General features: G+C 41.8%; 1 long non-coding RNA gene across 1 annotated transcript; it reads left to right on the forward strand.

The window, feature by feature from the left end:
• Positions 1-98,053: 98,053 nt before the first annotated feature.
• LOC142818849 (uncharacterized) lies at positions 98,054-222,358 on the forward strand. Its single transcript, XR_012896518.2, has 3 exons — positions 98,054-106,689; positions 176,023-176,114; positions 212,867-222,358. It is a non-coding gene; the product is annotated as an uncharacterized LOC142818849 (long non-coding RNA).
• The last annotated feature ends 46,427 nt before the right edge of the window (positions 222,359-268,785 follow it).

The raw sequence follows: 268,785 nt of genomic DNA on the forward strand, positions 1-268,785 counted from the left end.
GCCAGTTCATTTTCACCTTGTGGGCTTTCAAATCTGTATTGGAATCCAGATTCAAAATTTAACCCGGCAGATCCATCTCAGGGTTCTTATGGCATCGCAAACCACTCAAGTTCTATTCTTGTAGTTAATGGGATGCTATCAGAACACCTTCATGTCTATATAGCCCTATATCTTGCACTTGCTGAGGGAATATCCTCCATGTACAGTGTTAAAATTGCATGGTTTCCTTGCAGAAAGAAAGTACTTTGTCTATTTGTAAAACATTCTATTATCACACTTCATGATGAATGAGATGTTTTTATTTGTTTCTTTCCTGGCTGTCTTTATAGGATGATCTAAGGTTAATGGTGAAAGCGGTACCAAAATAAATGGCTTCATGTAGACAAATCTTTCATCGGAGCACTTTGTTTCAGCAAACTTGGAGGCAAAACAAATGAATATCTGTGGACTGTTTGCATTGATTCCTTAACTTCAACCTTTAGAGCTTTGAATAGTTTCTCAGATTCTTTTTTCATTCTACACCTCAAAGCTCAAAATATTCAACCAAAAGGTAAATCCAACTTTGAACAAATACTGAAGACTTTCCCCCTTCCCCAATCCTGAATAGCCCTGAATTTTATAGTGGGATTAAGGGGATACATCTTACCTATTCCGAACTACCGTTACTCCTCGTGAAACTAGGAAGCCTAGTCCGAACTACCTAGTCTGTGCCGCGTGTAGCCGCGCAGCACGGAGTCCGCACTAGCGGACATTTAAAAATGGCGGCGCCCGGCTTTATGCAAATGAAGCCCGGGAAATTCAAATCCCGGGCTTCATTTGCAACTCCGATTGCCTACATTACCACCCTAGTTCGAACTAGAGTGGTAGTGTAGACATACCCTATGAGACTAGGGAACCACTGGAGCCCATCTGCAGCAGCCAGCTGTATAGGGCAGTGTTTCTCAACCAATGGTACGAGTACCCTTAGGGGTACTTGAGAGAAGACTGGGGGAGGGGGGGTACGTCAACACAATGAAATTTGGAGAAAACTGAATTTTTGTTTTAAGTTTTACAGTTTTATAATTTTTGTACTTTTTACACCCCAAAATTTCATCACCTGCCCAGCTACGATTAAGTTGTTTAAACAAATGTGTTGCAATGGTGGAAAAAATTTTTATGTGTCTGAAAATTGTGGGTACTTATAGTTTTTTTTTAAAAAAAAGGGGTACTTCATAAAAAAAGTTTGAAAAACTCTGGTAGAGGGCACCATGAAATTTGGAGCAGTTTGGTGCCCCAAATGTCATGGTGCTCCACACATCTGCGTGTTTTCCTAATGTATAAGCCTGGCCCTACCTTTGGACTAAAATCCCTTTATAAATTAATAATGATCAGCAATCCTTGAGTTTTCATTTCATACTTTTCCATTCTAGGTGCTCTGTTTTGTACAGAAAGGAAAACTTTCTTTGAAAATGTTATCTTTGGTTTGTATTCCTTAATGTACCAAACAGTCTTTGCATTGGTTAAATCAGACATGTGGATATTGAAATAACTGCTGTCAAAATTATAATTCTTTTTCCTTCTGGGTTTGATCCTATTCCATGTCCAGTAAATGGAAAGGCTTGGAGTGGAACCAAAAGAAACTCCACATGATCTGTGCTTCAGGTTAAATCCCTGGAACTGGAAGATGTGTGCCAATCAGTGGGCTCTTACCATCTAACTGGCCAATGGGGGTGAGAGGCTCTAAGGGGTGGCAAAGGCTCTGAGTGTCTCCCTCGCTGATGGGTGTGTGTCCTTCTTTGCTCCAGCCCTACCAAGTTCCATCCACTGGTCCAGGAGTGTGGGTGGCATTTGGATCAGATCCTCTAAGATGGGATCTCTTAGAAGTCAATCAGGCACTTTATAAAGAATTCTGATTTCTTTGTAGGCATCCGTTGGAGTGTGATACTTTAGATTAAATGTCCTATTAAAGTTCTGTGGAAAGAAGGTATGTAATGGCTAGTAAAATTGCCTGTAAGTGCTGAAGGACCTTTCTCTTTCTCTGTTGTATATAAAAAGGCTATTTTGGAAACGGGCTCCATATAAGTTATATATTGGTAATTCCACTCATTCCCCTACATCCTTGTAGTAAAAAGCACATTGTGCATAGCATTGCTGCTTTTTTAATCTTAACTTCCTCTTCCTTCATCCTTGCCTTTTACAATAACCACTCTTCAAGAAGAGTCCAGCATCTGCTTAAAGGAAATATAGAGCTAGTCATTAGGCAAAGGCTGAGTTGAAGGTTCCTACTGGTCTCCAGGGGCGACAAGCTGTTTCCATTCTCTAATCCAGTGGTTCTTAATCTTACTGTAGCCTACACCCCTTTGATTCTCAAAATATGTTCTTGTACCCCAACTTAAAAATCGTTGAAGTAGGTCAGTTCTTTAAATCTAAGATATATAATAAAAATCTGGTATGTATTGAACCCCCAGAAAGGGCATCTTGCACCCCCGGGGGTGCATGCACCCCAGGTTAAGAACCATTGCTCTAATCTATAGGGGAGATGTGAAACCTACAACCCCCTTCAAATTCAGTTAGCAGTAGATATGTAACCTGAGCATGAAGGCCTTACTCAGTCAACTTTCCCATTGAAACCAACGCCTTCATAAGAAAGGCACCATTATAGTCTAACTTTGGATAGGATTTTTGTCTTCCAGATCTGCAGTTTATAAGGGATAACATTTGGGTTACAAATGCCTGATTAAATAAATTGGAGATAATGAGAAAGGGAAGAAATCCTCAGTTCTTTTGAAAACCATCAAGGTTTTCTTTTTTTTGCTTTTTTTCTTCTTTTCACATTCCCTATATGATAAACAGTATCACTGAGGTGTCAGGTTAGACTGCATCGATCATGTCCTTTTATATGACATCATGTATAATTTATATGTTGGGTGGTGGTGACCACTTATGGGTCAGGCAATAGATCAGAGGGGCAATTTTCTGCCGTTTCAATAAAAAAGTAAATATACAGACACACAGACTTGTTCTGAGCAGATGGCCAACCCACCCACCATCATGTTAAGTTAAACAAGCTCAATAAATGGAAGACAAGTTAATTGAACCTCATCAACTGGGATGGATATTTTCATAATACAAATGTATTATAAAACAAGCCCAATCGTGAGAGATGCTAATTAGCCCGCATAAAGAACAAATTCAAAATTAGAGGTGGTCCTATGAACTTACCCAGGACTATTACTTATCAGAGAATGCACAAACACCAGAGTTACAATACTGTCTGATATTGTGTCAGTTTTGCTGACATTTTGTTTGAGGGGAAAAAATAGTCTGACAATGTAGAAATGACTCACTTTGACATTTTTACAAAGTAACTTTGATATCATTTTGATATGTCTTCACTTTGAATTTTTAATTTTTGTGATGTATTCTTCAAATATGTTCAATGAAATATTTCAATTTTGTCAAAGTAAAACTGGAACTTTCTTTTTTAAATTTTGTATTTGGGGGAGTTTTGCTCACAATCAAAATGAGGACAAATGTTGAAATCTCACAATATTTGTGTAATAGAATTTCTATCCTCCACGCAGTTCTATTCATCCATTTTACATTTTGTTTGGATTCCCTTGAGATCCACTACTTTCTGAGGAGAATGTTTGGTAGCCAGAAAGCTGACATTCCATGATCACTCTTGCTCTGAGCTCAGCCCTTGAAGATAAATCCAAGTGTAACATACGATCTTTGACCTTTTTTTTTTTGTAGCCCCTCATCTGGGGCTCATCCATTCCTGTCAATACTAGATTTCAACCCCCTCTCAACAAAGCCCTGATTTTTCAAAGGACCAGAGTGCTTCTAGCTCAATATGAAGTCAATGGGAGCTGCAGTTGAGAGATCAAATCTCAGGTTAGAGGATATTAGGCCAAGATTAGAATAAGGCTAGAAATGGTTTCTGATCTTATGAAAACATTTGATATTCCAATATATTTTCCTGTCCTTAATCAGAACAAAAATATTTAATTTTAATGAACCAAAAACCTGAAAGAAAAGTTCACATCAGTTGAAACATTTTGCTTTGATCATTTCAGAATGTTTTTAGATTTCAATTCTATTTTTATTTTCTAAACTATAGTTAGTTTATTTCTTTAAAAGTTAAAAAAGCTGAAAACTGGATTTTTTTTATTTAGAAATTGTTGAAACAAAACATTTTGACAACTTTGATTTTTTCTGAATGTTTTCCAACTTTAAAAATTAGTCAAAAGCAGCTCTTTCCTATGAAAAGTTAATTTCAATGAAATAACATTTTCCAATGAAAAATGTTTCTGCAAAAAAAAAAAAAAAAAAAAAAATTCTCAGCCAGCTCTCGCCAAGTTTTTTAAAAATAGGAGCCTAAAAGAGAAAGCTAATCTCAAAACTGACTTTTGAGTGCAAAGCTCCCTTGAAAATCAAGCAAGTGCTCAAATATGGACAAGGGAGTATAATTTAAGGCTCATATTGAAAGCCTTTGTCTTCAGTTATTTATATGTTTTCTTGTAATGAATACCATGGCTATAGAAAACATTTCAGATGAATTTTCACTAACCAAATCTTTGAACACACAAGTATCTCTAAAAGAAACCAAACTGCTTTACTTTTTCTGGAGTTAATTGTGGTATATATGGCATGAATTCATCTCTAATCTGTACTCTCTATAAATTATACTTTTATTTTCTAGAATATATTTTTAATAGGACAGTTTTTGATCCTAAGACTTCCTGGAAATGCCAGCAGCCATTTCAGTTTTCCTCTCTTTGAGAGGCAGGTAACATCCCATCTATATTCTCATGTGGCCTTCACATTTCTGGGAATGTCACACTTTCCTTGAATCTAAGCTGACTATTGTCACTCTGTGTTCTGTATGTAGTAGACAGCAAATATCAGTGTTATAGAGATCACAGATGGTTGTCTCAGTTCTTTACAGGGAGGCAAAGAATTTTCATTTCCTTTGTGAGTCGCAGCTTTCTCAAGTGGATTGGACAAAACCAAAACGCAAGAAAAGAGAATATTATTATTGTGTTGGCACAATGGTGATGGATGGCACAAACATAGATCTTCCTTTAAAGAGGGTTGTTTAGTTAAATTATTTGGAGGTAGTGAAACAAAAGCACATTGGAGTGTGCAATGCATCAAATAGAAATGCATGTCCTTAACTTAAATAGAGAAAGTAAAGACTGCATTATTGCCCATTCATCCTAGATGGTACAATTGCTGAGGGGAAGTAGTTAATGTTAATATGATCATAAGGATAAAATCCAACATAATTCACACTCATAAGTTCAAGCAGCAAATAAAAAATTAGGTTAAATTTTAATACTCAAAGTCACATCTGATATATTTTCCATTCATGTTCTAATAGGGCCTTTTCTTGCTCCCAAAGAAGCCAGTAGGAGTTGACTTAATGGCCTTTTGTGGACAGACTTCCTTTTCTGTAAGTGATCCCTTGATTTCTATAATCTTTTGTCAGGATGTAGTAATAAAGTAAAAGTTGAAATGTTTTACGGAAAATATATGTACAATTGAATCTAAAACAAAGCTTGTCCTCCTATAAAACACCATGTGTGCTGCTTCCAAGTTCCAATCAGGAATCTAAATAAAAATGGAAGATTTGGATGTATTAGTAGTTAATGGAATTAAGCCTTTTTTTCTTCTCATTTCTCTCCTCCCATCTCTCTTTCATCTCCTTTAGCAGTGGCAGCAGTATTTAGAATGCATTTAAAAATACAGTGCTTTTTCCAATTTCAGGTCATTATTTTGTAAGTATCCGGTAGGACGCACTTTAGTGCACTTCCTAAACTAGAAAGATCTGTGTCAATATGTAAATATGGTTCCTAGGTTTTTTATAGTGTCAAGCAAATGTAGGTTTTCTACAGAAAAGCCACGTTTCTGTTCAGAGTTCACATTGCATGTGATATTCATGGGTGGGACTGGTCCTTAAATGATATGTCACGTAGGTCAGTGCTGCTATAGCAGAATGAGTCTATGCAATGGAATGATTCTGAGGGTCTATTTTTAAAGAGATGCCTCATCTCGGTTTCTACCTCTTTTCCCCTGAGAAAAGTCTGCTGCATAGACTTGAGAAGCCTTCCCCAGTCATTCCTGCTTTCTTCCTCCCAGTGCTATCTGCTGAAATAAAAGATAAAGAACCACATCTTCAACTAGTGTCAATCAACTTAAGTGGAGGTATGTTGGTGTACAACAGCTGAAGACCTGGCTAAGGATTTTACATGGAATAGGATCTGTCCAGAGCCTGAGTTCAGTAGGAATGAGGATGACATCCCTGAATTCCTGCCACTCCCCCACACCTCCTCTTCCCCCACCTCATGGAAATGACAGTTGACAGAAATTTGTAGCTGGGATTAGACACGAGCTACAAGTGAAGTTCTGAGACACAACAAGCAGGTCATGGCTGCCAAACATCTTATTATTTTATTTCAATTTTAATTAAATATACAGTAACCACCAGTAATGTCATGTAATTTGATGTGTATACAGTATGTAAATGTAAACACCAGAAAATAACGCCAACTACACTTATATCTAACTGAGGGCAATTATCCCCTGTAGAATACCATGAACTCTTGAGGCAGACAAACCATTACAATATGGTGACCAGACACATGGAAGTAATACCTGGGGAGAGAATCTGATCAACACATCTTCCCCTATGTTCACATGCATACACACTTGTATTATTATCCTGTTATTGAGGTCACCCTTAAATAACTGCAGCGTTCATGCAGTTTCAATTATGTTCCCCTCTCCCCCAAAAGATTCTAGATTTTAGAATCTCTAAGGCCATGTTTACACTACGTGGAAGATTGACACAGCTGCAATCAATCTTCCGGGGTTCAATTTAGCAGGTCTAGTGAAGACCTGCTAAATCAAACTCAGAGGGTGCCCCCATCGATGCCAGTACTCCTCTTCTTCACGAGGATTAAGGGAAGCTGATGGAAGTATTTGTTTCCGTCAACCTCCCTCTATGTGGATGGCATGGAAATGTGATTTTTAAGATGCATCAACTCCAGCTACATAATTAACATAGCCGGAGTTGCATATCTTAAGTTGACCTTCCACTTTAGTGTAGGCTAGGCCTAAGGGAATAAAAAAATTGCATGAGTGCTCAGGTTTTTGTCGTTCCCTCCTGCCCCCCCCCCCCCCCCCCCCGAGAGAATATTAGCATTGCAGACAAGTTTAGAAGATGTTAAGTCTTGACTTGTGAAGGAAGGCTCAAAGATACTGCAATCTGGTCCCAGTATAATCAGCCCCTTTGTTATATTTAAATACTATCATACTATCCTATATACAGCAAAGTGTTGGGATGTTTTATATTAACAATGCACCAGCACTAAAACCTCAGACAACTCTAAAAAGGCACTAATTATTATTATTAGTGTTTTACACTAACAATAAATGTCAAATGGAACCCTGCAAACAAATAACTACCTGTCACTAAGTGAATGAAAAGCAATCTTAGTAAAGTGAATTAAAACCCAAACAACAGACAGTTCAACAGGCAAGCACTGCTAGGGAGGCTTAGCTGTGTGGTTGATGCAGCTCCTGTTATAGGAAGAGCAGTATGTCCTTGGCTGTGACAGTCCCAATTGGCCTGTCTTTTCACTGACACATAGGCCACCTGGTTAGTGGGAGGTGTATAAGCTGATATCAGCTGAAGTGCATCAGCTCTAAGAGACACTTAGTCATGGTAAATGGAAATTGGATACCAGTAGGGATTTAGCTGTTTTATTTATTGTGTGGCTGCAGTGCTTTGGGGGTTTTATCAGTGAAAAATTAAAGTTGGACAGTAGAGCATGTATTTATTTTGGTGACATATTCCTCTTACATTTTTCAAAGGACTTTGAGTACGTCTCCCAAAGACTTATTTTTATAAACTGTACATTTTATTTTTCAATCTTCATTTATCTTTGATATCTGATTGACATTTTCAGGACACTCTAATCCTTTTTGCTGAAGGAAGCTCCGAGAGTGGCAGTGCTGGCAGTCAGCTTCAGAGAGCTCTTCACAATCTGCTCTTACAACGGGAGGGAGGTCTATGACTTAAGAACTAAAAGGAATAAAGATCTGGTGGGGACTAGGAGCAGGCTTCTTATGTGTTGGGGACTGCTTCTCACATGGACCTCTGCTTAATAAAATCAAGGTTCTTGGGGCTTCTTGACCATGTTCTGCAAACTGTACAAGGCTGAGTAACCTAACTGAATGGAGCAGATCTGCATGAGTGGGAAACATGGCACAAATGAGATTTGTTCATAGAACACTAGAACTGGAAGGGACCTTGAGAAGTCATCAAGTCCAGTCCCCTGCACTCACGGCAGGACCAAGCACCATCTAGATCATCCCTAACAGATGTTTGTCAGGTCTGCCCCTTTGTCCTTGCAATTCAGACATGAAGTTTAATATCTGGGGGTATGTCTACACTAGAAAGTTAGTTCGAACTAACAGACGTTAGTTCGAACTAACTTTCCTATGCGCTACACTAGCGCTCCGTTAGTTCGAACTTAATTCGAACTAACGGAGCGCTTAGTTCGAACTAGGTAAACCTCATTTTACGAGGACTAACGCCTAGTTCGAACTAGCTAGTTCGAACTAAGGGCTGTGTAGCCCTTTAGTTCGAACTAGTGGGAGGCTAAGGCTTCCCAGGTTTCCCTGGTGGCCACTCTGGCCAACACCAGGGAAACTCTATTGCCCCCCTCCCGGCCCCGGAGCCCTTAAAGGGCCACGGGCTGGCTACTCACTTTGTGCCAGTTGCAAGGCTGCCAGCACCCGTGCCTGCACAGCCTGCACCTGCCACAGGATGAGCCAGCCATCCGAGGGCTCCCAGCCCTCCACTGCTCCCCACGACCAGCCTGGCGGCTCCCGGGAGCCTGCCCGGGGGCGCAAAAGGCGGGCGCCCGCCTGGTCAAGTGCGGAGATCGTGGACCTCATCGAGGTTTGGGGGGAAGCCTCAAATGTCCACGATCTCCGCACTAGCCACCGGAACGCGGCCGTCTATGGACGCATGGCTGCCAGCCTGGCCGCCAGGGGCCACCAGCGCAGCCGGGAGCAGGTGCGCTGCAAGATTAAAGACTTGCGGCAGTCCTACTCCCGGGCCTGCCTGCCAGGGGCTGACCCGGAGGCCTGCCCCCACTTCCATGCCCTGGACCGCATCCTGGGGCCTCATGCCGTCCCTGCCCCCCGGGACGTGATTGACCCCGGGGCAGAGGGACCGCTCCTGGACACCGAGGAGGAGGAAGAGGGCTCTGAGAGCCAGGAGCCTGCTGCCAGCCTTCCCAGGACCCGGGACCCCCGAGGCACCCCACAGAGCCGCTCGCCTGCATCATCAGAGGCCGGGGAGGCGTCCACCTGTGAGTACCCTCGTGTTCCCCTTATGTGTACGGGGGGCTGGGGCGAGAGGGAGCCCCGGGACCGTGCGCCTGGGCCTTGCCCACTACGGAGCAGCAGCTGGGGATCCTGCAGGGGCCCTGGCCTTGCAGAGGGGAGCTGGGTTTCACACACCTGGGCCCCTGGGGTAATTGACCGCTGGTCTTCTTGCACCACAGCTGCAGCACCGGGGACTGCAGGGCGCACCACACCGCCTGCAGCAGCCGCCCGCGCCCGGGCAAGCAGGACAGCCAGGAACCAGGAGGACTACCAGAGGCGGCATCTCCGGTTCCTGGACCGACAGCTCCGTCTCCAGGACCACTGGGTCCAGGAGGACCTCAGGCTGCGCCAGAGGAGTCTGGAGGCCCTGGAGGAGCAGGGCCGTGCCCTGCGAGGCCACCTCCAGAGCCTGCTAGACCGCTTTCCATTTCCTCCTCCCCCTGCTCCCCCTCTTGCTCCCCCTCTTGCTCCCCCTGCTCCCCCTCTTGCTCCCCCTGCTCCCCCTCTTGATCCCCCTGCTCCCCCTGCTCCTCCTGCTCCTCCTGCTTCCGCTCCTGCTTCCGCTCCTGCTTCCTCCACACCCCCTGTCCTCTCTGCCCCCCCCTCCACAACCATTCCCCACCGACGCCCCCGGACCCGCAGTGTGGCGAGACGGGAGAGGCACCCAGACTCCCACCCCTGAGCTTTCCTTTCCCTTCCTCCCTTCCCTCCCCTCCCCTTCCAGCTCCCTCGTCCCAGGTTTCCCCCTCCCTTCTCCCACCTTCATTCCTCCCTCCCCCACCCCAGTTCTCTGAAATAAACAGACGTTTTTGTTTGAAAAACAGGTGTCTTTATTGTACAGTAGATAGGGAGGGGAAAGGGGAAGGGGGGGGGGGTAGGGTGGAAGAAGGCCCCGGTGGGGCATGCAGGGAGAGGTCAGTCCTCCTCCTCCTCCACCTGGAAGCTCTCCCGCAGGGCTTCCCGGATCCGGATGGCCCCCCGCTGGGCTTCCCGGACGGCGGCGGTGCGGGGCTGACCGTAGTGTCCAGCCATGCGGTCAGCCTCAGCCATCCAGGCTGGCAAGAAAGCCTCCCCCTTCCGCTCACACAAATTGTGGAGCACACAACATGCCGCCACCACGGGAGGGATGTTGTGCTCGGCCAGGTCCAGACGGGTGAGGAGGCATCGAAAGCGGGCTTTCAGTCGCCCGAAGGCCCCCTCCACCACGATGCGGGCCCTGCTCAGCCTGTTATTGAAGGCCTGGCGGGAGGGATTGAGGTGTCCCGTGTAGGGCTTCATGAGCCAGGGCTGCAGTGGGTAGGCGGCATCCCCCACCAGGCAGACGGGCATGTCCACGTCCCCGACCCTGATGTGGCGGTCGGGGAAGAAGGTCCCGTCCTGCAGCCGCTGGCACACGGAGGAGTTCCGGTACACCCGGGCGTCGTGTGCTTTGCCGGACCAGCCCACATTTATGTCCGTCAACTGTCCCCGGTGGTCACATACGGCCTGCAGGATGACGGAGAAGTACCCCTTGCGGTTCACGTACCGGGACGCCTGGTGTTCCGGGGCACGGATGGGGATGTGCGTCCCGTCGATGGCCCCCCCGCAGTTGGGGAAGCCGAGGGCGCCGAATCCCCGGATGACGGCATCCGGGTTGGCGAGGCGGACCACCCTGCGGAGCAGCACCCGGTTGATGGCCTTGACCACCTGCGGAGAGAGACACAGCAAAGCGTCAATCAGTGGGGCGCCCGGGTGGCTGGGAGCGTGCGTGCCCTGGCAGTGCCCCGCGCCCCACTCCCGGAAGCAACCCCCCTGGCGGCGTGTAGTACGGCCGGGACAGCCCGACCCCTCCAGTGCGGGGCGCTTTCGCCTCCTCCCGCCCCCCCCTTTGTCCCTGGGGCGGCCCATCCCCTCCTCGCAGCCCCCCTCCCCCCCGGCTCGGTGGCCGACGAGCGCCGTACCTGCATGAGCACTGCTCCGACAGTGGATCTCCCCACGCCGAACTGGTTCCCGACGGATCGGTAGCTGTCCGGCGTGGAGAGCTTCCAGAGGGCGATGGCCACCCGCTTCTGGAGGGGGATGGCGGGCCTCATGCGAGTGTCCCTTCTTTGCAGGGCAGGGGCGAGCCACTCGCAGAGCTCCAGGAAGGTGTCCCTCCTCATCCTAAAGTTCTGGGTCCACTGTCGGTCGTCCCAGTGCTCCAGGACGATGCGGTCCCACCAGTCGCTGCTGGTGTCCAGACGCCAGATGCGGCGGGGCACGCCGGTGCCGGGGCGCCGCCGCGGCTCCTCCACGGCCCCCAGGGCGGCCAGGCGGAGAGGCAGGGGGCTGACGTTCCCCAGGTGGTGCCAGGCAGCCTCGAGCCATTGCTGGCAGGCTTGCAGCAGCAAGTCCAGAACGTGCACCAGAAGGTGCAGGGCGAGCCGTGGCTCCATGTTGCCACCTGCGGCGGCCCCCCCGAAGGGAAGCACCGACACAGACGGGCACAGAGACCGACGCTTTGCTGTCCCTCGGCGAGGTTGGCAAGCAAGCAGGAAAAGCTGAGAACCGGCTGTCCAGGGGGGGTCCCTTTAAGCACGAGCCTCAGATAGCCTCAGACAGCAGCCACACAAAGCAACTGCTGACCTGATGCCCTGCCAGAACCGGTTTCAGCTGCCCTTAAATGCCCCCCTGCGTCCAATCAGTGTGGACGCGCTAGTTCGAACTAGCAAAACGCTAGTTCGAACTAGTTTTTAGTTCTAGATGCGCTAGTTCGAACTAGCTTAGTTCGAATTAACTAATTCGAACTAAGTTAGTTCGAACTAGCGCTGTAGTGTAGACGTACCCACAGCCAGTAACAGGGGTGCACATTTTTTTAAAGCCAAGGTTAATTAGTCAGATTTGTGATGTGGGTGGAAACACATGGAAAATTTGGCTGTCAGACAAAGAGAAGCATTCAAAGGTTTTTGAAGCATCTCTAAACCCCTTTCATTCAGAAATCAGACTGGATACCTCAAACAGATTCTTTCACAAAATTTCCCTTTTTTTGCTCCTGATTTGGGCTGATCAGTAAATGTAGGTGTACTGATATTATCAAACAAGACTTGGTTTGAGTTGTGGATGAAGATTTGGGATAGTTCTTATCATCTCTCCATCTTTGTCTTTTTCATCTTGGATTTTCTCACATAGGGTGGAGTGTGTAAAACGGAAATCATGGTGTCAATTGAATCGTGACTGTAGTGATCTGTATTCTGACTTATTCTTAATACTTTCCAAGTCATTCTTGATAGGTCTCTCTTCTCTGGATGTGCATAATGGGAAATATTTACAATTTATCTAAGGATGAGACTGTGTAGATGGCTTTCTTCAAATTTAGTAGTTTGCACTAAATTTGGGATCTCCCCCCAAAACCTTGTTCCTTATTAGCTCTTCAAATACCCTTTGAAATGTCCTCTTGTTGAATATCCAGATACATGCATGACACAGAGTGGCATACATTTTTAATTTGTAATTAGCATCTGGGTAGCCATTCTGTCATGTACAAAAATGATACTCTTAAGATACTGGTAACTGCTGCTAAGAAATATTGCCATGGCCCCATGTAATTCTCATGCCTCTTAAATATAAGGCTTACTAGACTGATATCTGATAAAGTATACAGGCAGTCCCCGGGTTATGTACAAGATAGGGACTATAGGTTTGTTCTTAAGTTGAATTTGTATGTAAGTCGGAACTGGCTCCAGATTCAGCCGCTGCTGAAACTGATCAGCGGCTGACTACAGGAAGCCCTAGGCAGAGTTGCTCTGTCCCCGGCTTCCTGGAATCAGCCGCTGATCAGTTTCAACAGCGGCTGAATCTGGACTCCTGGGACAGAACAGCTGGGGCGCTGCTGGGTAGGTCCCCGCAGGACCAACCCGGCAGCACCCCAGCTGCTCTACCCCAGGCGTCCCGCAACAAAAGCAAGGTCTGCTGGGGGGAGGGCGCACTAGCTGCGCCCCCTCCCCCCCAGCAGACCAGGGAGACCCGAGCAAAGCTGTGGAGGCGCAGAGGTTCCGCCGCCTCTGCGGCTTTGCTCCTGTCTCCCTGCTGTGCTGGGGGAGTCCCCCCCAGCACAGCACGGAAACCCGAGCAAAGCTGCACAGGCGGCGGGACCCCGCTGCCCGTGCGGCTTTGCTCCTTTGCCCCGGAGCAAAGCCGCAGAGGCGGGGGACCCCTCCACCTGTGCGGCTTTGCTCCGGGGCAAAGGAGCAAAGCCGCACGGGCAGCGGGGTCCCACCGCCTGTGCGGCTTTGCTCGGGTCTCCCTGCTGTGCTGGGGAGTCCCCCCTAGCACACCAGAGAGACCCGGAGCAGCTTTTCTCGCCCCGGAGGACGTGGTGGTGGGACCGCTGCGCTCTGGGCGGTCCCGCCGCCCGTGAGCTCCGGGGCGAGAAAAGCCCCGTTCGTAAGTGCGGATCCGACATAAGTCGGATCCGCGTAAGTAGGGGACTGCCTGTAGTTCTCTTAATATATTGCTAGTTCTCTGTTCTGATTTCAATAAAGGGACATAATGATGGGAAGATACAGGTCTCGTAGCGATAGGTCAATTTTTGAAGACTTCTGGGTTTCGTTTAAAAACTCAGCCCACTTTGACCTTAAAATTTGCCAAGGCTTAAATCGTTCTGGCAAACATGAGCTGCATTTTGCATCAATCTCCTTAGAAGCGATGAAGAGAGCTTGATGACTGTCGATACAAATTGTGACCATTTCTCTCGGTTTTTTCACTCTTTTGTTGTTGCCTAAGATTTGGTTTGGGAGTTGGGAGTTTGTTCAAATGCAAAATTCCAAGTGAAACGTAGCAAAAAGCACACTCATATGAACCAAAATCAGTTTGCGTACACCCACATCAACTGAAACTATAAAGAAAAGTTTGCCAAGTCCTCGGTGAAATGAAGCCACTGACTTTTGTAGAAGATAAGTGGGAGTTATTCAGTATGAATCTCTCCTTTTACTAGTAAAACCTTGAGTGGAATCTCAGGCCATATCCCTCTCCCAGTTTTAGCATACTGACTGGAGAGCAAGGATCTAGCAAAAGGATCTACCCAGAGAGAGAAAAATACAAATATTTGAGAACCTGTAAAAGGGAACTCCTGAGAAGTAAATCCTGGGTGAGGACTGATTGGTGAGGAGAACATGAGTGTGGCAGGCAAGATAATCCTCTTTGCATCAGACAAACTAGGGCTGGTGCATACATGAGGGGGTATAATCATCCACCTATGAAGGATGACTCTTAAACTGAGACTGGCTGAGCAGCACAATGCACAAGTGAAAACAGCCATGGTACCATGAGCCTTCAGACTAGGATAAGACTGAAGTTGTGAAGCTGACAAGGCTGTGGAATGTAAAAAGGTACCCAGAAGAAGGCTGTTGGGGAAGGATGCAGCCCTGCAACCAATGTTGCCTCTAATCTTTTTCATCCACATGTGGATTTTTTTCCATCCACGTGCAGAATAAATTTTATGTGCACCAAGGCATGTGTGAATGTGCACCACCAGAAGAAATCCAGAACTAGCTTCAGGTGCTCTGCTAATCAGCGGGGTCACATTAGAATCTCTCTTGAGCAGCTTCTCGAATGGGCAGTTTACAGGGAAAACTTCTTACAACACCTGCCTTTGCCCTGGTAGGAAATGGAAGAATCGTGGAACCTGCAGAAACAAACCTCATCCCTGCTACTGACTAAGGAACAAGCTATCCTATTTGCACCTTCAGGTGCACTCCATCTACTGGCCTTCATAGAAGCATAAGCCCATCTGTGCTCACCTATGCTCATATTTCATGGGGTTGACAATTGAAACCATGGTGCACACAAACTCTTATAAAGCAAAGATATTGAGGCAAATTCTGCCTTCATGTATGTGCAACCCCCATGGAAGTCAGGTGCATCCTAATCCCACTATCTCAGGTCATTTGTTTTCAAGATGATGAAGTGAGGGAAGAGACATGGAGAGAAGATGGCTCATACACAGGATTATTTTTCAATAAAGAATTTTTTCAAAGTTTCCCACCAGGCGTCAGCCGCTCTTTAAACCATACTGTCTATTTTGAGTTTTATTTGGATTAACAAATTCTACACCCTCGCATACAGAAGCAGAATAGAGGGAAAACACAAGCTGCCCGACAGAGCAATATCCAGTAAACATTATGCTGCTCAGAGAGATTTGCTGTTTAATCCCCCCAACAAATGGACTTGTTCAGCCAAAAGATGTCAGATAGCATCTTGCTAAAGGCAATGGTGCCAGTAGAGCTTGTTTCCAAGTTCATGCAGCTGATTTTTCCCTCCCTACATTGGTTTTACATTAGGACTATCAGCCTTTTGTTTTCTGAGTGTCAGAACTTCCATATATGAACTAGGCAGACAGGTTTAAAATGATGGATCTTCTACTGATTGCCATGAAATAAAACAAGGTAATATGCAGTAGCACCTGCTACATCCTCTGTTTTAAAATACAATTTTATTGTATACCTTTATTTTCAAATAATTGCTTTTATTATTGTTACTTTCTTATTTACTTGTGGTATATCATCAGTTCTTGGAGTCCCTAATGAGGGCATAGCTGTACTGCCTCACCGTTCAGACCAAGGGACTGGGAATAGCAATGCACACTGAAATGCTACTCTATAACTCCTCCCTGTGGAAACTGTGAGCACAAAATTAAAGATCCTTAAAGGTCTGGTTGAAGAGGACTATGTGAGTGTGACCTTGGGGTCTATAAGTTCATTCCTATTGTGCCTACAGAAGGAGTTATGGTGCAGCACCTTGGTGCATATCCCCACCCTCACAATTTAAATTAACCCCAGTTTAAACTGTGGGATAGTAAAGAGACACTCTAGAGATTGTGGCAACATTTTCAAAAGATCCTAGGTTACTTAAAAGCTTATTATGCATTTTCAGAAATAACTTGGATGCTTATGCACCTAAGCCCCATTAACATTCAAGAAGATGGATGGCTTACATACATAAGTCACAGCACAGCAAATTAGGGGGTGTCTCTGCTCTCAAGTAGCAGTACAGAGGTTTTTTTACCTGGGTATTTGGTAAGGGTGTGTCCACTGCTGGAATATTGTGTCCTATTCTTGTGCCCACAATCCAAGAAGGTTGTTGATAAATTGGAGAGGGTTCAGAAAAGAGCCACGGGAAAATTAAAGGATTAGAAAACATGCCTTATAGTGATAAGACTCTAGAACCTTAATATATTTAGTTCAACAGAGAAAAAGTTATGGGGTGAGTGGATTACAGTCTAGAAATAACTACATGGGGGAAACATTTAATAATGGGCCCTTTAATTAAACAGAAAAAGATCCAGTTACTGCAAACTGATGCTAAACAAAGTCAGTAGAAAAACGGCATAGTTTTTAATGGTGAGAATTATTAATAATTGGAAACAAATTACCAAAGGTCACAGTGGAGTCTCCATCACTTGCTATTTTTAAATCAAGTTTTTGTCCCTAAAAGATCTGTTCTAGGTATTATTTGGGAGAAGTTCCATGACCTGTTACACAGGAGGTCAGGCTAGATGATCATCATCGTCCCTTCCGGCCTTAGACTCTATGCTATGTAAAATAATGTCCCATGTGGATTCTGCGGGTGTGTCTAGACTACATCCCTCTTTCAACAGAGGGATGTAAAGTAGACACTTCAAAATTGCAAATGAAGCCAGGATTTTAATATCCCACACTTCGTTTGCATAATCACGTAATGGCGCACTTTAAAAAAAGTGCTATTTCAAAATTGAAACCGCAGTCTAGATGTGGTTCTTTCAAAAACAGGGTGCTTTTTTGAAAGATACTGTAAGTGGGACTAGTCTATTCAGGAGCCTCTGAATACAGAGGTACCTAAACGCCAGCATACTGCAGATGTATTGCAATGCTAAAAGAAACCAGGCAAAACAGTGAGACTTCAAACTAGTGCTGCTTTTCACCAACAGGTGAGTTGGAAGACTAGAAATCATAATACATGGTAGGCAACTGGGACTCACTGTGGGAAATGGGGCCAATGCTAAGGACTCTTCCTTCTGCAAATTGTGTACCCTGTAGAATGATTTCCATTGAATAACCTTGGTTTCTTCCACCAAGAAGAGGGAACTAAAATGGCTCCTGGACTGTAACCTGTGTGAGGGCAAATTATCTTCTTTACTGTTTTAGAATGATCTTGATTACACCTCAGTGTAAAGAAGACATTTTCCTTCCATTCATCACTTGTTCACTAAAATTCAGACAAATTTGTCTGGGGTATACCATGAGTAAAATTGTTCTCCTGGTGGCACATGATTGTTTTAACATTCTTTTTTTCTTCCTTGCTTCTCAACCATCTGCTTCCTTGAATGGCATCCAATATTGACTACTGATTCAGTACTTTTCTCTTCCTATTTATTTTCTCCATCGTTGGCCTCCTGGAAAAAAATGTCATACAAGAATTAACTCACTTATTAGCAACATTGCAAATCTCTTTTCCTTCCTGAAGGTTGGTTTTAATCTAGCATGAAAATAATGTAATAATTACTGGCATTTCCTTTAGAAAATAGTCATGACTCTTCCAAAGATCTATCTAACCTTCATGCTATCTGTTACATGTCTTGTATTTCAGGTATCTTGGTGGTCAGTGTCCTAAACTACTGCCTCCTTATCTTCCACTACATTTCCAGAGTATATTGTGGAAATGTCAACAACTTCCTAGATGCAACAATGCTAGCATAGGAGAAAGAGAAAAGGGGAGAGACCCTTCCAAAAGGAAAGGGGTATAAATGCCCCATTCCCTGGAATAGAAGGTAGCTCAGGGTATGTTTACACAGCAGCATTATTTTGGAATAACTGATGTTATTTAGAAATAACATAGTGTATGTCTATACTACAAGCCTTTATCTCAAAATAAAGTCGAGATGCAGGAGGACTTACTCCAACTCATTTAACCTTCAGTTCACAAAGATTAAGGGAAGTCAAAGGAAGAGTGTGTAGATAGCTTAATTCGACTTTTGGCACTATTTTGACGTCAGCTACTCAGTTGACGTAGCTGAAGTTGCATATCTTAATTTGACTTTTGTCTTGCAGTGTAGATGCACCCTCCGTGTCTTCGTCTAGTTCAACCACTTCCTGATTCTCTATTGGCTCCATACCAATCCAAATGTTGTAGAAGCCCTTAAATGAGCCCCCTCTGCAGTTATTCCTGCCATCCAGAAAGAGACCTACCACATGCAGTTGCACTAAGAACATTTGTTACTGGTTTTGGTTTGGGTTTTTTGTACACTGAAGGTGGTAATAAATGGTTAAACTAAATTGAAAGAGATAAATTTAAAACAGCTGTGAACAGATAAAACTCCAGTGGGAATGTCTGGGGGAAATTAAATAGTAACCACCGGTAGTGTTAAATTAAAATGTCAGACTTAAGTCAATCGTAAAGGAGGACGCTAGTTTTGTAACATACATGCTTTTGGCATTCATTGGGTGTACCAAATGAGTTGCAACTTGCACACTAAGGAGATGGATTGTGGGAGTGTGGCAAAAGAAGCTATTAATATAGTCTGCAATGTAAGATTAATCAGCTATCTTCTGTTCTGCCAGGACCCTCACCACAGTTTGAATCTGTTTTTCCATTTCGGTATATCTTCAGTACACATTTACATAGTGCAAAGAGGGCTAAAATGCCATTAGTCTGTTTTAGTAGTACTTTGCAAACCTACTCTGTATTGGTGTTTAATTACTATGCAAAGCACAGGCGAATCATGCCATCTAGCTTATCCCTCTGCTAGAGAAGATTGAAAAATTTTCATCAAAACTTTTTTTTATGAAAACTGGCCTTCAAAATAACTTTCTGTAAACAAAAAATAAAATAAAATTATTCTCACTTTTCAGTGGCAAAACAAAAATCATTTAAAAAAGACCATGGAAAGTTTATTGGGGAGGGACTTCTTTTTTCCCAGACAGAAAGGTCAAGGAAAATAATGCCTGTTTCGACAAGCTCAGCTTTCTTGTTCTTACAAGCAGCTCTTATCTCTAAAATGGGAAGAAATAACCCCTAAATTGAAATATCACTTATCTTGGGGATGCTTGTAATCTGAATTTTATGGCTGGAGGCCATCTCTAATGCCTGCACTAAAGACACATATATAACGGGGGGGTTTTTAATCTAGGAAGCATTCGGTGGTTTATACGCAGAGACAAGAATGTGTCTGAAATGATAGGGAAAAGGTGACATACAGCATTCTAAAACTTTGAGAAACCAGAGCTCCATTGTTGAATTCTAGAGACCCAGAAAATCTGCCTGCCTCTCTTAGGGCAATACTTAATTAGTCACCATTTTGTTTACAAGTGGGAAATAATACTATACTGTACTGAACTATACTACAGCTAATTTGAAACAATCCTCCAGAAACAGCACCAATAAAAGCTTGTGGAAAGCCCTGTTGCCATACCCTCTGGCTACTGACACAACATTATTGATATACAAATCAGAACTGACCGCTCTGGTAACAGAAACTCCTCTGGCAGAGTGCAGCTTAAACAAGAAAAAAGCTACCCTTATTACAAACAGAACCAGTTTCATCGAAAATCTGATATTATTGGTATAAACTGCTTACACCACCCATCACCTTCAGCTCTTGTTGTGTTAAGAATGCTAGAACCTCGTTAGCATTTTATTTCATTATAAAGGACTTAAAAATGAAAACAAAACAGGAAGGACCCTATTTCTACTTACGTGCCTTTGAATGTATAACATCGAAGAATTTGGGGTAATGTACCATTTATCATTTACATCTAGCAGGAACTCAAAACCATTGGGATTTTTTGCAGGGCTTGTTAATCCTAAAAACCTTCAACTCTGTTTCCCCAGAAGCCCAGGATAAAAGAGTAAGTGTTGCTCGCTTAACACGGAGATCACCCTGGGAGCAGTGCTGATTTCCACATTTATGAGATACTTTATAGGATATTCATCTAGTATAAGATTATCAGGTTTAGGTCTAACTATCTGAAGTTAACAAGTAACTTGGAGACTGGGCAAAAATACTCCCTGACACTCAGCAGAAGAGGCTTCATTCATAAAACCAAATGTAGGGGATTCATTAAAGAGCTACTCCCCTGGGTTAGCTAACTGAGGGTATGTCTAGACTACATGCCTCTGCCGACAGAGGCATGTAAATTACAGACACTGACTTAGTCAATGAAGCGGGGATTTAAATATCCCCCGCTTCATTAGAATACAAATGGCCTCCATATTGTGCCGGCTCAGCTGTTTGTCAGCACAAAGCGGCAGTCAAGACGGGGATCAGTCGACAAGGAAAGCCTTTGTCGATCAATCCCTTATGCCTCGTGAAACGAGGTTTACAGGATCGGTCGACAAAGGCTTTCTTGTCGACCAATTCCTGTCTTGACTGCCGCTTTGTGCCGACAAACAGCTGAGCCGGCACAACACAGCGGCCATTTTTATTCTAATGAAGCAGGGGATATTTAAATACCCGCTTCATTGACTATGTCGGTATGTCTAATTTACATGCCTCTGTCAGCAGAGGCATGTAGTCTAGACATACCCTGACAGTCCTGTGCACTCCTGCCATTTATAACCCTGTTAACACACCGCCCCCCCACAAAAAAAGTGCACCCACAGCTCACTTGCTGAGGATCATCTGCACAAGATATTGAAAAATATGAAGATATCTGCTATTGTGGGTGTTTATTATAACCATACAATTCTGAAAATGTAGGCTTCACCTTCTTTGTTGCCTCCAGAGTTAAAATGAGAAATTTGCTTTGTATCATTCTCTCATTCAAATTAGATGGACTTGGTAAAAAGAGAAAACAAACACCACAAAACAGCATAGGTTGCATGTGCATGAGCAAAGGGACTGTGATTTGTCTAAAAAGAATTGCCTTTAAAACAGATTGCATTTGCTCATTCAGGGTAAGAAGCAATGCAAGTTGAATTAACTCTGAGGGTTCAATTAGGTTGAAGAAAATATTTTCAATTCCAGCTAGTAACGTCACCTCAAAACCCTGTTCAGCCATGTCTTTATCAACTCATTGTGATTTTTCTCTGGACCTGGGTCCCAATTTTCAGACGTATTGAGTATCCTGTGGGAGCTGTTGTTGCTAGATGCTTCTGAAAATTAGGCCCATGGTTACAGAAAGACCTATATTATTTATCAAATGTATCTCTCTATAAAAGTAAGATACGATCTGACAGCAGCAATAGCCTAAATTAATTTGCCTAAATGACCACATTTTTCTCCCAGTTTCAACCCCAGTTATATCCATCAGGTAGCACTACTGTGTGGCCTGGTTTACACTACAGCGGAAGGCCATTTTAAGATACATTGACTCCAGCTATGTAATTAATGTAGCTGGAGTTGTGTCTCTTAAATTGCCACCCACACAACATGAGGTTGACAGGAGCAAATGCTCCCATCTGCTTCTCTTACTCCTTGGTCTAGACTGGCCAATTTTTCCGGAAAATCAGCCACTTTTCCGGAAAAACTTGCCAGCTGTCTACACTGGCCGCTTGAATTTCCGCAAAAGCACTGACTTCCTACTGTAAGAAATCAGTGCTTTTTGCGGAAATACTATGCTGCTCTTGTTCAGGCAAAAGTCCCTTTTGCGCAAAAGGGCCAGTGTAGACAGCTGAGATTTGTTTTCCGAAAAAAAGCCCCAATCGTGAAAATGGTGATCGGGGCTTTTTTGCGGAAAAGCGCGTCTAGATTGGCACGGACGCTTTTCAGCAAAAGCACTTAGCACTTTCAGCAATCTAGACACTCTGTTCCAAAAATGCTTTTTCTGGAAAATCATGTCAGTCTAGACGTAGCCCTTGTGAGGAGCAGGAGTACTGGCACTGATAGGGATGCCCTCAGTTCGATTTAGTGCAGGGGTAGGCAATAATTTTCCCAGGGAGGCCACTTAATAAATGTTGCCAAATTCATGGGCCAAATCCACTCCTGGAAGGGGTGGGGTTTGAGGAAGAAGGGTTGGAGCAGGGGACTAGCCTCCCCCCAGAGTTGCCTGGGGCCAGAGGCTTTGAATTAAAAATACAGCAAAGGGCTTGTGGCTCCTGGCCCCGCCATTATCATGTTGCCTAGCAGCCGCCTGGGGTTGCTGTGGCTATTTAAATGGCTCAGTTTCTGGCCCCTGCCAGAGGAGCCCTGCAACTGTGAGCTGAGAGCCATGGGAATTCAGTGGCACAGGCAGGAGGATATAAATAGAAAGTGACCAGATCAAAGTGTTAGGTGGGCAGGATCTGGCTCCCAGGCCATATCTTGCCCAGCCCTGGTTTACCGGATCTTCCTCGATCCACTAAATCGAAACCTGGGAGATGGACTGCAGCAGTGTCAGTCTTCTGTGTGGTGTAGACATGGCCTGAGTGATTTGGAGCCCTATACATTTAATAATCCCCATAAATTATCTCTCAACTGATCATTCATATCCCCTTGAATTTCTGGGGGGTTTTATAAAAAACAACTGCCACTTAACGTTGTTGGAGAGCCTAAGAAACAGGGCCAAAGGTAAGATGACAGTCTAGATATGGAAAGATCTTTGCATAAGGATGCTTTGGTCAGTAGATAGATGGGTAACTGCTTTAATAATTAAACCAGGTTTGGACAGAACTTACAGATCTGCACTTTAAAAGCAGAACTTTAAAAAAAATGCCTTAAATCTAAGTAAGGTTTCTTTGCTCAATATTTATTTATTTCTTTTACCTTGTGGTGAGGACTGTAAATTAGAGCTGTCCAAAAAATAGAAATTCTATCTTGTGAAACATTTCAGTTTTGACACTTGTTTTCATTTTACAGCAGCACAAAAGGGGGATCATTAGAATCTTTTGAGGGTCCAGAAGAGTAACTGATCTTTAAAGGCTCTCAACTGGCATTTATGGGGCCCAGTTTCATGTCCTTAACTGATTTAGTGGAGAGATTTGAACTTGGTCTCTCACACTCAGTTAAGTGCCCCACCCACAAGGGTATAGAATCAGTCTTTTTTTTTCTTTTTTCTTTTGCTGCAGTTTGAATTCAGGTAGAAAGAATCTTATTAAACAAACCAACAAAAGGAGTAGATCTTTTGAGAACTGAGAGAAAATGGGATAATTTTGGAAATGAAAGTTAGGTTTGACTCCCAATATCACACTATTTAAGTGTAGCATTTTGAATTCCACTGATGGGGGTCCTTAATATCAAAATGTACCTTGCTGAGTTGAAAAGCTATGAGGAATGTGGCTTGATAAATAAACAGTAGAATGAAACTTTGGGGGAAACTTGAGTGGTTATTAGCTAAGAGCCTTTGACCTAGAGTGCTGCATTAGGACTTAGGAGCTCCTGGTTCTGCCATAGCCTTTCTGCAGGACCTTAAACAAATCACTTCTCTGTGGCTCAGTATTCCCATTTGACAAAAGGGGAAATACTTCCTTACCTCACTGCTAGTGCTGTGAGGAGAAGTACTGCATATGTTTCTAGGAAGTACTTAGAAATCACTTCATTACATTCATGGGAGGCTGTGCATAAGTGTAATAGTTAAACTTTGACCTAGAGCAGTGGTCTTCAACCTTTTTACACCCAAGATCACTTTTTAAATGACAGACCAAGCCAAGATCTACCACCCTGCCCCTTCCTTGAAGCCCCGCCCTCTCTATTCTCCTCCTCTCCATCACTTGCTATCCCCAATCCTTATACTGCTGCTGCTGCTTCTTTTTTTTTTTTTTTTTTTTCTTCTGTAGGAAGAGGTTTTTCCAACATTTGGCCTGTCTACACTGGACCAAATGTCAGAAAAAAACCCTTCTTATTCCTTGTGGGAAGAGGAATATAGGGGTGACCAAAAGAGCCTGTTTGCTCTTCCACTAAAAAAGCGGAAGAACAAACGCAACCCTGGATGCAGAAGAGTTTTTCTGGGATATCTCCAGAATCCTGAAAACTCCAGCAGTCTAGCTGGACCCTTGCTGTGTTGAGACAGGATGTGTAGGCTCTGGGGTGGGAATGAGGGATTTGGGTGAGGGAAGGGGTGAGAGGTGCAAGCTCTGGGAGGAAATCTGGATGCAGGAGGAGGTGGAGAAGGGGACACTGGCTTGGGGAGGGGGCTCCAGGCTGGGCAGTGTTGGGATACTAAGCAAGCCACAGGCTTGCGGCTGTGAGGGTGCAGGAATTTGGGTTGGGATATGTGAGGGGCTGAGGGCAGGAGGTTCCAGTGTTTGATAGGCTCAGATCTAGGGTCTGGGGAAGGGGGAATGCAGGAGGGGTTGTGGCCAGATGGGGTCTTGGCCCCAACTGGGGGTTTGTTGGCCAGGCTTCATTTTTAAATAGAATACTATGTTAAACACAAAAAGTTTCTGCATTGTCTTTATTTATGAGAATGGCAGGGAACCTGCCTTGAGTCAGGGGTTACTGTCCCATAGAAAAGTCATTTGGGAGCAGGGGATACAGTACTGGGGAGGAGTGCTAGTGGGTTCTGGGGCACAGGGTGCCAGTGGGGGCAGGGGAGAGGGGGCAGGGTTCCAGGACAGGTTTCTGCAGCAGGGGTCAGGGTGCTGGGGGGGGGGGGGGGGGACCGGTTTCTGCAGAGGGGAGCAGGGGGACAGGTTTCTGTAGTAGGAGACAGGGTGCCAGAAGGAACTGGTTTCTGCAGGGGGGGCAGGGTGCCAGGGGACAAGCTTCTGCGGGGGGGGGCAGGTTTCTGCAGCGGGGTCGGGGGGCAAGGGAGAGGGAACAGGGGGCCAGGAGGGCAGGGGACAAGATTGGGGCAGAGGAGACGGAACAAGGTTGGGGGCTGGGAGTTCCCTACACCAGCCACGGAGGGAAGCCTCCGACCTGCGCTCCCTCCGGACTGACCGCAGGGCAGCCGGGCTGGAGCAAAGAAAATCAGCTGCCTGGACAGCTGGCCATGGTGCTCAGCCAGGGTGCCACCAAGCTCCACGTGGGCAGGCGCAGAAGGGAAGCTGCCCAATCAGCTGGAGCGCGGTTCAGCCTCCTGTGGGCTGAACGCCACAGCCAGCAGGCCTGGCAGCTTCTCCTCTGCGCCAGCCCATGTAGAGCGTGGTGCACCCTGGCTGAGCACCATGGCCAGCTGGCTGGGCAGCTGCTTCTCTTCCCTCCAGCCTGGCTGCCCTGCACTCAGCCCAGGGAGGCTGCGCCTAGCTCCAGCTGTGAAAGCCACAGTCAGCTGGCTGGGGTGTTTCAGCCCTCCCGACCTCCCAGCTCCCACCATTCCTCGCAGCTACTCACCTGTGTTGTTGCTCGGTGAGTAGCTGCTCCTCAAATGAGGAAATCTAATGTAAATGTACTGCACAGGCGTGCAGTTCAGAGAGGGCTCAAGAGATACTCTTAGGGTACGTCTAGACTACCACGTTTTGTCGACGGAAGTTTTGTCGACAGATACTGTCGACAAAACTTCCGTCGACAAAGAGCGTCCAGACACACTGAGTTCTGTCGACAAAGCAAGCTGCTTTGTCGACAGAACTCCGTAGTCTGGACGCAATGTTACAGGCAATAACACCTTCTGTCGACAGAGTTCTGTCAACAGAAGGTGTTATGCCTCGTAAAATGAGGTATACCAGCGTCGACAAAACTGCTGAGTTCTGTCGACGTTATGTCGACAGAACTCAGTGGTAGTGTAGGCGCTGGTATAGTTTTGTCGACAAAAGTCCACTTTTGTCGACAAAACTAGGTAGTCTAGACACACCCTTATAGCCCCTGAGATCTACTGGTAGCTCATGATCTACTGGTTGGTTACCACGGACCTAGAGTAAAAATACGCTATGGCTACATCTAAACTACACCTCTCTGTCGGCAGAGGGATGTAAATTAGACATATCGAAAGTGCAAATGAAGTGGGGATTCAAATATCCCACGCTTCATTTGCATAATTGCGGTCGCTGAAAAACGGGGCTTTTCAAAAAAACCTGGCAGTTTAGACGGGTCATTAATGACAGAAATGCCCCATTTCGAAAGATCCTGTACTCATTTTTTGAGGAGTACAGGATCTTTTGAAACGGGGCATTTGTCATTAATGCCCCGTCTAAACTGCCGGGTTTTTTCGAAAAGCCCTGTTTCGAAAAAAAGCAGCAGCCACCATTCTGCAAATGAAACACGGGATATTTAAATCCCCGCTTCATTTGCAATTTTGATACATCTAATTTACATCCCTCTGCTGACAGAGGGGTGCAGTTTAGACATGGCCTATCTGTGGAGCTTAGAAGGCAAGAGGGCCTAGTTATCATAATAGTGAAAGATAAATTTTGGGAGTCCTTTCCTTACTGTCCTGTTCCACTGAGGATTGTGCAGAACAAAATAATGGGCCTATTGGGTCAGACCAATGGTCTAGATAGCCCAATATGCTGTCTTCCTATAGTGGCTGGTGCCATATACTTCAGAGGCAGTGGACAGAACCTGTCAATTTATCATGTGATCCATCCCGTCATCCAGTATCAGCTTGTAGCAGAAGTTTCCAGCCACCCAAAGTATGGAGATACATCCCTGACCATCTTGGCTAGTAGCCATTGATGGACCATCCTCCATAAGCTCATCTAAATCTTTTTTTTAACCCAGTTATATTTTTGACCTCCACAACATGCCTGGCAATGATTTCCATAGGCTGACTTTTGCATTGCATGAAGTAGTTCCTTATGGTTATTTTAAACTGGTTGCCTGTCAATTCTATTAGGTGACACCTGGTTTGTGTGTTGTGTCAAAGGGGTAAATAGCACTTCCCTCTTCATTTTCTCCACACTATGATTGATACTGTAAATCTCCTTGGGTATGTCTACACTAAAGCACTAATTTGAACTAACTTCATTCGAATTAGTTAATTTGAACTAAGCTAATTCGAACTAGTGCATCTAGACCTAAAAACTAGTTCGAATTAGCAAAATGCATTTTGCTAATTCGAACTAGCATGTCCACATTGAGTGGACCCTGAACCGAGGTTAAGGCTGGCCGGAAGCAGTGCCAGCAGGGCATCAGATTAGGACTTAGAGCGTGGAGCTGCTGTCTCAGGGTAGCCAAGGGCTGTGCTTAAAGGGATCCGACCCCCACCCCGGACAAACAGTTCTCAGGGGTTCCCCACTCGCTTGTCTAACTCGATGAGGGACAGCAAAGCAGTCCTGGCTTGGAGTGCCCTGAATGCCCACACTCGGCACATCACAGCACTCGGCCATCAGCCCAGTTGCACTTGCCGCAGGCTGCCATCCGGAGGGGTCAATCGGGGGACTGCAGGAGAGCTTCCACCCCGAGGAGCCCGCAGAGCCACCCCAGTCCTCCCCATCGGGGGCTCGTACCTCGTTCCTCCCTCACCTCCTTCCACTTACTCCTCCCTAACCCCCTTCCTGATGTACAAAATAAAGGACATGTGTGTTCAAAAATAGAAACTCTCTTTATTTAACAAAACTCGGGGTGGGGGGGGATTAACCTCTGGGGAGACTGGGAAAAGGAGGTGGGAGAGGGGAACAGAGAGGGTTGGAGAGGGGAGAGGGGAGAGGGAAACCTGGGAGGAGGGAGCTGGAAGGGGGAAGCCAGGGGAAGAAGGAGGAGGGGAAGTATAAAACTATGGTACGCCCACATCTTCAGTACTGTGTACAGATGTGATCTCCTCACCCCAGAAAAGATGTTTTGGCCTTGGAAAGGGTTCCGAAAAGGGCAACTAAAATGATCAGGGGTTTGGAACAGGTCCCATATGAAGAGAGGCTAAAGAGACTGGGATTTTTCAGCTTAGAAAAGAGGAGACTGAGGGGGGATATGATAGAGGTCTATAAAAGCATGAGTGGTGTGGAGAGGGTGCATAAAGAAAAGTTCTTCATTAGTTCCCATAATAGAAGGACTAGAGGGCACCAAATGAAATGAATGGGTAGCAGGCTTCAAACTAATAACAGAAAGTTCTTCTTCACAAAGCAAATAGTCAACCTGTGGAACTCCTTGCTGCAGGAGGCTGTGAAGGCTAGAACTAGAACAGAGTTTAAAGAGAAGTGAGATCAAGTCATGGAGGTTGGGTCCATGGAGTGCTATTAGCCAGGGGGTAGAAATAGTGTCCCTGGCCTCTGTTTGTGGAAGGCTGGAAATGGATGACAAATGGCTTGGTCATTGTCTTCAGTCCATCCCCTCCAGGGTACCTAGTGTGGGCCGCTGTTGGCAGATGGGCTACTGGGCTAGATGGACCTTTGGTGTGACCCAGTACGGCCATACTTATGTTTTTATGTTCTAAGCTCAGGGCTCAGGGTCGTGGGTCACACTGGACCACCTTGATTTTCATGCAAACCTGCTCCTGGGTGGCCAGGCTGACTTTCAGCCATTTTCCTGTGCCTAGTGCGGAGGTCGTAGACGTTGGAGGCTTCCCCCCAAACCTGGATGAGGTCCACAATATCTGCACTAGACCAGGCGGGCGCCACCAGGGCAAGCTGGGGAGGGCTAGCCTCCCACTAGTTGAAATTAAGTGGCTACACAGCCCTTAATTCGAACTACTTAATTCGAACTAGGCATTAGTCCTCGTAGAATGAGGTTTACCTAGTTCGAATTAAGCGCTCCACTAGTTTGAATTAAGTTCAAACTAGTGGTTTGTATGTGTAGCGCCTATTAAAGTTAATTTGAACTAATGGCTGTTAGTTCAAATTAACTTTGTAGTGTAAACATACCCTTTTATAGTCCTCCTCCCTCCCCCAGCTGTCTCTTTTCCTAGCTAGTCCTAGTCATTTAAAGCTTTCCTCCAATGGGAGCTATTCTCTAATCAGCCTTATCCACAAAGAATTCTAATAGATTGGTGAGGCATGATTTCCCCTTACAAAAGCTTCCCCAACAGACTGTGTTCATCACTACCTGATCATTCTGTACTTCACTGTAGTTTCAACCAGTTTGCCTGTTTCTGGAGTTACCAGCCTGTAATGGCCAAGGTCACCCCTTATTTTAACCATCATATTAGCTACCTGCAAGTCATCTGGTACAGAAGCTGGTTTAAGCAATAAGTTACATACCACAGTCAGTAGTTCTGCAATTTCATATGTGTTCCTTCAGAATGCTTACGTGAATGCCATCTAGTCCTCATGACTTAATTGCAGTTTAATTTATCAGTCTGTTCCAAAACCACCTCTATTGATATCTCAGTCTTCCTACTGATCATGTGTAGCTGGAAACAAGGGAGGAACAGAGGAGGAACCTCAGTCAACATCAGTAGCTGCTAAGTTCCCTTTAAATCACTTAGTACTTAAAATTATTTCCCTGATGTGGCTGCTTTAGGAGCTGAAATTGCCATTGGAAGGAAAGGGAGTGTGGTCAGACTTAACAGGGGAGCTCCTTGTTAGTCTCCATAACGAAACACAACTAGCAGCTGCATTTGCTAGCTATTCGAGCATTTGGCTGAGCTTGTCTGGGGGCTGGTCTAGGTATTTTGATCACAGAGGATCTCCTTTACATCAGAGGTGATGAAAGGGCCGAAATAGCAAAGTAGAGCTCTTCGGCCAGGCCCAGCAGGAAGGCACAGGATAAAAATGGGTAGAACTTTGTTCTAGGCTTTCTTTGCCTTTACTGGCATTATCTATAGCCAGAGAGCTGACAGCTAATGCAACACATCAGAGAAGAATTTCTTGCACAAGAAGATTTTAAAGCATCACAGATCTAAATCTGTCTACCCAATGCTGGTCTGGAGGCAGAACAAATTGGCAGGCTCCTCCAGGAGAAAGGCTTAGCCCTGTGGCAACAGAGCAGAGGTCTACATAAGCCCTCCAGGGCTTCCAAGAGATGGAAAAATCACACTGAAAGATGAGTAGACTTGGATGTGCTGAGAAATGTAAAGGTGAATGTTAGACAGGAAAATGGATAGATTGGATTTGAAGATGCAAAATAAATTTTGGGAAACTCCTTGGGACTCTGTACTTCCCTAACCTAAATTGGATAATTTATTCGGTGGGCAGGTGAAAGCATTTGCCTTCACAATTGCACCTCAGTGAATAATCTGGAACATTATGAAAACAGTGAATTCATCTGTTCATGAATAGTATGGATATTTTTGCTTTTGTGCTATACCCATCCACAGCAATATTTTTTGTATTAAATACTCTGAATCCACTTCACCTGTCAGCACTATTCAAAACACAAAATGCTGCATGAATAGGAAGGATGTTCTGGGATCTCTCAGATGATTACTGTTGCTAGGAAAACCACTTCCTGATATCTTTGTGCTCAATGTCTGTGTCTCTCTTTGTGTACAGCCTTCAGTGACAGGCAAATTCATATCAAGGCACTGGGAAGAAATAGGAAAAGTTTAGAAATGTTTAAAGAACACTGTTTAAAGTTAAAAGGCGGATGTCATCTCAAATAACAGGGAAGACTTATGATTCTGTTCCTATGTGGGATTATTGATATCAAATAGGAGAGAATCACAGTGGTGTTTGTGCTGAAAATATGATTGTAGACTTGGATTGGATTGCATTGAAGTAAGAAGCTTCATCTAGAACCTTCAAAATGTGACTAATTTATTTTATTTCATAATAACAAAGTGGAGACTGCTGAATGGATACTTCTGTTGATTTCTTATTCCCACTTGTAAAACAAAACAAAATGGGGTGGAGGACTGAAAGCAAGTTTTGATGAAATATAAGCACGAGGTTAGCCAGATGGGGCCTCCACACAGATCTGTGCCTTTTTCTCACACGCTCACAAAAACCTCCCCACAATCCTAAAATGAATCTGCTGTTGTTCAATGTGGTGAATGTATTATGAGTTGCAGGTCACAACAAGAGGAAACTAATGTTCTGAATGTGATGGTGTGACTAGCGATCTTTAGGGACATTTAGAGGAATAAAACTCAAACAGTATTATAAGGATAGTAAAAATTTAGTAGTTTGAATCATACTTCTCACTTATAATATTGCCTTTCATCCAAGGATCAGAAAGCACTTTTAAAAGGTGGGTGATATGACCCCATGTAAAGATAGGAAAGCTGAGGCCCAGAGAGTTGAGGAGGATGTGTCTACACCATGAATTATAGTGTGATTATACTATGAGTATGTACCCATGTTTGCTTTAATCTAGCTAGCATGGGTAACAATGGTAGTGAAGACAAAGCAGAATTGACTGAAGGATGGATTGTCCAGTTTTATCTCCTGGACTTATTTTGAACTGGTCTGAATGGATCTCCCCCGACCCCAAATTAATTTGTATTTCTCCTGCTGTCCGTAAGGAGGACAATGTCTCCCACTGGAAGTTTTGTCCTATTTTTCCATTCGCCAGCTGCAACATCCTTTCCACAAATCTATTCTGAGCCAAACACAGACTTTCTCCTAATACACGAATTCTTTAAAATAGCAGAAAATGCATTCTGTTCCCAAGGTCTTTCAGTCAATGCTTTAAAATTCTACAAGAACAAGGAGATGTATCCTCCATAGTCATACATTCAAAAAAGTGTCTCTATTGTATTTTTTTTTAAATGAACTAGAGTAACAGTTCTAGTGGTAAAGGACTTTTAGGTAGTGTGTGATGTGACTGTGGATACGGCAACAAGGCTCTCTATTTTTTGATCTCCTTTCCTCTCTTTCCAACTACTTCCTCACCTCAACACTCTGTTTCCTTTCATATTATTTACACTTATTTGTATTACAGCAATATGTAGAGTCCCAACTAAGATTAGCACCCCAAAGGGGTTGGTGTTATACAAACATATAACAAACAAAAACCCCTGGCTCATACAGCTTCCTGTCTAAATATACAAGACAGACAATGGGTAGGAGAGAGACAACGTTATCTGAGTATTAAAGATGTGTCACTTAGACTCAATTAGATTAAGTGATGTGCCCAAGGTCACACAGGGAGATGATGACAAAGCCAGGAATTAAATCTATTATCTTCCAAGTCTCACTCTGGTGCTTTTAATCACAAGTCTATCTTTCCTCTCCCTTTCTGTGTCCCTTTCTTTCTTTTATTTATTTTCCCATCCTACCTTCAGCCTGTCCCTTCTAGTTGCCACTGAAGAACTGGAACTCAACCAAAACATACAGTTGATGGAAGATGATCTATTTGCTTCTAATGAACTATCTAATGGGCTAATAGAAGTAATCATTCAGTGTTCTAGAATTTTCTCACCCAGTGACTAAAGTCCTTCCCCTCTTTGCCTCTGGGCAGGAGCCAATTTTTTAAAATCATTATGTGGTGCACATACCCTCACCCACCTACCAACTAATCTCTCTCCTACTTTCCCTAGTCTATAATAATGACTCATTGTTACCTAATTACTTTCTTTGTCTGCAGCATCTTAGTGAACAAGGCATTGCAAAAGATTTTTTTAAATATAATAAAGAATGTTGCAAAAAAAGCAAAATAAATCTTTTAGGGCTATATTGACTCCCACTTATCTTCACTTTTGCCACATGTAATAAACAGTTCCATTTCTCTATATCACGGTGAATCCATTTTTATATTAACAGTTCAATGGGACATCAAACTTTAGTGTAGGTTATTAAAATAGGAGGGGAGATAATATGGTTCCTACCTGCTCTTTTCCCCTCAAACCTTTATTCATCTATTTGATTCTATTGTCCAACTTTGCACTGCATTTTAGTATTCAGAGTGAATGCAAAACACTATGCAAAATAAACATGAAATTGAATGAGTGCAGAGTAATGTAGTAAGGGCAGCTACTGGTTTATGGAATGCCTGTGCCCATATTACTCTGGGCCTGTTTAGCACACTGGCTCCCTTATCACAGGGGCCTGTTTATGTACCAGATTTCTGTACTTAGCATGTGTTATTTTTTGCCATCGCATTGGAGGAAAGAGAATGTTTGCTGTGACAAGCCTCAAACCAACCTTATATCTGGGGAAGTCCCTTTTGGCCTGTCTTTTAAAAGGAGGTACTTCAGCTTCAAGTGCTATTGCTGAGCATAGCTGTGGCAGCATCATCTTCAGAAAGAGATTGCCAATGCCTCTACTTACAGAGTGGGAACCAGAAGTTCTTTTTCACTTTCAGAATTTGCATTTAAAGATAGTTTCTTCTGACTCAAATGGCAAAATAGAAAACCCAGCTCTTAGCCACTGAATAACAAGCGATTGAGTTGCAGAAATTTAGCGGGGCTTTTTTGCTTTTTTTTGGTTAATAAAATGGCAGAGAAAATAATTTTTCTGGAATATCTCTGAATCATGGATAGATGCCACTTGTAAAGAAATATCTTGCCACCTGCAACTCTCTGTAATTTAAAGGTTTAATCATGTTGAGTAATTTCTGCTGGACTTGCTAGACACTCACATGGGCACTAAAAAGGATGGGTATTTAATGTTCTCTTTGTGTGCATTTCCCCTGTATATGGATATGGAACACTCTCAGATAGCTTTATCATGTTTGAAATCAGAAAAATGTATGGTAATACCAGCTGAACTAATATTTAAAGAGCAATTCCCTTCCAAGTTTTATTGTGTGTCTCTGTGCTTCTCAAGTTCTCCTAGACAGGCACAATGAGGTTTTGGGGGTAAAAAGCAGTAGGTTTCTCTGACAGCCCTCAGTTTACATTTGGTGCAACTGGAAAGAGTAAGGGTACATCTACACTACAGCATTAATTTGAGTTAACTTAATTCAAAATAGTTAATTTGAATTAAGCTAATTCGAATTAACGCATCTACACACAAAATAGCATTTTGCTATTGTGAAATAGCGCGTCCACACTGAGTGGACTGTGAACTGAAGTTTAGGCTGGCCAGAACCAGTGCCGGCAAGGCATCAGGTTAGGATTTAGTGTGTGGGGCTGCTGCCTGAGGCTAACTGAGCTCTATGCTTAAAGGGACCCTACGCCCACCCCAGACAGACTGTTCTCAGGGTTCCCCGCTTGCTTGTCTACCTTGCTAAGGGACAGCAGAACAGTCCTGTCTTGGAGTGCCCTGAGTGCTCGCACTCAGGACACCACAGCACTCGACCACATGGAGCCAGAGCTGCCCCTGGGCACACCGGTACGTCTCATGGGGTCATTGCCATCAGCCCAACTGCACTTGCTGCAGGCTGCCATCCAGGGGGGTGCATTGGGGGCTGTCAGCATCCAGGAGGCCCTGTGGGAGAGCATCCACCCCGAGGAGCCCGAGGAGCCACCCCGGTCCTCCCCACTGGGGGCTCGTGCCCCATTCCTCCCTCACATCCTTCCATTTACCCCTCCCTAGCCCCTCTTCCTGATGTCAAACAAAAGACATGTATGTTCAAAAACAGAAACTCGGTTTATTGAACAAAACTGGGGTGGGGGGGGATGAACCACTGGGGAGACTGGGAAAAGGAGGTGGGCGAGAAAAGAGAGGGTGGGAGAGGGGAACAGAAACCTGGGAGGAGGGAGCTGGAAGGGGGAAGCAAGGGAAAGAAGAGGGAGGGGAAGCTCAGGGCCCAGGGTTGGGGATCTCACCAGACCCACTTGACTTTCATGCAAACCTGCTCCTGGGTTCACATGTGGCCTTTGGTGGCCAGGCTGGCAGCTATCCTGCCATAGACGGCCACGTTCCTCCATGTAGTGTGGAGATTGTGGACGTTGGGGGCATCCCCCGCAAACCTGAATAATCCACCCTGGACCAGGAAGGCGCCTGCCTTCTCCAGCCATTGTCAGGCTCCTGGGAGCTGTCAGACTGCTCCTGGGGAGTGGTGGAGGGCTGGCTGCCAGTGGCTTGCTGGCTCATGTTTTGGGGTCACTGGGTCAGGGGACCTGGTGGCCACTGCTGGCTCTGGGCTGGCAGGCTTGGAGCTGGCACAGGCACTGTGGCCAGGGACTGCCACTTTAATGGCTCCGGGGCTGCGGGAGAGGAGAGTAAGTTTTCCTGGTTGTGCCCAGAGTGGCCACCAGGGCTCCCTGGGAAGGGCTGGAGGCCCCCTATTTTGAATTAAGTGTCTACACAGAACTTAATTCTAAATAGCTATTTCGAATTTGGCGTTACTCCTCGTAGAATGAGGTTTACCAAATTCGAATTAAGAGCTCCACTATTTTGAATTAATAATTATTATTAATAACAGCCGTTATTTCGAATTAATTTCAAAATAGCGGTTTGCATGTATAGACGCTATTAATATTTGCAGTGTAGACATACGAGAGAAAGGTGGATCTGTACCTATATGCTCCCTGACACTGGTTCAGTGAGGGAGAAGGATGAAACAATCCCTCTCTCCAGCGTCATTTAGAGCAGCCTGAAATTTTACTTGCTGCAGTGATTCCATACAGACCGATGTCCCAGCCAAGAATCAGACAGATTACTATGTGCTCTTTCCCTGACATGCCCCATACTCTGCCTCCTACATCAGCTCTTCACTATTCAAGGATTCTTCTGTATCCGTGGGAATCCTCAGCCACCCCTCTGGAGCAGCTTTCTGGGCATTTGCAGAGCTCAGACAGCACAAAGGAACCTGAACCAGGAGCAAGGCCTGAACCCACTTTAGGAGGTATGAGGAATAAGGTCCCTCTATCAGTCAGTACTATAAGATTAAATATGTGTTTCCATTAGATTCTGATAGTCCATGTATGTTTTCCTCTTCCTAATGTTTATCTCTCTAGATTCTTTCATTGCACACATCCTTGTGGTATCTGCTTATCATCCAGTTGCTGGTTTCTGACCAGTGCAGGCAGGACTGGGAGATCACAATACTTATCCAATGTGAACCTGATGTACAGCCGGAGGGGATTGTCTGTACATTAGCAGCATATCTGCCTGTGCTGTTTAAGTCTCTCCAAATGGTTTTATATAGATATGGCAAAGGAGGGATGCCATTAATATTCTCCTTGAAAATTATTTGAGGCTTGAAATGCAGGGTAACAAATATTACCACATGGATGTGTTGGATGTACACCTATTTGCCTTACCAATAACAATCATTCATTTCATTCTTTGCTATATTTCCCTCTGAAGGTGATAGTCAGACAAACAGTGGCCACTACAACATAAATTAAGAGGAATCTATGCTACTCACAAGTTTTTTTTATCTTGCCTTCACATGAGGTATGAACCTGTGAAGGGCTGAACAGTATCAAATACCTCAATATTTTGGCATTCTGGACTCTACAGTAGGAGCTGATGGTGCTCAGCATCCCAGACACCTATCAGGCTCAACCATCTCTAGAGTCTTTACCGAGCAACAATTACTTGACGGGTTACCGAGGATATCTGTAGGTGAACATCTCCTTTTCTTCTCCTTGCAGCTATTCAATGTCTTAATCCCAACTTGTGGGAGTGAAACTGTGGCAACCTTAAGTATATAATTTGCTTCCTATTACATTATTCTTCCAGTACAGGAGGTATCAGTGTTTGTCATTTAGGAGTGTCATATCATTACATTGCATATTGCTGTGTAATGATGTGAAATGATTAAATGACAAAATGCCAGTTTGCTGCCAAAAAATTAGTGGCATACTTTTATTTGCTGATGGGAAAGCTGTTATTAATGTCTGAATGGGCTTTGCCAGATGAAGTAATGTAAGCAGACTTAAAATGGGGGGTGGGTACAATCCTTCTGCACCCCCTCCCCTTTACTTCTGATGTTAGATGATGTATCCAGTGCAGCAGATACTGCCATACATCAGTAAGGTACCCTAACACATCAGCAAATTAGATATAAAAATATACCCTGATTGGCATTTATGATTGTACGAGGGAAAACGATCTGGCCATGCAGACGGGCAAAATAGTTTAAGACTTTTCTGTTTGTTACCGAGGTGCGGGGGTCATGGGGCCCTCTACCTTCATTCACTGTCAGAGGAGACTCTCAGTCAGCAGGTAGAAGAGAAGAGTTATTAGTCAACAGGGGCATAGCATAGAACAAACTTGTCAGCACAGTAACCAGAAGCAGCCGGTACAATCCAGCTTTGGAAGAAGGGGACCCAGAGCGAGGGCCCTACTTCTCCCCCTGCCCCTGAAGCCAGCAGAGACTAACTGCACACACATAGCAGCCAGATCCCATCCCTTCAGCCAGCCCTCCTCCAGCCTTTGTCATGCTTCCTAGGCAAAAGGAGTCCCTTGGCTGCATCCCCTCTCTGCTCATGTTATGAAGGTCAGCAGCCATTTTACACATGCAGGGAGCTGAGGAAATGTCCCTCAGTGGAAAGTCACACCCAAAATTCCCATCACCATCTAGGTATTGGTGCAGTGCCCTGGTATCGTGACACACACACATAAGTTTGTTATTAGGACAGTAGAATTCACATGCAACATAACATGGTGAATACAATCCCCATTTCGACACACTGTTCAATATTTTCTTTGCTAGTATTGCCTGCAAGAACAAACTTTGCTTTTAGTGGTCTTTTCACAGGGGGGAGAAAACATACCAAAGGGTCGAAGTGAATGGGATAGATCAAACAGGCAGACCAACCTCCAGCTAATACATTAGAATCTTAACTTTATTCCTAATACTAGTAAAGGCTTTCACCTGTACATTAGGAGCTGGAAGTTCTGGTCATGGAGATGACTTTGTCGTATTTTTAGATACCTGTCATTCTTGCTTTGGCCACAGAATTAGAGGCAACAATGGTCAAGAGATGAAATCCCTAAAATTTTCTTTACTTGCTTCCATTTTAACAATGAATCAGTTTCCAAATATAATCCACTACTTATTTAAGTCCCCTGTGTTTTTGTGTCGTATAAAAAGTATTTCAATAGTGCCTTTCACTTTGATGTCTTATTACCAAAATGTTTAAAATGCAATGAGCCTGATCCTTGAGTGGTGTAAATGAATACATTTCACTTTAGAGGAGCTAAATGGATGTATATCAGCTGAGGATCTGGTCAGGCATATTTGCATTATGTCTCTTGACCCTCACCTTCCCCACCATTTTTATATGGAATTCTTGACATCTTTGCAGGAGATTAAGGAGGCCTCTGAGGAAGAATTCTGAACAGCTAGTGGGCCACCATCCCTGGTGCACACTATCCGTTGTCTTCCATAATAAATAAGATGGCTGTTGAACATCTATTCTATCATCCTCACAAGTCTCCCTGGTATGCAGAAGAGCCATAAGAAATGCTTAATAAGAAAAGGGTACTTATGGTGGAACTCATCATCCCTAGTAGTGGCATAGCTGAAGAAAGCTTTTTTTCCTCCTCTGTCTAGATCAAAATCTGAGTGGTGTTCTTATAAATTATAAGCTGCTTGGTGTCTAGTGGCTGTATCTGGTCGGGAACCTGAGAAGCCGTTCTGAAGTCACAACTTGCACAGAATATGACTGCCAGCTTGTGTTGAATTGTGGCTACAGAGAACATGTTACTAAGGCTGGCTGAAAAATCTCTGGCTTTCCAGAAGAGAATGCAGATTTAAAATATCTCGCCGAGAGAGGTTTTTTGGTGACAGTCTGATGATTTCCTGCCAGCTCATCTGCCTAGTTCCTCAGCAGTCTGCCGGGTGGACTGATGAGGCATTGCAGCTCTGGTAACTCCCAGGCTTCCAGTCCATCTGGTGCTTCCAGGGCTTCCCAGCTCCCCTTCAGAGTGCAGGTTTTTTGGGCAGGGGTTAAATGTTTTTTGATTTTTTAAAACAATTTTTAAATTCTATTTTGGGAAGAATTTCAATTTTTTTTGTTTTCATTCCAAATCAGAACAAAACCAAATTCTGAAATTCCAAAATCCTCCATGACACACAACTGCCATTCTCTGCACTGCTTTTGGTATTACATCAGTGGTCTTCTACACACCTCCCAGTCAGGGCTGGATTAACTCTTCGGGGGGGGCCTATGACTAGTAGATTTTGTGGGGCCACCTGGGCTCTGGAGTGAGGCCAGAAATGAGGGGTTCAGGGAGCAGGGTGTAAATGGGCAGGAGGTAGAGTGTAGGAACAGTTATGGCACCCCACTACAGAAAGCATGTGGATGCATTAGAGAGGGTCCAGTGGAAAGCAACCAAAATGATTAGGGAGCTGGAGTACATGACCTATGAAGAGAGGTTGAGGGATTTGGGCTTATTTAGTCTGCGGAAGAGAAGAGCGAGGGGGGGATTTGATAGCAGCCTTCAACTTACTGAAGGGAGATTCGAAAGAGGATGGAGAAAGGCTGTTCACAGTAGTGACGGATGGCAGAACGAGGAGTAAGGGTCTCAAGTTGCAGTGTGGGAGGTCTAGGTCGGATATTAGGAAAAACTATTTCACTAGGAGGGTGGTGAAGCAGTGGAATGGGTTACCTAGAGAGCTGGTGGAATCTCCATCCCTAGAGGTTTTTAAGTCTCGGCATAACAAAGTCCTGGCTGGGATGATTTAGTTGGGTTTGGTCCTGCTTTGGACAGAGGGCTGGACTCGATGACCTCCTGAGGTTTCTTCCAGCCCTATGAATCTATAACAGGCTGGGGGTGAGGATGAGGAGTGTGGAAGAAAGGTATGGTGCAGGAATGGTGGGGTAGAGGATCTGGGGAAGGAATATAGTGCAGGAGTGGGGAATATCTTAAGGTGCAGGAGCAGGCTGGGGGTGAGGATTTAAACATTAGGGAGGGTAGTGTTTTGAAATACTGAATGGAGGTCCTTGGGTCGAGAATGCCCCTCTCTGGACCATTCAGACTTATTGCTAAAAAAAAAAAAAATTCTGAAGAAAAGTTTACACACAAAGGTTAAGTCTGATAAAATAGGACAAATTGTTTAAAGTTACAAAGACGCTTAAGTGCTTTGCTGGATTGGGAACTTAGCCAGCAGGTAATGTACGTGTTGATTACACATAACATTGTTTGTTGATTTTTAATAATATATTTTTAAGTGTTCAGAGAGCGGGTGATGCTTGCTTTTATAAATTAAAAATTAATAAACACCTAAGAGCATTTTGGCTGTTTCTTAATATCTAAGCTAAATTCTTGTTTGTTTTTAGTTGTTATTTTCCCTTTGTTATTGATTTTGTTCTGTTAATATGCTCTGCTGTGATAGAAACTGAGAGAAAAAAGAAAAAAAATACAGGAAATGGTGTGAATTAAGATTTTATTGTGTTTTGTTGTTGTTGTTGTTCACTCATTCACTTGTACAGAGTTTTCTTACTTCTTATATGTTGGAATAAGTACGGAAACCCTGTTTTTAATGTGATAGGATTCAGAAATGAACAACTATTCAACTAATAAAACTGTCAAAAGAATTCAGTGTTCACATGGCTAAAATGACATTTGAAAGGCGTTGTCATGTTAAACGCACGGTTTTATATATGGACTTTTCTGCCACTAATTTATTTGTCTAATAGATGAACTACTGCATATAGAAAATGGTCTTGATTTTTAATCATGCATTCTTTAGGCTGAAGCATAAGGAAATCAGAAAATCCATAAGGGTACCTTAGATGACTGGATCTACTGTATCATGCAGTATAGTTGGTTGCTCAAGATCTAGCTGTTAAGTCTCTCGTTTTTCCCTCACACTTAGTCCCAGATTCTGAGATCAGTTATAATGAAATCAATGATGTCACCCCAGAAATGCACTGGTATAACTGAAGCTCCTAACCCTGACTTAGGCCAGGTCTATACTTACCCGATATTGATGCTCTAGAGATTGATCTTCCAGGGTTCAATTTAATGGATCTAATAAGGACCCACTAAATTGACTGCTGATAGTGCCCCTGTCAACCTTGGTATTCCACGAGGTAATGAGGAGTAAGGAAAATAAACAGGAGAGTTTCTCCCATCAGCCTCCCACGATGGGGATGCTGCAGAAATTTGACTTGAGGTACATCAACTCCAGCCACACTAGTCTCAAAGCTGGAGTTGCGTATCTTAGGTCAACTTTCTCACACAGTGTAGATCTGGCCTCTGTCTTTATGAAGGAGAAGCTTCTATTACCTTCAGTGGTAGTTTTGTCAGAGTAAAAATTAAGTGAGAGCATGGTCTAGAATATTTCTTTTTGTTTGTCTTGTGACCTGGTTCTGGTAAGGGCTGAACATTTTCCATTCATCTGCAATCACATGGGCAGTGAAAGTGCTCAGCATCTTGAATGGTCAAACCGGGAAGAATGAAGTGGTGACTGAAAGGAGAAGGCAGAGATGACCCCTCTAAAGATAACGGGTCAGATCCATCCCATAATTCAAAGAGTGAGAATTCCATATCCCCTGTGAAAACTGCACATCAGATAACATAATGTGAATATACTGTGCCGAATCCTCAACCAACATAAATCTGTGGCACTACATATAAATGCACTATAGTTTGGAGTGTTGCATAAGGAACAAAAGTGGTCAGAGATACCCACAGATCAAAGAAATGATAAAGGGCTTAAAAACACAGCCAGCCTTGCTTTCTTCTTTAATACTGAAAAATCTGCATATAACTTAACTAGTAAGTTCAGCTTCAGAGTAAAACATAGAGGAGTAGCAGCCTGTTAGGTCTGGTATCTTAAAATCATTATGAACTTGATCCATGTTATGCCAAGATACCTACAGGTTTGAAAAAATAGCAAAAGAGATACTGTTAGCTCTGTAAAACCCTATCACTCTATAATGTTATCAGATGCTTACACTGATTTAAAAAAAATAAACTTTTCTCATTTAAAAAAAAAGCTTTGTTTCACAGTTACACTTTCTCCTATTTTTAAGTTCTCAAACATAGCAAAACATCCTTTTGTGTAGAAATAGCCTTGGAACTTGTCTCCAAGCAATATTTCTTAATTTCATTCCTATTTTATCACTGCAAACTTATATAAGAAAAACAAAAGACAATTTAAAATATTCCCTTTTCAAGAAGAAAGGATCTCTCAACAGCCTGATTGGTTGAATAACTATATTATCTCAGGTTAGGAAAGGGTGACCAAACTAATGCATTTTTGCATGCTTAATTTTGGCTGTAAAATGAGTGTAAAATTCATTTCATTTTTGAAATTAATTCCAAATGTGTTTTCTTCAACTACACTGTGGTTAAAAAATGTTGCCTCGGAAGGTTATTTGGGGACAGAACAGCTAAAAACTCAATGAATTGATTAAAGAGAAACCAAGTTTGTTTAGATAAACTGTATGTATGTTGAAAGTAAAGATGACCAAACTAAGTGGATTGACCAAAAATAGAAATCAGCTTACACTTTCAGTGGTAGGGAAGGTGAGGAGTTAGACTTTATAGGACTGTAGCAACCATCTCATAGGGAGGTTTTACCTGTTCAAGTAGAAGGTGAAAGTGGACTAAGAAAAAGCAAAGGATTAAAACCTCTGTCTAAAGAGAACTGTGATCTTTGCACCCTTTACTCTGCGTAAATTTTACAGTATTGGGCAACTTCTGCATCATGGAAATCAATGGGAGTTTTTCAATTGACTTCATTTTAAGCAAGACTGAGGCATGTGAGAGAGAAAAAAAAAAGGTTGCTCAAATGAGGCCAGTCATGTCAGACCACTCCTGCCAGTGGAAGAGATGTGGAAACTTAGAGCTATTTGGAAGAGTAGGAAATTGTTCTACCAGTATCTGTGCAGAGCTTGCCTTTCCCATGTGGAAGACAAGGGGAAAGGTACAGCTAACAATGGGACACCATCTCTTCCATTTCTTGGCTCCTAAGTAGAGTCCTCTGCAGTTCTGGGATTAGCATGTAGGATGAGTGGGGGAAGGCAGTGGGCAGATGGCAGTCTAAAGGGTGTTTTTATATCCCCTAATGCAACTCAGACCCTTAGATTCATGGTGAAGAAGTTAATGGGAATTGAAGCCTTCTTCATGGTTTGGAAATCATCCTTCCTCCCTTTACTTTTAAAGGTGCATTGTGTTTCCTTTGTAGCTGTGCTGCTCAGGGGCATAAATTACTCCATGTCCTGCACATATCCTAAAAAAGTTCTGGGTGCTTATAGCAGAAAGCACAATGTTCCTGATGAAATAATTGGCATGAACTTTGCAGCGGCATCTTCAGCCCTAGTCATCTTCCCTGTGTTTTTTCCACAGGAAGGACAATCTCCATGTCAGTAAATCATTGTGAGTTGAGTACTACACCAAAATGGACCATATGGAGTGTGATATGAAACTAAATGAGGCTATACAAAACCCCAATGAAGAGATCTTCAAGATATTTGAAAATCGCAAGATATCCTAAAATATACCATGGGCCAATTTTGCAAATTCAAGATACTTAGGAAAGTTTTAGATAGTGCTCGGAGCTTTGGGTACTATAGCTCAACTGATCTTCTAAAACCTTTCCGTTTCACTCATTGTTAATTGTTAGCAGACGAGTGAAAATCCTTGAGTTATATAGGCCACTAATGCATTAGGGACTTCTAAGATGTGGTGCCATCAGATCCATTAGCAGATTGTCATGGCAAGATGAAAAGAGCAAGAAACAGGTGTGTAAGGTTTTGACAGTTGTAACGGGTTACTTCATAGGGACACCACAGGAAAGCGGAAGCACTTCAGACAAAAGGAAACTCCCATTAAAAATCAATCTAGAAAGGCTTTTTTGGACTGACCACCAGGAGGGCCTTGTTATGGATGAGAGCAAAAGCTCAGTTCAACTTTATCTTTATTGTTACTGTCTCATTTTTAAAGATGATTAAATGACATGAAGAAATAGAAATGTTGTAAGGCAACCCACGCACTTATGACCTAATTGGTTCCTGGAGAACCATCGTAAGTCGGGCCGTCATAAGTCAAACCCTTATTTCCCATAGGCACAATGTTAAAAATGGTGGTTCCATTCCTAGAACTCCATTTCATACCCTAAAAATACCAAAATTGACCAAAACAGAAATGGAGGAAAACTAAACTAAATAGTTCAAATAATGCACAAAGATAACTAAAAAGTGAAGACTGATGTGGTGGAGATGCGTGGCGTTCAAGCAGCAGCTGCAGACTGGTGAGTCTGACTGACTTTGTATGTTTCCTGTTTTGGGATGATGTGTGGAGTCTGCGCTGTACACCGAAATAAATGCAAGCTCCGGACGTAAATTGGGGTTTTTTAGGAGCTATCTTGCATGAAAAAAATGGTTGTAAATGCGGGGGGTCGTAAGTCGGGCGGTTGAAAATCAGGGGTCGCCTGTAAATATAAAGCCTCATAGTTGAGGGAAACTAAATGAAATCTATCAGGGTCCAATAAGTAGAACTGTCCTGTCTGTCCCCTTCTCCACCCACACACACTCCTCTATTGAGGTTTGTGGGAATGAGTTTGCTATTGAAAGTATGCACATTGCTGAGGGTGCATGGGAGTTTTTTAAATATAACTGTTTGCCTTCAATAGCACCTTTTTATCCAACTATCTCAAAACACTGGACAATGATGAATGAAGTTAGAAACAGAAGCTGAGGCACAGTGAGAACAAGATATTCTGAACTGATTAGAATTTTGGGCACCTCAATTTTTAGATGCCCAGCTTGGAACCACCAGGGCCTGATGTTTTAGGGATATTGAGCCCTCTTCAGTCCTGTTGACTTCTGTGGGAGCCATTGCCATTTAATCCCTCTGAAAATCAGGCTGGCCTGACTCTTACGTGTTTTGCTTATCAGATAGGTTATGTTACCTCATTAGACAGGTATTGGAGTGATGCATGGGTCTAGATAAAGTAGATGGTTCACACCGTTGAATGCATGTTTATCTACTGTTTAATATATGGGAATTAAATTTCAAAAGCCTTGTCTGGCAGCGTCTCAATATGACAAAATTGGGAAAGCCATAGATTGGGATAACGCTCTGTGTGAAAAGGCTTGGTTCCTCCCCATCTCCAGCAGAGTGCACCCAAACATCGGCGCTGACTCCACAGGTGCTTTGGGTAAAATTAAATGCTCAGTTCTTCCTCTGTTCCCCTTCTTCCAGTGCCTCCACCTGTCATTGGCCCTGTTGATCTACTCCCCTCCCTCCCGCTCAGCACTTCCTGCTGCTGGGGGTGGAAATTGATGAAGCTTGGGGAAAGGGCTAGATTGGGAGGGGTGAAGAAGTAGGACAGGGGTAGGGGTTTGGGGAAAAGGGTGGAATGAGGAGTGGGGCCAAAGGCAGAGCAGGGGAGTTGAGGACGCCCTGGTTAGTGCAGAAGTTGGCGCCAATGTAGATGGGTCATGAGTCACTGCCAAATGTATCTTTTTTCCTTTACTTGTAACAAAAGAAACAGTTACTTCTCTTCTCCAGGCCTAGCTTCCTGAACTTTGAGGTCCATTCCTACTTCATGGGAGTGAATGAGTCACATCATCCATATTGAGTTAGCAGGATCCTAGAAGTGTTCTAACACATGGCAGCAGCTGGCTTTTATTCTGCACTGCCTTGCATGGCTGTGTAACGCACACATAGTGTCTCTCCCTACTCCCACCATTCTGGATTGTGCTGGTTCATGTGCCCTCTATGATGCCATTCAATTCTGGGGGTTTTGTGATTAATAGCTTTTGTATTGTGGAAAGCATGAAAAATGTATGCTTATGTCCTTCAGAGAACCAGACTTTATGGGGGAGGGAAGGAGAATTGCCTCTCTAAAGGCATTTTTCTTATGATTCCCAAACAGTTCTTGCCATTATTTTTTTTAAATATACATATCTGACTGTGGGCCTTAGAGTTAGCATCCCTAAAAGCAGTGCTCAGCTTAAAAAGTAATGCATTATATTTTGAACACTGTATGTTTGACAATACATTTCATGCCTCATTTCCTGCTAGTTGTGAGCTCTAGTAAACACTCAAACAGCAAATTCACATTTTTCATGTCACAAAGCCCTATAGTTTGTTCCTGCTAGGATGTCACTAGTTAAATAGATTCCTGTAAGGACATATTCTGTTCACACCATAATCTGTTGTGACACTAAACCTTAAGCCGTCTTCAAATTTTCATTGTTTTTTCCACTAAAAGATTATTTCTAAAATATTTTATATTTCACATTCATTTTCTTTGTAAGAATTAATTGCATGAGCAGTGAATCTCTGACTAGGACTAAGTCTTCTATCCTAACCCAAAATTAAGAATGTAATGTGGATTATTCATAGCCATCTATACAGTTAATTCAGTGTAATTTTTCTCTAGTCTAGGCAGAATTTACCCTTCCCTGAAATAACCTCACCTCCTTGTAAGATCTTGAAGGAGGTAAAGACAGCTCTGGGGAAGTTATTGCCATTGTAGCACCTGCTGATGCAGCTAAATTATAGATATCAAAGTATCTATTATAATATGATATTGAAGGTTTGAGCCTGCCCTGCCTTAGGCAGCATGCAATTTATAACACATGTCCAGAATGAGCCAAGTATGGAGTAATTCCAGCAAAACACTTGGCCCACTTAATGCACAATGGTGGGACCACACTACTGTAATAGTCAAAATTCATAGGTGTGGTGTCCTGACAGGTCTCCTGCTCTATCAGTTCTGATAACCATTCAGCTGTGTGCATGTGCTCCTCAGTATGTCATGCTGGACTGTGCAAATAGCAACCACAGCAGATTGAGACAGCCCTCAAAGACCACAAGATCAAATAAGGATCGAAGGCACCTGGTCAGGTTTATTGTCAAATGAAGTACAGGTGTAGTGGCTCCGTAGACTCTATGGAACCACTACGCATATGTACCCCCTGACAATGGACACCATTCAGTGGCATGGGAATCCATTGCTGCCCCATAGGTCAGACAAAGACAACTCTTTTGGGAACACTTTTATACAGAGGTACAAACAATTTATACATCACTTCTGATGTATCAGGTTGCCACCCTCTGATGTTACCTTGATCCACCCATTGTCTTGTACATGGGCAGGAGGCGGGGGTCTATCACTATCTATCATGCTGTCAGTTTAGACCCTGTCTGAAACTGTGATTTGTATGTTCCTGTTATCTATGGGGTGTGTGTCGGTATCGAGATGTTTCTTCAGAAAGTGTTCTGTTATGACCCCTCTGTAGCGTGTTTACAGCTTATGCCAAATACTTCTTATGCATGAGTGTTTCTGTAATATCGGCCCTGTTCTGGGCCTGCCTGTTGCTCACAAGTTAACTTTGCTTTACATCAGCAAAGTCTTGACCATGGATTTCTGGGCCTCAGGCTACATACCCAGCCTGTGATACATGGGCTTATGTTTTAGGCCCTCATGTTACTACAGCTACTATTAACATAAGTAGGTGGACAATTCTGGTCTGGTAACGTTGTTCAAGAAGAATGCAAGGTCATGAAGAATCAGGCTCCATATATTGGGGTCTATCTTTTCACTTATTAGCTCAGCATGGGGCTACCTGAAATCTACAGTTGCAAGAATCTCTCTTAAAGAACACTTAGGCTGTGTCTACATTCCTTTCAAGTAGGAATAAGAGATCCTCCGGAAAAGGGCTTATTTTCCAGAGAATCACGTCTAGACTGGCGATTTTCTCCGGCTTATCCCCAAGCCGGAAAAAAGCGGCAGCCATGTAAGTGCAAATACCACGGGGGATATTTAAATCCCCCGCAGATTTGCAATTGCGATGTGTCTCATTAGCATCCCTTTTCCAGAAAGGGATGCCAATGTAGACACAGCCTTACAGTATTTGAATATCTGGATTTATTTCTTCTTTGCTTTCTAGTTTAACAGAAACAAGAGTCCATTAAAGACAAACAACTTTATTATGGCATAAACTTTCATGAGTTAGAACTCACTTCATCAGATGTGTAAAGGGAAAGAAAAAGAAACAGATAGCAGAAGGTACACTATCTGTTTCTTTTCTTTTCCCTTCACGCAACTAATGAGGTGAGTTGCAAATCACAAAAGCTTATGTCATAATAAAATTATTAGTCTTTAAGGTGTCACTGGACTCCTTGTTGTTTTTGCTGAAACAGATTAAAACGGCTACCTCTGAAACTGATTTAACAGAATTTTATGTACATTCACCCAGGAGATGAGATCTTTGGAGACTATGCTTTAAAGAGGAACAAACTATACAAAGGCACAGAAAGATCACATGACTTTGCTAAGCTCATGTAGTAGATTTCACTCTACTCAATGAAGCGCTAAAGGTTGGGCTGCTGGGTGAAATCTGGTAATATCAAAGTCAACGAGAGTTTCAGGACTGACTTCAGTGATGTTGGGATTTCACCCCCTGGCTGTAGCTATCTGTCCCAAGGCTAGTTAAGGAGAGCCAAGGTCAAGTTCATAGCTTGGTCCCTACAACTTGAGATCAGAAGTGTTTCCTGCACCCATATATTGAGAGACCAGGAAGAAAAAGATTACAGTGAAATTCTTTTCTTGGTTGCACATCATTCTCACTAAGCGTATGTCTACACTGCAGTTAGACACCCATTACAGACTGGTGCCAGCTGACATGGGATCATGGACTCAGACTATGGGGCTGTTTAATTATTATATTGATCTTTGGGGATGGACAGCACCCTAAGCTCTGGAATCCTCCCTTTTTGGAGTGTCCTACATCCTTGTCTGCATCCTGAGCCAAACATCCATGCCACAGTTAAACAATTCTTTAGCCCAAGCCCTGTAAGCCTGAGTCAGCTGGCATGGGCTAGCTGCAGGTTTTTAATTGCAATGTAAACATACCCTCTGAGCCATTTGCGTGTATTGTGCCTGTGGGCAGATTTTTAGCTCTCTGTTTTGATCATTTCAGGGGATGCTTTTTATTTACAATGCAGCTGAAGAAAAGGCTTCTCTCATAATAGTGTGTAATTAGTTAATCTAAAATATAGAATTGGGTCCCTTTGTATAAATATTAAATAGCAGGATTGCTCCTCTCATTCAACATGTGAAATAGCTCTCTTCTACAAAGTTCCACGGAAGTCAAGAGGAATTTGCTATCACCATCTGAACAATGTTATATCCATTGCCTAATATACCTGCTATATCCTGACAGGACACAGGGTAATACCTCCAAAAGATCAATACCAATGCTTTAAAAAAGGAGACTGCTAGGAGAAACCCCACTGATGCTCAGCTCTGTGTAACTGCATTGCTATCAATGCAAAGGGAACAGACCAGGGTGGGGGCTGTGAAATAGGGAAGGAGTTTGGCAACCAATGTGTGGTTGGAAGATGGTGGTGTATATATGGTGGTGCAGAGAGAATTTTTAGGAGTGGATGAAAGACAGAGCAACAGGGACCATAATTAAGCAGGCTAGAGACATGGAGTGGGACACAGAAGGGAAGCAGTCACCATTCTAGTTTACAGGTATGGTGGGTGTCAGAAAAACCCTGCTTTATTTTTTCCCCAGGAGTGGGACAAGACTTTAGAAAATGTGCATGGCTGAGCTGTTTGATCAGGGGTAACAAACTCAGATGAGGATGAAAAAAGTATTTTATTCCCTAAATATTCACACATATCAAACTTTTCTCTCATTCTCAATATATTTTTAATATACATTTTCCTGAGAACTCACTTGTTATATCTCTTCCTCATTGTATCACACTTCTTGGATATATTGGGAAACATTTTTTTTAAAATATGCTGAATCCCCACAAATGTTTTGCCACCCAGAAAAGTGCCATCAGAAAAGTATTTAAACAGTCTCCATGCCAAATATTTCAAGGATGTTAAGTATCTAACAAATCAATTTGAAAGAGAGCCAAAAAATGTCTAGCAGAAAAGAACTGAGTATAGATATATGCAGGGCATGAAAATCTCTCCTTATAGCACACTGTTGGGTATTTTTATTAACTTAAATGCAAGCTGGGATAAAGTAACTAGCTAAGCAGAAAAGGACCTCTTGGAGTCAGATATTTGTGAATAAAATGTCTGCTGCAGAAAGGTAATACAAATGATATACAGTCGCTTTGTAGTCGTTGGCTCTTTAATTGAGCAGACTGATGTGTTGCTAGCATAATGGATCTTTGCAGCAGACGGAGAATGAGGTGCTGTTATTTTGTTCCTCAAAGCCACACATTTGAAGTGAAGGTGAATACAAACCATTTAAGAAATAATTGGTCTGACCCAGCAGCAGAGTAGCCATTTTGGCAGCAGTAACAGAGGTGTTACTCAGGTGACAGAAGACAATGAGACAGATATATATAACACAATAGTTACTCAGTCTCAAAAAATGTCAGGCTCATGAAAAAGACAGGGGGGAGAGAGGAGACTAAAAAAAGAAGCCCTATCCCTTTCAGGTCTAATTGTATTATCTGCAGATTCTTCTGCTTCGTTAGCCAAATTTCAACACCGTTTCATCTTTCCTCACTGTTCTTTAAAAACAAACAAATAAAAAACCAGTTTCATTTACCATCCAGAGGCCGCAACTTCCTGGCCTCTCTTCTTTCACTTTACTTCCTGCAATTCCATCCAAACCAATATGCCTAACTTCATCCCTGTTCTGAACAAATCATCCTCCATTTTATTAAAGTGTCTTTTTTTATAGCTGAAAAGACACCCCTCCCCCGCAATCATCTACTCTGTAATAGACTTCCTTCCAACAAAGGTTGGAGACTAGCCTTATGCTCCTGGGTATTATTTATTATTATTAACAAGAATTATTAAGATTGATAATACTAGTCAATATTAAAATGTTATCTATTTATTAATTATTTGTGTAACAGTAGCATCTAGGGTCTCTAAGCATAGAAAAGGAAACCATTGTGGTAATCTTGGCACTGTACAAACACCGAACATAAAGCTAGGTCTTCCTTTTTTGGAAGTAATGGAGCTAAGCTGTTTTACACCATCAGACAATCAGGCCATACTTTTATGTGAGATCTGAAACCCACTACTGTACTACTTATCATTAAAATTACATTATCCACAGTGCAGCACAAGAGAAGCAGACCTAATTCTATTATCAGATATGTCAGAAGCATCTACATTATCCTTGGCCAAAAGAACGTGTGCTGGTGACATGGGGGCCAAAAGGCTGAAAAATCAAGAGTTCTTCTTAGCTTACTTGGAGCTGAAAGAGGTGATTTGTGAGTAGAAAGACTTTAATTCTGGAGGCTATTAGAAGGAAGGTGTCTCTGCTAGCAAATGTCCTGTTCCTTTACAAAGACAAGGTCCAGTATTTAATTAAAGTAAATATTACACAGCAGGGGTTGCTAGCTCAGTAACAGAAATATAATCTGATGAAATAATGCGCATATTCTTGGGTTTTTCTCATCATGCCGTGTCATTTTAGAAACTTGACAGAAAAGTGACTGAAGAAATGGAGTTCAGCTATAGGCACGATGCTTTCATAGCAGGTGAAGTTAGAAACAGACCTTGCTCCTGTAACTCCTGCTGAACTCCCTGGTCCAAACCTGAGAGGTGTTGGGCTCTTAGACCCTACTGACTATGAAGGGAATCTGGGCATTCAATAATCCCAGTGCTGCAACTGCATCAAGATAACACATGTACAAGGGGTTGGCTGGGTCCTGTTTTCTTGTGCAAATGTCCACCCATCTAGCAGCAGTAACTATATTGGAATCCCATTCCTCAATGATTTCTTTTTGGGATTTATCCCTTTTAGAGGATGGCTTAACTGTCTGGCCCTTATTATTTTGGATTCTTTGAATGTTTCAGATTCACCTAAAGGAAACATATATATTTATGTAAAATCCTTTCACTCAAATTTTTAGGATACTGTAATAAAAGTATGTTCAAGGTCTATTAAATAAGTGCATTGAAGAAGTTCAGTTCCATCTTAAATGGGCTTGTCAAGTTAATCTATTTTCAGTGTCTGCATGCGTAAGGCATGCTATAGTCTTCTCTCGGTGATTTTAAAAATTAATTATTTAAGTTTCCTATTTCCACTTAATAATCTTTGCAAATTACTGCATTCCATTTATTCCTTTATGGTTTACGATGGTGGTTTAATTATTGCTATGGATACCTCCATGCATGACACACACACAAAAATTCATATCAAACTATTCGAAAGAACTGCTGAGCCAGGACAACTTCAGGTAAGAGAACTTCATAGGTCCCATTTATTAATAAATCCTGGCAAGATGCTTTTTGCAAAGATGCTAGCCTGTCAAAGACTTAATCAGGAAGAATAATTCCGATCTCTTTATTGTACTACGGGGGTAAGGGAGATTGTTTATGACGTTAGGGAGTGTGTGCTTGTTAATTTCAGAGATGCTTCCTTCCTATGCTTGGAAAGGAAACTGTATTCACTTAAAGCTTGTTCTTATGAGGTGCTCAGCGCTGGACTTAGAATCTATATCCTAATGATTTTTTTTCTTTGGCATTGCTCTTTCTCGCGCATTACATTGAGTTTCTCAGAGAAAGGGGCCCAAGTTGTAATACGCTTCAGACAGTGAAAGTTGAAGTCTGTGATCACCAGTGAAGGTTGTATTTATTTTTAATTTTCTTCAAACCTGTATGTTTCCTGCTTCTACATGAAAGGTGAAAGCATTTCTGTGGATATACCAAAGGTTTCTGGTATGTAAATCAAAGCATGACAAGATCATTCAGACAAAAGTAGTATGTAAATTTACCACAGTGCAGAGAGAGCACACACGGCCTGTTTTACAACTTAAACCCTTACAGGACCATTTGTAAACCTTTAACATATTTTAAATGTTCACTTTTTTATGGCCCCTCAGCATAGATGTTTCTTCTCAGCATCAGAGGGGTAGCCATGTTAGTATAAAAATCAAAAAAATTAAAAAACCAACAGATGGTCCTGCAGCACCTTAGACACTAACAAAAAATGTAGATGGTATCATGAACTTTACTGGGCACAACCCACTTCTCTGCATCATTCACTTCAGTGAACTGAAGAATACAGGGACTAATTACTTTTCTAGTGCACTAAGTGTCATGATCACTTCTTGGTCAGACACCAGAGGGCGTTTTGACATAGATCAGTTGGCCAGCGTCTTACAAGCCATAACCCAACCATTTCTAATGTGTTTTTTTTCTTTTGTAGAACGCAGTAACGAAGAGTACTAAAGACAAGTAATAAGATTATCCTGTACTGCAATACTATTTAGAATTGTAGGGTTTGAATGATGATTCAAGATGGACTTGACTGTTTGAAATACCGTACTCAGTGAAGTTAGAGCAACATTCTCTGAACTGTGATACCCAGCTAATTACCTCTGGTGCTGAAGCACAGTTCAGAAAACAGACAAGTTCATGCATCTAGATCATGCACTAACATTGCACCTTCAATAGAACAAATAATCACCATGACTGAGTATCCAAGTTAACAGGGAGATTTTCAAAAGTTCCTGTGAGAGATGGCTGCCCAATTCTCAATGAAAAACAATGTGATTTAAGTGCCCAGCTCCCCCAGGTGCTTTTGGAACTCCCATCCTAAATGCATAGCTAGTGCATAGTTGGTGACACTAACCACGTGCATGGGAATTTATCTTACTTACAAACTCAGTGACCAACAGGTAATTTTATATGAACCTTGAGTTTCTATTTTTTGGAAAAAAAAATGTTAGGGGTTGTCTACATGGTGCAACAAAGCCAACTATTGGAGTCGAAACAAAATACAGGACTATGTAGCACTTTAAAGACTAACAAGATGGTTTATTAGATGATGAGCTTTCGTGGGTCAGACCCGTGGCCAGACCACGAAAGTTCATCATCTAATAAACCATCTTGTTAGTCTTTAAAGTGCTACATAGTCCTGTATTTTGTTTCGGCTACCCTAGACTAACACGGATACATTTCTATAACTATTGGGCTGTGTCTACACTGCACCCCTTTTCCGGAAAAGGGATGCAGATTAGACACATCGGAATAGCAAAATCCGCAGGGGATTTAAATATCCCCTGCGGTATTTGCATTAACATGGCTGCCGCTTTTTTCCGGCTTGGGGATAAGCCAGAGAAAAGCGCCAGTCTAGACGTGATTCTCCGGAAAATAAGCCCTTTTCTGGAGGATCTTTTACTTTCAAGTAGGAATAAAAGATCCTCCGGAAAAGGGCTTATTTTCCGGAGAATCACGTCTAGACTGGCGCTTTTCTCCAGCTTATCCCCAAGCCGGAAAAAAGCGACAGCCATGTTAATGCAAATACCGCGGGGGATATTTAAATCTCCCGTGGATTTTGCTATTCTGATGTGTCTAATCTGCATCCCTTTTCCGGAAAAGGGGTGCAGTGTAGACACAGCCTTGGAGTCTACTTTGTAAAGCATTCCAATATGTTTGTTCTAACTACTACATGTAGACTCTGGTGCAGGGTGGGCAGTAAAAAAGCAGAGACCTGCCAGGGTTAATTTGTGGCAGGCCCCTGATGCAATGTTTACCTGTGCCTCCGTAGTTATCAGGTGATCGCAGCTCTTGTTGGCTGCAGCTCAATGTCCACGGCCAATGGGAGTGTGGCAGGAAGTGGTGTGGATTGGGACACCACTTCCTGCCACTCTCATTGGCCGTGAACAGCGATCCCCAGCCAATGAGAACTGCGATCACCTCATACCTGCGGAGGCGCGTGGGGGCCCATGAGGGACTAACTCTGACAGACTGGATCCAGCCTATGGGCTGGTATTTGCCCATCTCTGCCTTACATTAAAAGGATAATTAATCTTTTAGTTCCTGGGTTTTTTGCACTTGTGAAGAGGGTAACATTTACGAGCAATCATGACCTAGTTGTGTGAACAGTGGTGCAGCTTCAACAGTGGTAGCATCGTTGCACACTCAGTTACACAGGACTGAGGCATTTCAGGAAAACCTAGAAGGAAACAGAGACAAACTCTTCTAATATTCATCCAGCCTTAGGGTACATCTCCACTGTGATGATATTTTGGGATACAAAAGCTATTTTGGGATATCCTAAAATAGCTATCCCGTGTGTTAAAGGCAAGCCCATTATTTCGGGCTCACTATTCCAATGTTCCTGTAAACCTCATTCTATGAGAAGTAAAGAATGTTTCGGATTAGTGCTTTATTTTGAAATTTGGCGCTGCGTAGATAGCACCAAATGACAAAATAAGTTATTTCAAAATAGCATTGAAATAAGATACACAATTTTCATAGTTCAAATTACATACCTTATTTCAAGTTACGGTGCAGTGTAGATGCATCCTTGGTGACACGCATACGGTCTTGCTAATGATTTATTATATTGTCTTAAAGGTAGTTTACAAGGTAAGTGGCTGGGCTATTGTTAATGCTCTGTGGGAATAAACAGTCACTTCTGTTTAGAAGGTAGTTTGATGAGGAGCGGGTAAATGACTATGGGATATAGAGCCTTTATCTCTAAACCACTGGTGTGAATCTAGTCCAGGTCAGTCAGAAGTGACAAATTGCAGCATCTCTCATGGTAGAGAAAATGACAGGAGTCAGCTGTAGTGAATACTAAGGTAATGCTTTATTCAGGCTGACTGACGCAGGCAGACCCTGTACTTCTGCTGGGGCTCTCTAACTCCTACGCTAACACAGCCTGTCCTACTCCAAATCACCATATAGGGTCTCCCTAAAACATGGCCACCAGGGCTGGCCTTACCATGAGGCAAACTGAGGTGGCCGCCTCAAGTGCAAGATCATGGGGGGGCGTTACTAGGACCCAGAGTGTAGAAAATTGTGTCTGCTACTGGTGCATTTGTATTTCCTCTGCTCTAGATGCATAGAGATGGTGGAGTGCCATGAGAGGAGTAGAACAGGAAGAAGGCAGAATTGAGACCTTTCAAAGTTTTGGACCAAGTGAGGGGACATGGAGGTGTCATTTGAGCTCCCCGCCTCAGGTGCCAAAATGTTGTGGGGTGGCCCTGATGGCCACCATGCCATAGGCTGTTGCTTACACTGAAATAGTCATTGTCTGACTATTTAAATAAATAATATTTAAATAAATAATATGCTGAATCTTAGTCTAGTTGGCAAGCCCTTAGATCATAAGAACAGCCACCACAATGACATCACAGCTGGTAGCAGAGACCAAGTGGGCCATGGTGACGGAGCTCCTCTGTCTTTCCTGATGGTGGTTATTCCTGGTGAGCCATGAGGGATGGTGAAAAGATGTTCACACTACAGCGGCCTGAGCTGTAGCTCTTATGTATTTAGAATTTCCATCACTGGGGCAATCATTCTGGAGATGGTCTTGTTGTGAAGGCATTGGATTGGGACAACTCACTATATGACCTGAATTAAGTCACTTATTGCCTCATTTCTTCCATCTGAAGAGTGGTTTGCCTGAGATAATAAGGGTAGGGCTACGCTATGGGACAAGGTCTGCTTAAGATACGCAACTTCAGCTACGTTAATTGCATAGCTGAAGTCAAAGTACTTTAAATCAACACTTAGCACTGTCCACACTGCAGAAAGCCAAAGAAAGAACACTCTTTTTTCATCTTTCCTTACCCCCTTGTGGGAGCAGGACTACCAGCTCCCACACAGTTCAAATTAGCTGTCTTAACTAGACCCGCTCATTCAAACCATGGAAGATTGACAGCAGCAGCTTTGATCTTTGTCTGCAGTGTAGACATATCCTAAGGTGTTGGGGGCAGAGACAGTCTCTTAATACATTTACATAGAGTCTAGCACAGAGACACCTCTTACAATTACTGGCAAACTTTAAATTCTCTTCAATATTCTTTTGAAACCAAGTCAATGTTTCAAAAATTCAGTTTTCATGTGTAACAATATAGCATAATCCATCATTTAAAATTTGACTTTTGTGATGGTGTAAATTACACTAGCGATCACTGAAACCTTTGCAGAAAATACACCAATCGGGTTGGCCATTTAGTAAATATTGTATTGGTCTGTTTAATTACTGTTTCTGCACTATTAACAAAACCCACAGGAGAGCTGACAGCAATATGTAGGAACTAAGTGGTGCTCCGTGCTGTGTTCCATGTTATGAAAGGACTTGAGTATGCAAACTCCCCTTTAAGATAACAACAGTGACATTTAGTAAAGTCAGTGCCTTTGATGGCATCAGGATACAACACAGCTGCCTTTTAAAATAACTTCCTGTGAAAAAATGGGCTGATTTGAGTTGCTGGAGGTGAGTGCTGGGAGTTTACAGACAGCCTACTTAGCTCACACTGACTTTCACAGTTTGAAATTTTGTTTGTGAGTTTGTTTATTTTAGCCCTCCTGAGGTCTTGACCAATTGCTATGTGACAGAGCTTATTTTTTTATTTTAATTAAAAAAAAAATTCAGAGGAGGTGGCAACTGAAACAAATCAGTTTCTGCCTCTGAAGTGTGATCTGCATAGATCCTTATAAGAGCCTGCTCTGTTTTTTTTCTTCCCAAAAGATAAAGAATTCCAAGTATGTGCATTTAAAGCGTATCGCTCTGTAAAGATAATCAGAATATATACAGGATTTGGTGGAGTGAATTGAAGAGTCGATTGGATATTTAGCATTAGTGAGGAATAAACATAATGAATCCCTAACAGAGATGAGTAAATAACTGGTTTCAAGTCACTGGGCAGTCTTGAAAAAAAATGGGCTTGGCTCCAACCAAAGAAATTATCCCCAAAATTCAGTTAATTGAAAAAGTGTTTTGGGTCAATGAAACTACCTGAAACTAGCTTGGTGACTAGCGTACTCAGGTTGGATATGGAAAATGTAGGTTCCCATCCTTCTTACGGACTCCTGAAGAACTTTACAACTTTTGGATTCAGCATAACAGGCATAATTTGAAATTCAAATTTGTGTCCATAAAGACCCAATTTATATATGCCTTTCCAGTAACTGCATGTACAAAGTAGACATGGGAAATGTACACTGACATCAAACCACAACTGTCTAAAACAGTGGTGGACAACCTGTGGCCTGAGGGCCGCATACAGCCCATCAAGGTTCTGTGTGTGGCTCATGAGACATTTTGTTTACTCTTTCCCATGATGTCCATGGTTGCCAGATTCTGCTGGCTTCTGTCCTCATGTGGTTTTTTTTTTCTACTGATATTACTAAAGTGACATGCACGTAAAACTCTGTCATGTGAAGTCCTAATTGCACACAGCTTTGACTGCAAGAGTCGTGCACTCCCTCTGCATTCAATCAAAGCACTGCTATGCTACAACCAGCACACCCTGCAAATTCTAGCTACGCAAACACAGTTAACGAAGCTGTGAAAACTTGTTCATCTTGGCCTCTGAGGATAGGACAAGAAGCAATGGGCTTAAACTGCAGCAAGGGAGGTTTAGGTTGGACGTTAGGAAAAAGTTCCTAACTGTCAGGGTGGTGAAACACTGGAATAAATTGCCCATGGAGGTTGTGGAATCCCCATCCCTGGAGATATTTAAGAGCAGATTAGATGAATGTCTATCAGGGATGGTCTAGACAGTATTTGGTCCTGCCATGAGGGCAGGGGACTGGACTCGATGACCTCTCGAGGTCCCTTGCAGTCCTAGTATTCTATGATTCTAAGCTACCCTATCCCAGAAGACTCTCTTGGGGTATGTCTACACTACCACCCTAGTTAGAACTAGGGTGGTAATGTAGGCAACCGGAGTTGCAAATGAAGCCTGGAATTTGAATTTCCCGGGCTTCATTTGCATCTTGCCAGGTGCCGCCATTTTTAAATGTCCGCTAGTGCGGACTCCGTGCCGCGCGGCTACACGCGGCACGGACTAGGTAGTTCGGACTAGGCTTCCTATTCTGAACTACCGTTACTCCTCGTGGAACTATTCCTATTCTGAACTACCTAGTCCGTGCCGTGTGTAGCCGCGCGGCACGGAGTCTGCACTAGCGGACATTTAAAAATGGCGGCACCCGGCAAGATGCAAATGAAGCCCAGGAAATTCAAATCCTGGGCTTCATTTGCAACTCCGGTTGCCTACATTGCCACCCTAGTTCGAACTAGGGTGGTAGTGTAGACATACCCTTGGTTACAACAATCTCTCAGCCTACTGATATGAAGGAAGGTCACTCACATGGCCCACTCACTAGCCTAGATTACCCATTGTTGGTCTAAAATGATGATCAAGTCCTTAACACCAGATCACCTGATTTGTGATGTGGGTGTTTCACTGGCATCTACTCCTGGAGAACCATCTTGCAGCATGATACTTGCATCTGGTCTGCCTCAGTTTTGCTCCTTAAATATCTCTAGTAAGTCCATGCACGCTACTACTCTAAGCCATTGATGTGGTCTATTACTGAATGTAGTTCAAATAATCCACACTAAAAGTCACAAACACAGTCAGTCTGTCTTGCGCACTACAATGCAGATAGTCCTCAAAATCCATGACACAACACCCCCACTTACCCTCACTCCAGAGCTTAGCCCAGGCTCCTGTTCAGGCCCTTTGTGTCCCTCTGCCAGGTCAGTCACTTTAGCTCTTCCAGCCTGAGTGGAACCTTCCTCTTCCCAGAAGGAACCCAGCAGCCTCTCTCCTTAGAGCTCATCCTCACCATGGGAGCAATGCTTGCTCTCCCATGCCCTCTCACTGGTCCCCTGGTCCAGCTCCCATTGTAGAGATATCAGCGGGTGAGCCCCATTACTGTGCCCTGCCTTCAGTCCTCTCCAGCTCTTGGCTTCATCTGGCACCTTCCTCTGATGTTCTCTGACCTTCAGCCCTCTCCAGCTCTGGCTATCTGGAATGCAGAACTCAGCCAGTAAACTCTTCTCAGTGCTCTCCTGTCTTCAGCCTTCACCTAAGGACCACCTTAGAGTCTCCTGCAGGCTCTGGTAGCTCTCATCTGAAGTTTTCCTGCTGTTAGGCAGCTTTCTTCTGTCATCTTCCTGACACTCCCAGCAGGTCTTTCTTACCTCTAGCACCTCGGGGCCTTCTTTTTACCCCAGTTAGAAGACACAGGTTACTGCCCCTGCTCCCTCTAAAAAGACCAATACCACACTATGACAAATTACAAATTAGGCTCTTATTAAGCAGAAAGACATCAGGGTTTACATTTTCAGAAAAATGGACAAAGAATTTCAGACCTAATTCTGCATGGCTGTGTCTAGACTGGCAAGTTTTTCCGCAAAATCATCTGCTTTTGCGGAAAAACTTGCCAGCTGTCTTCACTGGCCGCTTGAATTTCTGGAAAAGCACTGACGATCTCATGTAAGATCGTCAGTGCTTTTCCGGAAATACTATGCTGCTCCCGTTCGGGCAAAAGTCTTTTTCCAAAAGACTTTTGCACAAAAGGGCCAGTGTAGACAGCACAGTACTGTTTTCCACAAAAAAGCCCCGATCACAAAAATGGCGATCGGAGCTTTTTTGCGGAAAACAGCATCTAGATTGGCCATGGACGCTTTTCCGCAAAAAGTACTTTTGCGGAAAAGCATCCTGCCAATCTAGACGTGCTTTTCCGAAAATGCTTTTAATGGAAAACTTTTCCGTTAAAAGCATTTTCGGAAAATCATGCCAGTGTAGACGTAGCCCATGTGTAATTATTGCACTTGTGAGACCAACCCTGGTAATTGTGCATGTAAGTAACTAGTTAGCTGAGTCATTGGTGTTCTCACTTCCCACAATTGTGCATGGCATCTCAGCAAATGCAAAGTATACAGAGATTCTTCTGAACATCTAGGGCAGAAATTCTTTTATGTAACACTGTACCAATGATGGGCCAGAACAGAATCACCTATGTGCATTATTAAAAGTGAGCAGTATTGTATATATTGGGGGATGTATTGCAAAGCTGAAGACAAAGCTCTAGAATCTAAAAACATTTTGTTCCATTTCCTAGAGAATAGTACAAATCACTTGTGAGAAATTGCAATATGTACTCCAAGGCCAAAATTCATTCAGATATAAACTTCAGAAAATGCTACTTCGGGAGGCAGCTTTACACTCTCTCATCTCCTTTTCAGGTGCTAACCTCTTGCAAATTCCATAAGTCATCACATTAGAGTGACAATTGAACAAGGGACCATCTCTATTAGATAAACTCTTGTCTTAACATCCTGCCTGAAATAATCTTCCGAGACATTGGTTCTGTTCCAACACAGCTGGGAGAAGATCTTGCTTAAGCTATCTTTAGTGGTCGCTTGAGACAGGTTTCACTTTATTCCAAGGTGAGGTTAGGCCACCAAGCTGATTCCAAGGTCTCTTGTCTGAACTACTTCCTGACTGCAATCCAGAGTATAAGATATAAAGTGATTTCTAAGATTTAGCATATGTACTTTTTCAGGCAATTCATAATGTGTAATACATTGCTACAGGATTCCACGGAGGCCAACAATTTAGCCAGATTCCAACAGGAATTGGACATTTATATGGATAACAAGACTATCTAGTTAACGCTAACAAAGAGTATTGGAAGGGACATGTACTTCATGTTCAGAGCTAAAAACAATTTATTGCACCAGGAATTAGGAAGACACCTACTTTATAACTTTATTGGTAACTGTAATAAAACCACTAAAAGATATATGCTCTTGTAATTCTATGTGTGATTTGCCTGTGGTTTCAAGTGTTCCAATGGACTCTAGATCCAGAACCAACAGAGATAAATAACTCTGTTGATCTTGGGTCTCTAGTTGCCATAGCTGTACCCCTGGAAGCATTATTTAATAAACTAAAAGGCTATAAAGGGGACAGAGTATTCCACATCTGCCTTTGGTGGGGTTTCCTGCTCCTTCCTCTGAAGCATCTGAAGCATCAGGACACTGGACAAGATTGACCATACTGGACCAGCTCTGTAGTCTTTCTTATGCACCAAAGTATTGTCATCTTCCTGACTACTTAAATTTGCATGAACTCTGCCCAAAGGCAAATCATTTTGGCAACTGAGCATTCAGAGATAAAGGACCAAGAGATGAGTACATCCAGAGAAGTAGTGTAAGTGGAGAGTCTCTTGGAAGAAGCAGTGTTTAATATCAGTCTGAACAAAAGTAGCGGCAGAAGGCAGGAGACAGAACATGCTGACAGATATCGGTCAAGAACCAGTATAGAAGATTAAGACTTGAATAGACTCAGGAGCAGCAGGCAGAAGGCCAGTCAATGAATAACAATTACCATGCCCCATACACTCTGTGTATTGTTGCTTGCCTAGCTATTCAACCTCCTCCTCTCTGTGTGTTTTCTTTAACATACCAGTGGTCAAAGCAAATAATGACTTTATGTTTTCAAGAGAAGCCCTTGAAAGCTATTCTGAGACAAGGGTGCAGAAAGACATAATCTCAATTTGATTCTATGTTTAGTGGGGATTCAAATCCCAACTTAATTTAATCTTTGATTTATCCTGTAGGTACTGCCTGATTATATTCCAATGCCACCAGTAATAGGATTGTAGAAAAGAAATCTTGCTATTAGCACTTGGAAAAACAAAAGCTTAACAGAAACCATCATTGTCATTTCTCAGTGTAACACACCACAAATGAATGATTGCATCTCTGGGCCCTTTCCCTGATGTCTCATTTTAATAACCCCCCAGTTAGGATTACATACCAAACTTTCAAATGCCATTAATTCACAAAGGGTATGTCTACACTACCCTCCTAGTTTGAACTAGTAGGGTTATGTAGGCATACCGCACTTGCAAATGAAGCCCGGGATTTGAATTTCCCGGGCTTCATTTGCATAAGCGGGGAGCCGCCATTTTTAAATCCCCGCTGGTTCGAACCCTGTGCCGCGCGGCTACACGGGGCACGAACTAGGTAGTTCAGACTAGGCTTCCTAGTTCGAACTACCGTTACTCCTCATTCCACGAGGAGTAACGGTAGTTCGAACTAGGAAGCCTAGTTCGAACTACCTAGTTCATGCCCCGTGTAGCCGCGCGGCACGGGGTTCGAACCAGCGGGGATTTAAAAATGGCGGCTCCCCGCTTATGCAAATGAAGCCCGGGAAATTCAAATCCCGGGCTTCATTTGCAAGTGCGGTATGCCTACATTACCCTCCTAGTTCGAACTAGGAGGGTAGTGTAGACATACCCAAAGCTATTTGGGCCTGTGATCTTCAGCTAAAATCACACTGCATATGTTAGGCTGGAATCCTAGTCCACTGGAGTCAGTGGAAAAACTCCCACCGACTTTAAAGGCCAGCAATCCACCTGGAATGCATCAAGTTGATGAGGAGAGGAAGAATGGCCCAATGGTTCGGCACTAGATTTAGGATTTACAGTCTAACATTCAAGTCCCTACTTTGCCATGGATTTCCTGTGTGACTTTGTGCAATAAGTTACTCGCTCTGGACCTCAATTCCCCTTCAGGAAAAGGTACACCAGACTGGGTCTGTGACAGCCATTTTAAAACATTGGGTCAGGACTCCAGAGTGGATCATGACCCTGTTTAATGAGGTTGCCAGCTCTGGCATCAAATTTGCTGGGGCTAAAGTCCTCTGAGTCCCCTTGCTGGGGCCTAAGCCTCCAACCCTGGGCAGCAGGTCTTGAGCTACAGGCTAAAGTCCTTTGGCTTTGGCTCTCCTCCGCAGGCTTGGTGAGGTTCAAGCTTTGGCTTTGGCCCCCTGCCTGGGATGCCAAGACTCAGGCTTCAGTCCCACATCCTGAGTTTTCCCATAATTTTTGTTGTCAGGAGGGGGTCACGGTGCAGAGATGTTTAAGAGCCACTGATCTATGAGAACACAGATATTAAAGGTGCTCTATCCTGGGGCACAGGAACACATAAGTACCTACAATAGATGGGGAACAAGCCCATCAAATAACTATGATTTTTTGTCCTAATCTGCATGTTTCTATACTGTAACTGAGTCTTGTTTATATCAATCAATTTGCCTTTCCCTGTTGCACCTCGAAAGAAAAACATTTTATTTAATTTTCTTCTTGCTTTCCTAGCAAGATACAGTTTGTTCATATCCTTCAAAAACACTGTTTAAAATTATTTTAAAAAAAATTAAGTCTGTAATATTCTCCTATGGATGATTGTGTCTAAGCCGACTAGAGTGGCATGCAAATCTAGTGGCATGTCTGACACACATAATACAGTTATATTAAACTCATTGTACAGTAAGAATTTAAAAAGAGCTGAGGAAATCACGCATTTGGACTGTATAGAAATTAGACATAAGAACAGAAGTTCAGTCACACTGGGTCAGACCAAAGGTCCATCTAGCCCAGTATCCTGTCTGTCAATGGTGGCCAATAACAGATGCTCAGAGGGAGGGATCACAACAGGTAATCCTCACGTGATCCCTCCCCTGTTACCCACCTACAGTGAAAAAGAGGCTAGGGACACCATTCCTACCCATCCTGGCTAATAGCCATTGATGGACCTAACCTCCATGAATCTATCTAGCTCTTTTTTGAATCCTGTTAAAGTCCTAGCCTTCACCACATCCTCTGGCTAGGAGTTCCACAGGTTGACTGTGCGCTGAGTGAAGAAAAACTTCCTTTTGTTTGTTTTAAACCTGCTACCTATTAATTTCATTTGGTGACCCCTAGTTCTTATATTGTGAGAATAAGTAAATAACTTTTCCTTATTCACTTTTTCCACACCAGTCATGATTTTATTGACCTCTATCATATCCCCCTTAGTCTCCTCTTTTCATAGACCCAAATCTATGAAAATAGTTAAGCATGTGCCTAACTTTAAGCATAAGTGGTCCCAATAACTTCAGCTGAGACTACTCACATGCTTAAAGTTAAACTCGGGCTTCAGTGCTTTGTTTTTTGGGGGGGATTTAGAGAAAAAAGCTGAACAAATTAAATCTTTCAATTGCATTGTGTAATGTAACACATGGAGAGAGGTACAACTCTCCCCTTGCAGTCATAAAATAAAGCAGCAATCCAACTGAAGGTGCAAATCCTTAAATTTTTAGAGGGAGGAGGGAAAAAAAGGATGACAGTGACTACAAGGGTAAATAGTTCCTGGATTATTTATTTTACCTACATTCCTGGTTAAGCTGATTTCAAGATTTTAGATAACCTTGCAAAAGCAATGACTGGTGCTGTTAATTCTACATAAAGATTTTCTAATGAAGTACCCAATAAATAGGGTTATCTTCGAACATACACTTTACTTAAGTAGCACTCTGCAGTTGAGCTAAAACATTTGTTTTGGTTCTAACTACAACTGAGTAGAGGAAGAAAACCTAACTTCCTGAATGACCTTAGTTTGTTACCCAGAGTTGACTATACTAGCTCCACCAGTTAACTCAATTGTGATGCTTTAGAGTATTTGTGGCCTTAATTGAGGGACCTAAACAAACAAATTTATCATTGCAGCCCATAAAAATGACAGAATTCATATGGTAGCATTCTTCATTCTCTCCAATTTGTTTCCCTGAAATCCCTGCAGCGATTTATTTGCTGAATATGCGAGTTTTCCCCTTATGAAAATTACGAATTGTTGTCAAGGTTAACGAGTTAATATTCTCATTCAATATTTATTTTATAAGAAGGAGGGAAGAAGAAGAAGCACGCCTGTTCTTGTACTTTCTTCCACTGCAAAGTCTGGTTTCTTAATCAATATGACAAGGACACTGTCCTTTGGATAATACCCTGAATCATCGGGACTAAAAAATGAGCTTTATTAATCAACAGCCCCTGATTAATTATTATAAAGTGATGCTCATACACTTCTGTACATTTTAATAATTCCTGCAGAAGGCTAACAATGTCCCCAGTGATTTGAAGGCTTTTGGGTTTGAATTTTTCTCAGCAATGTCACAATAAATAGTCCAAGGGTACTAGTGCTCTCTCACTAATCCAGTCTGTTTCAATCCAGCAAATGAGTAAAACCTTCTTTTTTCCTATTTCCCATCTATAATTCATCATTTGCATACAAAGTAAGAAGCAAGAATCGGCAGTCTCATCAGTTTTCAAAATATCAAGGGACAACTGGGGTGATTTATAGCAGGCTGCATTATCTAGTTCATATAACCAGAATATTTCTGTAAAAATAGACCTATGTAATTTCTTGATAGCACTGGCTAAGTAACAAAATTAATGTGATGAAGGTCATTGGTCTGGAGAACTTAGAGTCAGTGTTGACTTGGCTAGCTGTTTGCTCTTTCTCCCTCCTCACCTCACAAAAGCAAACTATCCTTTCTTAAAATAGCAATGGTGAGTACCAAAGATACATTGTTATTTGAGGCTCTTTCAAAGCCCCTCAAAGAATATACTTGTCTGCTACAAGTGAGATGAAAAATGTGCCACCTGTTTGTTCTGCTTTCAATGCAATTTTGAAGATTGTTACTGATGTAACCTTGCTGAAAAGAACAGATGCATGCAGCAGACAGTCTCTCTTGGTTAAGAAATTATTCAGCCCACCAGATAAGTAAAAAGGCGACTACAATTGGTCTAACAGACTTGTCTTCATGTCTTAGTGCACACGAAGATTAGGAGTTCCAAACCCCAGTGATGTATTACCATCGTACAAATAAATGCTAAGATGGACAGATCTTAATTAAAAGAAAAACACTGGGACTGAATTAACCGATGGTGATGATACTAAACTAGTGGCTATGAACTGCTGATTTCTAACATTTCTTTCACTTACTCTGTGGTCTTGAGTGAATTATGTAACTTTTGCCTCAGTTTCTTTTTCTTTAAAATACATAACTCGTCGGTGGCTTAATTCGTTCATGTATCTGAAACACTGCAAGCCTGCTAGTGTGCAGTGTTTTCACTTAAAAAGAATGCGATGGAAACATACAATGCCCTTTTCCCAACCTTCCTGTATGAAACCTTTTTTAATTACTAGTCAATGTGCTCCTCTATTCTGAGGCAAGTCTGAGGATTTCTTCATGGTGAGTTGTCACAGTATGTTCAGGTAACCTATAGGTTACTTGGGTTAAGCACCTTGGTTTCTATTTGAATTCAAGAGGGTCAATAATGCCTTCTCCACTGGTTTTATTAATGCCAGTTAGTGAATAATAAATATTTCATGGCTTTAGAATCCGGTGTGACAGGCAGACCTGCATTTTGCCCTCTAGAAATATGGGTTCTTATCACAGATAACTAAAATGAGATTAGGATGTTAGCTTTCTCTAGAGATAACAGCCGTCTAGGTCATAAAACTACCATATGGCAGATTTGGCAGTCTTTACAGAGGTCCATGGTTTAATTATCGCAAAGACAGATTCAGTTCCCTATTTGCAAATGCCGGGGTCCTCCTGCGGCAGGGACTGGCAATGCAATTAAGAGGAAAGCTGTATTGTACTTGGCTGCAGCAAGAAGTGACCTTACTGTGGCCAGCACTGTCACTTCCTAACATTTCACTCATGATTAAGTTTATCTTTTCAAACAAACAACATAAAAATGTCAGGTCTCTGGTCTGTTTAGTGTGTGGGAGGGAGGGAGGAAAGGGAAGTACAACCCACATCTCTATTTTGCACCAAGCCAAGATGCAAAGTGCTTCTATTTGAAATAGAGGAAAGAAATGGGGGAAATTATCACTGTTAGGCTATAACCAGATATGTAAGTGATAAAATCACTTTGGTGTAGCTTGCAATGTAAGGGGCTGAATGTCCTGGGTCAAACACCCTAATTTTCCAAACATCATGTCCATCCTAAAGTCCCCTCTGTACTGGCTCAACCGACACCATCAAGCCATCATTACCACATGCCCCATATCAATATCACTACTGTTCATTCACCCTCAAGGGCTTTTACCTCTATTCATCTATCTATCTAAAGCTGTCTTGAGTCATCTGGTACCTCCTCTCACTCCTAATTAAGGGGACCACATTCTGATCCTCTCTTTATACATCCTACAGTCATTCTAGTCCATTTGGGGTACTCAGAGGACATACACCTATTTCCTAAACCTTCTCCAAACCCAGCGTTCAAATGAAAACATAAAAATCCAAGTCTTGTGTAGTCTTTACACTGGAGTTTTTCCAGCTACATAAATTACACTCCCTAGAGACTCCGCTTAAATCTTTAACTCTCCCATTAGCTACAGACCAGGCCTGAAAGCAGTTCCTGTTTTGTATGTTTGTGTATGTCAATAGGGTTCATTTATGTAAAAAGAAAACGTCTTCCACCAATAGAACAAACCCCTTCCCCCCGAACAAGTCAGCTTCTCTTACCAGCTTACAACCAAGTCTACTTCTACTTGCTGACCACAGACTTGTATTTTCAACACTTTTCCCATCTGTAGATGTAGCTTCATATAAAATCTCACACCACTCCATATGCATTGTCTCCATGTTTTAATTTGTAGCCCCCATGACCTGTTCTGTGGTGTTAGCACTTGACTACTTGACAAGGCCACAATTGCTCTTGGTGTTACATCTCACACAAGAGAATTAGGAGGCACCTTTGGATCCCTCACTTCCCTGTGTGTGCTATCTATCGTGCAAATCATAACACAGGGGAAGAGCAGTCACCCACGAGCCATTATTTCCCCTCCCAAGTATGTGAATGTGGAGTGGATGGAACCTTGGGCAGCCCAGCTGTGCCAGTGCAGAAGGAGAAGTAATCTGGATGAGGTATAAGGCTGAGAGAGATTACTTCTCCCCAGGGCAAGAGTGGATATAAGGCCCAAATAGTGACTGAATTCTAACTAAATTTCTATTTCCATATGAAGTCCCTTATTTTATCAGAAGGTGGTAGTAAAAGGTTTGACAGCAATATTCGTCAGACATAAAACACTTAACAAATCATTCCCTCTACAGGCTCTTTCTAACATGTTACAAAAGAACACACTACTGGTCATTATTTATAAAGCCCTCATTTTATTGTGTAGTGAATGGTTGAATTTAACCCACAGTGGCAATTAATGAGACTTTTTTTTACTCTTTCTTTTTTGCAAGTAATATTGAGAATAGTAAATAATTGCAGTGAGATAATTGCTTTCACACAATTACATGATACATTCAAGGACTTTTGAAAAATTCCAGCCTTAAAATTTGGGGAAGACAAGTGCCACGCAAAGTGCAGAAGACTTGTATTCCTAAATCACTTACATGCTTTCAATCAACAGGTCTTTTGTTTTTATGTTACTTGGGTACTTTTGAAAATCCCACCAGTGTTTTATAAAATATACTGAGATTTATTTAATATAGAAAGTGCTCAGTGTTAAAAATTGAACTTTAACTCTTGGAAAAAGTAACCCTTGGAAACTTTTAGTTAAGAATAACACTCTACCTAAAATGTAACCTATTCTTGCTCAGTGTTACCACACATCATCATCGTAACCTCCTGTTTTTAATTCCCTGAAGGACCTTTGGCATGGCAAGATGAACTCCATTTGACTGTGTCTTGGTCAATTTCACATGCCTCTGAAGGCAAAAATTACCTTAAGTACATGGAGTTGTAAATGTATACGCCCAATTTAAAAATAACACATTTGAAGTACATACGATAGCTTATCAAGATGCAGCATTGCCAACCCAAAGCATTCAAAAAACACAAACCAGGCTCTGAAAATCATGAGAATATTAAAATCTCATTATTTTAAGGCAATTAATCAATTTTGGATTCTTGATATCTTTTCTAGTTTTTGGATCCTTGTGTCTTTTTCAGCTTTTTTTCCCTATACCATGAGGGCTAGAAATTAAAAAAAAAATGAAAGCTGAGATCCCCATGGGGTCTCATGAGTTCTGGAGATGTGGCTTAAAAATACACCAAATATTTCAAGGATCATAATAAAATTGGGTGAGCTGGTAATGCTGAGGACATCACTTAGAATTTCAGCACAACTCTGGTTTTAGCTTAATGGGAATTTTGTTTGATTTCAGAAATAAATCCACTATTAACAACCAAAGCTCCCTCTAAGCTGCGCAGCTGAGCGGCTGTGCAACTATGCTCTAAGCCCCGCACACAGGTTCAAAGCTCCCATGCAGGCAGGGAGAACAGCTGATTGGCAGAGACCGGGCTTCCGTAAACAGCAGCTAAACGCTGCCTGCCACGTGCTTCGACTGGAAGACATTCAGCCAAGATAAGCAGGGAATGAGTGGCTGGGAGGAGGAAGGGAGTAAATAATTGGCTTGGGGGAAAGTCCCATCTGCTGGAGGAGAGGCAGAAACTGAAACCCAGCAGTCTCTTTAATTCTCCTGGGCTGGGAAAGGGGAGGTAATGGGGCTGACTGCATGGAGTAGGTGGGGGAAAGAGGAAGTGATTGAGTGCTGGCATCCGTGCAGTGAGGAGGTGGCAGGGGGCAGTTTGTTTGGGGTGTCTGACTCATTTCACTCCTATCTATTAGACTGGTTTGGAGGGAGATGGGAAAGCCTGGGGGGAGGAGTGTGTGTGCTAGGAGGACATTTGCATGATTACATTTCAAACAAAGTTTGCATATATGTGTTAAAGGCTTAAGATAAGAAAGAAAAGATTCTTTTAACAGTTTCAGAGGTGTAGCTGCCTTAGTCTGTAGCTGAAAAAATATTAAAAAACAGTGAATAGTCCTAAGGTGCTGCATGACTATTTATTATTTTTTTTATTATTTTATCAGATTTTTTTTGGAGTGTTGCAGATATTTAACTCTGAACGTAATGTCTTTTTTTAAAATCCTGTTACTAATTAATACATGTTGCATTAAGGCCAGATCTTTGCTGTCTGGTAGAGTTCTGGCTTTTGTGAGTTAGAAGTAGCAAGTACTAGTTGTTTTGTAGGACGAAACCTTGTTTGCAAGCTCTTTGAAACATGCAAATATCTACAAACCCTGAAGCCATGTGTTAATTTGTTCTGGGGCTTCTACTCTTCTTCCAGTGGAAGAAGGCTAATTCCCTACCTTTGTACAGCACCTTTATAGTCACTAAGTGTACCTCATAGCAACTAGTTACAGGTGTCTTGTTTTAATATATTTTATTCCATGCATATAGACTGCTTAAAATATATATGGTATATGTATACGTGTGTGTGCACACACATTGTGTATTTTGTTTGTGTTGATGGTGTACGTCGACATACTACCTCAATGTTGGTGGTGCACATAAGAAAATTCAACCTGCCCTAGGACAGAAAATGTTAGCGGTAACACTGTTAACCTCCTGAAAATAACCATCTTTGTCACCAAATGCACAGAAGGGCCATAGACATTTTTTTTGACAAGCAGTGTTGTTGTTTAATTCTGGTAGAACCTAAGATTCCCAGTTGTGGGCTGGGACCATTTTGAGCCAGGCACTGTACTAACACCAAACAAAAAGATGGCCTTTGGCACAAATAGCTTACAGTCTGAGTAAGCTAAACAACAGATCTCTAATTTCTCCTTTGGGGTGTGTTGGAAAAAAAGTAATGCAATATGACCTAAGTCTGAACAACATTCCTAATTAGTATTTTTCTTAACATTGTTTATAGTGACACCAATTCCCCATTTACTTGCATAGTTAGCAGCAGCTTCCCAACAAATTCATAGTAACATTAATGTGAGCAGAGACAATGTTGCAGACTAAAATCTAGCCTATAGAAAATGGGAGCATCATGTCAATGTAAAAATCAAACAACCTCAGTGGAAATCTGTGGAGGCTAAAAATGAAAAGAAGGTAGAGAGTGGGGACATAGGTTGGTACAGAATTTGCATGAAGAACTACATGGTAGTTTACAAAACCATACAAGCCAACTATGTAAACATCTACAATAGGAAAAAATGCAGTTTTGGTAAAAAAAAAAAAAAAATGGAATAGATGATCAACAAAATGTAATCCATTGCTTATTTCTGAGATTTTATGGTAAACACAATGATAGTTTTTGAATCAAACTTTCTTCATTCTGCCTCTTACATCATCACCAGTAATAAATATTTTGCTATTAGAATTTAGTTAGCAATGTTGTTAATGACCAGTAAGTACTTGGATATTACAATGATGTCTGACAAGTACTCTAGATATAATAAAAATCCATAGATGAACTGGGTCTGTGAAACCAAAAGTAGTTTAAAAATTGCTTTCACCATGAAACTCAGCAGATAGACTCAAATACACACATGGAGCAGGTGTGTTGCATAAAAAGGGCTGGTATCATAGAATGACTGCTTGGCCATAATGCATGTAAAGCAAAGGAAATTGGGTGATACCAAAAAAGTTAGACTGTGTGAGAATCCCTTAAGGGATTTGGTTCTAACTTCCCAATTCTGTGAAGTCAAAGTAATATAAAACAACTTTCCACCAGGACAAACTTTTATGAAAAACAGAATGTAAAAGGCAGAGATTTTGCCTCTGCCATAGCTCATTACAGAAACAAGGCAATGAATGTGCCATTTGAAATTACTTGCATTTCATGAAATCATGAGAGTTAGGAAGCTTATTGGTTTCCTGCAGGATATGTAGTTGTGCCATTAATGTGTGGAACTCTATTACTGATATGTTTTACTTAAAGATGATAATGCAGTTATTTGATAGAAACTTTCCTTTCCTTGTGTGTGGTAGTGGCTTTTTTTTTTTTTTTTGGTTTTTGTTTTTTACACACAAAGCTTTGTGCAAGATGTTGAACTTCAACAACTAAATGCGGTCTCTGAAAATGTTATACCCTTATCCATTGTATTTAAATAGATGCTTAACTTTAATCTCTGGAGTAGTCCCAGTGAATTCAATGGAACAACTTGCACATTTATTGTTACATGCGTGCTTAAGAACTTTGATGGGCTGGGGCCAGTTTGCTATGACTCCTAAAAGTAAGATCACAGCCCAGTGATGATGCTCTTTGTGCCTTTTGTATTGGAAAATTTTCCCCGCCCCTGCTTATTAGAGTTGCTAATTTTCTGTGGCTTCTTTCTCTCACCTTTAACAGATTGTTTCAGATGGCCAAGTACACTGCAGAGTATTACTTAGATTGGTCAAAAGAATGCAAGGTAGCAAGAAGTGCTATTAATTTGGGGAGAAGAACAAAAAAATCAGAGGAAACTGGTAAAGATTTCAATTCTTATGTGTCAGAATATCCTAATTCAAATCCAAATGGGAACCCACCCTTCTAGGGGATTCACACAGCTCCAGGTAAACAACTAATGAGCAGCCTGCCAGTTTCATTTTTATCAAGAGCCCTCAGAGATTCAACCGTGCCATTTCATAAAATATGCAGATGATAGTGGAGGGAGAATAGCAAAAGCTTTGAAAATGATTCACACAACCTAAAAATGATGTTGAAAAGGGAGGAATTAAATATTCACAAAGTGAGAGAAATTAAGGCATATTAACTGTTAGAATGTGGAAATGAAGTGACTAACATGCACAGAGATGATGAGAAGTAGATGATTACAGATCTGTCAAAAGTTTCTAATTCTGACACTGTGATGTCGAGGTGCTAGCTGGCTGGTAAGGGCAAAAAATTAGGTATGGGACAAGTAAGGCAAACCTGACAGATCAGAGTCAAAGGCAGTAAGACATTGCTGTGATTAACAATAGGCTCAGCCCTGTATCAAGGGTGAACTTTAAGCTTGCAAAATGAATACTAATTATAGTTACAAAACAGAGCACAAGGGGTTTGATGCATCAGCTGTGGACAGGGTGGTGCACTGATTCAGATGCAAAAAAAAAAATCACCTGGGGCCAAATTTGTCTCACTGTCGAGGTCTGTGGGCTTATGCCGGGAATGAATTTGACCCTGGGATGTATAAGTGAGATAGAAGTGTAATTTTCACACTTCTGTAAGTCATTGCTAGGGTATCTAAATTCTAACTCCATTTGGGAAAGGAAAGAGTTAGTATAGAGGCAGATATATTGAAGTTAGGGTGGTTAAAGAGGTTATTACAGGGTCTAACATGGTGAGCTAATTAAAATAGGCTCTCCCCCACCTACCCCCCAATCCTAGTTTAACCTAGATACTGTTCTGACTTCCTTACAGCATAAAGTGTCTGCCTCAGCTCTGTCACCCATATTCACTGTTACATACTTTGGAAGCGTGATCTCCCAATAACCATTCCAGAATCATGAGTTTTAAAACAAAATCTTTGTCAGCTAGCGCACCCATACACTCGTCCAACAAAAGGCAGACCTATGACTCCACTGAAACAGTTCATGGTGGGCACCAGCAACACAATGACGTTCCTTTTGGCTGCAGAAACAACCTGTTGTGCCCATCTGTAGCCCACTGAGTATTGCTGTTTTGTCATGGTCCTATGACAATCACAAGGACCCAAAAAGGATTGGTCTTTCCTTTGATCCTATTGTATAAATTGGTACCACATTTGCTCTTAGATATGCAAGTCTCACAGCTCACTTGCTCACCTATGAATAGTATTCAACCACTGCACCCTCAAGGTAATTGAGATGGAAGAGGGTCTTTCAATTAGAATGTGCATGGCAGAAATTAAATCAGTGCCAAGTAGTCAAGATACAAAATGCTTAGGCAGATCTCTTTGATGGGCCAGATTTAAAAAAAAAAAAAATAACATTAAGCTTGTGCAAACACACAATTTCCTTGTGGGGTGCAGTGGATGAACGATATTCATAGGTGAGCAAGCTACATGCTGTTGCCATGGTAGCACATACAATACAGGGAATGGCATGTGCAGATTGGCCTATTTAGCCATTTGTGCACCCAGTCGTACAATTTTGTGAGTGCAGTCTTCCTTCGAAGAAGGCAGTTTGATATTCTGTGGAGTTAGGTAACTCCCTTAGGCCCCTTTGAAAGTCACAGCCTTGGGGTATGTCTATAGTGCAATGAGACTTGCGATTAGAGCACACGATGACCTACTTGGGCTAGATTTCATCTATCAGAAAAGCTGTGGTAGCAGAGGTGACCCCTGGATGGGGTGTGTGGGGCATGTGCCCTCCCCTTTCTTTCTGCTTGGCCTTGTACTGAGCATGCTCAAACCAACTGAGAGTTCTCTGATGAAGCCGCTGCCCTCATTCACCCCCTCTGCCCTACTATCAGCAAGAATGTGTCATCTCCAAATAGCAGCACAGATCTGTGTGGAATAGCTGCCCAAATAAGAATCTAGATATTTAGGCAACTTGTACAACTTGGACTGAAATCTCAGTTGCTGCAGCTTCACTGCTACTAATACTAGATTAAAACTAGCTCAGGTATGTCTGTACATCCTCCCCCTCTCTTGCCCCAGATTGTGCTACACACATACCTTTAAATCGGAAGGTCTTCTGGGCAGGAACTGTCCATTTAGGGTGTGTCTACACAGCAAAGTTATTTTGGAATAATGGCCGTTATTCCGAAATAACAATGCAAGCGTCTACACAGCAATAGCGTTATTTTAAAATAATTTTGAAATACTGTGAGGTTTATTCCGACTTCTGTAAACCTCATTCTATGAAGAATAATGCCTATTCCAAAATAGTTACTTGGAAATAGGGGCTGTGTAGACACTCCACTTCTACTATTTTGAAATAGTCCCTTACCAGGGACATTCTAATTTATTCCTCCCCAGTGCCTCTTAAGGTTCTAAATCAAAATAGCACATCTACATTAAGGAAGCCTGCCTCGGATAATTTGTGAGGCTTCCCTGCAGTGTAGATGTGCTATTTTGAAGTAAGCTATTTCAGAATAATTATTCTGGAATGGTTTATTCTGAAATAAATGTGCAGTGTAGATGTAGCATTAGTGTCAGACAGCCTTAAGAGCACTGTCAATGGGTAACAAATAAATGTGGTTTAGATTGCAAGAGTATCCACAGTGTGCTAGTTACCTTCCAAACACAAACAGTACCTAAACCAAAGAGCTTGTAACATAAAATATAAATAAAATAAAAATAATTGTGGCAATTGTGCATGCCAGTTAGGCATGGAAATGTGTGTGCATTTTGCATATTTAATTTATTGGAAAACCTGACCTGTGTTCATAATCAAATGGCGAAAAGGCTAAGTTTGGTAAGGTGGACGTTCTGAATATATTAGGTATGTAAAGCAGTATTGTGGCCCCTTCAAACTAGAATTAGTGGTAATTATTATATAATATGTAATGATGGGATTTAAATGGCTAACACATTTTCTCTGCTGAGATCATTTAGACATGATTCATATAAATGATTAAATTAATAGATCTTCCTCTTTAAGACTGTGAGGCAGCTTAAACTAGGTTTCTCAACAGAGACTGATCCCAGAAAAATACTATCAATAGAGACATAATAAAAATCAAGAGAAATTTCTGGGTCACTGTGTATATGTGTGCTAAAGTTTGAGGAAATTTTATAGACATCTTTCCCCACAAAAATGTTTTACAGATTCAAATGTTGTCTAGAAGTAACCCACCAAGGACTTTGGAAGGTGAAAGAATAAGAAACCTAACTTTCCCAAAAGAATAGAATGGTAAAATGTTCTGGAAGACAGGGACTTAAAGGATCACTGTCTACTTAGTTTAGGCTTAAACAGTAGGCTTTTCATACAACTAAATGATTTTATAAAACCGAATATGAATAGAATGTTTCCTTCTTTTAATTCAAATTCCAATAAGATACATCCCCTTCCTCCAATGTATGCAGAGGAATGACCTGAAATGTTGCAAGCCCACATATGAGATTATTGTGCTAATTAGCAAGAGCAAGGACATGAAAGTAGCAACTCATGGAATTTTCAAAAGATCCTAAGGGAGTTAGTCACCCAAATCCTAGCAAAACTCTAAGGGACTTTAGTGCTTAAATCCCTTGGGCTAAGATTTTCAAAGGTGCCTAATAGTACAAGTGAAAACGCCTAGAGTGAGATTCTCTGCCGTGACTTTGGGAGTATGCCCACGCTACAGCTGGGAGCAAGCCTCTGAGTCTGGCTAGACAGATTTGTGCTAGTGGAACTCAAGCTAGGGCACAGAAAATATCAGCATGGCCACCGCAGCTCTGGCAGAGACTTTGGGCTTGCCATCCATGCTCAGACCTTGAGCTGGCAGGTCCACACTGCTATTTTTAGCATGCTTGAGCCAACAAGGGCCGGACTTTCAATCCAAGCAGAGAGGTTTGCTCCCCTCGGCAGTGTGTACAAACCCTTCAAGGCTTTAATACACTTCGCACCCCCTTTACCTAGTATAAATGGATTGGATTGGGGATGAACATCTCCCCTAGAGAGATCTACTATATAGTTGAGAGAGTTTGTGAATGTGTCTGCCTGTCCATCTGTCTGTTTGTTCAAGAACTCCCCCTAAATGGTAAGAGCTAGGGCCATCAAATTCAGTATACAGCTTCCTCTTATTATAACTTAAAGCAAGGTAAAGGTTTAGATGTGCCAGGAAAATGGAATGTGCCTGGAAAATGGGATTGCTTCTCATAGAACCATGAAGAAAAGAGACAGAATTAGGTGAAAGGGACTGGCTGGGAACATGACATCTCCCCTCCTCCCTCCGGCATCCTTTAGGGAGGGTTGGGGAATCAAAGCTCCTCCCCCGAATTTTTATGGGAGCATTGCTAGTTATTCCCCTCCCTCAGGGATGAGGAGATAAGTGCACTGTTTGCTGCATTACTCACTCTGGCTGGGGAGCTCAGGAGGCAGAGGAACCTGGACCTAACCCAGTCAGGGGACATGATACCCCTCCCCCAGCTATGAGGGCTGGAGCTGCAGCAGCCATGAGAGGTGCATCTCACCTGGCCCAAGCTCCTGCCCTCTTTCCCTGGGGCAGCCTGCAAACTGAGACCCTCATCCCCAAGCCAAGCCCAGAGCAATGGTTTAAACGAAGAAAAACAAAAATTAAGTACCCGAGCAACGCTGGGTAAATCTTCTAGTTTAGCTACATATTCAAAGTTTTACACAGTGTGTTACTGGTGAAGAAAGGCTAGAATCTAAAATTTCAGACTCTCGATCCCCTGCTCTAACCACTAGCTCTTGTACCCTCTTGTAGGCATTAATTATCCTCTTCTGCATTTAGACTAGAATAAGGAAGATGAGATCTCCCAATTCCAAAAACAGCCCTAGGCATTCCCAGAGTCTGCTTACTCAATATTAGTGCAATTAATAATCAGGGATAGAATTGTAGCCACTTACTGTATATCAGCCATTCTGTTGGGAAAGGCCTGTCATCTTCTAGTTCTCTTTTACTCAGACTGAGAAATTGATAGGTCACCAGTGTCTTGGAGTAGCACTCAGAAGATATCATATTTATTTTAGTTACAGCTTTGAATCAGTGCTTTCTACACTGTAAAGAATTTCAGTCCATAAAGCATATTTTGTCTTCATTTTTCATATTCCTCAGAATAGAACATATGGTGATCTGTTTAACTCCATCCCAGAGGGTTACCCCAGTGCTATATACCAAGTGGTCTTCTATTTTTACTGTTGAATTCACATTCTTTCCTTATCCTAAATATTTCACTTTTCTGCTTAGGATGTTAAAAATACCTGAAGCTGCAAGTCTGGCCTATTTACTACAGGATTTGTGAGTCAGGCACTCTGCTGAAGTCTTGAAATATCACAGGGCATCCAGCAAAAAGAATGGTGAAATCTGCTTTTCAAGGATTCAGGAGTCAAATGCTTTAGGATAACTGTGGATGTTGAGCTTTGTTTTTCAAGGGGCGGGGGGCAAGGAGGAGCATAGGAAAGTTTCCTTTGCTTTGGATTAGTAGGACAACCTTAGCTTTGCACAAAGATTAAGGCTGACTCTTTTGGGAGAAGAGGCGGAACAAACATTGCCCATCTCAGAATGGCCAGTTAGCCTTCAAGTTTTGGTGCTATATTTCAGAAACACTGATTGTTTCTCCAGATCTGGTTCTGTTCCTGCTCTCCGCCTGCTCCTGTCTTTGGTGACACATAAAAAGCTGACACTGTCTTAAATATCTCAGAGATTTTGTCTCCAGTCTTTCTGATGGAATTTCAGTATGGAAGGTAGCAATGGGATATCCAGATTTCCATTTCTTGCTGTACCTATTATTGATGAATCAACCCAGTGAATCAGAATTGGATGATGATCAGAGGTAACTTCCCAATGCAGGAACACTAAAAAATGGTTCCTCTTAACTGTGGATTTCTAAATGAATCCATTTCAATTCATTTTATCCTGAGGCTCAGGCTCAGTATGATGAATTAAACTCTGTTCTGCATCATATCTTTTATTTATCTTTGTAGCAAAAATAGCCTATTGAGATTTTTGAAAAGCATTGATTGGCATAGAATGCGTGTCATTATGCAGCACAGCGTAAGCAAAAAAACTTTCAGATAAGCTTAAGCCAAGTCTGAAACAATGGGCGACAGAAGACATTGTAGTTTTGATTTTGGTTTGGTTTTAAAAATTCTTACTTAGGCAATTAGAATTAAGGTTCAGGGCTTTACCTGAAACTGTGGGAACATTTTCTACTTGGTATAACCTACTAGAAGGAGGCATTCCTCCTCATATCCATGAGTTATCACCAGGTAAAATAACTAAGTTGTGGGAGGAGGAAGGATGGTCCAGTGGTTGGGGCACTTAGATAGGTCTTATGTACCCTCACTCAATGACAGACTCCTGAGTGATTATAAACAACTCACCTTGACTTTGTGAGCTTCTGTTCCCTGTCCCTTACAGGGAAAATAAGGGATAATAATTCTTTTCTACCTGCAAGAGGCATGGTGAGGACAAATATATTTTAAGATTTTGACATGCTCTGATACTTTGGTGATAGGGCTCATATAAGTATTGAGTTGAAAAGTCAGAGGGAAAAATAGGCCGACAATTTTAACCTCACTTCAGATTGCCCCACATGGATCTTTGCCAACAGGTGGAATCCTGGAGAAGTCAGTTGAACTCCACACAGGAATCTTCTCACATAGAACAGCTAGAGCCAGCCTAAGGAGTGGGCACTCAGGGCAGTGGCCCTGAGCACTACATCAACATCTAAGGGGGATGCATCTAATCAGGTGGGCTCTTTGGCTCAGCTGTTTTATTTCTACCCACATCCAGGGAAGCAGGACATATAGGGCCAGCCCTGGGATATCTTCCAGATAGGAGCCTTAGGTTAAAATCGGCACCTGAATCAATCTGGGTTTTCTCATTGTGATAGTCCTCCTGGGACTGTCATGCTGTGTGCTGGTCATGCCATTGAGCCCACCTTCCTGTCCTCTGGGGTGCCCCATAACCTTTCCCTGCTGGGCCGGAAGCTCTGGTCTCTCCCAGATGGAATCTGACCATAAACCCAATTGTTTAAATTATCTCTTTCACAAGGTAGAGAGCCTCCTAGCTTGGGCACAACCCTTCTCCTTGTCCAGTGTTATATGTTCCCAGCAAGCATCTTGGGATGGGGGTCTCCAGGAATATGGCAACCACCTTCTATTGTTTGGTTTCCCATCTTTATATCCCTTTTGCCCAAGGCGGGAATACTTTGTGTTCAGTTCAAATTGTTCTCACCTTGAATGGAAAAGTACCACAAAGTGGGTTCCAGCATCATGTGCCCGGGACACATGTCTGTGTAGGACCAACCACAGTTTGGGCTTACAGGAAAACAACTCTATTTATAGATCATTGTCTTGAGCACTGGGCTATTAAATTTCCAGTGTGCCAATAATTGTCCTCATTAGCTCATTAATAATTATAAACAGATCCATATTTCATATTTCTAACGGCACATGCAGGTATGATGCATGAACAAAAATAGAACATGCACTTCCAGCAGATTGTATCTTTAAAAATGATATGGTACATGGTGTATTTTTGCCTACATCGTCTTTGAGTTATGTATATTCATATTCATATGGCAATGTTCATTAAAGCATAGGGGCCTTGACACTTAGAGGTCACCAAATGAAATTAATGGGTAGCAGGTTTAAAACTAATAAAATAAAGTTATTCTTCAACAGCGCATAGTCAACCTGTGGAACTCCTTGCCAGAGGAGGCTGTGAAGGCTAGGACTATAACAGAGTTTAAAGAGAAGCTAGATAATTTCATGGAGGTTAGGTCCATAAAAGGCTATTAGCCAGGGGATAGAAATGGTGTCCCTGGCCTCTGTTTGTCAGAGGCTGGAGATGGATGGCAGGAGACAAATAGCTTGATCATTGTCTTTGGTCCACCCCCTCTGGGACACCTGGTGCTGGCCACTGTTGGCAGACAGGCTACTGGGCTAGATGGATCTTTGGTCTGACCCAGTATGGCCATTCTTATGTGCTTATATTAGCCAAACTCTTACAAACCTGTGGCATCAAGGCTCAGAACAGGGATCTACAGGTTTCATCTCAAGGGAGCCATGTTATGGCATTAAAAAAGCTGGGTGACCTTCTGTCTCTCACTAGTACTTGGACTCTGAGCCCCACTTTCTTTCACTTGGTTTCGAAGCCCAAGCTCCAGCTTGAGCAGGAATATCTATACCACAATTTTTAGCACCAAAGCGCGAGCCCCATGAGCCTGAGTCTGCCTTTGTTTTGGAGTTTAGACGTACCCATTTTGTCACCTTAAAAGTAACTTAATTTTCTAAGGGGGTAGCAACCTGCAGCTTCCATTGACTTTGTTGGCATTGTGGATGCTTAGCACTTCAGATGACTTTCAGGGTGCCTGTTCGCACATTGAGGTTCCCGACTTCTAAGCTGAAAATGGTGACCACTGCATAAAAATAATTTCAGTTTTATGAAAAGTCAAAGTTGTGTTTTTAAAAGTAAACCATTTGGGGATGTTAATTAATGCAAAAAAGGTGGCCTCAGTTTATTCCATTATTCAATTTTTTTCTTGACTTATGGACGTGTGTCATCAGTTGCATCCTCACTGCCAGTTGTGCTCTTTGCTCAGAGGCATGGACCTGATGGAGCTTGGGAATAATAAACATCTTAGCAGAACAAAAAAACACAGAATTTCTATATTATTTGTTAGAATGGCAAGATGTTCCAGAGCTGCTGGGTCATACATGCTTTCATTTCAGGAGCGCCAAGCGTTCATGAGGATGTAGAATTTGGGCAGGGATCAAAAACCAAATCAATTGTGTTCTCGTGATTCAGAAAATCTTGTAGCATTTGCTTCCCACTTAGCTGCCTCCTAAAGTTTTGCCACATGAGGGATTCTGTTCTATGTAGGTTCTCATATGGTACTCATCAAAATAGCATCTGATCTATCTGGGTCTAAAAGATATATCTTTGGAACCTAAAATTAAATTTTACCCTATGAACGAATGAAGTATCTAATTAAGCTGGCTGGGAAATGACCAATTTTTGGGAGGCGAAGGAAAATTGTGTGACTGAAGGTCCCGGGAGAGGCATCCATGGGCCGGACCCGGTGGCTTGGAGGGCTGGATCAGGCCCGCGAGAGGTATCTTGCCCACCCTTGCTGCATACAGAGAGCAGTCAGGAAGCATGCATAGCACACAGGAAAAAAAACAGAAGCCCAAAAGTGGCAATATGTACAGCACTTTTGATGCTTTTCCTTTGTGACAAAGAACAGTTTTTGAAAGTTCCCTGTTAGAAATGGAAATTATGTTTGCAGTCAGGTGGGTGCACTTCCTGCTCTCCCCAGTCTTGCACTGGATCAATCAGGGAGATGTAGACTGGTGACAATTAGTATTTGCTCTGTTTCCCCAGACAAATCAAGAGTGTTACTGGAAGATGATTCTTTTGGAAATCCATTGAAGTCAGTAGAATCACATCCACTTAAAAGTGGTGTGCAAGGATTCTTACTATGGCCTTGTGTGTCACTGCACTATGTTCTTCAGTACTTCTCCATTTGATACTGCCTGTAATATTTGAGAGAGAGCAATAATACACTTATCTACAGTTATTTATTATTTTTCCATTAGCTCAAGTGTGTGAGCACCACTCCGGATGTGCAGCATCCAGGCAGGATACTGTCCATCAACAGAGGTAATGGGGGGAGAGGAAATATGGGCCAAAAAAGTAGCTATAAGAGTCAGAAGACCTCATTGTCTGGAGAAAGACCTTATTTTTAAAGGTTTAGTATAGAGAAGTATTAATCTGTTGAACCAGCTTGTTCAACATCAATGGGTATTGCATACCTAATACTCTAACCAGGAAGCTTTGGTGACAGGATGTCAGGCTTTATGATCCTGTGCAGAGTTATTCTGCAGACTTCTCCAGTTATTCAGATCAGGTACATCTCATTAGTTCCTACTTTGCCAGATAGGGCCCTGAATGTCTGTCTAAGGTAAGAGTAAAAACTAGAGGAAGGGACCAGTCCAGAGTTATAGTAAGATCAGGAAGAGTTTCCCTCTACTTCCTCAGTGAATGTTAGGAGGTTTATATTTTGTATTCAACAGGAATGTTGACATATCAATGTGCTTCAATCCTAGGTTGCCACTTTTGTGAGTGGAAGGGATAACGGAAATTTTAACAAACTGTAATGCAGCAGGAAACTGGATTAATAATAGGGCATGAGAAGGTCTTTCATTACTACGCCTGGGATCAAATCTCTTCCCAAGAAGCCTAGTGAAGTGATTTGAGGATCTTAGTCATAGGTAGCTGGTAGGCAAGGAGGGTAAAGACATTGCCTTCCCAAACCGCCAGCCTGGTCCTGCCCACACTCCGCCCCCAGAATGCCTACTGTTGGTGTACTGGGTTGAGTGTTGCTACACTCAAGCAGTACCCACCTTCCCCCAGCTCCTGAGCCAGGGAGGCTGGGGACATGTGCCATTTGCCCTCCATTTGCTCTGGGCTGGGGAGGCTAGGGCTGCCTGCCTGCCATCCCTCCCGCCAAACCGCTGGGGAGGCAGTTTGGCTCCCGTGAGAGGCGGGGCCTCAGCAGAAGGGGAAGAACTGAGGGTGGGAGTAGGTCTGGGACTGGGGGCTTGCCTCACCCAGCTGTACCTTCACCCATCACCCCCAATCTCAGTCTGTCTCAGCTGATGGTATCCTTATTGCATGAGGACCCCCATCATGGTTGGCACCCTTCTTTATATTCACTAGACAGAGGACAGAGTTAATGTGCATCAAGGCTAACTTAGTTTCTCAAGCCTAGAGATTAAAATATTATGGTGTGAATTAGAAATTAGTTTTTGAACAGAGGAAAGTGAGTTTCCAGGGAAAGCAGGAAAAAAGAACAATGGCCTGGAGCGATGGAAAGAAAAAAAAAGTCATTTAGACTCTTGCAGAAGTTCTTTACTCTTGGTATGTCTAGACTACATGCCTATGCTGACAGAGGCATGTAGATTAGGCTACCCAGCATAGGAAAATGAAGCGGAGATTTAAATAATCACCGCTTCATTTAAATTTAAATGGCTGCCGCTCTGAGCCGATCAACTGTTTGTTGGCTCAGCGCGGTAGTCTGGACGCTCCGCGGTTGACATCAAAGACATTTGTCGACCACCCCGGTATGCCTCGTGGGATGAGGTATGCAATAACAGGTTAGATACAACTTTAAAAGGAATTATGATTGATAAATGTAGTGGTTCTTCCAGTATCTGAAGGGTTTGACTTGGGGAACCTAAGTAAGAATGAACTATATTAATATTTAGCAACAATTACTGTTTCTTTTGTTCTATGTGTGGTGTAGGTCTACTACCCTGTACTAATTTCAGATGCTACTGTGTGGTCAGTGTTTGGAAATGCTGCTTTTCTTAGCAACTGATGTATCCAGGCTTCTAAAGAGTCAAGTTTGCTCTTTTTCGCACAATCCATGAAATCTCATTGATTCCTGCAGGACAATGGGGAGAGCAGAAAATACTATTTTGTGTTTACAGTTTGGTATTTTTCAACCTCTTTATTCTATGCTGAAAAACTAGGCATCTTGGGAGTTTGTGGGTAGAATGCACATTGTCTGCCTATAGTATGATTCACTTTATCTGGTGAAATTAGTCTTCATTTCCACAAGCACCAAATTCATTAAGTTTAAAAAAAAAATGGAAAGTTCTCATTTCTGCTAAGATTTCATCTAAATATCCTAGGACAGAAATAGTTTCTCTGCATATGTTTGGGTAGTGCCCATCACTTTGGGACCACTGGCTGCTAGCATAGTATAAAGATTTAATGCTAATAAAAGCATAATGGCAATCTCTGATCTTACACTGGTTCAAATAAATACTCAAAATAGCCGATGATGTTTGGTGAAAGCATGAATTTTAAAATATTTTCTTTGACTGGGTAGTGTTTCCCACCACACTCCTTTAATATTGCACACATTTAGTTATGGTCCACAATATATCTCCATCCTGGGTTTAAATTTTATAGTCCATTTAAATAACAAAATGTAAGCCCCGAACTAATTTTTCTACTGGGAGTGGATTGTTCCTAGGGTTTCAACTTGAAAAGTCATGGGTTTAATTTCCTCTTGTCTTTCAGACATAGGCAGATAGATGTTTCCATGCTCTGCAGTGAAGCTAATGTGTCTCACCTGGTCTGGCTTGCAGCATAAGAGTCAGAAGAATAGCTCTGCCTTTTCTTGCAAGGTTCTAAATCCTGACCTTACACCTCAGGTCTGTTGTAAGACTGTTACTAGCCAGAATTATCAGGAATTCTCATTTATTAATAAAGCCAAATTATTTCATAGTTCAGAATCTTTGAGGAGAGTGGCTAGTGAAGAAGTAAAATATAAAAGGGTCAGGTAGAGGTTAGGTGAAAGGCGAGAAGTGTGCAAAACATTCCTTGCAAGAGACTTCCAAGGGCCTTCAACCTATTTAAAACGGGTCATCACTCATCAGCACCATCATCATTATCTGCTCGATCAAGAAGATGAGGAGGAGGGAGGGATAATCAGCAAGGGATGTTCAGCTTCTTATCACTGAGCTTTTCGTTTGGGGGCTTAAACTGCAGGACTCTTTCTGGAGATAATTCTTATTTTCTCATTAAAACTGCTGATTGTAACTGCTAATATGTGAATGTTACACACACGCACACACACACACAAGCTAACACAATAAAATCATAATGTTTCTATTAAATTACTTAAACTAGTTTACCTCACCTCAGTATTATTCCCATCCCCACCCCCTCCTATACCACCCCCTCCTCCATCACAGAAGCTGCTTGTACATGGCACACAAAATCTATAAACCCTTTCCAGGAATACAAAAGCATTCTCTATGATGTTGATAAGAAACAGGACAGTCACTCTCCCCTGACATATTTGTTCTTTAAAAACAAATCAATGGTGCAGGGATTTGGCACCTGAATGCAGAACAACGGCTTGATGAGGCAAAGATTGTCTTCATTAAGGACATTAATATTCATAGAGAGTAGAAAATCTGACACAAGAGAGGACTCACTAACCTTTTCTCATATTAGATTTTTACTTCTTAACACAATTACAGTCCGGCAATGACTTAATTAATGCTGCTTTTCGTCAGCCTGCTTTAAAGAGCTGTCAATTTGGTCCTGCAGAGGCTGTCAGTGAAAGAGAAAGACAGTCATCTAGGCTAAAAAGACACAGGAAGAAATTCAAACACTTAATAACATTCAAAGTGCTATGCAAAGTCACACATCAGCCTGTATTAAGGCGAGTTTTTCTCTTTCTTCTCTTCCTTCTTGTGAAAATATTTTATAGGTAAAATAGGGGCATTTACTATGCTCAGGTACTCATATACATGGCAGAAAATGGAGAAAAGGTCACCAAAACCTGAAATTGTCATGTCAGAATGCTTGGTGTATCTCAAAAAAGCAGTGAGAATGGAGAAGAACAAACAGATCCTAATTGAATGCATCTGCTATGATTTTGCTACCATTTCCAGCACTGTATTAGAACCTCAAGTATCTGCATGTACAGCCAAATTAAGAAGTGTCTTTTTAGTGGGTTAGAGAGTCTTTTTGTTCAACCAAAAATCCATGATATTCAAGGGAATTCACCCCACGGACCAGGCAATTCTTTGAAGGGCAGATGGACTTTTAAAGTTACCAGTCCTGGAATTTCAGAATACATGTTTTTAGTGATTGTGTATTCGTGTGTTTAGTTGGTTAAGAAAAATGGTGTATCTCTTTGCAGTTTAGCCAATGGTCACAGAGCAGAGTGTCCCAATCAGGCCTCAAATCCAGATTTCACATCTCGGGATTATTTTTCTTACACCATGATGTGTCTTTCCTTATTTTCATTTTAAACCCTAACTGAAGAAATTCACCCCGAACTGTTGCTATTGATATGATTTTTAAAATGCCAGATGTTTCAGAGAATCTGTCTTTCTGATCGTATGACCCTATCATTGTAGTATCTGAGTGCTTCATAAACATCAATGAAATTAACCTTACAATGTAGTGTCTCTGCAAGATGGTGAAGCATTATTTACCCCCTACTTTACAGATAGAAATGGAGGCACAAAGAGATTAAGTAATGACCAATGACGTACAGAAAATTATAGCAGAATCAGGAGGTGACATCCATTTCCCAGAGTCCCATGCTAGTGTCTCAACAACACAATTATTATTGTTCTTCGAATGGGCTTCCCCATTAGATCACTGCAGCTCCAAATGGTATGGTCAGAAAGCTGTAGCCATCACATGGCTGATGATGACATATAAGATATGGCTGAGTGGTCTCGGTCCAGTTTCTTATGGACCAAGACATATGCAGTAGTGCTGGAACAGGTTTTGGAGTGGGGGTGTTGAGCTACACCTTCCCTTACTTCTGTCTGTGCCCCACACTAGAGCTGGAGCTGGTGGTCGGGACCTAGGGTCTGGTGGCCAGTTGGATCCTCACGTGAGGCTGGCAGCTGGGACCATGAGGCTGGTGTTGCCGCCCTCCACCATGTCTAGCAGCCAAGCTGGATCTTGAACCAGGGACAGACCCTTAGGCATGGGGCCGGTGGCTGAGTGGGACTTGGGGCCCATAGCGGAGCTGCAGGACAGGAACATGCCCAGCAACCAGGACCTTGGGTGGAAGGATTGCGGGGCCAAGACCCTGATCAGCAGAGGTGCAGGGGCAGCAGCCAGGACATGGAGAGCAAAACCTGCGAGTGCTGAGCATGCAGCCCTACTTCCTGTGCCTACGCACAGAGGGCACCATAGTTGCAGACGCAGCAGAGAGGCCAAAGTCTGAATGACCACAGGAAATAAAGAAACACTTGCTGCTTCAGTTGCTCATGACTGTAGAATATTGGTGGAAGTACATGGAGGATTATCCTATCTATGCAACAAAGTATATTTATCATGGATTTTATCTCACTTGCATTCTCCCCACAACCCATCTCGAGCAAGAACTCTTCTGCTATGTCAAACTTCTTCACAGCTTCCACCAGCTGCCATTGAAAGTGCCAGTCAAATATCTCCTCTGTTCCCCCTCAAACATAGATTTTTTTTTCACCCCAAATAGGCTACTGTAAGATTTAATTCCCCACCCTGCCTATATGCCGTTCTGGCTAAATCCCTTCCGATTCCAGATTGCATAATGCCACAGCTATTTCAATTATCTATATAGACAATTAATATTGGGATTTTAATGTATTCCTGTCTCCAAATTAGCAAGTAGAGCTAAATCTATGATTGCTACCCATTCTCTGTTGACTAGCAATAAGTGCTCTTTGGACCACTAGTGGTTCATTAGCCCCAAGTTACGAACTATGACACAAAAAAGTTTAACAACACTTGTTTGGTGGTAATTTACATAATTTGTATCTTTGCCTCATGCAAGTAATGTGGTCAATCGGATTTTGGAGTCAGTTTGCCCATTTTATGCTCTTTATTATTTTTTTTAATTCATTCTGAGAAATGTTTTAAGTGTATAACATAAATAAAAAGAACAGCAGAGTAAGCACATGGTGCTAAAAGGAGTAATAAAGTAAATAAAACCGTTCACATGAATGTTCAAATATCGGATTTTTAGGTCAACTGTTATAAACATTTTCAGATGAAAATAACTGATATAGAAATTGCAGTGTGATGTTCTTTTATTGGAGGCATTCAGAGAGCCCAACATGAGGGCCATAGAAATGCCATGTAGATAGATTTTTGTGCAGAAGGCTCAGAAATGGGATCCAACTTTGAATCTTTAGAGTGTTGGTATAATTCTTCATAAAATGTTGTGCTTTTAAAAAAAATTATCAACCTTTACTATTGAGTTTGATTTTAATAAACTTGCAAGTTCTTGAACGTCACATTGACCAGGCACAGCAGAAGACGGATCTACATGCAACTTTAACATAGGCATTTCGTGACCTCTGAGGGCTTAACTGCAACTTTACCATTGCTTGAATGTACCATATATGAGCACTATTTATAGTGTGTGTGTCTGTATATGCCTTTGTTTTGGAGGGATCAAATCCTGTCTCAAGAATAAAATTCCTATTGACTTCAATGTGAATAAGATTTATTTCTCTCTCTCCCTCTCTAATATATATATATTATATTATGCAAGGAGTAATAAGGCTACAGAAATGATGGAGCTCTTTTTCAAAAAGACAAAGATCCACACTCCACTCCACCATACCAGTATAGGTTGGACCTCTCTAGTCTGGCACCCTCAGGACCTGACCAATCCCGAACGAGGGAATTTACCAGACCAGAAGAGGTCCCCTGTTACTGGCTCCTCTCTGCTGCCGGCCCCAGAGATGCTGCTCCACCTTGGACTGCCCTGGTCCTAGACCCACTATCAGGGCTGTTGTGTCCACGGCTTCTATGTCTCTGGCCTTGCCACTGGGGCTCCCATCCAGGATTCCCTGGTCCAGGAACACACGTGGTCCTGCTGGACCACAGATGTTGCCAGATGAGGGAGTCCTGGTTTTGGGAGGTCCAACATGTATTATGTTAGTGTAATTCCATTTACTTCAGTTTATTTACTCAGGCATAAAACCAATGTAATAAATTGCAGAATCAGGCCCACAGTACTGAATTAATTTTTTCCAGGTGTTTAATTTAGGATGTACTAATTTGTACAAATAAACAGTGTGTAACAAACTACAGAAGTGATGTTTACACACATATCTTCTGTTTATGAACATTCCCCCTCCTACAGAGGTTGTAAGGTCCTGTACACGTTGACTCATGAAGATTTGTATAAAAACCACGCAACCTTGTTATCAAAGCCTTTCAATGATAGGACATATTATATATGTGGCTGCCTTCTGTTCAGCATACCCTTTGAAAGAGAGAAAGATAAAAATGAACTTTCCCAACTAAACTTCTGCTAACACTCACATTCATTGCTTGTTAACATTATCTTGTTTAAAATGTGACTCCGTTATTCTTGATACTATATAGCACATATTATATTTTAATCATTAGCACAAAGTAAACAACACTATTCTAAACTCCTCAGTAATATTAGCCCATGAAATCTTTCAGCTCTGAAACTCTGATGCATCTCAGTCACATGATCTCACACTCAGTAAATTGTTCTTGCCCAATTCTATTCGGTGTGATCCAGGATAAGCAATTTCAGCTCTCTGTACCTCAGTTTCCATATTGGTAAAATAGAAGTACCATAAATTAAATTAATTATTTAATTACCATAAAATAATTAATACATACTGTAATTTCTATAGGACTTTAAGATCTTTGGATGACAAGTGCTATGTAAATGGTAAGGAGTGAGCACAGAAATATTTATTTGTGTGAGGCAATGCCCTGTTTTGGAGATTCAGTGCGTAAGCAATTTTCATACGTGGCTCACCCCATGCATGAGCCTTTAGAAATGTGATTGATAAAGAGATTGAGTTCTCTACTTCTTGAATTCTCACTAATGCTCATCAGTACCACTGGTTGAAAAATTCAACAAAAAAAGTATGAAACATTTTGACAATTTTTCTTTCTGATTTAACTTGCATTCCATTTGTCACATTTTCTGATGAGCTCAGCTGTCATTCATAAGTATTTGGTATGGCTTGCAGAGAAACAATAGAGAAGCTTTTATAAAGATGTAACATGAAACAACAAAGCTTACAAATTTTACTTCCACAGCCTACTGTAAAAAAATGTAACATGCTCTTGGAAAACACAGACTGCTGTATTTTAAATTAGGCAGGTCCTTTAAATGTCTGTTTCCTATATATATGAATGTGATCACACCTCCAAATAGTTTGTCTTCCACTCTAAAAGATTCAAGAAAACAGAGTGGAAACCCAAGATCTGTGAAAATACCATGTGTACTCATTTTACCCAGGGGAAACTTGTTTGCTTTGAAGAACAGAGGTCTAAAAGATTAGGTCTGCTGAGCTACATAGTCCTAGCATGTGTGCAGAATTATCTTGTTGACAAGTGCAGAAGTATACATTTGAATCCATTAGCTAAAAGGATCCATAAACATTTGAATAATGGCCTTTTACATTTTTCACCTGTCTATCAAACACATCATGTTGGTTTTTTTTTTTTTTTTTTTAAATTACCATAGATAAAATAAAAAAGAGCTGGATGGAGCTGCACTAAATTTTAAATATTTCTGTAATTTCATTGTTTTTTGAGGGATTGGTTAGCTTTGATTTATGTTTTCCTGGATTCTGTGCTTATATCTCAACCATAGCCACATGCCAGTGAGAAAATGTAAACTTATCATAATCAGTTAAAATTTCTTCCACTTAAATCTTCATTAAATCTTAACGTGAAAACCACCACCACAGAAATGAATGTTGTATTGAACTTCCTCATATGGTCCTAGAATAGTTGCACTGTGCCACTGATAAGCATCAGAGTAATAAGGAATACAAAGAAAGAGAAAAGCGGAAAATATGGGTCACATTTTCAACAGCAATTGTGTGTCTAATTTGAGTACATGATTATCAAAATTAGATGCCTAACACTAATAAGATATGACCTTGTCATATAGAGAATGTATATGCAAGAACATTAATTAAGTGTTTGGTTAATTTAGCCAAGCGTCATTTTGTAACTCTAGCCCTTAATTTTATATTGGCCCAGAGCTGAGTTGGGTTCAATTCTGCTTAAATCAACAGGAATTTTAAGTGAACATTGACTGCAGGATCAAGAACATATAGTATATTTAGAAAGATGTCTAAAGAGAGGGCCTGATAATCATTTGGTGTAAATCAGCATAGCTCCATTAAAGTCTTTGGATTTACATGAGCTGAACATCTGTCCCAGAATGTTTTAGAACGTTTTCCATGACTCATCTGCTGCTCTTCAAGGCACCATTGGAACCTGACCCATCCTGGATGTCAGGGAATTTGCCAGACAAGAGGAGGTCCACAGATACCATCCCCCACTTCACTGTTCCTCCCTGCTGCAGGTTCCTTCAGTGCGGCTGGGCTGTCTGTAGGCCAGCCTCAACCCTATGTTCACTGCTGGCCAGCCAGGCAGCTCCAGCGCCACTGCCGAATGGCAGGTTGCCCGATCGGGCTGCCGCAGCACCAGCCCCACTACTGTGTGGCACATGCCCAGCCACACTGATTCTACCAGGCTGCCACAGCCAGCTTTCCCTCCTGGGCTGACGCAGCTACAGCCCCTATTCCAATGCTGGGCAGCAGGCTGCTTCGGCCCCACTGCCTCCCAGACTGACATGGCCCAGCCAGGCTTCCCCTCTTGGCCCTGCTCCCAGGTGGCAGACAGCCCCAATCACTCTCCTTCTATAGGCAGCTGTGGCTCCGCTTCTAGTAGACTGGCAGGGTTGCACCAGACTCTCATCCAGGAACATCCGTGGTCATGACAGACCATGGATGTTGCCGGACAAGAGAATCCCAGATTTGGGAGGTGCAACCTGTAGTTCATATTCTAAAACACAGTATGCTCTGGTCTACAGTAGACCAGGCAGGTCGCTTTAAGGTATGCAACCCAGCTATGCAATATGCTTACCTTAAACCAAGCGGTGGTGGCATTCACACAGTGGGAGGCTGACGGGAGCATACACTCTCATCGGCTTCCCTTGCTCTTCGCGGAACATTAGACACACTAAATCGAATGCTAGAAGATCAACCTCCAAAGGATCGATCTTCTCGCTAGTGTAGACATGTCCTATGAGACAGTTATTTTATTAATTGGTTTTGAAAACGGAAATCAATCTATTTTCTGTATATAACAACAAACAACAGTCTCAAACTGAAACAGGGGACTGTTGTCACAGTGAGGGGTAGGGGGGAATATAAGTCTATTCTATACCACAAACAGTTTGTGGCTGTGCCAAATGTAATAAGGTTTGACTCATTTGTAGGAATTAGCATGACTGAAAAGTATGCCAGATTTCAAAACAATTTCTAACAGTTTCTGTGATACTCTGTAAGCAACTGAAAATTGGCATGTTGTGTTGTGCACAAGTCAGCCAACTGCTGTCACTGAATAATTAGATTTTTTAGCAGGAGAAAGAGAGTTTTCTAAACAAAATATTAAGAAAAAATACCAAAGTCATACCACAAAACCCTGGGTCCACACACTTGGAACTTTGAAGGAGTTTCTATCTGGATCTAAAATGTAGGGTGTGCACACATATCTAAATGTAAATGATAAAATGTATGTACACACATTACAGTATATTTGTCATTTATCCTTGGGGATATGTGTTCTTTCATGGACATGGCTGAACTCTCTAATATAATCTGAAAAAAATTAACTCTTTTAGATATAATTTTCCATGTAAAATATCAGTTCCAGGACCTGAGATCCAGGACAAGAATTTAGGTTTGAGTTGTAGCTTGACCTATTATATATCTATCATGCTTGTGACTTTTTTGTGTGTGGGCAGAAGGTGTGATTTTTCTATTGTCTTCCACCTAGTGTAGTAACTGACATCTGTGTAAAGGGTGCACTAATTAGGTTGCTGGTTTGTGAATACTGACACCTGTTTGCTTTGTACAGGTGTAAATGATTACACAAAATACTGGCAAATCAGGCCCACTGATTTCAAAATGAGCAGAAGATGCCACAACTGGCATGAGTGACTGGAAATTTCTGTTTGGGTAGAATTTTATACATTTTGATCTCCCCTCCTACAGCTGTGACTCAGAAGTACAGATATTTGGAAGATCTAGATATATCCTCATGGAGCCTATTTACATCTTCCAACGATTTAGCCTGATAACTAGAGAACTGAAATTATGAGATCAGAAGAGTGAAATCTGAGCAATCGAGAAGGGAAGGAAGTTTAATCAACATTTTGGGGTTTGCTTGTTTTGCTTGGGTTTTGGTAACATCTAATTAATTTCAATGGCTAATTACAAATAAAATCGCTCAGGATTTTCCATCACTATTTCAGTCTTTCTCCAACTCCTATCCTGTACCACCTTTCATGTTGTCTCCTCCACATGAAAGCCCTCCATCTTCTCCTTGTACATAATTAAACTGAAATCCCCCAAACAAAACAAGTCCAAACACAAATTGTGGGGGCAACAATGTACACAGAACATAATTATTTTTTTTTTTGCTAGACTCCATCTTTTGTCTGCCCATTCCCCAGATGTTAAACTTTTTATGCCAGGGACCTTGGGAAGAATTTGAAAAGTGCTCAGCATGCATCTAGTTGGTTGCATTGACGTCCAGAGTATATTTCAATGGGAGCAAGATTAGGTCAATACTTAGACTTTGAAAATCTCACCCCTTTTCTTTGACAGGACAGTAATGCAAATGAGAGAAATAAAAAACATCTCCCAGGGTATCCAAAGCTACACAGTAAAGTTAGTAATTTATTGGTTGCAGGAAGCTCTTCCAGATTGGAAAATAAAGACTCAGTACAAAGCAGTTTTCTTTAGGAAGTTCTTAGCAAGAGCAGTCAATGGTTCAGCTTCTTTTTGCCTGAGAGATGCTGCAAAGACAATGGGAGTGAGAGTGAAGTTCTGGTATTTTGAGTTTGTCAATAGCAATCAAAATCCCCCCCTCCCCCTTTAAAATAATTTTGTATCTGAAACAAACCTAATTTCAGCTTGGCCTTGCAGAAAAGAGAAGTGGCATCCCACTCATTAGTGCTTTGCTGTTCTCTGATCCATGGCTGGTGGAAACAGCTTTAAATTGTTGGGGGGAAAGGAAGGAAATAAAAGGAGATAAAACAAGCTTTTTGAACCCTGTAATGTAAATTTGCAGACAATTATGCATTACGAACTGCCTGAAGAATCACACCTCTCTCACCTTTGCTGGAATGTCTGAACATTAGGGGTAAACAACACAATGCTGTCTTATCATAATGCGGTCTGCTTCACTGCAGCAACAACTTGTCAGAAACAGATTGTGATGTTGACTTCTCAATAGAGGGGAAAAAAGGGCCTAAATTAGACTTCTATAAAAAGAATATTGCATATTTATTTCCACAATAACACCAAGGAAAAGCGTTAGTCAAGAAGCAAGCAATTGGGTGAATAAATAAGCTTGTCTTTGTTCTCATCAATTAAGTTATTACATCAGTTGGAAAACCAGTGAATTATAATACAGATGTTTAATGAAACACTGCTGTGCCTATAAGTCAAACTCCTATTTTGTGGTGTGATTTTGGCTGCATAGTTTTGTGTGTGTTAAACCGTATTTATTAGCTGATACCCATTATTATTTTGAGCAAGGTATAATTCAGTTGTCAGGCTCCAGCTCTGGGAAGGAGATTTAATCAGTGAGAGCCCGCTTTGCTGCTGAGCATAAAACAATGTGGGTTTCATGAAGCAATCACACCAGTGTGAAAAAATGGGATTAATTAGTATTGTACAAGAACAGGCAGCATGCTCATTAAAACCTTGTGAGCTGCCTCTTGATAAACTGCCACTTGATAGGGCCGCATTAATGTGACAAGGCAAAGACTTTATTTCTAAATCCTTTCTGATTATATCTCACTTTTAAGTTACCTGAATTGACTCTCCAAGGCTTTTGGAATACAAAGATCAGAATTGCAGCAAGAGATCCCCAAGACACCTGGACAAAGGAGCCATGCTCAGATAGCAAGACTTCAAAAGACAACTTTTTTTTTTAAACTCCCATTCAAACATAAATCAATAGCTGTACAATGAAGCTGCTCCAAAGGTGGTAAATTTGCATTTACACTCAGCAGGTTGGGCTGAAACTAATTTGACAATTGGCAACTGCCTTAATGAATCCCATATACAAATTCTCTATGTATCTGTTTACCAAATGCTTCCTATGTTTGTAGGTATATAAAGTCTTATGAATATTCCTACGGTTTCTAATTTGCTTTGAGGTAAGGAGGGAAAATAGGTATTCCTGTCTGTACATTTATTTTATGTAGTTTAGGTTTATTGCTGTCCAATGGCAAATGTTGGATATATATGAAAGAATTATATGTGTGTGTGTATGTGTGTGTGTATATATATATATATATATATATATATATATATATATATATATATATATATATATATATATATAATTCTTTCCTTTAGAAATGTTCACAAAATAAAAATGTAGATTTCCACCACTGGATTTGTTTCTACATGACAAAATGTAATAGGAGATATGCCTGAATAACAACAGTAAATGTTGGATAGGATGTATTTTTGATCTTGTGTGTTATTTTCCTCTAGGCATAATGTTTTATTCCTTCCTGAATTTGTAGCGGTTCTGATGATTTACTTGCATACCAGTCTTTCCCTTTATTTATTTATTTTTCTACTAGCTTTTGTGAATTAGCAGCTATAATAAAATTAAATCTGAACTTTTAATAGTTACCCAAATCTACCATCTATTCCATGATGTATAAGTGAATCAAGACGCCGACTTTTTATGTAGCTTTAGCTGACATTGTATGTAAGGGCAATTGTAATGCAATATACTTATCTGTCAGCATGTATTTGTAGGTGTGGAAAATGCCACTCAGAGAACAGAGATCTTAGATTCCCTGAAGCTTTTTGCAACTATTTTATTTTTAAACTAAAACATCGTGTTAAATCTCAACAAAAATTAAATCAATGCTTTCTACCAAGAAGTCTGAGTATTCAGTTCCCAAAATTATAGATTGTTTGTAAGTGTACTTGTGTAAATCCACTAGAAGATACCAGTGTAAGGCATCAGACTGGAGGCAAGGTACCTGAGCTGGCTAGATATGGATGAGTACAACATTTTATAAAGAGATGGGTTGCAATATTATTAATTTAAACCCCACGATTTCATTGTTGTGATCTGGGCTGCATGATGTAATGCAAGATGACAGCCATTGAATTAATAGAAAATGGGATTCATCTCCTGAAATTTCACACAAAATAGAAGCAAGAGAGACAGACAAAATAAAGGGAGATAGATAGACAGACTGATAAATACTACTAATACTTTTAAATTTAAACTGAATGGGTGAGATAATTGTAAAGGACTAATGGTATTTATCAACAGTATGATGGAGAGAAATCTTTCTTTTCTCTCTCTCATTGATTGCTTTGTTGAGCAAGTCAGTGAATATTTTACACTTTGTTTCTTTTATTTTAGCAAATGAACTGCCTGAAGCTAATGTAGTGTAAGTGGAAATTTCAAGCCCCGACATCTACTGCATGATCCTATAATAGGAACTTTCTTCCTCTACAAGCTCTGTAGCATAATCTAATAGCAAACTCCCTGCAGCCTTTCAGGTAGTCACGTGGCTGATTTATAATCCTATAACTTTGGAAGAGGTTAGCTAGGTAGTTTAAATCATTGGTTTTCTCTAATGAACTGGGGGTCAGGGAGAAAGTATTGCATTATAAAGGCCCTGTTTGGCTGTTACTTATGCCCCACATACCACACCTCCACATTTTTTACATAATTGAAATCAAGATGCCATTTTACACAATTGTAAAATGCATAAAATGAGAATTCTTCCTCCTGTTTATTCAACATCCTGGGGGAAAAGTGGAGTCAGAAATTCATATCCAAGAGTGCAGAGAATGAAGGGAGGTTTCTTAGCCAGGAAAAGATGTTCCATGGGGCTAAATTCTGCTCTGACATATGCCTGAAACCTCAGGGCCAATGCTCAGATAGCAGAGTGATGTGTGTATTAGTAATGCATGAAACAGATGAATAGGCTGATGATATAGCTGTTTCTACTAACTTGTCTAAAAGTTGCAGGCAGTTTGGAAAAACTGTGTGATTTCCAGGGAACCCACCAGCAGCTCCGTCTTGCCCTAGCAGCACTTACTCAGTGGATCACCATCAGTATTGTTGTCCTTGATAGCACTACAGTGGTGATACTTGTTACAGATACACTCCTTTTGGACAATTTTCCCCATTGTATTCAGGGTTTTCCTCATGCTCAGGCATTCAAGCAGTTTTTACTTTAAGATACATTATTTATACATTAAAGGCAAAACTAGTATTTTATTTCCTCTCCTTCTTATGTCCTCAGTAGCTGCTTAATGAAATTTGAGATACTTATTATGTCCTGATGCTTTAATGGTATAGCGCAACACCTAGGCTACGTCTAGACGACATCCCTTTTTCGGAAAAGGGATGTAAATTAGATGTATCGCAATTGCTAATGAAGCGGGGATTTAAATCTCCCCCGCTTCATTAGCATAAAAATGGCTGCCGCTTTTTTTCAGCACGGAGCTTTGCTGGAAAAAAGCGCCAGTCTAGACACTGATCTTGCGGAAAATAAAGCCTTTTCTGAAAGATCCTTTATCCCTTATTTCAGAGAGGGATAAGGGATCTTTCAGAAAAGGCTTTATTTTCCGCAAGATCAGCGTCTAGACTGGCGCTTTTTTCCGGCAAAGCTCCGTACCAAAAAAAAGCGGCAGCCATTTTTATGCTAATGAAGCGGGGGAGATTTAAATCCCCGCTTCATTAGCAATTGCGATACGTCTAATTTACATCCCTTTTACAAAAAAGGGATGTCGTCTAGACGTAGCCCTAGTGTAGCTAGAGTAGTTCCATGTTCTGGAAGTAGTGGGATAAATTATTCCGATCTTGGCCTACAGCAATTCAGATTATTCATATACTGTAACCTAAAGAGTTCTAGTAGAACAGCTTTTTTTACCACCAGACCTGGACCTCTGCAGAGAGGTGGTAAAGCATTCACTGGGTTGCATTTAGCAAGATTTGTAAGACCCACTTCTTTGCCCATGGTTTCCTTCCTAGCTCTCTAGTAAGATAGTAGTGTCTGAATTCTTACACTGAGCACGTCAGCATATCAACTTGAAGGCAGAAACCCAGAAACCTGGGATATTAGATGTGTCATCATCAGGAGGATCAGCCAACTTAGGTCCCATCCCACACACACAATCAGCCTTGCCAAATGTTCATGAAAATACCTTTGCCATCATGGCTAAGACTGAAGATACTGAAGGATCTCATGTAACTTTACTGACCTTTCAGAAGAATAATACCCTACCCTAGGTGAACAGGCAAGCAGGAGTTTGCACAGTTAATAGATTCTATATTAGCACGGAGCCATTATAATTCTACCTCTCTTTTAGGAGATTTCTTATCCAACAGAATGAGTTCCATGGAATAATTCTAAGATCCTACCACAATAAAACTACTCTCCTTTTTTTGGTGGGCTAGCTTTCTGCACTATGGTATATTGTTGAAGCATATTTGGCTGGGGTGATGGACTATGATTTAACACTTCTCTTCTATATCTGATTCCTCTAGTCCTGTGCGGGAGTGCAGCTTTTGGGAATCTTTTTACTCTGAAATCATGAGGTTACCTCACCCATCCACAGGTGTTTCAATCTAACTCATGAAAAGTGAGCAATGTTGAAAGAAACACTTCAAAACATGCCCAAGATATGCCAGTGAGAGCATTGAATGGCTTGAAAGGTTTGCGGAAGGATCACTCCATTCAAAATTGTGAGCAACCATGTCCCTCTTTCTCTTAGATTTTCCATGTGAGCCAATAAGAGAAGAGCCAGTAAGACAGGCAACCTAGAATAGGGGAGGAGCTGCTCCAAGAGCATCCATGTGGTCTCTGTTGCTATAGAAACCATTTTCTTTTGTCTGCATGTGCAACTGCTTTATTTATAATCTGGCTCTCAGGTAAGGCAAGTTGTATCGTGATATGTGGAAAATGAGAAAGGGAAAGGGGCACAAAATGCTTAAGGGGGGGGGGGGGGAAACCCACTGCAAGCCACCACATATACAAATAAAATCCAAGCATGAAGTTATGAATCTTTTTCCTTCCTTACAAGAATGAAGCAATGCACTCAGTCTGCTGCATACAATACATTTATGTACAAGTATCTTGTCCTGTAACACATGTATATTATCTTTGGCATCCAACTGAGCATCCCCAACCCTGGTCACTATCATTTGAATGATGTAATCTCCCAACAAAGGTCTGAAGAAAAGAAAAAGATGTTTGTTTTCTCTGAACAATTGATTTTCCTAGCTGCATCATGCCAGGGGAGAGCTTTATAGTTACTTTCTTATTTTTCTTCAGTAGCAACACACAACTAAAATATGAATTAAAGCTCTCGTGTGCCCTCTTTGAGGGACCATCCTTCTCTTCCTGTTTGTCTGAGAAAAACCTCAGTGATTGCTGTAAAGTAACTTCTGCCATCTTGTAACATGTAAAATTGCCCCTTTAGTTTATACATTAAAACAAAATCCCTTTACTCTTTTCCTTGAAAAAGGAACCCACCAGATAATTCAATGACTTGTAACTACTCTTAAAATAAAGGTAGATGCCACAATTAGGACTCACCACTATATGTGATTTATTGAAGCAAAATATTTAGAAAGTTTCAAAAAAAAATTAGCCATCTATCTGAATTTGCATTTCTAGACTGACTGTAGCTAGAACAATGACAAAGATTGCCTGTCCACATGCTTCGGTGCACAAGACGATCACCAGCTGGTAGCAAAAATATATTTTCCAATGGTATTGAGCATTTGCTTGTATTATAGGTGTTATTCTCTTTCACTGGAACATCAGGTTCTGACCAGTGTCAATAAATCCTTTTTTCATAATCCAGTGTGGGTTGGCTCGAGTAGTATAACAGATACTTCTAGCTTTTTTAGGGAAAATAATATTTAAAAAATAGTTCATCAGCATCACATTGCCTAGGAAAATGAAAGAACTCAGGGACATAGGTACAGACACCTAAATTGAGTGATTTTTGTCTAATAGTCAAAACACCTAGTGATTAAGGTCTTCTCTAACAACGAACTTATGTTGCAAATTTCCTCAATTCCAAGCAGAATTCACTTTGCAACATTTTGAATAATGATAAGGGCCTGGTGATGCAATATTTCTGGAACACTTTGTCCACATGTTATCGGAATGCCCACAGTGAAAGAGTTATGGGAAATATATCATCGTCCCTAAACAAGAGTTGATACAGAATATGACTCTGCCATGGGATCTCTTTATCTTCATTCTAGATAGCCTGACAATGACTCCCTAAAGGCTTGAAGCCAATTTAAAAAAGGATAGTAAGAGTTCTCTAATAGCCAAGGTATTACTACTAAAGCGTACATCAATTCAGAGTAGGAAGTGTGGATCTGACTGAGCTTCATTTTAATGGAAAGAGCATTTTAGATAAATTCTACAAAACAGATTTTACCTATATGGTGCCAGATTCTGCAGTCATTTGTGCTTGTGAATCCCCTCTTGACTTCAGTGGAAGAGGCTTATGTTTGTCTTGAGAACAGAATTTGACACATGTTGTGTTTTCTATGATTATGTATAATCCATTGCCTGCCTTCCTTATTAATCTAGCCCATTAGTTTTGAAAGACCTTTGGTCAATGCCCAGCTTCAGCATTGATGGATGCAAATCAAATAGATGGGAGAGAGGGAAGGTTAGAAGGGAGAATGACTCTTCTAAAGGTACCACTTCATCTCTACTCCACTTCTGATCTTGCTCTGTATTGCTCGTCAGGAAATCCTGCACATGCGGTACACAGCCCCTTCTAGGGGCACAATTCAGTATCTGAACTTCAAACCTAAATATCCTGAGTTAATCCAGCAATGAAGAAAGTTGGAAATTGGTCTCTTTCTTAGCATTAACGAGGAAAAAAGATGAAATTCTATGAACCTGCCAGTGTCATGAGCAATGCCACTTTTCACTAAGGTGACAGGCACCCGCTGTAGGCTCAGAAATGCCAATTATAATTAAAACCATTATTTTCAAATACTTGTTGGTTTATTCCCGGTGAAAAGTAAAGAGAATTTTAGAGTGACAGAGCTCTGTAAAATCAAACTTAAAGAAAAGGCTGATTGAGGCTGCCTGTAACAATTCAGTTTCAGGTGTGAAGCAGGCATTAGGCTGAAACATGTCTTCCTTAAAGCATATTGACCAACCTGGCATACTGCATTATATTAGCATAGTTCATATTCAGGATGAGCCATGTAAATAAAACAGATGGTGATTTAAAGCCCTACATTTTGAAGAAGTCAGGATGATATTTCACTTCCTCAGTGTTTAGGTACCCAACTTTTGGACACTTTAAAGTGGGCATCATTTTCACAAGAATGCTGGATGTCCATCCTTTGAAAATTAGGGCCCTCTAAGAGTTCATAAGTGGGGCATCTAAATATTGAGACACCCAAATTCAACAGCTACTTTTAAAAATTTAGGCCAACGGTGGTAATAAAATGGCAAGTAGCAGACTGAGCTTCAGAATTGTTTTTGGAGGAATTTACAACCTCATTAGACACTGAGATTTGCTGGTGAGCTAACAGTAACAAATTGTTTGTGTCTGACTAGGTTTAATTATCTACCTATCACAGTATGCACTAACCATGGTATCTAAGGGCCATATCATTCAGCATTGTCATGGCTGGAAAGTATTCCCTGTTTCACCCTCACTGGGTTTCTGTACCATATTTTGAGCTTGATTCACAGCTTTGGCTGCAGGATAGTATAAACTGCATGCACAGAAGCATCTGTACTCTATTGGTTGTTCGCCACTGGAGTGCAGCTTTGAAATCTGGCCTGGACTTCTCAGCAGCCCTAGAAGTAGAATCTGTATCAGAATATCTCCTGAGTGCCCTAGGGCCCTACACCCTCTGCTTCTGCAACAGTCCCCGGATACTTGGAGAGAAGTAGGGCCTGTGAGCAACTTGTGTCTGCTCCAGGATGACTTCCTAGCACTGGGGACTTGGAGTCCAAGTTTGGCTGGAAAACAATGAAACTCAGAAGCATCTGAGTACTGGCCTACATGCACCACTGCTTTATTCCAGAATGGCAACTCCTATGTTCCTATGATTTTGGCCAATGACCAGTCCATTTAGCTTCATTTGTACAAGGTGACCAAACAACCTCCTTTTCCTTGTGCATTTGTGCTGGGGGAACCTATTTGCTCAGATTGCCTCTGCCACCATTTGTCCCCAGGTATTCTCTCAAAAGGTACAGAAGTCTGGGAGCTAATGAGGAATCCAGATAAAATTCCAAAATAAAAAGGAGAAAGCTTGGTTCCACTCACATTGCAAGTGATTAGGATACATGCCAGAGCAGATGCTGTAGCTGAAGATTATTGCTAAGTGCTACAGAAGATGTCCAGGCTAATAATTTGTGCAGCTATTTCACCACTGTTGTTAGTCTTAAAACCTAGGGGTTTTTTTTCCTGCCCTGTAATTTTGTACTCATGTCCATTACTTGTAAAACTTTCTGTTGAAAAGCATTTCCATTCAATATGATAAGCTCCTTTTGTAAGGGTTCTGTATTAACGGCTCAAAGCTCATCTTCAAATATTTTGAGGTAGCTTTGGGGGGCTTGGCAGGGATAAATGAAGACTATTTTCCCCGATTGCCTTGTTGGATCTCTTTGTAACTTCACCTTGTATTCCTTTCTGTTCAATACTTTTCAAAGTACTGAGAGTTTAAAGAGGTACAATAAATCCCAGATCAGTTTTTAATGACCATGGTAAGCCTGCTTGTAATATGTCAGTAAGCTGAGCCTAAAAGCCAATGGGGAATAGGCCATTCCTGCCTTAGTAATTGCCTCCACAGAAAGATTTATAATGTCATTATCTGAATCTACAAGAAATAACTCATAGAGCTGAAATACCCGAAAAAAATTACAATTCTTTTAAAATCTAGTCATTTGTAAATGCTAAATCCGAAAAGTTTTTTCAAGATGTTTTATGTTAAATATTAAAACCCAGTCAAAATATAAATGTACTTTTCTTAATCAGATTCTTCATGTATCTGTTTGCAGCCTTGTATGTTGTTGGGCAGGAGAATTGTGCAGCACGCTGCTGTTGATAGCACCAATAAGTACTGAAAAACCACAGAGAAAGAACATTCCTAGTCATTTTTCTTTATCTAAGTATGATTCCAGGGGGGAAGAGGGCTAGTTAGTACTGCAATAAAATTAATTTTAGCAATAAAAATCACTTTCCCCCCTATTTTCCCATGAAAACCCACACTAAATGTCCTGATAAATGTACTGCAGCACTGTTTAAACCATTTCAGCCAGCTTCCTTTGCCCTTAGCATTCCCCAATCAGAAGGTATCATTCATTTCTTTCAAAAAGCAGGAAATGCACTCTTCAATTTGTCTGGTGTTTAATAAAGTGCTTGAATTGCCATAGCTACCCTCATCTTCTGATGCTTTAATATAGTACCATATTTATACTAATTTCAGCTTGACTACATTCTTCAGAGTGGAAAACTATTGCACTTAAAAAGCCACTGTCGGTATTTTTTCTATGGGAACTGGAACCTGAAATTTCTCCCCTGCTGATTTTATTATATTTTAAAATTTATTATTTGTCTCTGTCCTGCTTTCCTGCTGCTTTGTTGTTGCAGAGCTGCTCATGACTTCTGAGCTTCTGGCCTATTTTGTTTAACTTCTCTTTATACAAATCTGCCTCCCACTGAAGTGTATTTTAAATATGATAAAACTCTGGCACTATTTTTTTCATGAATCAGTTCTTGCCCACCTGGGTTTTGATCCACTGTCCTCTTGAGTCAACGGCCTTTATATTATGCCTCATTTTATGCATCGGAACCATCATCCATTGAGTTTGTCTCTTAGGATCCAAGCTTCCATTCTTTGCAGTCCATGTAAAAACTAACATTGACTTCAGAGTGCACGATGGGCCTTAAAACTGCAAGCTTTTTGAGTCAATAATTCAGGTTGAAATCCTCACTCTAACCAATAGGAATTTTACCATTATTTTACCATTCAGAATAGGACCCAGATATCACCCCCAGGTCCTATACTGCTCACATCACAGAAATCATTCAGTAAATAATAACTATTTATTCATCATTATTGAGTACTACCAGACTTACCGGGCACTGCCCTGGTCCTTCAGGGCAAGGAGCTGGTGGTGAGGGGGAGTGCAGAAGTCGGGGCAAGGCATTGAGGATAGGAGACAGTGCAGGAGGCTGTGGGCAGTGGGAGTGCTGTAGTGAGGATGGGGGTGAGGAGCGGTTCAGGGAGGAGAATCCTATCTGGCACCGGCCTTTTCTCTCTTCCAAGTTCCTTCTGGCTGCCAAGGGAATTTTCTCACCTCCCCCCTCACCTGGCCACTAGTTCCTCCCTGGCCACCAGGGGGCTCCCTCCCCATGGTTCTGTAGCCAAGGACTGGGGAGGGGGAAAGTGTTTGCGGCAAAGGGGCTACTTACCTGGTGTGTTGGCAGGCAAGATGGTGGAGCCCCAGTGCTGCTGGCCACTCTCTTGATGATATAGCTGCCCCCCAGTGACGCTCTAGGATAGCTCTCTCTTCTGTGCTCCCTGCCCCCCAGTGGCCACTCTCAGTATCATATCCTTCAAAAAGCTTCTCCTTTCCATGTTATGGAAAACAGCCCAATTCCCAGGGCTTCCACTTGTCCTGGCAAAGCCAAACCCTAATATTGCTTTAAGTTAAAAGAAGAGGAAGCTGCGTACCAAACAGCTCTTACTATTTAGCAGGATTCTCAAACAAATAAACTCACAGACAGATGCACTCAGACAGACAATGAAATTTGAAGTTTTTTTACTTCAAAAAAGAAATGAGCTCCAGGAAGTAGATGTTAGCTCCCATTCTGGGCACTCAGGCCTTGGCAAGGCCTCCTGAATTTACTGTGTCTGAAAAGAATATTGGGAGGTTTATTTCTTGAATTTCACAATTATCTACAAATAGAGAAGGTACAAGGGGGATTATTGACTGTTCTTCCCTGGGGCCTGGAATTGCTGTTGGCAGGTCTGAGGGTGCATATCTGCCACTGGATTTCCCCTTAGCATTAGTGAAATTCATGCATGTGAATGAGAGGAAAATGCCCTTTAATACACTCATCATTTATTTACCTCAATTATGAGCTCTATAGCTAGACTGGTAAGCTTTTGGAAAATGCTCTCTGCTCTCCAAGGAAGTGGGCTATACATTTTTTCAATACTAAAACATAACAAGATACCTAATGATTTTAGGAAATTAATAGAATTGAAAATTCTGAACTGTCTTGAAATTATGTTTAACACCCCCCAACCACATTGCTGCACACAACCTTCCCACTCTCTTTTATGAAAGCCTATTTCCCTTAAAAGCAGCAGCATATCAAGTTGACTCAGACTAAGAAATTGAAGTAAACTCGATGCATTATTGTTTATCATTAGCTTTTAAAGCCTAATTGGGATTGAGATCAGAACATACCAACTAAAATATAATAAAACCCAGCAAACTAAAACCCTCTGAAGGACTTGCAGAAGATGCGAGGTGACAGACTGGAGTGAGCCATCTTGGAGAAAGCCATGTCCCAAAACAGAAGAAATTTAAGTTTTCTTTCAGCTGGATTGTTGATAATAGGATTGATGGCAAAGAGAATTTAAACCACAGTGAAGCATGAAAGAATATCAAAATATCCTATTGCTTCTGTTGGAGACCCATCCTGTAAAAATCAAGGCTATTGAGGTTGGCCAGGATTAGCCTCTGGTTACTCATTTTGTGCCATGCTTTTTCACTATTGTATGTAGAAAATGTTTGCTGACAAACTAACCAGGAATAATAGAAGGATAAAAGGGCTAGTGTGACATACTGAATGTTACAATTGTTATTTCTGTCTTCTAAATGTGGTTTACCTTTGACTATGTCAAAGGTGACTAGTCTAGGATTTTTGGCAACTAAAAAGATGGACAATTCAGGATATACATGTTAATCCTACTTAAAAATCAAGGCCATAATCCTTCAAAATATCTGCCTTTGTGAAGTCCCATTGAAATTGTTGAAGCTTTATAAAGGTGTAATGGCCCATACAGGTCTATCTCTTTGAAGGATTGGAGCCTGACTTATGAGTACTAGCACCATGCCTATTTTTGTTCTCACGTAAAGCCCATTGGTTGCTTAGTTAACTTGTATCTTACATAGGCCTGTCTTTGATCTTCACAGTGTTGTAAGTGATCTTCTGGGGATCATTCTGGGCCGAGTAAGGATGTGCTAAATCGACCACTGATCATGCTCCTGCTGACTTGGTTTTCCACCACATCGTGAAGAGTAAGAGGAGTCAATGGGAGAGTTTCTCTCATTGACCCCCTGGAGTGGGGAAGCCATGGTAAGTCAAACTCAGATACATCAGCTCCAACTATGCTATTCATGTAGGCCTTGCCATAATGTACACAAGATCTTCTAGAGGTTATTCACCACCACCAAAAAAAACTGTGTTAATAAAACAGTAATATACATAACCCATGTGCTATTTTTGGTTCAGACGGTTACCTGGGGAATCTGGATCTTATGCTTGGGCTGCTCCATCAGTGCAAAATGGCCCTAAAGGCCCTTATACTACTCCCCTCACTGAAACCAGGAGGAGCAAAGGAGGGGAGGAATGTAGTTATGGCTTCCTTTTGCTTCAGGCCATGTCTTCATCAAATGAAAGATCAAAGCTGTCATGAGCAATCTTCCAGAGTTCAATATAGAGGGTCTAGTTAAGACCCACTAAATCTAACTCAGAGGATGCCCCATCGATGGCCGGTACTCTTCTTGTGCGAGGAGTAAGTGAAGCTAACCAGAGTATTTGCTCCCATTGGCCTCCCACTGTGGGGACAGTAGGGAAAGTCAAAACAAGGTATGTCACCTCCAGCTGCATAATTAACATAGCTGGAGTTGCATATCTTGAGTCAACCTTTCCCTTTAATGTAGACCTGGCCTCCAATCGCTTGATTAAAGCCTCTTTTTCACTCTTCACCTGTCCTGATTTGCACTGCCCACTCCATGGCAACAGGCAATGGACAGGGCATTTTGTCTGAACTGTATTGCCAGATTTAAACAATGATCCTGCAACTGACTCCACAGACAGACTCTTATGCCCAGGTGGCGTTAATTGCAAGATTGGAGACAGAGGCTATAAAATTCTTAGAGTAGGGATTTATTTGTACTATGCTCAACAGATGAAAAAACATCATAGCTGTCAAATACCATCAATTGTTCCATTGCCATCGTAAAACACACCTCTAAGAGAGTCCCAAATTGTCAAGGCCCCAGCATTCATGCAGCATGAACATGAAGACAGTGCTCCATTTGATAAAGTGATTATGAAGCAAAACTTTTAAATCAAGGCAAATTCAATCTCTCTCTCCACCCCAAAATAAGGTGGAATTGAATTAGAAAACTGCATTACTCAGTGCTGTAAGGAAGTGCCTAAATCTGTATGGTCGGGGTAATTACTGTCAAGAATCTCCCGTTCAGAAGTCCTTGAGAAATAGGAAATGGACACAAAGAATGAGTAAAAACCCAGTCAATTGATTTTGGATTTATCTGCAAAGGATAGTTCCAGGAGAGAGGAAACTGGGAAAATTTGTAGTGCTTAAAGCAGTGTTGCTCAACCAGTACTACGAGTACCCTTAGGGGTACTCAAGAGACGTTAGGGGGGTACATCAACACAACTGAAATTTAGAGAAAACTGAATTTTTGTTTTAAGTTTTATAGCACTTTATTATTTTTGTACTTTTTACGCCCAAAAACTTCATCACCCACCCGGCTACAATTAAGTTGTTTAAACAAATGTGTTGCAATGGTAGAAAAAAATGTAGTGTGCCTGAAAACTGTAGGTACTGGGGGTACTTATATATTTTTTAAAAGGGGCACTTTATTTTAAAAGGTTGAGAAACACTGGCTTAAAGCATAGATTCATGCTTAGATAAAAAAAAAAAGCCAGAGCTACAGACTGGAGGGCAATAATACTGACAGTGTACTGAGTGCAGAGGACTAGATTCAGATAATTGCTGCGTTGTGTTTCGTTGACAATTTATAGAGGTTGGCTATTCTGTTTTATGTGTAGGTCATAGGGTGAACAGAGCTATTGAACCACCTAAGGAGTTAGGATTAAGTAACCTTCTTAATTTTAATTTTGAAATCACAGATGTTTTATACGCTGTTTTCATCCCCTCTCCAACTATTGCACAATCCCATTTGTATTAAAAACTGACTCATAAAACAGGGCTCCAATAAATGGTTCTGGGTTTAGTTCATGGGTAATACATGAAAATGACATAGGTCAAAAGAAGAATATTTAATATCTTTAGACAAGAGGATCCATTATGTTTCTGTGAATCAAAATATGGGAAAAAGATCCAATCACATTTCCGTTTGTCTACTTGAAAACTTATGCATGGGATATGAAAGATCATTTGATAGCACAGGGAGAATCTGCCAGTGGAAATGGGACTAGAGAGCTCAAAATATACCAGGACAACACAGTGAGTGAATCTGTCATACACATAAATCAGCCACCCTTCCTCTGCATTTCTAATTGTCTCCCTAAAAAGGTTTTAGTCAGTCCCTTAAAATGATGATCATACAAATGCATTTTATGGTGTCTGTTTGCTTTTAGTTATGCAAATTTGTTCAAGAGAAAGGATGCACTCACAATGCTCTGAAAAATTTTAAACCTACAGTTGTCTATAGTGTGACAGAATGTACAGTTAATGCACACCAACTGGGCCTGAGATTGTAATGATTTTTGGGAGGGTGTCTTTAACTAAAGAGTTCTCTTCCTTCAAATGGAGAACAAGGCAGAATCTTTTCTTAAGAGAAGCTCTAAATGTTGGTTTATAATCTTTGCTAATGCATTTTCTGTTCAGTTGCTTGCTGCATTTGTAGTGGGAAATTGGAAATGCGACTGAGAAAGCATAGATTAGTCTTTTCACTCCAATCAATATATTTAAACTTCTTCTTCTAGTGTTAGAATTTCATTCATTTTTATAATTCTTTGTAGGTGAGTTAGTGCTGTCATCAAAAGAGCAGGGACACAAAGGGCCAGGATCACCAACATCCAGCACGTTCTAATGCTACTTTTAGTGCTGAATGTTGAAAGTGACATAAGAGTCATCAGTTCCAGTCCAGCCCAGGTCAGCAAGACAGGAAATTATCAGTATAATGGGCTGTTAGCTGACTTTCTAAAGCTGGATGGAAATTTCCAATTATTTTTCAGCTTTTCAATGAAAAGTTGAACCATTTTTTGGTAAAAATTTTCAGTTTCAACACCCAAATCCATAAACTTTTACCAAACGCTGAACATTTTTACCAAACGTGTTTTGGTTCTGTTATGTGGGTGTGTTTTGTTTTTTGTTAAAAAAAAACCTGGAATATTTTGAGCAAAGTGACGTAAGAAAAAGTGATTCAACCAGTATAACTGGCTTCTATTTCCAGCTCTACAAATCTCCTACTATGTGGTTTTGACTTGCCCAATCTACTCTCTGTTTCTCTGTCTCCTACCATCACCACCACTCCAACATACACCCAATCCACGGTTTGTCATCTTTTTGACTGTGTAATTGTATCTATAGTACCTAGAACAATGGCACCCCAATCCCAGGCGGGGTCTGTTGTCAATACCATAATATAAATAATAATAATTAATAAATATCCACATAAAAATAAAATATCACAGCCTGTTATTTTTGAATTGATCAAATGTGGTAACTAAACGGGAGGCTGACTAAAACTGACTAAACATGGATATTGTGAGATTAGAACTGGGACCTACAACAGGTTCTGATTGCACACTCCTTTTCACTAGTTTTGCACAGCTCTGCCTTTAAAGAGATCACAGCAATTAAAAGTGGTGTAACAGAGTAATGCAATTAGGTCCTAGCGCACAGCCCCTGAAGATTGAGGCAAATTCCATGGGGCAGTAAAGGATGTTTGAATTGTTGTGGCTTGTGCTGAACCTTTCCTCTGGTTTAAAAGACTTTCTGACAGCTCCCGCAAGCACTAAATTCCTCTTTTTTTAAAAAAAAGTAAAGCAAGATGTAAAATCAAAACTGTGACTATGATACTGTGAATTTATAGAGCCCTGCACTGCCCTAAATCCACAACAGAGCTCCCATTGATGTCACTGGGCATTATATGGCCTCACTGTATGTCAGCTCATTTAAATTCAGTGGCTTAGCACTTAGACGAGCCTTTTGGAAAACATCCTCAGTGTTCTGATTTACAGCACTGTAGAGCTGATTAAAAAGTCACTCGTTAAAAAGGTATCTTTTATTATAATTGCTAAATATTTTTGGTGTGGTTAGTAGGTTTCACCTTTAAAATGATTTGTGTGTCCTGGCTCTAATCCCAAATTGTCATATCAGAGCCACTGTCTGGTAAAAGATTTGTAGTGGACTGAAGGGAGCTTTGTAATGCTCCGCATTTTCATACATCCACTCTACACAAGTTGGGGGGCAGTGCATTCCAATGGATAGGTCAGGGTTAGGAGCCTTGTGTTTACTCACAGCTACTGACTTGCTATGTGATCTTGGACAAGTCACTTCACCTCCTTCTACTTCACTGTCTCCAATGGCTGTAATATTACTTATCTTTGGGATCTCTCTATGGAAAGCAGTATATAAGTACTAGGAAAGTGATCATCATGCACCAAAAGTGATGAGAAAGCGTGTTCTAATTGGGTCTTCTCAGCAGTGCATACAGGAGAGAAAATATTGTGACAATAATAGGTCCGTACAAGATTAAAATAATCAGCTCCTCACCCCTCATTGCTCTAGACTGCCTAAGCTCTTTCTCCCCATCCTGGTCCTCACTATATGGAGCCTTTGTGCCATCCTGTAGCTGTCCACATTGTGGTACCTGGAAGTGAGAATTTTTGGGGCCAAACTAGAACAAAATATCAAGAACACTATTTGTGAGAAGGTTTCTGAAGAAATACTTGTTTTGGAAGAACCAAAATGGATTTTGTAGGCTTCCCACTTACCCACCAGCTTTGGAAAGGTCAAGAGCCAGGCCACTCAACCTTCTGAAGCCAGACATCTTGGGCACTCCATGTTCTTCTTCTCTCCCAGCTATCTGCCTCTCCAGCTCCCAGAGCTGAACAGGGAGGCTGTGTCTAGACTTCGTCTTTTGCGGAAAAACTTGCCAGCTGTCTACACTGGCTGCTTGATTTTGCACAAAAGCACTGACGTTCTACTGTCCGAAATCAGTGCTGCTTGCGCAAATGCTTTGACGTTCCCATTTGGGCAAAAGCCCTATTCTGGAAATGCTTTTGCACAAAAGGGCCAGTGTAAACAGCTGAAAACTGTTTTGTGCAAAAAAGCCCCGATGGCGAAAATTTTGCGGAAAAGCGTCCATGCCAATCTAGACACTCTTTTCCGCAAATGCTTTTAACGGAAAAACTTTTCCGTTAAAAGCATTTGTGGAAAATCATGCCAGTCTAGATGTAGCCGGAGATTAGAGTCAGGATGCTCAGATTCCGCAGCTCTCTGGGAAAACTTTTGTCAATTTTATCCACATAAAAAATGAAATTGACAAGATCTTCATAGGCAGGCAGTAGTGGAATGATCATTTCAATATCCCCAGTGGAATATCAACTATTTTCTGCCAAGCTGAAGTTATTTTGTAGAACATTTTGGTTTTGTAAAAAGTTAATTTTTCATCAGCACCTCTTTTCAACAAAAGCTTCTTGACCAGCTCTACTTTGGATCAGCTGTTAGATATGTCCCAGGCTTATATTTAAACTTAAGGAAACTTCCAAGCATAGTTTGCCAGATGAAGTGATGTCCCAAGTAGCAAAGCCTCTGATATCTGAGTGTGTTCAGATGAGTGTGTTCAAAATCAAGAGATCAGCAGTAACCGGTTGTCCTCATCAGTCCACTAGTAGCTGCCTATCTTTCTCTAGTTGACAAGCAGCAGCCTCACCGGAAGGTTTATTCTGAGATTGATCATTTGTGGAAGAAGTTGATGCTGGCAGAGTGCCATGCAAGGAAAGGCTATAGCATGCATAATGTTTTTTGGTGTCCAGCAAACTTGACCCTTGTGCAGTAGAGTTCAGAAAATAGACCAGACAAGCCGCCTAACCACTGATAAGAGCATGAGGACTGTTTGTACCACTAGCTTTATTGTATCAGTGATTCCTGTTCACATTCTCATTCTATTGGTGGAGACTGGACAGTGTCAGGATCATATAGTGGTTACCCTTATTTGAACCAAGTCTAATCCAAATAATGATGTGATTGTCCGTGAGTTGTTGGGAGCATTTAGGCATCTATGTTACCATAGATTAGCTTTGCAAATTTCTCTACTGTAGCCAAGATCTGAGGGTACTCAAGGGAAGAGAGAAATGAGTTTATATGATAGGCTGGAGAAAATCTGGTATCTGAGAATATCAAGAAACATCCTACAAAAAAATCATAGCTGAATTACCATTTTTAACCCATCTTTATTCTTGACTTGAAGTCTGCAGTGGCCTATACAACTTTGTCTTCTGAATAAGATACTGCTTTTCTAGCAGAACAAAAGAACCATTAATGACACCAATTAACCAGTGTAATTCTCATTTACACCTCTTTATTACCTTCTCCATACAGTATGTGATACATCATACATCCCATTAATTGTTAACATACACGTAAGTCAAGATCTTTTATTATACTGGGTCATCATTCACTGATACAAAGATATTGTCATATTACAGCTGAGTCCACCAGCACCACTCTAATGTGGAATCCAATACCATCTTCACAGCAAAACTCATTGTGTAACTAAGCCCTCTGAATATGCTTGGTATGAAATTTGGTCTCATGCCAATAGACACTGATTAAGAGAGAGGTGCTGGAACTAAGGGTATGTGTTGGGGGGGGGAGGTGCTAAGTGGTTTCCATCATATACTGGTTTTCCAGTTTGGTTCAACAGCTCTCAGCATCCCCACAATAAAATTGTTTCCAGAACTCCTGGATGAAGAGGAAGGTGTGATTGGATTTGGAGTGAATGTTGGGTTCTTTTAAACAAATAATTAAATAAATAAATTAGGCAACTGAGTAAAATGGTTATTTAATTGTGGTGTGATGCTTTATGATTTCTACTGATCTAACAAGCATAATATTTTTCTAGTAATTAATTTCAATAGGAAGGTATTCATTTCACTAATAAAGTGGCACTATTCATTTGAAATCATAGGTAACATTTTCTAAAACCTTTAAGTGAGTTAGGAGTCTCCCATTTTCAAAAATTATGTAAAAATTTAGGATTTTTTGAAAATGAAACTTAGGCTTCTAAATCACTTAAGTACTTTTGTACATTTTAATCCTAAATTCTCATATTTTATTTCTCTCTCCTGTTGTGTGAAAGATACACACACACACAGGCAACCAACTGATTCTACATGGGAGATGTGAAATTAACTTCATGCAAAGTGCTATCACACACCACAAAGAAACTGGGAAATAAATTGTGTTTCTACTCTTTTGATTATAATTGTTATTTATAACATTAATAGGTGAGAAATGTTCAGACAGATATGTGTCCCTTAATAACACTCTGTATTTCTATTGGACTTCTCACTGGAAAGTCTACAGATGCTTTGCAAATTAAATTAATTTTCACACTACGTCTGTGAGATAGGCCAGTATTATCACCTCCTGTTAGTAAATGGGTAAACTACATCAAAGAGAAGTTTAGGGAAGTTAGAATCCTCAATACCTTTGAAGATCTGGTCCTTAGTGCCACTTCCTAAAAACAAATAATAGTCATGGACAGAATAGGAAATAGAATGCTGAATGTCTGGTACCCTACACTCTGGGCTAAACACAAGGCAAAGCCCCCACCTCAGTTCAGTAAACCATTGAGCTGAAATTTTAAGATGTATGTTCTTGACTGTACAGTACTTGTTTTACATGGGATTTTTACTATGTAATAATTGGTGTTCCATTATGCTCTGTTTTAGTATTAATAACTGGAGTGGGTTTGGAATACCTCAACGGAACAATTTTCTTTCAGAAAAGACAGCTACATTGAAATCTAAATACTTTACAACATCTTGCTGCTTTTGCCAAAATTTCATTTGGAGAAAAAAAAATTGGGGGGGGGGGGGAAGGGAATGTTCTGATAATGTTGAAACATCCCATTTTGATATTTTCAGAAATAAATTTTTCTATTTTTGACTTTGCAGTGATTTTTCATTAAAACATTGTTTTATTTTGTATGATTATATTTTATAATATAGTATAAAATAACATGGTAAAAAGTCAAAAGCACTTTGATTTTATTGAATCAAAATGTTTTATCAACCTAAAATGATTTTTTTGCAGATTTTTCTTTTGCATAGAATTTCCAAATTTGGGGCTATTGTTTTTCTAGTTGCAATTGAAAACAAATTTAAAACTCTTCCAAGAAATAGACTTCTGCACAGATCTACTAAATAACCCTTCGATTATGATGCACCATGAAAAAGGTCTATTGGGAAGAGCACCTTTGATCAAAACCTTGCAATACTACAATACTTTCAGTAGCAGTAGCACCTCTTCCTCCTCCACTCCAACTATCCTCCTCTTTGCTTAGATGTGCTCTCATTTAGTAACATCTGGTCCCCTCAGCTGGTCTACATAACTGCATGAAGTCTTCTGGTGAGTCTGCATCTTTTTGTGTCCTCCAGGATCCTTCCTTAGCTGACTTGACTTGGCCTTTCTCTAACCTTTCCCTGCATCTCCATGGTCTTAAAATATTACTTTTCTCCTATCATCCTGTTTATGCCTTCCAGCTCTATTACTCCTGTTATATAATTTGAACAAAAGAGAAACCAAGAATTAATAGCAGGGCATTAAATTAATACTTCAGAAAGGAAGGAGGCAGTGGCTGGAGTCATTAACAAGGTAATTGTTCTACCATTACACTAATACCTCAAAAGTATCTGTGCTTCTGTATTAAGCCAATATGTACCATTATACTATGCAGAGGGGGAAATAGCTACAAAAAGTGGCTTGAGGTTAAAAACACTGCAGATATGCCGCCTAACAAGGTGTTTATCAGGCAGCAAGTGAACATAAATAAAGAGCACGGAGCGTAGGTGCATGAAAAAGGTCTATTGCGGATGCTAAGGCAATATTAATGCTGTATCTCACAATAAAGACCTGCCGAACTTTACATACCTGAGTAAAAGTCTGTTACCATAATGGGCCTCAAAAGCAGTCATGGTTTTCATTCTCTTTGGCTGTACTTTAGTGGTTGATTGAAGTATCAGACAGTGAAACAATTTTTAATAACTAACTGAATGGCTTCAGGGTGACAAAACCAATTAGCTATCAATAATCCATCCCCATTATGTCTCCTGCCCCAAATTGCTTCAGGGTAAGAGCCCTAGTTAATGGGGGGAGGTTTATCTAGTGAAACAGATCATGTATGAGAAACCTTTTCATTGCAAACTTACTATTATAATAATAGTCCACCATGACACCCACCATAACCTGTGGGTTATTAGAGGACCATCTTTAAAGCAAGATCTGAGGCTTCTGAGGAACACAGATGTTACTCATGATCATGAGGATTTTATCTTTTAATCTCCATTTAACAAACAGAGAAACTAAGGGTTTTCCTACACAGCACTAGACACACTTGGCTGGCCCATGCTACATGACATTGGGCTGTAAGGCTGTTTCACTGATATGTGGACTTCTGAGCACAGGCTGGATTCGATTCCAGGACCTTGCAGGTGGGAGGGCCCTAGGGTTTGGGGGTTCGAATGAAGTATAGGTGTGTTTTGTTATTTTTATGTAGTTCTGTGCATCACTTGTGCTAAGTAAGAATAGTTGTGTTCAGAATTCTGTGCAAAGTCCATCTGTGTGTGTGTTCATTCATCTGCCCCAGAACAGTTAAGCAGCAGCTCCCAGTGCCTGCGTGGCTAGTGTTCTGGGAGAAGGTGTGTTTAAGATATACAGGAATGTGAGGGGTCCACATTAGCCCCAGAAATCTGGTTGTTGAACTGCAGGATCCAGCTGTTATATGGGAGGTACTATACAGAAGATCTCTAGGCATCTCATCAGGCCTAGCAACCCCAACCCAGGGACAGTGCCAGGACTCCATTCGGTGTCAAGAGACTTAAAAAGTACGAAGAACTCAGGTGGATCCCAAACACAACAGCTTGGAGAGTGTCTACCCAGGAGGAGCTCTACCAGGGTGGTGTGAGATCACCCCATTAGTAGCTGCCTATCTTCATCTAGCTGATAACCAGCATCTTCACTAGAAGGTCTACTCTCAGATGTTGCTGTCTATGAATGGGATTGATCACAGTGGAAGAAGTTGATGCTGGCAAAATACCATGCAAACCTGAAACCTACCACTATGTTTTAACCACGACACCCAGCTGCCTCTCTAGAGTATGGTTGAATTGCTGTATAACTTTCTTTTCCCATTTGTTTGCTGTCAGGAGGCTCCAGTGTTGATTTTTAAACAATTAACAAAACTATCCAAAGCCCAAGATTTGGTGGTGATGGGGGACTTCAACTATCCAGACATATGTTGGGAAACTAACACAGCGAGGCACAGGCTATCCAATAAGTTTCTGGACTGCATTGGAGACAACTTTCTGTTTCAGAAGGTTGAAAAAGCTACCAGAGGAGAAGCTGTTCTGGATTTGGTTTTAACAAATAGGGAGGAACTAGTTGAGAACTTGAAAGTGGAAGACAGTATAGGGGACAGTGATCACGAAATAATAGAGTTCATGATCTTAAGGAAAGGTAGAAGGGAGACCAGCACAATTGAGGGTATGGATTTCAGGAAGGCAGATTTTGATAAGCTCAGAGAACTTGTAGGTAAGGTCCCATGGGAAGCAAGACTGAAGGGAAAAACAACTGAGGAGAATTGGAAGTATTTCAAAGGGACGTTGTTAAGGGCCCAAAAGCAAACAATTCCGCTGTGTAGGAAAGATAGAAAAAGGGGAATAAGAACAACCCAGGAAACTACAGACCGGTCAGTTTAACATCTGTCCCAGGGAAGATAATGGAGCAGGTAATTAAGGAAATCATATGCAAACACTTGGAAGGTAATAAAGTGATAGGGAATAGCCAGCATGGGTTTGTGAAGAACAAGTCATGCCAAACTAATCTGATAGCTTTCTTTGATAAGATAATGAGCCTTGTGGATAAGGGAGAAGCAGTGGATGTTATATACCTAGACTTTAGTAAGGCATTTGATACGGTCTCGCATGATATTCTTATTGATAAACTAGGCAAATATAACTTAGATAGGGCCACGATAAGGTGGGTGCATAATTGGCTGGATAACCGTAGTCAGAGAGTTGTTGTTAACGGTTCTAAATCCTGCTGGAAAGGGATAACAAGTGGAGTTCCTCAAGGGTCTGTTTTGGGACCCGTACTGTTCAATATCTTCATCAACGATGTAGATATTGGGATAGAGAGTACGCTTATTAAGTTTGCAGATGATACCAAACCGGGTGGGGTTGCAACTTCTTTGGAGGATAGGGACATAATTCAAAATGACCTTAGCAAGTTAGAGAAATGGTCAGAGGTAAACAGGATGAGGTTTAATAAAGAGAAATGCAAAGTGCTCCGCTTAGGAAGGAACAATCAGTTCCATACATACAAGATGGGAAGCGACTGTCTAGGAAGGAGCATGGCGGAAAGGGATCTAGGGGTCATAGTGGACCACAAGTTGAATATGAGTCAACAGTGTGATGCTGTTGCAAAAAAAGCAAATATGATTCTAGGTTGTATCAACAGGTGTGTTGTAAGCAAAACTCGTGAAGTCATTCTGCCGCTCTACTCTGCACTAGTTAGGCCTCAGCTGGAGTACTGTGTCCAGTTCTGGGCGCCACATTTCAAGAAAGATGTGGAGAAATTGGAAAGGGTGCAGAGAAGAGCGACAAGAATGATTAAAGGTTTAGAGAACATGACCTATGAAGCCAGGCTTCATGAACTGGGCTTGTTTAGTTTGGAAAAAAGAAGATTAAGGGGGGACATGATAGCGGTTTTCAAATATCTAAAAGGGTGTCACAAGGAGGAAGGCGAAAATTTGTTCCTCTTGGTTTCTGAGGACAGGACAAGGAGTAATGGGCTTAAAGTGCAGCAGGGGAGGTTTAGATTGGACATTAGGAAAAAATTCCTAACTGTCAGGGTGGTCAAATATTGGAATAAATTGCCAAGGGAGGTGGTGGAATCTCCCTCTCTGGAGATATTTAAGAACAGGTTAGATAGACATCTGTCAGGGATGGTGTAGACGGAGCTTGATCCTGCCTTGAGGGTGGGGGGCTGGACTCGATGACCTCTCGAGGTCCCTTCCAGTCCTATTATTCTATGATTCTATGATTCTATGATTCACAATGACAGCAAGCGGTAAAACCCCCACCTCCCACATTAATCTGATGAATTTCTAGTGATTCATTGTATCAAGTGTGGCTTATTTACTCTATCTGGGATTTAAAGGCCAGATTAGGAATGACATGCCCTTGTGGAGAGTGAGAAGGAGCTATGAACTGAGGAAGGCCTGTGGAGAAACCACAACTGATGCTAATAGTGGGTCACTGTTGTTTTAAAGCCAAACCCCCAGTTGGAGATGAGTTTCAACACTTACTCAGGGGTCTGAGTGTTCTTGCTGAGCCCATGCCCATTCACCTACAGTGACTGGTTTATCTCCTGTTCTTCAGTCTTACAATTGAAGTATGAAATCCCTATAGGATACAAAGCAAATTATAGAATCTAGAGAAAGAGAGGGGGAGAGAGAATTATAATTGTATGATAGTTGTGTGTGTGCAGTAAGCTTGCATATCTCTATCTCTCTAAAAATAGATGGCATAAAGAAAATCTTGGTTTTCACTGAAAACAATAATTATGTCAGTTATGCTGAGAGCAGGAGTACAATACTGAAAACACAAGTCTGTGGAACGGTGGCAAGAGACACATTCTAGAGTTTCCAAAGTTAATGCTATCATGTTGGGGTAGTTGCCAATGAGTATCCACATCTCCCTTCTCTTCTTTGGAAACAAGGAATGAAATCCTGTGGGTCTGACACAGACCTGGGGCAGAATATTCTCATCCTATTAGGCAGTCCATTTAGGTGTGCCAAGCTTCACCTTACAGACCCACTTCACTGTAAGTGGCATAGCTGCACTGACTGCAATACACTTCCCCTGGTATATGACAAGTAGTGATTTTAGCCCTGTATTTCTTGGCCATAGGTACAATCAATTACACTGCCATATAAAAGAGGTGCTATAAATACAGTGAGGGGAAAGGAAGACAAAAATTTCATGGAAGGCACTAATTACAAAAGTAAATTCGTACTAGGTATAGAGAGATCATTTCAAATCCTGGAGAGGTAGGATGTGGATCAGATTGTTGCAGCTATTCTCTTTCTTTATAATGAGCTGAACCAAACTTCCGGAGTCTCTGGCTGTGTCTAGACTACAAAAAAAAGTCAGAAAAAGATATGCAAATTGTGAACCACAATTTGCGTATCTTTTTCTGCTTTTCTTCTGAAAGAGGCTATTCCAACATTTGGCCCATCTACACAGGACCAAATGTCAGGAAAAAACCTCATTTGGAACATCTCTTCTTCTTTGTAGAATGAGGTTTACAGGGATGCTGAAAAAACAAGTCTGCTTTTCCAAAATTCTTTTTGGAAAAGCAAACGTGTTCCTTGGACACAAAAGAGCTTTTCCATTATACTGGAGGTATCCTAGAAAAGCTCTGTAGTCTAGGCATACCCTCAGAGGGGTAGCTGTGTTAGTCTGTAACTGAAAAAAATTGAGAAACAATAAAAAATAGTCCTGCAGCACCTTGGAGACTCACAAAAAATGTAGATGGTATCATGAGCTTTTGTGGGCACAACCCACTTCTTCAGATGAATGGAGTTCAGAGGTCCAGGGTACAAATAAATACCATAGAGAGAGAAGAGAGGGAATGGGGAGGGAAAGAAAAGGGAAAAAATGGGGGGGGGGGAATATTGTCAATTAGAGTGTCCATGCTAAATGAGGCTAATAGAGTGGGCTCTAAGTATCCGTTGCTTAGCTTTTTATGTCATTAGGGTATGGAATGTAGTGGCCTATCCAGTTCAGATCTTTGTTCAGTCCTCATTTCCAGGTATCAGATTTGTAAATAAAAACATGTTCAGCAGCTTCTCTCTCAAGTTGGTTTTTGAAATTGCTTTGTAATACTATAGTCACTTTTAACTCCATTAATGAGTGCTCAGGCAAGTTAAAATTTTCCCCAACAGGTTTTTACGTTACCATTTCAAATATCTGTTTTGTGTCCATTAATCCTTTGTTGCAGAGACTATCCAGTCTGGCCAATATACATGGCAGAGGGGGATTGCTGGCACTTGATGGCATATATCTCATTAGTGGATGTGCAGTTATACGACCCTGTGATGTGGTGGCTTATCTAGTTAGGTCCTGTGATGATGTCGCTTGTATAGATGTGTGGACAGAGTTGGTACTGGAGTTGATTGCCGGGATGGGTTCCTGGATGAGTATGTTGGAGGTGTGCTACGTGGTTGCTAGAAATAATTTGTTTCAAGTTAGGGAGTTGTCTGTAGGTGAGGATTGGCCTGTCCCCCAAGGCCTGTGAGGTCATTTCCAGGATAGGTTGTTAATAATGCACTGGAGGGGTTTAAGTTGGGGGCTGTAGGTGATGAACAGTGGTGTTCTGTTGTTTTCTTTGTTGGGCCTATCTTGAAGAATCCGATGCCTGGGTACTTGCCTGGCTCTGTCAATTTGTTTTTTCACTTCCCCAGATGGGTATTTAAGTTTTAAGAATGTTTGATATAGATTCTGTAGGTGTTTATCTCTGCCTACATCTATATTGTAGAGTTTTTGCTCAAAAACAACTGTTTTTGAGCAAAAACTTGCAGAGCGTCCACACCACAAGCACGTTTTTGCGCAAGTCAATTTACAGTAAATCAGAAGAAGAGAAGGTGTTTTGTGCAATAGTTATTCCTCTTTCTATGAAGAATGAGCCTTTTTGTGCAAGAGCTCTTGCTCAAAAAAAGTGTGTGGGGACATGAAATGGGTTTTTTGTGCAGAAAAGAAGCTCGGATGCCCTGGTGGCAATCCTGTTAATGGCAATCAGAGGTTTCTGGCAGGAGAGCATCCATGCAGTCTGGATGCTCTCTTGCACAAAAGCGCATTGCTTTTCGGATGCTCTTTTGCAGTGTGGATGCGCTCTTGCACAAGAAGAATTTGCAGAAGATCTCTTCCACAAAAAGCTTCTTGCACAGAAGCTTGCGGTATAGACTTAGCCTCTGTCTGTGGGATTGGAACAAAATGCAGTTATATCTTCAGGCCTGGCAGCAATTGGAAAATGTGATTGGGAAATGTGTCTTGGATGGAAGCTAAATGTATGTAAGTAAGTATAATGGTACAAGTGTAATGGTTAGTCAGTTTCCAGTATAAGGTGGTGGGAATGTGGCCATCATTTAATTGTACTGTAATACCAAGGAAGTGGATCTCTTGTGTGGAATGGTCCACGTTAAGGGGTGGAAGTTGTAGAAATCCCTGTGAAATTCTTTCCCATGGATCCATATGATGAAATGTTGGCATATTGTGGGGCCACGTGGGTGCCCATAGTTGTGCTGCTGACTTGAAGATATAAATTGTCCCCAAATTGGAAATAGTTGTGAGTGAAGACAAAGTCACGGAGCTCTGTAACCAGGTGTCCAGTGGCATCATCAGGGATAGTGTTCCTGTCGGCCAGCAATCCATCATCATATGTAATGTTGGTGTAAAGAGCTTCTATATCCGTGGTGGCCATGATGGTGTTTTTAGGAAGATTACTGATGTTCTGTAGTTTCCTCAGGAAGTCGGTGGTGTCTCGAAGATAGCTACGAGTGCTGATAACATAGGGTCTGAGGATTATCCCGCTGTAAGTGTGCCAATGCCTAAAATGATAGGTCATCCAAGGTTACCAGATTTGTGGATCTTGGGTAGCAGATAGAAAATACCTGGTTAGGGATTTAAGTGTGTGTGGGGGGAGGTGAGGGTGTTTGTGTAGATTTGGTCCTGAGTTGTAGCAGGAAGTTTCATGAGCAGGTGGGTTAGGTGTTTTGGGGTTTTTGTGTGTGTGTGGGGGGGGGGGTTATTTGTTTCTGTTTTTTGTTTTTTGTTTTTGGTTTTGGTTTTGGTTTTGGTTTTGGTTTTTTTTAATTCATGAGTGGGATCAGAGGAGAGAAGCCTATAGAATCTGGTGTTTGAGTTGTCTGGAAGCCTCCTGCTCATAATCTGTTCTGTTCATGATGACTACAGCATCCTCTTTGCTTTGTCAGCCTCTTTGATTATAATGTTAGTTATTTTTGAGGCTGTGTATAGCATTGCGTTCTGCATGGCTGAGTTTATAGGTTACATGTTGTTCTTTGCTGACAATGTCAGCCCATGCATGTTTGCGGAAGCAATCGATGTAGAAGTCAAGACTCTTGTTTATGACCATTAGGAGGGGTCCACGTAGAGGCCTTCCACTTGTGGGATTTGGGGGGGGGGGGACCGGAAGGTTGTTCATTGGTGTTTTGGAAATATTCCTTTAGATAGAGGCAACCATTGCAGGGGAATTTGGGTCTGGAGGCAGACTTCATGGCTGAGACTCATTTCTGCTTAAATCATCAGCCTACTTTCTGACACATGAGAAGGAGTCTTGTCTATTGTTTAGTCTAGTTAAGTTTTCACATGATGAGGCCTCTATGGTTACGCTTGGGAGACCATTCCGCCGTCCAATAGATTTTACACTAACAAAATGTTTCCTGATACTCAACCTACTGTTTCTATTATTCCTTGTTATATCTCTTTAGATCAAGTTCAGTATTTCCTGTACCTTCTTGGCTTTTACCCACATCAAAAAATTGTGCAACATTTTCCTGTTCTTCCTAACCTAGCATTTGTCTGATGCTGAGACCCCCACATCTGTATATACATTGCCATATAGAGGTGGTTTGCCAAGCCCTTGGTCTCTAGTCTGTTATTTCCATGTGTGTAATCTATCTTTTCACCCCCATCCCCCTAACTGAAATGAACTAATATCTAACTTATCTACTATCAAATTGAGTATTCCTTTGTTATAAGCCTTTCCCTCTCATTTCATTTATATATTTGACCATCTGTGTTTTGGATTATTGTATGCTTTTCTTACCAACTAAGCAGTACCGCTCTACATTCAAAGACAATATAACAAATTCAAATAACAATGAAGTAAAAAAACCCACCATCTGCTGGTGGATGTTACAAAAGGGGTGCATCTAGTCTACATGGCTCCATTGATGGAGCCATGTAAAGTAGTTTACTCGGCATAGTCAAAGAATAATAATCCCCGCTTCATTAAAATAAAAATGGCCACCGCGCTGTGCCGACAATCAGCTGATCCAGCACAGCATGGCAGTCTAGAGGCAGCGCAGTCGACAAAGGAAGCCTTTGTTTACCACTCCACATCTAGACTGCCGTGCTGTGCTGGATCAGCTGATTGTCGGCACAGCGCGGTGGCCATTTTTATTTTAATAAAGCAGGGATTATTTAAATCCCTGCTTCTTTGGCTATGCCAAGTAATCTACTTTACATGGCTCCGTCGATGGAGCCATGTAGTCTAGACGCACCAAAGGTGAAAGAGCCTAAACTCCTTAATTAAACTATTCATTGCAAGTTTTCTTCTCAACTCTAGTATTTGCAAAATGCAGACACATCAACAACACTGAAGCATCACTCCCAGAAGAACAGGACACAGAAGTAGCATTCTTGTTTTGATACTTACTTTCTCTAATCGTGTATGTGTTACTGGTCTGGACATTTTGAAAGATGAAATATTTCATCCTCACTGTACCCAAAACATTAAGGAGGTCAATCTCCTAGCATTTGATTTAGCGAGTCTAGTGTAGACCTCCAAATCAAATGCTGAGAGCAGCCCCTACTGGCATTGTGTATTCCTCATTCTGTGAGGAGTACAGGAAGCCAACAGGAGCATGTGCTCCCATCAGCCTCCCACAGTGAAGACAACAAAGCTGCTCGGCTTATGGTAAGCCAAATCCAGCTATGCATTTTGTGTTGCTGGATAGCGTACCTTAAGTTGACCTGCCTGGTCTAGTGTAGACCAGGACTAAGATTTCTCTGACTGTGATTCTTCAGTGTGCTCAAGAAGCAAGTGAGACAAAAATGTGATCCTGGAGGCCTGGCCGTTTTGCGGCATAAATCAGAGTAGCCTGAGGAGTGCTCTAATTGATGGAGTCTAAAAGAACTGTTACAACAGCCAGGGATCAACTCAGTATACAACTGGCCAGCTATTTCCTATTTTCCACAGCCTCAGTTCCTATGTCTATGGCTATGAAGAGGAACAATAGCAGTGCACCATGTAAGGATTTCCTAATGCAAGTTGGGGTTGGCCTATAAGTAAAAGGGTTCTTTATAGACCTAGCAGCATAAATCAAGGTTACTGGAGAGTTGTGGTCTATGTCTTTTTTAGAGCTACTGAAAGTATCCTGAATGTTGTTTGAATTATATTTTTTTAAAATTGGCTCTCTTCTCAAGGTTTGTGTATGCACACGTGTGTGTGTTTGTAGGGAGAAGAAACACAAGAGTTGTACACTTTTTTATCAAGTAAGCAACAATACATCTCTAGAGTACGGTGCTATTCATATTATAATACTGGATATTGTGGTTAGCATGTCTGTTTTACACATTTGTAGACATCACAGCCTACATTTAGCCGAATTCATTAGCCTTTTGTGAAGCTTCCCAAACTCATTGTGGGAATCAGGATTAGCTGCCTTTAAAACGTAAATAGCTTCGCAAAGAGGAGAACAGGCTAGGGATGTGTCAATTGAGATTTTGATAAAAACCCAATGGGAAATCTGTCTGTGAGTCCACTTGTATGAGCCAGAAACATTGTAATGTGAAGAAAGCTCAGGAAAGCTCCTCGGGTTGCCCTGAAGTATTAAGTATTTCATTTGTGAAATCCCTAAAGCCTTCCAACAATACCTGAAGGCTTTGCATGCTGCAGAAGGTGCACTGCAAAGTCAGGGTTAGTGTAGATGGAAGGCAAAGGACTAAGGTATTTTTTTGTATAAATCTGACAATTCTTAAAGCCTCTTTTCCTGTCTTAAAAATAGATAAAAAATAAGATACCAGGTGGTATGTTTAGGAGATTTTAAAGCAACTGTACAGTGTTTCTCCCTAGGAAATTGATGTATCTCCAAAATGGTTAACTTTTCAGAACAAAATCACTGGACCATATATCACATAACTCCATTATATTCACCCTACAGCAAACTACTTTGGCTGTTGATGAGATATCTGGAGTCCCTGCTGGATACTGTGATGTACAGTAATGAAAGGCCAGTCAGACTGTGTGCACTTCTGAACATATCACAAAATGTGTATGTTGTTCATAAGACCAAAAAACAGAACACCAATGAGGCATCCAGCTAAGCAGTATGGCTCTGAATTAGTTAAAATAGGAAACATGAAGAGGAAATATAGTTTGAAAATGAACATGCTGAGTTTAAAAACCATGATTATCAAACCTGGAAAAGCACATTGTTTCAATATGTACAGTACCACTTCATTGGTGTCATAGAAAAAAATTCTCCTATTTAACGTCAGCTGAGTTATCATCTTTCTTAGGAAGAGTTTGAAAAGCTAGGGTACCATCTATTTTGTGTAGGTGAGGTTTTTGTATGTGAGAGAACCCCCAAAGTCTAATAAAAACCTTTTAAGTAAATCTTACATAGCTATAATCTCTCAAAAGCTCCCATGTTCTTCTCTGCTGTTCTTATTTAATTTTTAATGGGAACAATTCCATGCAGCTCTGAAGCATGGCTCAATTAAGAAATATTCCTACCAGGCAGCTTGTAAATCCTGGGAGGCTTTCTTTTCCCCTACAACGCTCAATTTTGGTTTGTTCGGATTTAGAAAAAGAGTTTCTTTGTAATTGAGTGTTCCATTTCACACTGTTATTTACAACTATACAGAACAGCTTTCAAAGGCTCATGTATTTTATTCTAGAAGGGGACCACAAAACACCTTGCTATCATAATCTGAAATTACAAAAAGGATCTTTGATTTAATTCCCCAGACATTAGCTGTCCACAAAGTATCTCTAGGTTATGGGAAGTAATTTAAATAAAATAAAACCGTGTCTGAATCAAAACTCCAAATCCAGGTATTTTAAAGTAATCAAATGTTAACTCCTTTATGATTCATTTTTATTCTAACAGTTTATGGTATTGTTCTAACTGCTCTAGTTGAGTTGTATCAGCATTTCCAGTATAAAATGCTGCTTTCAGAGGTTTATAATTTAGCCGGAAAAATTTGCTCTGGGTTGAAGAGAGCATGTAAAATTTGAGTCTGAAAAAGCCATCATGGAAAATCAATTTTATTTCATATAATATATATTGCATTTCTTTCTATATATATATATATATATATATATATATATATATATATATATATACACACACACATTTTATATGAAAGCATTTTTAAGAATCCCATTTGGGGATCTTGCAGTGGATCACAATACTGTTGTTGTGTCTGAATGTGCATTGCTAATCAGGAGAAAAGTAAGTTGTATTTTCAGCTACACCACTTTGGAAAGTGGTTATAGCAGATTTCTTTTGCTGATCCAAAGTTGACTACCGTCTATCGATGTACTTGCATTTACATCAGGGGATCTGGATAGAGTCCTAAGCTGGGGTTGGTCAGTATTTGAGTAATCACTGCTACAAATCTAAAATTTAGCTAAAGGTGATCTTCCTTCTGAATCCCTACTGAGCTGATGATATTGTGCCACTTGACATACCATTTTAGATGGGATGTAAAACTGGATGACTTAAAATTCCTGTGACACTTGGGGTAGTTTTAGCCTAATCAACTGGCAAATTCCAATGTAACTAACTACATTCTGCCTGCTTAAAGGTCACCTGCTTTGTTTCAATGAGCTATAATGTCTGCCTTCACTTCCTAAATTTTGGGGTGGATAAAGGTGAGATTGGTTGCTAGACCTGTGATTATATATGGGTAAATATTAGAGTTGGTCAAAGGATAATTCCATTTCATGACAACTTTTTGAGGTTCCAAAATTTGTTTTTTGTTTTCATTTCATATTAGACATAACAAAAGCATTCAGATATTTTCACAAAATGGAATTGTGTCAAAATGTCCATTCAGGCGTTCAATTCAGATGACTTTTTCCTCTCTCTCTCTCTCTCTCTCTCAAAATTACTGTGTGAACTTGGATCTTAGAAAATGTTATCAAAATCTATATATCCCTGCAAAACATTTTGGCTTAAGCAAGAGAGTACATTTTGATGAGAGTACATTAGTCAAAAATGTTCTCTGGTGATCTCTAGCAAATATGTATTTATGTGATATGGAGTATTAGTTTAGATTATCAGATTATTGGCTTTTGTTACTCGGTGTCACATTATTTCACTATTGGTCAGTCATATAGTTTTTATTTTCTGCTATAAAAAATACTTGAGGGCCAATGACAAAATACCACCAACCAACCAGATTTAATTTTAATGAAAAGCAGTAACACAAGTTATCTCTACAGCCCTTAATCTTCTCAGAGATGAGAGTACATTCACACTACAGCTGGGATCAATGCGCTGAGATCAATGCACTGGTGGTTGATTTAGCAGGTCTAGTGAAGACCTGCCAAATTGACTGCAGATTGTTCTCCAATGGACTCTGGCACTCTACCACCAACTAGAACAGTAAGGTAAGTTGACAGGCGAGTTTCTCCTATTGACCAACCCTCATGGTGTATACCTTGCAGAACTTAGTTTAAGGTATATTGATTCCAGTTATGGCATTCACATAGCTGGTGTTGCGTTCCTTAAGTGGATTTAATACAGTAGTTTAGACAACATTCTTTCAATCAGATCCTTTGATTATGTAAGTCTGTGTAGCTCATTTGAATACAATGACTAGTTTTCAACATTTCAGGACCTCAATCTTTAAATTTATTCCTCAGAAATCAGCATGTGATAAGTGTCATTAAATAGCTAACTGTATGTCAATTGATCTCGTAATTGCTTACAAATTTCCAGAGTCATTATCAAGATATGGCCAAATTTAAAACAGAATTGTTGTTTCACAACCAGATCGTTTATAAATTAATAGATTTACACCAGTGCAGATTCTAGAATGAGAGCTGTACAAATGTAATTCCTGTTGTTATAAACTATTCTGTTCATTACCTATTTTGTGCAATGGTCTCAAGGGTATGTGTGAACTATGTATATATGTAAAAACTATGCAATTTGAGAACTGCAAACCTCATGTTAATTTCCCAGCCCACCAGCCACAGTTGTGTGGATATGTCTAGGGAGCAGGGCTAGAAACACAGGATCTTTTTCTTTTTGGATAGGGACACTCATTGGTTCTACCATGTGAATCAATCTGCAGGGAATAATAAGTCCTCCATCTCACCTCACTGATATTTTAGCAACCCTTGCTGAAGAAGCAGGAGTCAGTCATGTGGTTAGGCATGAACACAAGTTCTACACTCAACAAACACGCAATTAGGAATATTAGTTAACCTATCATATTCCTTGCAAAGTTGGTGCGGATGCCCGGGGCTGGACTGACAGCCTTGGCAAATGAAACCCTAACTGCACTGAAAACCCAGGGCAAGTAATAGTGAAAGAATTCCCACACTGCCTAAGCGTGTTTCATTCCTAACCTGGAGAGTCTGTCTCCATGGATATAAGGAGAGCTAAGACACCGTAACCTGTTCAAACTATAGTCCAATTTCAGAGAACAAAATTCCACTCATGACCCTGGTTTCTATCTTCTGAACATAGCAATTGGAATTGGTCCTTCTTGAGGTCTCTTCCAACCCTATGGCTACGTCTAGACTGCATCCCTCTGTCGACAGAGGGATGCAAATCAAGCACATTGAAATTGCTAATGAAGCAGAGATTTAAATATCCCGCACCTCATTAGCATAAACATGGCCGCCACTTTTTTCAAAATGGAGTTTTTTTGGGAAAAAATGCAGTCTAGATGCAGATCTGTCGAAAATAAACCCTTTTTCGACAGATCCGGTATTCTTCAAAAAATGAGGTTTGAAAAAAGTGGTGGCTATGTTTATGCTAATGAGGCATGGGATATTTTAATCCCTGCTTCATTAGCAATTTCGATGTGCCTAATCTACATCTCTCTATCAACAGAGAGGTGTAGTCTAGACGCACCCTGATTCTAAATTCACTTCACCTGGGCCACTAGATAATAAACATGTATCCAAGACTGAATTCTTCCAGCTTGACCCAGGAAACATTTAATTTATTGCAATTTCAAGGGGTTTGCTTAGATTTAACTCTTACATGTCATTAATATTAAGTTTGGTGTTATGGAAGGAATTGAAAATTGCTTACATTATTAGAGTTTATCCACTTCAAATTGATATTTATTTACCAAGAAAGGAAGCCAGCAACTATTCTTTCATTGGTGAATAATGCCATGAGTTCTGATTATGCAATGCCAGGAAAATTATTGTCTCTAAATATAGCATTGTTTGATATGGAAGTGTCTTTGGAATAACACATTTTATCTTATGGATGTTAATATTATACTTTAATAGAACCAAAATCACTGCTACAAATCTAAAATTTAGCTAAAGGGCAGGCACTGTAAATTCAGCTTGGTTACCCTTCCCTTTCATAACTCACAAGAGCCAGTCCACTTGGTGATTCTGATTTACTTATTCCTGTCTTACTAGAGGTGCTGATAGAACAAATACATTGTAGTATTTTGTACTGAAGTGACAGAAAACCATACTTAGCACAGCATAAAACCTTCCCATTGTTTAATGCTTTCTGTCACACTTTCACATTCTCTCTGCATAATGGAAACAGCACCCACAGCTAGTGGGCTGCAAATTATAGAATAGTTCATCATCGAAGGCTCCCCGGCATATGATAGTATTGCAAATATTTATATTAGCAGCCTTTGTGCTTGACTGCAAGACTGGAGATCTTTCTGAAAGTCTTATGGAGAGTATAGTAATAACTACAGCTCCCTGCAAAAACACTGACCATCAAAAATAGAGTGGGTGCTGGAACTACTGAAATCTAGCCTTTTACCAATTTGGTTTTTTGTTCAGGCAGTTTTTACAAATAGTTCCTACACAAATGCCCGTGCTACCTTGTCAAAATAGTGAATGCTTTGCCCTGTAGTTAATTCACACTTACCACATGGTAGGTGGATTTAGATCATGGGTTCCCAAACTGGGGGGGCGTGACGCTGGGGGGCAAGAAGAAATTCCAGGAAGGGTGAGGTGACCCAGTCCCCCCCCCCCCCCCCCCGGTCAATCTCCCCCCCTAAGTTTCGCTGCTATTTTTGGTTTTCGGCCCCGGTCAGTTCCTTTTTTTTTTTTGTTCAACAAGTTTTGCTGCTATTGGGGGGAGGGGGGAGCGTGATGCCAAAAAGTTTGGGAACCACTCATTTAGATGGAATTCAACAGAATTTCTGTACAACAAAAGCTGTGTTTATTGTCTGAAGTATTGAATGTTGTCTCTGAATGAAACAGATGGCTTTCTAGTAAGTAAAGACATAGTGTTATGTGCATGTTACCCGCACACCTAGGGTACGTCTACACAGTAGCACGTACCTTGAAATAAGCTGTGCAATTCGTGCTATGTAAATTGCATAGCTTATTTCAAAATAGCTTATTTTGAAATTTGGCTTTGTCTACATAGAACTAATTTCAAAATAAATTGCTATTCTGGCATTCCCTTAATCCTCGTGCAACACAGTTTACAGGAAGCCAGAATAAGAAGCCCGTTATTTCAAATATATTTTGAAATAACAGGCCTGCTGTTGAGATGGGCAGAACACTATTTCAGGATAATGGATGCTATCATGAAATAGTGCAGCTATATATACACACCCCTGCTGGGTGGGGTGTACTGTCCCATGTAGTGGCACTTAGACCACTTATGCCAGTGGTTCCCAAACTTTTTGGCATCATGTCCCCTTTTGGATTTTTGAGAAACCCTCATGACCCCTCTTCCCCTCCAAAAAAGGAACTGACCGGGGCCGAAAAACAAAAATAGCAGCCAAACTTAAGGGGATGGAATTGACAGGTGGGGGCTGGGCCGCCTCATGCCCCCTCCCCTGGAATTTCTTCACACACACCCAGTTTGGGAACCCATGACTTATGCAGAGAGAAAGAATGAGTCTGCTCTATAGCCTTAGATGTACAAGTACGTGTTACAAGTAAAAGCGACGAGGAGTCCTGTGGCACCTTATAGACTAACTGAAGTGTAGGAGCATAAGCTTTCGTGGGCAAAGACCCACTTCGTCAGATGCATGTAGTGGAAATTTCCAGAGGCAGGAATAAATATGCAGGCCAGGATCAGGCTGGAGATGACCAGGTGGATCCAATCAAGGAGGATGAGGCCCACTTCTAGCAGCTGATCTGGAGGTGTGAATTCCAAGAGAATAGAAGCTGCTTTTGTAGTTAGCAAGCCATTCACAGTCTTTGTTTAATCCAGAGTTGATTGTGTCAAACTTAAAGATGAACTGTAGCTCAGCAGTTACTCTTTGAAGTCTGGACCTGAAGTTTTTTTGCTGCAGGATGGCTACTTTTAGATCTGCAATTGTGTGTCCAGGAAGATTGAAGTGTTCCCCTACAGGTTTTTGTATGTTGCCATTCCTAATATCAGATTTGTGTCCATTGATTCTTTTACGTAGGGACTGTCCTGTTTGGCCGATGTATATAGCAGTGGGGCATTGTTGGCACATGATGGCATATATTACGTTGGTGGATGTGCAGGAGAATGTACCAGTGACAGTATGGCTGATCTGGTTAGGTCCTGTGATGGTGTTGCTGGTGTATATATGTGGGCAGAGTTGGCACCGGGGTTTGTTGCAAGGATTGGTTCCTGAGTTCGAGTTATTATGGTGCGGTGTGTAGTTGCTGGTGAGAATATGCTTCAGGTTGGCGGGCTGTCTGTGGGCAAGGACCGGCCTACCTCCCAAGGCCTGTGAGAGCGAGGGATCATTGTCCAGGATGGGCTGAAGATCACTAATGATGCGTTGGAGAGGTTTTAGCTGGGGACTATAGGTGATGGCCAGTGGTGTTCTGTTGGTTTCTTTCTTGGGCTTGTCCCGTAGCAGGAGGCTTCTGGGTACACGTCTGGCTCTGTCAATCTGTCTCCTCACTTCCTCGTGTGGGTATCGCAGTTTACAGAATGCTTGTTGAAGGTCTTGTAGGTGTAGGTCTCTGTCTGAGGGGTTGGAGCATATGCGGTTGTACCTCAGTGCTTGGCTGTAAACAATGGATCGTGTGGTGTGTCCGGGATGGAAACTGGAGGCATGCAGGTAAGTATAGCGGTCGGTAGGTTTTCTGTATAGGGTGGTATTGATATGACCGTCACTTATTTGTATCGTGGTGTCCAGGAAATGGACCTCCCGTGTAGATTGGTCCATGCTGAGGTTGATGGTGGGGTGGAAGCTGTTGAAATCATGGTGAAATTCTTCCAGAGTCTCCTTCCCATGGGTCCAGATGATGAAGATGTCATCGATGTAGCGTAGGTAGAGAAGGGGTGTAAGTGGACGAGAGCTGAGGAAGCGTTGTTCCAGGTCAGCCATAAAAATGTTGGCGTATTGTGGGGCCATGCGGGTGCCCATAGCAGTGCCACTGGTCTGGAGGTATATGTTGTGACTTCAAAGAGTAACTGCTGAGCTACAGTTCATCTTTAAGTTTGACACAATCAACTCTGGATTAAACAAAGACTGTGAATGGCTTGCTAACTACAAAAGCAGCTTCTATTCTCTTGGAATTCACACCTCCAGATCAGCTGCTAGAAGTGGGCCTCATCCTCCTTGATTGGATCCACCTGGTCATCTCCAGCCTGATCCTGGCCTGCATATTTATTCCTGCCTCTGGAAATTTCCACTACATGCATCTGACGAAGTGGGTCTTTGCCCACGAAAGCTTATGCTCCTACACTTCAGTTAGTCTATAAGGTGCCACAGGACTCCTCGTCGCTTTTGCAGATTCAGACTAACACGGCTACCCCTCTGATACGTGTTACAAGTAGAGGCTTGTCAGGGATTTCAACTGGGATGTCTCTGAAGCCTGGGATGTGCTTCCTCAGCTAGGGGAAGTGTGTAAACCATGGACCTTCTGGTTGTAGTGCACTGTCCCACTTAGTGGGACTTAGGCCACTTATAGAGAAAAAGCATAAGAGTGCTCTACAACTCTAGCAGAATACCTGCTGGCTTTTAGCTCAAGCTGTAGAGGCTTCATAGATCTCAGGTTCAGTTTCGCCTGTTGGTGTTACAGTGACACTGACACAAACAACTAACATCATCCACTATTATCAGAATGAAGACCTGTTTTCACCAGGAGATAACCTAGCTTTAAAAGAGCCACTTGGGCTCAGTTGTCCATTACCTAGACTGGCCGGAGTTCTTTCTCAGAACTCAACCACCAGCTCTCAGCAAACAGGAAGAATTTACCTGAGACTGCACCCCTACAGGAGGGGGCAGGATACTCATTGCACGGTCTGATGCAGAGAATCCTAGACTATTGTCTCCACTCTCCTCTCCGAGTCTTTTAAGGAATGTGTGCTCCTCTGACCAAACAGATTCATTTATGACAGGTTTTTAGTGGGCCACACAAGGGGCTGAGCTCCTGCACATTCTCCCTTCTTCTCATTCCTGTTCACTCACAGAAATGTGGCACAATCTGAGATGCTAGCTATAAGCAGGATCTGAATCCATGCTTCCAATGCAGCCAGCTGGAAGAGGGAAGGAATCCTGGGTGTGGTTATGCTCACTCAGTTGTTTAGCCCTGTAAGGTATTCAACTGTTGTGTCAATACAGTTCATGCTGGAATGGGAAACAAATCCTGGGTGTGCTTATCCAGTTCAGTCAGTGCTATAGGCCTGGTGGATGGTCAATTGTTAGAATGGTATTTTGCCTATTGTAACTAATTTGACTGTTGTGGGGTCACAAACCATTTTAACCCTAAATGTAGGAATTGTAAAATATGACACCAGTGCTTGCAGGAGAGACACCATAATTATAAAGAATCTCAGGGTATCTCTGCACAGCAAAGTTATTTCAAAATAACAGCTGTTATTTAGAAATAACTTTACTAGCATCTACACAGCCAAACTGATATTTCAAAATTAATTTGAAATACAGTAGTGGAGCACTTATTTTGAATTTGGTAAACCTCATTCCATGAGGAATAACGCCAAATTTGAAATAGCTATTTTGAAATAAGTGCTGTGTAGACACTTATATCAAAATAGGGGGCCTCCAGCCTTCCCAGGATACCCTGGTGGCCACTCTAGCCTCAATCAAGAACACTCCTCTCCCTCCCTCCCTCCCTCCTCAGAGCCCTTAAAGGGGTTGACTCTGGCCACAGTTCCTGTGCCAGCTCCAAGCCTGACAGCCCAGAGCCAGCAGTCACTACCCCTGACCCAGTGGCCCCAAAACATGAGCCAGCAAGCCACTGGCAGCCAGCCCTCCACCGCTCCCCAGGAGCAGTCTGCCAGCTCCCAGGAGTCTGCCAGGGCCCGGAAAAGGCAGGCACCTTCCTGGTCCATGGTGGAGATCATGGACCTTATTCAGGTTTGGGGGGATGCCCCCCAATGTCCATGATCTCCACACTAGATGGAGGAAAGTGGCCGTCTATGGCAGGTTAGCTGCCAGCCTGGCCACCAAAGGCCACATGCAAACCCAGGAACAGGTTTGCATGACAATCAAGTTGGTCCGGCAAGGCCCCCAACCATGAGCCATGAGCTTTCCCTCCCCCTTCTTCCCCTTGCTTTGCCCTCCCAGTTCCCTTCTCCCAGGTTTTCCCCTCCCCTCTCCCACCCTCTCTTTTCCCCTCTCACGCCTCCTTTCCCCAGTCTCACAAGAGTTTCATTCCCCCGCCCCCCCCAGTTTTGTTAAATAAAGAGAGTTTGTGTTCCTGAGAGTTTCACATCAGGAAGGAGAGTTAGGGAGAGGTAAGTGGAAGGACGTGAGGCAGGAATGAGGCACAAGCCCCCAGTGGGGCAGACCAGGGAGGCTCTTGTGCTCCTCAGAGTGGAAGCTCTCCCGCAGGGCCTCCTGGATACTGACAGCCCCCCTGATGGACCTCCCGGATGGCGGCCTGCAGCAAGTGCAGCCAGGCTTGCAGCAATGCATCCACGAGAAGCACCAGAGTGCCCAGGGGTAGCTCTGGCTCCATGGTGCAGAGTGCTGTGGTGTCCGGAGTGAGGGCAACCAGAACACACAGAGACAAAATGCTTTGCTGTCCCTCATTGAAGTAGGCAAGCAAGCAGGGAAAGCTGAGAACTGGCTGTCCGGGGGGGGGGGGGGGGGGGGGGGGAACGGACTCCCTTTAAGCACAGGCCTCAGATAGCCTCAGGCAGCAGCCACACAAAGTAAATCCTGACCTGATTCCCTGCCAGACCTGGTTTCAGCCGGCCTTAAACGTGATTCCGCGTCCACTCAGTGTGGACGTGCTACAGGCAGTCCCCGGGTTACGTACAAGATAGGGACTGTAGGTTTGTTCTTAAGTTGAATTTGTATGTAAGTCGGAACTGGTACATATTGTAGGGGAAACTCTAGCCAAACATTTCTCCAGAGCTCAGTTTTATTCTCCCACACCTCACTTCCCTCAGTCCTTTATTCTCAAGCTGAGGTATCTGCTGAGAAAAGCTGCTTCGCGTCTCCCTGGTCTTCTGGGGGCGGGCGCTAGCTTCGCATCTCTCTGGTCTGCTGGGGGGGAAGCAGCTAGTGTGGGGTTGCCTCATCCCGTTTGTAAGTAGGGATCCGATGTAAGTCGGATCCATGTAACCCGGGGACTGCCTGTATTTTGAAATAGCAAAATGCTATTTTGAAATGCATTTTGTGTGTAGACACGTTATTTCGAAATAACTTATTTTGAAATACCTATTTTGAAATAACACTGTAGTGTAGACATACCCTCAGATGGACAAGTCTTTCTCTTGAAGATTCAAGTGGATTGGATGGGGGAGGGGAGAACAGAGCTCTGAACCAGCAGGCTACATGCCCTCCAGGCATGAGCTGTAAGACTGGTTCAGCCTGTTTCTCTTCCCGCCCTGTTCTAATGATTGAACTAACATAGACTTCATAAGGAGTCTCTTTATTTTCTGCTGGCCTGCACTGTGGGTCAAGAGCTGAAATCATTGAGAAGCTGGAATCACAGAGAGCTGCAATCACTAGGTTTGGCCTAGATCCAAACCCATGGGCAGCAAGCGGCCAGCAGTGTGGCTGGCAGTAGCAAGCAGCGAGCTTGTGGCCGGTGGGAGCAGCTAGCAGGAGTAGTGGCGAGTGGTCAATGGAGTGGGTGAGATGCCCTCTACCCCCCACCAAGGGTGGGTGGTGAGCTCTGAAAATTACTGTCTGCCCTGACTAAGGGCAGCAACTGTAAGTGAGGTACAGAGAAAGGTTGGGCATGTGAATGGGACACTTATATTACTGGACTTGTGAGCCTGAGAGGTAAAAGACATTGCTCAATCCACTTGATCTGGGATGTTTACTTGTGGGTTGTGGTGTTTTCCCAAGTTAATGCCATGTTACTTCTCTCCTTTCATTAAAAGTTTCTTTTCTTTGCTCAGACTCTGTGCTTGGGAATGGGGAAGCATTGCCTCTTAGAGGTGCCCGGGGTGTGTGTGAATTTCCCAGGCTACTGGGTGGAGGCTCGAGCCAGTTGTGTGGGATGGATAAAAAGAAACCCCTAGATATTGAACCCGGCCCTGGCTGCTGCCAGTGCTACCTGGAAGAAGGGTTACATAGGTTTTACCATAGGAGAGACCAATCTATTTCCTTACCCCATTTTGGGATGTTCCATTCATATAGATGCTTTTTGTTATCCAAGTGCACCAAGAAGAGAAAAGGCTTCCTCTTGTGGAAACTCATTTCAGTTTTCACAACTTCCAAGTGATGGATTTTAAGAATGAAACACTGTGCTGAATCATGCACAGTGTTGGCCTTTTTAGATTATCTGTTTTTAGTGTGTTTGAAAAATGCCTAAAAATGCCTGCTACTTATTACATCATAAGTGCAGAAATGTCTTTCCTTTTTCCTTGGTAATAGTCACTTCCTCATTGACATCATACAGAGCATGCCTTGATTAAAATCTACTTTCAGTAGGACTCTCTCACCCAAATACTTTATGCACTTTTGAAAAATCTCTCCATAATTTTCTAGGTGCCTCATCAAATTGTAAATGGACAGAATTACACAGGCACCATTTCAAAATATCCCCCCATCCTGCAAACTCCCAACATCATTTTTACAGTAATATAATTCAAACAGACAACACGTACTCACCTCAGGAGGGTTACAGCTCCCTAAAAACTGGCCGGTGCTTGTCAAGTAGCTCATGCTGGGTTTTGCAGTATCAGCATGCCAATCAGCTGTCCATGTTACTTGACTGAAGTGAACTCTACTAAAAAGAATCAGAGGTTTGATTGCAAGTACCCTTTCCTTATAATATTCTAATAGGTTTACATCTGGAAAGTAAAGTCAGAAATTTGCAAGTGTAAAATATTGTGCAGGCACAAGTGGAAGTTGGACAGAGGCCTGGTTGAAAACATAACCTTTTGTTTCACATATGGCCGCAGTTCTGCAATCTTTAAAATATGTGCCTTTTGAAAGGGAGAAAACCACAGCCAGCTATTGTCACCTTCTGTGTCATTGCCACTTTAAACTAAGCACCCCAATTTTATTTATTTATTTATTTGTTGCTTTATTTATGTTTTGTGATCCAAGCTGCATTTGGTCCTTGGAGGAAAATATTTTGATATGGATAAATGTTAGTGGAGCTGTGAGAAGTTACCGCTGTCTGCAAATCTGGGGCTGTCATTGAATTTTTGACTTTGTACATGAGTTTATTTCTTATAGCCATTCATGAATCATTCGTTAGTGGTACAATGGTTATCAGATGCCACAGGAGCATGAAAAATTCCCACTGTAATAAACACTATCATAACTGACACTTCTTTATGATGTGCAGGAGGATATTGCCAGCTTTTCATCAGCACAAAAGTCAGGCACATTTTCATGGGAATTCAGTACCTCATCAAACTGACCTTCTCAGAAGTTAACTTGGTGTGTTCAAGACAGGTACACCCTCCCTTGTGCCACACCTACATGCCTGCTTACCCCTGCATCAGGAATGTTGTGGGATCAAGGATAACATGCTATTTTTCAATCCCACTCCTTTTGGGTATGTCTACACTACCCTCCTAGTTCGAACTAGAAAGGTAATGTAGGCATACCGCACTTGCAAATGAAGCCCGGGATTTGAATTTCCCGGGCTTCATTTGCATAAACCGGGTGCCGCCATTTTTAAATCCCGGCTCGTTCGAACCCCGTGCCGCGCGGCTACATGCGGCACGGGGTTCGAACAAGCCGGGATTTAAAAATGGCGGCGCTCGGTTTATGCAAATGAAGCCCGGGAAATTCAAATCCCGGGCTTCATTTGCAAGTGCGGTATGCCTACATTACCCTCCTAGCTCGAACTAGGAGGGTAGTGTAGACATACCCTTTCTGAGGTGATCAATTAATGTGATCAGTAAATATTATAGGCTGCCTTCATTGAGTTAGACAGGCTTTCTAAAATGCTAGAACAATAAATAAACTCCTGTCAGGACTAAATAACCCAAAAGGCTGAGGAAAAATGTAAGCAGTTATAAAGAAGCAGAAAGAACCAAATTTTAATAAAAGTTGTCCTGAGATCAGATTTGAACATGGAGATGAGCTTTCACAACACTGGGGAGGTGATGACTACACCTAGGACTTCTAAGGGCTCATCTCAGTAAGGCATTCAGTGAGCATACACCCACTTAGGTCAAATTTATAAGGTGCATGTCCACCTGACAGCCCTTTCTGCTGACCTAAAATCGATGCCTATACTCCAGCTCGGAGAGAGGAATAACACTAGAGTCGACCTCTCAGGGATGAATTAGGAACAGTGTAGACACAGCACTGTGTAATTCGATGGGATTGGCCTCTAGGAGGTATCCCAGAGTGCTCTGCTGTGACCACTCTGGACAGCACTTAGAACTCCACTGCACTTCAACTAGGTACACAGGGAAATCCCTGGGAACTTTTGAATTTCATTTCCTGTTTGATCACCATGGAGATCTTACCTGCACTGCTGGCCCTGTATGTCCAGGGCTGGAAAAAAAGCTCCAGCATGGAGCATTCAGGAGACACTGGATCTGATTGTTTTGTAGGGGGAAGAGTCTTTGTAGGCAGAGCTCTGAACTAGGAATGTAAAATCTCAGTTACATGGTTAAACATGGTGGGGTGCCTGGCTGGGTTGAAGCAGCCCCCAACCTGTGGCAGGGACATGAGTGGCTGCGACAGCCCAGCTGAGCCTGCCGTACCATGGGCTGCTCCAGCCATGCCGGACTGAACTCACTACGCTGTGGGTAGAGGGAGGCTGCTCCAGCTGTGCCAGGATGAGACCACCACACCACAGCATGGGGTGGAGCTGGCTTTGGCATGGTCAAGGCCATCGCATCTTGCCACAGATGGATGGGGGACTGCTCCAGCTGGGTTGTCCCAAGCCCACCGCATCATGCCTCAGCAGGGGTTAAAGGTAATTGTGTTTAATGTTTCGTCTGACATAAACAACTGGGATACAGTGGCAGCCAGTCCAGCTCTACAATGAGTCTTTCTCAGACAAGCCTGCTTATGTGCTTCCATAGATCTCTGTAGGAAGGTCTCCCAGGGCTACTCTGAAAACCTTTGCAGAAGGCTTCTGGGGAGAGCTGCCTTCTTCTATCCACCGCAATAGGACACTTTCCCACACCACACCAGTATTAAGTTATCTAGCATCATTGCAGCACATAGCACAGCAGCAAAAGGTCCAGGTTTCTGCCCAAATTCCTGCAGCAATTCCTTTCTGGCTCTGTTACCCTCGGGAAACTGTTGTCGCACATGGTTAGCTAGGTGAAATGGGGAAGTTTTATGAGTGCTAGTGCTGATTAATCCATCATTGTTCACTGATCCCCACCAAAAAATGCCCTGGGTGTGCCCTGTTTGCATTTGGTTGGCAGGGATCATCCCAAACCACAGCTAGTATGTTCCAGATGAGGAGGGTGCCATGCTGCCTGTCTCTTTTCCACCCCAAACCTGGTGCCGCTACTTTACAAAAGCAAATACTTTAAGAAACACTCCAACAACATCCAGGCTCTGTGGGAAAGGGGAGCTATAGTTTGCAGTTATTAATCACAGATGTTTGAGAAGCAGAAAAAGAAAAGACCCCTCCTACCTGTTCTGGCTCCTGCTTCTAGCAGCTCCCAGTGGCTGGGAAAGGTGAACTATCCCCAGTAGGATCTGTGGGCATCCATAAGGAAATCAATCTGAGTTCTTGCACCACAAAGTTCAAGGCTCCATACCTCTCAATACAGGGTTACTAGTGGCCTGATTTCGAAAGAATGCCTCCGATTTTGTCATCACACAACTATGCCCACAGTTTATTTACAAATGTAAAATCAGAGGATGTGTAGGCAACTATCACATTGTGCCCACCTATTGTGTAATTGGACAGCTATGATAAATACTATCATTGGTGCTCACAATTAAATGACGGTGCATACTCTAAGCAGAAAAGGAAAGGAAAGGAAAGGAAAGGAAAAGCTGTGTTGAGGCCCATTTAAAGTTTGAATCTTAATTATAGTTTGTTGGAATCCTCAGTAATATATTGAAGCTTCTGAAGACTCTAATGAAAGCTTAACAGACAAAACAGTCCTTCGTTTTAATATTGATCCATAATACTGGGATAACTAGATGTAACTCCATATAGTGAATGGCAGGAAACAAAAAGCCAGAGCTGTCTATATTTCAATTTTTTGCCAGTTTTCCATATCAGCCTTGGGCCTGAGGACAGCCCTTCCGCCCTCATGACTGTTTCCCTCCTTCATCTGCCCTTTGCTTTATCACAACTGATTAATCCATTTCCATCACCACCCATCTCCTCCCAATGCTTAGAGGGGGCCACTATGATAATCTGTTCTGGTCTACTCTGTATTACACATGCCATAGAACTCTATCCAAATAATTTCTTTTGAACTAGAGCATATCTTTAAAAAGAATTCAATCTTGATTTTAAAATTGCCAGGGATGGAGAATCTCATCTTGAATTTATCAACATCCTTCTTGAATTGTGGATGCCAAAATTGGATGCAAGATTCTAGCAGCAGTTGCACCAGCACCAAATACAGTTAGAGTACGTCTAGACTACATGGCTCCATCGACGGAGCCATGTAGATTTGTTTGTTCGGCAAAGGGAAATGAAGCCGCGATTTAAATAATCGTGCCTTCATTTAAATTTAAATGGCTGCCCCGCTCTGCCGATCAGCTGTTTGTCTGGACGCTCCCCTGTCGACATGAAAGCCCTTTATCAACCTCCCCAGTAAACCTCATCCTATGAGGCATAATGGGGAAGTCGATAAAGGGCTTTCAGGTCGGCACGGGAGCATCCAGACTAGTGTGCTGAGCCGACAAACAGCTGATCAACTGTTTGTCGGCTCAGTGCGGCAGCCATTTAAATTTAAATGAAGCCGCGATTATTTAAATCACGGCTTCATTTCCCTCTGCTGATCAGCCTAATCTACATGGCTCCATCGATGGAGCCATGCAGTTTAGACACACCCTTACAGTGGAGCCCTGAAGGAGAGAAGATCGGGGTAACTGGCTGTCTGAGGGAGTAGCAGTACAACGGACAGCTCCCAGTGGAGGGCTGCTGAGAGACTGAGGAACTTTATGATAAAGCTCTGAAATAGGGGCATAGGAATTAGCTTTAGGGGTATGTCTAGACTACAGGCTTTTGTCAACAGAGGCTTTGTCGACAGATGCTTTCGACAAAGCTTCTGTTGACAAAGAGTGTCTAGACTACATCCAGTTCAGTCGACAAAGCAAGCCGCTTTGACGACATGAGAGTGTAAATACAAAGGACAGTGTAGATGCAATAATGCTTTCTGTCGACAGAAGTCTGTCGACAAAAGGCGTTATTCCTCATAGAATAAGGTTTACCACTGTTGACAAAACTGCCGAATTCTGTCGACGTTACATTGAGGAATATCTTTGAGAAGATATAGCTGCTCCTCAAACTGGACTTTTGGAAACCTAGGATTGTCTCAAACTGGTGATGTTGCCTTCTGTATTTGCTGATTCATTTCTGAATGCATATATTGAACGTCAGGAAGTCTGGTGTTAAACACAATGGGGCTGGTGTAAATCAGCACAGTACCAGTGTCTACTGTTGATTTAAGCTGATTTATACCAGTTGATGATGTGGGCCAGAAGATGAATTTTAAAATTATGCCTGGTAATTTTACAACCTATAATAATGTTTGTAATTCTGGATGTTAAAATGAGGGCCTCTTCCCATGCTTCTGAATGTTGGAAGGTCTCAGAGGAACATTCTCCCCCTTTCTATAGCATTGCATGAGTCAGTCCATTACACGGTGTTGGAGTGGTATCTTCCTCTGTTGCCAAACTCAGCTTGAAAGACTGCTAATCTGATGCTATATAATAAATCCAAAATGCACAAATTAATGCATAGGGCAGAGTATGCATCAAGTTAGATGAGAATTGCATTTCATGAGCCATATAGTTGCAAAGTAGAGCTGACTGAACAATAGGAAGGAGAGGACTGTTTTAGGTTATTGTATAGTGTTCCAAGTGAATATGAAACTATTTGGGATTATTAATATATTTATAATTTAAACAAATTTAGCTATACTAAATTAAAGATGTATTTAGTCAACTTCGTAATATTAAATGCTTAAAAATTATAGATGTCTGAGATAAACATAGTAAAATGATTCTTGTTTAATCTACCAATTAATCCAAAAAAATAAATTGCATTTTAATTACCTTCATAATGATCAAGCTGAAGTATGACTGCATATCCCTTTCAAGAGACAGCCAAGCAGCAGCGAGAAGCAAACATTATGGGTCAGATTCAGCTGTCACTTGCACTCTTGAAAATGATGAGTAACTCCATTCAGTTCAATGAGCTGATTCCAGTATGCAATGGTCTAACTGAGAATAGAATTTGGCTCTGTACCTGAAGTTAGCCCAACACATTCTTACCCTGTAGATGTCTCTGGTAATGAAAACCTGTCTTGCAAATGACTCATTGTGAAAAGACGGTGCTGAAGATGTTGAAAATCAGGATGATGCATTTGAAAATGAAATTAATCAATATGAAGATGAGGATCAGCAGTCTATCAGAGCAGAGCTGTTTGATAATAATGAAACCTGAGGAAACAGCCGGCACTAGGGAAACACATGAAATTGCAGGAAATGTCAGTGATAATAATGAATTAGTAACTATTTCAAGCCACAGTCCTGAGACAGAGTTTGCAGACAAAGAAAGGTGAACTGGGAAGTTATGATGCCTGTGAGAGACTAGATTTTTTGAAAGCGTGGGAATATAAATGTGTATGCAAATATATGTCTAATTTTGTTCTGCAATTACCCTAACACTGTATTCAAGTTAAAGAATTGTCCATGCAAATAAATGTTATTAGTAATTTATATGCTGAGCAGCTCAATCTGCAATGCAATAGGGGAGCTAAATGTGCAAACGAAGCTATTCAGTCAACCCTGTACTTTTTCATCCCCTGTAAAATCTGGGACAAAATGTTTCTCCAAAATTAGGACATGTATTGCTCATCAGTTAACATCACTAATTGGTCATAACAACAAATTGACACAGTCACTGATCCTGCCTTACAAGCTCTCTTTCTTAGGCTACATCTAAACTACTCCCCTCTCTTGGCAGAGGGATGTAAATTAGATGTATCGAAATACAAATGAAACCGGGATTTAAATATCCTGCGCTTCATTTGCATAATGGCGGCCACTGCTTTTTTTTCAAAACGGGGCTTTCAGAAAAAAACGGCAGGTTAGATGGGGCATTTTTGACAGAAATGCCCCGTTTTGAAAGATCCTGTATTCCTCATTTTCTTTAAAAGCCCCATTTAGAAAAAAAGTGGTGGCCGCCTTTATGCAAATGAAGTGCGGGATATTTAAATCCCAGTTTCATTTGCACTTTCGATACGTCAAATTTACATCCTTCTGCCGACAGAGGGGTGTAGTTTAGATATAGCCTTAGAGAGAGTGGCTACTCGCCAACTCCAACAGCTTTCCCAACAACCATCCACATCCAAGCCTCACACCAGTTCACAGAAGGTTGTCATGTGGCATTTCTGGCTGTGGTCACATGATACCTGTACTCATTGTCTGGCTAGCTGGCTAAGTTGCAAGCAGCATGTCAGTTTTGACCTATAAATCCTTCAGTGGGTTGGAACCTGCCTATTTAAATGGCTACTCTCCATTTGGCATACTGCAGCTGAGGTTAACAAAGATATTGTGAACCCTAGTTTCAAAGGGTATGTCTACACTACAGCGCTAATTCGAACTAACTTAGTTCGACTTAGTTAATTCGAACTAAGCTAATTCGAACTAACGCGTCTAGAAGTAAAAACTAGTTCAAATTAGCATTTTGCTAATTCGAACTAGCATGTCCACATTAAGTGGACCCTGAACAGGGCTTAAGGATGGCCAGAAGCAGTGCCGGCAGGGCATCAGAGGAGGACTTAGAGCGTGGAGATGCTGTCTCAGGCTAGCCGAGGGCTGTGCTTAAAGGGTCCCGACCCCCACCCCGGACAGACAGTTCTCAGGGGTGCCCCGCTTGCAAAGCAGTCCTGGCTTGGAGTGCCCGGAGTGCCCACACTGGGCACATCACACCACTCGGCCATCAGCCCGGCTGCACTTGCCGCAGGCTGCCATCTGGGGAGAGGGGGCAATTGGGGGGCTGCAGGAGAGCTTCCACCCCCAGAAGCCCACAGAGCCAGCCCATCCTCCCCATCGGGGGCTCGTGCCCCATTCCTCCCTCACCTCCTTCCACTTACCCTTCCCTAGCCCCTTTTCTTGATGTACAAAATAAAGGACAATTGTGTTCAAAAATGGAATCTGTCTTTATTGAACAAAACTGGGGGAGACTGGGAAAAGGAGGTGGGAGAGGGGAAGAGAGAGGCTGGGAGAGGGGAGGGCAACTAAAATGATCAGGGGTTGGGAACAGGTCCCATATGAAGAGAGGCTAAAGAGACTGGGACTTCTCAGCTTAGAAAAGAGGAGACGGAGGGGGAACAGGATAGAGGTCACTAAAAGCAGGAGTTGGGTGGAGAGGGTGCATACAGAAAAGTTCTTCATTAGTTCCCATAAAGAAGGACTAGAGGACACCAAAGGAAAGGAATGGGTAGCAGGCTTCAAACTAGTAACAGAAAGTTCTTCTTCACAAAGCAAAGAGTCAACCTGCGGAACTCCTTGCTGCAGGAGGCTGTGAAGGCTACAACTAGAACAGAGTTTAAAGGGAAGTGAAATCAAGTGATGGAGGTTGGGTCCATGGAGTGGTATTAGCCAGGGGGTAGGAGTGGTGTCCCTGCCCAAAGTTTGTGGAAGGCTAGAGAGGGATGGCACGAGACAAATGGCTTGGTCACTGTCTCCGGTCCATCCCCTCCAGGGTCCCTAGGGTTGGCCGCTGTCGGCAGACAGGCTACTGGGCAAGATGGACCTTTGGTCAGACCCAGGATGGCCATTGTAAGCTCAGGGCTCAGGGTCAGGGGTCTCAGTGGACCCCCTTGATTTTCATGCACACCTGCTCCTGGGTGGCCAGGCTGGCAGCTCTCCTGCCCTATACGGCCACTTTCCTGTGCCTAGTGCGGAGATCGTGGATGAGGTCCACGATGTCCGCACTAGCCCAGGTGGGTGCCCGCCTCTTGTGGTCCCGGTCAAGCTCCCGGGAACCGCAAGCCTGGTCCCGGGAAGAGGGGGAGGGCTGGGGGCATCGGGTGGGTGGCTCGATCCGTGCCAGGTGCAGGGTCTGCTGGCTGGGTGCTGGCAGGCTTGCACCTGGCACGGGCACCGTAGCCAGCCTGTGCCCCTTTAAGGGGTCCGGGGCCGGGAGGGGGGCATATAGTTTCCCTGGTGTTGGCCAGAGTGGTCACCAGGGAAACCTGGGAAGCCTTAGTCTCCCACTAGTTCGAATTAAGGGTCTACACAGCCCTTAATTCGAACTAGCTAGTTCGAACTAGGCTTAATCCTCGTAAAATGAGGTTTACCTAGTTCGAACTAAGCGCTCCGCTAGTTCGAATTAAATTCGAACTAGCGGAGCGCTAGTGTAGCGCCTATTAAAGTTAGTTCGAACTAACTCTGTAGTGTAGACATACCCAAAGAGAGCAAGAGAGAACTGGTTTTAGTGATTTCTTTGGAAGGAGACTTTAGCTTTGGAACTCAATCTCCATGGCCCCTTCTTCTTAGTTTGTAAATCTGTAAAATCTGTAAATCTACAAGACGCACTACAAAACATATCTATACCCACCTTCTCCTCCCCAGATTTTGAGAGCAGGAAAGGCGAGTAGAGTCTTGTTAGTTAATTCCCCTTTGTGGATTTTGAGGCGGCTACTTCATTTCATTTTGTTGTACAGCCAGTCTCCGACTTACGACCACCTCCACTTACTATCATCCGCACTTACGACCAGAGCAGTCGTAAATGCGGTCGACGAGTTATGAATGCAAACCGCGCTTACAAACAGCGCGGTCGCTATGTAACTCAATGGGATCCGAGTTACAAACACTTCCAGTTACAGCCAAGTGTTTGGTCCATAACTCATTCGTAACTTGGGGACCGGCTATATTGTTTTGTGTATTACATATATGGCAAAGACTCTGATAAGCCTAGGACAGGTACTTTTTAATGATTTGTGTAAACATAAAAAATGTATATCCTGAGGAGCCCAGATAAGTAACTGATGGAAGGGATCAGAGTTGAATTATATTATGATTTCAGCTGAGGTTCATTGAATGAACCTAAAAGGGAGGGGAAACCCAAACAGAAGGAAAAAGACAAAATTATGAGACACGTATACTTGGAGAAATAATTTAAGGTCATTATGCCAATTTTTTTACATGGCAATAAAACATGGACTTTATTTTTAAAGTATCTGCTTTGAGATAGATACAGTTAACTTAATAAATGATGGTTGTTTACTGCTGCAAGCTAATCTCAATCGCTGCTGCAGAAACCAAGTGGGGGAATTCTCCATTGCCAGAGGGGGTGAAAGAACTGTCAGAAATAGGCCGTAGTTTTGTTGTCTGTCCTAAGTGGCTGCCTACGAGGCAGCTATTACTGTAGTGTAATTATTGTAATGTCATAAAATCATAGAATCACAGAACACTAGAACTGGAAGGGACCTCAAGAGGTCATCGAGTCTAGTACCCTGCCCCCATGGTAGGACCCAGTATCATCTAGATCATCCCCGATAGATATCTATCAAACCTGCTCTTAAAAATCTCCAGAAATGGAGATTCCACAACCTCCCTAGGCAACTTATTTCAGTGTTTAACCATCCTGACCGAAAGTTTTTTTTTAAGGCTAACCTAAACCTCCCTTGCTGCAGTTTGAGCATCTTGTCCTATCCTTAGAAGCTAAGGAGAACAATTTTTCTCCCTCCTCCTTGTGACACCCTTTTAGATACCTGAAAACTGCTACCATGTCCCCTCTCAGTCTTCTCCTTTCCAAACTAAACAAGCCCAATTCATTCAGTCTTCCTTCATAGGTCATGTTCTCTAGACCTTTCATTATTCTTGTTGCTCTTCTCTGGACCCTCTCCAATTTCTCCACATCTTTCTTGAAATGTGGTGCCCCAAAAAACTGGACACAGTACTCCAAGAGGCCTAATCAGCGCAGAGTAGAGCAGAAGAATGACTTCTGGTGTCTTGCTCATAACACTCCTGTTAATGCATCCCAGAATCATGTTTGCTTTTTTTGCAACAGTGTCACATGGTGACTCATATTTAGCTTGTGGTCCACTATGACCCCTAGATCCCTTTCTGCAGTACTCCATCCTAGACAATCACTTCCCATTCTGTATGTGTGAAACCGATTGTTCCTTCCCAAATGGAGTACTTTGCATTTGTCCTTATTAAACTTCATCCTATTTACCTCAAACCATTTCTCCAGTTTATCCAGATCATTTTGAATTATGACCCTATCCTCCAAAGCAGTTGCAACCCCTCCCAGCTTGGTATAATTTGCAAACTTAATAAGTGTACTTTCTATGCCAATATCTACATCGCTGATGAAGATATTGAACAGAACTGGTCCCAAAACAGACCCCTGAGGAACCTCACTTGTTACACCCTTCCAGCAGGATTATGAACCGTTAATAACTACTCTCTGAGAATGGTTATGCACCCACCTTGTAGTAGCCCCATCTAAGTTGTATTTGCCTAGTTCATTGATAAGAATATCATGCGAGACTGTATCAAATGTCTTACTTCAGTCTAGGTATACCATGTCCACAACTTCTCCCTTATCTACAAGACTTGTTATCCTATCAAAAAAAGCTAACAGATTGGTTTAACAATAAAATCTGAGCACCTCACAATCATAGATGTATTCTTTTTCAGAGCAGCCCTGTGAGATTCTGAAGTGCTGTTATACCCATTTCAAAGATGGGGAACTGAGGAACAGAAAGGCCAGATTCTCAAAGGCACTTAAGTATCTATGGGTATGTCTACACTACCCCGCTAGTTCGAACTAGCGGGGTAATGTAGGCATACTGCACTTGCAAATGAAGCCTGGGATTTGAATTTCCGGGCTTCATTTGCATAAACTGGGCGCCGCCATTTTTAAATCCCTGCTCGTTCGAACCCCGTGCCGCGCAGCTACACGCGGCACGAACTAGGTAGTTCGGACTAGGCTTCCTAGTCCGAACTACCATTACTCCTCATTCCATGAGGAATAACGGTAGTTCGGACTAGGAAGCCTAGTTCGAACTACCTAGTTCGTGCCGTGTATAGCCGCGCGGCACGGGGTTCGAACGAGCAGGGATTTAAAAATGGCGGCACCCAGTTTATGCAAATGAAGCCCGGGAAATTCAAATCCCGGGCTTCATTTGCAAGTGCGGTATGCCTATATTACCCTCCTAGTTCAAACTAGCAGGGTAGTGTAGACATACCCTAACTTCTATTGAAATCACACTAGGTGCATCTCCAGGTGCTAAGCATTGATGAAATTACTAGTTCCAGGCTGTTTTATGCATTAGGATTTTTTTAAGCTCTCAACTCTAAAGAAATATATAATTATAACAAAATAAAAAGTATCGTGTTTTTATTTCCTAAATTTCTTATAATGGACTCATAGGACTGGTCTACACTAAGGCTGCATCTAGACTGGCAAGTTTTTCCGCAAAAGCAGTCGCTTTTGTGGAAAAACTTGCCAGCTGTCTACACTGGCCGCTTGAATTTGCGCAAGAACACTGATGATCTAATGTAAGATTGTCAGTGTTCTTGTGCAAATAGTATGCTGCTCCCATTCGGGAAAAAGACCTCTTGTGCAAAAGCATCCGTGCCAATCTAGATGCTCTTTTCTGCAAATGCTTTTAACGGAAAAACTTTTCCGTTAAAAGCATTTGCAGAAAATCATGCCAGTCTAGACGCAGCCTAGGAGTTTAGGTTGAATTTAACTGCATTAGGTTGATTTTCTAAACAATGACTTCATACCACCAAGCCCATTCTGCTGATGTTAAGGGCTGTTAAAGTCGATTTCGGTACTCCTGGTTTTCACAAGGAGTAATGGTAAATTCAGCTTTGCATGGCTGACTATAGGGTAGTGCAAATACAGTACTATGAAAGTAGATGTTCTTGGCCTCTGGGAGGTGTCCCACGGTGCCCCAATGTAATTGCTCTGGCCAGAACTTTCAACTTAGCTGCCCTCTAGTTGCACAGGAAAAGGTCCAAGAAAGTTTGAATTTCATTTTCTGTTTGGACATTGTGGTGAGCAGACCTTTCAGAGCAGGCAGAACACCTGAGTAACACACTTGACCATGAATGTCCAGTGTTGCAAATGAGCGCTAGCAAGGCGCATACAAGAGATCCTAGACCTCATTGCTGTATGGGGAGAGAAATCTGTTCAGGCAGAGCTACAAAGCCACAAAAAGAATGCTGATATCTAAGCCAAGATTGCATAGGACATGGTGGAAAAAGGATACACCAGGGATGCCCGGAAGTGCCATATGAAAATAAAGGAGCTCAGGCAGGTGTACAAAAGACAACGGAGGCAAACAGATGGTCTGGATCTGGGTCTACAAATATGCCACTTCTAAGAGCAGCAGTATGAGATTCTAGTGGGGTACCAACAAGTGTCCCAACCCAGGCCATGGATCCCTACCAAGAGACTCTTCAGGCAGCCTTGGGCAACATCAAGGAGGACATTGTGAGTGAGGAGACAGTAGAGGAGAATGGTCAGCAGGCGAGCAGGGCAACCAAGATCACCAACAGCCAAGACCTTTTTATAACATTGGAGACAAATTCCTCCTCCCAGGATGTATCGCTGCCAGACCCTGATGCACCTTCAACTTTACAAAATCAAGTGCTAAAAAATCAACCTTAATAAATTCAGTCTTATCTTGTAGTGTAGACAAGGCCATAAAGAACTATCCAAATCAGTGTCATTGGAATATTTGCCAGTAAGATCAAGAAAAGAAACTCTACTACTATAAATTCCTTTGCCTCAATAATTCTTTAAATTGTCTCCAACTTTTCCCTCCATTATTGCTTATCCAATACCACAAAAATATAACTGCAAAAAGTGGGCAATACAGATTAGACTGGCAAGGTGAGATTTATTATCACAATGCTTGGGGCTCTTGTCATTGATGGGAATCCTATTGTGGTAGATACTGCACAAACAAAAATGGTTTCTAGTTAGAGGGTCTTATAATCTAAAACATATGCTTAACTGTTTTGCTGAATTAGAGCCTGAATTATTAATTAATGCATGTGAAGTATTTTGAGAACCTTGGATGAAAGCTGTTTCATGAATGTTATGGTAAAGTGTGATTATAAGACATAATAGGACTTTTCGATGTATATTTTTCTGTCCTTTCTTCCTTTTAATCAATGAATTGCATTTCTGTTTGTTTCAAATAAATAGCAAATAGTTCTAGTGATTACTATTGCAAATTTATATTTCTAGAAATTTACTCTTAAATTTTCTGTAAGGAAAAAAAATTACAGAAGTCAGCCTACCCCATCCCAGATCACTAACATTTAATAAGAAAAAGTTCTATCTTAAAGTCAAGTTTTCAAAAATTATTTAATGATAAAATTCCCCAAGTATACAAACAGAATACATTTTAACTGCTTGTTTCCAAGTGCCAATTGCAGAAACCCATGTGGACTTTAGTACTGAGAAATAGTTGTGCTTGCAGAATTGCAGATTCTAACCTGCAGAGCACTTTGTCCTTGAATTTGAAATTGAAAATAATTGTTGAGACATTTTTGAGGTGTTACCCAGATGGAAAATACAATTAACCATAAGTTTAAATCACAACATTTTGGCCCCTCTCCTGCAAGCCGTGGCTGAAGTGAATAACCTTACAAACAATTGACTTTTTTGGGACTGTGCTGATATGTAGTTATTCATATGAGTGGCTGAGGGACTGAGGCCTAACTGCATTTTAAATAACATTTACTTGTAAGATCTTTAATACAGTGCTTCTACAGATCAAATGAAATCCAGGTGCACACATTTCTTGGAATTGTACTGCAACAGGGTTTACTGCTGTATTGCAGAATCCTATTTTAGTGCCATAATAGTAGAATATTTACCTGGTAAACTGGGATAACCAGGAATTGCCTTTTTTCTTGGGTTTGTATTAAATGGTTAGTGTGAACCATATATCAAACTGAGCACATGAGTTTAAAAACCCCTTTATTGGAAGAATGCAAACAATATAATCTATCTTTTTTATTTTTATTTTTCATTTTTATTGAGTACTTTTAGCTCCTCTGATGACTAAGGGGGAAAACCAGACAAAAATATTGCTTTCAGCCTATTGTAATAAATAATTTGCCTCAAGTTCCAAGTCTGTTATTAAATGAAATTTGAGGTAATCTTCTAAGCAGGACTTCAGGGCACCTGTGACTTTTAAATGGAACTATTCTGTTTCTAGGGAAATACATAGTTTTAAAAATTAAGCTGGAGGCTAAAAGCCTCAAACAATAAATCTCTTCCCGCATACTTCTCTGGGGACAAATATACTATGCAGCCTACAAGCAGGGCACTTGGCCTGCCTTTGGGTCTCAGTGAAGCAAAAGTCCCTTTGTCCCTCCGTAAAGTATAGATTCCAGCTGGATAGCCTCTGTGCCTTGTTGACTTTTCAAAGACTCCAACAACTGTCTCCTGAAATTACTCCAACTGTTGACTTGGCAGTTGATCCCTAAACAACTAGAGCTAGTTAGAAATATTTTCCTCTAAACATTTTTGACAGAAAATGCCATTTTTGAAAGATTGCAAAAAAAATCAATTCTGAGAAAAATTCTGTGGGTGAGAGTGGGAAGGTTTTAAACCTGACACCTTTTCATTTCAGAAAATTTTGAGATTTTATTTCAAACAGGAAAATTTTGTTTTTAAGCTTATTGGGGACTCATACTTTTGTGACTTACAAGAAACTGTAATACATAGTATGCTCTACTATTGAGATGTCATAGTATGACATAATAGTTAAAACAGTGTAATATAGGTTTACTTAAAAATTGTAAAGCACAATTTCTGCTTGGTACTTACTATTCTAGAAAAGAAGATAAAAAAGAGAAGACATTTCCATGTGTCTCCTGTTTCTGTGGCCATGTTTATACTAGGTGATTATTTTGAATTTACTGAGTTCAGCTTCTAGGCACCCACTTTTACAAATTGAAAGTTCTATGTCCTAACTACAGGGAAGAATCGAATGTTGTTCAAGGTAGAACGTCCACATTAACGGAGCCTGCCTCAGACTCAGGGCCCTAGGAAGCACTCAAGGGAGGCCTCCCAGAGGCCAATTAGTTCAAATTAGCGGCACCGGACCGTCTATGCTGACGTTATTTTGGGTTTACAAGCTGTGTTCCAGGGGGAAGTATACAACATGTGGCAGAGATAGGCCAAGGTGACTGTGTTTATGACTTTGGTTTTGCAAAACCTCTTGGCTGTGTCTAGACTGGCCAGTTTTTCTGGAAAATCAGCCGCTTTTCCGGAAAAACTTGCCAACTGTCTACACTGGCCGCTTGAATTTCCACAAAAGCACTGACTTCCTACTGTAAGAAATCAGTGCTTTTTGCAGAAATACTATGCTGCTCCCATTCGGGCAAAAGTCCAGTGTAGACAGCTAAGATTTGTTTTGCGCAAAAAAGCCCTGATCGCGAAAATGGCGATCGGGGCTCTTTTGCACAAAAGCGCATCTAGATCGTCCAGGGACACTTTTCCACAAAAAGTGCTTTTGCGGAAAAGCGTCCGTGCCAATCTAGAGGCTCTTTTCCGAAAATGCTTTTAACAGAAAACTTTTCCGTTAAAAGCATTTGTGGAAAATCATGTCAGTCTAGACGTAGCCCTTGGCTTGGAAAACAAAGACCAGGATAGTTTGGATAGGGGTTGTATTTTAATTGAGGGTTTGGCTATGAGGTTCTGGTTTGGGGACCATTTCTGTAAATCTGTAAAACTAGATTCTGACTTGTAATGGCTAGATAAGTCCCAGGGACGTGAAGGAATTACACTGTGTAAAACCAGGGTAAATGAGTTCAGTTCAAGACTGTTTTTTATTATAATACAAACATTTTCCTGGAAATTTGGGTTTAACCATGCACCTTATTTATTTACATAGGGTGTGTCTAGACTACAGGGTTTTGTCAACAAAAGTGGACTTTTGTCGACAAAACTAAACCTGCGTCTACACAACCGCTGAGTTCTGTCGACATAACGTTGACAGAACTCAGCAGTTTTGTCGACGCTGGTAAACCTCATTTTACGAGGAATAACGCCTTTTGTCAACAGAGTTCTGTCTAAACTGTCCTTTGTGTCTACGCTGCCATGTCAACAAAGCAGCTTGTTTTGTCGACAGAACTGAATGTAGTCTAGATGCTCTTTGTCGACAGAAGCTTTGTCGACAGTATCTGTCGACAAAACTTCTGTCAATAAAAGCCTGTAGTCTAGACGTACCCACAGTTACTGCATATGAATGCATACTTGCCAGAGTTGCATACTCACTTGACTTGTTAATTTCAGAAATGAAAATTCTGTTATTTTATTTACGTGTGCTAGCATTGTAAATGCACTAAATCAGCACTTTAGCTGTGCAATTGTGCACACATTTTTGCACATACAATTGCATATACCATTTCATGAAACTTAAAGCTACTGAGTTCAACAGAAGCTCCATCTAATTTGTTGCCATTTCAAATATATTAGAGCAAATGGGACAGCTTATGCATCTAGAACAATAGGTGCAGCCTTACTAGATTTCTATGTTATAAGTAGCTAGTAGCATCACATATTATTCAATGTTGCCTGGCAGTAATTTATAATTTGTAGAAGTTTTGCCCATTTGGGCTGAAATTGCCCATGCCAGGAATGAAGTTAAGGAAAAATAAGATAAGTTGGATTGTTTTCTCTGTGTTTAAAAAAAAATCTTTTCCCCTGAAAAAGATTAGCACCTCTATGCTTTGGGTAGGAACTTGAATTTTAGCAATGAAGGGAGGAATCTGGAAGGGAAAAGATAAGGGAACAGAATTAGTGTGGGAGGAGCACTACATCTGACAAGGAAGCAGGGTCTGTAGAGAGAACTGGCACTGACTAGGAAAGACACTGGAAAAAGGAGGAAACTGAGATGAGGAGCTGGTGAAAGGATAGAGGGGAGATAGAGATTGGAGCCTAAACTAGTCATTGATCTGGGGATTGGGAGACAGTAGGAGTAGAGGGAAAGACCAATTGGTTGAGCTGGGAGGGGGAAAATTGAGTTTGCTGGTCAAAGAAACTTGAGAATGGAGGGGAGAGGGCTGGAAGTCCAGGAGAATTTGGGATTCATGAGTCCAGAGAGGTAGATGAGGGCTGACTGATAAAGACTCAAATTGAGATGAGAACTTGAGACTGAAATTAGTTGGCAAGGAGAATGGAACTGGCAAAAGGAGCTAGGGATGTCAGAGAGACGGGAGTGGAACTAGCACTATCTGGAGCAGATGGTGAAATAGAAAGACGTGTCGTCCTCCAGAATCTAGAATGCAACAGACCACTGTCCTCCGGAATCTAGAATGCAACCCAAGATTTCTGAGACTTACCATTCCTCTGCTGTCATCAGCAATTATATTTGTGAAACCTACTAATAAACTGTGTCTCATTCTTCTGTCCTGCTGGTCCTTATAGCAATAGTAGGTTATCATTGTCTGTTAGGGTATGTCTACACTAGCCCCCTAGTTCGAACTAGGGAGGCTAATGTAGGCATTTGAAGTTGCAAATCAAGTCCGGGATTTAAATATCCCGTGCTTGATTTGCATCTTCCCGGACGGTCGCCATTTTTTGAAATTTATGAGTCCGGACTAACTGCCCGCGTCTACACGTGGCAGGGACCCAGTAGTTCAAATGAAAGCCCTAGTTTTAACTACCTGTTATTCTTCCTGGAATAAGGTTTAACAGGTAGTTCAAACTAAGGCTTTAATTCGAACTACCGGGTCCCTGCTGCGTATAGACACGGGCAGTTAGTCCGGACTTGTAAATTTCAAAAATGGCAACCAGCCGGGAAAATGCAAATCAAGCACGGGATATTTAAATCCCGGGCTTGATTTGCAACTTTGAATGCCTATATTAGCCTCCCTAGTTTGAACTAAGGGGCTAATATAGACATACCCTTAGCTATTCCATTAACTCAAGTGGTAGATCTCTGTGTGGTAGGATCTAAGGTCCCAAACCTATTGATAAACCTTGTGGTTGTCAAAATGATGCCATATTTCAGGGGGGGTTTAACCTAATTTGCTACAAAATTACCCACAAAACCCACATTAAAAGAACATTATAGCTTGAAAAACCTAGCACTCAAAAAATAGGAAGTCTGAGCATCAAAGTTGTCTGTGCAACTTTAATTTGGACCCATTATGCTAGTCTTTCATTATAAGCTCGCATTTTTCCCCTCTGGGACCCCTGCTTCATTCACTGTGCAAGATGGAACTTCTCTGAGGATGAATCAGAGTTTAGAAGGGAGGAAGAGAAGGAAGGAATCTTGTCTATAGGACTCCTGCCTCATTTGATGCAAATGCTGGGAGGTATATAGTGAATGAGTCATGTGATTGCAGGAGGAGAAAGGATAGTCTTTTGGTTAAGGTAGCTGAACACTGGCCTGAAAAAATAGATTCTATCCCTGCCTCTGCCACAGAGTTGATACATGATTCTGTGCAAGTCACTTTAACCAAATTTTCACTTGTGGTCTCTAACTATATCATCCTTTGTGTGTGTGTGTGTGAGTGTGTGTGTGTGTGTGTGTGTGTGTGTGTCTGACTTGAGGGCTTGAACTGCAAGTGTGCTGAGCACTCACAACTGCAGCTGAAACTAGTGGGAGTTGTGCTTGAATGTGCAAAGTGCTTTATAATGCTAAGTACTTTTAAAAATCAGGCCCTAGATATCTCAGAGTGGACCCCACAATTAGTAGAAACTTGGAGTTAATTCTCTCTGTGCCTCCCTTTTTTTTCTTCTGTAAAATAGGAATGATAATATATTCTCATCTGACTTGGATGTTGTAGAGATAAAATAATGTCTGTCAAGCACTGAGATACTATAAAGATGGGTGCCATAGAAAAGAAATTAATAATTCTGACTTCAGAGCAAGGTTTGGCTAGTGTGCAGTAAAAATGACATTGAAGAAAGAATTAAATTATTGAATAGTCAAGTACCATTCATTCTGAGCACTGTTTGAGGCAGAGGTCCTATGGGGAAAAAATAGTGTGTGATAATGTAATTAAAGATGCTACCATGATGTGCAGATTCAAGAGGGGATGAATTAAGCATGACAGGCTTACGTACATGGGATACAGATTTTTTTTTAATACACCAGTGATGCCCAATCTTTCTATGAGGGCATTCTCATGATCCACTACCTAGTATTGTGTTTCTGAATGTTACAGATTAGAAACACAGAGTAATTATTTTTACTCATGTATCACAAATTTTTACATTAGCTAGCTATGTTGTAGTGTATTTTGCAGCAGTCTCCCTAGACAAATGAATAACACTTTGGCTTCTATCTTCTTTTGTATTTATATTATTGACTTGCATAGAAGCTGACTAATCTAACTGTGTGCTCAGTTTACTTTTCAATGTGTTATGGCATCCATATTTTGGTCAATACGTTGATCACTTGTATGATGCCCCATCTTAAACTGTTTAATAAAATGTAAATAATAGTAAGGTATTTCCAAAGTCAAAATAACTCATTATTGCTGGTTATACACTCGTCAAAATCCTAAAGAGGCTGTGACCTGATTGTAATTTTCCCCCAGAGCCATACAATAATTTTAGCTGTGAAAGGAAATTTTATGGCATGTAAGATTAGCCCACACTAATGCAAGGTCAAAAATAATAGAATCAATAAGCAACCTCAATACTGCTAACATTTTGAGAAAATTACTACCAGAAAACAATGTCAACAATGGATTGAAATGGGTCTCCAAAGTTGTCTTATTGATTTCCTTTCAGTTTCATGACACTCTAACTCTTTTTTCCTTTGCAATATGGTATCGTTTGGATTTTTTTTTCTTCTCCCTCACCCCAAGCTTTGCAAATTATAACTGTAGAATATTTTTACAAGATTTACTATTATGAGTATGGCAAAATGAATATGATTAAGCCTCCATTATGGAATAAGGGAAAGCCTCTGGCACTATCAATAAATGCCTGAAAAGCCATAGACTGGTTTAAAGGTTTAATTTTGTTTGTGATGCGTGAAAACACCAGCACAAAACAGAAAAGAAAGTGAAAGCAACTTTTGAGGTCTGCCTGGAACTTTCAGAATCAGGGACAATTAAGAATAAAGACAGAAATTCAGTGTTTAATGTATACTTGTTAAGTATTGCATTTCATGCAGTCAATATTCAATATGACTGTACAACCGCTATGGGTGTTAGATCTGTGAAGTGAAGGAGTTGTGGCTTTAATTTTAAAACAGAGAATGTGTGGACTAATGCTTTGAGCTCCTGTTCTCCCCACCACATACCTATCAGATGTGACTGTGAGCAAGCCATGTAGTTTCTCTGTGCAGTAGTCTAGTCTCCTGTAAAAGGGGTGTATAATACCTCTCTCCTATAAGTTGTTTGAAATATGTTAGTGTTTGTACAGAGTTTTGAGATCTTGGATGAAAGGCTCCATATAAAAACAAAGCAGTATCACTATTACTCTTTAATTCTTATTTAAATTTGCCCAAATGTTGAGTGCACCACTTCTACTGTTCCCCTGGACATGTGTGACTGATGTTTCTGGTTATTTGTATATTTCACAAGTAGTATGCCTGATACCTAGAGCTGAAGGAATAGTGGGAGCAAATGCTGCAAATTCACCTGAATTTAAAAGTATACTTTGATTCAGCCCATGTCTGTGACCCTTTCATGTTCCTTTTCAGTGAACATTGGAGTACTTCAGCTTTGCTGACATGCATTCTCATAGAAAAATATTTTACGCTCAAAAGCTTGAATATTCATCAAAAGCAAAATTGCAATTGGATTTTCAAATGTAGTAGAGAGACAGGACCATATGATCTGCATAACAAATCAGCAATGAGTGAACTCTATTCACAAGGAACTGTTCATAAACAATCAGCAGGTCAAAAACAGAGTAAACTTGAGAATTTTATGATCTCTTTGCAGACAATTCATGACTATGAAAACAGAATTAATCAAACCTATTATTAATTGCTTATAATTTCTTCTGCTCTCCTTTAAAGTATCCCTCCCTAAATTGGACAACATGCATCTGGTTGGCAAAAACCGAACGTTTCTGTGGAGATCAAATAAGTTTCCACCATTCCACCAGGGTTATAGAAGGTTTCCTATAACCCTGTTTTAGGAAAGCTTTTCTATGTGCATGCTGAAATGATGCCTATCCTTGTAAAGCAAAACATCCTGTTATGCTAATAGATATGATTGCACAGTGGTTCCATGACCAATGGGAAAACATCTTTATGTGGGACTATTCATCTTGTGTATTTGGAGTTCTGACATTTGAAAGATATAGTTACTTAACAGAGATGGTTTCTAGTTGTGATCAGCATTTTGAAGACTCAAAGTCAGGAATGTTGGAATCTAGAATTGTAGTTTGGGTTCATCTTTAACGTCAAAAGTAAGAGATTTCTGTTTTTATTTTTGTTTTGTAGTGAATCAACTTCTTTTAGACTTACAAAGGTGTTTGAGCTGTTTTTAAATTCTGAAAATACATTGTCAGGTGCATCTCCTCCACCATTAATTTGTGAGTTTGGTTTGAGAGAGAGACTGAGAATGGGAATTGAAACAAATGTATTCTTGGTGCCACATGTTACCATTGTAGTGTGATTTCAATTGTTGCTATTTCTAGGGGATGCAGGTGGTGTCCGATGAGGAAAATGGCTGCTTTAAAATGCACCACTCCTTTTTAGACAATGAGGGGCTCTTCTCATTTCTTCACATACTCCTGATATTATAATATCTTGGATGTGCTGATTTTTAGTGGATTTATTGATCAGATTTTACAAAAATATTTTCCAATCATTGCAGACTTGCGCTCTTCAAAATAAGCCAGCAATTCAAGGCTCAAATCAATGACAACCTCCATATTTTATACCAAAACTGCCATCTTATGTGCGTTCAATGAAAACTATAAATGGCTGTAATCAAGTGGATATGAGTTGTGAGTTTGCCATGAATTGGGAACCTTGGTGGTTTTCAGATGTATTACTGACATTTTGAGCAGCTCTACTTTTTGATCAGTATGATAATCTTAAGAAGAGAATCTCCATCCAGAATCACCATCAGGGTCTGGATTATTTTCAAATAACCTGTAGTTTAAAAAATTAATTTGCAAGGTACTGTTCCTTTAACATAGTCCTGTGTTCTCTCTCAATAGTTCTGCCAAAATCTCTCTCTTTCCTCTTTAGGCAAGTTTTGTCATTTTCATGTTTTCTGTTTCTAATTTGTCCATTTGCTCTACCATGTGATTCTTTGACATTCTGTTGTGATTGAGGCCAAATTGTTTGGTGATTTTGTGATGTGGACAAATGTGCACAAGGGGCTACTGTAACACTGGCTAGCACTGTGTCATACGGGATCTGCTTAGAATTTGCTGTGGAAAGCTTCAAAGCATAAAGCCACACTTATACTATCCTTAAGAATAGGAAAAACCAATGTAAGGCTCTTCAGGCGGGTGATGTATCATAATCTTACTACATCATCTGGGAGAGCACTTCAAAACCGAATCGTACAATAGGTAAGTTGCACCACTGTTGATTATTGTGCATTTGGGTCTCGTCGTCACGTTGTTTGTTTATAGAAGTCCAATCTAATACATTTTGCATTCATTCCCTCGATGCCTGAATTTAAAACTTTTACCATGTAAATGGATTTTTGATTAAGGTTTAATAAACTTCAAACCTAACCAAGACTTGGTGAAAGTAGGGTCAACTCAACTGATTTTGCTGGAGTTATATCAAACGTATGATCTCATACCCTTAGTATCCAAGCAAAATTAATTTTGTATTTTTCAATGGGCATTGTAATATTCAATGGGTTTAGATGCATTTTTTTATTTTAAAATATGTAGTAGATGAATTGGTTACATTTGTTGGTGTAACTCTGCTGAAGTCTGTCTCAGGTATTTCTAGGACTTCATTGACCATAATGGCTAAATGCTACGTACAGGTCGTAGAGTTTCCATAATATTGTTCATAGTAGCCTCTGTTCAATACTTTGCCAAAGTTCAGCAGCTTTGCATATGTACAAGACAACTCCCTTCCTCCCCTAAACGTAATCCTTTTTGGCTTTCTTGTTGTAATAATTGCATTGATTATTATTAGGGGCAGATGTAGTATGCAGTCCTGACGTCGTCATTGCTGTAGCAACATCTGTGTTTTGCAACAAAAGCAAGTGCTGTGTTCCTTGTAAATAGGGCTTAGCTTGTCATAAGGGCAGGCTATCAAAAGTTCATTTGAACAAGATGATTTTCTACAAGCCTGATGCCACCAGCAGGAACAGCTGTTTGGACAAAGCCAGTATTGGCGATTCTGCGGCATGCAAGATTTAGCCAACAAATAACGGTGGAGTTTGTGAATCTAATCAAACTTTGACAGTCACCCAGAACTTGTTTGAAATGCATTTGTCACTGTCATTTTTAAAAAGCCTCAGAAGGGAGTTGTCACATAAAAGTGTGTGGTATGAACTCAGGGACCTAAAAAAATCAATCATGGCAATTATTTTACTAAATTATTTTAAACAGTAGTGTGTCCAGAAATCTTTCTGTTAAATGTCTGCTGTCACAGCAACAAGCTGTGCTGTTTCCATCTCTGACCTTTTTCATGTTAAAATGTGTGTCAGTATGTAAAACAGAAATGCTCCATACAGAAGATAACTGTGGCACTGCTTTGCTTTCCTGAACCAGAGGTCCTGAAGTTACATATTGTGCAGGAAATGAGTATAATGGGATGATTCACCATTTCATGAGGGGGGAAAAATCCCAATAACAATCAAAGGTTGTTTTTTGTTTTTTTCCTATGGTTGATTTTTCTTGTTCATTTTTGCTACGGGTATGTCTACACTTGCACCCTAGTTTGAACTAGGGATGCAAATGTAGGCATTCGAAATAGTCAGCGAAGCGGAGATTTAAATATCCCACACTTCATTAGCATGATCTCGCCAGTGCGTTACTCCGATCAACAGCTGTTTCGAAAGTGAAAGTGCGTGCCAGGATGCGTTAGTTTGAACCAAACCCCTTGGTTCGAATTAACATTACTCCAAGGACCAAGGGGTTTGGTTCGAACTAACGCATTCCAGTGCACACTTTCACTTTCGAAACAGCTGTTGATCAGAGTAACGCGCCGGCAAGATCATGCTAATGAAGCGTGGGATATTTAAATCCCCGCTTCATTGACTATTTTGAATGCCTACGTTTGCATCCCTAGTTCGAACTAGGGTGCAAGTATAGACATACCCAAAAATATATTTGAGGGAACAGAACACAAGGCTTAAAATGGTGCATGTGGCGACTAGATGGCTTGATAAGATATGAAATGACCATTAAAGCCCCAACCATTTATCCTTAGTACTTAATTCAAACTTGGGATCCTAAGTGAAAGGAGTGTAGTGATTTTGGATCTATACCAAGTGGACCAGAGTCCATATGACATGGAAACTTAAATCAGCATATACAGTACAATGGAACATTTGTAACCACATTGACTTGGGACAGACATGGATCAGATTCATGGTTTCATGAATGATGACAATAAGGGTGTGAGTAGTTCCACCAAGGTTGGTTCTGAGAAATATTCAGGATACTTGGGAAATGTCCATTAGTTTTTTGTAAGGAATTTTTTGGGGTTGATTGGCTTGTTTTATTAAGTTTTGTTTTTCCCTTCTGAGAAATTATGGCCTAATATGTTTCCTAAAATGGGATGCATAAAGCAAAACAAAAATAAACTCTACCACACCAGCAATTAACTACAACCATTTGGGAAATGTTCCTTTCTGTGAATACAACTAGTCATTTCAATACAATCCCTGGATTCACCTGTGAAGTTGTGGATAGTGCATGTTCAATTTCAACACACACAATTGATACACAACTTACTTCAAAATTTGGTCTTAATATTTCACCTTGGCACAATTGCCTTATGGGTTGTGCCCACGAAAGCTCATGATACTATCTAATTTTTTGGTTAGTGTCTAAGGAGTTGCAGGACCCATTCATTGTTGTTTAAGTTTTTTCAAAAAGAGGTGATTAGTATAAATCACAATAGCTTCATTTACTACACTGGAGCTATGAAAATGTACACTAAAGCCATGTCTGTACTTACATGCCGGACATTGATCTTCTGGAATTCAATTTAGTGGGTCTAGTTAAGACTCACTAACTTGAATGCTGAGGGAAGCTCCAGTCGACACTGGTATTCCGCACAGTTGCGAGGAGTAAGGGAAGCCAATGGGAGCATTTGCTCCCATTGGCCTCCCACTGTGAAGACAGCACCAAGCTCGGCTTAAGGGAAGCTGACTCCAGCTATGTTACTTACATAGCTGGAGTTACATACCTTAAGCCGACCTGCCAGAACTAGTGCAGACCTGGCCCATGTGAGAAACTGAAAACCATTCCTTAAGGGTTTTTAGTCAATAGATGGAATCAATGTATGATACGGGGAGTGTTTTTAAAGCTACATTAAAAGACATTTTATGAATCACTTTGTCATGCCTGGATGAAGATGCTACCTAAGTGTGAATTTTTTACATTATTATTTATGTATTTATTTATCTGTACTGTGGCAATACCTGGTTATGACTGGGGTTCCACCATGCAAAATGTTATACAAATACAGAATGAAAGAATGTACCTTAGAAATTATTACAAACTATATATATAGAAATCACACCCAGCACCTCTAGCATGGAAGGAACCCCTGTTCTGTTTCTCTAAGGGCACGTCTACACAGCAGTGTTATTTTGGAGTAACTGATGTTATTCCGAAATAACATAGTGCGCATCTACACTACAAGCCTTTATTTCAAAATAATATCAAGCTGGAGGACTTCTTACTCTGACTTGTGGTTAGCCCTCATTTCATGAGGAGTAAGGGAAACCGAAGGAAGAATGTTTTCCTTCGACTTCCTGCTGTGTAGACAGTGACAAAAGCTGTTGACATAGCTGAAGTTGCTTAGCTTAATTTGATTTTAGCCCTGCTGTGTAGACATACCCATTTATTTTTTGCCTTAACACATCAATAATATCTGAATGCTGTTGTGCCTCAGAATATTATCAAATCAACTCTGGGATACCAGTTAATGTAGTTATCTGTAAATATATAAAATCAGTACAGGCAAGGGAGGAAATGAGCTGTAGTATTACCTGAGCTACTCTGTTCTTCCAACTCAGTAAAACTTTAGCATTAGAGAGATTGCTGGTGTCCCAGTGAAATGTAAATTGACTGCAAATTTTGGTCAAAATTTTCAGCTGTCTTCAAAATCCCACATAAAACATCTGGCATATAGACAGGCAAGGACACAGTGAAAGTATGTAACTCTATACCAGCTGTGCTTTGTTTTCTCCTTACTGCACATTTAAAAATGCTAGAGACAGTTTTTCATAAGCCCTCAGCACCCAGTAGCTCCTGGGTGAACTGCTGAACACATATGAAAAAACCCAGCCACTCAATATAAATGGCTAATGAGAATTGAGCTCTTTAGAAAATCTGGCACCTAGAATCCTCCTGTCTTGAGGAACAGCTGCTATGGCATGAGGTGAAGTTATTACAGTCTGGGACCGAGGAAATATACTTCAGGCTCTCTCCCTCTTGAACAAGAAAGTTATATGTTGTTTTGTTGTACTTCAGCTACATCACTGAGTCAGTCAGAATTATGATTAAAAATATCATCCAGGAGAGAGGTGTGTGTGTGTGTGTGTGTGTGTGTGTGTGTGTGTGTAAGTAAAATGGTTCTGTAACTTTGAGAACTAAATGGCTCCTATTTCTGCACACAGGCCTGCAAAGGTTCAGCTCACAGGGGGGAAAACAGTATTAGGGTAACAAGGTGGGTGAGGTAATACCTTTTATTGGACCAACTTATGTTGGTAAAAGAGGCAATCTTTAGAGCTACAGAGAGCTCTTCATGCCAATATTATGCCAGAGTTACAATATTATTAATGTCTTGAAGTGCTCTATGTAGCCAAAAATTTGCCTCCTTCACCAACAGAAGTTGGTCAAATAAAAGACATTACCTCACCCACCTTGTGTCTCTATTATTTTCCAAGAAATTCTTATGCTACCCTCTGCTGGGAAAGAATGGATATAACCTTGCCGCACTTCTTCATTAGCCAGCAAAGTCAAATCATCTCAAAAGTGGGAATCTACTGCACCAAGCCTCATTTCCTCATATTACAGTCTCTCTGAAAAGGATATTTGTTGTTCTGTTTTCAAACCATGGAGCAGATTTGCATTGGCTGGTAAGATGTGCAAAGCTGTGTACTGTGGCTTCGAGCAGTAGAGCTAACAGTTCACATCTGGCCTGGGACTGTGCTGTGGTTATAATCAGACTAATTCATAAGAGGAGCTGACAAAATAGATTTTTTTTCCTATGCTTACATGTAAATAACCCTCTTTTTTCTGTAGTTCTTATCTTTTGCTCAGTGAAGATATAGTCTCATTAATCCTGTGGAAAAAATTTAGTAATCTGCCCAATCTCACAAAGGGGTCAGAAATGAAGATGAAGGGTAGAACTGAGACAGAATTTTAATTTTTACAGACATTCGGTCTCATGCTTTAACCACTGCTCAGGATGCAGCTCCTTCCCATAATAATTGTTTTTATTTTTATATTTTTGAAATTATTTGCTTTTTGCTATTTCCAGGTCTAATTTGGGCTTCTACATCAGTTTTCTGGGTGTTTGTTTGCTCAGGTAAAGTATCTCAGAATAGCTGTTGTGAATGTGGCCAGTCTGTTCCATTCTTTCACAGCTGTGACTCTCAGTTGGTTTCTGGGACTTGCACCTTGGCTGAACTATGCTTTCTTAGATCTGTATCTTAGACACAGCAGGTCTTCACAGCTTCTTTTTTGACCCGGGAAGAGTCTTGTTTGGAAACCAAACAAGTTACTAGAGCAGGGCTTATGTACTTCCACTCCCTCATTCAGAACATTACATTCACTCAGGAAAAATATCGCAAGGTTGGTCAGTAACATTTTAGACTACAATAGAAGTCCAAGTTTGGCCTGAAATAGCAGCTGCTATTTAGCTACTTAGTTATATGCTTTCCAGCTTTGAAGGGAAAAGACACAAATTATTCTTCAAAACATGATTCTGTAATAGCTCCTCCACTGAAGATGGCGGAGGGTGGGGCATGGAGAATCTTCCTTCTAAACTAGTTTCTGTATATTAGCCATATCCATATCAACTTGAGAAAAATAGTGCAATATAAGTAGTGATCACTGGTCATTTGGCATTCATCTTCTAAACCAGTGGTTCTCAAAGGCTATTTCTAGACTGTGGGAAGAGGGATGTAAATGAGGCACTTTGAACGTGCAAATGAAGCCGGGATTTAAATATCCCATGCTTCATTTGCATAATCACATGATGGCGCTGTTTCGAACAAGTGCTATTTCGAAACTGAAACCGCAGTTTAGACATGGGTTTTTTTGACAGCGGGGCACCTTTTCGAAAGAGTACTGGAGTACAGGATCTTTTGAAAAGGTGCCCCGTTGTCGAAAAAACCACGTCTAAACTGCGGTTTCAGTTTTGAAATGTCACTTGTTCGAAACAGTGCCATGACATGATTATGCAAATGAATCATATGCATGATATTTAAATCCCCACTTAATTTGCACTTTTGAAGTGCCTCATTTACATCCCTCTGCTGACAGAGGGGTGTAGTCTAGATATAGCCAAAGCGTGGTCTGTGGGCCTGTAGTGGTCCAAGATTCTCTTGCAAGTGGCCATGGACTGAGGCCTGCCCCCTGGAGCCGAGAGACTGCACTGGTGCTCCAGCTCCATGTCCCTCCCTATTGTGAATGCCAGCAACAGTTTCCTGCTGTGGGGGAAGGTGGCAAGCCTTGTGGGCTGGATCCAGCTTGTAGAAGGAGGAAGTGGCTCTACTTACTGCAGTCCCCCTCCCCTCAGCTGGGGTAATGGCAGCACAGGAAACCTCTCATCTGAAGGCTTTCCCAGCTGTTCCCATTCTCCAGAATCATGGCCAATGGGAGCAGCGGTGGTCGATGCCTGGGAGCAGCAAGAGGCACAGAGCCAGGTAAGTGCTGCCTCATGCCCAGATCCTGCACCCTCATTCCCTTCCCACCAAAACCCTGTACCCTCGGCCCGCTCCTGCACCCCATCTCCTGGCCAGACCCCTCCACTCTCATGGGTGGTTAGCTGGTGGTCTGCAGAAAGGTCTGTGTCGAGTGGGGTAGACCAAAGTTTGAGAACCACTGTTGCAAACCCGATGGAATGTGGAAGCTATCACATTCAGAAATCAGTTTAGCATGTAGCCTGAGCACATAAACTGCTTAATAAAGAGAGAGTAATTTTTGTGATCACACTATTTCATTATTCTCATTATGGGTCTTAGTGTAATCACAAAGTTCCCATGGAGCTGCTAGTTCAAGCTGTGGGAGAAAGTCCATAAATACATATTAATGCCTACTTTGCACTTGCAAGATGGTTGACGTATTCAGATTCTTCAAGTGCAATTGTAAATGGCTAAATATAGGCATGTGCAAAGTGTGGATGTGTGCATGTGTAAGGTAGCTGAACATATTTACATAGCCCTCAAGGCTAAGAATCTGTTCTCTTCCTGGATTGTACAGAAAGCGAACACTCAGCCCAAGGTTATGGGGGGTGATACTATATTAAAAGGGGAGGGTTACAACCATTGGTGCAAATGTATAGAAATGACCTGAAGAAAGGCAGAGGATGAAATACAATTCAGGGCAATCCTGGAGCACATTAGGCAAAGTCATGGATACACAGTTTAAGAAAACATGCTGGGCACCATTCAGACCCCCTACTCTGGTAGTGGAAGGCAACAGAAACTTGTGGAAGGGGCCTCAAATGTCTGCCCAAAGCAGGACTGAGAGCAGCACAAGCCACCCTCTCTGTTTGTGGGTTCCAGACACAACTGATGCAGCCTAGAAGCAAGTAGGAACAGCATTCAATTTAATGGGACAAAAAGTGTGATACAATGGTTAGAATAGCAGCTTGGGCTGTGGGAAAATATTCCATTTCCTTCATCACTGCAGACTTCTGGTGTAATGCTGGCAAATCACCTACCCTTTGTGCCTAAGAGCCCCTTTAAAAAAATGGTGATAGTAATATTAGCTTACCTCACTGGGGTGTTGGGAAGATAAATACATTAAAAGATTGTAAGCCATTACAATAATGGGGACAACATAAGTACCTAAAATATATGTGATCGTGGGTAATGACTCTAGGATCTGAGAGACAGCACATTGTTCTGTTCTGCTTCTTTTCTAGCTAGAAACACTTTCCCACAGGAAAGTCTGTGCATTTAACCTGCACGATCTGTAGCTGTAGAAGTAAAGGGAGGGGTGTAATATCATAATGGGATATTGTCATGTGTGCCATAAAAATCTAAAGTTAGTAATACATAATGCAAGAGCAGGTTTTCTCACTTTATTTCTGTATCTGGAAAGTTTCAGCACTGGCACCATATCAATATTTATTAATGCATTGTGAACTAGAACCTGTGATGATTACTCATACTATCTCTTACTTTGCAAGCTTCAGCTCAGAAGAATAAAACCACATCTGCTTTTACTCTTCCCATATTTTATTCAATGTTTTAACAGCTTTGCCGTAAATATCTCATCCATTATGATTCAGTTGTGACTGTATCAACGTCACATCTCCTGTTTTATTGCTGTCATTACAGTTAAACAACACACTTGTTAATTCTGCTAACTAACACGTTCATTGTTCTCGCTAGTCAGCAATCTCCATTTGTTCAGTCCACAGCATTATTGGTTGTAAATCAAACCCAGCGACTGATTGAAACATTTTCCTTCATTTGGAAAGTGGCTTTAAATTCTACATAAAAGCTGCTTAATTAAAAAAAACACTATTTAAGAAGCCAGATAATTACTGATTTGTTGAGAGCAGAAATATCGGTGTATGTTTTCTGCAAGTCCCATCACAGCAACTGAATGAAAGAGGTGTGAGTGTATACCACCTTGGGGGTGAACTATTCAATACATGAACTTGAAAGTATCAGCAAAAACAAGGCCAATGAAAAGAAGGGGAAAGAGGGTAAGAGAGAGTGTTAGAGAAAGCCAGATAGAAACTCTCTTGTTAACTTGTATAACCACTTACCTTCAGTACTAGCTCTAATGCTCACTACTTCTTGGAGTGGGCAAGTCACATCACCCTTGATGTGCTAATTCCTAAGCTTCCCTCCTTCCTCATAGTAATAGTTTCATTTGGCAGGAAAGTGTGAGGTAAAATGGTCCTAAAGATGCCTCAACATTACTCTCTTGTTCAGGATTTCTGGGAATTATTCTTTGTGATATAAGAAATTGTATTCAAAGCATTGGTACTGTGGTGTCCATTCCAGAATAATGTATCTAACTCTTCCCCCAACAACTTAGAGAGCAAGGTATGTGTGTTTGTCTTCTTTCACACACACACCTATGACAAAGAATGGTTTGATCCTCCTTCCGTTGGGAAATGTTTAGAAGAATTATTTTAATTTTGAAAACTCCACTGGATCACTGCTTCTTACACACAGCCTGCCCATTATATGTCCACACCGAGTTCTGCCTGCTCTCACATTGACAAAGCGTTAAGTGTAGTACCTTCTTTGTGTGTAATTTCTTTCCTTGGGGAGCCCCCAACAGCTGATTGTCCTTTACCTAACAAGCACCATTTTCAATATTTTTTAAATAAAACAAGGTTTATTTGATACTGAAAACAGAAAAATCAAAAGTAAATCCAAGTTAAGGAGAATGTAACTGCTTCATAGTTAAAGAGGGTCGGGAGTAGCTGTGTTGGTCTGTAACTTTAAAAAAAGCTTAAAGAAACAGTGGTCCTGTAGCACCTTAGAGACTAACAAAAAATATAGATAGGATCATGAGGTTTTGTGGTCACAAGAGGTGGGATGTGCCCATGAAAGCTCATGATACTATCTATGTTTTTTGTTAGCCTCTAAGGTGTTAACTGCTTCATAGTTAGTGTAACACTATAATAAGCATAACTACAGAGGCAAGGTCATATAATTGAAAATCCATTCATCAAGAAAGATTTAAAAAATCTTTACAATTAGCCTATTTGCCTCTGCACTAATTGCAGTCTTGCTCCTACTCACCTCACTATTACAGGGAAGGAGTGCACCATCATGTTCTATACCTGTTGCTGCTAATGCTCTCCAGTAGACCATAGGAACTACTTTGATGGGTACATTCAGTGACCAGAGTGCAGACTCCACCCATCTGCACAAGCATGTATGTAGCAGTTCTATGAAACCTGCAACTTTCCACAGTCAGCATAATGCAGTTATGAAGGATTAAGGAGGCATAAATAGCTAGTGCCAACACACAAATGGATCATAAATTGGCTTAGGACACAATTGGTCCTAAACAATTAGGTGTACTACAGGTTGAACCTCTTTAATCTGGCACTCTCTGGTCCAGCACCATCCGTGGTCCAGTATTATTTTAGTTAGCCAGATGTCCACTTATCATGGGTGTGGCCAAGTTTCCAACAATCCCATAAAATTTGTTTACAGGCTCTCAGTGTTCTGGCTGTTCTTTAGTTTTAATTTATCCCTAAATGTCTTCTAAGATCCCAGTAAGCAGTGGAAGTGTTGCTAATGCTGTTAGACAATATTGACCACCTTCGGTAAATTCTCTAGTTCGGCACCACTCAGATCCCAAGGGTGCTGGACTAGAGAGGTTCAACCTGTAGTTGTCTCCAGTAACTATGCACCGATAGCTAGAATTGATGACAACTGAGATTTGTTGAGCTGCTGTATCTTGGCCCATTTCAAACAGGCTTTTGTGCAAAAAAAATAAAATCTGCCCTTTTCAGGATATGTGAGTCAATTGATTTCACAACCTGAGTAAACCTGTCTTATTTTGAAAAACAGCTAGTCATTAGATCTAATTTTTTAAGTAAAATTCCTAAAGGAAAATATACCTCGCTTGTGATTTGAAAGCTGTGTCTTGAGAAATCGTCAATGGCTGGTGATCATTTGAATTCCATGTATTCCTTAACTTGCTGGCTGTGTATTAGAAGTCATTTTAAATGAATTTGAATAAAATTCACAAGTGTTATGTGCCAGCATATGATAAACTCTAAGGAAATATGACTCAAATCTGGCTTTTCTTCTTTTTGTATTATAATAAATAGGAATGGACCAATTTGATTTTCATGACACATCTTTGAGTGAGATCTTTTGTTGGACTGTTATCATTTGGAAGCATGTAATCAGTTGGTTAAATCAGGTGGTTCAAGACATTCACAACAAATTAGGACATGTTATTTTGTTATATTTCATTGGCATTTCCCATAGATGCATAATAGGGTGGAACTTCTACAAACCAAATAGTGCCCTTAGGTGTGCCTGGATGCAGTTGCTATTGATGCTAATTAGGCCTATTCTGTAAATAAAATACAATTAAATATTTCCTTGAGATATATTTATATTCCCATTTTCTATCCACAATCATCATTTTCCTCATGGGTCTACAGATGAAGGGTTTGTTCACCCTAACCACCTGTTGAGGTCAGTAATAGGGTACACCAAGCAAATAGCCATGTCATGGGACCAGCCCAGATTCAGTGTTCCAATGACTGGGTGGTATAACCTAGTACCTTAATTCTACTCCCATTGCTGGGTGATCTTGGCTAAGTCATTTTAACCACTCCATGCCTCAGTTTTTCCATCTATAAAATGGGGATGATAATACTTTTCTACACTGTAAAGTGCAAGTGATCCATGGATGAAAAGCACTATATAAGGTTAGATATCCTTATTAAATCTGCCTGACTACCTTTCAGTTGGACTTGGACCGAATCAAATTTCCTAAAAGGATCATCTCTCATTTAGACACACAAATACTAAGCAAAATGCTCAGAACTTAGCAACTCCTTTTGTGATACTTCTGACTAGATTTTCAGAAGATGATACAATTTTCCCCCAAAATAGTTAGGTAAAAGCAGATTGTGTAGACCTACAATGGGATTTCACAAAACTGGATGACTGGGCAACAAAATGACAGTTGAAAGTCAATGCTGCTAAGTGCAAATGAATGCACATGGGGGAAATAATCCCATTATACACATAGAATGTGAGCATTTACCATCCAAGAAAGATCTTAAAGTCAAGCAATCAAAAAGGCTATTAGGAACTATTAGGAAAGGGTTGGAAAATAAGATGGAAAATATCATAATGCCACTGTTTACATCCCTGGTGCACCCAAATATTGAATATTGTTTCCAGTTCTGGTTATCTCATATCAAAAAGGGTATAATGGAATTGGAAAATGATCAGAGAAGAGCAACAAAGATGATCATGAGCAGGGAAAAGCTGCCATTTGAGGAGAGACTAAAAGATAGGGGCTGTTCATCTTTGAAAAGAAACAAGTTGGGAGGATTTCATAAAAGTCTATAAAATCATGAATGATGTGAGAAAAATGAAGCGAAATATAATTTACCATTTCACACAATACAGTAGTGTTGCCAGGTGAAGCTAACATTTTATTGGCTTAGTACAAACAAGATGAAGTATTTTTTCCACAAAATTATCCTGTGGATCTCATTGTCATGGAATGTTGTGATGGCCAAATGTACATCTGAAATTAAAAAAAAAATTACATACATTCACAGAGGCTAGGTCCATCAGCGATTATGAAACAACATGTCAGGAATGCAACTCATGGTTGGTGTGATCTGAAACCTTTGACAACTAGAAACTGGGAGTGGAAGACAGGGGTGTGGATCACTCTCTGATTGCCCTGTTTGGTACATTCCCCCCAACAGCTACCACTGGATCAGAACGAGATGGACTATGATCCGATCCAGTATGACAATTGTTATGTTCTAAAAGCTCAGCATCCCTCCCACATGTGGACTGAATGTGTGTCCATTTATGTGGAAGATGAATTATTTTGTAAATCTATGTCTGTTTTGGCTACAGTTACACTCCATTGTGTAGAGCTCACATGTTTATAGTTAGGCATAGGCTTAAGTACCTTGGGGTATGTCTACACTACCCTCCTAGTTCGAACTAGGAGGGTAACTAGGAGGGTAACCACGAGGAGTAACGGTAGTTCGAACTAGGAAGCCTAGTTCGAACTACCTAGTTCGTGCCCCGTGTAGCCGCGCGGCACAGGGTTCGAACGAGCGGGGATTTAAAAATGGCGGAGCCCCGCTTATGCAAATGAAGCCCGGGAAATTCAAATCCCGGGTTTCATTTGCAAGTGCGGTATGCCTACATTACCCCGCTAGTTCGAACTAGCGGGGTAGTGTAGACATACCCTTGCTGAATAGGATCCATGAAGGTAAGGTACTTTCCATCTGCACTAAAAAAAGAGACTCCTCCGGCCAGGCAGGCAGATAGTCCTTGCTTAAGATAGTTTGAGTCAGATATAGGATGATCTTTCTTAATTCCCTAGAGCCTGACACCATATTTTGTATCACTTTTTTGCTTAACCACCTTTGTCTGTGACCAGCCTCCACTCAGATGGCAGTAATGACTGAGATAAATAATATGCTCATGGTATATAGCAATGTACCACATAGTGTAAAGCAGTCAATGGAGAGTGGAAAGGGGCTATAGGGTGTCTGCTTCTCTACTCACCCATAATTGTCCTGTGGGATGGGCTATTCTCCTGAACCACCTCAGGTGATGTCTCTGTCAGTGCTCTGGTCCATATCTAAAGCCAGTAGTTGAGTCCCACTTTCAGCCCCTTATTATCTGTTGTGGTGTGGGTGATCCGGCCGCCCCCTGTGTCCACCCTGGGAGTGACCGGAGAGGTAACACAGACTCCCCCATGGATGGAGCTGGCTCCTGCATATGGAAAGCAGGATAAGGGGCCTTTGAAACTGAGACCATGTGGGGAGATGCTTTCTCTGGTATCACTCCCATTTCAAGGGGGCAATCGCAGAGACCATCTTTTGGGTGTGGTGCGCAGTGGGATGGGGCTGCAGTAGTACAGTTGCCCAGCCATGTCTGAGGAGAAACCTCCCTGGTCAGCACTGGAGCAGCATTCAGAGGGGAGGAAGACAGGAGTCAGAGCATGCTTGGGCCGTGAGGCTCTGACAGGGTGCTGTGTCTCCTCCACTATGCCAAGTTCAGGGTTTGGCCCAGAAAAACTGCTACAAACTGTGCCACAGGCATGTACCCAGCTGAAAAGAAAACTATTCCTTGTGTGTATAAATGGGACACCACTTACATGACAGCACAAAATACGCTTCAAATACATTTAAACTGGGCATTGTTCTTATGCTATTGCATTGTGGCTTTTTTTTATTTTTAACAATCAATTATTAAATGTATTGACAAAGAAATGAAAGAACTTGAGGGTACCATGAAAAAACAAAGGCCTGCTTTATTCTGAATATACTCTCAACTATTAAGTCTGTTTGTTTATAAGAAGCCTGAGAGCGGCTGCTGAGTCCCTTTGCTGAGCTGTTTGTGTTTCGGCAGAATTAGTAATTGGAGAGGGAGCACCACTAATTCCCATTTCCCCATTTGAAACTCACTGCGAGGTAGTGTATCAAATTGAACACAACGTGTAGCTCGGCTCAGTGACAATCAGTTTACCCATTTGTTGGTATTTTAATTTAATTTAATAATGGAACTGAAGCTGTGTGGAACAGGGTGGCAATTGATTCACAGGGGCCTTTTGGAGCCTGTGCTGCACATGGGTTTTTGTTTGAGATTCTGGTCTGATCAACTCCAAAATTCCCACTGAAACTCAGACAGAACGTTCTGAAAGGCTTTCAGGGTAACCTGACACCAGGTCAGCTGAGGTCTATGATTGAGGCATAGGACTCAGAGTTCTGGGTTCCATTTTTCACTCAACCACAAATATGCCTGGAACCTAGGCAGGTATCAGAATCTCAATTTCCCCATTTACAAAGGGTTATTTTTGAGTCTTTATTTCAATCACATTGATAATTTGTAAAGAATTAAGTTCCTCAGGTAAAGTAGCTAAGGAGGGGCACTTTAGAATGACGTACAACTTTTTTTCTTTAAAGAGGATTTCTTTACCCTAAACCTGGGGTGGGGAACCTTTTTTGGGTCAGGGGGGCCATTGATACAGAAAAATCAGTCAGCAGTCACAAGTGAGAAGCAAACATTTAAAATTCCCTCACTGATATGGCCCCCAATGGAGAAGCAGAAAGACCCTTCCCAATTCCCTTTGAACATCAGAGCATAGTGGGGCTTCAGCTAGTAAATTTTGTGGGGGAAAAGCCTCCAGGCAGTGCTTTACTATGCCAGCTGGGAGGAGGGGCAGCAGCAGCACGTAGAGCTACTTCATCCCCCACCAGGCAGGGCCCATGAGTCGGATCCCGTTCTGGCTTGCCTGACTCCAGCCTGCAAGCAGGGCCGGATTAAAGCCTTTAGAGTCCCTAATCACTGAAAAGATTATGGTGCCCCCTCATATTAATTCAAAATAAAACGATACTATGACGTAAAATCTCTTTTTTTTTTTTTTTTTTTTTTTTTTGTGCCCCTGCTTTGCTGGTGCCCTAAGCAAGTGCTTAGTGTGCCTATTGGGTAATCCATCCCTGCCTGCAAGGCTCAGGGCTCCTCCCCCAGCCATGGGAAGCCAACACTGGTGCTTCATCCCTGCCCTAAACTTTGCTTTCAGCATTTTAACTTTTCCACAGCAACATTTAATTCATTTTAACTCCACTTTGTTTCCTTTTCTACAAAATTTTGTTCCAAGAAATACAAAGTAGGACTGATCTTTTCAGTAGGAAGCATCGTTCTGAAATGAAGTGGCTAGGATGTGGGAGAGATTAAATAATACGTGGCATTTATGTAAAACACCAGAGTTTTCTACTGCACAAATATTAAGGGTTATAACTCTGGTCTTGAGAGGACTCAGCTTTTATCAGCTCACTGAAGTCATTGTATTCTCTCTTGATCACACAGGAACTGATTGTACAAGGCTTGCTCACACTAATACTTACTTATGCAAGTGATTCCATGGGCCCAATGGGATTTATGAACTAATTGGCTGAAAGGTGAGTGAATTGGACTGTATCTCTCACTCCTTCACAGCTCCCCCTTATAAGAAGGGCATTTGGCGTCTAGACTGCAGACTTTTTTTCCGAAAAAACTTCACTTATGTCCACACTGCTATTGCATTCTTTGGAAAGAAAATCGAAAGAACACAGAGGTTTTTCTAGCATTGGTAAGCCTCATTCTATGAGGAAATAATGCCTTTTCCGAAAGAGCTCTTTCGGAAAAAGGCATGTGGATGTGGAAGAGAGAGGTTTTTTGAAAGAAGAGGTCTCCAGGAAAAGGAACAGATGCCCTGATGGCCACTCCATCCATAGTAATCACAGCTGAAATGTGAGATAGCGTCCACACTCCCTTTCAGAATTTTTTTTTTTTAAGATCTCTTTCAAAAAAGCTTCTTTTTAAAGAAGCTTGCAGTCTGTACCCCTAGAGACCTGCTGTCCTGGGTATTACTGTTTTGATATAACCAAGGCCAGGTCTCTACAGGAGAAAGTTGACCTAATACATAACTCCAGCTACATGAATAGCATAGCTGGAGTTGAGGTATCTTAAGTTGAATTTCCACAGCATCTCCACTATGGGAAGTTGATGGCAGAAACTCTCCTTACTCCTTGCAACCTGGTAGAGTAGCAGGGTCAATGGGGGCACCACCAGCATTCAATTTAGAGGGTCCTTAAGAGACACTCTAAATCAAACCCCGAGAGATCAGTCTCCGCAGTGTTGATCTTCCAGTAAGTGGAGACAAGCCCTGTGCTATTGACATTAGTGGGATTACATAGCATGAGTTTTACTAGAAGATAAACCATGGTGATCCTCAAAGGTTAATTGAAATAGCCGCTTCCCTCACTAGCTTTGGGCTACTGACAGTGGGTACAATAGGATATGTTAACTGATATGCCATTTCCATTGCAGTTAGGAAAATAAATGTGCATCAGTCCTGAAGATCAGGCCTACCTGAAAGACTGGCTTCCTGACTTAACATTTCAATAGCCAAATCACTGTTCTACACAGGCATTCACAAGCTGGATGACCTCAAACTGGCAACTGAATTTGTATTTGGGGATGTTATTAATCTGTGCCAAATATATGATCTCATGTGAAGCTTGTACTTAGTATTATTTAATTTCATTCCAATTATTCCAGAAAAAAACAATTAAGAAAATGAATAATTATAAAAGTAAGGTCAACTCAATTTTCTCTACTAATGTTTTTAGTTACTAAACTCATTATTGTTAATTCATTTCATAATCTTTGCCATCTAACCTCATTTGTTTCATTTATAAGTGGCAAGAAGGGAGCATCATAAAACTTCAGTGAAAACAAAGCAGCAAAACCATGTCATTTTAGTGATTTCCTGAGCAAGTAATTATCCATTGTTAACCTTTATGGGAAGAACTCTTCTGATTTAACCACAATATAGTTGTTAAATTTATCAAACAGAAATTTCTCTCCTTCCATTTGTAGATTCCACTGCCTAAAGTCAAACAAAAATGTAATATTTTTTATTATATTTTATAATAGAAATATATATACTTTTTCTAAAGCTCAGAAGCAAGCCATTTTGCCTCCTTCCTACATAATCAAATATAAGAACATATAATTGAATTTTAAATAATTTTCTGGTGAATTTGACTCTGGTGGGCCTTCAGTGTCTACTCTGGAAATCTTTTAAGAGCTGGTTTTCCTATGGTATTTAAGGCCTGTACCAAGATCCACTGAAATAATGAAAATTGTTCTATTAATTTCACTGGGCATTGGATCAGGCCTTTCATTTTAAGCCTGCAAGTTAAGAACAAAAGAACATAAGGAGGCCATACTGGGTCAGACCAATGGTCCATCCAGCACAGTATCCTGTCTGCTGACAGTGGCCAATATCAGATCCTCCAGAGGGAGGGAACACAACAGGTAATCTTCACATGATCCTTCTCCTGTCACCTACAGACAGAGAAACAGAGGCTAGGGATGCCAGTCCTACCCATCCTGGCTAATAGCCAGTGCTAGATTCATGGAGATTAGATCCATCTAGCTCTTTTTTAACCCTGTTAAAGTCCTAGCCTTCACCACATCCTCTGGCAAGAAGTTCCACAGGTTGACTGTGCACTGAGTGAAGAAAAACTTTCTTTTGTTTATTTTAAACCTGCTGCCGATTAACTTCATTTGGTGACCCCTAGTTCTTATATTGTGGGAATAAGTAAATAACTTTTCCTTATTCATTTTTTCCACACCAGTCATGATTTTATAGACCTCTATCATGCCCCTCCTCCCCCGCTTAATCTCCTTTTTTTCTAAACTGAGAAGTCCAAGTTTTTTTAATCTCTCTTCATACGGGACCCGTTCCAAATGCCTAATCATTTTTATTGCCTTTTTCTGAACCTTTTCCAATGCCAATATATCCTTTTTGAGATAAGCCGACTACATCTGTATGCAGTATTCAGGATGTGGGCGCACCATGGTTTTATATAGAGGCATTAAGATATTTTCTATCTTATTCTCTATCCCTTTTTAAATGATACCTAATATTCTATTTGCTTTTTTGACTGCCGCTGCACACTGAGTGGATGTTTTCAGAGAACTATCTACAATGACTCCAAGATCTCTCTCTTGAGTAGTTGTAGATAAATTAGTCCCCATCATATTGTACGTATAGTTGGGATTATTTTTTCCAATGTGCATTACTTTACATTTATCAATATTAAATTTCATTTGCCATTTTGTTGCCCAATCCCTTAGCTTGATGAGATCTTTCTGAAGCTCTTCACAGTGTGTTTTGGTCTTAACTATCTTGAGCAGTTTGGTAACATCTGCAAATTTTGCCGCCTCACTGTTTACCCCTTTCTCTAGATCATTTATAAATAAGTTGAATAGGATTGGTCCCAGGACAGACTCATGGGAGACCTGACTAGTTACCTTTCTCCATTCTGAAAATTTACCATTTATTCCTACCTTTTGTATCCTGTCTTCTAACCAGGCCTCAGTCCATGAAAGGACCTTCCCTCTTATCCCATGATAACTTACTTTGCTTAAGAGCCTTTGGTGATGGACCTTGTCAAAGGCTTTCTAGAAATCTAAGTACACTATATCCACTGGATCCCCCTTGTCCACATGTTTTTTGACCCCCTCAAAAAACTCTAGTAGGTTAGTAAGGCATGATTTCCCTTTACAGAAACCATGTTAACTTTCTCCCAACAAATTATGTTCATCTATGTGTCTGACAATTTTATTCTTTACTATAGTTTCAACTAATTTGCTCAATACTTTTATTAGACTTACTGGTCTGTAATTGCCAGGATCACCTCTAGAGCCCTTTTAAAATATTGGCGTCACGTTAGCTGTCTTCCAGTCATTAGGTACAGAAGCTTTTTTAAACGATAGGTTACAAACCACAGTTAATAGTTCCACAATTTCCCATTTGAGTTCTTCCAGAACTCTTGGGTGAATGCCATGTGGTCTCGGTGACTTGTTACTATTACGTTTATCAATTTGTTCCAAAACCTTCTCTAATGACACCTCAGTCTGGGATAATTCATCAGATTTGTCACCTAAGAAGAATGGCTCAGGTTTGAGAATCTCCCCAATATCCTTAGCTGTGATGACTGAAGCAAATAATTTAGCTTCTCTACTTGAATGACTTTATCATCTTTGAGTGCTCCTTTAGCATCTCGATCATCCAAGGGCCCCACTGGTTGTTTAGCCGGTGTCCTGCTTCTGATGGACTTAAAAAACATTTTTTATTACTATTTAAGTTTTTGGCTAGCTGTTCTTCAAACTGCTTTTTGGCTTTTCTTATTATATTTTTACACTTAATTTGACAAAGTTTATGCTCCTTTCTATTTTCCTCACTAGGATTTTGACTTCTACTTTTTAAAAGATGTCTTTTTATCTGTCCCTGCTTCTTTTACTTGGTTGTTAAACCACAGTGGCACTTTTTTGTTTCTCTTACTGGATTCTTTAATTTGGGGTATACATTTAACTTAGGTCTCTATTATGGTGTCTTTGAAATGTTTCCATACAGCTTGCAGAGATTTTAATTTTGTCACTGTATCTTTTAATTTCTGTTTAACGATCCTTCTCATTTTTATGTAGTTCCCCTTTCTGAAATTAAATGCTATACAGTGTTGGGCTGCTGAGGTGTTTTTCTCACCACAACTACAATGTATGAGTGGATCCCTAAGCCATTTGCTCCTGGGGGAATTTTGCACCACTGCACGTGTGCGGAGTTCATATTCTCCCACAGATTTCTTTGCTTCCCTGCAGAAAAATGACTTTCTGACACAGAAGCAAAGGGAATACATGCCCCTGCTTAGCAGAGCACAGGCGTGTTGTTTCAGGCACCCAGAAAAGATGGCAGAGAGGTAAATCACAGCAGGAGGTGGGGCTAAGGAAGTCCTGGTGGGTGGCTCCTACCCTGCACTGGAACCAACTGCTTAATCCTGGTTGAACTGGGGCAGAGGATGATGGGAGAACATCTTCCCCTGAACACATCAGGTGAGAACTCCTCCCCCCCCCCCCCCCCGCAGAAACTTTTCCTGCTGCAGAAAGCTCTTCTCTCCCCTTGTTCCTGCCCTCAGCAGAGGCGGGAAGGTCACTGAATGGAGTACTGCTTCTCCTACCTGCCATCCATGTGTCTGGACCACCAGTATCCAGACACCCATTGAGCCGCACACACCTGCACCCATAACCTCCCCATTAAACCCCCCTCCTACATCTGAATCCCCACCCTGCTGAGATTCACCTCCTGCAGCCAGACCCTTATCCATGCACCCAGACTACCTCTTGCTGAGACCCCCTACACTAGAACTCCTAGCCCAATGAGTCCCAATCCCCCAGCACTCAGACCTCTCTGCTGAGCTCCACACCCCCAATCACCTCCCCCCGACTGCGCACCACTCTTTAATACCCAGACTTTCTCTTCCCCACAGCTCCAATCACCTCCACCTGGACCCCTCCACACTCAGAACCTCCAATGAGCCCCTGTACATTTAGATCTCCCCATTGAGCCACTGCCACACGGAATCTGCTAATTCCATGTCTGGATCTCACCGGACTAAGCTCCTTCACATTTGGATCTTGCTAGGATGAGCCTGTCTACCTTCATGTAGTGCACTAGGCATGGCGGGGAAGGGCCTTGGTGTGTTTCTGGGGCACACTTGTCCCTTGCACTATGTCAGGGTCAGGTGCAGTCTCACTGCCAATTCTGTGTCCTTGGAGATGGAGGGCTGCAGGATCATCTCTTACCTCTGTGCAGTCAGTGGCCTGTGCTCCGCACTGTCAGGTTGGAGCTTCCCCATGTATTAATTCAGGGTATGTCTGGACTACATGCCTCTGTTGGCAGAGGCATGTAAAATAGGCTACCAGACATAGTCAATGAAGTGGGGATTTAAATATCCCCGGCTTCATTAAAATAAAAATGGCCACCATGCTGTGCTGGATCAGCTGATTGTCGGCACAGCGCAGCAGTCAAGACGCAGATTGGTCGATAGGGGAAGCCTTTGTCGACCGCTCCCTTATGCTTTGTGAAATGAGGTTTACAGGAGCGGTCAACAAAGGCTTCCCCTTTTGACCGATCCACGTCTTGACTGCTGCGCTGTGCCGACAATCAGCTGATCCAGCACAGCGTGGCGGCCATTTTTATTTTAATGAAGCCGGGGATATTTAAATCCCCGCTTCATTGACTATGTCGGGTAGTCTATTTTACATGCCTCTGCCAACAGAGGCATGTAGTCTAGACATACCCTCACATATAAAATTTGCAAACTTTTAAACTATTGTGTACAGAATTTTGTTTTTTTGGTACAGAATTCCCTCAGAAGTAACAGTTGTAAGAGCTGCTGACTTCAGTGAGGCTCTGCATGAGTGTAGGGAGCCATTTTTCTACAAAAGGAGTAAGTATCTTTTCTTGTGTTTCTTGTAGAAACCAAAAAACAAGAGGAGCAGATTATATTTTTTTTTAAATGTGTATTGGAGAGGAGAGTGTAAAGGCCAGGTTCTGATCTGAGTTACACTACCATTAATCCCTATATTAATTGAATACAGTTACCTCTTAATTATTATATACTGATTTAAGATTTTAAAAATGGCCCTACAAACTACTATTTTTATTTATTTGTTTGTTTGTTTATTTATTTATTTATCTATTTATTTATTTTTGCTTTGAGCCTTGGGTGAAGGTTCTTCTCTTATTTGAAAAAGTGATCCGCAGTTGCGACCAATAATGAAATATTTGTAGTAGCTATAGAAAAATACTCATATTTCAAAATCAAACTTAACAGTACATTCTTTTGAGCGATATTGATATATGGAGATAGTAAATTTAACAAAGACATATTGATGGGAGCCTTCATAATTCCTTAATTGTAGGGAAACCATTATACAAGAATGTTAAGGGGGAAAGGAAACCTTTGTAGATGTTTAAAGGTGCATATCCACTTCAAGCAGCCTACATTAAAAGGGGTGACAAAGGTCATGAGCAGTCTTTCACTGGTGATGGCTTTATTGAGAGGGAAGTCGGGAGAAGAATAAACTGCTATATAAATTTTCTCAATATGATAATATGAAGTAAAGGGAATATTTAAACTGAGAATTTGGGGGAGGGAATGAAGATTGAGGTATTCTTATACACACCCTCCTGCCCTGTAGGGCTTCTGCTGATGTCTTGGTAACAGCTGGATATTTTATTGTCTCTTCTGGGAGTGCTCGTTGTGAGAAGAGGAGTGGCTACTGTGTGACTGTCTCATCACAAGTACAAGTGAAAACCTAGACAAAAGACATCATGAAGTGTCTGGTCTTGTTTCAGCAAGACCAGACTAACACGGCTACATCTCTATTACTATTCGTCATGAAGTGAGTGCTTAATAGCATTACGCATGGTGAGGGTGGTGAGAATTCTATGGATCAAAGACACTCATGTCTAGGGTGTGAGGCCTTCTATCCTTTCCTTTTCTATCACAGCCTTCATCCTTTTCATCCATAATCCTCTTTCCTCCTGATCTCATCATTCTCTCCCCACCAGTTTCCCTGGCATTTCCAGTTGTCCCCCCCTCAGAAGAATCAGCTCTTGAGCTGAAATCCCAGCACTCTTATATTGAAAGACAGTGTGGATGATTCAAACAAGCAGTATCAAATTAGGCCAAGTGCCATCTTCGAAATCCTTAGAGGATCCTCATTATCAGAGAGGGACTCTGTTTAAAATTTTCTGAAAATTGGGTCCCTTAAGAGATCTTTCAAGTTGGACACTTAAAATCAGAAGCTTCGGGGTAGCCGAGTTAATCTGAACAGGATAAACTTAAAAAACAAAAACTGGTCTGGTAGCACTTTATAGACTAACAAAACATGTAGATGGTTTCATGGGCACAGCCCACTTCTTCAGATCAGAAGTCACTTTTGAAAATCTTGGCCTAAGAGCCCTATGTGACACTGGCAAACCTAGTGCCAGCTCTTGCGAAGACTGCAGATAATAAATAAGAACTGACAAATTCACAACTGGAGACCAGCCCAGTTCATCTGTATGTTAGATTTAAGAAAATGAGATAAGTTTGCTTTATAGCTTTCAGAAATTTTTGCTCTGAGGTTGTGAACCCAGGCACTAGAATTGTCGTCCCTATCCTCCACCCATGCCGGAGGACTATCAATTTTTAAGTGGGCCATTATACGACAACAATATTGTTAGTTTTCCCATCCATGCAGGAGATCTTGTTCTATCATTTTGAATGCTGGAAGAGGGAACTAAAAATAGCTGATGTAGGGATTTTTCATCTCTCTGACCCTGTAAGAATGCAAACAGCAGACATGCCAAACTGAGGCAAGAGATCCCCGAGGGCTGCCTCCTGGTTCTGCTCTAAAAGCCACTTTGAAGTGATAGATCACTATAACGCTGTCCATCTTAGGATTTTGATTCATTTGTTTCTGTTTCCTTGCTTTAGCCCATAAACAACTCTCATTTCTCTTTCCTAGTTAATAGGCCTTCAGATAATGTATTCTGGATTGGTTATAAGCTTTATCTTTGGTGTAAGGTCTAGGATACCAATTGACCTAGGGTAGAGGACTGGCCTGTTGGGATGGGAAATAATTGAAGTGTTGTATGATTATTATTTTGTGTGTCCAGTTTGCCTGGATGGCAAGATAGACTAGAGAGTGTATAGCAGTGGTTTTAAAAGATTTTTCATGTTTGGATGCCTACAAAATTTTGAATGCTCTGTGGACCTTCTGTGGTCCCTGGACCGCAGGTTGAAAAACACTGTCCTCTAAGAGTCTATCTGTATGACTCCATGGCAAGGCTGTTATAATGATCCAGGAGTTCCCATTTGTTACTGATTTGGGAAAACCTGACTATCAAACATACTACCGCTTGGGGGATCTGCCCTATTTTTCATCTGTCATCTGAAGAAGTGGCCTGTGCCCACAAAAGCTCATGATACCATCTGTGGCTGTGTCTAGACTGGCAAGTTTTTCCGCAAAATCATCTGCTTTTGCGGAAAAACTTGCCAGCTGTCTACACTGGCCGCTTGAATTTCTGCAAAAGCACTGACGATCTCATGTAAGATTGTCAGTGCTTTTGCAGAAATACTATGCTGCTCCCGTTCAGGCAAAAGTCTTTTTCCGAAAAACTTTTGTACAAAAGGGCCAGTATAGACAGCTGAGATTTGTTTTCCGCAAAAAAGCCCTGATCGCGAAAATGGCGATTGGGGCTTTTTTGCGGAAAAGCGCGTCTAGATTGGCCACGGACACAATCCACAAAAAGTGCTTTTGCGGAAAAGCATCCTGCCAATCTAGATGTGCTTTTCCAAAAATGCTTTTAACGGAAAACTTTTCTGCTAAAAGCATTTCCGGAAAATCATGCCAGTGCAGACGTAGCCTACATGTTTTGTTAGTCTTTAAGGTGCTACTAGTCTATTGTTGTTTTTAAAAGTTTATCCTGTTACAGACTAACTCAGCTACCCCTCTGAAGCTTTTGCCCATTTTTCACAGTCTGCACTGACGGAAGCAGTCACAGTTGTGGACCACACTATAGTGTGACACTCGATATGCAGATACCTTTTTGGGATGTGGGTGCGGAAATCTCACTGAAACCTTGTTATTTTAAATGAAACTACCCAGATTAGTAACAACTATATGTCTATAGTTCCTCTGTGAAAATTACACTAGACTAGGCCCTTAAAGCCTTAGCTTGCCTAGGCCACGAGATTATAACTGTTGAAATTATAAGCGTGAATTTTAAAAAGTGCCAAAATGGCTGCTTTTTTTCCTTAAGTAAAATATTGTGACATCTCTACAAGGATCTTTCTATTCAGACTTTTGGCTAAAACCTAGTGTGGGAACAGTTTAGTGTCTGCTATAACCTCTGCCAGAGATAATATCCTGCCTTGGAAGGGAGGTGGACTTGATGAAATAATAGGTCTTTTCTATCTCTTACTACTGCCAGTTTGTTCATGGTTTTAATCAGAAAAATGTGTTGCTGAAAAGTACAGAGAATAACCATCACAATTGCCTGTACCAATGGCAAATTTTATTGGATGAGCAGAGATGTTGATGAATGACATGAATTGAAGTGTTTTAATCCTAATGGCTTCTTCTGCACATGTGTGTGGTGGGTTCTTTTTTTCTTTTTTTCAGTTGCCAAAACATTTATGAGCAGATTTGTAGATAATGACACTCACTTGTGGGTTTAAATAAAAATCTGTTCCATTTGCAACTGAAAAGACCTAGAATTAAATTATGCAAACTGGGTTGGATTTTGACCTCGCACCAGTAAAATAAATAATCTGAAGTCAGGAGAGCTATACTGCTATAAAACTATAGCACATGAACTCCCAATTGCATAGACCTGTTCTTTGTTCCTCAGAAAAGGTTAGGGTCAGAAATGACTGATCTTAACAAAATATTATCTTGCAGTACATTTTCACTATTCACTAGAATGGGCTTTTAATATGCAGAAGTTCCAACTTTCCTGGCCTGAGCTGGCGAGCAACCATTGGAAGAAAAAGCAAAAGGAATTAGGCTTTTGTTTTATAAACTAAGAAATTTGCTTACATTTTGTAATCAGTCCTTCGGTCTAATATTCACTATGGGTCGTACTCAGGGGTTAATAACAAGGCAAAAATAGAAGTTTTCTGTCCAGATAGAACTCTGCATGGATGAATTCTGTTCTCAAGTGGGACAATCACAAAGTGTTTAGACTTGAGCTGAAATGAACTAGGGAAAAGGTGGCTGGGAAATTGTTTGATACAAGTTGAATCTCTCTAGTCCAGCACTCTCTGGTCTGGTCAAATCTGTGGTCCAACATGATTTTAGTTGGCCAGATGTCCACCACAGTCCCATAAAGTTTGTTTATAGTCATGAGTCCTGGCTCTCAGAGTTCTGTGCTGTTATTTAGCTTTAATTTACCTCCTAAATGTCTTTTAAGAGCCCAGCCAAGTGGGGTAGTGTGGGTAATGCTGCTAGAAAATATTGACCTCCCATGATCCAGAAAATTCTCTGGTTCAGCACCAGTCAGATCCTAAGGGTGCTGAACCAGAGAGGTTCAACCTGTAGAAGTACAGGCAGTCCCCGGGTTACGTACAAGATAGGGACTGTAGGTTTGTACTTAGGTCGAATTTGTACTTAAGTCGGAACTGGTGTCCAGATTCAGCCGCTGCTGAAACTGACCAGCGGCTGACTACAGGAAGCCTGAGGCAGAGTTTCTCTGCCCTGTGCTTCCTGTAGTCAGCTGCTGGTCAGTTTCAGCAGCGGCTGACTTGGGGACGCCTGGGTCAGAGCAGCTAGGGTGCTGCTGGTTGGTCCAGTAGCGCCACTCCTATGCGCTACTGGACCAACCCAGCAGCACCCCAGCTGCTCTGCCCAAGGCGTCCTGATTCAGCCGCTGCTGAAACTGACCAGCAGCAGCTGAATCAGGACGCCTGGGGCAGAGCAGCTGTGGTGCTGCCGGGTTGGTCCAGTAGCGCCGAGGAGCAGCACTGCGGGATCAACCGGCTGCACCCCAGCTGCTCTACCACAGGCATCCAGAGAAAAGCCTGGTCTGCTGGGGGAGGGGGCGCACTAACTGACCATGGAAACGCAGACCAGCAGACCATGGAAACGCGGGCAGTGGGACTGAGACACAGAGCAGCTTTTCTCGCCCCGGAGGATGCAGGCGGCGGTACCGCGGCGCATCTGGGCGGTCCCTCCGCCCGCGTCCTCCGGGGCGAGAAAAGCCCCGTTCGTAAGTACGGATCCGACATAAGTCAGATCCGCATAACTAGGGGACTGCCTGTACTCTTAGGCTACGTCTACACTGCAAGGTTTTTGTGCAAAAACAGCTGTTTTTGTGCAAAAACCCATGGAGCATCCACACCTCAAATGTGCTTTTGCGCAAGGAAATCAAGAGTAAAACAGCAGAAGAGAGGGCTTTTTACGCCGTAGGTAAACCTCCTTTTACGAGGCATAACTCCCTTTTGCACAAGAGTTCTTGTGCAAAAAGGCAAGTATGGATGATCCAGAGGAATCTTGCACAAGAAACCCCTTTGGGAAAAAGCACAGGTGCTCCAATGGCCATTCTGCGAATGGCCATCAGAGCTTTCTTGCACAAGAGTGTCCATGCAATGTGGATGTTCTTTTGAGCAAAAGCGCATCGCTTTTACCATGTGCTTTGAGGTGTAGACATGCTCTTGCACTAGAAGGTTTTGCACAAAAGGCATCTTACGCAAGAAGCCTGTCATGTAGATGTAGCTTTATTCCTTGTGAACAATTAAACAAGAAGGCTACGTCTACACTGCAGGCTTCTTGCGCAAAAGTTCTTGTGCAAGAGCGTGTCCACACTGGCGGGATGCTCTTGCACAAAGACCTCCCCCCCGGAACCACTTAGGACAGGGCAAAAGGGCACCAGAACCTTCCAGGAGCCCCACTGAGACACATGTTTAAAGGGATCTCCTTGGACAGCCATTTCTCTGCTGCTGCGTGCTTTGGGACCTTTTGTGGGGACTGAAAGCTGTAGCAATGCTTGTTGTGGTTGCCCTCAGCCTCTTTGGACACCACAGCTTGTGCCCTAGTGCCTTTGGTGACTTTTCACTTCTACTTGTTGTGTCATGGAGCCAGGGATGGCCCTGTGCCTGCTCTGGCCCCACACGGCCATTGTGGAGTGTGTGCAGCTGCCGCTTTACACTGCCTCAATATTCCTGCATGAGCTCGACACCGGATTCCCTTTCCCTGGATGCAGTGGCTTCTCTGTGGCATACTTACCCCACCATGGAGAGGTGAGACTGGAGACTCGACACCAGTTCCGACTGGTGGGACTGGCTGTTGCTGGAGCAATGGGGCGACCAGCAGTGGCTCCAGAACTTTCGGATTTGGAAGTGGACGTTCCTGGAGCTGAGTGCCTGGTTCATCCCTGTGCTCCGCAGATGCAATACCCAACTGCAGCCCGCCATCTCCGTCAACAAAAGGGTCTCTATCACCCTGTGCAAGCTGGCCACTCCAGACAGCTACCGCTCGGTGGCAATCCAGTTTGGGGTGGGCAGGTCCACAGTGGGTGCCGTCTTGATGCAGGTAAGGCCCTCGGGGCGGGGGGACTGCAGTCCATGCCCAGGGGAAGGGAAGAGTGCAGGCTAGGGGGGAAGCCCTGTCACCCAGGGGCTTGTGCCGTCCCTCCCTCATATAGCCCTGCTGGTGGGGGGGCATCCGGGGTGAGGAGGTCTGGGCATGTTTGGGGGGAGAGAGCATCACAGCGGGGCGGGCACCCCCCAAGATCGCATGCACCCGCTGGAGGAACTGCCCCCACACCTGCTGCTGCCACTCCAGATCGGCCCGGAGCTTGCTGCTGACTGCCTCCTCCATCTGCTCCATGGCCTGCATGTGCCACCAGTGGAGCTTGTCATGCTGCCTGGGCTGCCTGACTGGTCTGTGGGTCATCGGCGCTGCCAGCGCCGGGCTGGATGGTTCCTCACTTCCAGCTGGTCCCGCTGCAGAGAACACACAAAACGGCGAGGCGGTTAGTCAGCCCTGCCCACAGTGTCACTAAGCCCCATGTCCTCCTCCCTGAGCCTCATATTACACCACACACTGTGGCTTGGGCCCAATCAGTCCTCTGTGTGTGTGTTCACATAATGACTAGCTCAAAATCCTGGGAGCGAACTGATCCTCCATGGACTATAACTCTGGGAGACATCACTGTGAATGAAGACCCCTTGTCTGTGTCCAAGCCAGGGGCAGCCCATGGGTGTAGGCAACCTCACCAGTTGCCTAGGGTGCTACGTTTAATGCGGCACCCAATGTTGACGTCACACCATTGAGGGCGATGGAGGCGGGGGCGCCGAATGTGCATTCCACCTACGGCGCCAGTTGCTGACAGCTCTCCTCGTGCCACTCCTGGTCCGAGCCACTCAGCATGCTGTTTCTGTCTGGTATTCTCTTCGATTCTTCCTGTCAAAGGTAGGGGCCCAGGCAGAGACAGGTGCATCCTGGAGGTGAATGCCTGGCTGCGAGGATAGTGTCACCAGGAGGGCTTTGGCTTCCTCAAACATGGGATGCTGTTCGAGGAAGGACTGGTAGGTAGAGATGGCATTCACCTTTCGAGGAGGGAGAAAACCCTATTTGGACACAGACTGGCTAACCTAGTGAGGATGGCTTTAAACTAGGTTTGACGGGGACAGGTGATTAAAGCCCATGGGTAAGTGGAGAACATGGAGACCTGGGAGATGGGTCGGAAATGGGAGGGAGCAAGGGCTATAATGGCAAAGAGAAAGGAGGGTCAGGGCAAAACTTGGAGGCAAGGTCAAATCAGGATCTTAGATGCCTATATACAAATGCGAGAAGTATGGGTAATAAGCAGGAAGAACTGGAAGTGCTAATAAATAAGCACAATTATGACATTGTTGGCATCACAGAAACTTGGTGGGATAATACACGATTGGAATGTTTGTATGGAAGGGTACAGCTTGCTCAGGAAGGATAGACAAGGAAAAAAGGGAGGAGGTGTTGCCTTATATATTAAAAATGAGCACACTTGGAATGAGGTGAAGATGGACATAGGAGACGGAAGTGTTGAGAGTCTCTGGCTTAGGATAAAAGGGGTTAAAAACAAGGGTGATATCATGCTAGGAGTTTACTACAGGCCACCTACCCAGGTGAAAGAAGTGGATGAGGCTTTTTTTAAACAACAATATCATCCAAAGCCCAGGATTTGGTGGTGATGGGGGACTTCAACTATCCAGATATATGTTCGTAAAATAACACAGCGGGGCACAGACTATCCAATAAGTTCTTCGACTGCATTGGAGACAACTTTTTATTTCAGAAGGTTGAAAAAGCTACCAGGGGAAGCTGTTCTAGATTTGATACTAACAAATAGGGAGGAATTGGTTGAGAATTTGAAAGTGGAAGGCAGCTTGGGTGAAAGTGAACATGGAAGTATAGAGTTCACAATTCTAAGAAGGGTAGAAGGGAGAACAGCAAAATAGAGACAATGGATTTCAGGAAGGCGGATTTTGGTAAGCTCAGAGAGCTGATAGGTAAGGTCCCATGGGAATCAAGACTAAGGGAAAAAACAACTGAGGAGAGTTGGCAGTTTTTCAAAGCGACATTATTATGGGCCCAAAAGCAAGCTATTCCGCTGCATCTGAAAGATAGAAAATATGACAAAAGACCGCCTTGGCTTAACCATGAGATCTTGCATGATCTAAAAATAAAAAAGGAGTCCTATAAAAAATGGAAACTAGGACAAATTACAAAGGATGAATATTGGCAAACAACACAGGAATGCAGGGGCAAGATTAGAAAGGCAAAGGCACAAAATCAGCTCAAACTAGCTACGGGAATAAAGGGAAACAAGAAGGCTGTGTCTACATTGGCACCCTTTTCCGGAAAAGGGATGCTAATGAGACCAGTTGGAATTGCAAATGCCGCGGGAGATTTAAATATGCCCCGTGGCATTTGCATGAACATGGCTGCTGCTTTTTTCCGGCTTGGGGTTTTGCCGGAGAAAAGCACCAGTCTAGACGGGATCTTGCGGAAAATAAACTCTTTTCCGGAAGATCCCTTACTCCTACTTTCAAGGAATAAGGGATCTTCCGGAAAAGGGTTTATTTTCCGCAAGATCCCGTCTAGACTGGCGCTTTTCTCCAGCAAAACCCCGAGCTGGAAAAAAGCGGCAGCCATGTTCATGCAAATGCCACAGGGGATATTTAAATCCCCCGCAGCATTTGGAATTCCCACTGGTCTCATTAGCATCCCTTTTCTGGAAAAGGGTGCCAATGTAGACACAGCCGAAGACTTTTTATAAATAAATACATTAGAAGCAAGAGGAAGACCAAGGACAGGGTAGGCCCACTGGTCAGTGAGGAGGGAGAAACATTAACAGGAAACTTGGAAATGGCAGAGATGCTTAATGACTTCTTTGTTTTGGTCTTCATCGAGAATTCTGAAGGAATGCCTAACATAGTGAATGTTAGTGGGAAGGGGGTAGGTTTAGAAGATAAAAGAAAAAAAGAACAAGTTAAAAATCACCTAGAAAAATTAGATGCCTGCAAGTCACCAGGGCCTGATGAAATGCATCCTAGAATACTCAAGGAGCTGATAGAGGAGCTATCTGAGCCTCTAACTATCATCTTTGAAAAATCATGGGAGACTGGAGAGATTCCAGAAGACTGGAAAAGGGCAAGTCTAGTGCCCATCTATAAAAAGGGAAATAAGAACAACCCAGGAAACTACAAACCAGTTAGTCTAACTTCTGTGCCAGGGAAGATAATGGAGTAAGTAATCAAGGAAATCATCTGTAAACACTTGGAAGGTGGCAAGGTGATAGGGAACAGCCAGCATGGATTTGTAAAGAACAAATCATGTCAAACCAATTGGATAGCTTTCTTTGACAGGATAATGAGTCTTGTGGATAAGGGGGATGTGGTATACCTAGACTTTAGTAAGGCGTTTGATACGTTCTCGCATGATATTCCTATCAATAAACTAGGCAAATACAACTTAGATGGGGCTACTATAAGGTAGGTGCATAACTGGGTGGATATCTGTACTTAGAGAGTAGTTATTAATGGTTCACAATCCTGCTGGAAAGGCATAAAAAGTGGGGTTCCTCAGGGGTCTGTTTTGGGACCGTCTCTCTTCAGTATCTTCATCAACGATTTAGATATTGGCATAGAAAGTACGCTTATTAAGTTTGCAGATGATACCAAGCTGGGAGGGGTTGCGACTGCTCTGGCGGATAGGGTCATAATTCAAAATGATCTGTACAAATTGGAGAAATGGTCCGAGGTAAACAGGATGAAGTTTAATAAAGACAAATGCAAAGTGCTCCACTTAGGAAGGAACAATCAGTTTCACACATACAGAATGGGAAGCGACTGTCTAGGAAAGAGTACGGGAGAAAGGGATCTAAGGGTTATAGTGGACCACAAGCTAAATATGAGTCACCATGTGACACTGTTGCAAAAAAAGCCAACATGATTCTGGGATGCATTAACAGGAGTGTTATGAGCAAGACACCAGAGGTCATTCTTCCGCTCTACTTTGTGCAGATTGTGCCTCTTGCAGGAGGAATAATGGTAGTCCGAATTAGGGGCTTTAGTTCAAACTACCTAGCCCGTGCCGCGTGTAGCCACAGGCACGGAGTTCGAACTACCGGGCATTTAAAAATGGCGGCGCCCAGGAACATGCAAATAAAGCCCGGGATATTTTAATGCCGGGCTTCATTTGCAAGTTCGAATGACTATATTAGCCACCCTAGTTCGAACTAGAGTGGCAGTGTAGACATACCCACAGCTACCCCTCTGAGACTTTTTAATGAAGACATGGCAACTCAGACCTTAAATCAGGCTAGCAGCTCTAGTTCAACTCCAAACTCCCTTATAGGCTTTAACCAAGCTACTAACCTATGTTGAGTCGAGTAGTACATCTTCATGACTATTTTCGTGGAGTAAACAAACCACTAAAATGCCTGTTGAAAAAATGTGATCCATCATCTTTCCAGACAGTAGAGAGTATGGTATTTGGGATTTTTACATGGCATGTTTCCATGTGTAACTATAAAAGGCCACTATTTAGGAAGCGTGAACTTCTGTAATATTATTTGTATTATGCATTTGTATTATGACCAAATAATGTGAAAGTTAACTTTTATGTCTCAATTTGCAAGGAAATGCCACAAAGCCCCTTTTCCTGTTTAATCCTTATGCTATCTTTTTGAAAAGACGACATTTTGTTATCCTTAGTTCAGTTCTATTGTCTAACCCTCCTCCCACATCTCAGCGGCTACCCCAAGAGCACTTCCCTAACTTCATCAGCTAAAGATCATTTCCTTTCAATGTCATATAAAAATGACCAGGGGGCAGAAAAAGTTGGAAATCAAATTGGAAAACAATCTTGTACTCTGTCCAGAGCTCATTGCAAACATTTATAGTATGTGATAAATATACCAGTATCTTCATCTTCAGAATGCTCCCCCAAAACTATTATAGAAAACACTGCAATATTCGTGATTTGTAAAAAACACATTTTCTTCTTAAAAGTTGGTTGGAGAGAAGCATAAATTATAATCCTTATATCATAAAGTGACATCCTAACTTCATTTAAATCAATGACAAACTTCACCTATATTATTATAGGATATATTTTTTTAAAAAAACCTTTCAGGCCAGTGCAAGGTTGTTTCCTATCGTATATTTTCTGGTGTTTATTTTCCAGGTCACTTTTAAACAATGGGGTTTCTAGCACTTTCCTCGAGACATTATCTCACAATTTAATAGATCCTCTTCATACTGGACTTTGAAACATCTTTCAGATACCCACCAGTTTCTTCAAAACCTTCTTTAAAAAAAGAATTATTTTCAAAGATATATTTTCTTTGTCAGCATTATGATTTGTTATTCATCTTGTGGATTTTTAAAGGATTTGTGAACTTGGTATTTAAATTAATGGACTTGCTGTATTTTGCTGCCTAAAACTCAGTCAGTACAATGTACATAATAGTTACATTTCTGTGATATGCATACTTGGTAAAAGCTTTCTTAATTTCATCATTTAGACAGGTAGGCTTCAGTAAATCATGGACTGCACTCTGAGTGGGATGACAATGGGTTTGAGGAGAGCGGAAAATAGCAGGCAACTGCTATAGGAGATCTTTTCAAAAGCTTATGTATCCTGTATGTGGCCTGCTCTTGTTTCCCAGCTCATATGTAACAAAAGGGTATGTCTACACTTGCACCCTCTTTCGAGAGAGGGATGCAAATGCAGCTGAGTGAAATTGCAAATGAAGCACAGATTTGAATTTCCCATGCTTCATTTTCATAATCGTGAACCTCCGCTATTTTGAAATACCCTATTTCAAAATAACAAACGCTATGTAGACACGGTTATTTCGCGAGAAAACCTTTCTTCCGAAATAACCGGTAATCCTCATTGTATGAGGAATAATGCCAGTTATTCCAAAATAGCGCTGCTGTGCAGACATACCCTTACAGTGCTGAATAAACTTAAAAAACAACGAATAGTCATGCAGCACCTTAGAGACTAACAAAAAATGGTATCATGAGCTTTCGTGGGCACAACCCACTTCTTCAGATGAATGGAGTTAAGCGGTCCAAGGGACAAATAAATAGCAGAGAAAGAGAGAGGCTGTGGAGGGAAAGAGAAGGAAAAAAATCAGAGGGTGTTTTTTTCTCATCCCAACCCAAAAAATTACAGTGCAGTAAAGTGTCAGAGTCAGTTTATCCCTAATCAGTGTAGACTTGCACCAGTGTAAACGAAAGAGGAATTTAGCTGATGACTAGAATCACTCCACTTGAAACTCTCCATTCTCCACAGTATGCTGTACAAATATGTGCCCCCATTATAACTTTAGCAACTGTAAGCTTAACTGCTGAATAGTCAGTTTGCAATATCGGTTTTGCTATTATAATTATTGTCTGGAGGAAAAACATCAGTAGACTGTGTGCATAAACAGGCCAAATATTCCTGTTAGATGAAGGCAATGGTAATTTAGTGGAAAGGATCAACAGAAAGGCACACCTCTTGCATCTCATCATTCTCCCCTAAGCTTTCACTTAATTTCTTCCTAACACACATTGTCATGACTATTTTTTTTAATTTCACACAAGCTTTTGTCAAGGTTAGAATATCTAATCAGTGAGAACAGAACATTTGTCTTTTTTTATTTAAATCCACTGCTTGCTAGTCTACTCCCTTAAACACACAAGAACACAGTCTCCACAAACCTATATACACTGTGTCTCTCCTTGTCTCACATTTTCATGTGTGTGTATATGCTCATGGTCTTTCTCTCACTCCCACACAAGCACACCGTTTTTTCCTTCAGCATCTCCAATTTTACTTTAATTATAATATAGCCTTAGAGCCTCTCTCGCATGGCATTTGTCCCGTTTTTAAACAAATTAGAAAAACAACCTTTTGCTTACCTTGAAACCTAAAACAATAGGTGTTTAACCATGTCAGAAAGAAAAAATTAAAATAATCAATGTAATTTTCAGTCTGGTCAAGGTCATTGATATTAATTTACCACTTCTCACATCAGTATCCTTTTACCATTTCTGCTACTTGGTTGCGTCACCATAAAAATTACCAATATTACTCCAGTTGTAGCTGTAGAGTGTGAAAACACAGTTTATCCATGCTCATTCTAAAACAAAAGATCCTACATTTCTTTCAGATTTCTAAGCCTTTTTATGCAGTAGCCATATAAGTGTTATGAATAAGAATATAAATTCCTGATTAATTTCACCCAGAAATCTTAAAATTCTAAAAACTGAATTGTGACAGATCTCATTAACTGATAATCCTGATTCTGCCATAATGATGCAGTTTACCAATATTCTGGAAATATCTGTTCTTTTGCTGAGGTCATGATGACAAAAAAAGTTGCACATTTAATCAGATATCGATTAATTTATCGACTGATGGGAGGGTCGAATGTCAAGTCATGGAACAAGGGATAACTTTGAGCCATGATTTTCTTTGAAGCACAGGTCACCAAAATCAACTCTTGTACCTGTCTCATTGGGATTGGAAGTTCTTATATATAAAGAGTCAAATCTGCAATCCCATAATACTCGTCACCATGAAAGCATAGGGATTTATAACCAAACTTGTTTTAATAGCCAATCTTTCACATTTATTTTTGAAGAGATATGGTTCACTGCTATTATTAGTTGTTAATTCCATATGTAACTACCCATTACTGGCAAAATCTGTTTAGCTTGAAAACACAATCTTTTTCCCTAGTAATGCTAACATTTTTTAATTCAGTGATTCCTGAGTTGTTGTTTGAGCTCATCTGAAGAAGTGGGTTTTGCCCATGAAAACTCATGATATATACATGTTGTTAGTCTCTATAGTGCCACAGGGCTACTTATTTTTATGCTTCTGAGAGTTTATGCTTGTTCATTTACAATGTAGAACTGCAAAATGAAAGGATTTAAGATTTCACTGTAAACTCCCAAATCTGGGTCAAGCTAACTAATTTTTTTTTAATCTTGGGTTGACTCTCAATGGTACCAAATCCATCCATATTCTAGTTATTTATACAATTCTTCTTTCTTCTTCTTTGTTGTTATTATTACGTAATCCCTAGAAGCACCAGACAAAATCAGGACCCATTTTATGGAACACTGTACAGACACTTCATGAGAGCCACTGTCTATTTTAAAAAATTTACAATCTAAATCAGAAAGACAGACAAAAGACAGGAGATTATTATTATCTCCATTTCACAAAGGGCAAACTAGGGGTATGTCTATACTTTGAGCTGGAGAAGTAATTTCCAGGTGGAGGAGACATACTTCTGCTACATCTGATGGAGCTAGAGTCCTAAAAATAGAAATATAGCTGCAGAGGTACAAGGGGTAGTACAAGCAGTGGATAAATGGTCACAGATTAGACATCAAGAAAGGTAACATACAGAAACCAGTAGAAGAACCCTTCAGTTCTCTGCACACTCAGTAATGGATTTAAAGGTTGCCATCCTTCTACAAAAAAAATTCAAAACCAAACCACAAAAAGAAACAGAAGAGCTGCAATCCAGTCACAAATTCAGCATGATCAAATTCACACATACAGAATGGGAAGCAACTGTCTAGGAAGCAGTACTGCAGAAGGAAATCTAAGGATCATAGTGGACCACAAGTTAAAATGAGTCAACAGTGTGACGCTGTTGCAAACAAAAAGCAAACATGATTCTGGGATGCATTAACAGGAGTGTTGTGAGCAAGACATGGGAAGTAATTCTTCTGCACTACTCTGCACTGATTAGGCCTCAGTTGGAATCTTGTGTCCAGTTCTGGGAAGAACATTTCAAGAAAGATGTGGAGAAATTGGAGAAGGTCCAGAGAAGAGCAACAAAAATGATTAAAGGTCTAGAAAACATGAACTATGAGGGAAAACTGAAAGAACTGGGCTTGTTTAATTTAGAAAAGAAAAGACTGCGAGGGAACATGATAGCAGTTTTCAAGTATCTAAAAGGGTGTTGCAAGGAAGAGGGAGAAAAAATTTTCTCTTTGGCTTCTGAGGATATGACAAAAAGCAATGGACTTAAATTGCAGCAAGGAAGATTTAGGTTGGACACTAGGAAAAATTTCCTGTCAGGGTGGTTAAACACTGGAATATATTGCCTAGGGAAGTTGTGGAATCTCCATTATTGGAGATATTTAAGAGCAGGTTGGATACACATATATCAGGGATGATCTAGATGGTGCTTGGTCATGCCTTGGGGGCATAGGAATGGAATTTATGACTTCTCGAGGTCCCTTCCAGTTCTAGAATTCTATGATGCTATGATTCTATGAAATTAGGATTGAATAAGGATTTGCAATGGTTATCTCATCACAAAGGCAGTTTTCTCTCTCTTGATAGTCACACCTTCCCATCATCTGCTGGGAGTGAGCCGCATCCACCCTGACTGGATTGGCCTCATTAACACTGATCCTACAGTTGATAAGAAAATCCCTTCTTTTGATATACTAGTGTATGTATGTGTGTGTGTGTGTGTGTGTGTGTGTATCCCTGTCTATAATTTCCACTCCAATGTGTCTGACAAAGTGGGTTTTTACCCATGCCCAAATTAATCTTCAGGATTGCTCCAGGACTTCTTGTTGTTATATCAGTCTAGTTACTTAGCATAAATGCAGAGCAATAGCCTGCTGTAGCATTGGTGTAGGTACATTAATGTAGTTACACCAGAGTGAATTTCCTTAATGGAGACCATATCTAATGTAGAACCATACCACTTAATGGAGACCATATCATTTTCTGTTAGTTTTTTGGGCTTGAAATCTGATTTCAGCCTAACCTTTACTGTAGCTCTTTCTGGTGAAGGTACAGAACTCTATATTCCTTCTCTGTCTTATAAATATTTTAAATGCATGTCACTTGGCAATCCACATGAACAGCACTTTCCATCATTTTCCATACTGTCTAAAACACTATGGGTATGTCTACACTACAAAGTTAATTCGAAATAACAACTGTTATTGCAAATTAACTGTAATAGCATCTATAGATGCAAACCGCTATTTCAAAATTAATTCGAAGTAACGGAGCGCTTAATTCAAATTTGGTAAACCTCATTCTACAGGTGTAACGCCAAATTCAAAATAGCTATTTCGAATTAAGTGCTCTGTAGACACTTAATTCAAAATAGGGGGCCTCCAGCCCTTCCCAGGGAGCCCTGGTGGTCACTCTGGGCACAACCAGGAAAACTTACTCTCCTCTCCTCCAGCTTCGGAGCCAACCCAAGCCTGCCAGCCCAGAGCCAGCAGTGGCCACCGGGTCTCCTGACACAGTGGCCCCAAAACATGAGCCAGCAAGCCACTGGCAGCCAGCCTCCACCGCTCCCCAGGAGCAGTCTGCCAGCTCCCAGGAGCCTGACAAGGGCTGGAGAAGGTGGGCGCCTTCCTGGTCCAGGGTGGAGATCATGGACCTTATTCAGGTTTGGAGGGGATGCCCCCAACGTGCATGATCTCCATACTAGATGGAGGAATACGGCCATCTATAGCAGGATAGCTTCCAGCCTGGCCACCAAAGGCCACATGCGAACCCGGGAGCAGGTTTACATGAAAATCAAGTTGGTCCGGCGAGACCCCCCCCAACTCTGGGACCTGAGCTTCCCCTCTCCCTTCTTCTCCTTGCTTCCCCCTTCCAGCTCCCTCCTCCCAGGTTTCCCCCTCCCTTCTCCCAACTTCTTTCTTCCCCTCTCCGACTTCCTTTTCCCAGTCTCCCCAGAGGTTCATCATCCCCCCCCAGTTTTGCTCAATAAACCCAGTTTCTATTTTTGAACATACGTGTCTTTTATTTGACATCAGGAAGGGGGGCTAGGGAGGAGTAAGTGGAAGGATGTGAAGGAGGAATGGGGCATGAGCCCCCGGTGGGGAGGACTGGGGTGGCTCTGAGGGCTCCTTGGGGTGGATGCTCTCCCGCAGGGCCTCCTGGATCCTGACAGCCTCCCAGTGGACCACCCTCCTACCCCCCGGATGGCAGCAAGTGCAGCCGGGCTGATGGCAGCGACCCCTCGAGATGCATCGGCATGCCCAGAGTCACCTCTGGCTCCATGTGGCTGAGTGCTGTGGTGTCCCGAGTGCGATCACTCAGGGCACTCCAAGACAGAAATGCTTTGCTGTCCCTCATTGAGGTAGAGAAGCAAGTGGGGAACCCTGAGAACTGCCTGTCCGGGGTGAGGGTAGGGTCCCTTTAAGCATGGAGATCAGTTAGCCTCAGGCAGCAGCCCCACACACTAAGTCCTAACCTGATGCCCTGCCGGGACTGGTTCCGGCCAGCCTTAACTTCGGTTCAGGGTCCACTTAGTGTGGACGCGCTATTTCAAAATAGCAAAATTCTATTTTGAAATAGTTTTTGTGTGTAGATGCGTTCATTCAAATTAGCTTAATTCGAATTAACTATTTCAAATTAAGTTAATTCGAAATAGCGCTGTAGTGTAGACATACCCTATCAGAACAGTTTTGGGAGTGCACCAGGAGACTGTTGTAGATAATTATGATTTTAAAGTCTTAGGAGACTTTGTGCATCATATGAAGTTTTACATTTCACCCATAACTGTAAACATTTAAATTAATTTACCTACAATACTGGTATATTTAAGACTTTTAAAACACTATGGCACGTGGTTTTCCCAGCATTTTCAAAAGTATTTTCAAAATATTTTAGAACACATTATTGTGTGATATGTCTACAGTAGGGATGTGAGCGACTAGTCGACTATCTGATAAACATAGTCACTCTCCCCCTCCTTGCTGCTTCTATCAGAGAGAGGCAGCATGCTGGGCGAGCAGGAGCTGGTGCTGGGGGGAGCCAGTTTAAAAGCTGGTTCCCCCCAGCATCATCTCCGCAGAGGGGCAAGGGAGGTAGAGGCTAGTGGGGGACTGGGCACAAGCCGGGAATCAGCTGTCACAGCTCACACCCAGTCCCAGATACTGCGTCTCTGCCTTTTAAATGTATAAGAGCCTGGTGGACAGCTCAGTCCCAGCTCATACCATTTCCGCCACTGCATCTCTTCCTTCTCTCCCCACCCCTCGATGGAGACAGTGCTGGAGGGGACCAGCTTTTAAGATGGCTCCCCCCAGCACTGGCTTCTGCTCTGCCCCCCTTGCTGCCTCTGATACAAAGGCAGCAAGGCGGGGAAGTGACTAGCTGAGTAGTGACTCACCTACCCAAGAAGCCTAGGATTATTGGGCAGTCGACTAGTCAACTAATCCCTTACATCCTTAGTGCAGATGTGGTCACCTCATGTAAAAAAAAATCTTTACATTAGAAAATGTTCAGAAAAAAGAAAAAATGATTAGGGGTATGGAATGGCTGCCATATGAGAAAGATTAATAAGACTGGGCTTTTTCAGCTTGGAAAACCAAAGACTAAGGGGGGTTATGATAGAAGTCAAATCAAAACAGGTGCGGAAAAAGCAAATAAAGAAGAGTTATTTACTCCTTCCCAGAATACAAGAACTAGAGTTCACCAAATGAAATTAATAGGTAGCAAGTTTAAAACAAACTAAAGGAAGTGCTTCACAGAATACACAATAAGCCTGTGGAACTCCTTGCCTGAGGATGTTGTAAAAGCCAAGAATATAGCACGGTTCAAAAAAAGCTAGATAAATGTATGCAGGATAGGTCCATCAATTTCCTGATCTTTTGTTTGTTTGTTTGTTTGGGGTTTTTTTGTAATAAAACTGACCTCTTTGTATTTTCTCGGTGATTCTCTCTCACCTTTTCAACTACAGTTCTTTCATGAGGAAAATGGGCTGTACTTCCAGGAGGGTAGATCCTTGTTCTGTTTTCGAAATAGCTTGAAACAGAATCTCCCTGGAGAACTTTTACTCACATGTCAGAGGCACCTCATCCTTAACTTTTCAGTGATTGGGGTGGGTGCCTTATGTCCACTCACAAACAGAGCTGAAAATTATTTCTGCTTCTCTGATGACAGATCCTCTGTCAGAAATGATAGATGGGCATTTTCTTAAAGAAAAAAAAAAAAGCACTTGACATGAAATTTGAAAAATGGTGAGGCTGCTCCTGGTCAGACTTTTTAAAGAAAAGTTGACAGAAAAATTGAAATATGGTGTCTAAGCCCATTCTATCATATTTTTTCTCCTATCCTCTTTTTTTCCCCATAAAAAGTCACCTGATCTCTGTTCTCAATAGGCCATTTGGGCCAGTGAGTTAAATATTATGATCTACCATGGCACAAAAATCTGAATGTTTTTAACACATTTACATTGTATTGCCATTTTTTCTGATAATAAGTTGAACATTTAGCCACTCTTAGTTACAAAAAAGAGAGATCCAAACTTCAGGCCTGAATGTGTATGCATTTGTACACCTAACATACTTGAATGTTTATGACCTAATCTATCTGTTACTGAAGTCAGTTGGAGTATCTCCATTGATTCCAGTGGGAGTTGCTTTAGCCCTCGTTGCACTGCATGCATGTGTGTTTACATGAAAGCAAAAATCATCCAGTATGAATTACCACTAGTGCGGTGTTTCTCAAAGTGGTCCACGAAACCTGTTGGAGAAACCTGTTAACTAGCCGCTCCAGTGTGTTTACTTACTGGCGCCACAGCCACAGAGCTACTGGCTCCATTTTGCCATTTTCAGCCAAGGGGAGACATGGGAAGCAGCTTGACTGGCACCACAGTCACGGAGCCTCACAGCTCCTATTGGCTCCATTTCACTATTTGCAGCCGAAGGGATCCACTGGAAGTGGCGGCCTGACCAAAACTGCTTCCCATGGGTCTCCTTGGCTGCAAAGGGCGAAATAGAACCAATAGGAGCCACGAGGCCCCGTGGCCACAGTGCCAATAAGTAAACACGCCAGAGTGACCAGTTAATGAGTTTCTCGAAGTGGTTTCATTGACCACTTTGAGAAACACTACACTAGTGTAATGCTACAGCGTACTGATGGAATTCTTACTTAATGCTGGTATAAATCTACAGTAATTCCAAACTAATGGTCCAAATGTTCTCCTGTCACCAGATCCAATTTGGAAAGTGGAATGCGTTAGTCATTTTCTGCTCAGGGCCAATGTTTGTTGGCCCCGTATATATTAAAGTAGCCTTGGGACTGCTCTAAATTGTGACAAATGGCAATGCAGTGCTGAAGAGATTATACATCATAAGGGGATAGCCTGAATATAATGTTTTCTGGACTTTCTCTGTCTCCATCTCTAATAAGATGAAGACACCCTGCACACTGCTGGTGAATGTCAGAGTGGCATAGAAGCTAGGTACATAATATCTGTAAAAGCAATGCTTTTGTGTGTGAAATCAGAGGTATCAAAGAAAACTAACATCTATGTAGCATGTTAGAAAGAAACTGGAAAATTGCAAAGCAATGGGGTAACATTGCACTTAGCCCAAATAAAAGTGATGCATGTTCTTGGAAGCCACGTGATTTTCCCAAACAAAGTGTCTTTGTATTTTCTAGGAGCAAAATATGTAGCCATGTAAAACCTCCGAGAGTGTCAATTTGCAGCCTAGAATGAAATTTCATCACAGTGTAAAAGCCACTCATTGCAGAAATGTATAATAGACATTGCAATTATTTAATGTAAAATTGATACAGAAAAGGCTTAAAAGCAACAGTTAAAAGAGGATGATTCAGTTTTTCGTTTAATTATTTTCATTGTTTTTTACATTGATTTGTGAGGAATATATGGTAATGGTTGGTTTGGTTGGTTTTTTTAAGGTAAAACAAAAGCTTAACATTTATGACAGGTGATAAATATAGTATACATGCTTTAGATTCTTGGTTAGGTGTGTTTGTTTAGCTAAAATAAATCAATACCATCAGCCCAACTTTCTTGAGCAACCCTACAATAACAAATAAGTGTTGTGTCGTAAGCAACCCAAAATCACATGAGTGTGTAGAGTCCAGTACTTACAAGCAATATTACAATAACAAGGAAGGTTAGAGCAATGCAGTGTCCACATCTAGTTCTCATTTATAGCATTATCGTTAACAGGGCATTGTGTCCAAAATACAAGTCATAAATCTACTACATATTTTAGAAAGTTTATATTTTTCATCATGAACTCCTCTTAAATGGTAAGAGCCAGGACCACCAAATTCAGTATATGGCTCCCTCTTATCATAACTTAAAGCAATATAAGAGTTTGGTTGTGCCAGGAAAATGGGATGTAACTGCAATGGGATTGCTTCTCATCAGACCAAACATAAACAAGACAGAATCACCAAAGCAAGTACAGTCCTCAAAACTGACATAACTGAGCAAATGTTGAAAAAGAGACTGAACCAAGATAAGCCATAAAAATAGAATGAACTTGAAATAGGATTGCTTCTCAACAGACCTTATAGAAAAGAGATAAAACGGGAGAAATTTGGAGTAGTGGTCTGTTTTGGCACAGCTAAATCTATGCTTAAAGTTTGAAAATAAGAAGAAACCAAACTGAGTATAGCCCTTTTTTTGTTAAAACATAGCAAATGATAAGAGTTCACAGGGACAAAGAGAAAATATGCTTGATGGAATTCCAAAATAAAAATTAACTTCATTAAAACAACACTATATTTTTTGAAAAAATACAATCGTTTAAATAAAACATGTACATTTTCCTTTTTTCCCCAAAAAATAATTGAATTAAGGACCCAACCAACAACAGATACATTTTGCTAGTAACTTTATAAATATGAACCAACAAATATGTGAAATACAGAGAGGGGGGAATTCGCAAAGGAACAGATTTCTGCTTCCATTTCCCAATGGTTTTATTTTAAACACTGAGCAAAAGATTTTTAGAACTTATGAAAAATAACTTGACATTGCCTTTTTAAATTATGTCTGCTGATATCCTAACCCATACTGGCATTTGTTCATCCAGATCTCTCTACACACATGTATTCATAATGATGCATCCTTCAAATGGCACAGTTCTTCTGTGGTTGCTACCTGTCAGTGCTTGTACTGGAGAACCTTGAATATCAGTGACTCACTAATGTTTTATGATATTTTACCTCACTTTATGGTAGTCATTTATGACAAGACCAAAATGACATAAACTGCCATAAAGCAAAGCAATGCAATCATACAAATGACCATAAATCAAGGTAGCAACAGAAAAAGGTCATAAAAGGAAAGAAAATTGAAGAAAACAATATTTGAGCTGATATTCAGAAGTCTGGAGTTAGCAGCCCCAAAGTTGAGCACAGATGGATGTGAATAAAAGCAAATTCAGCATTCCACTGTTACTAATCATTTTGTGTGTGCATTGATGCATTGACAGATTGATACATTGTTAAATTTTCTTTACTTATAAGCCTGTTGTGATGCATGTATTAGGCTAAATACAGCCAGTTCTTTTTAGGTGACATAGTAACTTTTTATTTTTCTGTTTTGCTGGTGAAGTTATTCCCAATGCAAATAACTTTGAAGAAATCTTTTCCATAGCCTTTACATATTTGTTCAGAGACCCTTTTACTGTCACATTGGCCACATGTAAAGTAGGGCAGTTATAGAGATTTCCTAGAAAGATGACACATCCTATGGCTGAGGGGAGAGGCTGCCTAGTCTGATCAAGAGAGGAGACTGGATATTGCTTGGAAAGCAGATTAAAACAGAGCTCCCAGCAGCTGTGAACTGGGGTGAGTAGATCAGGTTGGAAGTAGTTTTATCCCTCAGTAGGTGGTCAGAAATAAGGACTCTGTCTTGTGTGGTGATCAGTGTGCCATATGAAGGAATGAATCAATGGGAATGGAGACCCCAGCACCTCACCAGAGGCTAAAAGGAAGAGAGAAAAACTGTATGGAATGAAGTAGAACTGTATGTACACCACACCTTAAAGTTACACTATCATAAAAATGAGAAACTGCTAGTTGTAGAGACAACAGCATTTATGAGGAGGATTTATTGGCAGTTCATGCAGTATGAATATATATAATACCCAAACACCAGTGGGGATAAATTCTAGTGGACAACCCTGTTGTTTTAACAGTAACCTTGAAAGTATCGTTGCTATCATTATTTGACTAAAAGTGTTAATAGAATAATACATAATATATATTTCACATGCAATTCACCTCTATACTAATAATTATGTGAATTCAGATACACATTGAAGGTTAATTACATGTATATTAACACCTCTATCCTTGCTTATTCTTGTATCCCTTCCCTACATGGAAAGCTATTTTCAGTGGAGTCTGTTTTCTTTAAATGTTATAAATAAATATTTATTCCCATTCTCTATTTATATCCTCTGCTTACCACCCTATAACTCTTCTTCTCCATTTCTAAAGCAAGTATCTTTCCCTTTTTGTTGGTACAGTACAGGCAGTCCCCGGGTTATGTACAAGATAGGGACTGTAGGTTTGTTCTTAAGTTGAATTTGTATGTAAGTCGGAACTGGTACATATTGTAGGGGAAACTCTAGCCAAACATTTCTCCAGAGCTCAGTTTTATTCTCCCACACTTCACTTCCCTCAGTCCTTTATTCTCAAGCTGAGGTGTCTGCTGAGAAAAGCCGCCCCGCATCTCCCTGGTCTGCTGGGGGGTGGGGGGGGAGAGAGCGCTAGCTTCGCGTCTCCCTGGTCTGCTGGGGGGAAAGCAGCTAGTGCGGGGTTGCCTCACCCCGTTTGTAAGTAGGGATCCGATGTAAGTCGGATCCATGTAACCCAGGGACTGCCTGTAGTAGAGTTTGCGTTAGGATGTGCCTACATAGCACCCTAAACTCAAAATAAGATACACTATTTGTGCTATACAAATTGCATATCTTATTTTGATTGTATTTTGAAATAGCTTATTTCAAAATTTGGTGCATCTACATAGCACCAGATTTTGAAATAATACGCTATTTCAAGACATCCTTTAACCCTCTTGGAACCAGGGTTACAGGGATACCAGAATAGCGCACCCATTATTTTGGAAAATATTTTGAAATAATGGGCACGTTTTAAAGACGTGGGGAGTAGTTATTTCAGCATACCTCTGGATACTAGACATACGCCTAGTTATTGATATAAACCGTGTCTATCATATTTTATACATAAATGACCATTTTCATTCCAAAGCACTTAATAAATTATATACATCCAGCCCTTTGGAATGCAGCTGGTTCTGGAGTGGAGTGGAGTGTAGCAGCCAAGAAGACACCTAATCCTGAGAGGTGCTAAGTATTCACAACTCCCATTATCTTCGGCTCAGTAAAATTGCTGACTCAAGAAATCAGAGCTGCAGTAAACTAATAAACAATCTAGTGCATATTTATCTAGTGCTGAATTGCTCACTAGGGTATATTTTCTTGAGTAGTTGTAATGATGGGAGTGAACACGATGATAAAGAACATCCTGGCTATTGAAACTGTTCATGCAAAATTTTTTAACTAAAAACATGCAGATGTGGGTTAACCCAAGCACTTCACAGATTTGTGTTAAATGTGCCAAACTGCTTTGGTTGTCAACAACAAAAACAAATTCAGAAAAAAAATCAGTGTTTCATTGTGACTTTCTTCAAGTAAAGCATTTTTATGTGAAATGGTTTTTTTCTCCAAAAATGCATATTTGTATTCAAGAAATAAAATCTAGAAAACAAAATCAAATTTGACCAAAATGATAAAATCAGTCGCCTATGAGCCTGATTTCCCCAAAAATTCAACAAGGAGACCATATTCACTAAATGAACTAGAAAAACATATGCCTGCCCAGAGAGACAATGTGAATGGGAAATTATTAGGATCTGTTCTTTTTAAACCAAGGTTGACGTATTGCCACTGGCTGAGACAGGTTAGGGAATATGAGGAGCGGTCTTTGTGCCTTGGGGAAAGGCAGGAAGAATTTGCATCCAACTTTCTGGGGTGGTTACCAGTTCCACTGGGGCACCACTGAAATGCTGCCAGTGAAAAGCAACCCAGAGGTGCCCTGAATCAGCAAATCTCACCGTCCTCGTGACCAGCAATCCCCATTTTGGGGGTCTACCTCTGTTTCCTCCAGCCAATGCAGGAAGACCTTTGGGGTGCCTTGCATAACTGCAATCTACTGCTGGGTGGATTTTACACAGTTTGGGACTCTGTAGGCCTAGGAGTCCTAGAATATTAATTCAGGGAAAGAGCAGTGGACAAACCCTTTAAATATCTTTCAAGTGAAATGAGCTCAGTGAAGAAGGGTGGTCTTGTGGAGTAGGAGCCAGGAGTTCATTTCATAGACTAATTGTGTGTCCTTGGGCAAGCAATTTAATCTCAGCTCCTGCCCTGTAAAACAGGGAGGATGCTACTTCCATATCTAACAGGGGAGTGTTTTGAATATAAATTAATGAATGTCTATGAAAAGCTCAGAAACTGTGATAATGAGGATCATATAAGTACTTAGATAAATGAAATAATTATAGGCATTCCATTACCCACATATCACAGCTGTGACCAGAGACCATGGCAACTGGATGCTTTATTGATGGGTCATATTAATACAAGATTATTAGATATGCCCTCCTTCATTGGGTCTGTATGTCCTGCAGTAAGACTAATGATTAAATTAATCCAATTCAATCTTAACAGGCGTAGAGTCTGCTTTTGTTCCCATTCTAGTCCAATAACAAAATTCATCTTGAGGTTGGTGGATAGGACTGGACCCATAACAGAATGCCTTTGTTTCTTGTGGGCTATCAACATTTTCTTGCCCATAAGGATCATGACCAGACACCAAGAGTAGAAAGCCTCTTACTTGCAAGAGCCATGTAATCTGCACAGAACTCAACAGGATAACTGTGTAAGAAAAGGGTTTGCAGAATAAGCCCACTAGATCTCATTCTTCAGCCATGCCATATGTACCATTTGCCTTTAAAGTGACTTTTTACAGGATTGAGTTACCCTGCTAGAAGGAGCACTCTCTTTCACCTCTTTTCACTGACATAAAACTTCTATTTATTATGATCAAGCTTCTGCTGTTACTCTACTCGAGAAAATAAAATAGGACAAATTAACAGAGGGATCCAAAAGCAAAGAAGAAGCTAGTATCTGCATTTTTGATGCAGTCTATGCATTCTCATTATTACATTGTCTTTTTGTATTACTTTTGATTTATAACGTAATTGGGGAACTATGGAAATGTTAATGGAAATGATGCTGTTTTGAAAATGACAAAGTTGTTTACTAATTACTGCCTTTAACTTAGGCTAATTTTTGTAGTATTAAAGCACTTGAAAAATACCCTTTTTTGAGGGTTGCCTTGACGTTGTTGTCTAGTTTGAACTTAGTGCCTTCAGTTAACTGAGTTTTCCCCCTTAAAACTAAGGACACATAAATTAAAAATTTGCTACACTGGAGTTCAATTTCAAACCTATTCATTTAGTTAAATATTTAGATGAGAAATTGTTGCTTGTATGTTTATTTATTTATTTTTGTAACATCCAGTGTGCTGCTCATTATCTTAGGGGAGATGGAGAATATTGCAATGATTATTAGTGAGCTTGGTAATGAGATTACTGAACCATTTGGAGTTGACTTTTTTGTGATGCATAATTACAGGGGTTTATTTACAGTGTGATTTTTTTTAAATTATTCAAATTTGTATTCTTTATTCTTTGTCTGAATGATTTGATTCTTTAACTCTCTGGATGATTTGTAATTCACCCTGAAATGGAAATGAAAAATATTGGTAAATACACACACACACACAAACACACACACAGGGCCGGCTCGAGCCATTCCTGCGCCCCGGGCAGCGGGTGCACAACGCATGCGCGTCTCCTCCCCGAGTGCACTGTGCACCTTACAGTTGCAATCAGGCGTGCAGAACCTGATGGCAGCTCTAAGGGGCGCCATGCGGCCCCCGGCCCCGGGCGTACAGCACCCCTTACAGCTGCCATCAGGCGCACCCCATAGGTTGTTGCCCCAGGCAGCTGCCCAGCTAGCCCCATCCTTAATCCAGCCCTGCACACACACACACACACACACATCTGTTACTAGTATTTGTTCTAGATACTGTTCCAGTGTCCATTGAAGTCAATGGAAAGATTCATGTTGGTTTCCATTGGCATTATCTGGGACTCTAAATACAGTGTATGTGATATTCTGATAGCATATGAACAGAAAGGAAAAGCTATCACGTGGGTCTCAGATATCCATCAAACATAATGTGGAAATCCATATTGTTTTATTTCTTCCTTCTCTTTATGACCTGATCTAAGACCCATTAAAGTAGAAGGAAAGACTCTGATTGACTTCAGTATGCTAACTCATGCTGTCTTCCTCCTTTTACTGCAGTGCTGTCAGTATGCACCTTCATATGCTTCTTTTAAACCTAGAGTAATCAATAGGTGGACCAAGGTCAAATCCAGATCATCAGATGCTTTTGAATGAACCCCAAAAATCTTATTTACTTATTATTAGCTCTCATTATTGTTGTTATTTTCTCTGGAGTCTGAACCTTGTCTATATTTAGACCAAGAAATTTGGACCCTGGTTTAAATCCCTGCTTTAAACCAGGGGTAGAGAACCTTCAGTGCACTGGCTGCACATGGCTCATCACGGTTAGCTGCTGGCAGGCCACCTGATGGTTTGTTTACCTGATTGTCTGCAAGCACAGATGCCCGCAGCTCCCAGTGTGTGATTTGTCATTCCCAGCCAATGGGAACTGCGGGAAGTGGTAGTCTGTGCTGCTTCCTGCAGCTCTCATTGGCTGGGGATGGTGACTCGTGACCAACAGGAGCTGCAAGTAGCTATACCTGTGGACGCTCACGTACACAAACCTTTTGGTTCCGTCAACAGCCAATCCTGATGAGCATGTGCTGTCCACAGGCCAGAGGTTCTCCACCCCTACTTTAAACCAAGGCTCATGGGATCCAATGGATATCCCTGTTGCACTATATTTTTCCTTTAAAAGAAAGTATACTGATATGCTATGCAAAGCAGTGGCATACATCATAAATACACCATATTTCTGAGATTACACAGCAAAGTTGTTCCTTCTCATCACAAAGTGGTGAGAACCTGGTTAGAATATCCCTGACATGAGGAAAAAAACAGATACAAAATATTGTATGTTCTGGTAAATTTTACTCTTCAAATTACAGATTCAGCTAAACTGCTATCCCCTCATTGTGATAACTCGTTGCACTGTCAGAATTTAAGCACCTTAGCAATCTTCTGGGAGTAACTGTCCTTATGTACATGTCTTAAAAGATAGCTACCCTGGGGTTTCTATCAAGCTTACATGATCATATATTGATGCTAGGTTTATTTATTTCAGAGGTTCTGAAGTATAGTTAATCATGTTATTGGTGTCCTGTGTGGTACATAATTAATAAAACATGTTGGCTTTGTAAGAGAGCTGTGCAGGAGATTAAGGTGAATCAAGAGAAGTATTGTAGCTTCTTTATATTCAACAGAGATCCTAGACTGTAAAAGGTTGAGATCCCCCACTGACAGAAATGGGGAACAATGTTATTTTTTTTTCATTGACTCCTCCTTCCCATTTCACTGTCCACAATAGCTCACCTTTAATGCCGACCAACTGCTAATTTTGGCAGAGAGAGAGAAATCATTAATTCAACTTCTCACTGTTTTGCTTCTGGTGATTGCTGTCACTTCAGGTAATAGCTTGTCTGTGGTTCTGACCCAATTCCAAAACCTGCTTTTACCATACTCAAACAATTAATCTAATGGTTCATTAATTGCAAACATCTGAAATCATTAGAACCTGATTGAGCACAAACTCGTCAAACCCTGGGAAGCAGTGACTGCTTAGCCAGCAAATGGTCTCATTGCAAAGGAATGTCAATGTTTATAGTAAATGTAACCTAAACTGGGGTGTTCATTGACATATCCCTCCATTTGTATACAACGGCTCTGACATCTATCAGTTCAAGAGTGCACGATTTATCCACTGCTATATCCTGGAACTGACAAGCCAAAGATTACAGCTTAACCTACATGAAAGCAGAGGCTGTATCTATTCCTAAAATAAATATTTAGTAACTGACAAGCTCTGGTTAATATTAATTCATGATAGAAACCAGTCAATTTAAGCTTACTTCATGCCAAAATCTATTTGTATTTTGTAAATCATTCTTCATGAATATGATCTAGAGAGGCTCAAGAAAATATGGGGGGAGAAGGTTGCTCTATTATTTGACTTACATTTTATAAATTACCCATCTGTGTTATGAGACCCTTCCACAGATACAAATGCTATTTAGAACTGGAAAAGAATATACCTAAACAGCATTATGATAGTAACTAGTGATGGAGATGATGTATTCAAATAAGTGAATTTAATGTGTGTAAAAGATCTCAGATAGCATCAGAGAAGGATGCCTTGTATTTACCCAGAGAATGTCTACAGCATGGAAAGTAGAACTGCTAGATCCTAGCACACAGTCCCTTACTTGTGCCTCAACCCTAAACTGAAGGATGAATCTCTGGGTACATCTACACAATGGAGAAGATTGACCCTCCGGTTCTAGATCTCCAAATCAAATACTAAGGGCAGCCTCTGCTGACATCCAGTACTCCTCATTCTGTATGCAGTAAGGGAAGCCAATGGGAGAATGTGCTCCCATCAGCCACTCGCAGTGTAGATGCTGCAGTGGCGCGGCTTATGCCAAACCCAACTATGCATTTTCCGTAGCTGGATGGCATGCCTTAAGCTAGCCTGCCTGTTCTAGTGTAGACCAAGCCCCACGGAAGAGATGGGAGGTCAGTCTCTCCAATCTTGACTCTTTTTTTTAACAACTCTGTAAATTGTACCAGTTGTTCTGTTTTTGACAATGGTTGAAAAATTGAGGGGAAAGGAATTGTGGGAGCTTCCACAAAATCTTTTTTTGAATTTTTACATTTACTGCAATTTTTTGAGTATCTTTGTTGATATGGTTTTCTGCATGATGGCTGAGAATAGAAACTAATGTTCCACTGGCCAAAGTTAAATTCTGCATAGAAAGAAAAGGAACTAGTAATATACCCAAAATCTCTCTTCCTTAGTTTTTTCCCAAAGCCACACTACAGGTGCTTTTGTGGCAACTTCTGGGGCTGGCTTGTTGCTCCATTTACATGCTTCTTCCATGTTCTTTGGCTGCTATTTCTCTCTCTCTCTCTCTCTCTCTCTCTCACACACACACACACACACACACACACACACACACACACACACACACAGCCCCTTGCATTTCCATTCAGCCCATGGCAACCCTATGTCCTCATAGCTGAGATTCCTAACCAGCCTTGCATGAGGCCTATCCTTTGGGTAGCAGCCCCAATTGTTTCAGTTATTTTATCTCATAAACAATTACGAGCATTTCTTCTGTTTATTCTGAATGCAGAGTGACTGTTGCACGCACCAGCTACAACACTGGCCAGTGGACTCCTATTGTCATGCAGAGTTGGCATGACCAGCAGTGGGCTGCAGAACTTTCACATGAAGATGTGGATGCTCCTGGATCACTGCTTGGATCCTCCAGCATCGGGACACAAGCATGAGGGAAGGCATGCTGGTCCAGAAGCCATAGTTGCTATAGTCACCTGATAGCTTAGTCCAGGTTCCTGACTAAGCAGTTTGGTGCTTGCAAGTCATCTGTGGGAAGCATGAGGGTGGAGTTTTGTGAGGCAATCTGGAATGTGATTTATTTGACATTGGAGGAGATGGTAGTGTTCCTGAAATAGCTGCTGGCTTTGAGAAAAAGGACTTTCTGAACTGCTCTGGGTCTATCAATGGGACTCATGTGCTATATTTTGCCCTCCACTAGGAGCACATGAGTACATAAACCACAGACTCCATCATTCTGCAGACCCTGTGTGGCGGGTTTTAAGGGTGCGAGCTCTGCACCCCCCAAATCCCCTGGGCTAGGCCAGCGGGGTGGGGTGGGGCTCCGCGTACCCACCGCCTTTCCAACGCCCAGTTGCCCTGTCCTCCGGGGTTCACGGGCGAGTCCGGCCCCAGGTGCGATCACCCCTCGCCCCGTGTAGGGCCGAGGGGGCTCAGCGAACCTGGACCTGTAACCTCCCGGGCAGCCCCCGGCCGGGGGTCTGACCGGGGCTTTTGAGCCGTCCCTCTAAGTTTTGTCCCCTTGTCTTGTTGTCCCTCTCCGCGGGTAAGGGGAGGGGTGGTGTGTGCGACCGTCGTCGCCTAGTGGACCTACGTTGAGGTCGGGGTGTGGGGGAGTGGGGGACCCGGGCCCGCCCTCACCACCAGGTCCCAGCCCGAGGCCCTAAGTGAGGTGGGTGCTTTAAAGCGCTCCCCTCACGGCAGGCGGGGCAGCCGCCCGAAACTCGCCTGCCCACGGGCGCCAGAACGGCCCCGCCTCGGACTCCTTCCACTCCCGTTGCGCCGGCCCCCCGGGCCGGTGCAGAGCCAAGCCACTTACCCCGTCGCAGACGTCGGGCTCGTCCCAGGGCAAGTCTCCAGTTGCCGGAGTCGTCTCCCTTGGTCGCCCGGACAGCCGGGTGCTTGGGGTGCCGGGAAGCCAGGGTGGCTGCCCGCTTGCTTCCCCCTGCCTGGGCGTCCTGGCGCCCCTGTTATGGGCGCGGACGGGTGACGTCATGGGCGTCAGCCCCGCCCCCTCCTGGGGGTTCCCGCACGGCCCTTGCCGAAGCGCGCCCGCGGCTTCCGCCCGGGGCGCGAACCGGAGCGCCCTCGCCGGACGCCTCCCGGGCTCCCGGGGTCTCCCCCGTCTCCTCTGGCGCGCGCCCGCCCCCGCCTTTGGCCGCGGCGGAGCCGCGCCGAGCGGCTTCTGGCCATCCCTGGCCGCCGCTTCCCGCTGGGGAGGGGGGGCCTCCCCCGCTCCTAGTGCGGACCCTGCTGGGTCCGTCACACCCTGGTTGACTACAGGGGCAGGATCATGAACACCAGCATGGGGTATACTGATGAGGTGCATGATGTTAGGATTTTCTAGAAATTGGAACCTCTTCATGGACAAGCTGGTATATGGCTCCCGTAAGACCATTTACCTGGCTGCCTTTTGGGACTGAGCTAGGATCTCAGTTTGATCTATTGTATTGTTCCTAGGGTAGCTGCACCTTTTGTATTTCTGGCAGTGGTAGTAAAGGAATCCTTTGTTGTTTGAGTGTGGGAATGTTTATGGGAATTGACCCAGGGATAGAACTTAGTTCTTGGAGTGCTGACAGACCTTGCCCCTGAGCATATGGCATATGGACCTCATTACCAAACGTCAAGCAAGGACATGCCCTCCCAGTGATATGCTGCAGTATGATCAGTGATTATATAAATCAGGGGTTTTCAAAGCTGCGGTTCTCTGTTTCCAGCTAAGGGGAGCAGTGGGAAATGATAGCCCAGCCCACGCCACTTCCTGCAGCTCCCCTTGGCTGGAAACAAAGGACCTTGCAGACGAATAGAACTCCATGAGGTTCCATGTCCATGGATAGTTAAATAATCAAAGCATCTTGTGGCCTGCCAGCAGCTTACCCAGGTAGGCCCGTGACCCAACTTTGAAAAATCTTAATGTAAATATTATTGTAGACCAGATTTTCAAAAGCAGAATCCATGATTGGTGTGCACCCAGTGCATATATGTATTATTAAATATCCATACATGTATTTATAATCTCCTATATATAATAAAATGCAATAAATTTCAACAACTCTATTGTTCAGCAGTTTAAATTACTTTCAGAGTGACATTTTTAATTCCATGGCAATTTTTTAAATGGAAACATGGTTCACAATATTCTATGAAAACATTATATTCCTCTGTCATTAGGGTGAATTTTGTTTGCATGCTCTCTTCCTGGAACACTGATGTTAATTTTTACTTACCTTTAATTTTGCAAGGTATAAAGCAATTTAACTGACTAAGTAACCTTTCATTAAAGTTCAATGCAGTACTTAGGGGTGTTGGGTGTATTAATTGTTAGCTGACAGGTATTATTTCTCTGAAACCTTTTTATAGTAAAATTTCTGTTTGATGAATTGGAATTTACTAAATTTGCATTTCACTGAGCCACACTCAAATTGTACTTCGAGTTACTGTAGATATTTAACTGGAAAACCAATAATTCTTTAAAGTATTAAATATTTATTCAAAAATTTTTAAAAAAACTTTCACTTAGAGTTCATTAAAGATTGAACTTGGATCTTGACAATGTTGACTTTGTATGCAGAGAAGCATAACAGTGCATTATTAGAGTAAGAACACTTTTTTGTGCAGATATGTTTAATATCCAAAGCCAAATCCCAGCCTGCACCCTGCTGTATGTGCGTAATGAAGCCTACTGGAGCTGTACAGACCAGCCAGGCTGCAGAGGCTTAATGGAGATCTAAGGGGGAAATGCTCATCAAAAGTTTTGTGAGTTTTTCTCAGTCTATGTGGTGATGAGAGATGAAGTCGCAGACCCTGCCACACCCAAGAACTAGGGAATGATATTGGAGCTTATTACATGTGGCCAGAAATTCCATGAGATTCCCCCTGGTAGCAGACTTAAATCAAATTAAGCAAACTTTTAAGCTGAACCAAATACCTGCTCCCCACCTATTTCCCCCACACACTCCCCAATACCATAACAATTAAAGGGAAGGGCAGCAGAGAGTAGGAGATAGCAGCAGTGTTGATGGTGGGGGAGGAGAGAGAAAGAAAGAAAGATGGAGTTGAAAATTTCAGATTGTGAGCCTTCAGAGGAATATGTATGGTGGCATTACCAGCAGTGACAGAGAAGTGGATTTTGTAGGTAATTAGAGTTTGAATTCTAGTCAGTTAGTGGGAAAATATCCTGGAAGGTATGTGAGTCTGAATGAAGGGAGGAAGATAATGGGCAGAGAGAGAAATCCAAGAGTATTACGGATGGTAGCTGAAACTGTGTAATAGACTGAAAGTGGTTGTCCAGGGAGGAGATGGAGAAAGGGAGAAGGACCAATGTTACATCCCTGAGGGGTGACATTAGGAAGCCAAAAAGGAGACGCAGCAGGAGAAACCAAAGGGGAGAGTCCCTAGAACCTAGGGAAAAGGAAGAGTCAGCAATGTTGATGGTGATGGAAAGATAATGGATGAGGATAGAAAATAGGCCTTGTGATTTATGCCCTTTATGTGCATTGAGCTTGTAAATGGTATTCTATGACTAGGACTGGCCAGAGCTTGATTTAAAGGGAAAACATTCAAATTTTTCTTTCAAACTTTCTTATGTAAGCCTTTCCTTGCTCATTGACCACGTATGTGTCCATCTGCTTTCACCCTTGTTCCTCACCCTTATATTGCTTATGCTGCACCCATCCAGCATGAGCTTATTGGGACAAGGACCCATGTATGCATTTCTGTAAAATACTTTTACACCAGCAGGATATTTTCATTATTGTTTACATTCTGATGTGTCACACATCAATATATAAATAATAAAGAAAATATCCTGCGGTGTTTCTCTCTCGTTCAATAATTTAAAACAAAGCAGTATTGACTTATTGGCAGATGGCAGACTGGAATCCCATCTCTAAAGAGATCAAATTGGTGAGTAGAAGCTGAAATATGAGTCACCCCTAGGTCTCAAAGACTGGCCTATCCTGACAATTACCTATAAAATGCTGGGTTCAGTGTTGCTTGCTTATGAACTATAAAAAATGACTGGTTGACATCTTGTGGTATATTGTCTCATCAGCAATGAGAGGATAATACTGTGATACAGCCCTCTCATATCCCAGAAACCAGACAAGGAGAGAAGAAAACAGGGCAGTGTGGAGAAAAGTACACCTTCTAATTGTGATGACCACTTCTCTGGTAGAATCCATCTCATGACTCATTCTGTAAAAGGCTAGTTTAACTAAATAAGCAATGGAAAGACATGAAGTGAAAAATTATTAGATTAACCACACAGAAGAAACAAATAGAAAAAATATGGTGCAGGCCCAGCCAAAGAGTTTGTGGGGCCCAAGGCGGCATGTTGTGGTTGGCTGAACCGCATGGTCGGGCAGCTCTCAGCCAGAGCAGCTGGGCAAGTGGGCACCAGGCAGTACATGGCCCTGAAGGCGTGGGGCCAAGGCAACCGCCTTGCTCATCCTGCACTAAGGCCGGGCCTGTTTGGGTGTGGACTCAGCCTCTCACAAAAGAAAGAATGGGGGAGAAATGGAGTTGTCTTCTAGTATATGCCCTGGTCAGAAATCTCATAGAATTCGTAGTATTTAGTAAACAGACTATTCTGGGAACCTTGGCCATTTTCAAAAGATGCACATTGAAATTTCCCATGTTTGCATTTCACACAGAAGTTATCCATATAGAGGGAAAAGATTTTTTCCAACACATAAGCTATATCAGGCTCTGAAATAAGTTAGAGCAGGACAAAACACCATTATGGAAAACGTCAGTGTCACATGATGTGGTTCATCAAATGCCTCGATAACAACTACATGGCTGAAACCAGGAAATCACTACAATCTCAGCTGAATCACACAGAAAAATGATAAGACAAAACCATGCTATTACCCATGGGTGAACACTTTTCACGAAGTGATCACTCTGTATCTGAGCGATGAGTCCTCATTTTCAAAGGAAACCTTCAGAATGCCTTCAAAAGATAAGCATGGGAACTTAAATTCATAACTCTGTGAGATGTTAGAAATCATGGCCTCAAAGACACTGGTTTGATGGCTTTTTACAACAATTTGTAACTATGAACCCTGGGACAGTACATCAGGAGAAGAGACAAACATTCAGCTTGTTGAAAGCAGAGAAATGGACATAAAACATTATTTTAACAAGAACTGGTCATGAACCTGTTCTAATGGTTTAACAAAGAATTAAAAAAGATTCAGATAGATTAGGGGAGCATCTCAGTAGGAAAAATATGTCAATGCTAAGGAGAGTATCTTAGAAATTGACAGCAGGATGTTTAAAATATACCAAGTGAAGAGCAAAGACAGGGTGACAGCTGGTATGCTAATGCATATCCCTGATGTGTGGCAAACAGTTTAGGTTAGGTCCATAAACAAGATATTATTTCCTTTTAAAGTAACTACACAGGAATGCCACATCACAGCGTCTACACAGAAGCTTCCACCAAAAGAAAAAACAGTAATGAAGGATTCTGAGACAGTGTTGAGTGCTGATCAGAGAGCAGAAAAAAAGTTCAGAGAAATTTTCTGTTTCCATTAGAAACCTATTTGTATAGAAAAAATTTCTAACTTTGTTCTCAGATTCTGGTGAAACACCTAGGCTACGTCCACACTACAGGCTTCTTGTGCAAGAAGCCTTTTGCGCAAGAGTTTTTGCACAAAAACTGCTTGCGCAAAGCAAGTCCACACCTCAAAGCACATCTCAAAAGCAATGTCCTTTTGCGCAAGAGAGTGTCCACACTGCTGGATGCTCTTGTGCAAGAAAGCTCTGATTGCCATTCACAGAATGGCTTTTTTCCATAGGGGTTTCTTGCACAAGAAACCCCTCTGGAGCATCCACACTTGCGTTCTTGCATAATAGCTGTAGCACTAAAAGCAGTTATGCCTCAGAAAAGAAGGTTTACCTACGGTGGAAAAAGCCCATTTAATTGCACAAGAGCTCATTTGTTTTTGCGCAACTGCAGCTGGTTTTGTGCAAAAACCTTGTAGTGTAGACGTAGCTATAGTGAAGCTGAAAAAGTTCTGTGTGAGAAGATGAAAAAAGATTGTTCTGGAAGAGACCTGAGTGCATGTCAGGGATATTTCTTAAAGTGCTGGAACTCAATCCACTGTCTTGTGAATCAAGTCATTGAAGTCAGTTTTCATTAGTGACATTCTAGGCCATGTTGTCACAGTCTTTTAACTCTGCTACCATTTTGATAACATGGGGCAAGTTTTCAAACCAGCTTCCAAAATAATGCCTGAATTTTTTCCATTCATATTCATTTCCCCATTAAAAATATATATTTACATACTCAGGTAGCTACACAAACTAATTACATTGGTAAGTACAAAAGTCATTATTGAAACTGCATGAAACTTCCTTTCTGAATGCAAACGATGAGGAGGCAAGATTTACATAGTCCTCTTCTGAAGCTGGGTTTAGAAATTTTGATCATTCCTTTTTAAATTGCCTCTGGCTTCAGAAAACCAGATTTATTTATTTACACGTGATTTGGGTTTGGTTTGAGGTTTTGTGTCTTTTTTTCTCCTCTGCCCTTTTTTCTTGAGATTTCAGTCTTGTCTCCTTTCTCTGCAAATGATCTCCACATTTGTGTTTTCTACTGAAACAGTGAATCTTAAGAATGTCAACTGCTGCTATAGTGAACACTTCTTTGTGATGTATGCTAAAAAGAATCTTTTGTGGAAAGACATATTTGGCACAGAGTGGTAACTTCATCAGTGAAAACAAACCTGACTGTGGCTTAGTTTCTAGCAAATAGGTCACAGCATTCTTGACAGTTAGCATCATTCATTGGTGAGGATAATGCACTCCTGATTTCCTGACTGAACAGGATATTTTTGATTTTGCACAGAAAGAAAATCAGTGTGGCTACATCTTCACTGAAGTGCTATTTCGGGATACCTATTTTGAAATATAATGGGCTCACTATTCCAATGTCCCTGCAAACCTCATTCAACGAGAAGTAAGGGATGTTATGGAATAGTTATTTCAAAATTTGGCGCCGTGTAAGCTATTTTGAAATTGACTCAAAATAAACTACGCAATTTGCATAGCTCAAATTGTGCAGCTTATTTCGCGCTACAGCTGTAGTGTAGATGTACCCTGAAAGAGAGAGAAGGGTGGCCGATGTATTTACAATATCCTAAGAGAATCTCTCTCAGGGTGGAGCAGTAAGTTTTCTAAAGGTCTGGTTTTGGTACAACTTACACCTGCAAAAATTGCACCTATAGTTTTGTACCTGCAAAATAAATTACAGGTGCAAATCGGAACACTTAGATGTCTAACCATATAATTTACACTTGTAATCACAAAGTTAGAGGTACAAGTACTCAGAACTGACCTGTATCAAGCTGCAGGTGCAAACAAGACCACAAAAAATATGGCTTTTTGAAAATACTGTCCTATACACTCTATAAGAAGATTTATCTAGTGTTGCTCAGGATCTTAACCCAAACACGTTTTGTTTTTCTCCATTTGAATCCTTGTGCTTGTGTGGGCTGAGGATGAAGGGTTCAGTATGCAGGCTGTCCCTGGGGAGAGAGGAAAACCCCAACCCTCTCACACCACAGCAGTTTGAGGCCAGGTAAGAAGTGCCTGTCCATGGCTGCTGTAGTGGGTGCAGTCAGGGCGGAGTGCATGTCCCCTGGCTGTGGGACAGACAGACATATAGACACACAACACACAAACTATCTGAAATGTATAATGGATAGCTGTCTCTTTCTCCAGCCTGGCCCCCTGCTAGTCCAAATGGGGTTATAGCTGTCCTGGTCCACATGTCTGGCCTCTTGCTGCCCCCTGTGATCTGCAGTATAACTGTCCCTCCTGCCAGACCCCCTCCCCCTTTCCATTTTCGGAGAAACTGTCGAATTCCAGGAACATCCTATTGTCCTGGCATAACCAAACCCTGACCTTGTTTTAAGTTAAGACAAGAGGAAGCTGCACACCAAATTTGGTAGTCCTAGCTCTTACCGTTTAAGAGTTCTTGAACAAACGGACTCATAGACGGACAGATGGATGCACATTTCTAAAATATATAATAAGATTAAGAAGCTGTTTTAAGATCTGATTCCATTATGGGATAGCAAGAGTTGAGTCCTACGTGACAGCCTTTCCTCGGCATTGTCTTGTTAGTTTTGTTTAGTTTTATCATTAACATTAGTGCTGCCTGTTGCACTTGATACGTACACACAGATTGAACTACCATCTGTGTTTTCCCAGGTGATGTGATCTGCTTTGCTATAACTGGACAGCAAGAATTCAATTGCCTTAATCCATTATTAGAGCTGATTGAAAATGTCCTATCTTAGGCATTTTTTAACAGAAATTGATATCTCAATGCTGCCTCTAGAAAAGGTTCAAAAATATGGGAGCAAATGGGAAAGAAAAGGAAACAGAGCATGTAGGAGGAAAAAAAAGAGGTAGAGAAAGGGGGGGAATTTTTTTTGTAATGGATTTAAAAATCCAAAATTGAATGTTTACTGGGTTTAGGTTTTATGCTGACTTAAGCAATGTTAAAGCACATTAACTTCCCAGACCGTAGAATATGTGATGATTATATATGTTGATACAAAGATGTATGAAGTTACCATAAAGGTTTTGCGATAGAAGCTGGGTATCTTGCTTTTTGGTATGTGTTGGAAATGGAAGCCAAAGCCTTATGAAGTGTTGGAATGTGGTACTTGCAGGTGGCAAACAACACAGAAGACTTCTTGCTTCATTTATGACTTGTATGCTTTAGACACTTTGAGTGAATGAGGCTTATCTTGATGCAACCTTAACTGTCATTAAACATAGGTTTTGTTTTGTATTAATAAAGTGGTATCTACATATATTAATAGCATGCCTAGATTTTCAAACAGGCTATGCATACAGAGGCATACATCATTAGCACAGGCAATTACTACAATTGGATATCAGGTAATGGCTTGAAAAAATGACAGTAAACAGTCATTTGCATGCACTATTTAACATTTTGTATGTGTAATTGTGGTACTTGTGCACTTGATTTAGGCATCGAAGTGCACGTCTAATGTGTCAGAAAATCTGTTTCACAATCTGTATAATAATATAACACTTTGTGATACCCTGTGAGAACAGGTGTTATGTAAAATTTAAGAGTATAATTGCTGTCATATGCAAAATGCACTTAATATGATGATGCCTTCATGTCAAGAAGCAAACAAACTTGAAAGTTTATCAAAAATTGTAGAACAAGGGCTATTCCAGAGAAATGAAAAGAGAAGAAAGTAAGAGTGTGTGTGTGTGTGTGTGTGTGTGTGTGTGTGTGTGAGAGAGAGAGAGAGAGAGAGAGAGAGAGAGAGAGAGAGAGTTTCCATTTATATATTTTTTTAAAGTCAGAGTTTTCTTGGCAGCAGGAAGCAAGTATCTGAATCTTTTCCCACTAATTTTTCATCTACCCCAAAGTCAAAACAATACTAAAACCTTTCATTTCTTCTTTTTATAAGTGAGTTCATAATAAGTCACTCAGGAGATTAATGTAATCATACTACAATGCACAGTTAGGATAATGTACAACTGAGACTCTATAAAGTATATGCATCTTGAGGAATGGAGGTATGCCTTGGAGGAATGCATTAGATGTTATGGTTAATTAACTAATTTACTCAATCAAGTTTAACAGTGGCTTTAACTTTAATGGCACCATTACATTTTAATATGAAAATAACAGGCTGCATTTCCAGTATGCCTCCTCTTTACCATCCACCTTACAATTTGATTCTGATTTGTGAAGCCTTATATCTGTTATAACATCAAGCATGAGTAATATAATATGTCTGGTGTGTACATTACACATGCATACCTCACAAAAAGGTATGCTGAAATTGCATCTTTTGAGAGACACCGCGTGCATTCTTCTGTAATCGCACATATTTATGCAAATAAAATGTGAATGAAAATACAATGTAAGGGCACTTAGAGCATGTCTACACAGCAGGTCTAAAGCCGAAATAAGCTACGCAACTTGATCTATGTCAATTGTGTAGCTTAAGTCGAAATAGCTTATTTCTGCTTTTGGCGCGTCTACACAGCTGGAAGTCACTCTTCCTCTGACTTCCCTTACTCCTCATATATGAGGGTTACAAGAGTCAGAGTAAGAAGTCCTCCAGATTGACAGTATTTTGACATGTTGAAATAACTGCTTGTAGTGTAGATGTGGACTATGTTATTTCGGAATAATGTCCGTTATTCTGAAATAACACTGCTGTGTAGACATAGCCTTAGGGCCCAATCCAGCAAAACTGTAAATACATGCTTAACTTTAAGGATTGAAATCAAGTGAAACAGCTGCTGCACACTGAAGCCAACAGGGTTATTCATGTGCTTAAAAGTGATGCTGTTCTATACATGTTTTTTCTAGGCTTCAGGGACAGATCCTACTCTTTTCTTATCCCCCCCCCCTCCTCCTGATGTCAACTGCAAAATTTCCTTTGACTATAATGAAGTGGAATCAGGCCTATTTTTCAAATGGCTGTCCGCACCTTTTGCAAATGTAGTTTATACCCACCAGGCCTGCTGACAGGGAGGGCAAAGAGGGCAGTTGTCCCAGGGCATCGCGATTCAAAAGTTCCTGGGGCTCCCAGCCACCACCATGGCTACTGCAGGAGTGGTGGTAGCTGGAACCTGGGCCTTTTAAACTGCCGCTGGAGCCCCACATGGCACCCTCTGGGCAGCTCTGAGAGATACCTGGGGGATGGGGGAGCCAGCACAACACGGTCTGCCCCAGCCCTACCACTTCCACCCAAGGTCCTACCCTTCTAGGAGCGCAGAGCCATTTCTCTCCTCCCCCCACGCCCCTCCCCCATCTCCTACATTTGCCAGAGGCCTGGCAAGTCACAAAACTTGCAATGCACTTGGAATTTTACACTTCTATTTGAGTTGCAGGAACAAATCTGAGTACATATGAGATAGTTGATTAGAGATCCAATTCATCTGAGGGACACAGAGGGTGTGTCTATACTACATGGCTCTGTCGACGGAGGGTGTAGTCCAGACTACATGGCTCCGTCAATGGAGCCATGTAGGCTAGACACACCCAGAGTTACAAATCCAAGTTTTACAAGTCAAACCCTCTGTAAAAAGGAGGCTGGAGCTGAGCCTTGATCTTCCCTCTATAGCTATAGATTACCTTTGACAGTAGAAGTTCTCAAAAAGACTAAAGGAGCCTCTACTATAGAGATTAACTAGGAAAAGTTGTACAAGACAGTGCAGATAATGAATCATGAATTCTGAAAGGGTGAACCTACAATGCTGAATCAAAGTACAGCTGTCTCATATTTGCTCTGTGTGCATTTTGCTACCAGTAATTTTGTCATCAATTTTCATATATTTTGGTTAAACATATTTGTCTTTTGGACAAGATAGGTCATATTTCATCCATTTGATGAATTTCCTCCCTGGTCCAGTTGTACAGAATTTGCACTTAATTAATTGCACAACCTTTAATTCAACAGACTGGTTTTTATGTATCTGAGGTTTCAGATGTACATACATAGAACAATTTCCAAAAGGAAATTGGGTTTGTGTCGCTACCATTGAAAGTTGCAATTCTTAAAATGTATATAAAATAGCATACATTTCTGCAGCTGTTTGCATGCGTCTTGTTTACATGCCCTTTGCAAGGTCTGTGTTAAAGCAGGAATCCAGATTGTAGCACCCTAATCTGGCACCCTAGGGACTTGACAGGTCCAGAACCAGAATCTGTTGGACCAGACCCTTCTGGTGGTAGCAGAGGGGCTGGCATTAACCAAGCAGGGACTGAGGAGGGAAGCTCAGAGGAAGAGGTAGGATGGCTCTGGAGTTCCATGTCTGGGAGGCAGGAACATAGCTCACTGGGCTCCGCAGATATCCTGCCTCTTCCCTCAAGCATCCTTCCATCTCAGTTCCTCCCCCTTCCTCTCTGAAGTTGAGCACCACAAATCAGCTATTTGCTGGCACTCTGGAAGGAAGGGGGAGGAGTTGCTGACCCCGGGCCAAGGTTTTTCCCATGAGTGCTCCAGCCCAGGAGCAGCCACAGGGATGCCACACCACAGATGTTGCTGGACAACAGAAATCTGGATGGTAGAGGTCCAGTCTGTATTGTGTGTGTGTGTGTGTGTATAATTGCATTGAGTGTTGCCTGTGTACAGTTCAGGGCTTGCCAGAAATGCTCACACTTTTCCAAATGTGGGTCATTTTTCATGTGTGTATTAATTAGAAATCCAATTATATGTTGATGTATCATTTCAATTTGGCATTGACTAGAAATATTTCGTGTTTTAGATGCAGAAGAAATCCTGTGCACCCAAATGTTACCTAAGCCCGGGAAGGAGGAGGGGGGAAGGAAGCTGCTTTCATGATTACAAGTGCTAAGCATTGATGGCTGAGGCACTGTTAAAAGCTTCCTTCGTTCTTAGCAGATTCACAAAGAAGGACTACCTCACCCCATCCAGACAGCGCACTGTCTGGAAATGTGCCCATCAAATCTGTCTGTCAAGCCACCAGGCTTTTCCATGCCTGGTAAAAGGCAGACAGGAAAGAGTAGACAAAGGTCAATCCTTGTCAGTTTCTTTGTAAATGTAATTGTACTGCCAGTTTGCAAGGCACTGGCTTGTATCCTAGCAACTTTGTGTATATGTGGAAGAGTTAAATACATATTTTTGCTTGTGTTATTTTCACCAGGGTTTTTTTATTGTAGTTTTTGCTTGGTGTAACTTTGGGTTTTGTGTGTATATATAAAATGCAACCTGCCATAAGTCGTCATGCTAGGCATTGAAAAAAAATCTGTTACTTAATGGAAACTGTCTGGTAGAGTAGAACTATACTTATCAGGTCAGGCTCTGATTCCATTTGTATGGACATGACTGGAGTAATTCTATGGAATTAAAGAGATTTGTGTCATATTGATATTAGTGGACTGAGAATCTCAATATATTTTAGGGATGCTTTGGAGTAGTCTCTTATAATGGGAGAATGTACAATAGGGATTTTTTCTAGTATAGTTTTAACTATGTTACTCCTATTTTGGATGAAAACTTATAAGAAAGACAATTATTTCATAGGTGAGTTTGGTGGCGACGTAAGGTTGGAGAGAAGATTCCTATCTTTAGGGACAAATTCAGCCCTGAGTAATGGAGTACAAAGCCACTGCTATTAGTGGAAGTTACACTCGCTCACACCATAGATGAATTAGGTACAGTTAAAACATTCATATAATAGAATTGTGGGGCCAAAATTCTCTGCTGGTGTGCATTTGCACAGTTCCACTGACCCTTTGAGGAAATTGGCCCAGAACATGTACTAGATACAGCTGGTTTGGGGATTTTCACCCTAAAACTTGTGCCCACAATTCTGAACCCCAAAATAAATTACAGGTGGGCTTTTTACCTTTTGGCTGTGTCTAGACTGGCCAGTTTTTCCGGAAAATCAGTCACTTTTCCGGAAAAATTTGCCAGCTGTCTACACTCAGGGACGGATATAGGGCAGGGCGAACGGGGCGGCCGCCCCGGGCCCCACACTTCCAAAAGCCCTGCGCATGCGCCGTGGCGCCACCACGCATGTGCCGTGGCAAAGGGGGGGCCCCGCAGAATTATGCTGTCCGGGGCCCCGCAAAACGGTCATCTGCCCCTATCTACACTGGCCACTTGAATTTCCGCAAAAGCACTGACAATCTCATGTAAGATTGTCAGTGTTCTTGCGGAAATACTATGCTGCTCACGTTCAGGCAAAAGTCCTTTTGCGCAAAAGAGACAGTGTAGACAGCCCAGATTTGTCTTCCGCAAAAAAGCCCCAATTGCGAAAATGGCAATCAGGGTTTTTTGCGGAAAAGCGCGTCTAGATTGCCATGGACACTCTTCCGCAAAAAGTGCTTTTGCGGAAAAGCGTCCGTGCCAATCTAGATGTTCTGTTCCAAAAATGCTTTTAACGGAAAACTTTTCCATTAAAAGCATTTCCGGAAAATCATGCCAGTCTAGACGTAGCCTTTAAGTATTTGAGTAGCATCTGCAATCAGATAGCCAGAAGTATAAGTACCCTGAAAAAACGTCAAAAGCAATGAATGGTCCTTCAACACCTTAGAGAATAACAAAAAATGTAACTGATATCGTGAGCTTTCATGGGCACAACTCACTTCTTCAGATTATTTCCTCTGAAGATGTGCGTTGTGCCCATGAAAGCTCATGATCAGGGCTCGACAATTAGTGTAATCTACTCACCCGTGGCAAGTAGATTACAAGCCAGCACAGCCACGCAGCACGGTCGGCGAATGCGCAGCACAGTCTGCACATGCTTAGCGCAGTCTGCGCAATCGCAGCGTGCTGAACTGCACGGCTGGCAAGCGGGGCTCGCCACTGCTTGGCGAGCCCTGCTCATGCAAGTAAGGTGCTGCAGGACCATTTGTTGTTTTTTAAGTTTTTTCAGACTAACTCTGAGATTTATAAATACACTGGTTTCTGCCCTCAACTCAACTGCACTTGCAAAAATGTGAGTGAAAATTTTGCAAGTCCAAACATTACTCACAAAAAGGGAGGCCGGTCTCTTGAAAATTTTGGCCGAATTACCATCAGAGATGGTACAATCAAAGATGAAGATGGTGACATGATAGTACGTCAATCTTTTTTTGATTTAATAGTCTAAATTCTAGGCTCATGTAATTGCAATGAAGTTACACCAACAGAAAATTTGATCCAGTGAAGTTTACAGTTTAATTGACATAGGAATTTAACATCATAGTCGTATCACCTCATGGAGAAAAACTGCAAAGGATTTTTGGTGTGAATTATTCTCAGTTCAGCCAGCTCTAAGGGATGGGGGGACATTGCAGCACACTCTGGGCAGCGCTGAGGACTGGCTGACCCCTCCCTCACCCCTTCCACCCAAGGCCCTGCCCCTTCTGGGAGCACCAACACAGTCCCCCCCACTCCCCAACACACACATCCACCCCTGCCATGGTAACATTTTGCTTTGTGTCCCAGAGCAGTGCATCGTGGGATAGCTACCGCAGTGCGCTCCTCTCATCAGTGATGCAAGGGCTGCATATGTAAACATGCTCTGACATATGTGGACGTAAACTAGCAATTTTTAAGCGCTTGTCTATCACCGACAAAACTGTCAGTGAAAAACTCTGTGTCTGGGTCTACACTGCACCCCTTTTCCAGGGATGCAGATTAGACAAGTAGGAATTGCAAATGAAGCGGGGGATTTAAATATCCCCCGCTTCATTTGTATAAACATGGCTGCCGCTTTTTTCCGGCTCGGGGCTTTGCCGGAGAAAAGCGCCAGTCTAGACGGGATCTTTCAGAAAATAAAGCCTTTTCCGAAAGGTCCCTTATTCCTCTTAAAATCATGTTTATACAAATGAAGCGGAGGATATTTAAATACCCCGCTTCATTTGCAATTCCTACTTGTCTAATCTGCATCCCTTGTGTAGAGATAGCCTCATACTTTGCACATACGTGCTGTTTTCTCTCCATAGCTGTAGACTGGGCCTATTAAGCAATTGGACAGTTCAGGGTTCCCAAAGAAGCCTCCTGATTCATAGGGGAACTGTACTTATGATGATGCCTCCTTAATAGGTTACCGCATGCATTGCCTTCTGTGGCTTGCCAGTTCTGGCAGCCCTATATCGGAGAGGCAGGGAATCCTCATTCTGCTCTAACTCTTTCTTACCCCCAATTATAAATGGACCTGGCATGGGAAGCAGGAATAGGGAGGGCAGTTGCCAGGAAGCTTTTTCTCTCTTCCCTCTCCCATCCCCTTTTTACCTCTGCAAAGTTTGCACATTTTTGCACCAGAAAATTGAATAATGGGCACAAATTGGGGTTCTGGCTCCTAAAACACTAGCTCTGAGCATGCAGTGAGAGGCTCAAGTTGATGCCCACAGTTGAATCTCAGCCATTAAAATTCAGGGGCGATTTTTGCCTTTTGAAATTTTGTCATCAGTGATTTGACTTCACAAGGAATTTGTGGCAGTCAGGAGCCCAGGTCTCCTCGATCCCACCCTTCCCACTGAACATCACCACCTCACTGCATACGAACCCGATAACCATGCCATATCAGATCACTGATGTTTTAGGCTGATGGGTTTTCATTCACACTGGCACCAGTGTATGTCGATGTCAGCTAGGTCATTTGCTGCTGCTTCATTATTTGCTCATTTGAAACAGCTCCATATTGCCAGTCTTGAGTTTTTCTTCATTTGTTCATTGCAGTGGCCACATCACAGCTGGACACAAAGCTCTTCTCAAAGAGATGATTTCTTTTGGCGTGAAAGGATAATAGTCAGAAATTACCTGCCACAGCAGCTATGGGCAACCAGGACTTATTAGTGGGCTGCATGAGTGTCCCTCCTTTGTCACTGTGGGTCGCATGACTGCCAGTGGTGGGTTCCACCTGCGGCCCATGCACACACTGTCTGCTTCCTTCCCCATGCCTCTCTTGCACTGAGGCCCTGGAGCCCCACACTTCCTGCTCCTCCCTCCCCTCCAAGCACTTTTGGATTCATGGCACTCTGAAAGTGCTAAGAATGAGGAGGAGGAGTAAGAAGTGTGGGACTAAAATGCCCCTGTGCGTGAGAGATTCATGGGAGAGGGGAGAAAACAAGAGGGCTGCGTCTAGACTGGCAAGTTTTTCCCCAAAAGCAGTTGCTTTTGCGGAAAAACTTGCCAGCTGTCTACACTGGCCGCTTGAATTTCCACAAGAACACTGACGATCTCATGTAAGATTGTCAGTGTTCTTGCGGAAATGCTATGCTGCTCCCGCGTGGGCAAAAGCCCTCTTGCGCAAATGCTTTAGCGCAAGAGGTTCAGTGTAGACACGCGGTGTTGTTTTGCGCAAAAAAGCCCCGATCGCGAAAATGGTGATCGGGGCTTTCTTGCGCAAAACCGCATCTAGATTGGTACGGACACTTTTCCACAAAAAGTGCTTTTGCAGAAAAGCATCTGTGCCAATCTAGAAACTCTTTTCCGCAAATGCTTTTAACGGAAAAACTGTTCCATTAAAAGCATTTGCAGAAAATCATGCCAGTCTAGATGTAGCCGAGGTGCGTGGCCACAGGTGGAATCCCAGTGGGCCACATATGGCCCGTGGGCCATAGGTTGCTCACCGCTGTGCTAATGCTGGCTTTTTTTTGGACTGGCCAAACATGCACACTCCTCCCTTCTACCTAACAGGTATCAGCTGTCCTAATTAAAACTGGCTTACGATATAGGTTCCAAAGCTGCAGCCAGATTCTCAGCCCTTCTATGGCACTGTTTTTTTCCAGCAGCACAAAGACACCATCAAACCAATTTAAGTGGCTAGCTGGGATTCCCCCAGGGGAAGAATTCCTGTGTGGTGGCATGGCCTGGGAAAGGGGAACATATCTCTATAGCCTCCCACCCTTTCCCATGTTCCAGGGTTCACTGGTTTGGGTGACCATATGTCCTATCTCTTTTTTAAGCCCTGTCCCAGCTGCCCTGACTTTTTTTGTCATAAGCAGGCATTTCTCCTGTTTGTGCTTGCTAAATTGGTCAGCTGGCAAGAACAAACAGGAGAAATGCCTCTGTTCTGTCAAAAAAGTTGGGTGTGGAGGAACGTGCAGGGGAGGTACTTGGGTCAGCCTGGAACAGGAGGCTTGGGGAGATAGGGGCACTCAAGCAAGCCCTACATGATATCATAGTTTCCTTTTGGGTAATATGGTCACTCCATGACTGCCTGCAGGCATCGTTTGTCCTTGATCTCCTAAACAGCCAGCACAATTCAGAGTAGTCCAGCTGACCTAATTCAAATGGTCAAAACCCAGGATCTTCCAGCGGTAAGACTTCCCTCCCACCCATCTGTCACCCTGCAGGCCTCAGGTCTTGAAGGAGTCAGATTAGTGCTAATGATTGGTCATTAAATAAATAACATTTCAAAATGAAATAACACAAATGGAAAAAAATCAGGTTTGTAGGACCAAGATGTTGAGTGAACGAAGTAGAAAAAAATAACAAAAGTCTGACTTGGCTGTCATCATAAATCACATATAACTTGTTCATTGCTTTTTAATGTTCCTGGTTGTAATAGGGTCAGCTGCCTCCTGAGTTTCCTCCCTCCCCCACCTCTGTTTCTCCCTCTTCTGAGAACTTCTCTAAGAACATCACTCGGAATTTCCCGTGTGCTATCACCTCCTGCTTAGACTGGGGCTGGTTTAATAACAGAAACCATTCTGAATAATCCTTAGATGCATAGATAGATGACAGTGATGGGCACCCCAAAAATATCTAAAGTAGTTAGACCTTATGTTTTAATTTTGTTACATAAACAATATTTGCCATTCAGTCTTAAATTATCTCACTTTATAACTTTGCTTCTTAATATTTAAATACAACAGGAATAGCTCCTAAGCATTTGTGAATTGGCATACACCCATATGGCACTATGGTATACACCAGTGTGTGTCTCAACCTTTTTTTTATAAAGTACCCTTTTTCAAAAAAATATATATATAAGTACCCCCAGTACCTACAGTTTTCAGAAACACAACATTTTTTTCTACCGTTGCAACGCATTTGTTTAAACAACATAATTGTAGCCTGGCGGGCAATGAAATTTTTGGGTGTAAAAAGTACAAAAATAATTAAGTGCTATAAAACTTAAAACAAAAATTCAGTTTTCTCCAAATTTCAGTTGTGTTGAGATACCCCCCAGACTTCTCTTGAGTATCCAAGGGTACTCGCAACACTGTCTGAGAAACACTGGTAAATACGACACACAATTCTCTTGCAAAATTAAGCCATTTTTAATTAAATAAGAGCAGGTGTATGGGGAGAAGGATATAACATTACTTTAAAACCCCTCTGTCTTTGAGCTGTTTTAGTGTGTTGCTTTTAAGGTAATCTTTTTGTCAAAACAGTTGTACCCAAGCTAAAAATTCACATGCCATGTTACCACCTGATGAAAAGCAAACTGATTGAATTATAAACCTATAGAAAACTGATTTTATTATGGAAATGTAAACTGTCCCCAAAGCATAGTATAGGGAACTGATGCTGTAACAACCTGCCAGTAAGTAATAAACAACCCCCAATATTAGGTTGTGTGACTGCATACAGCTAGAAATATATCTGTTTGGGTGTTGAATTATCCCCAAATTTGAATTATGGGCATAACATTCAAATTATCCCTTTTCTAGTAGTATAAAGCCTGACAGACATTTTTTAAATAAACCTCTTGTGCTGCTTTGCATTAAGTCACATCCTCCAGTGTTAAAGCTGCAGTTTTCCTACCATGATTCATCAGAAATCAAGGGGGGGAAAGTAGTTGAGATCTGATATACTGAGCACTTTTAAATTACATAGCAGCTTCAAGTATAGTGTATGAGGAGAGAGAAGCAGAGTGAATAAGTATGTTTCAGCCTGTCATGTCCATGAACTGGGAAACTCACTGGCTCATTGAATCATTTTCTGGTACTTCTGCTCATCTATCGATACTGTAGGCAACCAGATCAGGTTTAGAGAGATGAAAGCCAGGATAATTCACAGCCAGCTGTAATTCTTTATAAAACATAAAGTAAGTATTTTTGTTGACTCCTACATGACATTTCCAAGGTGGCTGGGAAACCAGGCCATTTGTTATATGGCATCCAGATCAATAGAAAGCACAGAGGAAAGCAAGTAAAGTTAAAAACCAATGGAAGGCAGGGCAGAACAACTTCCAAGCTTGAACACTGATGGTTTAAATGGACAATTCGTAAATGCATCCAGTGTCTGCAGCAGGCAATACAGGGCCTAAGGATATAATACTCCAAAAAATTTGGTGCATAGAAAATCTACTGTCGGATCACTGTATTCTGTCTGAGTGTCGATTAAATGCATCTCTACAGCCAGATATCTGTTTTTTGTACAACTAATGTACCTGTAAATGCCCATTTATACTCATGTACACACTCATTTTGTGTACTCTCTTGCATGAGTGAACCTCTGTTTACTTACGGCGGCATACCTACACTGTGGAGAAGATCAACCCTCTGGAGGTGCATCTTCCAGTGTTCGATTTAGCGGGTCTAGTTTAGATCCCCAAATCAAATGCTGAGGGGTGTTCCCCCTGCCAGCAACCTGTCCTCCTCATTCTGTGAGGAGTAAGGGAAGCCAGTGGGAGAGTGTGCTTCCATCGGCCTCCCATCGTAGATGCTGAGGCAACTTGGCTTAAGGTAAACCAAATCCAGCTACACATTTTGCGTAGCTGGATGGCGTATCTCAAGCCACTAATTTTATACTAATGAATTTCAATGGATGTCACTGAAATAGTTACATAAGCAGAAACGAGATTAAACTCAGCCTCTTAATGTTTTGGTAAATATGTGTTTTATGTAATCCATAAAAGATGCAAATTAAAAAAAAAATCATACTCATCATTTTATAATATGGATCTCAAAAGGCCTAATCCAAAGCTCATTCAAGGACTCCCTCCCCTTGATTTCATTGAGTTTTGTTAGATAATTCTTTTTATTTCCACTTTTTATAGAGGAAGAAACTGGGCTAAGGAGTGGTTCAATGACTATGCCAAGGTCAGAGGAAGTCAGTGTCTGAGCTGGGTCACAGACCACTTTAAACACAAGAGCGCCCTTCCTTACCCTTTAGACTTTGTAAATAAGTTATTCTGTATAAAGGAGAAGCTTGTTCTTCAAAATTCATATTCAGATCCAGATTTTCAAACATCCCAAATTTGGATCTGTGGTTTCCTTTGTAATATTATAAAGATTGGGCCCATTTCAGCTTGCGTTTTGAACCCTCATTACTCAGGAGTTTTTGCTTCCGGGTCTTTTGTTGGTTTGTTCCCCTCCCTTACAATCAGAGAAACAGACCCTGAGTTTCTTCCTCTTAGGGTTTCTAGTCTCTAGTCACACCTCAGTGTCTGAAAAATTAACACATCACCTGGACTTTACATGTAGAGATTTAACTTTTGATAAACAACAAAGTCGGCGACTGCTGTGCTAGCTATTTTTAACCCACCTTGTGAGTGTGCTTTTTTATTGCTTTATACAGCATATCTGATTCTCTCTAAAGCACAAACTAAAAAATCTATCCGGCTGTCATTTGCTGCGTAGTGCCATCTATCATCATGCAGCTTGGCAGCTCTAGTGCATGACAGAGAGAGAGAGGGGAGTTGAAACAGGAGGCAGAGTCAAGGACTTTCACATGTAACAAAAAAAAACTTGTCACAGTTATTTATGACTCTTGCTAGGGCACATAATAGGACACATAAAACCTCTGTTTCAGTTTCAAGCACCTTCACATCCCTGCTCCCTTGTCGAAGTTGGTCGCAGGCAGTTTTGCTTTACACATACAATTTCCTGAACAATGCCGAACACTTGTGAAGTGACAGTGACAAATACTAGAGATGCCGGCTGCAGCTCTGCAGGAGCAGCAGTGTCAATAATCCAGCCAGATTTCCAACCATACCAAAGCACCAGGGTGAAACTCTGCTTTTTGCCCAACTGCCTTTAATGTTGTTGCTTTTGAAGGTGTAGGAAGCTTCTTATGGCCCTATGTAATCCCACGCCCTATAGGAAACAGAACGACTCCTGTCTTAATTTGTCAGAGGAACCTGTGCCAGGAATCAGATTCTCTGCTCTTCAATGTAGTTTGGTTTTGTGTTGGCTGAATACCCGGTTTCAGAATGAGTGATTCGATTCGGTTTTTTACCTCTTTGTTGGCCTAGAGTAAGGTCATTTTTGTCAGGTTCTATCATCTCAGCCCTGTGCCGTGATATTCTTCACTTAGCTGATCATAAAGTAACCTTTGCTTCAAGTCCCAGATGAGGAATTTCGTAGACACACTGTCTACGATCTCTCTAGAAGACAAGCTATGGAGAGCTGTGCTGTTAAGAGTTCCTTGCTAATTAAACATCAAACTTGGGTCCAGTCCAATAAATGATCTTTTCTGAAGTACAAAGTAAGAGCACAGATAGATATTAACCTTAATGTCCCCATTAAAGTCCTTTGACACACTTTTTGTTTCCCTTATCTCTTAAGTGTTTCTGAACTCCATTGTTAAATAGCAGACTATGCATGTCTTTAAAATCAAACTAGCAATAGAGGGCTAGCATATATTTGCTGCCTTGAAACAACTCAAGTTGAATATAAGGTCCACAGAAATGCCAGGAATAGAAACTAACCAGAAACAGCTGAAAATTAAACATACCAACTTTGAACTTGATTAAAACAAACCAGAATTTCTTTGCTCTTAATGCAACTGCAGACTAGCTCCTGTATCAAAAGCCACCTTCCATCTCTATACTCCTGGCTAATACCATTTTGTTTTACCAATTCAGGACTGAACCTGGAGGGGGCCATTTAGGGTGTGTCTAGACTACAGGCTTTTTTCGAAAAAACTGTACCTGCATCTAGACTGCCACTACGTTCTGTCGATAATAAATCGAAAGAAGGCGGCGGTTTTGTTGACAGCCTCGTTTTATGAGGAAGAACGCCTTTTTTGACGGAGATCTGTCAAAAAAATATTGCCATGGGGAGCCTGTTATTTCGGAAAAAAAGGCCTCCAGGAAGAAGCCCTGGTGGACAGTCCATCCTTTACATGCTGAGCAACTCTAAGGTTCCTATCCGCAGCCTCTTAAACACACAGGTACCCAGACAGGCATTGCTGTCAGGAAGCCAGCCAAAGCACCCGTGTAGCCATGTCCCAGCCTCAAGGCCCCCCTGGCCCTTCTCGGGACAGTGAGGAGAACCCACCCAGGGACACCAAAAGGCGGGCACCAGCCTGGTCAGGGCCAGAAATTAAAAACCTCCTGGAGCTCTGGTCCCAGGAAGAATCCCTGCAGTCATGCCTCAGGAATGCAGACATATATGGGTACATGGCCCAGGGACTGGCCAAGAAAGGGCATCACCCCCGCACCATGGACCAAGTGAGGGCCAAGGTGAAAGAACTGTGGCAGAGGTATGCCAAAGCCCGAGACCAGAGCTCCCACTCCAGAGCAGCCTCACAGAGTTGCCCATATTATGCAGATCTGGAGCAGATTCTGGGCAGTGGGGAAGGCCAGACTCCACTGCATGTGGTGGAGTCCGGGTTACCCCACCATATTGTGGGCCAACCTCTGAGAGACGATGACCAGGAATGAGGGACATGAGAGCTGCACCCAGAGGAAGAGGAGGAAGAGACAGCAGGAGCCAGTCCTCCAGACCCCAGAGGCCTCCCAGGCATCCGTGGACATCAGGGAAGGAACATCAGATGAGTGCTTTCAGGGGTCACCACACACCCATCTAGTCCCATTGCCACTGTGGGACCCCTGCGATGCTTTCAGGCTGCTGCCCAACTCACACATGGTGTCACGTGTAACACCCCTGAGTCTCCTGTCCAAAGGAGAGCCCCTGATAGCAATGGCATGCCCTCAGGGACTGCGGGGGTGCACACACACGTTGATTGTCTCCTTCTTTTTTCCTCCATAGCCGGACCGTCCACCCAAGAGGGGAGCACCACACCTGCCCCACCACCATCCCAGACACATGGCACCCTCAGGCACTGGCATGTCTACAGTGACATGCTGAAGGAGCACGTAGTAGCCCTGCAGGACCTCAATAGGACTCTTCAGCAGAGGGTGGAGGCAGAGGCCGAGTGGCACAACAGGCTGCTGAATGAGCTGGTCCAGCAGCGCACTGACATCTGTGCACCTATGCGGAAGGTCCTAGCCTTGCCTGTCACTGGCACTGCTCCTCCTGTATGCCAGGACCCTGCTCCCCAAGCCCACCCTGCTCCCCAACTCCTCCTACTCCCGAGCCCTCATGGGCCCAACAGCTGCCCCGCCCAGGCCAGACTGGCTCTCGCTCCACCCGAGCGCAAGGCCGTGGCCGTGCCAGGACACAAGAAGGTGGCAGGACCTTGCGATCAGGGAAGCAGCGGCCTACTTGAGCCCCCTCCAGGTTTTCAGTCCCCTGCTATCCCAGTTAAAGGACATGTCAGTTATATAACAAAATCTTTATTTTTGAGTGGAAGATTTACCTTGTATATAAACAATTGAACAGTAAAAAGAGAAAGTTTTTTTTAAACAGCACATTTTCCTTTCTGATAGTGTTTCTAATAAAAAAAATGTCCACTTACAAAGAAATCCGGGTGTGTATGTATTCTTTATGAGAAGAGGGTGAGGGTAGTGGAGGGAAAGGTAGGGGTGGGCCAGGCCAAGCCCCCCATGGGGGATGCCCTGGGGAGAGTCAGTGGGCTTCTTTTGAGAATCTCTCCCTCAGGGCCTCTCAGACTCGGACACCAGACTTGTGAGCCTGGAAGATGGCAGCCTCCCCTCACCATCAGCACCTGTTCCCCACCCCAGCAGGAAGGCCTCCCCTTTCCTCTCCCCAGGTTATGGAGGGCGCAACATATGGCCACCATCTCCAGGATGTGCCATTCACCTATCTCTAGGCGTGTTAGGAGGCAACAGAACCTCCCTTTCAGACGTCCGAATGCGCATTCCACCTGGATGCAAGCCTGGCTAAGATGCATGTTAAAAAGCTCCTTGCTCGCATCCAGGTGGCCAATGTAGGACTTCATGAGCCACGGCATTAGGGGGTAGGCCATGTCGGACACGATGCACACCAGCATCTGCATATCCCCAAGCGCAAGGTCCCACTGGGGGAAGAATGTTCCTGTCTGCAACCTGCGGTAGAGATAGTTGTTGTGGAATATGCAGGCATCGTGTGCCTGCTCTGACCACCCAACACAAATGTCCATAAAATGTCCCTGGTGGTCGACCAGGGCCTGCAGTACCCTCGAATAGTAGCCCTTCCTGTTTATCAATTGGGCTGCTTGATGGGGCGGTGAGCGAATTGGGATGTGTGTCCCATTGAGGGCTCCTCCGCAGTATGGGAAGCCAAGAGCAGCAAACCCAGCAATGATGCTGTCCAGGTCCCCGAGACAGACAAGCCTCTTTGGCAGCTCCGCATTGATGGCCCCTCACCTCCTGCAGCAAGAGACAAATAGACATTCAGAAACCAGGCAGTTAAACAGTTTACCTAAAAGCTTGGGAGAAGAACCGCCCCCTGCTGCCACCGACCCACCCCTCCCCTTGTCAGAATGCTCCCCTCCCCTGCATCAGCACAGGGTTGGCTGAGGAGCCGCCTCCCAGTGTCACTCCATCCTCCATTCCCTCTTGCCCTTGATTGGCTGTCCCCCTTTTTCAACCTCTGCTCTCAGCAAGGCCTGTCCCCCGAAAGTAACTTACCTCCATCAAAATGGCCCCTACGGTAGACCTCCCCATGCTAAACTGGTGTCCCATGGAGCAGTAACTGTCAGGGGTGGCCAGCTTCCAAAGGGCAATTGCAACCCACTTCTCCAGGGGAATGGTGGGCCGCAGGTGGGTGTCCTGGTGTTGCAGAGCAGGGGTCAGCCAGGCACACAGCTCCTGGAATGTGGTCTTCTGCATCCGGAAGTTGCGAAGCCACTGGTTGTTGTCCCAGAGCCCCATGACAAGCCGGTCCCACCAGTCCGAACTCGTCTCATGCCTCCAAATCTGCTTATCCCCAAAAAAGCTGGGGGGCAAGGACAGAGCTCCTGCATCCCGGACAAAGGTCTCGTAGGTCTGGTCTGAGTCCATAAGGGGCAGGAGATTCATAACAGAGTCAGGAAGATGCAGCAGAAGCTGCAGTATGGCAGCGTGGGGCCATCGCCTGCCCAGGGGCAGCTCAGGCTCCATGGCCAAAAAATACAGTGAAAAGCAGAAAAAAAAAACCCAGAAAAGAAACTGCTGTGGTGTCCAAGAAAGCAGGGCAACCAGAGCAAGCACTGCAGCAGCTTTGCTTTCCCTCTAGGAGGCAGACAAGCCAGAAGCAGGAGCAGAGCAACGGCTGTCCACGGGGATCCCTTTAAGCACGCATCTCTGCAAGGGGCATGCAGCAGCACCAGGAAGTAAAGGCTGCGCCCATGCTCTACCAGAAGCAGTTCTGGGTGCCTTTTTTTTTTTTTTTGAAAGATCGATTTTTCAATCCGGGTAATGCAATCTAGATGCTCTTTTTTGAAAGAGGCTTTTTTGAAAAATACTTTCGAAAAAGGCATGTAGTCTTAGGGATCTGGGGCAACTCTGTCAGGGATGGTGCTTGGTCCTGCCATGAGGGCAGGGGACTGGACTCGATGACCTCTCAAGGTCCCTTCCAGTTCTATGAGATAGGTATATCTCCATATATCCGTCCAGAATTCATGTGACTGCTTCCTTAATCTACCAGAACAAAAACCATGCAGGAATGGTAGGAAAACAGCTAGAATAAATTTATTATACAATACAAATTATATAATATTTACAGAAAGGAATTAGAGTGTCTTCACAGTTTTGAAAGAGCAGGGTTTAAAAAAAAGGCCACGTCAGCTCATGACCTCAGTATCTTTTCTTGTATTTGCCACTTGATTTCTCTGGTATGTTGTTTCTTTGTTTCATATAGGATGTTGGAATGAGCATACAGGCAGTGTTCCTTGTAAGCTGTGTGCTTGTGCCACTTCTCAGGAGAGATTTAGATGCCACCCAGATGATTAGCAGAGCATCCACAGCTAGGTTTTGTGTTTCTACTGGTGGTGCACATCCACACATACCTCAGTGCACATAAAAATGTATTCTGCACATTGATGGAAAAGATTAGAGGGAATAGTGAGTGCAGGCTACATGCTGAGTGGTGCATTACAGCTTGGTTTTGCCACAATCAGAACTATCACCATCTTGTCATGGTAGTCCCAGCAAGTTAGAAGAGTGGAAAGAAATGTTTAAAGGGTTTTCTGACTTGGTCCTGGTAGGTTAGCTGTATTCATTTATCAGCCAACTTAGCACTGATAAGAGGAAGAGTTATGAGAATCTTTACGTATGGTAAAACCTGCCAGTCTAGACTCGGCTCTTTCGGAAAATAAAGCCTTTTCCGAAAGATCCTTTGTTCCTTATTTTAAGAGGAATAAGGGATCTTTCGGAAAAGGCTTTATTTTCCGAAAGATCCGAGTCTAGACTGGCACTTTTTTCCGGCAAAGCTCAGAGCCGGAAAAAAGCGGCAGCCATTTTTATGCAAATGAAGTGGGGGGATTTAAATCCCTGCTTCATTTGCAATTGCTATGTGTCTAATTTGCATCCCTTTTACGGAAAGGGGATGCAGTCTAGACACAGCCTAACAGCGGGAACTTTTATCAACTGGTGCTGGATTTTAGTCATGTGCAGAGTTCTGTAACATGTAGAATTATGCTATAAATATTACTAGCTGAAATGCTTACCTTGGAAGCACACCTCCTCTGCAAGGTGAACGTGCTACAAGAATATGCTTCTCAGCAGGAGGGTGTATATTTCTCCTTTTCATATTGTACTGCTTTGTCTCCAGAGAATAAATCTGCCTAAGTTCAGGTATTTGGTCTCTTGAACATTTAAGAACAAAATGTAAGTGCAGTCAATACAAATATAAGCTGAGCTATGTGTTCTTTACTTCATCTGCCCTAGAAATCTGATCTTGTTCTTTGATTCCTTTAGGTTAAACTCTCTCTCTCTCTCTCTCCTATATTTTCCTGTTTATTTTTTCTCCTTTATGTTTTAGATTCTTCTTTTCCAACCTCAGTGAAAATAGTAGAGGGAAAAAATAATGCTTTTTATCCACAAAGTATCTGGTTAACAATACCTTTTTAGTTAACGGTTCTTGTAGAAGTCACTTGATGGGTCATTTACATCAATGTCTGTATCTATCCTTAACACAACAAAGGTGAATCTTCTTACTTTAACTGCTCTTTATTTGCTGCATCTCAGCCAGGGCTTTTCTTGACTTATCTAAGGAAAGTAGCTACAGTGAATTGCACTCTTGTTGTAGCCATGCTGATCCCAGGGTACTGGAGGAACAAGGCAGGTGAGGTACTTGTGGACACAATGGTGAGATGAGGCCAGATACACGTATTAAACTTTATAACATTTTATAAAACTTCAGCACAGGAGAGGGGCACTACCCACCCATCACCCATATTCTCCTATACCAGGCATTTAATTTGTTCCAGTGTGGGGATTACAGGGCACTCAACTATGTAAACCAATGGTCTCCAACCTTTTTAAGCACAAGATCACTTTTTCAATTTAAGTCAATCCAGGATCTACCTTAAATGCAAATAACCCTGCCCTACCTCCTTCTCCCTCCCCCTTTTCTCCAAGGTCCTGCCCCTGCCACACTCCTTCTCAGAGGCCTCGCCCTGCTCACTCTGTGCTGGCATGTGATAACCACCTAGCAAAACCAGTCAGGATCACCTGTCAAAGACTCCAAGATCTACCAGTAGATCCCAATCTACTGGTTGGTGACCACTGATATAAACCATAACTTGAGTAACTTCTCCTTGAGTCCTATCACCATCACCCCCCGAAGGGAACAGAGAGGGTAGAAAGGTGGGGACCATGGCCTACGAGGTCTGACCTTGGTATGTGAAGGCTACAAGATCTCACCTTATCCCACGAGCCCAAGACCCATCACCAAAATCTCAGGTCTTTCACCTCTCCTCAAGTACTGAGATCTAATGGACCCCTTTGTTTATTGCCCTTGAGGAATGACCTTTTGCTCTCAAAATAGGGTATTATGTTCACCCTCTTGAAGTGGTGTTTGTACTTGCTCTGGGAGGGAAAAAACTTGCCATCAAAAAATGCAAGGCACGCATTGGCACTTTAATGAGATTTTTGGCATTGGCAGCCTGCTGTCTGTGAATACTTGCCAAGCAGGCTGGTAAGAAGACATGCACTGAGTTCATGGTCTATTTTACCTCAGAGTAAATCAGGCTTCTGTGTTGCCCTCTTCCTCATTTCTCTATCAGACTAAAGACCCAGCATCTGACTCCTGCCATCTTGCCCCAAGTCAGGGCATTAAGCATAGGGGTACCAACTTTTGAATCACACAAAACTGAATGCCCATGCCCCTCCTCCAGTATCTCCATTCCCCCTCCCTCTGTCACTCACTTTCCTCCTCACTCACTCACTTGCACTGGGCTGGGGTGGGGAGATTGGAGTGTGAGATGGAGGAGAGGGCTCTGGCTGGGAGTTTGGACTGAGGACGGGACCCAAAATGACAGGTTCAGGATGTGGGAGAGGGCTCTTAGATGGGACAGGAAGTTGGGGTTTGGAGAGGGTGATGGCTCTGGTGGCGAATGCAGGCTCTGAGGTGAGGCTGGGGATGATAGGTTTAGAGTATAGAAGAGGGTTAAGGCTGGGACAGTTGGATGGAGTGGGGAGGTGCGAGCTTCTGAAGAGAGTTTAGTGGGTCCTGACAGAGCTTACTACAGCTCCCAGGAAGCAGCTGCTAGCTAGGTGCAAGGAAGCTGCACGCACCACCCCCACATATGCAGGCACAGCCCTGGCCGTTTCCACTGGTCACATAGCCCCCCTCTGCATAGGAGCTGCAGGGACCTTAGGCCTGGGCCTCCACTGCACTGCGGACCAGACTTTTAAAAGGCCCTATCGACAGTGTCAACTGGAGACACCAGAGTTGCGGAACACCCAATCAAAAACCAGATAGCTGGCAACCCTAATTATAACCAGCTCCCTTAGATTGGCCCCAGCCTCAAGCTGCTCTCTGCCACTCTCCTAAAGTGGAGATAGGCATAGCAGGACACAAGAAGCAGTGCACTCCCAAGGTTGCTGCAGCATGCCCCTGAGCTCTCCTCCAGCATGCAGGGGTGAGAGTCGGGGTCAAAGCAACAAACCTGGCTCCTATGGTGCCACTGGGGACACAAGCTCCACACCCCAGTGATGTAATTATACTCTGTGGCTCCTCCCTCCCCTGCAACAAATCTGGGGCCACCACTTGTCCTGTGAAGTTCGTCCAGCAGTTGTTGAACCTGAAAAAATGTAAGTTTGATCACTGGTCTCTTTCATCAACAGAAATTGGTCCACCCACCTCATCCCCTTGTCTAGGTAAAGTTAATGCTATTACGTATCGTCTACCCAAAAAGGATGTTACAAGCACAAGGGAGGAAAAATTGTTCTTCTTTGTCTCTGAGGATAGGACAATAAGCAATGGGCTTAAACTGCAGCAAGGGAGGTTTAGGTTGGACAGTAGGAAAAACTTCCTAACTGTCAGGGTGGTTAAACACTAGAATAAATTGCCTAGGGAAGTTGTGGAATCTCCATTACTGGAGATATTTAAGAGCAGGTTAGATAGACATCTATCAGGGATAATGTAGATGGTGTTTGGTCCTGCCATGAGGGCAGGGGACTGGATTTGAAGACCTCGGGTCCCTTCAAGTTCCAGTATTCTATGACTCTATGTAATCATTCGACATGTTCTGCACATGTGTTCCCTGATACAAAGTCTGAGATTATGGTGTTCAAGCATGGTTTTTTTCCTATGGCTGCTCACTTAAAGTGATGTCAGAAATCAGAGGTGAGATACAACATAGTGGTCTTACATGGTTCTAACAATCTGTTTGCAAAGTGTTTTTTTTTTCCTTTCTAAGTCATTAGTAGAGCGTACATTAGTTCTTCTACCACAGCCTTGGATAGGGTAGATGAAATGTCTGCCTTGCATATTGCCCAGTGGCACTGTTATGACTGTATGAATTACTCTTGCATTGTTGACTTATATGCAATAAATGATGAGATCCTGTTGTCCTGTTGTTAATTTCTATGGGTATGTCTACACTAGCCCCCTAGTTCGAACTAGGGAGGCTAATGTAGGCATTCGAAGTTGCAAATGAAGCCCAGGATTTAAATATCCCGGGCTTCGTTTGCATCTTCCCGGGAGCCGCCATTTTTAAAAGTCCCTTATGTGCCCGCGGGCACAGAGGTCGGACTAAGGGACTTTTAAAAATGGCGGCACCCGGGAAGATGCAAATGAAGCCCAGGATATTCAAATCCCGGGCTTCATTTGCAACTTCGAATGCCTACATTAGCCTCCCTAGTTCAAACTAGGGGGCTAGTGTAGACATACCCTGTCCTCCTTGTCCTTTTCGTACATATCTATAGCATCTTCTAACTGTGCTGCATTCTGTGGAGTGGAAAAATATTTCTGATAAGAGTATGAGGCTTTTGATTTAGGACAGACATGCATTTCTGGAAAAATCTTCAAGTAGTCAGTGGTGATTATATAACCCACGCAGTGGAAATTTTATATGGTTTACACTTGGCCTTTCATGCTCTACATTTTACTTTGGGTTTGCTGCTCTCGTAGATATAAGTTTACATTTTCATATATGATTTTAAATGTTTTGGGAAGTTGTGGAATTATAAATCTTTGGAGGTAGGGGATTTTTCTTCCTTTAAATTAAGAAAGATTCTTACATACTTTGGATGCCAACCCAATATAAATAATTAATAATGATATGAATGCCTAGCTAGGCAACTGAAAAATTCAGAGGTCATTGCAATTAAAGGAGTTTCATATTTTTTTTAAATTTTTTTTTGTCCTTCTTACTCCAAATTGTATTTATTTTGAGTACAACAGTATTCATTGTCCTGCCCCCAGGATATATTTTACATGGCTGAAAAATGCTTCAATAAAATCTGTTGCTATAGTCATGGATGTGTTGACTCCAAGCATTGATGAGGCAAAATAATTACTTGAAATGTGGGTGAATGCACAAATTAGGAATTGGTGTGTGTTTTTAGAATTATAGTATGGCGAAGAATAACTGTAAGACAGGTGTTAGTATTCTTCACTCCTTTGTTTACATTTTCTCTCTCCTTACGTAAAATAAAGGTTTCAACTTGTTCCTGAGTAGCAGCCATTGGATTTGTTTCATAATCAAATATACCTGATTTGGTTGCTCATGTTTTGCCAATATACACTTCAGAGAAAATGATGTGCTGGCTAAATTCAACAGCCTTTGGATGTAAAAATTAGCCACAATTTGTCACTTTTCCTACTTAAAAAAAATCTGGCTAAGAATCTTGGGCCAGATTTTAAATAAAATAGGCACTGCAAACACATGCCTAATTGGAAAGTACAGACTATATGCACAGATCAGCATAAATAGTCATTTGTGGAAACAATCATATGATTTGCCTATCCGTTCTTTGGAAATTGTGCACACAAAGTAGGAATACAGTTACATGCATTTTTTGTATGTGCATTTGTATGCCTAACATTTCTGCTTGTTGATCTTTCTCTGTACGTTAATCTAAAACATAGGGGAACATGTAGCATGAGCAGAGATTTTAAAAAATAACACATGCCCTTTATCCTAATAGAAAAAGGAACTCCTACAACCCTATTCCCTATCACATGTTCATTCACGCAAACCATGTCTGCCACATAAATGCACTGACACATATTTCCAACATGCAAAAAGAATGCATATCAAAGTTTTAGAGGTGGCTTTAAAGAGGTTTCTGCACTTAAAAATATACCTACTATACGTATTCTTTATTAGACAGCCAATGAACCACTGTTCCAAAGTAAAAGGGTTTTACGGGATTTTTTTAAATAAAGCTGTTAATTGATATCAGACTTTTAAATTGTTATTAAATAAATATTTAGCCATATTTGGGATTTTATTTCCTTGAATGGCATAATGCATTGTTCTTTGCCTGAGATTATGACACCAATTTAGCAAGATGTGGCAAACATACAGCTACCAAGGAAATAGTTTCCTTAGCAACAAGAAACCTATTGACAACCCTCAACACAGAACCCACTTCAGCCCCAATCTGTGGTGTTTCTATTTTTCTGTTTTCTACTGTTCTTTACAGCTTTACAAATGTGACATTAGAGGATCAAATTCTGCTTTCATATATACACACAGGCAACACTGGATCCCATGGCAATTACATATGTGCATGAAAGTAGGATTTGGTGACCTATGCTTTGTGCCTTTAAAACCTGCATATTTATCACTGATTATTAATACTTAAAACCGCATGTTGTTTGAGGTATATCCCATTCTAAATAAGACTTCCGTAAAATCCAGGGGTAAGATAAGTATCTAGTTTTTACTAATTGCCAATGTAAAGTAGGAAGTATAGAAACATTACTTTGGTGAATCATAGCCAGAAGACATTTTGGAAAGTATCTAGTTTTTACTAATTGCCAATGTAAAGTAGGAAGTATAGAAACATTACTTTGGTGAATAATAGCCAGAAGACATTTTGGACAATCAATATTGACATGTACCCAATGTAAGAAGCCTGCATAAATACAACAAGTACAAATCAGAAAACCAAAATGTTCAGGATATTCAAGATAAAATAACAAATAGTTCTGTGGCACATTAGAGACTAATAAATATATAGGATCATGAGTTTTCGTGGGCAAACCCTACTTCATCAGACAAGGTAAAATAGTGAGAGAAAATCTGTTAACCAATTTAACAGATACTTGCGAACTGTATCCTGTTCCTACTTAAAATGTCAAAAATAAAATAAAATAAAATAATGCATTTTTATTTTTTGATACAAATCAAGATAAGGATCTGATCTTGCTTTCATGAAAGTGTGGCTATTAATTTTGATGGGAGAAGATCTATACACCTAGAAGAGTACCTATCCCTTACAAGCCTCTCCTGTTACTCTAAATTGCTTCTTTATAAGGAATTGGGATCTCCTATTTAGATCCCAGTCCTGCAGGTAAAAATGAAGAAAGATAATCCAGTGGTCAGGTAATAGCAGAGGAGTTGGTTGAGAGGACTGGGTTAAAACTCCTTCTCTGTTTAACTTTGGGGAAATCACTTTGGCCATGTCTTCACTTGCTGAGCTGGAGATCGATATTCTGGCGTTGGATTTAGCGGGTCTAGTTAAGTTTCATCCTTCAAAAATGAAACTGGGAATGGATTAGTTGAAATTACAAAGCACTGTATGAATGCAAAGTACTAACATTATTATACCAGCCAGTTCTACTTGGAACTCAGTGTTTTGTTTCTGTCAGTGTTAAAGATTTGGGGCCAAATTTGCAATAAGGTCTCCAAAGCCTACAAAGTGTGCAATCACAGCCATGTGCTTATACGAGAACATATGTCATATTCATTTTCACCCTAACTGTTGCACAGTCATAACACTGTATATAATTAAAAGATAAGGAGGCAGAGAATAATGAAGATGCCTCAATTGGGTTAAGTGACAAACCCCTTTTAAGTCGATCAGTCTTTCAGTTGACTTTGGGAGGACTGTGGGTTTGACTCAGAGAGTTCTATTTCTCCTGAGTGTAAATTAATCCAGAAATAAATTCAGAAATCCCTCTGTAAGTAAGCATGTGAGGAGAAAATGTGCTAAATATAGTGCACCATTTTTCAATCAGTACTACAGGATTCATTTTTTCAGTTGAAACTATTTACCAAATTTGACCCATGTTCATGAGTAGCTTCCATTGACCCAAATTGTTTGTTTTTGTTTTGGGGCTTATAAACTATTCATCTGAAAATTTGCACCCACAGCTAGTGGATTGTACAGCTGAATAGGGCTTACGTCAATTAATTTTTCCCCCTCGCAAAAAAATTCCTCCTCCAACTTGAATGACCCAGTTGGTGCTAATTCACTTATTTTGCCATGTGCTAATTCACTTATTTTGCATGCATCTGACGAAGTGGGTCTTTGCCCACGAAAGCTTATGCTCCAACACTTCTGTTAGCCTATAAGGTGCCACAGGACTCCTCGCCGCTTTCACTTATTTTGCATTCACCCTTTTCTTGTAGAAAAAAAATCACATATGTTCAAATTCTGGAACCTGTGCAGCTCTTTAAGAACTCTACTCTCTTGTTGCTAAACTGCTTTAATTAAATTGCTGTATCAGCAATTCCACATTGAACAATTCTTTTATTCTGAATGATTGTGATTTGATTATCTCTTCCATGAACCCTTGCAATTGTGTGGATATGCTTTTGTATAATTAGATGAACTGCGATCTGAACACCAACAATATTTCCTAGCCATTGGTTTTAGAAAACCTTACCAGGGAGCGTACTAGTAATAAACTGTGGAGTTTTTTATATTTTTATGCAAATTACAAGTATTATAATCACCATATACTTTAGTATTACTTGTTCTTCAATCTGAGGAAATGCTGATTTAAAACATAACTTAATACAAATTATTCAGTGGAGCATAATAAAAAACATTGAAACTTCCTTCCATAAAATTTTTACAGGCATTTGGGCAAGGACAGTAATAGTTTAGTAGAGTTTGTTAAAAAACTGCTAGCTAAGATGCTATTGTAAAAAAGCGAATGCAGTGTGAAAGTACGCACCTGTATAAACATGCCCTGTATGGGGCCGAACAATTGGATTATGCAGACATAACTGAAAGCATAGTTTGGCCCATAATTTTAACTGATTTCTTTGAAGCCGTACTCTAACATATTTCCTCAAAAGGTGTCCTGTTTAATTGCCACTTGGGAGTTGAAGGAAATGCCATATTGACTTATCCTTAGAACATGTAAAGGAGACAGAGCTGAGAGAGTTATTGATCTTTTTTAGTTCAGTGGCCAAACTGAAACAGTTTCATTCATGTTAAGCAAAACATTTGGTTTGATTCAAAATATTTTCTTTAATTAAGGCTTGGTTTGCGGTTTTTTCGCTTTTTTTAAATAAAAACCCTAGCTACATTTCAAAATAAAATATAATTTCCAAACGAAAAGTCAAAAGGTTCCATTTTTTGAGGAAAAAAATTTCAACTCAAGCTATTTGTCAAATTTGATGAAAAATCATGAATAGTTTCCATTGACCCATAACTGTCTTATTCATCTAGAAAACTATTCTTCTGAAAATATTTGCTCAGCTCTAACAGGAGAGGCATCACAATTACTTTCTCTAAACTATCCTACAGATTTGCTTCAATCCTTTGGCTCATTCACATTTAGGGATGAGCTGAGAATCTAGTTTCTAGTCCCATATCCTCTCGAAATAAGGGATAAGGGATCTTTTGGAAAAGGCTTTATTTTTCAAAAGATCAGCGTCTAGACTGGTGCTTTTCTCCGACAAAGCTCTGTGACAAAAAAAAGCAGCAGCCATTTTTATGCTAATGAAGCGGGGGAGATTTAAATCCCCACTTCATTAGCAATTGCGATACATCTAATTTACATCCCTTTTCCGAAAAAGGGATGTAGTCTAGACGTAGCCTCAGGGTATGTCTACACTATAGAGGTTTTTTTGGAAAAACGGCCGTTTTTCCAAAAAAACTTATGTCCATACTGCAATTGCGTTCTTTCAAAAGAAAATTGAGAGAACATAGGTTTTTTTCTGACATTCGTAATCCTCATTTTACATGGAAGAAGCCTTTTTCTGAAAGAGCTCTTTCGGAAAAAGGCATGTGTAGACAGGGAAGAGGGAGTTCTTTTGAAAGAGGAGGGAAGAAGAAAAAGCACAGGTGCCCTGGTGGCCACTCTGTTCAGTGTAGATGCTATCTTTCAAAAAAGCAAATTGCTTTTTCAATGCACTTTTGCAGTGTGTGGACACTCTCTTTCGGAAGTTTTCCAAAAGATCTCTTCCAGAAAAGCTTCTTCCAAAAGAAGCCTGCAGTCTAGACTTAGCCTGAGTTGGTGATCATGTGTGGCAGGTGAAGGCCCAGCTGGGGAAGACAAGCCCCAGCCCCGCCCCTTCCACCAGAGGTCCTACCCCTAGAGCCAAGCCACGCCCACCCCTAGCTGCTCTTGGTGGTGGTCTTGCTGATGAGGCTGCTTCAAAAAGGCTTGCAAGCTGTGTATCTGATAAGAAGACCAATACTCAAGGATTACCCAGTGTATTATGTCTTCTGCATAGTTCTCCCTTTTAAGACTATAAGGACTAAGGAATGAGGTCTGTCTTTATTTTCCTGTGCAGTTCAGAGCTGGGCACAGTATAGTGCTAGAGGTAACACACTGAAACTCAGTGTTACACAGATATTGAATGCTGTGGATTTACCATTATTGAACCTCTGTAACCAGTCCCCCACCCCTCAGCCACCACTTCAATGCCTCTTTGGCTTTAGATTATCTGGACTTGTTCCAGAGGAGGCAGGATCATAAGAGTGGAGATTCCTCAGGGCAGGAAATAGTGGCCACAAACTACAGTCTGCCAGCAGCAAGTGCAGCTCCTGAAAGTCCAGGTGTGGGAAGTGTCGAGTCAAGCCATGTAATTAGCTTTTCAGCTTTTGTGAAGCCCTTCTGAAAGCTACAGCTACCTCAGTTCCCCGGTGGCTATCTTTCTTCTCCCACTGGGCTTCACAGGAAGAAGTTGGCTCTCTTACCAAGCATCAATGACTCTGGCCCATGTAGCTTCGGCTATAATTTGTGGTGAGGTTTAGAAAAAAAGATGTGTGAGGCTGTGAGAGCAGGCTGACTTTACCTAAAAGAATTTAGAGAGTCCAGAGAGTTCAAAAATAGACTGAGCCAATTGTGTACTGTCGCTGCTCAGTGGGCTATACGTCATCCTGAGAGTCTTCATGTTTCACAGATGATTGCATTGAGTTAGAGCTCATAGGAAACGGAGCTAGAAAGGTTGTATGCAACATGTCCAGCACCTTTGTTGCTTTCTGTATTTCTGAGATTTACATCCTAATACTGGATTTATATTTGCTGTACTAAATATGATGCATATATCTGCAAATCTCTCTGTAAATATACAAATTATTCCATATCTAAAAATGTGGGAAAAAAAGTCTGACGGCATAAGAATTCCATAGGGTTCTTGTTTGTTTACGATGTTTACCTTTCTGTGCATTTTGGAGTTTTGTTATGCTCACTAAGATTATTTATAGTTAATTCAAACCTGAAGGCTTCAAGTTCCACCAATTCTGGGTATAGAGAATATGGGGGTGGTTTAAAGAGGACCACAATACCGTTTCAGCAAGTTCACATGGGAAAGGTGGAATTTGAAGGCCTTGCATATAAGAGACGCACAATCCATTATCAATACTTGGCATCACTGGCAAATCATAAAGAGGCTGAAACATGGGAACATGACAAAGGACTAAGTTAACAGAACAAAGATAACAAGAAAAACCTAAATATCCATGATCAAATAGTGGAACATGAATGTGTTGGAGGTATCAGTGATGCAGTGAAAACTGGCAGCCAGTGAGTGCAGGGAACACTAGGACTTTCTGAGCAAGGAGCTGTGGGGTGAGTGGAACCAAAAGTCTGGGAGTGCAACCTTTATTCACCACCCCTTGTGTGTATGCATTATAATAGTCTTAATACATGATCACCTTTTTTTTTTTCATAGAACCCTGGCCTCATTCGATACACAGGATTGACCTGCTCTGGTGATGAACTAGGGCTGGGTAGTGATGGGAGACAGTTTATATGTTGCAGAAGTTGAAATGTGTATAGCAAATGAGGCAGAGGTTGCAAAAAGAGAGGAGGTTTAATCAGAATGGTGCTCTGGGGGATTGAATTCCATACCTGCCTCTGCCACAGACCTTTTGTATATGACACCAGAGAAGTCACTAAAAGCAAACTTGTCACAGATGGTTCACTATTGTATGTTCTTCACATTATAGGTGGCTCACATGAGACCCCAGGCTAAGCAGTCACTGTTTAACTAAAGTCAGTGGGACCTCAGCTCTGAAAATATAAGATGCTATGTAATAGAAATCTGCAAAATCAAGTCCCAAGTGTTTCAAATTAGTGGACACTTTTTATCTTTATCTGTACCTCAGTTTCCCATCTGAAAAGTGAGGATAATAGCCTCTCATCCCATAAGGATGTTGTGAAAATTAATTAATTAATTATTAATTCTAGCTGACAGAGCACTAGGAGGCCCAATTTTAAAGATAGGTAGACACATAAAGATTGTCAAGCTCAAGCAAATATTTTCTTGGTCAAAACATTTGTGCCAAAAATGAAAATTTGTTGGCACTAAACCTTTTCATTAATTTTCCAAATAATTTGTCTAAAAACTCAAAACAACCCCAACTCCAAATTCTAAAAAATTAAAACAATTATTTGCATTGAAATTAACATTTATTTTATTTTATTTTTTTTTCTTTTTAAAAAGCAAAAGCAAAAAAAAAAAAAAGAAAAATGCTTGAAATTGAAATGAAATGTTTGGTTCCAGGTGAAATGAAATGCTTTTTTTCAACTAAAAAATAATTTTTATTTTTATTTTTCACTGAAAATTGCAATTTCATCTTCTGGTCAACCCAAAACAAATTATTTTTTTTCTTTCAGAATCACCAGTGAATAAAAAATTCTGTTTGTGCAGTTCTACTAAAGATGTAGACAGGTATTTGGTGGGCTTTGAAAAAACACTTAGGCACATAAATTCTATTTATTTTACATTGGAAAATCCCATTAAGCATCAGTGAGCATCTTCAGCTACCTAAATATTAGGTCTGTCAAGCGATTAGACAAATTAATCATGATTAATCATGCGATTAAACAATAACAGAATACCATTTATTTAAATGTTTCTGGAAGTTTTCTACATTTTGAAATACATTGATATTAATTACAATACAGAATGCAAAGTGTACTGTACTCACTTCAAATTTATATTTATTATAAATATTTGCACTGTAAAAAACCAAAGAAATAGTATTTTTCAGTTCACCAAATACAAGTAATGTTGTGCAATCTCTTGATCATGAAAGCTTAACTTACAAATGTAGAATTATGTACAAATAATAACTGCATTCAAAAATAAAATAATGGAAAATGTTAGAGTCTATGAGTCTATGGAGTCCCAATTGCTGAGGCAAACAAGTTTGTTTGCATTTGCAGAAGATAATGCTGCCTGATTCTTGTTTACAGTGTCACCTGAAAGTGAGAGCAAGCATTAGTGTGGCACCATTGTAGCCAGCGACACAAAATATGTACACAAGCATTAGTGTGGCACCATTGTAGCCAGATGCACTAAAGATATTTATGTCTCTTCATGCTTCAACCACATTCCAGAGTCCCTGCATCCATACTGATGATGGGTTTTACTCAATAACAATCCAAAGCCATGTGGAATGACACATACTCACTTTCATCATCTGAGTGAGATGCCACCCACAGAAGATTTTCTTTTTTGGTGGCTTGGGTTCTGTGGTTTCCATATTGCAGTGTTGCTCTTTTAAGACTTCTGAAAGCATCCCCCCGCCCCCCCCCCCTCCCACACACACACACACTCCCCTTGTTGCTCTCAGATTTTGGAAGGCACTTCATATTCTTAAAACTTGGGTTGAGTGCTGTAGCTATCTTTAGAAATCTCACATCTTTTCACAGATGGGTCACTATTGTATGATCCTCATATTGTGGGTGGTCCACATGCGACCCTGGGCTAAGCAGTCACAGCTGTAACTGAAGTCACTCTGAAAATATAAAGCATTTATTTGCATTTTTTGCAGAAAGATTATGACCAAAAAAAAATGTTTGCCTAGGTCTAATCTGTATGTGCCTCCATACCTTTAAAAATCTGGCCCCCTAATGCTTTATAAACACGAATTATATTTATTAAATAGAAATATAAGATTTAAAAATCTTTGCGTTTGTCAAATCTGCAGTGAAATCTGATGAAGTGGGTGGTTTCAGTATGCCCTAATACATAAATCTAACATGCCATAGGACTCCTCTTTTTTTTTTTTTTTTTTTTCTTTAAAGGAACAACATGTGCTGGATCATCATCTGAGACTGCTCTAAGATGAAATATATGGCAGGATGCAGGTGTAGGTTGGATGGATATCCCTGGTCTGGCAACCTTGGGATCTGACTGGTCCCAAACAAGGGAATTTACTGAAGTAGGGGATGTTCCCTGCCACTGCCACTCCTCCTCACTGCTAGACCCTGGAGAGCCTGCTGCTGACCCTGGCTAGCTGCCCTGCTTCCAGTCCTGGCTGGCCTCCTTGCTGGGCCACCATGGCCTCAGTTCTCCTGATAGCCTGCCATAGCCCTGGCTCCCCTGCTGAGCTTCTGTGGCCAATCCCGGCTTTCTGCCAGGAAGCCATGGCCCCAGCTTGCTTGCTGGGCTGCTGCACTGCCATGGCCCCAGCTTGTTTGCTGAGCTGCTGCGGCCCCGGCTCTGCTACCAGGGCTCCACTGCGGGCCCCAATGCCACCAACCCTGCCAGGCTCTCAGCTGCCAGCCCTCCTGGCACTGGGCTCTTGGCTGGGACTCTCTGGTCCAGGAACATCCATGATCCGTCAGACCAGAGTCCCAGTTTTGTGAGAGTCAACCTCCAAAGCAGAGCAGGAGACATATAGTTCTCCCTCAAGAAGTTCAGTCACAAAGGTAATTAATGCATTATTTTTAATGAGCAGAGTCAGCATGGAAGCATGTCCTTTGGAATGGTGGCCACAGTATGAAGGGCATATAACGTTTAGCATATCTGGCATGAAAACACAGCTACAAAAGTGCCATGTGGATGCCTGATCTCGCTTTCAGGTGACAATAAATAAGAAGCAGGTAGCAGTACTCCTGTAAATGTGAACAAACTTTTTTGTCTTAGCGATGTGTGAATAAGGAGCAGCACTGACTGGACTTTCAGGCTCTCAAATTTTACATTGGTTTGTTTTGGAGTGCAGTTAAGTAACAACAATATATATATTTGTAAATTGCACTTTCATAATAAAGAGATTTCAGGAGAATACTTGTATGACGTGAATTAAAAATTCTATTATTTTATCATTTTTACAGTAAAAACATTTATTGTAAAAACAAGATGAACAAGATAAAGTGAGCACTGTACTCTTTGCATTCTGTATTGCAATCAAAATCGTATATATCAAAATCAATATATTTGAAAATATAGAAAATCCAAAAATATGGAATAAATTTAATTTGGTATTGTGTTGTTTTAACAGTACAATTAAAACCGCAATTAATCATAATTAATTTTCTTAATCATGATTAATTTTTGAGTTAATCACTTGAGTTAACTGCGATTAATTGACATCCCTACTAAATCCATTTAAAAATCTGGCTTTCAGATAATATAGTGATACATGCCATAGCAAACTCAAAGAGAAAATTAATTATTCTGTATTCAGAGCAAGTTTTGCATAACATGCTGTAAATAAAGGATGAGGCTGCATTAAGCAATAAGGATAATATAAAATATTGAATAGTGGGTCATTCTGTGAATACTATCCAGTCTGTGCTCTGAATGAGGTAAGATCCTATGGAAAAATAATAATATATGACCCTGTAATTAAAGACGGCATTATGAGGCATATGCATAAGGGGGACTCCATTCAGAACCATAATTTAAGCATTTCCTAAGTTTTGGGTGTTTGACTTTACAACCTTAATATTCTTTTACCATAGTTTTGTCTGTAATACATACAAGCCGACAGTTTTTTAAAGTCACTTTGAAAATTGGGTTACCAAATTCATACTGATTTCAGTGGGAATTGTTTGTCCAGATTCATTAAGTGTCTTTGAAAATATATTTTAAAAAGCCCCACAAAATATTCAGCACAAACAGAAAATTCTGAAAAATGTCAGTAAAGTATTAATATTATTCAGAAAAACCATGTGGAATATATTGGAAAGTTTTCTTCCTAGACCTTCAATATGCACTTTGTCACTTTTCATTTCCCTGGTAAAAATATCCAGATACAAGTATCCTGCTCTAAAATTGAGCAAATACATTGAACACTTCAATAATGAAAATATATCTAAATCAGCAACTTATGTCACACAAGAAGCTATCTATTAGATCTTTCTGTGATTGCAGTGAAAACTCCAAAACTTTTAGTGATCAACAGATTTTGAACATTCAGTATTGGACTAAGCTACCAATTTTTGCTAATGATTTGAAAAGCAGAGAAATAATCCAGTGACTATGTTGCAGGCTGAATTAACTATAAATTACTATATGTTTCTAAGGTTAATGAGAGAGGAACTGAACACGTTTACACATGTGGATATCTCTGTTTCTGTAAGAGCTGTTAATTTAGGATAGCAGTAATAAATTAAAGGTTCTTAATTGTCACTGGAAAATATTGGTTTCTTTAAATTCAGATGTAAACTGGGAAAAAACTTTTCTTTTTAAAATATGAGCATGAGTTCAGCTAAAAAAAACACAACTAGGATTTTATTTTCCTTTTAGCTTTAACTGAGGAAATGCTGAATATGCAGTGTTTTTAACATTAATAATAATAGGAAATGGTAGATAGTGGCATCTCAGCACAATTCTAATTTAATGAGAAACAATAAAATAGTTTTCCAATGGGGCCTATTTAGGCCCAAGATAGGGGGATATTAAAGTTTCAAGATTTATTTTACTTTCGTTAAGGTATGCTGATGTGCATTTTCTATGGCTATATTCTATGTGTTGATTAGATCTTTTATAATTTCCTTATTTGGGAGAGAACGGGACTGATATTCGTCAGACCAGAAAAGGTAGAAAGGTGTTCAACCCAGTCATTTGATTTTAGTTAATAGTTGTGTTGATCTATATTGCCAACATTTACTTTTGAATATATATAAGACAGCCTGGTGCAATAAAAGACAGTGAAGATTCCAAAATCAGTTGCACAAATCTGGATTTTAAGATAATTACGGGTCACTACCTGGGGAAATGCTATGGAAGCCTCTCTAAACAACTGTGTCTGAGCCAGGGAAGCAAACAGCCTCTGAAGGCTCCTGAGCAAAGGAGGAGAGGGACAGTGCCATGATTCTGGAAGGGGCAGGGCCTCAGGCAAAAGAGGCAGAGCCAGGGGCAGCTACCCCTCTGCACTGCCCAGAGTGCAGCACCTCTCTCCCTGTCCTCAGAATGTGCAGCGCTATGACAGCAGTTTAAAGGAGTGTTTCTTAAACTTTTTGAGACCGAGGAACACCAAACAATATATTTTTTATGAGAAACACCAAGAATTTTTTGTTGAGCAAAAAAATAGGGGGGGGGGAGAGTTGGGAGGAAAGTTATTGAGCAAAAAAAAAGTCACCTGCCCCTTTAAGGGTGACCATTTTGAACTCTGTTGTTCTCCAGGGCACACTTCCGACAGCCGTGTGCCACAGAAGACAGTTTAAGAAACACTGATTTAAAGGGCCCGGGGCTCCAGCCGGCACCAGTGCCACAGGTGCAGCATAGGTGTTGGCCCCATGGAAGTTGCTCCCTTTCTCCCTCTTCCTCCATCAGCAGACCTGTCGGCTGTGTCTACACTGGCATGAATTTCCGGAACTGCTTAAAACAGAATACTATTCCGTTTTCAGTTTTTCCGGAAAAGGAGCCTCTACATTGGCAGGCTGCTTTTCCGGAAAAGCCCTTTTTCCGGAAAAGACTACTGGGCTGTCTACACTGGCCCTTTTCCGGAACAGTGTTCCGGAATAAGGACTTATGCCCGAGCGGGAGCAGAATAGTTTTTCCGGAATAGCGGCTGATTTTGTACAGTAGAGCGTCGTTGCTTTTCCGGAAATTCAAGGGCCAGTGTAGATAGCTCGCAGCTTATTCCGGAAAAGCGGCTGATTTTCCGGAATAATTGGCCCAGTGTAGACACAGCCGTCCTGTACAAATCATTTCTTATGTGCAATGACCCTACTTTAGGGTCTGAGTCCTACATCTCTCTGCAACAAACAAGATTTTGTGGTGTGGATGAATTTCTGGCAGGAAAAGCAGAGAATCCACTTAACATCAAAGGGAAAATTTGGTCCATAGCTTTAGCTTCTTGCCAACATATTTTTTCCAACTTTTGGTTGGAAAAGCTAAATTTTCAATTACAAAATGCATGAACATGGAGCCTCATGGGAGCAGTAGTTGGTGTTCCTTTTGTCCCCCTTCTTCTCCATGGGCTGGGATCACTGGCTTGGATTATGTCTCCCATTCTGTTCTATAGTTTCCTTTCTAACTGAATCATGGTAAAACTTAAAAAAAAACAATGAAAAGTCTAGCAGTACCTTAAAGACTAACAAAACATGTGGGTGGTATCGTGAGTTTTCGTGGGTATAACCCATTTGAAGAAGTGGGTTGTGCCCACGAAAGCTCAAGATACCATGAACATCTTTTTTTAGTCTTTAAGGTTCTGTTAGACCTTTTGTTGGTTTTTAAGTTTTTCTAGTTACAGATTAACTCGGCTAGCCCTCTGAAGCTTCTGAACCATGGTAGTTCATAATGGGAGAGCCTGGCTGCAGTGCAAGATGTAGTCAGGCTGGGGAACCCATGTCTCATGCATGAAAATAGGGACAGGTGCAGTCTGACTGACAGCTCCCATGAGGCACTCTGGCAGCATTTCTACATAGATTTTTTTGTTTGTTTTTATCTGGTGTTTAATTTTGAATGAAAAGCAAATACCTTAAAACAAAAGAAAAACAGATGCTTTTCACAAAAAAATAAAGTTAGTCAAAAATCCAATATTCTGCCAATTTTCCCTTTGCTGAGAAATTATCTACCAGCCCTCCTACTTTTCTTACTTTTCATCCTGGATTCAGCCAAGGAGTAAGACACACTTTTATCTATAGTCACATGGAGTACCCCGTCAAAATAGATGTGCATCTGAAAAAGAACCACATCCGTGCATGCAAATCTAATAGGCTAAAAAAAAATCATGTACAGGAACAAATGTCTATATGAGCACGATAGTGTTAAATCACAATTGTGTGGTCATGCATTTTTGTGAGTGCAACTGTAGCATTTAAAAATAGAATAATATCCCTTTAAATATTTTGTGTTCCAGTTACCAGCCCCAGCTGCAGCTTGTATACTGGCCTCCTTACACAGGGCTGCTGATGCCGAGGGAGGGGTAAAGGGCAGTTACCCCTGGGCCTGGCCATTTAAAAGAACCCAAGGCTCCAGGACACTACAGCCACTTCCATGGCAGCAGCAGTGGCCAGCGCTAGAGGCCCTTTAAATCACTGCTGGAGCTCCATGCAGTGTGGTCCAGGCAGTGCTGAGGGCTGTCTGGGGGGAGGCAAAACTCCTGCAGCCTCATCCCTAATGCCTGAAGCCCCAACCCTTGGTGGGAGGCTGGAATTAAGCCCTCCTCCCCCAGACCTTGCTTGGGCCCCAGCAAATCTGTTGCCAGCCCTGGCCTTATGTGTTTGTGTATACTTAGTAAAAATGGTTATTTGGAACCCAATTGTATCCATGTGTTTTTCATTTTATTTTTGTTGTCAGAAAGACACAACAGCACCTTGAACTAGAAATGTATCTCTCTTTGTCTTACGGATAAGTTAAAGGTGACCTACAACAGGTCTTGCATCATTTATACAGTGTAGTTGTCCAAGTCCAGAGCCCTTCTTAATTCCTCTTTATGCTGTACTATTGGTTAAAAGCACATATGGATTTCCTTAGCATTGATCTATTGCAGGGTTGGCATATAACCAGCCCTACACAAGTTCTTCTGGGACCATTTGTATTAAGGATTAATCTGGGGTAGGGTGAAGGACAGATTTTGTAACATGGTTGGGTTCTTGTATTGAAAACAAACAAAAAAATCATGTGAATTTAGACCTTGCAAAAGAGAGAGATTCTAAAAGCTATAATGGCATAAGAGTTGGATTCTACCATTAGTAAATGCTTTTAGTTGGGAGTAACTGGTGTGAGGTGCACTTTTCAGACCTCTTTTCTATTAAAAAACTTTTCTCCTCTTTAGTTGATCTTTCACTTTATCTCAGAATTTCTTCATATTTGATTTGTGAATTATAGATTTTTCTGTACTTATTATACCTTTCTGTATCTTGTTGAGGAGAAAAGCTTTAGTTTTTGATATAATGGCCCATCTATTTTCAGCTGTTATATCCTATGTAACATATCACAGCATCTTCCCTTCAGTCCATTACAATTATTCATCTGTTGTTGGGCTTCAACTCTTGTGTTTTCTCCTTCCTGCAAACATCTACATGCATATAACTTAGGATATTTGACTAGTCTAAGACAATAAAAAAGTTCAGAACAGTGACAATTTAACTTTTAGATCATTAATTCTTATTTCTTCCTTATTTCTAATCCAGATACTCTGAGACACCTTCTTGGACAAATTTCAGTAGATACCAATATGATCAGGAGTAACAGGTTATTTGTATTACAGGGCCATAATTAAGTGTTGGGATATATATTTAAAATCTCATTTACTAGTTTCTCATTCTCTAATATCTATCAGAAATTGGTAAGAATTCACTTTTGTCACTTTTTTAAAAAAGTCTCTCTTTTGAAGAATACTCCCTGTATTATCCTTTTGTTAGGATAACAGGACCATCTGGACCCATCCATCTCACTGCAATTTGATCCTGGGTTAATTGCACCCTGTCAGCAAGTATGATTGACACTGTCAGTTTTCTCTCTTCAGTAAGAGTAGTTCATTCCTAAAGCATTTTTCTGAATTCCAGAGCATCTTTTCACAGTGGCTTGTTTGGGAGCAAATACTTTTCTGAAGTTTCACTAGTAGCCCCTAAATAAAAACATATTAAAAATAAAATAATAAATCTTTGGCAAGGCTGATAAAAAGTGAAACATGGAGGTTTTATAACTATTTGTTGCTGGTGTTCTCTCCTTTTGTATCAATAAATTAATGAGCCCTTTGTTTCAATATGGAATATGACTCTCTTTGATAATGCATTGTTATGACCACTTGATAATATAAACCCAAATTCATCCATGTGTTTGTGGTCATGATTCCCTTGATGGCAATGGAGTTGTGCCAGTTTATGCCAGGCCTGAAGTTACTACGAAGTTACAAAATACACATGAAGTTCTGCTTGCCATTTTTAAATGCAGCCTCCTCTGTATTAATCTGTCTGCATAACCTGGATTTTTCTGATAACTATGATCCTGCAGTTTTCACCTTAGCAGTAGTCATGGTCCTGGTCTACACTAGGGAGTTATTTTGAAATAACTCCCCTTATTTCAAAATAAAAGCAGAGTGTCCACATTACCAAGCCCGCTATTTCGAAATAAGGGGCTGGTTATTTTGAAATAATAACTCCTGCTTTCCTTGGGGAATATGCTTATTTTGAAATAGTTATTTTGGCAGTTATTATTTTGAATTTAGTTATTTCAAAATAATTTCCTAATGTAGACATGCCCATGATGACTTTGAGGTGGATTTTGCCTGATGAAATGTTGACATTTCAGTGCCGGGTATATGCAGCTTCACTTGAGGTATAACAATAAGGTCTATGGGCTAGTCACAAGAGCTTTATGTTGTGCAGTAAACTGTCCTCTAGTGCCTGCAGCACCTGATTTACAACATGCCCACTGATGGACGACCAAGATTCACTGTTTGCCATTAAAAGAAACAGGCCAACCAATTCATAATTTTAAGGAAAGCCAGTTTTAACAACTCTATTAGTTTTATAGTTCAGACTTTTGCAAGCTTTTATATGTTCTGTTGAAATCATTTGATTGCACGAGTTTGAGGTTGAAAATTCATAGGCATAACCCATCACTGCTGTGTGCCTTGTGCAGCCTTTACGCCCATGTGAAGGGGATGTAAAATGCAACTTCAGTAGAATGGTGGCATTTTATTTTCACTTCCAACTCATTTTGCAGAGGGTTAAATGATGACATCAGGCAAGGGAGACACACCCCTTTTTCAAAACTTGGTCTCTATTGGGAAAAGGCGCCTTTGCTATTCATTCATTTTAATATAAACTATATAGTAGAGAGAGAAATAAGAGTGCTTAAAGTTGCAGCAGGTGAAGGTAAGTGCCCCAGTGTGCAAGGAGATGTAAGATGAAGTAGGAAGCAGCCAATGTTTTATTACAGATTCCTACACCTTCCATTTTTCTTGCTGCTATCTTGATCTTCTACTCCCTTCAGCAGATCATGTAAACCATCTCAAATGTACTCTCACTGTGTAGTGAGGTGAAGACTTCTCCATCATCTCTCAGGGAATTAGAGACACTTGCACTGCATGTACCTATATCATTGTACCATTTTAATCAGCTGGTCTCGTGTAATTATTCCCATAGATCCAGAATACCTGACCAAGTACTTATGTAAATAAGCATCTGTCAGCCATTTTATATAATCTAACCCTTCTTCCAGGTAGCACTGACAGCAGCCAGGGCCACGTTCAATATCTAGGGGCTCCTTTTCATCCATCTCACACAGAACTGGCTCGAGTCCCCACCCAGTAGCCTGGGAAATTCACACACCCCTGGGCGCCACTGAGAGGCAATGCTTCCCCACTTGCAAGCACAGAGTCTGAGCGTAGAAAAGAAACTTTTAATGAAAGAGGGGGAGAAGTAAAATGGCATTAACTTGGGAAAATACCACAAATTGAGTTCATCACCAAACCATGAGTAAATGTCCCAGCTCAAATGGATTGAGCAATGTCCTTTGACTCTCAGGCACACAAATCCAGCAATGTAAGTGTCCCATTCTCATGCCCAAACTTTCTCCATACCCCACTCACAGTTGCTGCCCTTGGTCAGGGCACATCAGAGTTCAGGAGTGATTTTCAGAGCTCACTTTCCACCCTTGGGAGGGGTGGGGATAGGAGGCATCTCACCCACTCTGCTGGCCACTTGCCACTGTTCCTGCCAGCCACCCCACTGTCTACTTGCTGCTGCTTTTACCAGCCACATGCCAGCTGCTCCCACCAGCCACCCTGCTGGCCACCTGCCACTATTAGTACTGGCCCTCCACTGATCGCTCCCACCAGCCACCTACTGCCTGCTGCTGTCCCTACTGGCCGCCCACCGGCCACTCCCGCCAGATGTCTTGCTGGCTGCCTGCCGCTATTCCTACCGACCACCTATCAGCTGCTCCTGCCAGCTGCTGCTTCCACGATGGGTCTGGCTCTGGCTCAAACCTAGTGATTTCAGCTCTTTGTCAGTTTCTCAGTGATTTCAGCTCTTGGCCCACCACCTAGCCTGGCCAAAAGATTCCACTGGAATAATATTTCAAAATAACAAAGAGACTCCTTTTGGGAGACTGTTTTAGGTCTAGCCTTAGAACAAGGCTGAGGTGGGAGGGGAGAGAGACAGGTTGAACAAGTCTTATAGCTCACACCTGGAGAGCATGTAGCCTGCAGGTTCAAGCTCCTTCCCCTTCTCTCCTCCCTCTCCCCCCCCCCCCATCCAATCCACTTGAGTCTGGAAGGGGAAGGCTTGACCATCCAAGACTCTTCTCAATGACAGTGTCCCTCCTGCAAGCACTGGTGGTCACAGTTTACAACTCTTATAGCTAGGGTCAACATGGCCTGTGACCCCATAACAGCCATATTAGTTACACTACACAAAATTCCATTCTAACAATTGACCATCCATCATGCCTATAGCACTGACTGAACTGGATTTACATAACCACACCCCGGATTCCTTTCCCAGCCCAGCATGAGCTGTATTTACATATCAACAGTTGAATACCTTGCAGGGCTAAACAACTGAGTGAGCATAATAACACCCAGCATAATAACTCCCAACTGAGGGAGCATAATAACACCCTCTCCCCTTTCAGCTGGCTACATTGGAAGCCGTGGTTCAGACCCTGCTTACATCATATGCTTGCCAGTGTTGTTGTTAGTTATTATTTGTATGGTAATAACCAGGGCTCTCCGAACCGCGGCGAGCCCTGCTCGCCAGCTGCACTGTCCGGCGATCTGCGCATGCACAGATCGTTCTGCGCATGCGCAGATCGCCCGAACCCGGCTCTTCTGGGTTACAATCTACTCGCCCGTGGTGAGTAGATTGTATTATTTGTCGAACCCTGGTAATAACACTTAGGAACCCCCTGTCTGGTGAACCTGTACAAATGCAGAACAAAGAGATGGTTCCTACTGACGAGACCTTACCCTTCATTCCATCTAGCATCTCAGACCTGAATATATCACAAACTAACTAACTGATAAACCAGGTTCTATTCTCCATAGCACTATAACTGGGAATGAAAACTGGTTCTTTGTTGTTGTGTTTTTTCCTTTAGATGTGTGATAACTGGTGGAGCTACTTGTAGAAGATGATGTGGTCCCTGCACAATATCATCAGATGTCTTGAGGGCTGTGTCTACATTGGCACCCTTTTCCGGAAAAGGGATGCTAATGAGACACTTCGGAATTGCAAATGCCATGGGGGATTTAAATATCCCCCACAGCTTTTGCATGAACATGGCTGCCGCTTTTTTCCGGCTCGGGGCTTTGCCAGAGAAAAGCACCAGTTTAGATGGGATTTTGCAGAAAATAAAGCCTTTTCCGGAAGATCCCTTATTCCTACTTGCAAGGGAATAAGGGATCTTCCGGAAAAGGGTTTATTTTCCGCAAGATCCCATCTAGACTGGCGCTTTTCTCCGGCAAAGCCCCAAGCCGGAAAAAAGCAGCAGCCATGTTCATGCGAATGCTGCGGGGGATATTTAAATCCCCTGCGGCATTTGCAATTCTGAAGTGTCTCATTAGCATCCCTTTTCCGGAAAAGGATGCCAAAGTAGACACAGCCTTTGAGTAGAAATGACTGACCCTTTCTGTTAATATATTTGGGTATTTTGTTTGACAATTGCTTATTTTTAAGTAGTTATTTTGAGAGTTATGGGATTTCTCTTCTTGCTGTGGCATGCTTGACCCACCCCTCAGCTACAGGCACCCTCCCCATTCCACCCCTTCCCTAAAAATCCCCTCCCTCCCCAACCTCTTCCTGCCTCACCTCCAACCCCATCCTAACTCTTCCCCACCTCATCCCCCTCCCTCCTAGAACTTGAACACCATGAATCAACTGTTTGTAGCACTCAGGAAGCTCTGGGAGGGAGGGAGATGAATTGTTAAAAGCAGGTCCATAGGCATGCAAGAGGTGCAGGGGGAGATGAGACCTTGGCTCCAGTGTGTGCTCTGTACTAACTAATTTTTCTTTTTTGGTACTCTACCTATAGAGTTAGGGTATGTCTAGACTCCATGGCTTTGTTGACAGAGCCATGTAGATGAGTTTACTAGACTAGCAAACTGAAGCGGCAATTTAAATAATCGCCGCTTCATTTACATCAAAATGGCCGCCGCGCTGTGCTGATGATCAGCTGATCTGCACAGCGGGGCAGTCTAGATGTGCTGTGGTCGACAAGGGAAGCCTTTGTTGACCACTCCAGTATGCCTCATGAAACGAGGTTTACCGGAGTGGTCGACAAAGGCTTCCCTTGTCGACCGCAGTGTGTCTAGACTGCCCCACTGTGGTGATCAGCTGATCGTCGGCACAGTGCGGTGGCCATTTTGATGTAAAAGAAGGGGCGATTATTTAAATCACAGCTTCATTTTGCTATGTCTAGTAAACTCATCTACTCTGTCAACAGAATCATGTAGTCTAAACATACCCTGAGTGTCTACGCTTGCTGTAATTTAACACTCCTCACTCCCCATATTGTACATACATTCCTGCTTCCTCTCATGATACCTTTCACTTCAACCCCCAGTTTTCCTACATAAGAATTAACTTAATACCACATTACACCTCAAAACACCATGTTACATCATAATATTATAACATCTCTGATCATTTCTTTGATATTTTTCCCATCTCAATGATCTTCTTGATGAGCTGGCAAGACATCAATGACTGCATTGGACAAACCAATTCTGTCCCTCTCCTCATTTGGCAATTGTCAGTGAGAACAATAGTAATTGAATTAAACTTGTTCCTAGTCATCAAATTATTGTAACTTTATTTCAGCCAATACAGTAGCTACTCAAGAATCACATTACTTTGTGGAGCGGGGTGAACTATCTTGCACATTCAGCAAATGTGGCAAAATTTGCCAGTTCACTGGTTTTGCAAAAAGGCCAATAAATGCAGAAGAAAGAAAGAAAGAAAGCAAGAAATCCACGGGTTTTTTCCTACTGTAATATCACTAATTACCACATTAGCAAAAAAGATCATTTCATCAACAGAAAAGTGTCTTTTGTATATTTCATGAAAGTGATACTGGAAGCAAGAATCGGGAAGAGAGAGTTTGTCACATTTGTTCAGAACAATACTGGCAAGTACCAGACAGCATGGCAGAGGGGTGACCTAAAGCAAGTAGTGTTGTCTAGTGGGTGGGGCACTGAATTGGTCTTAGATGAATTCCTGACTCTGCCACAGCTGCGTGCCTTCAAGCAAGTCATGCTAGGTCTCTGTATTTCTGTTTCCGCTCCCATATTTTGCTTGTCTTTTCTAGATAGACTGTAAGTTCTTCAAAATAGGGACTCTCTTTTACTAGGTATTATGCCTAGCACATCAGGTCCCAAACTCAAGTGGCCATCTACACACTACAGCAATGGTTCCCAAACTCAGGTCCATGAGCTTGATGATCCATAAATTTGTTTCATAATTTTTGAAGATGGAGGCATATGAATCAATAAAGTTTGGGAATTGCTGCTCTATAATAATAATCTGCTATATATTTTAGACAGTTTGTCTGATCAAGAACTCCTCCTAAATAGTAAGAGCTACGACCACCAAATTCAGTACAGGCAGTCCCCGGGTTACGTACAAGATAGGGACTATAGGTTTGTTCTTAAGTTGAATTTGTATGTAAGTCGGAACTGGCTCCAGATTCAGCCGCTGCTGCTGAAACTGACCAGGGGCTGACTACAGGAAGCTGGAGGCAGAATTGCTCTGCCCCCAGCTTCCTGGAATCAGCCACTGATCAGTTTCAACAGCGGCTGAATCTCGAGCCTGGGACAGAACAGCTGGGCTGCCAGGTAGGTCCCTGCAGGACCAACCCGGCAGCACCCCAGCTGCTCTACCCCAGGGTCCACAACGAAAGCCTGGTCTTCTGGGGGGGGGCGCACTAGCTGCGCCCCCCTCCAGCAGACCAGGGACACCGGGAGCAAAGCGGCAGTGGCGGCGGGGTGCCGCGCCTCCTCCCTGGCTTTGCTCCAGGCGTCCCTGGTCTGCTGGAGATGGTCCCCAGCAGACCAGGGGCACCCGGAGCAAAGCCGCAGTGGCGGCAGAGTCCCGCGCCTCTAAGGCTTTGCCAGAGCAAAGCCTCAGAGGCGCGGGACCCCTCCACCCCCCCGGCTTTGCTCCAGGTGTCCCTGGTCTGCTGGAGATGGTCCCCAGCAGACCAGGGGCACCTGGAGCAGCTTTTCTCGTCCCAGAGGTCGAGGTGGCGGGACCGCTGAGCTCTGGGCAGTCCCACTGCCTGCGAGCTCCGGGGCGAGAAAGCCCCGTTTGTAAGTGCGGATCCGACATAAGTCGGATCCGCGTAACTCGGGGACTGCCTGTATACAGCTTACTCTTATCATACCTTAAAGCAACATAAGGGTTTGGTTGTACCAGGAAAACGGGATGTGTGTGCAATAGGATTTCTTCGCATAAACTAAAGAGAAAAGAGACAGAATCACCTAATCAAGTACAGTCCTCAAAATTGACATCATTGAGTGAATGTTGAAAGAGACTGAAGCAAGATGTGCCAGAAAAATAGGATGAACCTGGAATAGGATTGCTTCTTAATAAACCTTACAGAAAAAAAATAAAGCAGAGAAATTTGGAGTAGTGCTCTGTTTTGGCACAGTTAAATGAATGCTTAAAGTTTGAAAATTAGAAGACAATGTTATTGGAAACTAATAGCCCTTTTTTGTTAAAAAAAGGCAAACGTTCAGAGTTTCTTGTGATGAAGAAAAAATACACTTGATGGAATTCCCATTTAAAAAATTAGTAAAATAATTAAATGGGCAAATTACTTTTAAGAAATCCAAAATAAAAATTAACTGAATCAAAATAACATTGTATTTTTGAAAAGTACAATCATTTGAATAAAGTATGTACATTTTCCTTTTATTTCAAAAGAAACTTAATTGAGTTAAGGACCTGAGCAATGCCAGGTAACTCTACTAGTAATTAATAATACAGATCCATGGCTGTCGTGAAGCAGGATAGCACTACTGAAGTCAGTGTACCTATACTCATTCACACCAGCTGAGGATCTGGCTACTACTATGTAATGCTGCACATGGGGAAAGTTTACCTTCCTCATCTCTGTAGCCATCAGTTTATATCCTGAAGCATGACATTTGATTAACTTTAATTTGGCATCTGTACATGTAAATGTTGATACTGGTGATAATGGAGGCATATTGGGAAAACTACAACTTTCATTCTAATATAATGTTGGCAACGTTCTGTCAGTTTCAAAAAAAAATCTCCATCTTTTCTGCCCACTTTTGCTAAAGCAAACAAATATAATCATTTTAACTCACTTCCACCAGTACATTGTTGTCCAGACTCCAGAGCATAGTCATGACATGTAATGTAGGATATAATCTTAATCTAAATTCATGCTTTTTTGCCAGAAAATCAATGAATATTTCAGGTTTATAATGCCACATATTATAATACTGGATACTATGAAAAGCAGTAACTGATTTACAGGCAAAAGTTCTGACTGCATATATCTAAAGTACTATACACAGAGGCTGTCTCTAGACTGGCAAGTTTTTCCGTAAAAGCAGATGCTTTTGCGGAAAAACTTGTCAACTGTCTACACTGGCCACTTGAATTTCCGCAAGAACACTGACGATCTCATGTAAGAAATCAGTGCTTCTTGCAGAAATACTATGCTGCTCCCGTTCAGGCAAAAGTCCTTTTGCGCAAAAGCTTTTGCGCAAAAGGGCCAGTGTAGACAGCTCAGGTTTGTTTTGCGCAAAAAAAATCCCCGATCGCAAAAATGGTGATCGGGGCTTTTTTGCGCAAAAGTGCGTCTAGATTGGCACAGACGCTTTTCCGCAAAAAGTGGTTTTACAGAAAAGCGTCCGTGCCAATCTAGATGCTCTTTTCTGCAAATGCTTTTAATGGAAAACTTTTCCGTTAAAAGCATTTGCGGAAAATCATGCCAATCTAGACGTAGCCAGAATGTGGTTATCTGTCCCTTTATTGATACATAATGGCTGAGTCTAGACTGCATCCCTTTTCCGTAAAAGGGGTGCAAATTAGACATATCGCAATTGCAAATGAAGCAGGGATTTAAATCCCCCCTGCTTCATTTGCATAAACATGGCTGCCGCTTTTTTCAGGCTTGGAGCTTT

The sequence above is a fragment of the Pelodiscus sinensis genome, chromosome 17, assembly GCF_052426305.1.
Source record: "Pelodiscus sinensis isolate ZL-2025 chromosome 17, ASM5242630v1, whole genome shotgun sequence".
Lineage (NCBI taxonomy): Eukaryota > Metazoa > Chordata > Testudines > Trionychidae > Pelodiscus > Pelodiscus sinensis.